Source organism: Phyllostomus hastatus, unplaced genomic scaffold (assembly GCF_019186645.2).
Source record: "Phyllostomus hastatus isolate PE091 unplaced genomic scaffold, TTU_PhHast_1.1 phas_scaffold_46, whole genome shotgun sequence".
In the NCBI taxonomy this organism is placed as follows: domain Eukaryota; kingdom Metazoa; phylum Chordata; class Mammalia; order Chiroptera; family Phyllostomidae; genus Phyllostomus; species Phyllostomus hastatus.
In genome coordinates this window covers 20,637,478-20,844,599 of record NW_025334032.1, presented here as the reverse complement: position 1 = coordinate 20,844,599, position 207,122 = coordinate 20,637,478, and the positions used below count along the sequence as shown (strand labels likewise).

General features: G+C 39.5%; 5 protein-coding genes and 1 pseudogene across 13 annotated transcripts in view; 3 read left to right on the top strand and 3 right to left on the bottom strand.

The window, feature by feature from the left end:
* Window positions 1-21,353, top strand: part of CHRNB3 (cholinergic receptor nicotinic beta 3 subunit) — a 22,782-nt gene extending 1,429 nt beyond the window's left edge. The window contains exons 2-6 of the mRNA XM_045821550.1: window positions 6,423-6,574; window positions 7,620-7,664; window positions 18,279-18,388; window positions 18,636-19,518; window positions 21,219-21,353. Of these exons, the coding sequence (XP_045677506.1) occupies window positions 6,423-6,574; window positions 7,620-7,664; window positions 18,279-18,388; window positions 18,636-19,518; window positions 21,219-21,353 (1,325 nt within the window). The remainder of the gene's footprint in view (window positions 1-6,422; window positions 6,575-7,619; window positions 7,665-18,278; window positions 18,389-18,635; window positions 19,519-21,218) is intronic.
* A 10,356-nt stretch (window positions 21,354-31,709) lies between these two features.
* Window positions 31,710-43,668, bottom strand: CHRNA6 (cholinergic receptor nicotinic alpha 6 subunit). 2 transcript variants are annotated; one of them, XM_045821458.1, is made up of 6 exons: window positions 43,409-43,668; window positions 41,658-41,797; window positions 36,190-36,234; window positions 35,262-35,371; window positions 34,180-35,158; window positions 31,710-32,765 (listed from the first exon to the last, which is right to left on the bottom strand). In XM_045821458.1, the coding sequence occupies exons 1-6, from the start codon at window positions 43,485-43,487 to the stop codon at window positions 32,634-32,636; spliced, it is 1,485 nt and encodes a 494-aa protein (XP_045677414.1). In that variant the 5' UTR covers window positions 43,488-43,668; the 3' UTR covers window positions 31,710-32,633. The 2 variants fall into 2 exon arrangements, with proteins under 2 accessions (XP_045677414.1, XP_045677415.1); XM_045821459.1 differs by having other exon boundaries at window positions 43,570-43,668.
* A 19,153-nt stretch (window positions 43,669-62,821) lies between these two features.
* Window positions 62,822-64,099, top strand: LOC123807752 (annotated as a pseudogene).
* A 12,682-nt stretch (window positions 64,100-76,781) lies between these two features.
* THAP1 (THAP domain containing 1) lies at window positions 76,782-84,654 on the bottom strand. The gene is made up of 3 exons (XM_045821910.1): window positions 84,365-84,654; window positions 81,084-81,279; window positions 76,782-80,519 (listed from the first exon to the last, which is right to left on the bottom strand). Exons 1-3 carry the CDS (start codon window positions 84,433-84,435, stop codon window positions 80,148-80,150), a joined length of 639 nt encoding a protein of 212 aa, XP_045677866.1. The 5' UTR covers window positions 84,436-84,654; the 3' UTR covers window positions 76,782-80,147.
* Window positions 84,655-88,570: 3,916 nt separating this feature from the next.
* Window positions 88,571-118,640, bottom strand: RNF170 (ring finger protein 170). 7 transcript variants are annotated; one of them, XM_045821907.1, is made up of 9 exons: window positions 118,194-118,640; window positions 112,435-112,578; window positions 105,179-105,254; window positions 102,183-102,291; window positions 98,786-98,859; window positions 94,820-94,930; window positions 90,556-90,605; window positions 90,360-90,460; window positions 89,911-90,051 (listed from the first exon to the last, which is right to left on the bottom strand). In XM_045821907.1, exons 2-8 carry the CDS (start codon window positions 112,569-112,571, stop codon window positions 90,406-90,408), a joined length of 612 nt encoding a protein of 203 aa, XP_045677863.1. In that variant the 5' UTR covers window positions 112,572-112,578; window positions 118,194-118,640; the 3' UTR covers window positions 89,911-90,051; window positions 90,360-90,405. The 7 variants fall into 7 exon arrangements, with proteins under 7 accessions (XP_045677858.1, XP_045677860.1, XP_045677865.1 ...); XM_045821905.1 differs by lacking the exon at window positions 90,556-90,605 and having other exon boundaries at window positions 89,878-90,051; XM_045821902.1 differs by lacking the exons at window positions 90,360-90,460; window positions 90,556-90,605 and having other exon boundaries at window positions 88,571-90,051.
* Window positions 118,640-205,765, top strand: HOOK3 (hook microtubule tethering protein 3). 2 transcript variants are annotated; one of them, XM_045821900.1, is made up of 23 exons: window positions 118,640-118,846; window positions 124,443-124,528; window positions 132,765-132,837; window positions 134,491-134,541; window positions 136,097-136,229; window positions 140,487-140,554; window positions 146,690-146,752; window positions 148,346-148,429; window positions 153,423-153,586; window positions 166,637-166,777; window positions 168,402-168,603; window positions 173,059-173,169; window positions 173,863-173,950; window positions 175,570-175,639; window positions 179,073-179,213; window positions 181,352-181,439; window positions 183,786-183,791; window positions 185,264-185,298; window positions 190,697-190,779; window positions 191,760-191,860; window positions 192,915-193,019; window positions 193,185-193,256; window positions 196,205-205,765. In XM_045821900.1, exons 1-23 carry the CDS (start codon window positions 118,790-118,792, stop codon window positions 196,343-196,345), a joined length of 2,163 nt encoding a protein of 720 aa, XP_045677856.1. In that variant the 5' UTR covers window positions 118,640-118,789; the 3' UTR covers window positions 196,346-205,765. The 2 variants fall into 2 exon arrangements, with proteins under 2 accessions (XP_045677856.1, XP_045677857.1); XM_045821901.1 differs by lacking the exon at window positions 183,786-183,791.
* Window positions 205,766-207,122: the final 1,357 nt, after the last annotated feature.

The window sequence follows — 207,122 nt, the reverse complement described above, 5'->3', positions numbered from 1 at the left end:
CGCCCATGCATCCTCCTCTGTGCATAGTAACAGTTACACAAATAGATTTTGGGGAGAACCTGGGGCTCACTCTCCACAGCACGGGCTGCAAGCATTCGGGAGCGTGTCCTGACCTGTGTACACCAGTCACAGATCTGTAACAAACCTATGCAAGAACCCCAGTGACTCTCGCATGAGTGAACGTTTCTAGGTCCACTGGAGTCCATTTCTATGTTTAGATCTGTACCACTTTTCCTTAAGTTCTTTAGCTTGACCATCATTGTGAAGACATAGTTTCTTTTTGTCACACAAATGACAAGGGGCAACTCCTCATTTTTACATTGCTGACTTTGGTGAAAAAGATAATGGTGTGTGGCCATGTGACGCTTCTTATATTGCTAAATGATGCTCTGTGTGCTTGTGTCTTCTCTCAGAAATAGGGCACTATATCTCACCTGTTTTCCCATCACTCTTACCATGTGAGGATGTGTGTTTATTCATTCAGTGAGTATTTGTGGAGGATCTCCTGTATCCCAGGAATGGTTCTAGAATGTGGGAGGCAAGAGGGAATAGAACAAAACCACTCTAATAACCTCTCCAGCTAGCAAGAATCCATGAAATATTTATTATTTGATTTCACTCTGCAGGCTAGCTCTATGTGTTGACAGAAAAGGCTACCATGTCTGTGGGGCGATTTTTTTTGGACAAGGTGGCGATAATGGAAAACAAAACCAAATATACCAAAAGGCATCAAAACAAAAAAATACGCCTCTCCCAGATGTCCTTGCTGAGGTTTGAAATTCCTAAATTGTTTCTTTACTCTCCCAGCTGAGAATAAACAGTGGTTTGTTGTTTATTCAATACACGTATGGTATTCGATAACACCATCAATAATCATGGGCAGTTTCGTCCATTAAGCCTTACCCGTCGTTGGAAGTGAGTTTGCCAAACTGCCGGGGGAGGTGGGCGCTGACTGACATGGGGGTGAGCAGAGAGAGAGCAGTGTCCCCGAGCAGAGCCTGAAGAAGGGGAAGGAAGCGGGCTGTGGAGAATAGAGTCCACAAGGCCAACCCACAGGTTCCAAAGAAAAATGTCTTTGTCCGAAGCTGCCCCTGGGAGACTCATCCCAAAAAATCTCCCCGATTTGGCTTCCTGGGGTTGAGAGCCCGGCCGTCCTCACTGGGAGTGAGTCCGGAACCGTCCCTGACAGCTCGGCCCCAGTCACCTTCCCCTGATGCCTCCTCTGTCACCCTAAACAGCAGCCAGGAGTGCGGGTCTGTGCCCCGCCAGTGGTGCACTCAGACTTTGGCTGTCTTCTGGGCCCCTGGAGCAGCAGCTCTTTGACGTTAGCAGGAGACGTTGTGTGGCTGTTTCGAGAACATAGACATCCCAGAAGCACAGGACCTGTGGGTTGCCGGGCCCGTACCAACCATCCACTCTGTATGTTCACTGGGTGAGGTTAAATGTTTTGCTTAAGATCACACCGGTTGGATTTGGGACTAGAATTCATGTCTCTGAATCTGAACCCAGTGCCTCTCAATGTTAAATAAATATTTGTTGGATTCTCGGTCTAAGGAGCGACAAGTCTGGCAACAGACTCAGCATCGCGAGCCAAAAGCAGCGTGCCCTCCTGGAGCACTTCCCCAGCGAGACGCAGGGAGGGCGCTCCTCTCTGTGCGAGTCCGAGTCTGACTCGCGTGCAGGGCTCTCTCTCTCTCTGGTTCTCCCCCTTCTTGCCTCCCCCAACCCCCGTGGAGTTGCTTGTCTGGTACCAAAGGAAATATTTTAAGAAAGAAAAATGAGACAAAGGTTAAGCAGAGAGAGGGAGAGGAAAAGAGAAAGGGGAGAAACCGGGGTTTAGGGGATAAGCAACATGCCCTTTTTGACCAAAAGACGTGGTGAAAATCCTTAACAGGCAGCTCACACCCTCCGAAGATGTGCATTAGACTAAGTGTGTGTGTTTGGGGGAGGGGAGTGTGCAAAGCAGGGCTCAAAGTGAGGACAGGTGGGAAGACCACGGTCAAATCTGAAACAGGAATTCTCCAGCACTGCTAAGCATTGGGTGCCCACCTCCAGGAAGGGCGATCGCAGAGAGAGGTGCCCATACTAGGGGTCCCCGGGGAAAGCAGTGTGCCCGGTGCCAGCTGCGGCAGAGGGAGATTCGAGTTGGGTCAGAGGACACAGTCACCAGTGTTGAGCGTCTCCGTAAGACCAAAGACGGATTATCTGCGCCCCAGTTTTGGAATATTATTCTTCTGGCAATAGATTACTGCAAACAACAGTACAGTATTTTGGAAAATACAATGCTAACAACAACAGAAATAGCAGTAACAATGAACACATGTTTGCAGAAGTGAGTTGTCGGAATAGTTGTTATGTGGCAGTAAGGAGACTAGAGTGGAGGGAAGAGCCTGTTGTCTCCTCAGGACCCAGAGAATCTCGTGGGCGGGTGGACAGACTGTCACCTTGGGAGTCAGAAGACCACACCCCCCTTACTAACTGAACTGGGTGGCCCTGGGCAAGTCACTTCCTCATCGTGCACCTGTAAATGAGGGGCTTAGGTCGTCCTAGATGTCCTCTCCAGCTTTTTCATCTTTGCTTTCTCATTTTGCTTTTTCATCTTGTTTAATTAACGCTGAAATTATTTATAAACACAAATGCCCTTTTACCCCTACATGTCAGGAAGCTGACTTTGGGGTGAAAGGTGGTCCTCACCTTCCAAGAGAAGTTTCTTAACTTTGTCAATTTATCTTAAAATATTGCTCTTGTCAATTAACTTAAAATATAAATCTGTTTGCAAAAATTTGGCTGACACACAGCTTTTCAGGAGTCCGTTTGTTCCTTAGCTCGGACACCACCCGTTCCAGTAATCGTGAGCGCTTCTGACATTCTGCGCTCTCTGGCGCTGGGGGCAGGGGTCACCCGCCTCCATCCCCTGTGCTCAGAAGGCACCGTTATGGCCTTTGTGCCTTCGCTCTTTCCTCTGTTCATCCACCGAACGTCATCACACATCTGTCGAGGCCCTGGCCTCAAAGCATCAACGGCAGAAGCACTTGCCCTTCCTCATGATTTCCTGTTTCACAGAAAGGACAAACCAAAAACATTCCCAGGGCTATGCTCTGTGTCTGCTCCAGTAACATAGATCACTTCAGCTTCTATTCTGAGAAGTTTCAGGAAGCTTGAAGATACTAGGCAAAAGCACTGAACCTTTGGCTTTTTCCTTCCTTCCTTCCTTCCTTCCTTCCTTCCCTCCAATTTCTCTCTCTCTCTCTCTGTCTGTCTGTCTCTCTTTCATCTGTTTTGGTAGCTGCAGATTTGTAGGAGTCAGTTTGGGCTGTCATATCAAAATACTATGCTACAGCCAGGGCCAATGTGGCTCTGTTGATTCTAGTATTGTCTTGTAGATTAAAAGGTCATGGGTTTGATTCCCAGTCAGGGCACATGCCCAGGTTGAGGGTGTGATCCCCAGTCGCAGCACATACAAGAAGGCAACCAAAGGACGTCTCTCGCTCTCTCCCTTCCTCTTTCTCTAAACACAATGAAAAAAAAATGTTCCCGGGTGAGGGTTTAAAAAGATATTATACAGCCCTGGCTGGCGTAGCTCAGTGGATTGAGCGCGGGCTGTGAACCAAAGCATCACAGGTTCGATTCCCAGTCAGGGCACATTCCTGGGTTGCAGGCCACGGCCCCCAGCAACCGCACATTGATGTTTCTCTCTCTCTCTCTCTTTCTCCCTCCCTTCCCTCTCTAAAAATAAATAAATGAAATCTTAAAAAAAAGATATTATACTATAGACTGGTGGCTTAACAAATTTATTTTCTCACAGTTCTGGAGGCTAGAAATCCATGACCAAGGGGCCAGGAAATTCAGTTTTGGGTGAGAACTCTCCTTCTGGCTTATAAACAGCTGCCTTCTGGCTGTGTCCTCACATGGTTGTTCCTCGGTGCTCGCGTGGAGAGAGATCCCTGGTCTCTCTTCCTCTTCTCCTGGGGACACCAATCCTGCTTGATTAGGGCCCCACCCTGACGACCTCATTTAGCTTTAATGACCCCTTTATGGGCCTTGTCTCCAAATACATCACAATAGGGGTCAGGTTTTCAACATATGAACTTGAAGGGACACAAACATTCAGCCCATAACAGCCAGTGCAGAGTTATGCTTTTTCTTCCTTGGTGCAGACAGAAACTCACCCTCAGACATTGGCAACATGGATCAAACGTACACAGGTCCCCAGAAGAGCAGATCTGTTTATTTCCCTTTGGATCCAACTATCCTCACAGAGGAGATGGCTGGGGTAGTGGCAATGCTGGGGAGGTCAAGGTCCTCATTTTAGAAGTCCCCCCCCCCAACATGTGATTCCACCTCCCTTCAAAATGACAGTAACGTTCTCCTGCCAGGAAAGGGAGTTCCCAGGTACAATCTCTGCTCTTCCAGGATCCCTCTCACGTGCCCTGAATTATAAAGGCTCAGGGTTGTGCGAGCGAAGGGTGTGTGTGTGTCTTGTTCAGACATTATTTGGAATCTCAGCCTCCCTGTAGTGTCTCCATCTGTTGTGAGAGAAGGACTTATGTAATTCGTACTCACGGGGCCAAACTGGGGCACGAGAGCTCTCGGGGAAGGTCAGGGCTCTGGCACTCCTGGAAGCTGGGACTGCACAGATGCACACGAGAAATGGCTCTAGGTGCTGGGCAGGAAGTGGACTGTGCAGGGAGTGAGAGTGGGAGAGGTTAGGAAGCAGAACACGGATCCAAGAGTGAGACGATGGAGTTCGTGATTAGGGTGGCGCCAGTAGAGACGGTGGGAAGCAGTCACTGCTGCAATGTATTCTGAAGGAAGTTAAGATGGTATGAAGGGTAGGGAAACTCTTGAAGTTCAGCCTGAACAAGTGACTGCCTCTGCCCTCCCTCCCCCTCCAATTCCAGTAAGGTTTTAGGGCCATTACCGAGTGCTGCCCTGGCAGCCGCCCAGCTGACCTGCTCCTTAATGCAGCTCTGTGTGCTGAGAGTGTGAAGCATCAAAGCTGGAGAATGGTTAGCTTTTTTAATAAATAAGCGCAAATGCACCATTGCATCTCTATCACTCATTTGCATTTTAATACACTTTCTAAAGGGAAAGGGAAAACTGTGGAGGCAGACAGAGTGCAAAGCCTCTCTTCCCCGAGACCCTGTTCACTCTGAGGAATGCTGTGTGTTCATTTCGAATGACTGCTCCCTTGGCAAAGTGACGGGCTCGTGCACACACAGTGTGTGTGTGTGTGTGTGTGTGTGTGTGTGTGTGTGTGTGTGCTTTTCTTCCTACTTAGGCTTTTAGGGTTTGATCGGGTAAACTTGAGGGGTGTCTTACACGTGATTGCTGTTCATCATGTGTGTCTCTCAGTTCAGGGAAAAGGGGTGTTCTCTGGTGAAGCACTCCGTGCAGGGCGCATTGCTCTAGGACACTGAATACACGAAGAGAGGGCCTGTATGTAAAACGACGACAAAGAGTTTTCATGTTTTAAATTTGATAGCAAAGCACTGAATAAAACAAAACGTACCTCCAGACTGCCTTCCCTAACTGTTTCTTCAACTGGAGGATTAAACCTTGAAATTAGGGTGTTTCATAGACTCTTGAACATTTAAGGGCAGAGAAGAGTGTCGAGCCTGGTTGTGGATGACGGACTGTCTCCCTGAGGGAAGGTCCCCGTGGGGGAGGACTCCCTCTGGAGGAAGGCAAGAGAACAGCACAGGACACAGGCCAGGTGTTTCTCCAATAGGCGCTGAATGGCTGGAAAGGGTCCTGACACATATACCCTGCAGTGGCTCATTCACTAAATAGATATAAAATGAGCACTTGCTGTGGGCCAGGCACTGTTCGAGGTGCTGGAAAAGGATTATCGAAGGAAATGGATTTGTACCTGCCCTCCTGGAGCTCAAGGACAGACCATGACCGATACAACTGCAAAGGAGGCTTGCGGTTGTCCATACGGAAAAGTAACACGCCAAGGAACAAATGATAATACACAGATAAACTCTGCGTTTTGCATTCTCACAACTGCAAATCTACTTCGGCCCCACCGTCCGTGCACACAGCAAAGTAGGACAAGGGACACGAAGGGGCCAGACAGGGTGCAGCGGCGGCAAGTGGCGCATGGAGAGAGCCGTGTGTGCGAGGGGGTGAGACAGGAGGTAGAGAGTACGGGGGTGACTGTAGATGATCTGGGGCCAAGGCGTCGACCTCGTGATGTGAAGATCCCATGAGAGTGAAGTTCTGGGTAAGCGTGTACAGACTATTTCTAGTGGTGTGTCGTGGGCTTGAAGGATGGTTAAAGAGAACCCTGCTACCCGCAAAACTGCCTTGCTGAATGAGGCAGGCTGTGGAGAAATATAGGACGGTTCAGGCCACCAGATGCAAAAGCGGTCACGGTGCCTCTCCCATTAATTCGGGGTCCTTTGCAACTCTTGCAGCCCCTGCAGAATCCAGTTCCATAGCCGAAAACGAAGACGCGCTCCTCAGACATTTATTCCACGGCTATCAGAAATGGGTTCGCCCTGTGTTAAATTCTAACGACACGATAAAAGTATACTTTGGATTGAAAATATCTCAGCTCGTAGATGTGGTGAGTAATTCTTGGCACTAACCTAAAAAGAACATGCATTCCTTAACCTGTTTGTGAGTCTGAGATTTTATGTTGTTTTCTTTCCCCATGTCTGACATTTCAACTTTAAATGTAACTTACTGTGAGAGAAAACCCGCCCCAAGAAGCCAGTGAAATGACCTGAGGAATGAACGAAAGGTCACAGACTACACTTTCATTGCAACACTATTAGTGTGGGACATTTCTGCAGCTTGGGGCCGGGTATTGGTTGCTAGGGCGGGCGTTGCCCCGGCAGTGTGCTGTATCCAGGGAGGGCACCCAGGGTGAGGAGCGAGCGAGGACTGGAGAGGAGGGAGAACTGAGCCCGGAGCAGATCCAGTGTCCTCCCAGCTGTGGAGGGCGGGCAGGGGCATCTGCGTGCAGAGAGGGCAGAGAGATGAAGACAGCACTGGAGCGATTGCCTGGGCAACCACTCAGTTCTCCGGGAGTGCCGGCATACCTGTCCCTGACTCGCCCCTACTTCAGCGTTCTCTGCTGATTTTCTTGCTAAACTTGTTAAGCCACAATTGCGATCCTGGAAGATCAGTGAACTGCAAGCAGCCTAGGTTCTGCAAAATCATCTTGCGGTGTCTCCACAGTCCCAGAACAATCCTCCTGTGTCACCCAAATCCCCCACCCCGCCACACATGCGCACACACTCTCGCACCTCAGCTGACTCGGTGCCCCTAGGTCCGTTCCTCCCAGAAAATTATGCAAAGCCCATCTCTAATTTAGCTAATATTTAATTCTACTTGGCACCCTGAAAGTGCTTTCTGGGTTATGCAATTATCTATAAACATCACCACAATGAACTGCTACTTGCTTTAATTATTCTACATTTTAAGCAAACTATGCATAACATTTTTAAGATCCTGTGCCATTTAACATCCCAACTGTCCTTAAGTCGGGAATCCTTTACGCTTTGATCTCCTCAAAGGTAAGACTCAGAGCTCTTTCTGACCCCCCAAAACCCAAGATGAACTTCACCTAAACTGAATTTGCGTCTTTTTAATTATTGTTTTCTTAGGATGAAAAGAACCAGCTGATGACAACAAATGTGTGGCTCAAACAGGTAAATGTCAGTCCCAGGATCGTGTCTGCCAAACCAACCACTTCCATTCTATTTAGAAAGGCTCCCACTTAAGAAGCAATTATTTTAAAGAGCATTTCAGGTTCCTCGGGGAGATATCTGGGAGTGGTTGAGTCTATCAGTTTTTTGTTTTCCTTGGCCAGAGTCAGAGAGCAGGCCTGGACCCTGCTGGGCGCGCCTCCCTCTGTTGTGGCTCCTGCAACACTGTCCGTCCGCATCAGCAGGCCGGCGATGCGCAGGGAGGCATGGGCGTGGCTCTCCGCGCTGCTTGGAGGAAAGGGGTGAAAGCTCCAGGTTGCAGCTCTGCCCCATCGAAGGTGCTGCAACTGGATGAGAAAATCAGCGACGTTGACTTCCCCCGTGCTCCACTGGTCCTCCGTGGGAAATCTCCCCCAACCTGTCTTGTTGCTCCCTAGAGAGAGAGAATAGGAGAGGACAGAAGGCTGCCCACTGTCCACTTCATAGCAAAGTGAAACCCAAATGAGATAATGAGTATACGGTTTTCTGATACAACAAAGAGCGTGTTTCCAATAGTCTTTAGCTCTCCCCTTAGCTGATTGCTTTTAGCTCGACTACCACCTGTTTCCTAAAACAGAAGCATCTGTTGGGAGGAGCTAGGTCTAGAGTTGTCAGGAAATCATTACCTTTCAAAACCCAGTTTTGCATATATGATATGAAAGGAGGAAATATCGACACTACCTTGATAGGAGGAGAGAAGGTTGGTTTAATTGTTTATTTTTGTTTCTGTTTTTGGTGGCAATTGCTTGCTTTTTTATTTTCTTTTTAATCCTCATCCAAGCATATGTTTACTGATTTTAGAGAGAGGGAAGGGGGGAGAGAGGGACAGAGAGAGGGGCGTTGATGTGAGAGAGCAGCATCGGCCATTGGCTGCCTCTGGTATGCGCCCCGCCGGGGACTCAGACCCGCATGGGACGGTGCTTCAGTCCTCTGAGCCGCCCGGCCAGGCAGCACTTTCTAGTTTTTTAATGAATGTCCAGATACTGCCTAATCTCCCATAGATTCAAAATGTTCCTGGTGGGGCTGTCTTAAATATCTCACTTGATTTTAACACACTTATGTAATATTTTTCATTTCTTTAAATTGAAGTAAGTTAGTTATCTATCCCGGTTTAGTAGACATTGTTTAGTTCTTTCTGCTAGTTGTTTATAAAGTGCAATGGATACAAGCTATGAGGAGGTTCCATAGGCTTCATTTAGTGTCACTAAACTTTTATCAGAGTTAGAGGACTGTTATAACATTTACTACTTTCAATTTCTCCTATGCTTTACTTGGTAGCTATGTTAGCAAGTTATGAAATAGATTTGCATAGTATTTTACTTGTAAATAAAAATGCTCAGGAGAAAATAATTAACTGAGAATATAGATATAAAAATACAATTTAAATAATCATATTTTTCTATATAACTATCTCATTCCTCAGTCACTTATCTTACTTTTGCACTTTAGAAGCTGTGAAATATGGAGGAATCTTAAGTTAATAAAAATCAATAAGAAGTCCTGTATTTGAGCCTGCAGGGGAGAGAAGAAAAAAGTTTCTGTTAACATGTAAATAGGTTGAAGAAGTCAGAAAAATAAAATAACAAACTTTTGCTGCTTCACACACACCTCCTTCTCCATCTGCTCCTTGAGATTATTCTCTCACATAAAACATGGCCCAGGGACCCTTGTTCTGTAATATTAAGGTAGCAGGTGCTTTTCGCTTCCTTGAAATTTTGAAAACAAGAAAGCATTTCAGCCAAAGAGAACAAGATTAGACATGAAGGGAAGAAGCCACGAGCTCCTCAGGCCTTGAGGAAAGTTCTGGGAATGACTCCCAGCAAAGTTATGCCACTGGGCTCAGAGTGGCCTGGTGAGTGCCTCCAGGTGAAGACAGAATAAAAGTCCAAAGATCCCCAACACCCAAAATGGAGCAAGAGAAATCTGTAGGCGTGGGGCCATGTGATACCTGGAAAAACCAGCCTGCTGACTCGGGCCCCCACTTCATAGAACTGGTGAGAATAATAGACTGGGGTCGCATTTCATCTGCAAAGGGTTGTTGTCTCTCTTATTTACATTTCTCCGTCACTCGTCACTCGTCACTCTGGATTAGCGAAGCAGGTATCGTCGTCCCCATTTACAGAGACAGAAGAGTCCAGGAACTCATCTGGCGGGAACCTGGGTTTCCCTGGTTTGAGCTTCTCTGCCACACCCAGCCTTTGTACTAAACATCAAGACCTGTTTCTGAATCATAGGAGGAGTCAAAGTAGGAGAACAGCTCAGCATTCTGTAGACCTGCAGAGAATGTTATCTGAGCTGTCCCACTCACAGACTGCATTTGGAATGGAATGTCACAATAGGTATCATTCAATAAGTGCCATGTTACAGCACAGTGATACAGTAGCAAAAAAAAAAAAAAAGGTGAGTTCTATGGCATGAGTGGCAGGCAGGGAAGGCTGCATGGAATAGGAGGCATTTGAACTCTGCCACGATGTTATATTATGGGTTTTAGAAAAATCTTTTTAAGGGTAAAAAAGAAAGATGAAAGATAAAAGAAAATAGATGATAAAAGCACAATACAATCAATGTTGAAAATACAATAATTGGTGTTTTACATGGGTCTCAGTTGCAGAGCTGCTAATGACAATAATACCTAATGTTTATTGAGTGCTAAGTGCTCAGGCACTATTCCGAGTCCTCGTGAGAATGAACTCCATTAATTCTCACAGTTACCTTATAACGTATGGCTCCCACTTTGCGGATGAGAAAACGCTTGAGGTTTGAAGAACCGAAGGGACTTGTCCGAGGCTCCACACTGTTAAGTGCAGTTCAGGTTCTGTGAAGAAATTGTGCCGTCCCTCAGACTGGAGGAGCTGATGGGAGGTGCCCCGTTCTCACAGAGCTGTCCCTGTGTAGTTCCTAGTCTAGGTCTTCAAAGGCTTTGATTCCTCAGCCTCCCTGGCATCTCATGGAGCTGGTCCAGGAAGGCACTGAAGAGAGAATGAAGAAAGGGCTCACAGCATCTTCCGTTCATCCCACAGGGTGTATTGAGAGCCTACTAGGTGCCAGGCACTCTGCTAGATCCTGGATATACAAAGAGTGAAACACAGCCCTGCCTTTAAATGGAGAAGATAGTGTTGAGTTAAAAAATAACTATAAACACTACAAAGAACGTGTACATAAGGTACTATGTTGTTACAAAAATGGAAATGAGACAGGGAGAAAAGCAGGGAGAGCTTCCAAGGGGAGGAAATACTCAAACTGGCTCTTGCACAATCAATAGACGTGTGCAAGCTGAAAAATGTGAAGAAGTTGTGAATCACCTGAATAGCATTCCCAGTAACAAGACTCTCCACAGCTGTCACACCGAAGCAAACCTCTGGGAAGCTCTTTCCAGTTACCCTTCATAGCTCGGCCAAAATAGGATAGAAATGATCGCACCTTCCTCTTTTCTCATTTCCCTCCCAGACACTGGAAGCTACTCCCTAATTTATACCTACAGAGAGAACAAAATTCTACCTACTTGGAACAAAAGCATGTCCCATGGTGCATACAAAACTGAGACACTTGCTTTTATTTGTTTTTATCTAATTCTTCTGGCTTATCTTCTATTTCCACAGTTCTCCGTTGGTATATTTAGACATTCCTCTTCCATCCTCTCAACCAAGAACTTTATCAAGCGCAAACTTAGTGACATCCTAAGAAAGTCCTCTATGTGGAGCTATTTTTATGTTATTGATTTATTTTGCAAATTCATTTGTCTTCCTCCTTTGTGCTTCCAGAGAGAAATCAAAACCGTACAAATTATAAATAGATTATTAAAGCCAACTCCTGAAACTGCATGAGCAGGTACTTAATGCCTTAGCTGCTCAGACTCTGCTTTGCGGTGTTCAGGCCTGGGAAAACTGCATCGGCAGCCCCTCAAAGGCACTGGGAAATGAAACCTACCTTTCAGTAAGGACCCAAGGATGGACTCTTTGCCTAGATGGTATCATGTGAATAATCACTGTGATGACAGATGTCAAATTTACTCACTCAGCAAGCACTTACCGAGCACCTACTATGTGCTGGGCACTGTGTAGGGCACTGGGCTAGGCACCATTGGGCGTAAACACCGATGGGACAGTGAGATGCCGGGTGAGTCAGCTGCACCGCAGCTGAGAGCAGTTTGCTCTCCTCTCCCCAGGATGATCCCGAGGAAAAGAAAGCTGCCTGCGTGTCTGCCAAGGCCAACATCTTAAACTGGTGTTCTTCCTCCAATAGCTGATTCCCGTTTTAGGTCAACAAAAAGTTCAGCAAACACAACAAAGGTCTCCTTGGGTAGGTCCCTGGGGCTGGTCTTTGAAGAGAATCAGGAAACAGACCCGCTGTGGAAGCGAGAGCCCTGCTTGCTGGCAAGCACTGGGCGACCTCCCCAAAGCCCGGTTTTCTCGAACAGCCTGCAGCGGCACTTACAATTCATCTCTGACCTCACCATCTTGTTTTCCCACCTTCCTACAGCTTCTCTCTGACCTTAGCAAGGGAGGCCAGCATGTTCTTCTCACTTGGGGGGGCCCTGAGTAAGAATCGAGGAGAGTTAGCTGGGCATCAAAAGGCCTGTCACATGAACTTGGACCAGTCATTCCACCTCCCTGGCCCTCAGCGTCTTCATCTACCAAAGGGAAGCCATGCCTAGCCCACGGTGTCCTTGGGAGTTTGGAGGAGACCTTGTGTGTGAATGTGACTCACACGCTACCTGGCGTGTGATGGGGACTCAGTAAGTGTCATTTCCTTGTGCCACCTCTGTAGGCTTTCTCATCCTGAATGACGAATTCCAACTCTTGGCACGGACAGCTCATGAGCTAAATGGGAGTATGAGACATATTGTATATCGTGTTCCTGTCTTAAAGATTACAATGACTCAGCATTAATTTGGTTTTAAGAATTTCTCATCTGACCTTAAGATAACTTGACTTCCCAGGGATATCCCAAAGGCTGCAAATTAAAGCAACAGCAAGGAATATTTGTCTCTTACTATCTAATTGTCTTAGTATTAAACTGAAAGTAATTTGAAGAATTTATTCATGGTAAAAATATTATGATTTAAGTTTAAATGAAATTTTGTTCTGAATTGTAGTAATAGCTAGACATTTATGAGTAATAGTTCAGGCAATATATGTAAGAAAAGACCATTTAAAGGGACACTTTATGGCAGGGATTTGAAATTGTACTTTTTTGAATTAAGAAACCTGGACTTGGAGTACTTTGCCTTTTCTTCTCAGTGGCAGATTAACTTTGACATTTGGCCCTGACGCACCCTGCGCTCCCGCGTTTCCTGCACTAGCCCAGCCCTCCACCGGGAGCTGCACAAAGGGGAGCCGGTATGTGCAAAGGGCTGTGAGAGGCCTGGCTGGAACGTGCTGCACGAACGCAGGATATTATTCTAATCTCGTACTTTAAAAAGGGAGAGGCAGGACGTTCATGTCCACATGCCCCCAGAGATTCCGAGACAACGGGAAGGTGCCCAGAAAATCTCACGGCTTCTTAAAGGACAAGATAGAGGAGTTAGGCTCTGCATCCTCATCCTGACCTCGCTGACTCTCACACGTGGTCAGCTTGGGGTATGGGGGCTCAGCCAGCATCTTGGTGGACGCACATCCAGTGGAAATGTGGCGAGCCCCTCTGGACGGGATGGTCAGGAGCAACATCTCTGGTTCCTCGGGTCTGGCTACAGAAAGGACACCACGCTTGTGAGGGGTGACACTCTCGACCCCACAGGGGAGTGCGACTAGCAAAGGACAGTCTGCGTGTGGGACTCGGGGCTGTCGAGCTCCATCTCTTCTGGCTGCACCAGAGCAAGCAACACTGATCAAAATCCCACCTGACCCCTTTTTCTTTACTGGCCAGGAACGCAACGTCAGCTTCCTGTAGATCTCTTTATATCCTCCTCAAGGATTCAAACGCACCCCTCATTCGTCCACACATCCGTTTCTGCCTTCCCACACACTGTTCCTCCGTTGGCAGACCTTCCTGCCCCCACCCACACTCACCCTTCCTGTCTCAGCTTACATGTCAGCTCCTCAGCACTGCCTTCCCTCCCCACAATGCTGTTCAGTGTCTTTATGCCCGAACTGCACCCAGCCCCCCTACATATCAAGGACCACGGGTATACAGTTTTTATTTGTCTGTTAGTTTGCTTGTTTATTGGCTAGGAGTATGGTGGTGGTGTGTTCTGTGCGAACATAAGCTGGGCATACTTGTGGAATGCATTACTTCCCCCAGACTGTGAGCCCCCTAACGTACCACCATACTGGTGTTATCTCTGGACACAGCTGTGCACACTGCTGTCGTAAGGCCAGTAAGCAAGGCTGGTATTTGCACCGAGGCCGGGGCTCCATGATATCAGCCGTCCACCTCTCTCCTTTGCAGGGCAGAACTGGGCATAGGGGGAGACTGGCTGTGCTGGAGAAGAGAGAAAACTAGGTCCGAGAAGCAGGCAATTTCATTTCCAGTAACCTTAAGGGTTGTGTGGGGTTGACTCATTAGCTGTGCTCACTGCCATTGTTTTTCCGAGATGAGCTGGAACATAAGAGCGCAACTGACGCCTGAGTGTGTGTTGTCTGGGGTCACTGCCTGTGTGCCTGCAGCGTACTGCTTGCTGAAGGTCTGCTCAGATTGCCTCCAGATCAACTGGGAACTTTCCAGCAAGCGACATGAAAGCCAACCCGAACTGGCATACGCATACATAGAAGTCACTGGCTTCCACAATCGGAAAAGCCCAAGGACAGGGCTGGCTTTGCATGCAGCTTGGCCCAGGGGCTCAAGCAATATCCTCAAGGCCTGGTGTTCCTGCTGGGTGCCTCTGGGCTCCACAGCCCCGGGTGACTCTGATCTCATCCCAGCCCCTGTAGTGGTAACACGGTGGCTACTTCAGCTCCAGCCTCGAAGCACTTCCTATGTTCAACTTCAGCAGGAAGGAGCATAGCAAACCACTTTTCCAGCGGCCCCAGGAGTCTCATGGTATTTTAGTGACTGTAATCTGGTCCTTGAAGATCAAGGTGGGCAGGTCTGAGGGGCAGGCCCACCCCTGGAGCAGAAGGAAGGGTCAGACCCTCCCACAGCAGGAGGGCAACACTGGAGAGACGACCTGAAAAAGCAAAGGAACTAGAATAGCCGAAACAACTTTCAAAAAGGAGAATAGGGTAGAAGACTCACATTACATGGTTTCAAAACTCACTAGAAAGTGATGATGATGAAGAGAGTGTGGTATTGGGGAAAGGAGAGACACACAGATGCATGAACCAGAACAAAGAGCCCATGAGTAGACCTCTGTACATATATGGTTAACTGGTTTTGGCAAATGTGTAAAGGTAATTCAATGGAGAATGTTCAGTCTTTTCAACAAAATGTGCTGGAACAATTCAACATCTATATGGAAAAAAAAAGAAGAAAAGAAAATAAGAAACTCAACCTATATTCATACCATAATAAAAAATTAACTCAAAATGGGTCTTCAATCTGAATGTAATTTCCAAAACTGTAAAATTTCTAGAAGAAAACATAGGAGAAAATATCTGTGATCTTGGATTAGGCAGAAATTTCTGAAGGTCTGACATAATCCATAAAAATACAACTGGTAAAATGAACTGCATCAAAATTTAGAATGTCTGTCTTGTGAAAGATGTCAAGAGAATTACGAAACCACACACTGTGGGGAAATATTGCAAATCAAATATTTAATTGAGTGCTTTTATAGAGAATCTATAAAGAACTCTACACACTGAGTAATAAGTGAAAGTTACCTCTGAGCCTCCTTCACCTCAGCTTGGGTTACAGCTTGGAAAAATGCCTCTTGGGTTTTTAAGTAGAATATGACTCTTTGGTACAATAAAAATATATTTGAAAACTCAAAAAAAGAAGGGAGAGAGAAATGCCCTCAGTAATAAGAAAACAACACAGTTTAAAACCATGCAAAGATGTATGCCCTGACTGGTGTGGCTCAGTGGGTGGGGTGTCATCCCCCCAAAGTGAAAACTCACCAGTTCCATCCGAAGTCAGGGCACCTGCCAGGCTGTGAGTTCGGTCCCAGGTCGGAGCGTGTACAAGAGGCAACTGGTCATTGTTTCTTTCTCATACTGATGTTTCTCTTCTCCTCTTTCTCCTTCCCTTCCATTCTCTCTTTCAATAATAATAATAATAATAATGAAACAGCAAAGATTTAACAGCCCTTTTACCAAATAAGATATATGAATGGCAGATAAGCATATGAAAACATGCTCAATATTATTAGTCATTAGGCAAATGCATATTAAAAATCATAGTGACATACCACTGTACAACTATTACAATATAGTTAAAATTAAAAATGTGGCCTTGGCTGGTGTGGCTCAGTGGATTGAGCACCAGCCTGTGACCCAAAGGGTCACCAGTTCGATTCCCAGTCAGGGCACAAGCTTGGGTGGTGGGCCAGGTCCCCTGTGGGGAGCATGCAAGAGGCTACCACACATTGATGTTTCTCTCCCTCTCTTTTTCCTTCTCTTCCCTCCTGCCTAAAAATAAACAAACAAAATCTTTTAAAAATAAAATAAAATAAAAAATGTGTCCATACCAAGACTGGAGAAGATGCCAAGCACCTGGAACCCTCAGACGTTGCTGGTGGGAATGCAAAATGCTGCAGCCACTCGGGAACAGCTTGGCGGTTTCATATTAAGTTAAACATCCCACTCCTAGGCATTTACCCGATAGAAAAAAATGTTTTTCATCCAAAGCACTGTGCCAAATGCTTATAGTGGCTTTATTGATGATCATTAAAAACTGAAAAGAATCCAAATATTTCACCTGGTGAATGGATAAATTGTGGCGTATTCATACAATGGAATACCATTCACTAATGAAAATGAACAAGCTATTGACATAACATAGAAGAATCCAAAATCCATATGATAAGTAAAAGAAATCAGGGTCAAACCTCTATCTACTACATGATTCCATTTATATGACATTCTAGAAAATGCAAAGTTAAAGGATTGGAAACCAGACCGGTGGTCACCTGGGGTTGGGGGTATGGAAGGGGTTGATTATGAATATGAAATTTATTGGGTAACAGAACTGTTTTGATATCTTCATGGTGTTAGTGATTATACAACTGTTTGCATATAGAACTGGACATAAAAAGAACAAGTTTTTTGGTAACTAAAATTTAAAACCATAAATGAGGTGAAAGTGAAACAAACCAATAAAAATGCTTCTCTGAGTTCCCTTCAACATTTCTGGAATTCAGACCTGCTGCTGATGGTAAAAGTCTCCTTGGCAAGAGACAAATTATCCATAAGAATGAAACTATATTTGCTTTGCAAAATGAGCAGAGGAAAAGGAAATAAAAAGAAAGCTAAGCCTATAAGCACCAAGTAAATACAGTAAATACCTCGTTAGTTTGGACTCTTAAACTGTCAGCTTTCATATGCATAGTTTGTCTGTAAATAGTCATGTCATTTTTTTTTCTTTAGAGTGTGGCTTCTTAAAGACTCATAACTTCTTAATTTGTTTTTCAAAGATTGAGCCTCAAATACTGTCTAAAATAGACAATGTCACATCTAAAATATATAGTTCTATTATTTTCAGGCATCATGCTTATTTTAACATTTTACCATTCAATCGAGTTATCCATCTGCTGACTCCTGAATTTTTAATAACAAAGTTGGCATCATTGGGCTCCAGTAAGCTTCACAATGGGCATACCCTTCTATTTTTCTGAAATGTCATTTAATATCATCCTACATCATTACTCAGCTGTCCACATGAGGGACAGTAGAAGAGAAGAATTTAATTTTCAGGTCAGATTTCATGAGATACGGGATCCAAAATCTTTTTAAGAAAGTCCATTTCTATTGTAATTGTGTCATCCACATATCATCCTCTTAAATTTCATAATCAAATCAATTAATGGCCAGGCCTGTTAATCTGGATCCATCGGCCCCTGTAAACATGCTAAATGATTTCATTCTATTATGAGAAAAAATATGGAAGCATCTGGAGGCTAACAATATTAGAAATATAATTTAACATTGTAATTGGGTGCTCCCAAAATAAGTTCAGATTAGAACTTAGAAAAAATTCTTAGAAAATATTTGTTTTTATTGGATAAAAGCTATAATGTCATCAAGAGTAGTCACCAGACATTGAATGTTCCATATTAACATAGTGGGTGGATATTTGTCCAAGACTCTTGAGTGACATTTGAAATCTCTTGTACCCTTCATCGTGAGATTAAAATATCAATGGACCAATTAGATCTATCATTGCTTTTTGTTTCTAAAGAGAAAATAGGCTGAAAAAATGGATTATGAATTAGTGTCATTTGTTGCTGAGCCTCTTGCTTGTGAGGTGGATGTGGCAATTTTAGAAATCCCAGGTAGGACAGGGCCTGGGCAAGACCAGAGACTCGGGTGGCTTAAGCCCTAGCCTTCCAACTGCTACGGAGAGGGTCATAAAACCTAAAGCAGATGGATTCACCCTTTTTAAATAAAACACTGGGTCAGTGAATTAACGTAAACTTAAAGACCTCAAAGTATAAAACATTGAATGGTCAGAATAAAATTACAGTATGCTAATTTTATGCAGGAATGGACAGACCACAAATTATGCTGGAATCCTGACGAATATGGTGGAATTCATTCAATCAAAGTCCCATCAGAATCTCTCTGGCTTCCTGACATAGTTCTCTTTGAAAAGTAAGTATCACAAAAATAAAGGACACTAGCAGATCAGGACTAGAAATAGAAAAGCCTGACATTGGTAAAATAAATAAGAGAAATGCACAACTGCAAGTAATAAGAGTATTGTTTCTTTTTGAGATATTGTTTAACCTTGTAGAGAGAAAGTAATAAAATGCAAATAGTACAGTGGTTGGCAAAACTAAACTAAAAAAACACCCTTATACGTTCAACTTACTATTGAATAAAACTACTTTTACTACAGTGCTGATGGACGTTTCGAAGGCTCCCTCATGACCAAAGTCATAGTGAAATCCAACGGAACTGTCGTTTGGACCCCTCCCGCCAGTTATAAAAGTTCATGCACCATGGACGTCACGTTTTTCCCATTTGACCGGCAGAACTGCTCCATGAAGTTCGGGTCCTGGACTTATGACGGTACCATGGTTGACCTCGTTTTGATCGATGAAAACGTCGACAGAAAAGACTTCTTTGATAATGGAGAGTGGGAAATACTAAATGCAAAAGGGACGAAGGGGAACAGAAGAGAGGGTTTGTACACATACCCATTCGTCACTTACTCCTTCGTCCTGCGCCGCCTGCCTCTGTTCTACACCCTCTTCCTGATAATCCCCTGCCTGGGACTCTCCTTTCTGACAGTTCTCGTGTTCTATTTACCCTCTGATGAGGGAGAAAAACTTTCCCTATCGACATCTGTTCTGGTTTCCCTGACAGTGTTTCTTTTAGTGATTGAAGAGATCATCCCATCTTCGTCAAAGGTCATTCCTCTCATTGGCGAGTACCTACTGTTCATCATGATTTTCGTTACCCTGTCGATTATTGTGACCGTGTTTGTCATTAACGTTCACCACAGATCTTCTTCAACGTACCATCCCATGGCCCCTTGGGTTAAAAGGCTATTTCTGCAAAAACTTCCCAAATTACTTTGCATGAGGGACCACGTGGATCGCTACTCTTTTGCAGATACAGAGGAGAGTAAACCAGTAGTGAAAGGTAAAGTCCTAGAAAAAAGGAAACAGAAACAGATCAGTGATGAAGAAAAAGTTCTGGTTGCTTTTTTGGAAAAGGCTGCTGACTCCATTAGATACATCTCAAGGCACGTGAAGAAAGAGCATTTTATCAGCCAGGTGGGTAAACTGCTGTCCTTAATAATGCTGTTGTTGAGGTGTGCGAGAATGAGTATTTTCACTTGGATTTACAATAAAAATGCTGTCATTGTTTAAATGTGACATTATTGGCTATCTGCTTTACACATGTGAAATTTAAAATGAGCCCTGACATAAATTAGATATTTTTGGTGTGGATTTTTAAGAAGAAGTTCACTCCCTGGCTGGTGTGGCTCAATGGATTGAGTACCATCTTGCAAACCAAAAGGTCACCAGTTTGATTCCCAGTCGGGGCACAGGACTGGGTTGCGGGCCAGGTCCCCAGTAGGGGGAGTGTGAGGAAGCAACCACACATTAATGTTTCCCTCCTTCTCTTTCTCTCTCCCTTCCCCTCTGAATTAAATAAATAAATAAAATCTTAAAAAAAGAAGTTCATAAAAACAGAATGAGCAAAAGTGAAGCAACTATAGATTAAGCACTATTCTTTAGAACTAGCTTAATTCAATTTAAAATAATTTAATTCTACACTTTCTTTTTTTTAGATTTTATTTATTTATTTTTTAGAGAGGGAAGGAAGGGGAGAAAGAGAGAGAGAGAGAGAGAAACATCAATGTGCGGTTGCTGGGGGCTGTGGCCTGCAACCCAGGCGTGTACCCTGACTGGGAATCGAACCTGCAACAGTTTGGTTTGCAGCCTGCGCTCAATCCACTGAGCTATGCCAGCCAGGGCTAATAATTCTACATTTTCAATAGGCTATTCTGATCTCTGGTAACTTCTCATTTTTATATGGGATGATGGATATTTCTATCCATAGTATTTGGAAATAAAGAAAGAGAATCAGATTTTTAAACTAATGAAGACATATAGTGTTTCAACCAATATTTTGGTGAGAGAAAAGGGTGTAGTTATTTAGCTTACAGATTTGGGGGGGAGTGTGGCTAGAGTGTGAATTTCAGACTCAAAACAGTCCTGGACTCAGATCCTACCTATATTCTATGTGACTTGAGACATGGTACATAATCCCCATAGAGTAGACATAGGACATTTATTTTCCCATGAAAGATGAGAACTGGCCTGTCCTTCAGACATCTCCAGCCTCTGTGTTTTTCCTGCTCCGACCTTGCCCTTCACAGCTTGTTGTCCGTTCCCTCCCACCCCATGCCCTGCCCCAACTTCTCTTCCTCCAAAGGGACTTGGTCTCCTCTCTGCCTTATGAATTCCTGTCCTCTCCTGGTCAGTCCCTCTCCTGGGCAGTATCCATCATCCTGGAGCTGTAGCAGTGAAACCCACAGGTGGAGTTGGAGAAAAGAAGTAGCCTTGTGACGCTGGCCTGGGAAAATTCTTAATTTATGAGTTTATGTTTCATTTCAAATGTAATATCAGGAAGCATCATACTGAGAGATACTGGCTTTTTATTTGTGTAAAGAAATCAGGCTTTCCCCATTTCAATCTGTCATGTTTACAAATGCGTAAATGATCTGTTGTTTTTACTTTACGTCTTCGGTGTTGAGGAAAGTGTTTGTTCACAGGCCATTCCATGTGGGCACATTGTTAGTGAAGTTTCGGAGAAGAAGCCAAGCCCTTGTTGCGGACAATGTGTTAGGTGTGTTTTGAAAACTGGTGGGCTGCAAATCTGATTATTACTCTTTTTAAGCCCCTTAAAACTAATTCAGAATGGTTGCCCAGCATTGTAAATGGAAGTGTCTCTTTCTCTTTTGCAGGTAGTCCAAGACTGGAAATTCGTAGCACAAGTTCTGGACCGCATCTTCCTGTGGCTCTTTCTGATAGTGTCAGTGACAGGCTCCGTTCTGATTTTTACTCCCGCTTTGAAGATGTGGCTACATAGTTACCACTAGGAGCAAGTCTTCAGAGAAATCTAATACGTTTACCATAGAGACAAAACTGCACCTTAGAACTGACACCCAGTTGGCATGTATACACAGCGCCCAAATGCACGTGCTCATTGGAAGGGTCTGTGTCATCCTCGTGGAAACTGAACCTTGGTAAAGGTGGTTTTGCCCACAGTAAATTGGAGGTCACCATTGAAGTGGGTTGGGTTTAAGTAAAGCAAAAGCTTCACAGACCCCCGCCTTGGCTTCCACAGCCATTCAGGGAGGATTCATATGTCCAGGCCCCAGGGCACAAGCCAGGGTGCTCAAGAGCTAATACTGGTAGGTGACTGATGCTCCCAGGAAGCTTGGACTGAGGCCTAACCAAGCCTGAGGCCCACAGAGAGTTCAAGGAGGCCTCCGGGTGAAGGCGTTTGTGTGGACAGGACTTGGGTCTCCTGTATCTACTGCTGTCCTTGGTGGTTTTGCCTGAGTTGCACCTAGGGCTATGTGATGTGTATCTCTAGTGACATGGGTGAACACATCTGTGTTGAAACATCAATGGGTGGTTGCCTTCTTGCACACCCCCTACTGGGGACCTGGCCCACAATCATTTGGAGAATTCCACTGGAATGACAGCCCCCAGCCCAGCATAATTGTAACTAAGGAAATTCCAAGATGCCACTGGTCAAGTAAGGTCCTCCCTGAACATGGCATTTATTAAAAACAGCTTCACTTGTAAGGCTGGTGTTATTCCAGGCTTACCATTCTGTTTCTTTTCTTCCTTTCTTTCCTTTTTTAAAAAGTTCTTTAAATTTTTGGGGGGTGAGGACATTTACATCCTACTCTCTTGGAATTATTCATAACATTTTAAAGGTTTTCAGACGGTGAAGCTGCTATGAACTGGGACTTGCTTGAAGGTCTTATCAAAATAACTTAGAGTAGAAATGATGTCATCTGCTACCAGAAGGACAGTCATTAATGTCCCTTACCTGTTCTTAGAAAATCAAAATACCTGTACTGAACATTCTCTGATAATGCTGTTTGTAAGTCCCTGCATGGGTCTAATCCGTTTCAACAGTAACCTCTAGGCTTTCCATTCTGTTTCTTCTCTCTCTCTCTCACATGTCAGTTCTCTCGTCACACCATACAGTGTCATCAGCTACAGTCTCCATGTTGTACATCAGGTCCTCACGGCCCGTTCACCTCCTGGCTGAGCATTTGTACCCTTCCACTGTCTCCCTGTTTCCCTTTCCCCTGCAGAAGGGGCAACCATGTTCCTACTCTCTGTTTCTGAATTCGACTTCTTTTTTTTGGAGTGGGGGATTCTACATCTGAATGATACCACACAGTATTTGTCTTTCTCTGTCTAATTTATCTCAGCAAAATGCCCTGCAGGTTCATCTGTGTTGTAACACATGAAAGGATTTCCTTCGTTCAAAGGCTGAATTATATTCCATTGTGTATATACTTCTATGTGCCACATTTTCTTTATTCATTCATTCATCGACAGACACTTAAGTTGTTTCTATACGTTGGCTATTGTGCATGATGCTGCAATGAGCATGGGAGAGCAGATATTTCTTTGAGAAAATGATTTTTTGTTTCCTTTGGATGTACTCAGAAGTGGGATTGCTGGATCATATGGTAGCTCTTTTTAAACTCTATTTTAATTTCTTTTTAAAGAGAATTTATTTATTTTTAGAGAAAGGGAGGGAGAAAGAGAAACATCAATGGGTGGTTGCCTTCTTGCACACCCCCTACTGGGGACCTGGCCCACAACCCAGGCATGTGCCCTGACTGGGAAGTGAACCAGTGACCCTTTGGTTCATAGGCTGGTGCTCAACCCACTGAGCCACACCAGCCAGGGCTATTTTAATTTCTTCAGGGACCTCCAAAGTGGCTGTTTCAGCTTACATTCCCACCAACAGGGCACAAGGACTCCCTCCATATCTCCAGCATTTGTTATCTTCTGTGTTTTTCATGACAGCCATTCCCATAAGTGGGAAATAATATGTCATCACAATTTTGATTTGCATTTCCCTGATGTTAACACATTTTCCTATACCTGGTGATCATTTGTACACTTTCTTTGGAAATATGTCTATTCAGGACCTTTGCCCGTTTTTAAATTGGGTTATTTGGGTTTTTGCTATTGAGTTACATGAGCTTTTTATATACTTTGGACATTAACCTCTTACTTGATATATGGCTTGTGAATCTCTTCTCTCATTCCATAGGTTCTCTTTTCACTCTGCTGAGGTGGTTTCCTTTGCTGTGCAGAAGATTTTTAGCTTGCTGTAGTCCCACTTGTTTATGTTTTCTATTGTTGCCTTTGCTTTTGGTATAAAATCCTCTTCCCGGTCCTGACCCCAGGTCGTTGCCAAGATGCTTTCCCTTCAGTTTCCATGTGTCTCCCTGACCTCTGGGTGCACTTCATCACCTCTGTGCCCCTCACTCTCTAAGACTCATCAGGGTGAGTATATTCAGATGCTTTCTGCTCTCCAAAATTGCTGCTACCAAATCCTGGATTTTAGCTTGAAGCAATTTTTCTCTTTTCCGAGTTCTAAGTCTAAATCCCTGTCTGGATTATTTTATTTGGGGCATGTTTCTCAGAAATAGTTTGTGTCTGGGACTTTTAAAAACTAATTTAAGGGTTTAACCCTTTCACATGTGTTTAGTCTTATTTATATCATTTTGTTTTGTTTTCTGTATAATATTTTCCTATTCCTTCTTTTGTTGCTCTTTTTCAGTCCTGACTGAATTTGTCTGTTCCTTCTTCTTCTCTAACAGCTTAAAAGTTATGCATTCATTTCTATTAATTTATTAATAGACAAATTCAAACTCTTTTTAATCAGTGTTGAGAATTAATGCCTGAAGCCACCATTCTCTGAGCAAAACAATTCCTTTAGCACCTTACTTCCCCTTTATCATCTTTTATATTTTGTCAAAGTCATCAGAATTTTAGTTCCAGGTTATTAATTTTTGTGTATCTTTCTTCAGATTAATTTATTTACAATTTATTTAGTTCACAATCACATTATAAATACATTAATTGCTTTATTCATTTCTTGGTTCACCACTGTTTTTTATCCTAAGTTTTCCTTTTCTGTTTTATTATTTCAGAGGGAGACATCTCCAAGTAATTCTTTGAGAATGCTTTGAGTGCAGTAACTTTTCTGAATTCTTGAATTTCAAAAATTTCAATTTATTCTGCCCTTACCGAACAGATTGGCGGGGCATGGAATTCTGAGTTCAGAATCATTTTTTCCTAAAACTCTGAAGACACTGTTCCACAGGACCCCACATTACAGATGAGGATGAGAGGCCTGCAGAGGGTCCGTTCTCGTTCCTTATTCCTGTTAGTTTCCTGTGTTGGTTTGTTTTCCTGAAATCTTAGGCTTTTCTCTTTATCTTTGGACTTTGGAAACATCACCTGTATGGTATATGCTGTGTCTAAGTAGAGAAATTCCTCTGTCTCTTTCTCTCTCTCTCCCTTTTCATCTCGTCGTTTTGTCTTAGCACTTGTTGACTGATGTGTTTCTTCAACTCATGCAAATTTTCTTCTCTTATGTCTTTTATTATTTCCCCACCTTCATTCTCACTCTCTTTTCCTTTTGAAATTTTTAATAAAGAGATCGTGATATTTCTGGATCTGTCTTTCATGTTTATCAACTTTTTTCTCATCCTTTGTACTGCTTTAATTCTTTGTGTTGTCAGCTTGACGTTATAACTGACTTGCTCTTCAGTCATCTTCTGTTCTTTTGCTCAGCCCACCTACTGAGGAAGGGTTCTTGTTTCGTTTGTTTGTTTGTTTGTTTGTTTGTGGTCAAAGCATGTATTCGATTTCTAAGAACTCCATGTTGTCTCTTTGGTTGTCTTATCCTCTGAAATATTTGGGAAAATACTAGTTATAGTTACTTTAAAGTCCTCCATTGTCTGCATTAATTATTTTTTTCAGGGGTTAATTCTTCCAACTTTTGATGCTGTTTGTGGTCATTTGACTCAAACATTTGGTAATTTTTGATTTGTTTGTTCACCCAACAAACAAACAGGAGACCTGGCTCCAGAGAGTTTCCTTTACTGTTTGTGTCCAAGAAAGCGTTTCTCTAGCGCGTGTGGGCAGCTCACCTCTTACAGGCGGGGGCACCCCTTCCTCCATGACAGGCCCCGCCCTGGTTTCCCGGATGTCAGGATGCCCACATTCATGGGACAGACGACTTAGCAACTATGGAAGTAGAGGACGTCTGCAGCTGTACTTGGCCCTTCAACTGATTACTGAACGATGACACTTCCTCTTTAAGTCTCCCCTTATATTATCCTAGGATCACTGTGGAGATTTTCTAGAAAAAAAAAAACAGCCTCTTTGGTGGTCCCATCTTTCCTGCATGGGACCATAATTCTACTGCTCTCTTAGGTTTTACTACAAATCTGGTCACATCTGTCCTACATATTCCTGCCATTCCCATCAGTCTGGTCTATGAAGGTACCCTGGCCAACTTTCCAGTGCTGGTGTGGATTTGTTTTCATTTTGTCTTTCTTCTCTAGTGTGAATAGGATTTGGAGTAGGAAAAAACAGAAGGAAACACATCAGCCAGCCATTTTATACTAGAAATCTTATTAAAATCCCAGTCCTGTCAGACATGCCCAATTAATACATGGCAACCGAAACACTGAAAACCAAAGGAGGCAACACATCATGATAAGAATGTGAATCTATTCGGAGGGATCTTGGCTTTGCACTCTGGTGGAGGCTGGACATGGATGCAGACTGGAAAGATGACTGTCTTAGGAGTAGAATTGCTAATTTATTGACAAAAAAGCGAGGCATGTATATATTTTTAATTATTGATTTTTGAGAGAGGAAAAGAGAGAGATAAAGAAGGAAATATCATTTTGTTGTTGTACTTATTTATGGTTGCTTCTTATATGTGCCCTGGCCAGGGCTCGAACCTGCAATCTTGGTGTACTGGGACAATGCTCTAACCAACTGAGCTACCCAGCCAGGCAGTGAGACATGCCTTGGAGTTCATGATCTTGGCAAGAGGACCACATCTACTCTAACAGGGTTCTTCATGCCTGACTGTTTCCAGCCTCCGGGACATTTGCAGTGGCCTCCGACTGCTTCCAGGCAGATCTCCCGCCTGTGCATACCAACTAGCCCTTCTCCTTCCCATACTTAGCCTCTTCTCTGCTTGTGCCCTTGGTCCCTCGTCTTGGAAATCGTTTCTTTAACGATGAACAATTAACGATTTACCCTCCCTGTCTTGTATGACTCTCTTTTGTAGGCCTACAAAGTTCTGAGATCTGCTCTATTCTTAAAACAAAAAGAACCAAGCAAAAAAGAATAATAGAATTTTTCAAATATCCTGAACTGCAATTTAGAGAGATTCATGCCATTCAAATCACTCTAAATAGCAACTCTAAATTCTAAAAAAAATCACGTTTATATATTTTAAATGTTTAGACAGTATTTAATATGGTCAGTGTATTTGTTTTCAATAGATACCATGTTTTATACCGCAGAGCTGTATTTTCTGTATTACGTGCACACATTATGGAATATTGGGGCTCCTTGCATTATTCATATAACCATTACTTTTCTGTCCATTTGATTGGATTTTTAAAAAGGGGCAACATGGTGAAGAAAAGACCAAGGCACAAGGACCCTTGAGTTCCAAACCAGCTATTACCTAGCTGTCAGCTGTGGGGCCTCACAAGGGTCATCTGTCCTCTCTGGTCAATAAGAGGTTACGACTCATGACCTCTGACATTCCTTCAGCTCTAAAATTCTATTCTTTGGAGCTGTGGGCTGGAGTTTTCACACTTTTTAAACTGCATGACTTCTAATTATAACTTTGTTCCTTTAGGAAAATGTAATCTGCTTTACCACTACGTTAGGACAGGATTCACAGATGTTCTTTGTGATGAAATCAAGGATTCGATGCTGCAAATCCCTGCTGGGACTGTGAACTCAAAGGGCAACTCCCTGTTCTTTTTATTGAGAACGCTATTGACTTTAACTCATCACTTAACTGTATTTAGCTCATTAGTTTGCTAGGTAAATGGCAATACTAATCTTAGAAAAGTGAATTTTGATCACAATGCAGCCTTAAATTTGAAAAAATATCACACAACCCACTTTCCACAGCCCCTTTCTGCCCAGGCACAGATATAGCAAAGGTCAAACATTTCTACATGTACATAAAGCTTATGTCTCATTGCAGCTAAATTAGTATAAAATACCAGTTCTAAATATAGAAAAGGATACATATTTATATATTACCACAACCCCAAGGAAGTAACTACAGAAGAGAACTCTGAAGCCAAGAAACTTTTTACAGATTTTATTTATTTATTTTTAGAGAGCGGAGAAGGAAGAGAGAAAGAGAGGGAGAGAAACATCAATGTGTGGTTGCCTCTCGAGTGCCCCCTGCTGGGGACTTGGTCTGCAACCCAGGCACGTGCCCTGACTGGGAAATGAACCAGCAACCCTTTGGTGTGCAGGCCCACGCTCAATCCACTGAGCTACACCAGCCAGGGCAGAAATTTTTATCTCAAATGTATAGCAAAAAAAGTCTTCTCTGGGCAACCTTGCCAGCTAATTTCAACAAGCAGAAGCAGCAAAATCCATACAACTCTCCGTCACACATGTCAGCATGTGGCACAGACACATATGCATGAGCATATATGTGCAGGCACACCCACATGGAGGCACACACGTGTTGACACTCGCAGGCATGCGCACCTGTGTGGGCACACAGAAAGCTGTCCTAACTGTTCTCATTCTTCAGACCTTTGCTACCTCCCCACCTCCTCATGAAGCCTCCGCAGAACACACGCCCCTCTGAGCTCCCTGTCTCTGAAAGTCTGTGGTGTTTTCCGTCTCTACTATATAGTTTAGAAGGTAATTGTTCTCTGTTACTTTAAGTGAGTTTTATTGCCTCAGCTATGTCATAGCGCACCCTCTGTTGTATCCCCAACAGCATCTAATAGAGCCGTGTGCACGGTCAAGGCTTAATCCACATTTGTTGACTAAGTAAACCAGTACCAGCAAGTCTGGATTGGGTTAGTCATCTGAAATAAAGAAAAATGTGTACTCTTGCTCAGTCCCTCTGATATCTCCAGCTCTTTCTCTCTCTCTCTGTGATTTTCAGTATGTACCTTGAAGAAACATTTTCTTACATTAAAAAGTTTTTTAAATACTATCATCATACTTAGAAAATTAATAACTCCATAGTTAAGTTTCCCTCTTTCAAGAACAGCCTAAATTGTTTTAAAGATTTTATTTATTTCTTTTTAGACAGAGAGGAAGGAAGGGAGAAAGAAAGGGAGAGAAATATCAATGCGTGGTTGTGTCTCATGTGCCCCCTACTGGGGACCTGGCCTGCAACCCAGGCATGTGCCCTGACTGGGAATGGAACCGGCAACCTTTTTGTTAGCAGACTGGCACTCAATCCACTGAGCCACACCAACCAGGGCAAGAACAGCCTAAGTTTATAGCTCGCTTGTCTAAAATAGGATTTAACCCATAGTGTTATGCCTTTAAATCTATTTTAATTTCCTTCTTGTCACAGACTTGTTGAAAGGACTAGACCAGTTTTCCCCAGGAGAGTCTCATGTTTTGGATTTGTCTGGTTGCTGGCTTATGGTGTCATTTAACTTGCTCCTCTGTCGCCTGCATTTCCTGCAAATTGGAGGTTACAACTATAATTCCAGTTCAGTATTTTCGACAGCGTACATCATAGACGATGGTGCAGAGTTAAATTGCACTGTACAAGGAGACATACTACCTGGCGACCTAATCACTAAGACTAATCCCTGGGTTAAGATGACGACAGCCTGATCTCTCCAGCTGTCCAGTGATGAACTGAGTGGCATAGTCTGTGTCCTACCACACATTTGTTTTAAAGACTCTTACTGTGGCCCTTTAAGGGTGGTCTCTAACCACCTACATTAGGACACTGTCATTTCCGAAGAGTCACATTTTATGTTGGGATATACCTTTCTGGCTGTGTCATAATTCTTTCTTGGAAGCCCCTACTATCATGTATTAAGTGAATTCACTTAATTAACAGCCATGGTGACTCTCATTCATGTTTAACCTGACATATATTCCTTCTTTGTATTAAGACTTTCTATTCAATATGTTAATAAAATAATAGTGAAAATAAAAGTAACATGATTTCTTTGATTTGTGGACAATCTTGGGCTTGGGGAAAGCAGCCAAGAGCAGCGGTACATCCAGAAGTGAGCACTGAGCTTCCCACCTCCAGGCGGAGTCACCGCCATCGAGGCAAGGTGGCCTGGCCCACTGCAGAGTTAGACATGACCCGGAATGCTCAAAGACGGCTCCAGCGCTTCGGGCAGCAAGAGGAGATCCAGGCAGGCCAGGAGAATGCAGTATCCAAAGGGTATCATAGAAAGGAGATGATAAATTGTGGAGATTAACCCAGGCAGCCTTCTAAACAGCTCTGTGAGAAAGGCACCATCCTCATCCCTGTTATAGATGCAGGTCCTCTTCATCTGCGCAATTCTCCCCTCAGAGAAGTAAAGAGTCAGAAGGATCAGCCTTACTGTGCCTCCAGCAGGACGAACGCTCCTGCACCCAGTGAGGGTGTGTGGCTGCCCCCCAGCAAACCTGCTAAGCATGTGCCTTCGAGAGCAATGTGCATTGCCCAATCTAATGCCCTCAAGGGCGTTCTAATTTTCACAGGGTGCCTTACGGGGGCTTGAAAGGGAAAATCCCACAATGATCTGTCCCTCACGGTATAGGATGTTTCACATCCGTGTCCCCGGGTCCTACGTGACAATCGCATCCCCAGTCATTGTGATAACCAAAACTGCCCTTCTGGACTTTTCCAAACACCAACTAGAAATAGTGTGTGGGTGTGAGTGCATGTGTGCGCACATGTAAAAGGGGTGCAATCACATCTCCCGTTCAGAATGGCTGGTACTGCTGGAGGGTTCAGATGATATTCCAAAGTCAAAATGGGGGCGGTGTAAGAGTGCTGCTCAGGTGCTGGCTCCTGTTCTCACTGCCCTGCCCCTCACTACATACAAGAGGGACATCCTCGGCCTTGGGAGGGGTCGGCTGAGTGGGGGCATCCCAAGTATATGCTCTCTAGGCCTGGCTCAGATGGTGCCTCCGTGCCCCCTAGAGTCTCCATCCTCCTTCCCCGACCTGGTGCACCTCCCTCCACCCTGATGAACATGGTGGGATCTGTTCAAGGGTGTTGGTGAGGATGTGAGGGAAACAGAACCCTTGTGCGTGGTGAGCAGGACCGTGAAATGGTACGGTCACTGTGGGAACCAGTACCGCAGTTCCTTAAAAAGTTAAAAGTAGGAATACAACAAAACACAGCAATTCCACCTCAAGGCATACACTCCAAAGAGTTGAAAGCAGGGACTGGAAGAGATTGTGGTACGCTCTTTCGTAGCATTATTCACAAGTGCTGAAAGGTGGAAGCGACCCAACCCAAGCGTCCACTGACAAATGAGTGCATAAATAAAACACTGTGCGTACACACAATGGAACATCACTCAGCTTTAAAATGCAAAGGAATTCTGGCATGCTACTTCGTGGATAAAACTTGAACACAGTGTGCTCAGTGAAATGTGCCAGTCACCAAAAGAGAAATACTGTACAATTCCAATCACCTTAGATGCCCAAAGTAGTCTAGTTATGAGATTCCAAGTAGACAGCTGGTTGCCAGAGCAGCTGGAGGGAAGTGGGAAGAGTTCGGGTCTGATGGCGGGGAGACGGGAGTTCTGTGGACGGATGGTGGTGACGGTCGTACAGTGCTTTGCCACTGAGCTGACACTTAAAAGTAGTTAACATGATAGGTTTATGCCATGTGTATTTGATCACCACTCAACTTTTTAAAAAATAAAATGAAATGTCGAATAGTAAAAAAAAAAAGTCAGAGTAAAAAAAAAGTATCAAGTAACAACCAACAAGTATGTGAGGGAGTAGAAACACTTTCAAACAGAGTAATTCAAATTCCAGGTCTCCGCCTGGTGTACCACACAGAGCCTTATGCTCCAGTGCGAGAGAGACCAGGGAGAATTTACATGGGGCCATCGGAGTCATGGTAAATCAACACAACAGACATTATGCAATCTTAAAAATTGTACTTCAAGACTGTGTAACCTCATGGAGAAATGTTGCTAATGTGATGTTTTGAGAAAACAGAAAAATACACAATTGCAAGGTAAAACGGAAGTGTAAAAAATTATGTGCGCATATAGGCAAAGGCTACAAGGGAAAAGGCAAAATAAAAGTAGTTCTTTCTTTAGAGCAGATTTATTGTGGGTTTTTTTCTGCTTTAAAATACACCTTTACATTGTTAGGATAATATCTATACAACAAATAAGAAGATACTAAATTCGAGTGGAGTAAAACAGAATTCCCTCCCAGGAAAGGAGTCGCTCCAAAGGTACAAGATCACAATACCCGATGGAAGAATCACTCTGTTTCCAGTCTCACTACAGTGGGCAGATGCAGACGGTTGGTGAGAAAGGACAGCGAAGGCTGTGTTGGGCTTGCCTGGCCACCCCACACCGTGTCCTCCTGTTTTGATCGCTCCAGTTACATCCCCAAGTGACACTTGGTCCTGGAGATCTTTGCGTTTATGACTTTTCCCCAAAAGCTGCAACTGCTTGAGGACAACCGATTTCAGCCACTTTTACAATGCCTAGCGAACACAGTGCTGGGTTACTACCTGAGTCTCTCGCTAGATACATGCTGATTAAAAAAAGCCAGCTGAGACCGACTCTGACTGCCCGCTATTACTTTTTGCTAATTAATGCATCGAATAATGCTGGTGTGTGAGTTACATCACAGAGACATGCACCAGAAAGCAAACCCACAGGAGTTCACAGGCAGGGCAAACATCGGTAAGGCCCGTGCACCAGGGCTTCACGTCTGGCACGTGAAGCCTCAGCTGGAGGGACAACAGAACCCCCTGTAAGTGTGGCTTGGTGTTGATGACATGCTTCGCTGTGTTGCGGTTCATCGTGTCCCTGGAAAGCCCAACACGTCCAGACGAGAGAAGCCTGTGGCTGCTGCCACTCTGGGCTCCGGCAGTGCAGCAGATTTCAAGGATTCCTCTGTGCTACCAAGGGGGAGCCTCCGGGCTCCCAATTTGCAATCAAGTCCTTGTTTCCCACATAGCCATCAGCTTCAGTAGATGGGGGAGTTAGCTGGGAAGCTTCATATCCCTTCCCTTACGGTGGGGAACACAGAACAAATACAGCATCAGTAAACTTCAGGTGTGAATTTCAACTGCTGTAAAGATAACATCCCTAAGATTTCCCTGCGCTCCCCAGCAGCGGCTGTAGAAACAGCCCTGTGGTTCCAAACACACAGACGGCGATGAAGATCCAAAGAAACACTCTGTCCACCACCATGGCCACGTATTTCCAGTCATCTTCTACCTGAAAGGCAAGCAGAAAGTCAAATCAACTTTAAAAATTCAAAACTATAGGAAATATGCTCTGTTTCATCAATAAGCTTCTTCCTTTTCAGAGAAGATGTTCCCAGAACTTCATAGACATGGCCAGATCTTCAGAGCAAATGCACAGAAGGCTTTTGTTTTGTCTGAGGAGGGCAGATACAGGCTACTCACTAGCGCCTCCTGCAGCCAACTGCAGAAAGTGCATATCTCAATAAGCCAGGATTCCATGGGTCTCAAAGGACTTCCCTGACCACAAGAAGCACTCCCAAGAAGCAGCTGCTCAGACAGTGCTGTTCTTGTCATTGGCACAAGTGGATACCTCACCCCTTGGCAGGTCTGGGAAGAGGTTTAAGGGCAAGGAGTGTAGGGCATGCAGCATGATGGAGGACCCCCTTATTAGGAACAGGCAGCCCTCTGGACCTCGAGGTCAAGCTGGCTATGGAGAGTTCACTGCATTTCCCACGTCCTTCCAGTCTTTGACCTCCTAATTTCTGGCACATGTGGCCCTAATTTCTGCGGAAGGCTCCCTGGTTATGTCTTGAGAGCCCTACCTGGTTGTGATTAAGTCAGCAGCAAGTCTCCCTCAGATTTTATGAAGGCGTCACCATGAAGGGGAGTTCTGGGCTCACTTGTCCTGTGATGCACCCCTCCCCTCACCTGAGTGACATGCAGTCACAGTGTCTTCCCCTGTACCAACAGGGCAGACTTGAGGCCTGGAGACATCCTTCCACTAGGAGACCCCGATGCTGCTAACTGCAGCATCAGGTCAAAAGCAGATGCCCGGCATGAATTTTCAGATGCCCTCAGCCAGTCATCCTTATGGTTTGGAAAGCTGGTGTGATTTTTCTGGAGCTCTCTCTTCCTCAAAGATGGAGAAGGTCCATGCTACTATGGTTACACTCTGGGCAGCAGGAGCAGAGTATGTAGATGCTAAAAATATCCCTGAGGCTCATTCAGCCAGCGCCTCCATCCCCCTGAGGTAGAACAGACAGGACTAGAGCCACAGAGGACTGGCTCCGCCTTCCTCCCACTGCCCTAGATTGCAAGCTGCTCCGCAGTCATTTCTCCTTCCCCTCTGGGGGCAGCTTTCCCACCTCCACCCCGTCTGCCACGGTTCCTTGTGCAGGAGCTCTTGGTTTTATTAACCAAGGTTGCCTTGAATGTTTATTTTAACCAGACTTCACTTGAGTGAACGTTGCTGGAGGTGAAGATTTGCTCTGGGGCTACCTGACCCCAGGTCAGCCCACCCACAAGGGCACAATAACAGACCTGGGTCTTAGAGTGATGCTGCCCGACCCTCTTGTGAACAGAACTTACTCTGAACATCTGACCACGTCTGTGAAGTGGCCCTAGGCCTGCTGCCAGTGGACAGGCTAGAGGAGACATGTGCTTACCTCCTTCGTTTCGTTTTGGTTCTTCATGTTTTCTGCTATGAATTGAACACTATTAATCACATCTTCGACTTCAGGTGAGTGCTCCGAATTTTCCGTCACCCACTGTAAAGGCTGATGACTTAGCCTTCTCTTGCTGGTCGCAAGCCGATGTGATTTATGGCAGTGGCAGCATTCTTTAAGGAGTCTGGGCTCTCTGTGATTACCCAACTTGACTTTGGTAGGCCTACTGGAAATGCTTTTGGGGTTTTTATCAGAACTGGTCTTCCTTGTCTTGTCCAGAGGCCTCCTCATCATCAGGATCTGGGGTAACCGCTGGAGGAAAACCGTCTTCACCCACTTGGGCATGGTGTGAGTTGTCGGGGTGCGATAGTGTATGTTCAACACAAACACAGTCACCACGATGGACAGTGTGACAAAGATCATGGTGAACAGTAGGTACTCACCCACCAGTGGGATCACGAGCGATGTGGATGGAATGGTTTCTGTGATGACCAGCAAAAACACAGTCAGAGAAAGCAGAACTGAAATGCAAAGTGTCACTTTTTCGCCACAGTCAGAAGGAAGGTAGAAGACCAACACGGTTAGGAATGAAATAAAGAGACAGGGGATAATCAGATTAATGGTGTAAAACATCGGCAACCTCCTAATGTAAAACGAATAGGTTATATCTGTGTATATCTCTTCACAACAGTTGTATTTTATGTCGTGCTTATAGCCTGAAGCATCAACAATTTCCCATTCACTGTTTTCCCAAAAATCATTCATGTCCACTTTAGATCCAATGATGAGGAGATCGATTTTAGCTTTGTCATAGGTCCAGGAACCAAATTTCAGGGAACAATTTTGATGATCAAAAGGGAAAAAAGTGATGTCCATAGGACAGGAACTCTTAAAAATGGCTGGTGGAGTCCAGGTAATGGTGCCATCGTATTTCAGAAGAGCTTTTGTCTTGCCTTCGACTTGGAAGTCGCCCACAGCACTGCAAGGGAAATCAGACACCATTAGTAACACCTTCTTCACCATGGGTCACATTGCACCAAAGGCAGCTTTGGAAAGAGACTGCTGCTGTCAGACTCCCGTACTTGTTATAGAGAACAATGTCGGGCTTCCAGATCTTATCTGCAGGAACTCGAAGAGTCTCAATGCCATCAAACTCCATTGGGTCCCAGCGCAATTTATAATCATTCCAGATCTAAAGGAGATAGAGGTCAGCTTTTAAAAACTCTCTTTATAAATTTCTGCCAGTGTTAGCTCTATATTTGTTTAGCAGGCTTTTTTTTAAAAGTTAAGTTCTTAATTGAAGAGTGCATTGAGTTTTACCAAAAGTTGGGAGATTAAATCCACGGGGAATAGGGTCATAGGTAGCTGAGGTGATTTTAGAAATATACAAATTACCTAATGCATATTAGATACTTATCTAATGATTATTCATTAGCTGGCCAAAGTCATAGGCACAACTTCCATGTTCCATGTGCTATATTCACATCGGAGTAGCAACTCATTTCTAATATTAAAAAGGCTGTTTGCAATGATGAGTTTGCAATGATGAGTTTGTTACAAAATCTAAGTAAAGATTAAGACCAAAAAAAAGGCAAGAAGAAAGGTAAAGGGTATCACATAAAACCAGCTGGTGGAACTCGAACTCACATGCTCTCTTGTTCAGCTGCTGATTTCTCCAGGCCTAGTTCAGCAGCATCAAAGAGAGCACACACCCCTGATCCTGAAGCTCAAGTTACAGAGGAAAATAGAACCTTCGAGAGCAGACACCAGAGAGGACAGAGTCTCTATGTCTCAGAGGGCTTTGTCACTAGGTATCTGCACCAGTAAAGCTTGCATCAAGCCAGCTGTTACCAAAGCTGAACTTCGAGCTTTGGAGAGAGATCGTGTTCTATGTTCTGTCATAAGCTGGAGTTGGAAAGAGGGGACATTAGAGGACTTTATCCATTGGGCATTGCCAGGCTGACACACGAATAACACAGGTCCAAGAGGACATGTGATGGAGACACATACGTGACGTAGCCACAGATTGGTTTCCATGATCTGGTTTACTTCATCCTGAGAAGAAGAAACAACATTTTTTAGCCCGAAATGCATTGCTAATAGAGGTGGATCACAAAGTGAGAATTACCACTGAAAGGAGCTGAACCTGAGTTATTCATGCTAACAGAGGGAGACAGAGAGGACTGAAAAGGCAACCTATAACATGCAGCCAGATATATGATATTCCACATCTGGCCTCAACCCTGTTGACTTTGAAAGAAAATGTGGCTTAAAGACTGTCTTTCAAATGTGATTTAAGCCTCATCACTTCTGTGAAGCCTTTCTGAGCACTGCAGCCCATAAGGCTTCCTGAGTCCAGGAAAGGAAAGAAGAAGAGAGTGTGGGAAGGAGGGAGGGGAAATGCCGCAGATGGTGATAGGTATCTGAACCTGGTTCATTGTTTTTCAGTCTTCTTTTCCATTTCCTGAAAACCTCCCTCCCTGAACACCACCACAGCCCTCCAGGCTCTGTGTCCTAGGCCCAGCTGCCCCTCGACATGTCAGCCTCAGCTCACCACGGAGTTTTCCAGCTGGAACCTGCCACTCCCCCACGGCACATCCCTACTCCCACCCAAGCCGCTGCTGATTGCTCCAATCATTCATTACACGAATATTCACTGAGTACCTACTATGTGCTCTATAAATGTTGTGACTACAGCGGTAAACAAGATGGAAGAAAACCCTTACCTTCATGTGTCTTGGCTGTTATTGGAGAGACAGAAAATCAACATAGATACATAATATAATTAAGATAGTGATAGGCCCTATGAAGAAAAATAAAGAGGGATGGAGTGTTGTGTGTGTGTGTAAACATACACATGCACGTGTGCACACACACACATCTATTTTAGACAGGATGAACGAAGAAGGCTTCTCTGAGGAAGTGGTTTAAGCAGGTACCTAAACGACCTGAAGACAGACAAGGAGTTATCATTGGAGAAAAGCACTGCAGGCTTATTATATTCCAAGTATAATGTGCTCATAACCAGCTACCAGCTCTCAGTGGGAAAGCTAATGAAGACACACCCAGAGCCTTCAGCAGCCTTACAACACAACAGCTGAGGTTTACTGATGGTGACCCAGTAGGTTCCCACAACTTACCAACCTTGTTTCCCAAGGCACGTGAGCATCCTCCAGAGTAAGCAAGCTCAACGTGGCTGCAAATGCTGCAGCCAGACCTCAGATGCCAGCCTGCTGTAGTTCACAGAGCTGCATGGCAGTCCTCCAGCTCCCCTGGAAAACTCTAACTGGAGACCTTGTCAAGCATCCTTCTACAAATGGGCTTGTGTCAGGTCATGGCAAGCCTTAGGATTTTAAAAGGTCAACTAAAGGAGTTACAGTCATGGTTGCCTATTGGTCAGGGAAAGCAAAGAAGTGGACTATCCATTAGCCAAGCAGTCCATGGTTGTACAATTACCCAAATCTAAGGTTTGTGCCCTCTGCTCATAGGCCACCTTGTGACCTACAGAGGTTGGCAGAGACCATGTCAATAAATCTATTGGCTGTCAGTCCAAAAATGGACTAGCTCTGCAGTCCAGAAAGGTCTCAGAGGTAACTGCCATAAGCATCTTCCAAAGACCACTTCCTCTCCATACATTAGTACAGAGAATTGCGATCAGGTGTTTATACTGCCCTGCTGTCATCCCTGTCTTCCCACCTACCCTTCCACAGGCTGGTGAAGCTTTGCAGATGTGGACAGCCTCAGAGGTGGGAGCCAACTTTATGTATCAGGACTTGGTCTTGCAAGCCCTGTTCCACATCCAGTTCAAGACCACACCAAGGCTATGGGCACTGTCATCACACAGTCCAGCCCGAGGAGGTCAGAGACCCACAATACCACTTCACAGTCCTGGGACCATTACCCGGAATCTTTCTTGGGAAAAGAAATTAGATGATACCCCACTTGCATTAAAGAATTGAGTTACAGTTTCAAATGAATTAGCTTTGAGAGCAGCAGAGAGTTCAGGTGTGCTCCATTTAACAAACCTTTGTCATTTTAGATATGTCAGGCCATCAAAAGCACTGGACAGGGGCTTTGTCCTAGATTCCTGTGGCTCAGGGTGGGCGGGCGGGGGGGACAGTAAACATGCTCCTACACTGAAAGATCATCCACCCAGGAAACTGTGCGGCCAAGGTCATTCTGTACAGCAGCAAACAAACCTCCATGTAGAAATCTCTGGTGCTGTAAGGCCAACCTGGAGGCTGATACAGCAACAGAGGGCCTAGAACCTTCTAGAAGGGAGTTGGTGATTGTGCAATCTGGCTGTACTGTATCACAGAGCCTTCCCTGGAGCTCACCATGGCTCAGTGACAATAATGAATATGGTCTACCAGGACTTCTGGTGCCTCACATGACAACAGATAGCTTTCAACACATCCATAATAATGGCTACATTAATATGTGACAGAGTAGGCTGAAGTCTTATTTTTGAAAAGAAAAAAATTACTAAAGACAAAGAAGCACAGTATATAATGGTAGAAGGATTAGTCCACCAAGAAGAATTGATGATCCTAACTGTACACACATCAAACCATAGGGTCTCAAAATACATGAAATGAAAACTGATAGAGCTGAAAGAAGAAACAAATCCCCAGTTATAGCTGGAGACTTCAATCCCCGCTCCCAGCAACCACTAGAACTACTAGACAGAAAATCAGCAAAAATGTAGATGTGAAAACATAATCAACCATAAGATTTAATTGGCATATATAGAACACTCTACTCAAAAGAACATTTTTACCTATCATGTGCCATAATACAGCCCTCAACAAATGTAAAATAATTGAAATCATGCAGTGTGTGTTCCGACCATAATGGAATCAAACTAAAAAACAATAACAATCACATCTTGGCCTTTTGGCTAAGATCAAGTATAGAAATCAGTAGCAAAAAGACATAGGAAAAATCTCTAAACCCATATAAATTAAACAACTCACTTTTAAATAATCCATGGATCAAAGAGGATGTCTCAAAGGAAATTTTTTAAAAATACATTAAAATGAATAAAAATAAAAACACAACATATCAAAATATAAGTGAAATAACTAAAAACAATACTGAGAAGAAAATTAAAAGCATTAGCCCTGGCTGGTGTGACTCAGTGGACTGAGCAACAGCCTGTGAACCAAGAGGCTACCAGTTCTATTCCCAGTGAGGGCACATGCCTGGGTTACAGGCCAGGTCCCCAGGTGAGGGCATGCAAGAGGCAACTGATTGACGTATCTCTCACACATTGATGTTTGTTTTCCTCTCTTTCTTCGCACAAAATAAACCCAAGGCAAGCATAAGGAAGGATAAAATAAAGATAAGAGCAGAAATCAATAAAATTAAAATGCAAAACAATAGAGAAAATCAATGAAACAAAAATCTGATTCTTTGCAGAGAAAAACAAAATTGATAAACATCTAGCAAGACTGACAAAAATAGAAAGAGAGAAGACACAAATCACCAATATTAGGAATAAACTAGGAGGTACCACTACAGATCTTGTAGCCATTAAAAAGAATAGAGAATACACTCCTAAACATAATTTTATCATACATTCTCAAAAGAAAGACCAATTCCTCAAAAGCCACAAACTATCCAAATTCAAAGAAGATGAAATAGACAATCTGAATAGCCTATCGCTATAAAGGAATGAATTTATAGCTTACAAGCTCCTGGAAAAGAAACCTGCAGTCCCAGTGGGTTTCCCTGGAGAATTCTACCAAATATATAAAAAAGAATTAATACCTTAGACCATGAGGCAACACCGAGGGAGGAAACCACATGCTAAGGATGGTGAAATGGAAAGATAGGAAGGACCCTGGTCAGTGGCACCATGTATGGTTTATGCTTTAGCATCACAGGCCATGTGACTGACACCCCTGCCGCTGTGCAGTGCACGACCAGGCAACCGCTGACACCACAAAGCCACCTGGTGCTAATCTCCTGGACTGTTAATCTTTAGATTCCTGTTACATAAGAAAGAAATAGACTTGTTTTACTGGAGTTGTGGTTTTTTGTTACATCTCTGATAGCAGCCAAATGCAAAGGTCAAAATCTCTGTTCAGCAGTCCCCCACCCACCATCTTCAGAACAATGTCCTGAGAGGGCCCATCGACCAGGGATTTGAAGTGATGCTATAGACTGAGGTGGCCCGCCTCACAGGCTTTAGGTGAAACTCAGTTCATCTTTCCATTCATAACAGCCCCATCCACACAAACATGGCCTCCAGCCCAACAGGTGACCTGCACTAAGCTATTGGGTGGGGGGCACGGGAAGTAGGGGAGAGGGATCAGGATTGGTGCTAAATAACAATTTATTAAAGGAATGAGTGCGTCCATCCAGGTCAAAGTTGACATCATTTTTCTTTCTTTCTTGTAAACCAGTAACCCACACTTCCAAGCTGGGCCAGAAGATAAAGGACCAAGCCACGGTCAGCCCAGTCCACAGGGAAGCGTGGATTAGAGGAACATGGTGGGCCCTGACTTCCCATCTGTGATTACAGTCTTTCCCCCGTCATGCCTAGAGAGACACCACTGTCCCACCCAGGACAAAGTGTATGAGGAAGCGGGCCTCCTGCCCCATCCACAGGCCTGCACTGATAGGATGAAAGCGCTCCCTCCTCCTGTGCACTGCTGTCTCAAGAACTCTCCCTAGCACCCCTCTCTGGAGATGCTTCCAGCTTTCCTTCCTTCCTGAGCCTGCCTATTCCTGGAATTTGGTACAAATCCTGAGCCTCAAACCAGATCTACCTGCTCCCATGCCTTGGGGCCCAAAAGCCTCCTCTATGTTAGAGTATTAAGTCCCAATACCTCCTTTCCCAGCAAGTAGGGCATGAAGATTAAATAAAAGAAAGCACTCTAGTCCTATTTGCCCTTGAACATGGTAGCAATAAGTTAAAATAAGAACTCCAAACTCCCATCTGTTTTTCCAGATCTGGGTGGAACACTATAAGAAAGATGATTCTTTTCTTTCTTATGTAACATGGAAGTCTTAAAATAATTTTTTATGTAGTAAAGACAGCATGAGTTTTGGTGTTAAACAGGGCTGATTCAAATCACAGTTCCACCATCTGTAATTGTGTGACCTTGGGGAAAAGCTGCTTAACTGAGCTTCTGGCTCCTCTGTTGTGAAATGCAGCAGAAAACCACAAGTGCAGGCACAGCACCTGGTGCATAATGGGGCACAATGATGTCAGCTCCCATTGTGTTCTCCCTTCAACTCCCCCTTCGCCGCCTTGTCTCATCAGCTGGTTCTGAAAGCATCAGTGGGAAAGTGTCTCCCTTCCAATGGGATGGCTTTGAAAGGCCAGCAGCCGTGTGGATTTGTGTCTGTTCATATGTTTCCAATCCCCGTAGCTACCATGTGCAATAAGAGGAACAATGTTTGGGACTGCTCTGATCTCTCAGAGTCAGGACTCCTTGAGGTACGTGTGGTGAACGTGAGGCACTTACCACATTGGCCAGTTGTGTGATGGCCACTTCAAAATACACCGTGATGGGATCCGAAACATTTTCTACAGGCCTGATGAACTGGTTGTAACGAGAAAACAGTTTGTGGAAGAGTCTCTCCTCAGACGCACAGCCTGCACCGTCTGTGTGGCCAGACAGAGGGGAGAATTAGGGAAGCAGAGAGGGGGCTGACCAGTGGGCAGTTTCCAGCGGCTTCCACACTGGGCCATATGGCCACTGGGGAGTCCAGGATAAAAGCCGCAGCACTGACGTCTCAGGACTAGCGTGATATCAAATCGAAGAGTGTTAGTAAAAGCGCTTTGAGAAGGCTGAGGCACACAGAGGTAAAGAGACACTAGCTCCAACGTTTGCTCATGTCACAGAATGTAACTCACCATCTTATTCACCCAGTAATTACGGTAAAGGAACGCCCTGCCCTTTCTTGTCAAAACACTGATCTGACTGGCCTGTCTCTTGGCCTAGTGAGGTGTTTGGCTGGGGAGCCTTCACAAGCAAACTGAAATAAGAAGGAACTTTATTAAGGTCTTAACAAGCCGCATTCCTTTTAAAAATCAACTTTGAATTCCATTATTTTGGAAATTTGTGAGAGTGCAAGGCTTTTAAGGCAAAATTACTTAAATTGTTTTTTAAAGAATTCAAAATTGTTCTTAAATAATAGTATATTCACTTCCTTAATTTTAGACAGTAGCTTGACGCCTATCTCTCTGTATTTTTCTAAGAATGCATTAAAAGTAGGTTACTTGCCTTCATTTGGCATAATTCATTTCATTAATAACCCCCTCTAGGTCTTCCCTTATAGAATTCAAATTTGACACCTGGAATATTATTCTACCGATTTCCCAAGGGGATTTATATCCTGAAAAAAATTAAAGAAAGAAACTGAAAATCTCATTAGATGAAAATGAACAAAAGGACAGGTGTTATATTATTAAATAAAAAATATTGTTTGACAAATGCATTTGGAAACACTGACATTTCATCAAGAAAGAACAATTTTAAATGTAAAACATCATTCTTGCCATCATAATCAGTAATGGTAGAAATATTTCTACATAAAGCAGGCAATTAAAAAATCCTCCCCATTAGCCATCTCCCTCCACTTTGAGACTTTTTATCCCGAGACATTTTTTTGAGACATGTTTTTCCTTTGAGACATGTTAGAGAAACCCTCCGTGAGCCCCCGCAAAGCTGACAGCACGTGGAAATGTGGTTTTGCTCAGGCAGAGCGCAAATCTCAACTTTTAACATGATGGATCTTACTCTCAGGGCACATTTCAGCATAGTGATGTATGACATGTTTCCCAAAACAAAGATGATTAACTACAAACTGGAAAAGTTCATACTTTGAGTAATAGTATCAGCTAACAAATCAGTTTTGAAGAAAAATATTAAATACAAATACAAGTGAATAAGTTGAATTTATCCATGGCAGAGGTGGGTAGAAAACTGCATCATTATTATTACCATATTTTAATTGGGAAAATAATATAAAATAGGGTTAGCACTATTTTATTGTCCTCCCTATCCCACCTCCTCAAATCCCTTCTTACACATTAAGCCCAGCCAATACAAAATAGATTAACAGCTGTAACAATAGTAATTCCCGTGCAGACATTCTGCATATTTACCCTTAGAATGTCTCATCTCTCTGCCTCATCAAGCACAACTAGAAAAGAAGGGTAAATATATGTAACTCAAAAGGGATGAGGAGATAAAGCAGAAACAAAACCTACCTTTAAAGAAAGGTATGAATACACACAACCAGAGGCACACACCCAAGCGAAGGCATCCCAGACCCTTGCTAGTCAGCATGACTAAAACACACTCTCACTGCTTTTTCTAGTCAAAGGTCTGTGAAACACAGAGAGCTAGCAGACAGCCCCACGCACCGGACCTTTACATCTTCAGAGTCCCACATAATCCATGCGAGTCTTCTGCAAAATAAAAACATTCACAGGCATAACAAGGTGGTTCTCAGTATCAGAGACCGAGGCCAAGGAAACGGACAAATAGAAAGGACTCAGTCTGCTGTCAGATGAGTCATCACATTTCCTGTCATCCTAGATCTCTTTTCATGCAAGAACAGTGAAGAGGAGCAGTGAGGGAGGGCGAGGCAGGCAGGACGAGGGAGGACATAAAACATCGCCCTGGCTCAGTGGATCTTTCCGTAGCGCACTCTCAACCCTAATCCTGAGGGGAATACACACACATTTCCTGGGCTCCAGCGACAGGTGCAGTGTGTGCTGGGCCCCAAACACTGTATTCCGATTCACTGCGCTCTCTAGTTAATCAAGGCTTAACCCTGTTAGAAAACTTTCTAAAACATGAGTTACATTTCTGCCTTAATAAGAGTAGCTTATAGAATTAATTTGGTTTTGTCTGACTGCAGGGCTTCTAGTTTAGTGAGCACCAACCGGGATCCAGGACTAGAGATTAGATGTCTGAGAAATGATACTGAATGCAGGGTGCCAGCTGGATAATTCTGTTTGTTTAAACACCCTTGTCATCACACACACACACACACACACACACACACACACACAGCCATTAGTAAGAAGGAAATCCTGCTATTTGAGAAAATATGGGTGAAGCCCTGGCTGGTGTCACTCAGTGGATTGAGTTCCCGCCTGTGAACCAAAGGGTCGCCAGTTCAATCCCCAGTCAGGGCATGTGCCTGGGTCTCGGGCCAGGTCCCCAGTAGTGTGTGCCTGAGAGGCAACCACACATTGATGTTTCTCTCCCTCTCTTTCTCCTTCCCTCCCCCGTCTCTAAAAATAAATAAATAAAATCTTAAAAAAATAAAAATAAAATAATAAAAAGGTAAAAATGAATTACATTTAAAAAAGAAAATATGGCTGAAACTAGAGAACTTTATACTATGTGAAATAAACAAGACAGAGAAAAACAAACATTGTGTGGTCTCACTTATAGGTGGAATCTAAAACAGCCAAGCTCAGAGAAGCAGAGAACGGTTGCTCAGAGCTGGGGGACGGGAATAATGGGGAGATGTTGGTGAGAGAGTATAACTTCCGCTCACCAGATGAACACGTTCTGGTGATCGTTATAACGTACAGTACGATGACTACTGTACACTTGAAATTTGCTGAGAGAATAGATCTTAAGTGTTTCCACCGCATACACATACAGAGAGATGACAACTAAGTGAGGTGATAGATCTATTAATTAGCCACAATGTAGATATATATCAAATCATCACGTTATACACCTTAAATATATGCAATTTTATTTGTCAGTTATACCTCCGTAAAGCTGGGGGAAGACAAAAGGAGTTAGCCCTGAGGATGACCCTCGGGCCCTCCCATCCAAACAATCTGTGGCATTGTCACAGCTACAGCATCGTGTGCCATCGTACAGAGCTCAGACTAATGACTTCCCTCAAAATGCTGTTAGCCTCATGCCTCTCGAGGAAACGAAAAAGGAACCAGCATTTTTTCAGCAGCACATTTAGGTCAGGCACGGGGCTGTGTGACTCAGCTGTGTCACCCTCAGGTACTCAAGTTCTCTTCTCAGCAGATGAGCCTTCGTCCTTGGCCAAAGTATCCTGTGGAGTGTCCAGAGAACCTAAGGTGATAAAGAGGAAAATTCTGGACAACACTTTACCATGGGGGTTAAAATGCCACCTCACACTCCCAAATCGGCGATGCCTCACTAGTTTTTAGAATAAAACCCAAATCAAGTTGGCCATTTTCCAAATCACCAACACCACCCTCAACCATTTCTATGCTCAGGCTTCAGTTTCTCTGTTCTTCATACTTTCTAATAGACGTATGCAGCCATCTTGCAAGAAAGCTGTTGTTTCTTATCTCTGTTTTGTCAGAATTCCCTCTCTATAGCTATCATTTGTCAGCTTAAAGAATGAATGACTCTAGAGGAGGTATCTTCTGGAATGTGCCCCAAATCAGCCCTTACTTTTGTCAATGTGAGAAACACCCAAACCTGTAAGAACTTTTCTATGAGTTTATTGGAGTCAAACTGACAACAATTTCCAGGGAGCGAAACCTCACCAGATGGAGGAAACGCTCTGGAGAATGGCAGTTGTGCACCCTGCTTCACACGTCACAGTCAGAGAGGGGACGCAAGTGAGTTACACGAAATACACTGGTGATAGGTTAGGGGTGCAGGAGAAAGCAAAGCAGGCAAACTTCTAGGACTGGATAAAAACGAGTATGATGGGCACAGGCTTCTTTTACATAAGTGGGCACAGGATAGTTAACAGTCAGCAAATAACTCAGTAACAACGAGGGGATTTGTGTTCTCCCTCTGGTGCGGTATCTGTGCTTTGAGGGGTCCAGAAAAGGGAAATGACTTTGACATTCCAAAGGCATGTTATTGTAGATATAAAAAGATAATAGACAGGCTTCATTAAGGTAAAAATCAACTTTTGTCAGGGAAGAGTCTAGCCTAGGATATAACTACTTGCCATAAACTGCTTTTAGTTAGTAAGTTTTAATTTTAGACCATCCTCTGTGGTTACTGTAGGTCTCTGAGTTAATAAGGCCGCCACACAGGCCTCCCCCGAGCTTGTCAGGTTCGGCATGTGACCCCGTTTCCTGCACGCTGTCTCCTAGGAACCTGCTAACTCTCCCCGGAGAGCCGAGGTGCAGAGCATGGGGGCAGGTGGACTCTATGAGCGGAGTTCACAGAGCAGCTTCACTGCAGGCGAAGGACACAGAGGAAAGAATATGGACTTTTGTGTCAGACGGACCTGGATTTGAATTCTGGTCCTGATACGCACTTGGGGGACATTGGATAAGTTGCTTGAGCTCCCTTGCCTTCTCCTTATCAGAAAAATGTGATTAAATTCAATAACATAAATCATTTCATCTCTCCCTGCCCACTTTTCACTCACTCCCTTGCCACTCTGAATAGGTAACACAAGCAGCTCTCAGGACCTGAACTTGTAGGAAGCATATATTTTAAATGCTAGTAAAAAAAATACATTCTCTCATTCAATTAAAACATTTAAACTACCCCTTCATCATCAGAAAGAATGCTTGAGTTTTATAATTGAATTATAGGTTTATATCCTGCTTTAAATCTTTTTTGAAAATTGCAGAGATAGAAATTAAAACCAAGTATACAGAAAAATAATCACACTTTCAGAAAATGTTAATTCAAGAAACAAAAGAGTTAGGACTCCTTTTCCTGATATTGCTGGATAATTTCATGTTCCTATTCTGGTGATTAGTTTTTCAGGGTGTTGTTGAACCAGCTGAGACTTACTGTGACTCTTGGTTTATGGAGGCAGGAAGGTTGACGGAATATGAGGGGTTAATCAACATCGATTTCTCCTTCCCCTTCTCTACCCCTCCCACCACACCCCTCACCCCATGCTTTTGACCTCCTCATTCCTCTTTGCCAGTTCCAAAAGGATCTTAATTTTTTTCCAAGGCCATGAATCCGATGAAAACCATGGGTCTGATGCCTCTCCCCAGGCCCATATGCATGTCAAACAAAACTTGGCCTATGATGCCTGGGCATTCCCAGACCCGTGGAAGGTAGCCCTGGGTGGAAAGGAACCTCACCTGGCTCCTTAGATTTCCCAGCACCTGTCCACAGTCACCCCTCACCATCCCTTTTTAGAATAACACACTCTAAAGACCTACCATGTCCGGAAATGGATAGGCTTCAGAGAATAAATGTTGGGTCCCTTTCTTGTTTTTGTTCATAGAGGTTAATTTCCATTTGGAGGTTTTCTAAAGGAAAAAAGTGATGCTGTTTGATGTGAAACTTCTTGTCATTAATATTATTTCAGGCTCCCTCCTCCCTCCCCACCCCTTGCTCAATCACATCCTCACTCCACTCTAAAAATAAGAGAGACTATTTGCTGTGGTTACATAAAATGGTTCCTATTTGAAGTTTGAGGGATTTGGGCATAAAAACTGCATGAATGAACATTTCGTTGACCTTTTTCCAACTGTCAGTTCTCTTTAAACTCAAATAAGAATACTCTTTAGTTGTCCCTCAAGAAATGTAAAGGAAATAACCCTTTAAACATGTATTATTTATAAATCCACTGCAGCAAAAACATCATCAATAATTCAACGATCCCATATGCTTGGCCTGTTTTTTTAAGCCTCTGTCATTAAAACTCTCACATGTTCAATATCCCTAGTCAGTAGTACTCCTCACCCACCCCCGTTGGCATTTCCCATGCAGGAAAAATATAATAGCAGCAGGGTAAGCATTCAAATTAAACACCAATTTTATACCACAAAGAAACATTTAATCAATAGCTAAAGGCTAAAATTAACCCTAGAGTGCCTACACTTTGTCCACCTAAATTTTAAGGAACAGGGAAAGCCTTAGAACCTGGGGTAAAGCAGTAAAAGACAGTGAAAACCATGTTGAAATGTTCAGACATGGAATAATAATTAGAGCTATCTCTCAGCATTTCCTGACCTGAACTCTAACCCTAACCCTAACCTTAACCACGAAAAGCCCTTTACATCCTCTCTTCCTCGCCTCACAGCAACCCCAGGATGTGAGACTCAGTTTGTAAGTGACAACGCTGGCATTCTGGCAAGGTAAGTAACTTGCTCTGAGATTCAGATCCATTGGAGCTGTTAAACGGCTGAGTTAGGATTCCAGACTAGGTCTGTCTGAATCTAAAGTCAATGCTTTAACCTTAAAGCTATACTCAAGTGCTTTTAGACCCATGAATATTTTATAAGTTCAATATATTTTTAGAGGCTGTTATCGAAATGGGCCACGGTGAGTACTGACTTTGTTGTCATTTGCCATGGACCCCTCATAGGAGCTGAGGAAACCAAGACTCATCTGTAAAGGGAGTTGAAATGGTGGATGGAATGGCAGACAGAAGTGAAAATCCAGGAGATCATCCCCCTCAAGGACCGGTCAACAGCAGGCCAGCTCGCAGCTCTGGGATTACAACCACACCCATATCTTCGGGGGCGCCGGTGCCGGCTGTGCCCTGAATGTGGCCAGGCTAAGTACCGGTGAAGGGCACGGTGGGCCACGCTCTTCCAGCCAGAGTGGTTCATACACAGACTTTGGAAATTCTGTAACTCTTCTCCAGCTTCCTCACTTCACTAAATGAGCAGTAATTACCCCTGGGTCCATCAAGGTGGAAAGGAAGGTGCTTAGATGATCAATACCCTGAAAGGAAGTATCAACTCAAGGTTGCCATTTCCTAAGACCCAGTGCCTATTATAATAAAATGTTTTCCACTACAGTAGACCCAGCTGTATGATTGTAAATGGGAATGATAATACCAGTCTCTATTCGTTTCTTAAGGTTGCCATCAAAATGTAGCCCAAACTCTGTGGCTTAAAACAATAGAGAGTTATTGTTTTTCAATGTTCTCCAGGCTGGAAATCCAACATCAAGCTGTCAGCAGGGCCTTACGCCCTCTGAAGGCTCTGGGGGAGGATCCTGCCTTGCCTCTTCCAGCTTCCGGGAGTCCCTTGGTTCCTGGCAGCATTGCTCCGGTCTCTGCCTCCGTCACCCATTACTCAGCCTTCTTCTCCCTGCCTGGCCTCCGCTTCTTTTGCTTCTTAGAAGGAAGCTGGTCATTTAACTTAGGTCCTACTGGGCCATGCAGGATGACGTTCTCTTAAGATCTTTAACTGAATTACATCTTCAGAGACCCTTTCCAAAGGAGGAAACAGCCACTTGTATCAAGGGTTGGAACAGGACATATTTTGGGAAGGTCACCTTCAACACACGCCAGCATCTCACAGGGTTGTAGTCAGGATTTAATTAGATAATGTGTAAAATAGCTACAGAATTGCTGTGGGGGCAATGTGCATTGATGTTCTTCCAGGGAACAGCGTTTCAGCGATACAACACTTTGGAGACCAGTGAGGAGGCCCCGAAAGCATGACCATTTTTACATAAAATGATACAGATTTCTTGTTCTTTCAAAGAAGAAAGGCTGAAAAGTCTTTTTTATGATTATTCCTGATCAGTAGTTCTCAAATGTTAGTGTGTGCATAAGAATCAAGGGCGGAGTCAGTCTTAAAAGATCAGATTCCAGGCCCCATCCTCTGAAACTCTGATTCAGTAGGTCTGGGTGAGACCTGGAAAACTGCATTTTAAAAAGTTCCCAGGGAGATCCTGATACAGGCGGTCAGCACATCGCATCGGAAGAGGAGCTCCTCCAGAGGGCTGCAGGGAGGTCCCCACACAGGCCGTCCGCAGGGAGCTTCCGTGACATTACAGAGCTAGACATTTCTGGGACACAACCTGTCTCCACAGAGTTGTGTGTCACAGACCAAGTGCTCGGCAGATTCTGAAGTTGCCATACAGGCACCGTGTTTCATCTGAAAAGGCTAGTTCAACATTGGTGGTTACGAAGTCCTACTATGTTCTGGGCACAGTGATCAGTGTTGAAATATAGTTATAGAAAATGTACACATTTATTTATGTATTTTAATAATTTTTTAGAGAGAGAGAGGAAGGGAGAGAGAGAGAAATATTGATTTGTTGTTCCACTTATTGATGCATTTGTTGGTTGCTTCTTGTATGTACCCTGAGCAGAGATCGAACCCACAACCTTGGCATATTGGGGCAATCCTCTAACCCACTGAGCTACCCAGCTAGGGCCCATGATTATTTTTCAAGAACTCATGGAACATTTGCAAAAAGTGACCTCTTGTTAAGACCCCAAAAAGTCTCAATAAGTAACACAGACTTTATACCATACAGAACATTCTCTGTTCACAAAGAAGAAAAATCAAAGATCAGTTCCAAGATATTGATGCCCCCAAATTCCCTTTCTTGCTAGTCTTAAATGTTACCTGAGCCTTATATTTTTAAGGGGTGGTGAGGTAAAGATAATAATGGCTAGAACTCATGTCGGTTAAGTTCCACCCGTCCAAGTATAGCTGAGATCCAATTAATCGGGAAGTCCTGATCATGCCAGCTGTGACCCTCACAGGCAGCCCCCTCCCAAAGCTGCCCTGTTATTCAGGCTGCTGTTAATGCCCCTGTGGGACCTTGACTGTCCTGGGCTTTCCTGCTACTTGGCTGTGCAGGGCTGTCCTCCCAACACCAAACCTGCCCCAAGGTCAAAGGTAGTGGGAGAGGGATGAGGAGTGGGGGAGAGAGGAGGATCTGGGCAGAGGGATGCCAAAAAATAACTCCCTCCGCCCAAGAGCCTTACCCAGACTTTCACAAACCTGCCTACAGGGGCGCCCACTAAGCACTGAGTTTTCTGGAGTCTGGGCACCAGAAAACTTCCTTCTTCCCCACACCATAAAGGCAGAGGCCTGAATGCCTATCTGTGGGGCACAGGGACAGTGCCAGGAAATTCCCAATGTCCAGAAGCAACAGCTCCGAGGGTACTGGAAGGAGTGAAGAGGGAGGAGTGGAACACCCCGCACAGAGGACACGGAAATCCACTCAATACGCCATTGCTCATAAATGAAGTCAGCCGGGGAAGGGAAAGGACACCAAACTTGTGGAAAAGGAAGTGTACGGTTCCCCAAAACAAACAAACAAGGAAAGGTAAAAAATAAGCACACACAGAATGAAACTATTTAAAAACTATAGCATATCCTTCAACTGGCTTCCATCTTTTTATATCTTAGAGTGGCGGCCTTCTTGAACCTTGAATTTTATCATTTAATTCAGCCACTATCTTGAGACATTAAATCATAGAAAAGTTATAACATTGCTTGAGAAAATATTTAAAATAAGTCTTTTGGGGACATGTGAAAGTTCCATTCAGATTGTAGGACTACTTATTGCTTTGTGTAGTCTAAAATTTTATTGTCAAAACTTTGAAAATATACAGAGGTGGCATTTCTCTAGAGAATTCCTCCAAACACCTGAGTGTTTTGAATTTGGTTAGTTTTGAAAAGCTTTACTTGATAAATAAATCACATATCAATATTTTTAATATGGAAAAATGAGCTCCTTTCAAGTTCTTATAAAGAAATTATTGCTAATATTTGAAGGAACACTATCTCTTGCTAAAGGAAAATATTTTTTGCCACCAAAGGACTGCAATTCCAAACTTGCTAACATGGGTTGAACATGCTATTTGAATGCTTGTGATTTTATTGTATTCATTTATAGACTGATCGATGCAGGGGATGTGTGAACCTATAATGTCAACTCTGTATCTTTTTTAAGGTATCTTCACCTAATCGAATTTATTAAAGAAAAATTTCACCAAGCCTCTAAAATATTAATTTGCCTGCAATATGACCCTGATGCTGCAAGAGCCTCAAACTATCCCAGAGTTCCTTGAGAACTGTGCTCCCTCTTATAATGACCAATTGCAAAGAAGAATGACAGTCTGTAGGGTGAGTCAACCAGTGGCCCAAACTCAGAATCTTGCTTTATTTGGTGTACCTACTTCCTTATGTCATGTATTTAGCTAATTCAATTTTTGCTCAGGAAAGCTCACTGTTTGTTTTGTTTTGTTTTGTTTTGTGTGATTGTAGTTCTCAGCTATAGTTTTCTTCATCATTGGTGGTATTTCAATTTGACAGATTCAAAGAAAGAGTTTCCAAAAAGCAAACTTCATATCTCCCATAAAATTAAATATTTAATGTGCCCTGACAAAGTGATATTGTGTATATTGTTTTGATGAAGTTATATGTCAATCTTGTGCTTACTTTCTCGCTCCACAGAAGAGAAATTTGTGTTTGTATAATAGTTTTTTCAGAATGTTTTACCTGTGTATGATGCACTGTGTTGCAATGAAAGGGAACTATAATATCACCAAATAAATTAACCAGCAAACTTAGTTAGAAAGTACAGATATTTCTCAAGCCAAAATTTTATTTTCTCCTCAAAACACTCTTACACACTTTCACCAGGCTGGTAAGAGAAAATTGTGGCAATGTATTCATTCCTAGGACTGGAGTGGCAAATTACCATACGGTAAGTGGCTTAGAACAACAGGGATTTGTTCTCTCACAGTTCTGGGGGCAGGAGGTCTGAAATCAGCACATCTGAAGGGCTGGCCCCTGGTAGGGGAGCTGAGGGAGGATCTCTTCCAGGCCTCTCTTCTGGCTTCTAGTGGCTGTCAGCAATCTTTGGTATTCTTAGATTTGTGGCAGCATAACCCCATTCTCTGCCTCTGTCTTCACACGACCTGTCTCCCTCTGTCTCTCTGTGTTCAAATCTCCCTCTTCTTTCTCTTATAAAAACACCAGTTGTTTGATTTAGAGCCCACCTTAAATCTTGGATGCTTAATACATGTGTAACTAGAATCCTCACACTATGTTGAGGGCTGGGGAGAGAAAGACAAAAAATATTTAAAGAAATACTTCATAAAGTTTTTCCAAATTTAATTAAAAATATAAATTCAGAAATTCAAGTATAAGAAATACTAAACACAAGAAACATGAAGAAAAACATACTAAAATACAACAAAGTAACATTGCTTAAAAACACTGATGAAAAAGGAAGTCTTCATACAAAGGGAAAAAGGGCATTATGCAGAACGCAACCAAGCAAGATTAATGGCAGACTTCTTGTCAAAAATAATGTAAGCCAGAAGACAATGGAGCAGTATCTTTAAAGAAAAAAAAAAAGCTATTCACATAGAATTTTATTCCCACCAAAAATATGTTTCACAAGCAAAGAGGAAATAAATATTTCTGCAGACACATAAAAGCAGGAAAACAGTCATCACCAGCAAACCTATGCTACAATAAATTTTAAAGAATGTTATTTAAGCAAAAGGAAAATAGTACCTGATAGAAATAAAATCCACACAAACAAACAATTTGATAAATGGTAAATATGTGGGTAAATAGAAGTGATATTTTTCTTTAAAAAAAACTCTGTAAAAGATAGAGCTTCTGGTCAATACGGAGGCATAAGGTAGATATACCTCACCTCATTGCACAACCATAAGAACTAACTTAAAAGTGAGAAATACCCAGAAATGCCAGAAAATCTCCCAGAAAAACACCCAGAACTGTATGGAAGCCTGACAATCAAGGATGTAAAGAAACTATACTCAGAGGGGCAGGAGGGGTAGACAGGACTCAGAGTGGTGGCAGCAAGCTGGGGACAGAGAGGGGAGAAGCTGTGAGGTGGTGGCAGCTGGCTGAGAGGGCAGCCCCACATTCACATGTGGTGGATAAAAATCAGGGGGACACTTTGTGAGCAAACAAGCCTAGGCCAGACTGTGCAGCCCAGGGCTCCGGTGCTGGGAAAAGTAAAGCCTCATAACCTCTGGCTATAAACCCACTGGGTGTTGGGGCAGTGGAAGAAATTGCAGGTGCATATGCAAAGCCTCTCACCCTGGGAACCACAACCAGGACTCAGCTGGAGGGGTGCCAGTTGCATATAAGAAGTGGGTGAAGTGATTGGAAATGGGGTGAGGGCAAGGCAAGCCCCCAGAAGTCAGCTAGCAGCATTGGCTCCTCTTGGACACCTCCCCCACACATGGAGCCATGGTTGCCCCGTCCTGGGAAATACCCAAGTCACTGCCCCATACAACTTAACAGGTGTGCTAAAAGGGAATCAAAGCAGCTCTACCTAGTACACGGATACAGGGAGGCTGCCAAAATCAGGAGACAAAGAAATATGGCCCAAATGAAGGAATAGAACAGAACCCCAGAAAAAGAACTAAGTGATGTGGAGATAGCCAACCTATCAGATGCAGAGTTCAAAACACTGGTGGTCAGAATGCTCAAAGATCTCATCGAATATGGCAAAAGCATAATGGGAGAAATGAAGGCTCTTCTAAGGGAAATAAAGGAAATCCACAGGAAATGAACAGTGAAGGGAAGGAAGCCAGGATTCAAATCAATGATTTGGAACATAAGGGAGAAATTAACATTCAATCAGAATAAAATGAAGAAACAAGAATTCAAAAAAAGCAAGGAGAGTTTAAGAAGACTTTGAGACATCTCCAAAAGGATCAACAATTGAATCATAGGGACACCAGAAGAAGAGGAAGAGCAAGAAATTGAAAATTTATTTGAAAAATAATGAAAGAATATTTCCCTAATTTGGCAAAGGAAATAGACATACAAGTTCAGGAAGCACAGAGAATCCCAAACAAGTTGGACCCAAAGAGGTCCACACCAAGGCACATCATAATTAAAATGCCAAAAATTAAAGATAAAGAGAGAATCTTAAAAGCACCAAGAGAAAGTCAGAGAGTTACCTATAAAGCAGTTCCTATAAGACTATCAGCTGATTTTTCAAAAGAAATATTGCAGGCAAGAAGGGACCAGCAAGAACTATAGAAGGTGATGAAAAGCAAGGACCTACAACCCAGATTACTCTATCCAGCAAAGCTATCAGTTAGAATTGAACAACAGAAAAAGGGCTTCCCAGACAAGGTAAAGTTAAAGCAGTCCATCATCACCAAGCCACTATTATATGAAATGTTAAAGGGATTTTTATAGGAAAAAGAAGATCAAAACTATGAACATTAAAATGACAATAAACTCACAAGTATCAACAACTGAACCTAAAAAACAAAAATAAACTAAGCAAATAACTAGAACAGGAATAGAATCATAGATATTGAGATCATCTGGAGGGCTAACAGCTGGGAGGGGGAAAGAGCATAATGGGGGTAAAGGAATAAGAAGCATAACTGGGTAGGTACAGAATAGACAGGGAGAATGTTAAGAACAGTATAGGCAATGGAGAAGCCAAAGACCTTACATGCACAACCAATGGACATAACCTAAGGGCAGGGGATTACTGGAGGGAAGGGGGGAACTGGGTGGATGGGAGCAAAAGGGGAAAAATTGGTACAACTGTAATAGCATCATCAATAAAATATACTTTAAAAAATAAAAGATACTCATCTTTTTAAAGCAAAAATAAAAACCTACTGTGGAGGTTATAACACGTGAATATGAAATGTATGATAATATCACAAAGGTCAGGAGAGGAAAAAATGGAAATATACTGTCATAATATCTTGATATACTCTACATGAAATTGTGTAATATTACTTGAAGATAGACTTTGATAAGTTAAAGATATATACTATAGACCCTGAAGCAACTAATAGAAGAGCATTCCAGGAAGAAGGAAAAAAGACATGAGAAAATAGGGGTGCCTGGAGATGGTAAATTTGAAGATGGTAGAAGACTAATTTGGCTACTTGATTGCGGAGTGAAGACAGAACACTGACTGGATAGCTTAGAGCATGATTTTGAAGGCACCTGATTGATAAGCTACCAAATTGGGTCTTTGGGCATAGAAACCACTGGAAAGCATGTCTAAGGGATTAACGAGATGGAAACTGTACTTAAGGGCATTGACTTCCACCTTATTCTGTGTTTGTGTTGATATATCAGATTTTATTTTTAGTAATTTATAAGTAGTTTCTATAGAATATTTCAAAGACTTGAAAGGGATTGAAATGCATTCAGTTAATTAACTTCAGACCTTTACATATTTTAAAACTCAGTGTTCTGAGTCCAAAGCTTTCATGACATAAAAATTTTAGAAACTTTTGCAAGCTCATAGCATGCTACTAATACTTTCTACATTTTAGTTTAAACTTAAGGACTTTATCACTTGAGACTGGAATTATATGTTTAATTAGTTTCCATATCCTCTCCAGAAAGTTTGAAAGCAGGAGGGCTGATCACCTCAATACTTCACATCTCACAGTTCAGGTGGGACTGTAAGATGTCAAGGCTGGTCACACTGTTGTTCACTTTCCCTAACAAACATTAGGTTGAACCAAAGGAATTGCCACTTTTCAACTGTTTTGACTGACAAAAACAGTAATTTTGTATGGCTCAGCCTAATGTATTGTATGTTTTGAATGGTACGTTTAATGTTCTATTTTTATTGAAAAGTGTTCCCAGAGTTATTCTACATGTAGGGTAAGAGGGTAGAGGGAGAGGTTACTGAGATGAATAATAATGATTCTTATCCTCATAGACATTGAAATTCTAGAAGGTTCTCAAATTTGCAGGAGTATAATATTTATTTGGAGAGTTTTAAAAAACTTAATACAAATGCCAGGATCTCAGCTCCCAGTAGCTCTGCTTTTTACCAAACACTTCTTAAACTATCCTTTCTCAAACACTGATCTAGAAAGAAGAATTTTGATGAGGAATATGTGTAGGAAATAAGATAGTAGAAGCCAAAAGAGGGCCACTTTCTCCCTAAAGGAATTCACAGAACATTTAGAACCTTTTATCTATTTGCATCCTCCCAAAAACAATCAAGAATGACCTTTGGAGAAAAGGATTAGGTAGAAAGAAAAATCACCTTTGGATAGTTGATAAGACTTCCTTTGGTCCATGAATCTCCAGCTTTAGTTACTCTTTTTGCAAAAGTGGTCCAGAAATATATCATTAACCTAAGTGGCTCTGCTTGGTAGAAGTATTTCAAATGGCTGAAGTTCTATTTTTAAGTAAACAGTACAGATAACTCCTAACCCATTACAGAGAAAAGCATGTGCTTGTTCTGAGGCCAGGCCTGGGTCTTGCACAACATAATAAAGTGTCTCTTCTCTTGTGTCTTTGCTCTTCAGGATGCTTTTCACCCTCACTGCATAACAGTCATTACCAGCCCAGCCATAGCTTGGGCATAACAACAGCAATCCACTACCCCTCCCAAACTGGTACTCCTGTCTCAAGCACAATTTTCTATATAGTAAGTCACTTCAGAAGTTGATGATTAAACTGTTTATGCCAGTATTACCCCAGTAGACCTGAGGTGTGCTTTCAGTGAAATCTGATGTGCTCTGGACATTAATTAATAGAGAACTTGGATCTGAGGAATTAGACAAATTATTACTCTTGGTAAAGTTTAATCAGAGGGCTCTACTACTTTTCAAAGTATGACCATAGGTTTAAAAAAATCTATAAAAATAAAATGTATACAGGACTTTTCTTTCCAGCACTATAACGCAAGGGAAATACTAAAAAGCCTTGAGGACAGAACAGGTAAAAACAGGATTAAAAATACTGTGGGGGCTAAAAATATATATGTGTGTAAAAATAATACTTTTCCTCTCACCCTGTAAGTTCTTCTAGCTGGGCTAATAAGTTAACAGAGGCAGATTAATGAGACAAAATCAAATTTTAATACATGTGCATGGGAAATCCACATTACCATGAAAATTCCAAAGACAGTGAGGCAACACTGGGTATGTATGGCATTGTGGACATAAGGGGAAATGGTGGAGGTGACAGGGTATTAGATTTCAGAAGTGAGAATGGGCGATTTGCAGGCAGTTGAGGAGGACCGGGGAAAACACATGGCAGGCAAATTCTTCTAGGTAACTCAGAAACAATGGGACACAGCAGGTGTTTTGTATATAGACCTCAGCCTAAAGCCCTCCTATTTACCATACTACATTCAGATTAGGCTAGAGTGGACATCCTGAGATTCCCTTCCTGGAGTAGGTATTTCCATCTGAATCTCTTAGCCAGGAAGGAGGAGGGTCAAAGTTTCCTTCTAGGTCTTCGTTTCTTTTTTTTTTAATTTATTTTTATTTTTATTGTATTTTTTCCATTACCATTTATCCCCCTTATACCCTCCTCTGCCCTAAAATCACCACACTGTTGTCCATGTCCGTGAGTCCTTTTTCCTTTTTGCTTGATCCCTCCACCCACTAAGCAGACCCCCAGAGTCTTTCTTTCTTAATAAACAGCTTAAAATCACTATCCCAAAAAGCAGCTTCAGGATGGCAAAACTTTGGTCCCTTTGTAATAGGGTACAGAGCATGGGTCATCTGATAACAGGGAAACACCCCCACAATCCTGCCTGAAGGCAGTATGGCGGGGGGGAGGGGGGCAGAAATGGGTGCCCACACAGTGGGCACATTACATAACAAAGGCAGGTTAACAGCCGTGCCTTGCTGAAGGGAAGATGTGCAGAAACTGCAAAATTGTACACGTGACTGTGAGAACATGCACTCGGCAGAGTGACTCATGACATAGCCAGGAGGGGAAGCTCATATAGCACCTGTAGGAGCTGAAGGGGGCAGATGCCTTCCCTGGATGCCCGTGCATCACTGGGAACTCTTGCCCTGACTAAAGATGGCAGCTCAAAGAGGGTCAAAGATACTGGGGAGCTGACAAAAATGGCAGACACTAAAGCACCATAGGAAGGGCTGATGTTAGATCACACAGGAAGTTCTGAGCTGAGCATTTAAATTAGAGTGAGCTGCCCTGGCTGGTGTGGCTCAGTGGATTGAGCACAGGCCTGCAAACCAAAGGATCACTGGTTTGATTTCCAGTTAGAGTGCATGCCAGGGTTGTGGGTCAGGTCCCCAGTAGGTGGCACACAAGAGGCAACCACGCATTAATGCTTCTCTCCCTCTTTCTCCCTCTCTTCCCCTCTCTCTAAAAATAAATAAAATCTTTTAAAAAAATTACAGGGGGCTGCCATAAGGTATGGAGGTCGGCCTGGATGTCAGAAGGGAAATCTGCCATGAGGTCTGCCTACCTGGAAGTCTGATCAGAGATCTGCCTGTAGAAGATGGTGACAGAGCTGATGGAGCTGCAGGGAACTCTGAGCCAAGCACAGGCACATGAGAGATGCTTGGAGCTGAACTGTAACCTGCAATGCTGAGCTGCAGAATTCTGCTTTCCTGAAGGATGAACAGAGAAGTCACTCTCTTGGTATGGGGGCTCTTGGTACAGGAATTTAGAACTTGTTGCAAGTTCCCCCCCACCTTTGGGTTTTTGGCATTTGGACATTCTGGGCTTCTGGCTCTGCTGTGTGCATGGGCAGGAGCACTTGTGGGACCAGGAGATGCGGGGCCCATCAGGGGCTCAGACACTGCAGAGGATGGGAGCCAGCTCCTCGAGGCACAGTCCCACACTGGAACATGTACCCCCCAGCTCCACCCTCTGGGACAGTGTAACATGGCACAAGGTTTCCTGAACTGCTACACGGAGACTGAGAACAGTGCACCCCAGATCCTGAAGGAGAGAGCTGCTGCGAGAAGATGGCAACTCTGAAACCCAGCAATGCATATCCAGAGAGGATGGAGACCTGTTTTCATGACTGGATTGATAAGGAACCGGATTGATTACCCGGACAAATAAGGAAGTGGGGAACTTCTGGTCATGGTTTTGGCTTGTAGCCTTTTGGGGAACATGGGAAGTTCAGTGTGTCGTGGGAGAAGAGAGCTCTGAGCAGGAGTGCTCTCGGGCCCTCAGGGTTGGAACCCTGTTAATAAAAACCTGTTTCCTTCAACACTAATTGTTGGGTCATGTAGACTCAAGGCACCAAGTGGCTGGGCCCCAGTTTGTATGGTTACACCTTCAATACAAAACCAAAAACCTTGTTAGTGCATGGCTGACCTGGCAGGAAAAGAAAGGACAATCCTCAAAGACAAAAAAAAGCAAACAACACATACATAGCAAACACACACACACACACGAGGCCCCCAAATTCACATAGGTTGGCAGGCCACCTCAGAGAGGCAAGCACGCAGTGAGGCTCACATGTGTCCTAAAGTACCATCTGTTGGTCCCTGGTAGTGTAGAGTGAGGGGAGACAAGCTCTGCATGGCCCTCACCCCCTTGTGGAAGAAAAGAGGCCACTTAAGAAACCTGACAGGCTCAGGGGAGGCCTGCGTGGCAGCCTTAAAACTCAGAGACCTAAAGTAACTCCATAGGATGGTCTAAAATTAAAACTTTCCAACTAAAAGCAGTTCATGGTGTGCAGTCATGTCCTAGGCCAGTATTTTTTTCCTAACAAAGGCCAGTCTTTACCTTACCTGAGCCTGTCTGTTGTCTTTTTGCATGTATGGTAACATACCTTTGTAATGTCAAATTTCCTTTTTCCAGACCCCTCAAAGCAAAGACATGCAACAGGTGGAGACCACAAATCCCTCATTGTTATTGGGATGATGTTAATTGTTGCCTATTAACTATTCTGTACCCACCTGTGTAAAAGTGTCTATCATTTTACTTTTCATCCAGTCCCAGAGGTCCTCACATACCTGCCTTTGCTTCCTCCTGCCTCCCTAATCTATGCCCAATAGATTTCATGTAACTCCCTTATGTCTCCTTCTTTGATTTTAATGTGCAAATTAAGGTGCTAAACTGCCATTCTCTGGAGCATTTCCCAATCCACTGAGATTTTGCTTCCTGGCAATTGTGATCAGTTTGGCTCAAATAAACTCACAAAAATTCTCTGCAGGTTTGAATGTTCCTTACATTGACAACCTCACACACTCATTAAGACAGAACTTGGATTTGGGGCTGGAATTCACCCTATCTCAGTGACACAGGGAACCCCAAGAAAACATTCAGTTTAAAATGCACAGAGTACACAAATTGGCACTTGCGTCCTCCCCTCAGGTACCTGAAAGAAGCAAAGCATATGTTTTTTGTATGCACACTTTTGAGGTCTAGTCCTCAAAAAATTCCCACAGATAACATTTTAAGTAATATAAAGAATAGGGGGTTTTTTGTTTGTTTTTTGTTTTTTTAAACACTGAATTGTATATACTTTTAAAAGATTTTATTTATTTATCTTTAGAGAGGGAAGGGAGGGGGCTAGAGAGAAAGAGAGAAACATCAATGTGCGGTTGCTGGGGGTCATGGCCTGCAACCCAGGCATGTACCCTCACTGGGAATCGAACCTGTGACACTTTAGTTCACAGCCCGGGCTTAATCCACTGAACTACGCCAGCCAGGGCAAGAATAGTTTTTAAAAATCACAGACATATGAGGAAATAAGTCACCTTGGGTAAGAGGACAAAAAAATAATAGACTATAGAATAAAACTTACAAAGTTTTAGTTATTAGAGTGTTTATCAGATACAGATTCTCTAATATATTTCATATGCTTAAAAGAAAGAAAAGAGCCCTGGCTGGTGTGGCTCAGTGGATTGAGCACTGGCCTGAGAACCAAAGGGTCGCCAGTTCAATTCCCAGTCAGGGCACATGCCTGGGTTTTGGGCCAGGTCCCCAGTAGGGGGCATGTGAGAGGCAACCACACACTGATGTTTCTCTCATCTCTAAAAATAAATTAAGTAGTAAAAAAATAAAATAAAAATAAAACACTTAAAAAATAAAAGAAAAAGAAAGAGGTTATCATAAATATGATGAAAGAACAAGAGATAGTCAAAATAATCTGATAGCTATGAGAAAGGATAAATAGAACTTCTAGAAAAGAACATATACTGTTTGAAATTAGGAACTACATGTATGGCTTAGATATAATGGAATTAGGCATAATGAAATAATGATTTGAAAAGAAAATATTTAGAATGTGCCACAGAGAGATGAAGGATACCCCTCATTCCAAAGTTTCAGAGTTGCCTAGCAAGGACTTTTCTGCCATTGGTTTCCACTCTTTCTTAACTACCTATAAATCTAAATCACTATTCTTACTTTTGTAATCTCTCTTTTGAGACCCCATTCTCTCCCCACATTTTCTCCTTTGTCCAAAATGTCATATATATCCATTATTGCCTTACTGTCTGGAGTTTTTATGTGTATGTGAAATCCCATGCACATATATTAAATTTGGTTTTCTCCTGTTAATCTGCCTCTGTTAATTTGATCACTAGCCTAGCTAGAATAACTTAGAGAATGGGAGGAAAAGTTTTTTGTTGTTGTTTTTGTTTGCTTCCACGGAGACAAACAAAATATAAGAGCTATTAAGAGACAGGGAAGATAAAGAAGGTCTAAAATACTTCTAACTGGGGGAGTACTTCTAAAGAAGGGGAAGGGTTAAACCAAGTAACAGGTATAAAGGACCCATGGACAAGGACAAAGGGGGACCAGAGAAGTTAGGATTGAACGTGGGAGGGGGGTGGACAGGGCGGGTGAGAGCAATGAGGGAAAATTGGGGACAACCTTAATTGAACACCAATAAAAAAATTTGTTAATAAAATACTTCTAATTGGTATTCCAGGAAAAGATAAAAAGAAGAAAGATGATGTAATAAACAGTGGGTAACTTAATAGAAACCCACAAGTCCTTCTCCTGTCTCCTGGAGCTTGGCCTTCGGCTTTGCACAGCTCACCCCGCCCCGCCCCGCCCCGCCCCGCCCCGCCCCGCCCCCTCTCCCGCTCCAGGAGAAGCCCGGAACCCTCTGCACTTCTAGGCTCACAGTAGCTTGTGGCGGTTGGAGACACCGGAAGAGCTCCTGCCTCTCCTCACTCACTGTCTCTCACGGGGAAAGCAGCCTCCTTTGATGGTCAGTGGCAACCTGGGCAGGATGGAGGGACAGATTCCTTTGCTCTGGGAAAAAGTAACCCTGCCGAATACCCCTGCTTGCAGGGGCAGGATGTGATGGAATGGCTTAAAGAAGATCTTAGTGCCCAATTTGTGGCAGCCTATTTGATGATCCTCGAGTTTTGCCTTGCTCGCACAACTTTTGCAAAAAAAAATAAAAAATGCTTAGACGGGATCTTGGGAATGTGCGGAATTCACTGTGGAGATCTCCACTCAAGCGCCACTCCTGCCGGAAGGAGACCTCGGCTTCCGGAGTCAATAGCCAGCGGGTTAATTACTCCCGGAAGGGTATTGTGGAGAAGTACAGCAAGATCAGCGTCTCTCCCAAAATGCCAGTGTGCAAAGCTCACTTGGGGCAGCCTCTCAACATTTTCTGCCTGAGTGATGCGCAGCTGATCTGTGGAATCTGTGCTACCCACGGGGGACACACCAAACATGTCTTCTGCTCGGTTGAAGATGCCTATGCCGAGGAAAGGGCCGCCTTTCAGTCCCTCTTTCAGAGCTTCGAGACCTGGCGTCAGGAAGTTGCTCTTTCTCGCTTGAATACCTTGAAAACTAACAAAAGGAAATATTTACAGTTACTGACTAAAGATTCAAATAAAGTGAAGGAGTTTTTTGAGAACTTACAAGACTCATTGGATCAAAAGAAGAATGAAATCCTGGCTGACTTTCAGACTATGAGACTTGGAGTTATGCAGGCCTGTGACCCGGAGATCAACAAACTCAACACCATTATGCAGGAGCAACAGACGGTCTCTAACTTGGCTGAAGCCTTCAAAGACGTGTCAGAACCAATCACATTTCTGCAACAGATGCAGGAGTTCAGGGAAAAAATAAAAGTACTCAAGGAAACTCCTTTACCCCCCTCTAATTTTCCCATGAGCCCGTTAATGAAGAACTTTGATACCAGTCAGTGGGAAAACATAAAACTAGTAGATGTGGATAAACTTTCTTTGCCTCAAGCCACTGGCACATCCATTAGCGAGATTCCCTGGAGCTTTTACCAGCTATCTGTGGTAGTCGTTCTGCTTGGTCTTCTCATTTTCTTCAGTCCTACAGTATTCCTAGAATGGTCTTTACTTGATGAATTCTCAACCTGGAAAGACCATATTTCACACTTCATATTGGATTAAATTACCTGATTTTGTAGAACAATCAGTTTTTTACTGGGAACAAGTGACAGAAGGGTTTTTCATTTTCAGTGAAAGGTTCGAGAATTTTACTTTGGTGGTGCTGAATAATGTGGCAGAACTTATATGCAAATATAAACTATTTTAAAATCTGTCTCAAGTGCATAATTCTGTCTTTTTTTAGACATATGTTAGAGAACAGAGTGGTAGTTCAGATTTGATCAAAGATTCCAGCCAAATACTTAAACAAAACTATTCTTTTCAAAAATAATGTTTTACACATGTTCAAATTAGGTAGCATAAAGATAAAAGTGAAATTTAATAGTACAGTGCTGGACCCTCCATCCTTTTTAAAGAGTGCTTTTGAAATAAGCATCTGACCCCCTAATATTGATTGCATGTATGCTATATAAAAAGAGGAGGTGAGAAAGCACATACTGTATTAATGAGGTAGTCAAATAGTGATTGTTTACTTTAAACATGTAATAAAGACTACTCTTGAAAAAAGAAAGAAACTCACACAACAACAAAAATGCAGAACACCAAAGAAAATAATCTCAAAAATAAGCAAGTAGAAAAGACAGATCAAGTGCAAAGACCTCACATTTAGACTGAATATAAGTCAGGTGTGTAATAATACCAACATGCCTAGAGAAAACTAGCCAGCTTAGAATTGTGAATCCCACAGCATTTTCTTTCAAAATCACATTGAAATAAACATTTTCAGCAAACAGATGACAAAGCCTAGGAGTTAACTAAGAGACCCACACTGTAGTGACTTCTAAAGGATGCAGTTAAGAAAGTAGGGAAGTGATCACATAGGATCAGAGGTGAAAGAAGACATAGTGAGTAAAGAAAATCATAAATGTGTGGATTGAGGTAAACAAATGTTATCTTGATTTCTGAGTTTTTTGGTACTCCCTTAAATTTTGTGCCCAAGGCAAGTGCCTCATTCAGTTTACCATGCCTTGGGGAAGGGTGCCATTATTTAACATAATACTTTACTCCACATTTTCACATGGTACCCTCTGCCCATCCCCATCCTTACATGGGCCAGATTCCCTTTAAGAGAATGAAACTCTAGTTATAACCATGCAGAAACTTTATTTTCTTTAATCTGGCCTTTTGTTTTTGTTTTCCCTTTATGACTCACACTAACCTCACACAGCACCCTGACTCACCCACCTCCCTCTTCCTTACGTAATTATCAGGCCCTGAGTACAATAAGGTTCTGGTCAGCATCCAGTGGATTTAGGAATAAGACCCTGTGAGGCAGGAGATAGTCAGGAAGGAAGCTCCAGAGGCCCCGCAGGGCTGAGGTAGAAAACATCTATACATGACAAAGACCCCCTAAGACGGGTTGTTCCCGTCTGGGAACAAGACTGGGAATAAGACTGGGATAACTCTGAATCATAGAATGCGCCTGCGCGCCGCTACCCCTGATTCATTATAATATCATTATAATATCATTATAATGAAATAACATTGAGGGACTCCCTTCTCCAGCAGCCAATCAAGAAAGTCATGGGAAACCACACATGCGCAGTAGCTTTGAAATCCAACTCCTTGTACCTTTGCAGGAAAAGCCTGCAAAAGACTAGCAAGGGGGCTTCTGCCCCTATAAGAATAGAATCCCCCAGCCCACGTGTCCTTTTTCTTCTCTGCTCAGAGTTGGCTCACTCCCTATCACTTAATAAACCTCCCCTCTTTCTTTATGCTATAAACTTTGTGTGTTTGGTTCAATTCTTTGTCCTCAACCACTAAGAACCTGGTTACCTGTGCACACCTGTGCACACCTGTGACACCTGGGTCGATTGACTACAGACACAGAGTTTTCAATCAAACTAAAAGTAACTCAGTTGTGTTTTAGCTCCTGACCTTGGAAAGCAGAACGACCTACTGAACAAATTCTTGCGAAATCAGACAGACGGACTCCACGGCTCACATCAAAACCAGATGCAATGATCAATTACTCCCTGCCCTAGAACCAATCAATCAGTAGGACCACAACTCTAATTCCTTTAGTCACCGTGATTAGTGGTTTTAAATCCCTATATAATCTGTCCCCTGAAAGCCATTGGGGAGCCAGGTCCCTGAGCATTAGCTCACCTGTGACTCTGGGCATGGTGCCATCTCCTTAATTAATAAATTCTTACTTTCTTGGCTGCAAACTCCTGTTTGTGTCTCATTGGGCTTTGATGCATACAGGCAAATGGACCCATTCAGTCAGGTAACGTAATGTTTTGTCAGAGGAGAAAAGGCAGTCTGGTGTCCATGACTTGTTATATTAACACTACAAAATTGTCCTGCTTTTGTCCTTATAGGAACCCCTCACTTCACGAATGTCTAGTGTCTCCAATTCCTGGCATCTCTGGTATTCAGAAATTGGCCTAGGTTTCAGTTTTTGGGGTTCATTAAGTCAGTAATCACTCATCTATCTCTCTTTTGTCTCCCAAAATTGTCTTTTTTCCCATTATTTTGCCCTTATGAATGTTTTGTTACTAATCCCTTTTCTAGTATTTTAATGAAGTTTCAGTTAGCTAAGAAATTTCAGTCCCAATGAAGGCATTTTTAGGCATTTTTCCAATCCACCACATTAAACTAAAAGTCTGTCTCCTATGACTCCCTCTTAGGAGAAAGAAGAACATTGTCCCAGAGTTCCCCTTTCTTCTCAAGTGTGAGAACTAATTTGCACTTTCAGCCCTAAGCCAATCACAGACAAGAAGGATGAAACTGCCATGCTGATTCAGAGTCTAATCGTCTGGAGCGGAATGGATGTTTAAGATCAACCACAGCATGCACTTTCAAGAACCTGAATTAGGGCATGGAAAGTCAAACTCCAAACCACTTACCCAATTCATAAGATAACCTCCTAAAGGAAGTGGTCATATGTGATAACTCTTTATACCTTTAGCAGTAATATATTTATTTCACTGAGGGAATGATCTATTACATACATACAACACATGGAGATTATGTTTCTGCATAAAACAGTGAGATGGTAAAGACTAGATAACAATGAAAGTCATCCATTCAGACAACCCGTGGAATCATGGGAGGAGAAAAGCTTCAGAGCCTGTGCTTATACTGCCTGAACCCTGCTGGGCTAATAACCAGTAACCCTTTCTTTCTGTGTAAAGAGGCAGTTTAAATGTCAAGGAGCTAAAGGACAGGATTATGATAGCTCTCAAGCTAAACACTGAACCAAATTACTTCAAGGGCTCTAGTCTTAAGGTCATATTTATATAAAACGGCCAAATTTAACTGGAAGAAAAGAATGGGCTGTTTTGTTTACTGTGACTTACACATACATTTGAGACACATTTGGAAACCTCAGTTCTATTCTGCAAGGCAATAAGAGAGTTTCTAACAAATTTAATCAGGTGAAGTTTTGGTCTGAAATGTTGTCATAATCATGAGGTTCAAGTTGAATATAAAATGTTAAGAGAAAGTCAATTTATTAAAAGAGAATAAAAGGTATGTCCATATTGGTTGACTAAAAATAATAAACCATTAGAAGTGTGGAAAGGCTTGTTTTCTCACTGTTTAGAACCAAACAAGGAACAGCGGATGGTGAGAGGACTGCGGGGAGCGGACCTGCACATTTTCCTTCCGGAGACGTGGGCGGCCCTGCTCTGCCCCAGCCCATTGGGCCACGTGGAATGGTATCGCCAGAATTTCTGATTTTTCAAAAGTAACATTTGATTTCAATGTTATGTGATCTCTCTTGAGTTTTAATTTTGACACAGAAAACATTTTAAATAGCTTGTGGTCCCACAAAATACATCTTCTGGCCAGATTCAGACCCTGACCCTCAATTTTCAACTCTGTTTTGTGGGAAAACCAGAATGTCTGTTAGGAAGACATTACTTAGTCTTCCTAAGTAACTGAGCTGCGTTACTTAGGAAAACATGCAGGAGGGTCTTTGTGCTGAGCTAGCCTACATTGCTTAGTAGTCGCTCTACATAACAAAGTAGGATCAGTGTTTCATTTTCATGGAATTGAGAAACAAAACAAAGCAGAAAAAAGTTTTTGGAAGTGAGTCTGAAAGCAGATTTCAGCAATATGGTTTGCATCCAAGGAATGAAATATGGTAAGGCACAGTGAGGAGGTGGAAAGCTTTCCTGTGCGTGTGTGTGTGTCTGGAGCATGCTGCAATAACCCTCTGTTATCAGGAACCTGGAGTGCAAGCCCTGCTCACAAAAGCACTGCAGTAGTGACAACAAGAGAATAAAATTAGAGTTGCCCCTTTGAGAAGTTAAGTTTTGAAAGAAAGACCAAAGTGATTAGGAACAATGAATACCAGAATGCAACTATGTATGAAAAAAGAAAATAATGGTTTTAGCTAATTCATTTTAATTTAAAGAAGAGTGATGTTTGGCCACAGGAATTTTAAAGGAGATAGTGTTTTTGTGTTATTAGAAAAACCTGTTCTCTTCTCTCAGACACTGCAGATACCAAGCCTTTCCTGCCACCTACTGACTGTTGGTTGCAATTAAAAAATACGTTCTGAGTAAGACAACACCACAATGTGTCAGGTTAAGAAATAAAATGTTATCAGTAAAGTTTGAAATATCCTGTATGTTCTTCCCTGACTGAATCTCCTTACCCTTTAGAAGTATCTATTCTCTTAAGTTATATGTATATCATCCCAAGACATTTATAAATATTTTTTCTTCATAGATGTGTATCTCTAAGCAATGCTGCTATTATTTGGCCTGTTTTAAAAGTCCATGTAAATTATATTATTCTCCATGGATTCTCTTGTATGAAATCTTCTGCAGGATCCTTTGCAAACCCACATTATGTTTATGAGATTCATCCACATGGACCAGTGCAGTCATTTTCAGTGCTGGCTAAAATTCCATTTAATACACATGCATCACTTATGTGCCCACAATCCTTTTGATGGGCATTTAGATAGCTTACAATTTTTTACTCAAATAAACATTGCTTCTCTGAACATTCTAGAGTATGCCCCCAAGTATAAATGTTGAGTTTCTTAATTAGACAGCAAGAATATAATTGTTTTGTCATAATGTTTCCACATCTCCTCTTTTTTTGGTCATTACCAAATTGTTCCTGAGAATGATTGCGTGAGTTTATGCTCTGTCTAAGGGCAGAGATGTCCTCATTGCTCTGCGTCCTCATCTCTGCTGGATGGTGTCAGATTTCTGAATTTTTGTAGCTCTAGCGGGTGTGCACTGATGGTTTTTTGTGGTTTTGGATTCATGACCTTGATGGACTTTTGCACAGGATATATGAATCAACTTGGGGAGAAATGTTGCTATTTTTAAAAAACTTTTATGAGAGTTTATTTGAACCAAATTGACAACATGTGCCAGGGAACAAGATCTCAATTGCGCTCGGAAACTTTGCTATTGAATCTTTCTATTTGCAAATGTGTAAATGTTTAGGCCATCTCAAATAAAGGTTTATAATCACCTCCATAAAAATTCTGGATTTCTTTAATTCTTAAGAAACTTATTCTTAAGGATCTCACTGGTGTGGCTCATTTGGTTGGGCACTGTCCCACAGAGCAAAAGGTTGTCGGTTAAATTCCTGGGCAGGGTACGTGCCTCGGTTGTGTGGGTTTGCCCTGGTCGGTAGGGTAGGTGCGAGAGGCAACTAACTGATGTTTCTGTCCCTCTCATTCTCCCTCCTTTCACCTTTCTCTAAAAATAAATAAAATCTCTTTAAAATTTTATTCTTAGGTATTTTATGTTTTTATTGCAAATGTATTGGCTTTTTAAAGTTATTTTTTATTGAAGTGTAGTTGGTATACAATCTCATATTGGTTATATTAGTTTCAGGTGTACAATACAGTGATTTAACATTTTAAACAAATGTATTGTTTTAAAATGACATGTTCTAATGGATTTTTTGGCTAGGTTATATTAACACAATTAATTTTTATATTAATTTTTGTGTCCAGTAACATTGTTAAATTATTTCATGAGTCCCTAAGACTTTATTGTAGGGTATTTTGGATTTTCTATGAAAACAATCATATTTTCTATGAATTTTGATGATTTTTTCCCTTGAAGTTCTTATTCCTCTTACCTATTTTTTTATTATCTTATTATACCACCCCATTTAAATATTTATATTTTGGGGAGAAAAGGGAAGGGAAGGTGAAAGAGAGGGAGGGAAACGTCAGTTGGCTGTCTCTCCCACACCTCCAGCCGGGGACCTGACCCCCAGCACATTCCCAGTCACAGCTGGGAATTGAACCAGCGACCTTTCAGTTTGTAGGTCTGTGCTCAATCTACTGAGCCACACCAGCCAGGGCTCTTTTCTTTTTCAATCATGAATATGTGTTAAATTTATCTTTCTGGACCTGCATACACTGATAATTCTATTTGGTTTGTCTCCTTTATTCTATTAATCTGGTAAATTACATTAATAGAATTTGATAGACTTAAACCATTCTTGCATTTAGGGGAGAAACTTAACTTGCTTTATCTCAGAGTGGATGAGCTCAGCCTACAATTTTCTCATCATACACTGGTTATGGCATATTGGCCACATCAAATGAATCAGGGCATATTCTATCCCTGTTCTCTGCCATAAAAACTGGAAGACTCAGTAGAAATATTAGTTCCTGAATTCAGAAAGGTCAGTGAGAACATTTAAAAAATAATTCTCAAGGAAAAAATAAATATATAAATAAATCATTGTTCTCCTCAAAATGTATAGACTACTAGATTATATGTTACAGAAATCTATATAAAGAAGAAAGAGAAAGGGCTTCCTTATATGCCCATGAGAAAATGAGACCTTAGAGGACTTCTGGTCAGGATGGCGACGTAGGTAAACATGGTTCACCTCGTCACACAACATAATCAAAATTAAAACTAAAATATATAGAACAACCATCACTCAGAACCATCAGAAATCGAGTTGAATGGAAGTCTGACAACTACGGAATTAGAGAAACCATATACATCCTGAATGGTAGGAGGGGCAGAGATGTGGAACGGCAGGTCCCACATCCATGTGTGCGTGGTGGATAAAAATTCAAGAGGGATATCTCGAGAGCTAAAAATCTCATCCCTACACCAGGCCCCCTAGCCCAGTGCTCCAGTGGCAGGAAGATCCCTCAACTTCTGGCTGCAAAAACCAGCAGGCATTGAGTTGGTAGAAAAAACTTCCAGAGTCCCAAGCAGTTCCCCTTAAAAAACCCACACACAGACTTACTCAGATTCACTCTCTGTGAGGTCCAGCATCAGGGGAGCTGCTTGAAAGGCACCAGTGGTAGACAGGGAGGAACTGAAGTGACTGGCATCGAGGAGGGAGATGGTGGAGAGCTTTTTCCCAGACAGAAAGGTGGGCAGAAGCCATTGTCCATTTTTTTAACCTTCCCCTCACAGAGCCACAGAGCCAGAAGGCAGATGCCATATCTGAGGCTTTAACAACCTGCATAACACTGTTTGCCCTGCCCTGGAGATCCCTGAGACTCCATCCCACCCAACTTACAGGCCCATCCAAGCTGGTCTTGGCTTATGCTTCACAACTTCTTAAATCCTATCAAACAAGCAACAGCAGGCTGCAGTAAGCCCCTAGACTCTATACCTCTTGCTAAGTGGCCCCAGGCCTGGCACTAGCAGCAGCCAGCCTAAATTCACCATTTGGCTTCACCTGGGAATCTCCAAACCCAGCACATGTAGCAGCCATCTCAGATTGCTTTATAGCTCAGGCAGGGTGGCCACAGGCAGAGCACAGGTCAAGGCTGAACTTGGCCTGTACTGCCTGGGAAACCTGAGACCCTGCACACCCAGTGGAGAGCTAGAAACTACGTCAGAGTACCACCACCTTGCCCCTGCACAGCTGATCCTCTATGGAAGGCAGAGGTTGGTGGTCAGTGGTCACAGACAGTCCTTGCAGCTGACTGGCTTGCCACCAACAACAGTTAACACTCAACTATGTGTACTGAGCCCACACAGAGGGCACACCATGAGTACCCAGACTGGGTGATAGGGAAGGCTGTGCCACTGGACCCAATAGGGCACCTACTACATTAGGCCACACTACCAAGACAGAAAGTCATAGCGACTCTACCTAAAAAATTACAGCTGTATGAATTGTTTCGTCAGCCTGAGCTTCAATAATCCCACATCACTTTTTTTCCTTGAAGATTTTATTTATTTTTAGGCACAAGGGAAGAAAGGGAGAGAAGCATCAGTGTGAGAGAGAAACATTAATCAGTTGCCTCCCGTACGTGCCCCAACCAGGAAGTGAACCTGCAACCTAGACACGTGCCCTGACAGGGAACTGAACCGGCAGCCTTTTGCTTGCAGAACGACACCCACTCACCAGAGCCACACAGGTCAGGGCCCACATCGCTTTTCTTAAAAATCATTATAAAATACACATAACATAAAATTTGCCATCTTAAACATTTGTAAGTGTACAGTTGGGTGGTAATAAATATATTCACCTTGTGCAACCACCACCATCATCCATCCCCATAAATCTGTTCATCTCGTGGATCTGAAACTCTACACCTATTAAACAATAACCCCCTGTACCCCCCTCTCCATAGCCCTTGGAAGCCACTGTTCTACTTTCTGTCTGTGTGGTTTTGACTAAAGTACCTCATGTAAATTGAAGCCCTCCAGGTTCATCCATGTGGTAGCAAATGTCAGAATTTCCTTCCTTTTGAGTCTGCATTTCTCCTTACGGACTCAAGTTACCATCTGGTGCTATTTACTTACTGCAGCTCAGCTTTCTTCCCACCCAATTGTTATTGTCAAATAGACTACATTTCTGTCTGTTACAGGCCCAACACAATAATACACAGTTTTAGGTCATTGCTTTTTAAGTCAGTTAAGAGGAAAAAATGCAGTTATACTGTCTTCATAATTACCTACACAATTAACTTTCCTGGCAATCTTTGCATTTTTTATTCAGATTATTACAGGGTGTCACTTGCTTTCACCTTTCTTTAGTACTTATTTTAAGAGGAGTTATTTAGCAACAGATTCCCTAAGTTTTTGTTTATTTAAGTATATTTTTACTTTGCCTTCATTTTTGCAGAACTATTTCTCTCTTCAATTCTGTCATGTTTGCTTTATGTTTTTGATGGTCTGTTATTAGTTGCATAAATGTTTATAAATGTTATATCTTTGATGGGTTAAAGGAACATTAAGTATCCTACCTGTTTATGCCCAAGCTGTGACCTTCATTGTAAGAACAAGAATGTCGATGTGCTGTCTCCTGGGGAGAAAGGGCCCTTCTCCTTGGGAGACTAGTACTCTTAATGTTTAACTGCTCCTTTGGGGGGAACGGCCACTCTCCTAGAAGGACTTGTTGACTAAGTCATGTAAGGCCCTTGGTGCATAGCCACCTTTGTTTAAAAACTATTTAAACATAGCCCCAAAGTAAGACTTTGGGATCTCACCCGAGGGAAGGACGCTTTGCTCAGAACTTTTCCCAGTTGGCCCCGAATGCTGTCTCTGGGATTCCTCGGTGTCTAGGATCAGGTGTTGGTGAACTCCTGCCTGTGATGTATGCTCTTAATTCTTGCTTTCTCTTTGCTCTCGCTTAATAAAGTGCTTAACTATTCACTTTTGACTTGTGGTTTTTATTGTCTGCAAAGCCAAACCTCCAAATTAAATGGCCACAATCTCATACATGTTCCTGAATGGCACAATCTTATGCTGTATTGAAACTTTTATTAACATAAAATGTTCTTTGTCTCTTGTCAACATTTTGATTTAAAGCCTACTTTGTCTGATATTACTATATTCACTGCTGCTCTCTTTTGGTTTTTTTTTCATGGAATACCTTTTTCCGTCCTTTCACTTTTAATCTATTTGTATTTTTGGATCTGAAGTGAGTCTCTTAGAGACAGAAGATAGTTAGATCAAGTTTTTGTTCTTTTTTAAATCCGTTGTTCCAGTCTCTGTCTTTTGATTAGAGTTATCCATTTACATATAATTACTGATACAGAGGGACTTATTTTTATCATCTAGTTATTTGATCTCAATGTTTTATAGTATTTTTGTCCATTTCCCGCACTGAATCCACTGAAAGACGGGCTTCACTCTAATTCTGCTCTATTGTCTTCTCTTGTGTTTCATTGATTTTTATAGCAAAACATTTCATTCCCTTCTCTTTTCTTTTTGTGTATATTCTATACTGTTTTGTCATTACCACGGGGATTAAATTTTACACCCTAAAGTTGTTATACTCTGACTCGTTACCACATTGCTTCAAGTCAGTGTTTCCTCTTATTGCAACCTGCAGGGCTCCCTTTATCATTGCCTGCAGGGCACATCTAGTGGTCATGAATTCCCCAAGCTTTTGCTTGTCTGGGAATGCTATAATTTCTCTGTTATAGGGGACCGTTCCACCTGTCGTGGGAAATGTAGCCCAGCCCCCACTTGGAAAGGCCAGTGGGGAGCAAGGTCTGGCTCACAGGACCCACACCCACGGATAGGTTCTCCTGTGGAGAACCAGGCCTGCATTGTACCTAGGCTGCTATGAGACTTGCCTTTGCTACAACTCCCTCACCCCTGTATTGAGGCAGCAAATGTTTACTGCATATCTCTAAAGTAATGTCCTAAAGTCTGTGCCAAACCTCCAAAGTATGGAGTATAACCAGCTCAACCACTTCTCCCCTTGCAACTGCATCATCCTTCTCTTTGAAGTAATTAGCCACATTTTTTCCGTTATCTGTAAAAGGCAATCACCTACACCGAACCTGTGCATAGTAAATAAGGACCATCCTCAATGTAATGTACCCAGAAAAGCAATAAAAGCCTGTCCAGGCAAGGGTCAGGGCCCTCTCTCTCTTAGAGAGCGGCCATGGTGTCCCTTTTCTCCACAGGACTTCTGTAGTCCATGTGAATTTGTCTCTCACAGCCACAACACGTGGACCCTGCCAGCCGGGGCCCACATCACTCTGTCTCTTGCAAAGGGCAGTTTTGCCAGATATTGGATTCTTGGTTTACAGGTGGTTTTTTTTTTTTCCTCCTTTTGACACTTTGAATACATCAGCCCACAGCCTTTTGACTTCATTTTGCGTGGGAAAACTTTTTCTCTGATTTCACACCTTAGAAGGTACAGCTTTGGACATGCACAGTCACCCAGAGTGAGGTTTTAACAACCCTTTCTTTGCACATTTTCCTGATTTCTCCATTAAACTATATGCCTTTATTGGTATCACACCCAGATGTTAGCTCCAATTGCCAGTTGATTGCTGTTTTTAATGATGCCCTGGGGCAAAAATTGCTCTGCAGAGTCATCCAATTAGACTTGGGCCCTTTTGGGGAGTTAGTAGGAGATTCTTATGTATTATGACTGCAGGAGGGCTTTTCTTACCTCTTCCCCTGGTTCTCTAATAAATTAACTAGCCTACGGTTAATTTAGCTTGTTGCTTTAGGGGAGCTACCAGCCTCCTCTTAACTGCTTACCACTAAATTCTCCATCGCTCTTGAGAGGACTCGTAGGCTTGTTGGAATAGGTAGGCCAGCTAGACACCAGTTGCCGTAGGGGACAGATAGGAAAAGGAAAATATCAACCCTAAACATAACTGAGGGGACCAATGGGGAGAGGAAATACCGATCTTAATGATCAGCTGAAAACCAAATGGTCCACTGCTCCTGATACTGTCTAGGGCAGTTACACACCCTTAACATCCCTGTGAGGGGCATGCATGCATGGCCTCACACATGAACAGGGCAGACGTAGGACTGCCCACTACTGGCAGAGATCTGTGCACGCTGTGGGCAGGAACAAACCAGCAGGAGTGTGGGGCGGTGTTAGGGGGACCAGGAGGTGAGCGGGGAGTTCAAGCAAGCATAAAAACCCTGTTTGCAGCCCAGTGGGGCAATAGGTTTGTTCTGTCTCGCCCACTTGGAAATCTTCTGAGTGCACTTTCCTTTTGCCAGCAAACCATTGTCTGCTTTGCCATTTGTGTCTCTGGTCTGAAATCTTTTGAGAGGACAAGAACCAAGGTCTTCAGAACACCACCACAGTTACAGGGACAGGCTCGAACTTCCCGGCTCTTCCAAATCCATCCCTTTGGGAAGAGCTTCAGAGCTCTTGGTTCGCATGGGCTGCTGCCTCCCCCGTCACCCTTGTGGTGCTGGTGCCGAGGACCCTGGCCTGCCTCTCTAGGTCACCTGTATGAGTAGAGCTGTCAGGATAGAAGCCACCAATCTTCCTGGGCTGGCTCTGTTGGCATGGAAAGTTTACCCTATAAACAAGCATCAAGAGAGGTGATCAGGGTGCTGGTGTTCTTGGCCAGCTGTATCTGGAGGAGACCCTCCATCCTAAGAGAGGGAGCTGGTTGGGAAGAGGGAGTCCTGACCTCTTGGCTTGCACTTACCTGGAGCTCAGCCTGTGCAACACAAAGCTAGAGGGCCCTGAGAAATACCAGCAGCCCATCCCTCCCTGAGAGCCACTCTAGTCCTTGGATAGTTGTTGGGAAGAGAGGGAGCATTGTCTGCTTGGCTGTACTCTCAAGAATGGAACTACTGCGGCCCTGAGTTGTGCACGAGTTGTGGCGCAGCGTGGGGAAGGGAGAATAGGTTGTGGCGTTAAGTGCCATCAACTTTTCAGGTTCGTGGAGATTTAGGTTTTCTTGCATTCAGGAAAAATTTTCATGTTTAGTGCCTTTAGGGCAATCTGCAGACTTTAAATGGTTTAAAATTTATTTTTACCAGTTATGGTAGTTACGGAGGGGAGCAGGTGGGAGGTCCTCATGCAGACATTCCAGAACTTAGTTATTAATATTGTAATTTCTCGCACCAAAAATCGTTAAAAATTAAGAGTTTACTCATCTACTTTAGGATATTTAAAAAATAAAAATTGTCAACAAATTTTGTGTTGAAAAATATTTATCACTAAGAAAAAAATCTCACTAGAATAAAACCACACCCAAGGCAAAAAAGATAATCAAGACATGGAACGTGAGAGAATATTACTTTGAGCTAACTTCCCTGTGAAGCTCAGCAATCGTAATTGCTTTTGTCTGCAAAAATCAGTTTGCTCTTTGATATTTTTCTTTCACATCAAGGAATGTATTTTAATACACAACTGTATTAAACCATAATGCCCAGAAACACGAATTACCCCAGACAAAATCAATGCTCTTCATTCACTGGTCATCCAACTCACTCCCCAACATTAGCAAAAATGATAACCAACCAAATCTGTTCCCTTTTTCTCCTTTAAACGCTACTCATGGCCGGCTGCCTTTTAAAAATTCTGGAACACAAATGGAGTTTTCTTTTTACAGATCATGTGGACTTTTAAATACATTATTTTATGTTGCTTACTATTTATAAAAGTCATAGGTGTTAGGTATGTGCATGTGTATATAACTGTTTTGATAATGATCAGAGAACATTAATTTAACCTAAAAAAATCCATGCCAAGGGAAATTTTCATTTGCCTTCACCATTATTGTTGTACTTCTAAGAAAGGGACTACACATTACTGTTAAAGGAACACAATCTCGTGTACTTAGGTTTCCAAGTAAAAAGTTTTGCTAATAATTTTAGACACCACTATTTCTTTACTGCAATGACAGAGATATTTTTAGCACACATAACAGGTATACAATTAGTAAACATTTAAATTATTTTACAAAAATTTAACATTTCTGTAATTTGGAATTTGACAAACTATGCAGCAGTTCAAAGTAAGTTTATGTTTATATTATAAACAAGTATAAACGGTGGCAACTAATTCCATTCTAACCCAGAAACCCATTTTAAAGAATCTGAGCAGAACTGCTTACGTGTAGATGGCAGAGTTCAGGTGACCACTGTCAGAGATACTTTACAAGGAAATTTCTTCAGGGTTAGCAGTTGGGCTGGTGTTCAATGATTTCTAAGTTCCTTCTAATTCTAAAATTCTTTGATTCTATAGTTTTCCTAGCAGTTCAATTAATAAACAATACTTCTTCTCACTATTAGTGACAGATTATGTCACACATAGGTGAAAATTTTATACGTTACTATATATGTTTAAAACAAATGTTCAGAATATGCTGCATTTCATACGGATCCTCTCCTGATTTGTTTCAGATTGAGACCTTGTCCCTTTTTCTGAATGAGTTTCATTATGCTTGAACATGACCTACTGTAGCCAAAACGTCTCCTTTTCTTGACAATGTCATAAGTAGTACAATAGACAAAATGAATTATAAAAACATTCAAATGTTACATCTCAAATTCAGAAACAAGCACTTGAACCTAAAAATTCCTATGTTAAACTATGATAACTTGTTTATATGCAAACAGTTGGTATATGTGTTCTTGCTCAGTTCTCTCCAAACATGGATTTACGTCTATTATGAAAAGGAAGTAGCTTCAGGTTGAATCATAATGCTAAGATGCTAAAAGTAATTATTATTACCACTTTTACAGGTCAATTGTTGGAGTGCTGGTTCTGGGGATGCACACGCACGTGCGCACACACACAGATTTTCCTTTGTGTAGGTAACAAGTTAGATAAATATCTGCTTTGGCAAAATATTACCCACATACCTTCCACAAACTGCTACAGAGATGAAATGTAAAAACAAACTACTTGGAGAGTTTGCAACTTCCAGAAACCGCGATGAGATCCATGAATAACTGGAAAAAGTCCTTTGATTCATTAGAGTGAGTTCTACATAGCGTCTAGTAATCTTCTAATCAAAATTTTCTATTTTTGAAATACTGGTTCATCGAAAATCAAATCTCCATAAATCAAAGTACTATCCAGTCACAGCATGGCAGTAAATTACACTGAAAAGCAGGTCTACAAAAGACACTTCTGAACATCATTGTTTTACACCTTTAATACTGCCTTAAAAGGTTTATTACTCAACTACCTTAGCATACTTTGAGATATAAAATAATTACAGTTGAAATAGTTACTCTAAATCTAAGTAAGTACGTACTATGGCAGTATTTGTTTACTCAGAACACATTTCATTCAAATATATGTAAAATTTATCACAAAGTCAGAATATAATTCACAGTTTGAACAGAAACCTCAGTGTTTAAATCTTAACATTCAGGAAAATAAACAGTACATATTAGGCTGCTTCTGAATACAAATCACTCATTTAAATAAAATGGGATTTAATATCTAATTTGTGTTAAAAGTAAAGAAATTGCCCTGGCTAATGTGGCTCAGTCTGTTGGAGCATCGTCCCGTAACTGAAAGGTTGTGGGTCCGGTCCCCATCCTGGGTGTGTTAAGATCCCCGGTCTGGGCGCACGTGAGGCAACCAACTGATGTTTCTCTCCCTCTCTTCTTCTCTCTCTCCAAAGGCAAGGGGGAAAAAATGTCCTCAGGTGAGGATAAAAAAAATTTTTTTTAAAGTGAAGAAAAACATTTTTATGTGAAGCCTTGACCAAAATCAATTAGTCAGGTTCAAGATTACCATATCATGATACAAATCAAACTCTATTGACACAACATGTTCGTTAGAGACTTGGATGCAAAAATAACTTCAGGTGGGGAACTTAGGGGTAATGAGAGAAAAAAGCATACCACAGATGAGGCCCTCATTTTTATTACTTCATGGATAACAATGCCTACTTTGTTACGGTGGGAGGAAAAAGAGGAGCCCACTTTTTAAAACTCCATTCATTATATAGTTATTTAATCATATTAATTAGGTATGAAATGACTACAGTTTCTGCTCTGAACATATCCTTTTTTAAAGGGTTGACTTGCCACATTACCTTTGACAAGTGATTAAGATAAATGAATCTGACTTTACAAATAAGAATGTGCGAATAAGGTTATATATATTCTGAGAAGTTTGATCTAACCCATACTTCTGATTTAAAATATAACTTAGTTCTCTCAATAAACTAATTTTAAATTTTAAACTTAAATCATCCTTACTGTACTGTTCTCATTCTCCTTCCTTTTTATTTTTACATTATTTCTATAAATACTCAAATTAGAAAACAAAAACCCTCAGTCTTGAAACCAACTTACACTGGTGCTCTGAGGCTACTTTATAACTTTTAAAATATTTTGTTAAAATGTAAAAACCCTGAAATTACAAACAAAAACATTAACAATTTTACAGTATATATCTAATTTATTTTTTTAAAAATATTCTGAATTGTTTTTATACAAGTAATCAAGTGTTATTTTTTCAGATGAAACTCCTTTATAGGCTAGAAGAGGGTGTGTGGTATTGCCCCATTAAAAACCAATACAAATTCCTTTTTTCTATGCTGGTACTTCAACTATTTCAAAATAGTTATCTGGCAGAATCACATAACCTCTCTCTGTTATGTCTTTCTCCTTCTGGAAGTGTACAACCTCCTTTAATTTTTCAAGCTGTCGTTCTTGTCTTCTGCATCGCTGCTGTGTAGTCTTGAGCTTCTTTCTGAGTTTTTCAACTTGCTGTTCTAGCTGATGAATCCTTTTTCTCTGGTGCATTGTATCCTCCACAGTGTAGTTGTGATCACAGAAAACCGAGAGATTGTCAGGGGTCTGAAGAGGAGGCATCAGTAATCCAATAGCAGCATCGACCTGGGAAATGGGGGGTGTTAAAGGAGATGGGGGAAGCTGTTCTTGTGGCTCCAGAAGATCTTCCTTCTAAAACAAGAATGCAGAGTATGTTTGAGTTTAGTAACTAGAAATAACAATTTGAAAAATTTATCTATGGAATTTAAGAAAATTAGATTTTTTATATGAATCTTGGTAAAGAAATATTCCAAAATGAATGAGAAAAGAGTTTAAGTTTTAATTATACTTTTCTACCAGAAGTAGAAATGGAACACAAGAAAGAGGTAGAATGGTAAAATTTAATGAACTGCTAAGCAGTATTTAAAACTGAGGAGAAAAATACTTTGAAACTGAACTGTCACTGATGTAGAAAAACAAAAACTGGTCAACATACAAGTAGGTGTGTGGCATGATCTTAAAAGTAAATTACAAAGCTTAACTGAGTTTCTTAGTGTGAGGATATTTAACTTTTATAAACTGTATTTTGTATTTTTTAAAAGAATATCACTGTTAACAGTGGTTATTTACAAGAGGTGTTAGGTTTCAAAGTAACATTTGTTTTCTTAACATGACTCTGAATTTTCCAAATTTCCACAATAAACACATTACTTTTAAAAATAGGGGGGAAAGCCAATATTGAAAAACAGATATTACCTTGTCATGAGGTTCAGTACAAAGAAATATTGTGGGTACAGCATTCTCTTTCAGTAACTTGTTGTTGCACTCCCTCTTAAAGCAATCTGGAGTAAAGTGTTCCGAACAAATACTGCTATACTTGGTCGGCTTAAAGTTTTTTCTTCTGACAGCAGCCTCCCATTCCTTACAAAGACTGGGTCGAGTAAGAGGAAACCTAAAGATGACATAATTCACTTCTATTACCTTATTTTTTATTATAAGGCACATCCAAACTTTCCTGCTTACGAAAGAACTATCTTACATTGGTGGTAACACACTGAGGAGTAATCAACACACTAGTTCTGCTTTTTTTTTTTTTTTTAATTAGTTGTGCCTTTAAATGGACTTGTTTAAAAGATCCTATGACTAGCCCTGGCTGCTGTGGCTCAGTGGATTGAGCACTGGCCTGCAAACCAAAAGGTTGACGGTTTGATTCCAGTCAGACACAAACCCTGGGTTGCGGGCCAGTTCCCAGTTGGGGCATACGAAAGGCAACCAATCTATGTTTTCCTCCCTCTCCTCTCTCTCTAAAAAATAAATAAATACAATCTTTAAAGGAAAAAAAAGTATTTCTTATAGAAATCTTAACTGATTATATACGGTAGTTATAGGAATGTTGGATACAATGATATATACAATCTAAATAAGACAAGCCAATTAAGAATTTACAGGATGTGCCCTGGCTGGCATAGCTCAGTGGATTGAGCACAGGCTGCGAACCAAAGTGTCGCAGGTTCAATTCCCAGTCAGGGCACATGCCTGGGTTGCAGGCTATGACCCCCAGCAACTGCACATTGATGTTTCTCTCTCTATCTCCCTCCCCTCCCTCTCTAAAAATAAAAGCCACGTTGGCGGATGGCATGTGTGCAGTGGGAAGAGTAGGTAAAGAAAGGTTGGGGGTGGAGGGCCCATGTGCCTGATACTGTTTCTCCCTTTCTCCCCTCCTCCATTACCGTAAATAACTTTCACAGACAGATACAGGTATTCCATGCACATCTAAATACACAAGAATAAATCATGTGGCTCTCTTACTTCTCTAATTTATTATGGTTTAACTTTTTATATTGAAGACACTAAAATTTCAAGTAAAATACATACTGTAGGGTGAATTTGTATTATTTTACCAGTGACTTCTGCACATTGTAAAACAAAATTGCATGTTTATATCTACATGCTGAGAAAAAGAAGCTTCTGGTTGTCTTAGAATCAGAAACTAACAAACATGACAATTAAATTTCAGTTGAATTGCAATGACAAATTTAAAATGTTTAATTTACCTCTTAATCTATTGAAATGTTTGTTAGGACCAGATAAAGGGAGGTAGGAATAATTTAAATTTGCTGTGATTTTATTTTTCCAGGTCAGAGATTTATTAAGTTGGGGGGATTGGAAAGAAGCCAAAGAAGGATGTTTCTACTGTATGGTCCAGTCTCTCTTCCAAAGTATGCCAGAGCCTGGCTCCGCCATTATCCTGACGGTCTAAGAGATGTTTACGACAGTCCCTTTGTCTACTCTTCCCACTACCACTACATAGAAACTGGGGAAAGAAACACTCTTAGAAGATCCCTGCCAGAAATGCAAAAATGGCTTCTGTAAGTACAAACTACAGTAGCAATCCCTGGTAAAATCCAGGACCTAGGGCTTCATGACTCGAGGACTATGAGTGCTCAGGATGTCTGCGAGGTTCTGTCAAGCTCTTTCTCATCTCCTCTTCCAAAGCTGTTCTTCTAGATAAAGGATGAGATGTAGAAGGTCAGTCCTTCTTTCCATTCAATTGTTTAACAGCCAGCAGAAACTCACTATTTCTGATGTGTGAATGCCCTACCAATGAAGGGTAGGGAAACTACCTCACATTTTTAGATTCCTTCTGCCCTATCATTAGAATGGGGAGGCAGAAAACTGAATGAGTGTGATGGTGTCACCCACCATCTCGTGACCGATTCCCCATGCTGGAGAGATCAATTCATCAGCTTTCAGAAATTCCAATAAATCAAGAAGTAATGTTAAGGTATACTGAACTGAATTCTGGAAGTGTTAAGTGTCCTATTCCCTTCTCTGAAGAGGGAAATATCAACACTCAAGATCTCCCTATGCATTAGACACTCTTATTTCTCTACGGTCCTTCTCGTACTATACCAAGAATATAAAAATGCACCCACATCTGTTGTTAAACATAAATGACCCCCACAAAAAATTGAAAAAAATATTTTGCTTGTGTAATTATTTAGCTATGAAGAATTCATATAACTTACCACTGGTTCTAGTTTAATTTCTTACCTATCGTTTATAGTCGGGAATTCTTGCAAAAAAATCAACGTAAATGTAATAAAATCTGCAAATACTGTACTGAATTTGGCTGAATAAAATTGCCATCGTGTCACATTTTGCAGACATTTGATTATCATTGAGTCACTTCCATTCTAAGGTTTTCTTTTCCAGAGAACATTTTTCCTCTAAGACTGACTGCAGCACCTTTTGGATAAAACAGTCCTGAAAGATGTGGGGCAGGTTCTTTCCCAAGGGCTTCGTTTATGCACCAGTAATAGCTCATATTGACCTTTATTATGGCACTTGATCATGGTCCGTAGTATTATTTTCCATGTTATCATCATCGTGTACTGCAAACATAAACTATTAATCTTAGCAGTACCACAAACTGCCTCAAACTTAAGAGGTCCTTAAAGGTTGGTTCCTAGAAACTCGCCCATACACATCCTCCCTGAAATCCTGGCCAAAAACCAGTCCTTAATGATGTTGGCCTCCCAACCACCGCAAGGACGAAAAAGAGTGACTTCTTTTAATTTCAAATTTACTTCTAAAGAGTTATCACCACTTGGCTTCTCCTTGACCTGATGGTGAAACCCAAATGGCTCTTGGCCTGGAGATCTCAGGACCTGCGGGGCCTTCTGGCATCGCCGGCCCTCCCGCCCCGAATCAGCCAACTCCATGCGGCGACTGAGCCTCGAGCTCACGGCCGGAAATCCCGCATAAGAAACGGTCCCGGATAGCGGTGTCTACAAGCGCCAAGAACGCGCAGCCCGCGGCAACGAACCTGGGGTTCCGACAACCTGCGGACTAGCCCACCGCCCAACCCAGAGCAAGACCCCAGCAGCGCTCGGGCGCACCCCGCCCCTGCCTACACCCCTCTCGCTAGGTCTCGCGCGGACACGCGCCTAGCTCTGGCTCCGCCCCCGAGCCTAACCGGTTGCGCGCCCCTGCACGAGCAGGGGCCGACTTCGCGAGGCGCGAACCGCACTTACTTGTGGAAAGAAACTGGCTTATCCTTATCATATCGGTTTTTGCAGCCGTAGGCGGAACAGGACTGCACCATCCTTCCGGTTCTCAGTCGTTTCACTTCTTTCGCCCCAGCAGGCAGGTGAAACTGTTATCAATGTCGCTGCTCTCCGCTTTGACACCCTTGCTTCTTCTGTAGGTTTGGCCAACAATTACAGTGATAATAGCCGTACTTGGGGGTGACAGATGTGCCCGTTTTGTTGTTTGCTTTAGCAGAACGACCACAACCATCCCCTGACTCCCATCTCCAAGATGGCGGAGGGAGCTTCAATCTCACCTCTCGCGAGGAGTTCGTCCCTGCTGTCTCAGATTAGCCTTGAGGTCAGAGGTAACGTTCCCTGGGAAGCAAGCCATTGGCTGAGGCCCGGCGTGTGATGCCACGGGCTTAGCGTCACTGAAGTGGGCGGGCCTTTGGCCTTCCGGAAGGGAGAAAGGAACGCCTGGGTAGAAGAGGTCTGGGGAGTGGAGTGTGACTACCCCGCCTTGCTTCGCTCCGCTACCTTTGTTGGGTTAATTTATCAAGGCCTTTTAGCATGGAGTCTGCTGGCTTAAAGGAGGGCAGGTGTAAAGCTGAAGACACTGGGTCATTGCGCCAATTTCTTTAAAAGAGTGGTCACTGATCATATGACTTGTAGAAAATGTTGATGCAAAGAATCCATATGCCCATTAATGGTTGATGGATAAACTGTGGTATAGTCATATTATGGAATACTACATAGCAATCAAAATAAGCTATGACCCATATTCTATGGATGGTTTTTACGTGATCTTGATTAAGCCAGAGACAAAATATACTATGGGGACAGAGGCAAAGAAAGAGGACTTAGGGGATGAAGATAATGTGTCTTTTGACTGAAGTGATGGTTAAACTGTGTTCACTTTATGACAATCACATGACCTATACTGATTTATGTTTGGAGTTCTACCTTACTAAAACAGCTTATTAAGCAAACAAGGGCCACGTAAGATATGCAAAACTGCCTTTTTAAAAAGAGAATGAGAGGTTTATATGCTCAATTGATCTCATTTGACCCCTTCAATAAATATAAAAAATGAATATATGCCTTAGTTTTGTTATGTTCACTTGAGGGAAAGACAATAAATCGGGGTAAACTGAGTTAAGTGTAGTTAGAAGTTTGATGTTTTTTGGCCCTGGCTGGGTAGCTTTGGGTAGCTTTGGGTAGCTCTGTTAGAGAGGATCTTCCCAATTTGCCAAGATTACAGGTTCCATCCCCAGTCAGGGCACATAACAAGAATCAACCAATGAATGCATAAGGAAGTGGAACAGCAAAACCATCTCTCTTTCTCTCTCAAATCAGTAATTAAAAAACAATTTTTTAAAGTGATGTTTTTCAAAGTCTAATTCATTTACAACACTTTTTAAGGAAAAAAAATTAAGCCTTCACATTAAAAGAGAAGTTTTATTACAATTATTCTAGAATAAACTTTGTCTTGCCTGATAAACTGAAAAGTAAGCCACTTGTTTTTTAACATAGGAGAGTGCTAAGGACTAAAGATGTTTTAAAACTCATTGATATCTAACAATTTAGATTTTAATTTCTATCCAACTATGCTTTTTTTCTGTAAATTTTTATTTTAAAAAATACCTTAGCATTCATTCTCTCTGGGCCTCATTATCTTCATCTGTGGAGTAAGGTTGTAGGACTAAATGAGGAATTCTTAATTTGGAATCCATAAATGTTCAGATCTTGAATCCCCTGAAAAGGAATCGAAAGTATAGAAACGTGTGTATAAGTGTATTTTTCTGAGGAGCTATCTATAGCTATCATCTGAGAAAACACGAACACCAGCCAATTTGTAAGGGTGCTTAACATTTCTAATATTCTAGGATTAGTGAAACGAGACTAGTTTTCATGTAGACAAAAATCACAGGTTTTTTCCTAAGACCAATTAGAAGAGTGATTGTTTTGATTAGAATATCAAGTATTTTTAAAGTTTTTAAGTTTTTGTGTTTTTAAACAAATTAAAATCTAAAATATTAGATACCAATGAGTTTAAACATTTTTAGCCCTTAGCCCTCTCCTACATCCCATATTACGTTCCCTTCAAAAGGCCTACCCTGTATGCCACCAGTCTGATAAAAAGAATAAGGAAACTATCCAAACATGCTCCACGTGTTCACTCCTCTTGTGCAGCAGTGTGGGTATGGGACCAGTCAGAGGATCCAGGTGGATGAAGGTGACAGTGACTGGTAACATCGCAAATTGCTTGCAGTCAGGGCTCAATGCTTAAATACTTACATCAGGAAAATGGTCTGGTTCTGACAGAACAAAATCTCATCACTGTCTTTATATCTCTGTGATTGTCAACAGCCCGTACCGCATACTGGGAGACAAGTCTTAGGGCCTTCAAACTTTGAGTGCCCTTTCCTATTCTGACCCAGTCCCAGGTCCCTGGGGTGCTCTTTAGCAAAACAGGAGAGCCTGGGTACATTCAGTGTTACAAAGACAAGGGAAAGAATGTTGATGCAGACATGAGGGCACCGACTCAGAAAAGGTCATTTCAGTTATCGACTATGCAACTTCAGTCATTGAACACACACTCAGAAGAAACGCGGGTGGGGAATCAGGGCACAGGCCTACTCTCTGATTTCATCTCCACCCTTCTTGTCCAGATTAACACAGGTTACCCAGGGAAGCAATTTTCCTCAAAAACAAAAATGTTTCCACTTTTTACATTTAAAAACATCTACGGAAAATTAATTAGAAGTGTGATGAGACACTGGATATCCATTAGTGAAAAAGAAAACCACTGCAACCATTATACTGAATGCTACTTCAGGAGTTCCAAATTTCAAGGCAAACAATACCAAAGAAACAGGAAGATGAAAGCTACTTTTTAATTTTAGATATGTTGCTTTTATTCAAAAGAGTAGGTGTTTGACAAATTCTTAAATCACAAAGTCTGAATCAAACCGTCGATTCTCTGCAACTCTGTGAGGTAGGCGTCTGCACGGCCACAGGGGTCAAGACAGTTCTTTCCTCCCCTGTTGCTTTCAGAGGCTGAGAGTGTGGGGGCCGAAACCACCGCTCAGTGGGCACTGAGAACAGCTGTTCCCTCCGTCTTGTTTTCCATCAACCTGCCCAAGTTACCTGCTCCCAGGGTTGGACCATTTGTTTTGGTGACAGTTACATTATTGTTTACAGAGTCCAGATTGTTGCTTTGATTTATATGATCTCACTCTGAATCATAGAAGTATTACTATGTTGAAAACACTGATTGACTCATTTTAAATGCTCTCGGATAACATCTGCATTTATTATCAGTGATCAGTACAGACACATAATAAGCAGGTCTACAATTCTGAAATACCCACGTGTTCCCTTTTCTATTTAATAAGACTTCTGATAATACAGTGTTTTTGTATGTTACAAAAGTTGATGTAATACACTTCTACCAGTAAAGTCTTACAAGAATTCCAATATTACGGTAAAATTATTGTAACTAGAAATGTTGACACTTGAAGCAGAACATGCACAGAAAAAGAAAGCCTTTAAAAAATGACATTTTAACACCACACCAAATTTGCAATTGGTAGGAAATGTATTTCTAGTCTAATATAACAAATTCCTGCTCCTTAGCTTTTAGAATTGGTAGCTGCAGCTGAAATGTTTTTCTGTGAAGTGTGCCACCCTACTAGATGTTTGATTTGGAACTGCAGATTTAGGATTTGTGAAGTCTTGATACGTCATCTTTGTAGACCTTCTTTTCTTTTTCTTAAGTGTACCTAAGCTATCTTACTCCAGTATGTCCCAAAAGACTCCAAGGGACCCTGGTTTCTCTCTAGTTTCGCTTCTTTGCAATAACCCTCACATTTACCTGAACCCCATGCAGGAGTCCTATTGAGTACAATACCAGTTCAGTCACTTATACCTTGGTGGTTTCAGACAAACCAAAAACCTGTCACCAGTAACAGGGATTTCACCTGTGAAAAGGAAGACACATGCCTTCTTCACATAACTGTTTTAAGCATAAAATGAAAAGTATGTGAGAAACTGCTGTAATTATAATGTGCTATATTTAAGCATTATTGTTTTTCTCTCTAACAAGCAGCAGCTTTGTCCTAGACCCAAATTAGAAAACAGTATTATTATTCAGCATCTTATCAGTCGATGGCTAATCTAATTTGGGAGACTTCGATAGATTTGTTCTTGGCCTGTCTATACATAGGGAGGCTCACTAGCGTGTGAATAGACAATATGACTATCAGGTGACAGAGCTAGCAGCCCTGGGCATCAACAACCTCCTGCTGTCCAGTTTGCTAATGAGTAGTGCCAGCTGAGGGAACTGGGATTTCGTAATACTTGTGGTTTTGGTTCTTTTCAAACAAAACTGCAGAAGAGAGCGTTACACAGTAGCAGTTAAAAAAAGAAACCAATGTAACCTTCCTATTGAATCACGTCTGACATTTGCTCATTCTGCACCATCTAGGGACAGCATTACAAGTTTTCTGTCAAGAGAAAACGAACCAGAGTTGTCCATTCTGTTACTCTAGTTCACCATAATTCCTCTTGTCAAACTTAAAATCTTCCTAGTACTCTCCTAGTACCCTCTTTGATGCTCAAGCCATGAAAAACCACTTTTCTCAGAAATGCATCAAACTACTATTTGTTTACAGTATTGCCCAGGTTTCTGAAAAAACATTCCTTTTACAAGTTACTTGAATACACTGTTCCTATGAAAGGACCAAACTCTGGTTTACATGCCATACTGAGAACATAAGTATGCTGGCTGGACATAAATGTCTTACACCTTGTTAACTCTCCCAGTGTTCTGTAAACCAGAATGTGAAATCAAATGATAAAGTTCAAGGTTCTTTGTTCACTTTCAGCTAATAACAAAGACTTATATCAGAATAGAAGAGCAGAACTGCTCCAAATGCACAAAACTTAGTACTAAAAAAACCCACTTTTCCCCTGATACTGTGTAGTATTTTATTTAACAAAAATATTTAGATGAGTCTCATTGCAATATATTATCCTACAGGTGCTCACTGAGAAGGAAACATGGGTAAAGTGTACATTTAATACTATCTTACTATACATCCCATTAATCTGAGTAATTTGGGGGAAAAGAAAGATATGAAAGCATCCCTTTTTATATAATTTCATGTTTTTTCCCCAGAGACTTTACAAACAACACAATCAAGACAAAGTTGTAAATTATTATAATTCTAACCTTAATATCAGAACCTGCAACATGTAAAAATTCCAGTCATATATTGCTAGGTATTTGCCAAATAATAATCAAATGTCTGTCATACAGCAGTCTTCAGTTTGTAAGATAATATTCTAACGCTGTATGATACCATGACTCCTTTTGTTTGATTGTACACATTAGCTCATATTTCAGTAAACTTTTTTCACCTGTTTAGTCTCTGTGTTATCACTTCTCGATACATAATAGAGATGTAGATAAGCAACAAAAAAATGACAAAGAAATCATCTAAAAAGCCCAGAATTCCAAACAAGGCTTCAGGTACAAAATCTAGAGGTGATATAAGATAGAAAAAAGCTCCCATTAAACAAAGTATTATCCTGATACGGAACATCCAGAAAAGGCCACCGACTGAAAACATTTCCCTGAATGCATGCCTCAGTAAAGTGGGTAGATCCATAATTCTTTCCATAATCTGGTAGGGGAAAAACAAATATTATGATTTGGCATCTAATGTGTCACATTTTAAAATAATATAATTTTCTTACAATTGTGCAAAGTTAACATGAATTAAAAAGTTTCACCTATTGTTTGACCATTTTTTCTAGTTATTCATTTTATTTAAAAATAGTTCTTTGATTACTAGCTTCTTATAAAATAGGCTTTTTATTGCAGATAATTGAAAAGCAATTAAAATGTCAACAAACTTATAGGACATATAATAATGTAAAACAAGTTATTTCTAATTTGAGTTAGTAAAAAAAGAAAAAATCAAGAACCTACTGTATAGTATTAGGGTGAGGCTTGAGCTCAAGTCTCAGCTTTAAAGTCAGAGAGATCTGGGTGGGCCCTGGCTGGTGTGGATCAGTGGATTGAATGCTGGCCTGTGAACCAAAAGATCACTGGTTCAATTCCCCGTCAGAGCACATGCCTGGGTTGCAGGCCAGGTGACCAGTTGTGGGCGTATTTATCAATGTACCTCTCACACATTGATGTTTCTCTCCCTCTCTGTTCTGCCTCCTGTCCCCTCTAAAAATAAATAAACACAATATTAGAAAAATTTTTTGAAAAGTCAGATCTGGGTTTGAATTCAAAATCAATTACTTATTAGCCAGGTGACCTTGGGGAAAGTTGTTTAACCTACTAGAGTTAAGTCAACAATTGAGTATTTATGTACCAGGAGGACTTTCAAAAACTGAAAGAGATATTGTATATAAATGGCCTTTGTAAGTTGCCAGACAATATATAAATATTATACATTAAAGACATCAATATTAATGACAGTCTAAGAATAGCAATGAAGCTGATCCCTTCTGAGGATGTTTATTCTGCTTAGCTAGAATTTAAGCAAATTCCTAATTGCTACAAAGATTTTTGGAATGCCAAGTACTACCTTTCTTGAGAATGATTAAGTTCTAAATAGGTACAGAAACACATAAATTACTAAGTTTTTACATAAATGAGCATAATTTTCACAGCTGAACTTTAACAAAAAGACATACATTACAAAATTATCAGATATGGAAAGCAATGAAAATTATAAGATATGGAGCACTGGCACCCTCATACACTGTTGGTGCAAATGTAGAGCCCCTTAGGAGACGGTCTGGCAGTTCCTCAAAATGTGAAACACAGGGTTACGACAATATCCCGCTACTGCACAGCGAGGCACATACCCAAGGGGAATGAAACATACATCTACCTAAAAACCGGTACAGGAGTTAACGGGAGCATTATTTATCATAGCCTACAAGCGGAAACAACTCAAATGTCCATCAACTCATGAATGGATAAACAAGATGAGATTGCTTTGTCCATAATAAGCAATGAAGTACTAGCATAAGTGACACAGTCAATAATATTCTAGACATTATGTACGGTGTCAGATGGGTCCTAGACTTATGGGGCGATCACTTTGTAAGTTACATTAGTGTATAATCACCATATGGTACACCTGAAACTAATATAATATTGTATGTCAACTGTAACTGAAAAACAAAAAAATACAACAAAAAGCAATGCAATACTGAGGTATGTTATAACATGGATGAACCTTGAAAACATTATGCCAAGTGAAATAAGCCAGAGACAAAAGGCCACATACTGTATGATCCCATTCAAATAAAATGATGAGATATCCAAAAGAGCCACATGTACAGAGATGGAGAGTAGACCAGTGGTGCCAAGGACTGGGGAGAGGGGGAGAGGGAGAGGAACTGCTAAAGCTTTTGGGAGAATGAAATGTTCTAAAATTATATCATGATGGTAATTAGATTCTATTTACTCTAAATGTACTATAAATCATTGACCTGTATACTTTAAAACGCGCATGCATATGGCATGTAAATTACATCTAAATAAAGTTATTAAAAAGAAAAGATAATACCAATATCTAACAGGGTGGGGCAAAAGTAGGTTTACAGTTGTGAGTAAATAAAATTTATTCTATTATTATTAATTCATTACTGTATTCGTCTCCATACGAACAACCGTAAACCCACTTCTGCCCCACTCTGATTTGTATGACCACGAGCAGGTCAGCTACTCTCTGACTGCGGACTTCTCATTTGTTCTGCGGAGCTGTTCGCTGGCCACACGATCTTAGCTCCCGTGTAGTGATGACCCGCCATGACTCTTCAACATATCTTACTTTTCAGAAGTTGGCAGATACAAGACAAACTGACTGGAGGAAGGGAATCACTTCCTGTGGTCTTCCACTGCCCATAGTTCAGCTATTTTTAAGAGTCTGTATAAATAGCATAGATCCAACTCTGTGTATATATTTATTGATTTAACAAATGCCAAATAAATTGAGGAAGATGGAGACAAAAAATGGGAACTGAGCAAGTGATGAGAAAACAGTTTTAAAAATGCAATGTAAAGAAAATCTTGTAACTCCTTTTGGAAGACTAGCCACAAATGAACAAAAATGGTCTTTTTAGAGTCATTTCCTTTATTAACTTCCTATTCTCTATGGAAGAAACTAATATTTAAAGCAAAACAGCTACACAGTTTTCACAAGGTCAATGGTAAATTACTTTAAATATTCTAAGAATAATTTTCTGTCCATTATTAGCTATTTGTTACTGCTCATGTGGTATTTATAAAATCTATAATTAGACAAGAAATATGAAATGAGCTATTAAGAAATGTTTGTGTATTAATCACAATCTTACTCTAACTTTGAGGTAGAATATCAAAGAGCTAACTGTCTTTATTATATTGTAACATCATCACATACTAAGCTTTCTTACTTGTTAACTATAAATTTGACACACAAAAATAAGAACTGAGCAATGGTATGCTTCACACTTAAATATATGAATGAATATCTTAAAATTATTATTATCATCTTCAAGGTCAGTGGCAGATCTTGAACTGGAAACCCTGATTTCCAGTGGCTCACTACGGCCGTCACTGGAGGGTGTGTTACGAAATGGCTGGATCGAGTAGCTATGGAAGACAACAGTGGCTGGGTTACGTTCCCCTTTTGCTTACACATCTAAAAGATTCACCCATTATCATTCACAACAGATGAAACTACCTTTAAATGTTCATGACATTACAGAATGAGGAATACAAGCAAAGGAGCACAGAGCATGGCTGTGTGCTACTAAAATATTCTAATAGCTTATAGCCTTGGCTGAGAGCAACAGTATCAGTTCTTACCTCAAGAATAGTTTATAAATTGACTCAGCACACGCTGAGGGCCTACTACATTCCAGACACCAAATTTCACGATGAGAATTTGGTACTGACTAAAATACACGGTCTTTGCTCTCACGGTGCTGTTAGCCTATGGAGAGCAAGCCAGGGAACTAGGTTTGAGCACTGTTTGTGACAGATGCTGGGCAGAAAACGTGCAGAGGGCAATAATGGAGAACACCTAGGCTGTTGGGGAAAGCCTCTGGGGGAAGGCTTATCTCAGAACTACCTAAAGGATGAGAATCACCCATGAGGAGAGCAGAGCGACAAGCGTTCCAAACAGGAAATGGCACAGGTAAAGGCATATGTGGAAAGACTTGGAGCTTTTCTGAGAGCCGAAAGGCCAGTGTGGCTGAGGTGTGGTGGGGCAGGGGGAGAGTGGCACAAGATGTTGGGGGGCGGGGGCCAGGTCAAGCAGGGCCTTGTAAGCCACAATAAAGAGCTGGCCCATTATTCCAAATTATTCCAAAAATGGCAAGTTTTAAAACCCAAGAGCATCACGGCCTTATTTTCAAAATACCACTTGGATTGCCACGCAGAGAACAAAGTCAAAGTGAGGAGGCCATGGCAAGTGACCTAAGCTGAGATGATAGTGACTTTGACTGATACGATGGCTCTACAGACACGGGACATTTTTATAAGGTAAAAATGATAGGACCCCTCCCCCCCGCCCAAAAAAGAAAAGGAATGGTACAACCTACTTATAGATCAGATGAGGAGAATGGAGGAGAGGAGGAGCTCAGAAAGAGCCCCTATGCTGGGGGAAGGGGATCAGTTTCACGTTATACAGGTTAAGTTTGAAAGGACTAGGGGGCATCCAAGTGGAGATATTGTACCCTAAGCAGTTGGATATAAAGTCTAGAGCTCAGGGGAGAGTCTGGGCTTTCTGCCTACTAAATTTGTACTCAGTGTATTCTGGTTTTTGAAATACATATCCAGCCATACACATACTTGTAGAATTTCTTGCTCTATTTTAATAAAACTGGGATGAGATAATAAAATGTGACAGTTTTCAATCTACCAAATGCCTTTTTTAGGGTTGGGGTCAACTGTAGAATTAATGTTATTAAAAAGAGTAATTTGAATAGCTAAGAGGACACACAGGGTTACTTAAGAAAACATTTCAAACAGGGGCCAAGGGAAATAACTTAGAGTAAAACAGAATTGTAAAACGCTCTCCAGAAGTTCTCTGGTGTTTCTCATAAAATCAAACCCTATTTTAGAATCACATAGGAGTTGATAATTTTATCTTTACCTCAGATTTTTCCTATTGATTTTTTGCTGGCACCTCTTCATAAATGACTTTTACAATACCTTTTTTTTTTTTTTTAAGATAGAAACACTGCAGTCCTTGGGGAAGCTGTAACTCAGTGAATGACAATGATGATGGAAGGAAGGACTTCACCCCACACACATGGACAGTGAGGTTTCTCACAGTCGAAGAATATTTGTTGGTAAATCTCACTCCACAAAAGAGAAGTGTCATTATACTGTAACTGTGTTCCCTCTAGCTTTGTACCTGCTGTAACTTTACTTACAGATCTGGGCTGCCCTGAGAATCTCCGGTTATAATCATTAATATCTTGATGCAACGATACAACATCCTGAGACTGGTCATGGTCACTAAATACTGGTAGCAGTAAAGTTACCTGTTTAATATAGAAAGAAAAATTGTTATACCTTTCTGCAGCATTAGTCTTTTCATTTTGTGTTATTCAATAAAACAAGGAAATCTTCGGAATTTATATTTCACTCATTTTCTTTAATTAAGGCAACACAGGGGAGGAAAGGAAGATTACTGCCTACAATGCAATCCAATGCAAATGTAATTTGAGCATCTATAAAATTAAAGGGGCATGTTATCCAGACACTGGTTCTAGTATTTTCCAGTTCACATCAGGGAGAAAGTCAGTAACTCTCTACAGTTCAAGATACAAGAATGATGAGAAAACACTCAGGAGCAAAGTCGCTGCTATTTGAAATATCTTTAGATATTAGCAACCGTCACACAGACGTCAACTTAATGCAAGGACTGGCTCTCAAGCACCTGGCCCTATTATAGTCAAAAAAGGTAATTTTTTTGTCTTTTTCTGACTGATTTCTTTTTTAAGTATATTTTATTAATTATGCTATTACAGTTGTCCCAATATTTTTACTCCCCTTTATCCCCCTCCACCCTGCACCTCCCCCATCCCCCAGTTCATGTCCATGGGTTGTCCATATAAGTTCTTTGGCTTCTTTGTTTCCTACTCGATTCTTAACCTCCCTCTGTCCATTTTATACCAACCAATTATGTTTCTTATTTGCTGTACAAAAAAGGTAATTCTTAATACTGTTACATGTTATGTACATTAAACCCTTTTTCCTCCATGGTAGTGGTAAGGATACACAAATGTCCCAGGGCCACATTCGGGTAATCTGAAGACAACAGACCACGAAAAGCCCCGACAGAAACGGTCACTGTACAATGAGATGGAGATGGGGAGGAAAATGGACAGATTTAGGGTTAAATCCTCTAGCTGTTGCTTTAGCCCTTCCTCAGTTCAGCTGTCAAATCAGGAATGCCCATTTCTCAGATGCTGTCCAAGCAGCCAAAACAAAGGAGTGCACATACTGTTGCCTCTCCATGCATTTGTTAATAAAAATGCATTCTTTCAGTAAGTATTAACTGAGCACCTGCTGTGGACAAGGCACTGTGCTAAGTGCTGGATATACAAATAAAATTTTAAAAATAAAATAGCAGCAGTGGGGGAAAAAAATAAAATACAATTAAAGACATGGCCTTGCCTGTTGGTGATCACAGTCACACGAGAGAAGGGAGGCAGACCTGTGCAACATCCGGATCTAAGGTGCTTTAATGATACTTCAAAGTAAGGACTCCTCCCTCGGGTGTTCAGAAAACTTGAAACTGAAGCCAGCCCTTGAAATGCAGGTTGGTGTGTTGGTGCATGCATTCATGGAGGGAAGTGGTGTGTGTGTCCTAATCAGAGACGTCAGCCTGTGCGTCACTATTGCCAGTGAAACAGGAGGGGAGGCAGGTGTCTGACACCTGTCTTGCCTCCAGATGAACTGCTCCACAGTTAGAAAACCAAAAGCTACCATATTAAAACAACTTCATCTTCACCTTTCTAGCCTCTACCCAATTTATAGGTGGTCCAAAGGATACCACCTGATAAATTTATACATACCCTATGAAAAGCGCGGGTAGTGGAACTAATTCTTTTTTGGGGTTTTTTTTTTTTGAGAAAGATAATAATTTTAATTTTGGACTAGTTGAATTTAAGATGCTGGTGAAATACCCAAGTAGAGATGTCTAGAAGATGACTGAGAAGTCAGTTCTGAAATTTGGGGAAATTTTCAGAGTGAGAAATAAAAAATTGCAAAGACAATTATACTAGTTTCCAAATGCTGCTGTAACAAGTCATCATAAACTCAGTGGCTGAAAACAAGACAAATGTATCATCTTATTTGGGAGGTCAGAAATCCTAGTATCAAGGGGTAGGCATGGCCATGTTGCCTTGCAGGGGTGTCCAATGTCTTGGCATCTCTGGGCCCCAATGGAAGAATAAGAGTTGTCTGAAGGCACACATTAAATACATTGTAACACCTAATCACAAAAACAGTTTTTGGGTTTTTTTTTACATAATGTTTTAAGTAAATCTATGATTTTGTGTTAGGCTACATTCACAGCCATCCTGGGCTGCATGTGGCCCCTGGGCTGAAGGTTGGACACCTCTGTGAGACCACTGGGGATACTCCACTTCCACACCTTCGGTGAAACTAAGTCTTTAACGCAAGGCCTAGGCCTGGGCTCAGTGTGGCTGGCAGACAGCTAAAGATGATGAGAGGTGGTGGTGGCAAATAAGTTTTAGCGTTGACTGCTTTGTGCCACATATAAAATCATCCAGAGAGGCAGTACAAAAAAAACCCCAAAACAGTACTTCCTCCTGACCACGTGATAAAGAGTCAAATGTGAAAGAGACAGAATTTGGGAATGTAGAAGGAAGAAGAGAAAGCCCTGAACCTTCTACACCAAGAGAAAAAGGTAGTGATGGGGGGAAGTAGGTAGCAAGAACAAGGCTGAAAGGCATATAGGAGTGGGCAAAAGTCAGTTTACAGTTGTGAACACATGAAAGAGTTTATTCTTGTATTATTATTATTATTACTATTATTGTATTATTAATTATTGTCTTACTGTCTGTAAATAAACCTACTTTTGCTCACCCCCGTATATCTGTGTGTGTGTATTTAACATAAAACCTAAAAATCAGACAAAACTAAACAATCTTAGAGGTGTATACCAAGGTAATAAAACTATAAAGAAAATCAAGGAAATGCTTATCATAAAAGTGAAATAGAAATTACCTACAGGAGACAAAGGAGGAGTGAAGATTTGGGTGGGGTCCTGAGGAGGCTTCTGGGGCTGATGGCCAGTTTCTGTTTCTTCATCTGAGTGGTGATTATTCAAGTGTTGCTTTGTGATAATTCAGTGAACTGCACTTCTCTGTTTTGTGTGCTTTTCTGTGTGTCCATTATATTTTACAAAGAATTTTTGAAAAATTGTCACCTCTTCTACCATTTTGTTTTACTTTTTGGTCTCTGCGGGTATGCCTGTATACAATGCCCTCTACCGTTATTTTAGTGACGTTGTACGAGGGAGCATCCAAGCTGACATGCTCACTTGGAGACTGTCCATTTTAGGACTTTATTTTGCTCACTGGAAGACTTCCTGAGGAGATACTGTCTTTTTACATGCTCATAACTCATGATCAGAAAGGTGTATATTTTTAATTTAACTGGAAAATAAAATAACTATAAAGGAAATTATGAAAAACTACACACAGCTGAGAGAATGTTTTACTTTGCTATACTTACTAATTAAAAAAACTAAGAACTTCAATTCCTCAGATTTTTTAGTATTCTGCTTTTTCCAGCTTGTCAAAGAAATTGAGAAATGTGGCAATCCCATCTGTGCTGGCATTTCAGTCTTTCATATGTTTGTAAAAACTTACTGCCTATGTCCTCAGGTAGCTTCTAGACTCACTACAATGGTCAAATCTGTTCTGGATAATTCAATGTGATTATATTTCAAAAAAGACATTTAAAAATTATTATTCATTATTTAAAGCTATCTGGAAAAGGCACGTTAAAAATAAATTAAAAAGGAAAAACAATTTTTTTCAAAAGTAGTATAGGGGATATTTGCTTAAACCTGACCAGCTAGTTCAGTTATTCCTTTGCTGGTATTACAACAAAGACTTTAGAGAGTTTGGGAGAGGGTTGGTTCATTTATCATTTGTTTTTCCTACAACCGAAAGATTTCAAAAGAAATTCCCTTTTTTGAGGTGTCTTAAAGACATTAAAGAAATAATATAACATTACAGAAGCTTTGGATAAAGGAAATTCTGTTAAAAATATCAAAATAATTCAGAAGTCAGATACAGAAACTAGAAGATTTACAAAGTGAACTAGCATTTATGATGCCTTCTGGATACAAACATTACCGTTTGTCTACAGATTGGACAACTGATGGCCCCAAGCCATGAACCATATCGCCAGTACGCAATAATGCAGGTACCTGATGGGGAAAAAAAATTAATGCTGATGTTTTAAATATTTGAAATATTTTAACACTATCACCTGATTAATTTTTTTTTTTTACTTTATCCAGCATCTCTTCAGGCAAATCTAAATCTAATAACAATTCCTGGCTATTGAAAAACATTTTTATTTAAACTACCAGTGAATATACAGATATTTTAAGACAAAACCAAGCATGCATTAATTGCTTCAATGCTGTGAAGCTTACTAGAATATAATGCATTTCTCATGTAAAATAAATAAAACATCATTGTATAAATGACACCAACAAATCACAGTCTAAATTTTCTATTCAAAATTACATATGTTACAAAAACACAATTACTTTTTTAGGAGTGTAGAGAGCCACGTTACTTAAGTACACACAGCCTAAAGGAAGACCTCAGGCAGTAGTAGATGAGCTAAGTGTGGAAGCACTAAATTTTAGACCAGAAACAAATGAAGAAGAAAAAATTTTAGACAGTGTCTGATGTTTAAGGGACCAATTTATCTTCCTCTCCTCAGAAAAACTGTTTCTCAGACCATCCAGGTTTCACTGTGAATCTGAACTAAGTGCTTCCTGTTTCCCTCCTACCTCCGGGATTTTCTGTGTTCCTCCTCTTGCTTTAGCAAACTAGCTTAGCTCTCCTATGCTCCTTATTCTGATTCTTCCAGATCAAATAAATGTCCAGAATTCAGAAGAAACGATGGCAAAGTGAGGAAAGTCAAGGTGACACATACTTAAATCAATCAGACTGTAGTTAGATCTTGAACTGTTTAATGTTAAGTACGAAAGGAGTGCAGAGAGGGAGAATTCTCTGGGATGTGTTCTAGAGTAATCTGCAAAGGAGAGTATTTGAACACTGTAGGATAGCAAAAATTTAGATAGACAGAATTCAGGAGGGAGGACACTCCAGGTTTTATGAACAGCAGGAGTGAACGCCAAAGGCAAAAATAGATGGTAAGTGAGGAGACTGGTAAGCAAACTGATGGGCTAAGCAAAGGCTGTCCAAATTGGACATTACAGTGTCTATGGGGAAAACTGGTTCAACAATTTAATGATGAATTAAAAAGCTAAACAATCTTTTTCTGATATTTTTCCCTACTCTCAGAGTGCTGTGTTAATTAGATAATATTAAGTACTTTGAGCAATCTAATTTCATATAGAAACTATATGAAAACAAAACTTATTATAAATCTGTTAGTATTATTACCACTTGTAAAGATGCCTTAGATTTATCTAATACCTTCTAATCCAAAAGTTCAATGTGTTTTGACACATATGAACTTATTTAATCTCACATCTCTTTTACACAAATTGGGGTATAGGTGTCTTTGCTTTGCAAATTATATAACAGCCACTTGCCTACACTGAGAAACTACGGTCCAGCAAATTAGACACTTCAGTTCACCTGCTAGGACATGCTTGATGCTTTTCCTTATCCTCAACTTTCCCCTCTTTAAAAAGAGAGATCCACCTACACAGGATGGTAGGAGAGATGACTCAGTGACTTTAACTTGAGTCACAATTTCTCTAAATTTGTTTATTTGTAAAATGGGAATGAGACCTCATAAGACTGCTGGAGAATTAAATAAAATTATGAGAACTATGACTGCCAATAGGGTGAAGTCTATTGCTGCATTATTCTTAACTCACTATGAAGGGCTGACTAGTTCTGTATATAGGAACTGAGCTAAAATGCTCTTGATATACGTGGTATCAATATACTTAAATACTATTCAAAGACACAAACTTCTGTTTCTGAGAAGTTGAATAACTAGTTTTTTTTAACCTCTGAACCAACAGACAGTAAATAAAAGTGTCTTGACAAGTAGAGCAGGATATCAGAAGCAATCTACCCTATTACCTCAGACCCAAAGGTAAAACCAAGAACACAATACAGCCATCTTTCAATTGACTGGGTTATCCACTCAGTGAATTACTTAAGCCTGGGTTGGCAAATAGAGTTCACCTTGCCTGCCAAACCTCAATGATTCACATCCTGCAGGATGGTTGGGTCCACATCAGGCTCAGTGTCCAACTGATTAGGAATATCTACCAGAGGTTTGAGGGTGGGGGGAAGTATCTGCTTTCTCTGATGGCCATTTAATTCTCCCTATCTGATCTTTCATTATTTTGCTCCTCATTAGCATTTCCAACAGATATTTATAATTTGTTAGCTACTTAGGCAAAAAGCTTAGGAAAGAGGGTGGAAAGACTAGCTGAGGCAATAGTGGGGTTGGTCAGTAGTTACTTAATGAGCACAAGGTACTGAAAATCCTGGATTTCAAACATGTATGTCATCCCCAACAGCACAAACAGTAACACTATATACCTAAGAATTCTATATAATGAATCTTAGACAAAAGTAATTTATAGGATCATTGTATGCTCCATTTCTAATTAGTCTTTACATGGAAATGGTGTGCATGTGGGGAACCTATCTTAAATATAGCTGTTCAAATACAAAGAAATACTACAACAAAACATTGGATAAATCTTAAGTAGAGGGTAGTTGTATAAGCCAGCAATCAAAGAGTAGAACTGAACACAGGGTTTGAAGTTAGACCTAGGTTTAAAACCTGCCTCTGTCCCTTGGCAACTAGATTACCCTTTGTAAAATTTCTTAACATATCTGAGCCTTGATTTTGTGGGGTTAGATGAGATGAAGTATGTTAAGTGTGTAAGAACTCACTCTCCCCAATCTCATATGACCATAACAAGCAATCACTAGATGGTATCTCATTATTTTCTATGAAATCTTTCTGGAGGGTAGAAAGCACCCTGTACTGACACTAAATAAGTGTGAGTGAAATCAATGTTCCCTTTTTTGTTCCACTGTACACTCTAGGTTTCTCATTCTCCATCACCAACCCTCTTGAGGTCATGAAGAGAAAGAGTCTAAGAACTTCTGCACTGACTCAGAGTAAGGAAGAGTTAGCAGAGCTAAGAGATGGCCCTGGGCAGGGTCCTTGAGAGGAAAAAACTTCCTGCCTTGGGAAGGTTGAATAACAAATGAAAGGACTAAAAAGTGAAAGAATAATGAACCAGTCAATCCACAAGGTATAGATGTACCTGAATTACTATTCAGAGAAACACATTTCTGTATATTAAGAAGTTGAATAACTAGTTTTTTAAATCTTTGAACCCACAGACACTAAATAAAAGTGGCTGATAAGTAGAGCAGGGTATCAGGAGCAATCTACACTACTCCTGAAACACCAAATATGACCAAGAGAAAATCAAGAACCCAGCCTGCGTAGACACATGGGTCTTGGTGCAAAGAGTCGCTATTACCAAGCACAGCGCTGTTTGCTTACCGCAGAAGAGATGTCCACAGTTTGTCTCCACAGGGCAGGAGGCTTGATGTAAACAGATTGGACAGTGCATGTCGGTGTAAAACTGCTGTCGAGCAGCAGCAGGGGCATCCTGGCGAGAAAATACGTGTACACAGTTATACACGACACACAGCTTGTCAAAGCGATCTTTCTGGTAAACTGTAGTTGAGAATGCAGTCAATACTGTGTAATCCTCATCAGAGTTGAGACTTGCAACAGTTTAAGGTCTTACAAGTTGGATACAGTCATGAGGCTATATTGTGGTTTTATTTATAAACTATATGGTCACTACCTTCCTTTCTGAACACAATCTAAAGATAAAAACAGAGGAAGTTATTATGAGTAACACAAGGCTGAGCTAATCCATAACTAAATAATAAGAAATGTCAAACTGTTTCTGAGCTTTTATTAACTTTTTTTTCCATTTTTAACACCTTTGTCATTCATACATTCCTGGCAAGTGTTACATGTATGCTATACCTTACAAGAAACCAGAATTAAACTTTCAGAGATTATTTGGTCATTTTGGAAGTAGAAAAATGTAAAGCCACTACTAATTTGAACTTAATACTTCACATAATCCTATTAGTAAATTTTACTGTTTCTCAGTAAACATCACTGTTTTGACTGTAATAAGCATGTTGAGTAAAATCATCAGTAAAAGAGGCATCCAGCTATCAAAGAACCCACCAGAATGTGACTGCAATGAGGACAAGGACTTTATCTATAGGACTCACTGCAGTAGGATCCCAGGAACTAAAAGATTATTTATTACTACTATAAAATGCATATCTTTAAATACTCATCAAAAGTTTTTATAGTACCTGACACACATGTTATAAACAAAGTAGCTGACACTGAAAACATCAAATTACAGGGGGTGGGCTAGGGCAGGGAAAGGTAAAGGGGAAAAATGGGGACAACTGTAATTGAACAGCAATTAAAAATAAAATAAAATAAAATAAAATAATAAAATAAAATAAAATAAAAACATCATATTACTGCTCTAGCCAGGTAGCTCAGTTGGTTAGTGTAGTTCCAATATACCAAAGGTGCAGGTATGATCCCTGGTCAGGGCACATACAAGAATTACAAATGAATGCATAAATAAGTGGAACAACAATTAGATATTTCTCTCTCTCTTTCTCTTTCTTCCTTCCTCCCTCTCTCTGAGCATCAATAAATAAAAAATTAAGCCCTGGCTGGTGTGGCTCGGGACTGAGCACCGGCCTGCAAACCAAAGGTTGCCAGTTCGGTTCCTGGTCAGGACACATGTCTGGGATGCAGCCCAGGTCCCCAGTGGGGGTTGCGCAAGAGGCAACCACACATTGCTGTTTCTCTCCCTCTCTTTCTCCATCCTTTCCCCTCTGTCTAAAAATAAATAAATAAAATCTTAAAAAATAAAAATAAAAATTTTAAAAACAAAAAATTACCAAAATAAAAAGTACCAAATTCACTAAATATGAACTATTATAAAGTAAATCAAAGACTGTGGCTACCACAAATTAAAAATAAATCCCCTGTCCTAAAACAGTTCTAAAATACCAGAAGATTCTATAAGCCAAGGTTACACCTCGATGTTGTAGTCTTTTATGTCATTTTTTTAATGGTGCAAAAAGAAAAACATACAGCACTTAATGTTCCCCTCTCTACTTTTTCTCTTCATTATTGTTCTTTGGAAATTAACTGATGAACAACCAATTACCAGTGCTGTCCAACAGAACTGTATGCAATGACAGGAATTTTCTTTGTCCGTGTTGTCCAATATGGTAGCCACTTGCCTAATGAGTACCTGAAAAGTAGCTAATGTGACTAAAGTACTGAATTTTAAATTTTAGTTAATTTAAAACTAAATAACTATGTGTGGCTAGTGAGAACCATATAGGACAGCACGGTGTAGGCTAACTAGCTTTATTCTCACTAGAGCTATACACATGGTGAGGAAGGTAGGAGGTAGGTGAGTGGGACAGTGGTACACCTGGAAGATCCCCCTGAGACTTCTGTGTATCTAGATCTAGTCACGTAATCCTAGCATGAATTTAAGAAAATCTTAGTGAACTAATATGTTAGAAGAGGATAATAGTCATTGCTTTACTTACTATATTTGAAGATTAAATAAGAGCAGTAAGTGAAATCATTTTGTAAATTATTAAATGCTATCCAGGCATGAATTACTGATAACAATCACTCTGGAAGAGAGTACTACTAACATGCTTAAACTGTTTTTGCATCAGTGAATTTAAGTTCTATGATGCAGGAATTCTTGTTGGTTTAGTTGACAACTGAATTCCCAATCCCAACACTGTCTGGAATATGGTAGATTTTCAATAAATATTTGGTAAATAGATAAATGATATGGGTAAAACCTTCTTTGGCATTAAAGTTTGATTGGTGGTTAGAAAATCAATTTTTTAATTTTGTTTCTTGATGTTAGCTATCCTGGCCTGAAGGTATATGATATCCTACTTAACCCAGCCTTCATAAAATGTATTACATTGCTGGTTCTTATAGAGTCCATCTGGTTAAAAGCAAAGAAGCAGCAGATGAGAAAAATTTTCTTTTTTGCCTAACTAGTTTTCTTATCTTTGGCCACTGAAGAAAAAGAAAAGAAAAAAAAGCTACCTTTATAGTCATTTCTTTATAGGTCCTTGGGATATATATGTTAGAATAGTTTTTCCACGACATTTCGCTCAAGCCAATTTAGACAATGATTATTTCCTTACAAGTAAATAATAGAAAAACTGTTGTCTTTAAAAGAAAGTTTAAAAAAAAATATGAAAACACCTGAATAGATTAAGACTAGTCATTTGCCTAACCTGCAAATAAATAATCGATAGCATAATTTAAGGTCATTTAAAGCAGGAAAGAAGCCCGTGTTTCCACAAAGTAATCGATTAATATTTCACCACAATTTCATAAACAAGGGGAGTAATGACATCTACTTCTTACATAAAAGTACATGTTTACACAAACAGTACCTGTTCTGTTTGAAGTTGTTCCCGAAGCACTCTTATTAGTTCTTGGTTTTCTGGGTGAATGTTTTGATGTGCATTTCTGTTGAATAAAATATAATAAGCTTTCAATATAAAATATTGTCAGATGACTCAATGTTCTTTATGAGTCTAATTTTTTTACCTAAAAAAATGTTACCTAGAACTACTGGTAACTAAATACATGTAAATGATGGTATATAACTCTACTCCAATTCCAGGCTGTTCTGAGGTCATTGATTATTGGCTCGTTTCAGGTTTAACTGGCAAATGATGAAGTCCAGAGACATAGCACTTTGGGGATTTAATGTAATTGCAGACTTACAAATAATAAAAGAACTATTAACATATTCAATTCTTTTGTACAATTTCTTCCAAATAAGTAGCTATATAATTCTATATGTTATTATGCATTTGAACACTTTTCCATATCTAATTAGGTCCTCTCCCAACTTTTTACCCATGAGGATAGGGGGACAGAGAAAAACAAAAGCTAAAATTATATAATGTAGAAATGCCAAAAGCTAACATACCACTACTATCTTAACATTGATAAATACAATGGAAAATGAAAGACAAGAAGATAGTGACGGATAAAATAGGACGGGAAAAGACATGTGAATATTGAAAATTAGAAGTGATGTTTAGGATGGTAGGGTGGGGATGAAGATTCACATCTAAATCACAGCTTAGTTTCACTTGACCGTATAAATTTTTCTAAACTGAAACCTCTTCAACAGCAATATTTTAAGTCCACACAATCCCAATATTACTCTACAGAGGAGCCTTTACTCTCTGAGTGAACCAATATCCAACAGCAATAAGAATACTAAATTAATATCCTAATGGGATAGGGAAAATTAAAGAAATCCATCCTACAGTTATTCAAGTTTTAGTAAAAAATTCAAATTTTAGAAAAGAAAGCTGATAAAATATGACCATCGGTTCAGAGAGGACATAAAAACAATTTAAAGTCAAATAATCAGAAGTTCAACATATATGAAATGGGACTACTTGAACTCTGTTTAAGCCCCTTATTTATTTCTGGTGGATTATTAGTTTGAAAGTACTACATCTTGTGACTGAATAAATGATTTCTGAAAGAAAGCTACTCTGTGGTGAAAACAATCTATCAAGGAACAGCAGAGGAGCCGTCTCATTTAATACCAGTGAAGACCTTACTAAATGGCATTTCTCTGTTCTTTGACAATGGAAAGCCACTCCTTTTTCATCAGGAGATGACAGTCCTTGCTTTTCAGAGTACAGATGTACACCAGGCGACTGGAAGGTCTTTTCATTACTTTCCATCAAAATTAAAACTTTCATGCATCAAAAGACACTGTCAAGAACATAAAAAGACAATGAACCAAATGGAATAAAATATTTCTTTCTTTTATTTATTTATTATTTTTTTTGCTGCAAAAAGCTTTATTATTTCCATTTGGTCCAATGCATGGGAGAGGGTTCCAGGGTGGGGTTTCAGGGTTATCAGGCTCAGGCAAAAGCTGGACACCAGGGAAATGCCAAAGGGCCCCTCAAAGGCCTCTGGGCTCCAAAGGCTTCCTAGTCGTGCCTGAGGGTGAGCCTTTCGAAGACATGCTCTCCCATCCCAGCCTGGGGGCCGCCCAGCCTGTGTATGTTAGTCAGGTGTTTGCCCATCTTCTTGAGGAGCTTCACCTCCTCATCCAGGAATAAAATATTCCTAAGTCATGTATTTGATAAGTGATTACTGCCAGAATACAAAAAGAACTCTTATAACTGAAAAACAAAAAGCAAACAACCCAATTCAAAGATGGGCAAAGGACTTGGAATAGACATTTCTCCAAAGAAATCATACAAATAGTCAATGAACATGGCTCATTATAAACTCAACATCATTAGTCATTAGTGAAATGCAAATCAAAACCATAATGAGATATACTTCATACCCATTACAATGACTATTATCGAAAAACTCAGAAAGTAATAAGTGTTGGTAATGATGCAGAGAAATTGGAACCCTTGTGCATTACTGTGGGAATGCAAAATGGGGCAGCTGCTGTGAAAAACAGATTGGAGGTGCCTCAAAAACTTATAGAATTACCATACAATCCATCAATTCTGATGGAAAGCAAGGACTCAATAGAGATACGCTGGCCCTGACCAGTGTGGTTCAGTTAGTTGGGTGTCATCTGGGAAAGCAAAGGGCTGCCCATTTGATTACAGGGCGCAGGCCTAGGTGGTGGGTTCATCCCTAGTCAAGGTGAGTACGAGACACAACCAATTGATGTTTCTCTCCCACATCGATGTTTCTTTCCCTCTCTTTCGCCCTCCCTTCCCTTCTTTCAAAAGTTAAAATAAATTTTAAAAAGAGATACTTTGTATACCAATGTTTACAGTAGATCATTCACAACAAAGTATAAGAACAACCCAAATACCCATCAATGGATAGATAAAATATGGTATATATGTATATATACCATACACACACACACATACACACTACAATGGAATACTATTTAGTCATAAAAAGGAATGAAATTCTTATACATGCTACAGCATATATGGGCCTTAAGTGCATTATGCTAAGTGAAACTGGACATAAATGGACACAGACTGTGGAATTATACTTTATGAAATACATAGAATACCCTAATTCATGGAGATAGAAGGTAAAATAAAGGTTACCAGGAGCTGGTAGGAAGAGTGGGGAGTTATTGTTTAATTGGTAGAGTTTGTGTTTGGAATAATGAGAAAGTTCTAGAAATAGTGGTGATGGTTATATGACATTGAGAATATAATTAATTCTACTGAATTGTATACTTAAAATGACAAATTTAATATATATAATAGACAGTGGTGATGGTTATATGACATTGAGAATATAATTAATGCTACTGAATTGTATACTTAAAATGATAAATTTAATATATATATTTTCCCTATAACATAAAAAGTTATAAACTACAGAAAAAAGGCAAAATGTTTCTTTGCTTGAATTTTAAATTATACATGCTATCCCTCCCTCAACTTATCACTAATTGATTACTTCAGTTGAGTAACAAGACTTCAACTGCCAACTGAATTTGAATCTAAAGAGCTGGAAAGGAACTTAAACTGACCTCCCACCCAGTCATATGACAAATTTAAGATAATGTCCAAGTAATGGGGGCCACCTTATATAATTTGAAAAGTTGTATCTTAAGTTCAGCCAAAACTCTCATCAGTTATCTCCTTATACTGGCCCTGTGTGATAACAGAAAATATATATATTGGTCTCTTCAAGAGTCCCGGCAGAGTTCCTGAAACCCTTGTAGTTGCTTAAGTGATAAGGACACCAGTAGCATCTTTTATTCCAGTATTTGGCCTTAGACCCTGAGTCCTGACAACGGGTTCCTGAAATGCTTATAATTTCCTGGGGGATAGTCATGTCTTTGGTTCTAAAGAGGTGGCCCTGGGTGGGCTCTTGAATGGCTCCTGGATGAGAACTAGTCACCAGAAAGACTAAGCCATGATTAGAAGCCTGAAATTTTCAGCTCCATGCCATGTTCTCCAGAGAAGCGGGAGGGGCTAGAAATGGAAACATAACTGACCATGCCTCCGGGAGGAGGGCTCCATAAAATCCCAATGTAAGGGGTCCAGGGAGGTTCCAGGATGAGAACACACACCAGGAGGGTGAGGAACCCTAGAGCTCAGATGCTCCTGCGGTCAGGACCCTCCCAGACTTCACCCTATGTATCCCTTCATCTGTATCCTTTATCATACTCTTTAATGAATTGGTAAACATGTTTCCCTGAGTTCTGTGAATCACTCTAGCAAATTAATTGAATCTGAGGAGGAGGTCATGGAAACCCCTGATCTGTAGCCAAATCAGAACTCAGGACTGTGGGTAACCTGGAGACCTACTACTTGTGGTTAGGGAGCAGTCTTTTGGGACTAGGTCCTTAACCTGTGGGATGTAATGCTATCCTCAGGCAGATGGTGTCAGAGTTGAGTTAAGTTTTAAGAGACCCAGCTGGTGTCATGAAGAACTGTTCGGTATGGGGTCTTTACCTCCACACATTTGGTGGCTGGAAGTGAAGTATGCTGTGTAAAAGTAAAGGAGACACACACAGAAGGGAAGAACCAGATTTTTCCTTGACACCCTGGTTCTGTCCATGAAGCACACAGAATAAACCTAATTTTTCTTTAACAAAACTAGCCCTCATATTTAAAGACAGTTTTTATGCCTTATACTCTCTTCCCGAGCTAGATATCCCCAGTTCCTTCAAGCATTTTTATGTTTCCACAGCTTTACCTATTCTGATAACCTACTCTGAATTTTTTCCAGTCTAAAATTCTTGACTCAAACAGGATATAATCCAAAATGAACTTCATCTGGTTATTTTGATTAATGCAGCCTAATGTTATTCTGTTTTGGCACCTGCAATATACGATTGCTTTATTAAATATAAACTTTTAGTTTGGCTTCACATCTTTATTATACTAATAACAAGTATCCATAGTAAGTAAGTCAGAGAAACAAATAAAGGAAAATAAAAATATTTTAAAACAGGATTAATTGTATAAAAATAATTTTAGTAAAATGAGCTACTTGTGGTTTTATGATTGGTCTTTTACTTAAAAATTCTCACTCAACAATTTATCATAGATACCTTCAGATGACAATAAATTTTTACCTACATCCCCTCCTTAACAGGTAAAGGACATTTTATTTGTATTTATCTAGTCATTACCCATTTTTAAAACAGCTTTGAGATATAATCGATCACCACAGTCTATTTTAAAACATTTTCATCACCTCAAAAAAAAATATACCTATACCCTTAGCTATTATCCCCTACTCCCCTGTCTTCCATTCTAGTACTAAGCAAGCACCAGTCTACTTTATCTCTATAGATTTTCCTATTGTGGACACTTATGTGGACAGACTCATATGTGGCCTTTGTGTCTAGCTTACTGTACTTAGCACAATGCTTTCAAGTTTGATCTGTGATGGAACATGTGTCAGTTTATCATTCCTTTTAATAGCTGAGTAATATTCCATTGTATGGATATACCACATTTTGTTTGTCCATTCATCTGTTGGATATTTAGGCTCTTTGTACCTTTTGGATATTATGAACAATAAATACTGCTATGAACTCTCCTGTACAAGTTTTTGTATAGAAATATGTTTTCATTTCTCATGGGTATGTATACCTAAGAATGAAACTGCTAGGTCATATGGTTACACCATGTTTAGTCATTTGAGGAACTCAGTTTTCCAAAGTGGTTGCACCATTTTTACATTTCCACAAGCAATGTATAAGGGTTCCAATTTCTCCACATCCTCAATAACAATTATTACTGACTATTTGAGTCTAGCCATCCTAGTGAGTATGAAGTTGTAACTCACTATGGTTTTGATCTGCATTTCCCTTTTGATTAATGATGTCAGGAATCTGTCCCTGTACTTATTGGCCATTCATAAATCTTCTCTGGAAGAATGTCTATTCTGATCCTTTGCCTATTTTTTAATTGGGTTATTTGTCTTTTTATTATTGAGCTTTGAGTTCTTCATATATTCAGATACAAGGGCCTTATCAGATACATGAAATATTTTCTCCCATTCCGCAGGCCGTCCTTTCACTTTTTGATGATGTTCTTTGAAGCACGATAGTTGTTCATTTTGATCAGGTCCAATTTACCTATTTCTTTTCTTTTGTAGATTATGCTTTTGGTGTCATATCTAAGAATCCTGATGACTTACTCCTGTGTTTCTGAGAAGTTTCAGCTTTTACATTTAGATCTTTGACCAATTTTGAGTTAATTTTCGCACATAATGTGGTACGGATCCAACTTCATTCTTTTCATTTGGCTATCTAGTTGTCCCAACATCATTTGTTGAAATCTTTCCCCTCTGAGAAGTCTTGGCACCATTATCAAAGACAGGTTGACCATTGATTTATGGGACGGTCCATTTTTAAATCTTGAGTCTGCTGTACTAGTACATTAGCTATCCTTCCCAACTGACAATTTAATATGAATGCTTCTCTTGACTCCTTCAACCAGGTTGTTAATGGAAATGAGTAGGACAGGCTTAAGGGCAGAGCCCTGCAATAATTCAGTGTCCTCCTTTTTTGATTTACATTGAAACATTAGTCAGTGATCCTGGGAACAACCTGTCAACCACTTAAGAATTAAACCTGCTATCACCTTGCTATCATTTCCCCATTACATGAACAAGTATGTCACCAGGTACTATGTAAAATACTCTGCTGAAATCAAGATAATGTTACCCTAATGAGAAAATCATGCTGACATAAAAGAGTAAATTACCATTTTATCCTAAGTGTTCACATTCTGTTTAATAATCCTTTCTATCATTTTTATAGGAAACTCACTGATTTGAAATTTTGGGAATTAATCTTTTTCTATTTTTTACATTTTTTGCCCATTTCTATTTTCAGTGATATATATTTATCTCCATGTGTTAATACTTAAATTTCGAGTTTATTACCTCGTCTCTGTGCATTGGTTTATAGCAGCAATTTTCAACCTTTTTCATCTCAGGGTACATATAAACTAATTTCCAAAATTCTGAGGCATACCAAAAAAGTACATTTTTTGCAAATCTGACAAAAACATAGGTATAATTTTGATTCATTCACACCGGACAGCTATTGTTGTGTTGGCTGTTGTCTTTTTTTTTTTCAATTTGACAAGCTAAGAGAAAAGAAGTCAATGCCCTGACTAAATAGTCGGGTGTTGCGTGTTTTAAAAAGTCTTGTGGTAAGCTGGTTTCTGATTCTATAAGAGTAATTTTAATTCTAATCTAAATTCCATCTATACTTACAAGGTTTTTTTGGCATCAGTTTTTACATTTAAACACTGAAAATATTACTTATTTTCACCTGTAGGTGGTATACTTATTATCTTTATTAATTTGTAGATTATATAATAATACTTATTATTCAATTATGAAAAATTACATTTTTAAACTGTGATACTTCTATAGAAATATTAATATTTTATTCAAAAATACAGATAACAAATTTAAATTTTATCAAATAAGACAGATGATTTCTCCTGACATCTTCGGGAGAAATGTATGGTAGCACTTAGGGCCCAGTGGAAAATAAAACACCTTCATAAATGTATATAATCATTGAGATTGAGTACTTGCTTTTCACATTAAGTATTCAACATTACTAGAAGCAGTCAGAAAGTCAGTGACCCTTAGAAATATATATTATTTCAACTCTTTTGTCCTATAGTCTCACCTGAAAAGTGCATATACCAGGGTAGCAATCAAAGCGAAACTGACCACAACTGCCACAAGTACTTGGTCACTTACTCCTTCTATGACTGAATCATCATCCAGTTTCAAACTTTGAACTTCACCCTGATATTTGGCCATTTCAGGTCTAAAAGATAAGAAACAAGATGAAAGTTACAAATGACCCAGTGTAAAGAAAATATACTAATAAAAATATAGCTGATTTCTAATATATTTAATTTTTTTCTAGTACCCACTTAAAGTAGGTTGCATTAAGCATAATTCCAGTGTGGACTGCCCCATTAATGAGTTCTTCAAAATTTGCCAGACATTATTTTGGAGAGCACATGATTCTATATCTTTTAAGAAAAACAATTACTATAATATAACACCCATTTATATTCTTTTACCTTTTCTCAAGCTTAGCTCCTTTTTTAAATTTAGTTTTTAAATATTTTATTTATTTATTTTCAGAGAGTGGGGGAGGGAGGGAGAATGAGAGGGAGAGAAACATTGATGGATTGCAACCCAGACATGTGCCCTGACCAGGAATCCAAATAGGTGACCCTGTGGTTCACAGGCTGGCATTCAATCCACTGAGCCACACCAGCCAGGGCAGCTCTTTTAATTTTAAGGGGGAAAAAAAAGGCATTACTCATGCCCAACTGCTCTTTTCTTATGCTTGAATACCAAATAGCTTCTCCAAGTAGATGAGATCCCTCTTCTTCCTCATAGCACTAAATGTGCATCATAGAATTTATCACATGTGGATAAGGAAGGAAATAGCTTTTTCTGTACATATTCCTATATTACCTAGCATAGTGTCCTGTACACAGTAGGACCTAGTAATATATGTTTAAATAAGAGTGACTTACCTTACTTATAGTGTTAGTAACTGGAAAAGTACAAGACAATGAGGCTACTGGACGTTTATATCTAGACTAAGACTACTTGAATTAATGAAAATTGAGGTTCTGGAAAAAATATTAGTCTCACCTGGGACTAACCTCAGCTTATGGTTCAGAATTCTTTGAACTGCCTGGAATATGGGATCACTCTCAAACTGCATTTCCTTACGAAGAAGAGAAAAGGGAGGAAGTGAAACTCTCCTTCCCATGGAAGAAACTAAAGAGAAATGGTAATGCCCAATTTCTATAGGTATGAGAAGAGACAGCCCAGCCACATTTCAGGTGTTTTTCAGATGGCAAAGCAGTGAAATTCAAAGACTTATAAGACACCTAAATGGAAATAAAGGAAATATTCAATTAAATATATATGACTATTCATAATTAAAATAAAAAATTCTGTATTTATGTAACTCACAATATCATTAATCAAGAGAGTCCCTGTTAAGAGGAATCTTTGAGTGTGCAAGTCTAAGACCTCTGAAAAGAATCTGAACTGGCTGCTTGTAAGAAAACTACCTCTTAATTTTCTTAAAGCAAACAAACAGATCAAAGGAGTCTTTCATCAGCTTTACACATGGTAATGGCCTGATATATGAAGAATTTTCTAATGACAGGTTTCATATATCCATGATGAAGGCTCACACCAGGAAACAGAGAAAGGAGCCTTAACTCCAGTATTTTTATTCAAAAGAACAGTCAAAGGAACTGCCAACCGAAACTGAAGAAAGAGTCTCATATGATCTGGGGGTGGGCCATGTAGTCAATTTAGATTTTTATTTGACCAGGTTTCCTCTTTTTAAATTATAGATGCTATCACTGTGTCAAAAGTCCTAAGGGCAGTGAGAACTACTTGCATCTGCTTAAAGATAACTAAAATGTTATTCTCTGTGTTGAGATTTCCAGCCTGTAATTACTGAACCTAATTATTTCACAGAGTTGTGAGCATCTTCTTTTATACTACACATTTTAGGGAGTTTACTACTTTGTGCTTTAAAAAAAAAAAAGGATTGTATCTGGCATGCATCGGGTTTTCAGGGGAGAAGGTGCTAAGTAATTTCCTTCGCCTTCCTTTGGCTGCCTAAATGTAAAAAAAAAATAAATAAAAATAGATGATGTTTGTTTCTATGTCCTTCCAGGTATAATCAGTGGTAATGTGACTAAATTCTACTGTACTACTACTACTAATGCACACACACACACACACACACACACACACACACATATTCATTCTACTATGTATACACATGTGTATAGGACTTCCATGTAATTACACCCTTAAAATATTGCTTCATGAACAGCTCAAGAGCTCACAGATCCAGGATATATTAAGTACTGCAAAGCCATATAATATTATTTGCTATCATTTTATAGCAGAAGTTCCCAAAGAAGGTACTTGGGCTGAGAAACAGTAGGAGGGAGACCACTACGAGGAACACAGAGGTCAGTTGCATTTTCCTGCCATGTGGAAATCCTATTTAAACCTAGGGACTCTCACACGGAGAACTACTAATGATGACTGACCTACTTGTCGGTGGCTTTAATGGTTCAAGTTACTTCCATCACTACATTCCTCTGATTCAGAGTTTTTTGGAAACTCTGAATAGAAAAATAACAACCAACCAGGAAACATAAATACCACGGGTTAAAGTGGCTTACAAATGAGGAGCACACTGGAAAAGCCAGATCTCCACCTTTCCCAGGCTACAGTTTTATAGTCTGAATTCAAGTACATATTACTTTAACAATAAAAAGAAAAGCCAGTGCCTGCTTCCTCCCTTGAGAAATAAAAATTAGGCTTCAATGCTCAGATTTAAAATGCCCACCTCCAGCCCTGATTGGTGTGGCTCAGTGGACTGAGTGCCGACCTGTGAACCAAAGGGTCGCTGCTTCGATTCCCAGTCAGGGCTCATGCCCGGGTTGTGGGCCAGGTCCCCCGGGGTGTGTGAAAGTCAACCATACATTGATGTTTCTTTCTCCCTCCCTTTCCCTTGCTCTAAATCTAAATAAAGTCTTTTTAAAAAAGGTGTCTCTAGTCTCATTCTTACCTACCATTTGTTTCTGGATAGTGTTTTATAGAGACCACTGGGAGGCACTGACTATATCTTATTTCCTTGAGCAGCACACGGGGAATACTACATGTTGTAGGGACCAATAAATGTAGCTGCCTTCAAACCCAGAAATGAGGTTATTAAATTTCTAAAATATGATATATAATCTATTTCATAGGATCTTGTCAAATATGAAAATGTGTTACTAATACTTTAACTATTTGAGATTTAAAGAAACAAAACACTGTATATCTTCAAAACTGTGTTGATAATTGTTGAATAATTAATAGAGTAATTCATAGAAGCAGAGCTGGGTTCTAACTTTGTTATTGCTTAGCTGGCTAAGTCTTAGGACATCAATGAAGGATATCTTAGTATATCAAAGATGCATAAGCTTTGGAGTCAGACAACTGTACTTACGTAAAATCTGGGTCTCAGCTTCTTTATATGTAAAACACATAATATTAATTTGAACCATATCAAACTGTCACTTTTTGGCAAAAAAAACGCCTTGTTTTATGGAGTTTAGGGAATAATGAAGAAACATTTAGCATATTTGCTTGGCACATCATATAGGCTCTCAGTAAATGGAAGCTATAATATTTTGATTACTGTTATTAACAACTGTCAAGGAATCAGCTGAACCACGATGAAACTTAACCATACTTTCCCCATAGCTGCACTATGTAGCATCTCAGACTCTTTAATCGAAGCTCTAAGTATGTATTACCTGGGCAGACAGGATAAACTTGAGAACGTTGCCACGCAGGGCACCACCACATTTACTTGAATCTGATAGATAGCTGCAGATAAGAACTAGCCTCCAATTAACCAGAGTAAGGAGACAGCTAAGATAAGTTCCACTCACTTCTCTTTGGTCTGTTCCAAAGTTTTCAGGAAACACACAGGCACACACACAAAAATAAGGCAAGTATAGGAAATTCCATAACTTCAAAGGATAAACTCATTGTTTTCTACCCAAGCTCATGTAGGAACGTGCTGGCTTCTGCAACAACTACCTACGTCCAAGAAGTTTTAAAATAATTTCCTTCATGGAAGGTAACTGGAGTTACACAACGGAACCTCAAGAACACTGCAATGTCACGCACAGACGCACTGGGATGAGCAGCCTGGCATGAAAAAAGAGGCTTAAGTCAACTGTGTCAAAGCCTTGAAAACCTGGGCAGCTGGAGTTGAGGGGCTCACTACACCACAGTCCTTCCGGAAACGGCTAGCTAGCATCCTGTTCTCCTCCACATCCAACGACAAGCTGCAGGGGAGTCAGGCTCCTGTACTGACTTTGCATGCCTAACAAGGGTAATGGGTCACTTAAAAGTGCAAAGGATTCTACCTCTTGCAGAAACAACTACCATGGAATGCGGGAACTCTGGTTTGACAAAGCTCCACAAGGCACCAAAGGAAACAAAGGCAGGTGAGAAACATATTAACATTTCTAAAGGTTTCTCTACCCTTAGTGTAGAGAGGAAGACTTACAAGAACCACTGAGAAGACCTCAAAAAAGATTTTTTACATTTACAAAAATGAGAAATCATCATAGGAACTGTTAACTCTGTAAGGCATCACTAAAAAGTCTGTACCATCTTGATTGTTCTAAGTGCTCACTAAAAAAAACCCCTACTTTTAACGAAAATAAAAGGGGCTCCAGGAACTGCAAACCAAAGTAAAGATGTGCCGTGGGAAGTTAAATTTGCCACACCTCAAATAAAAGTTTGACATTACCAAATAAAAATTATGTGTACCTTTTTTTTATGAACTAACAATTCTCCAGAACTCTAAGGCATGTATTCTTAATAAACTCTTATACATTTGCACTGGAATCTAGTTTAAGAATACTTACAGCATTGTTCTTAATATCCTCAAATTGGAACAAAATGCCCATCAACAGTAGAATGGATATATTCATACAATGGAATGCTAGACAGCAATAAAATTACCCATAGATCTACACAAATTCACCATCAATTCAAAGCCACAAAATAATACAATATGATCCCACTCTTAAAAGTTCAAAACAGGCAAGTAAAACTATATTGTTTAGGCATGCATACCTACGTGGTAAATCTATAAGGAAAAGCACGAAAGTCGATCAGTCTAGGGAGGAAATAGCGCTCAGAAGGGAATACAAGTGTGTGTGAAACTCCTGAGGTACCATTAATGATCTTTGTTTTTGTCTGGGTGGTTTATTATCGATTATTCTTTAAACATGTAAGTTGTATGAAGTTTGTCATATCGCATAAAAACTTATCGGTAATCCTGCAGAGATTCACACTTCTAAAAATGTGAGAGCTCGCGGATGATCCATCTAGCCACTAAGGATGAAGACCAGCACTTAGCAGCGGGACACTGGCAGACAGGCCCCAGGAACTGTCGGGTCCTCACGGATAGGTGAACTAGGGGCACACCTTCTCCCCACTTTATGTAACTAAAATTTTCAGAAAATCGAAGGTCCACGAAAGCCAAGAAGGTTGGCGGCGGGCTATCCTCATCGCCGGCCAAACCCACCTAAAATCCCCGAGACGCCCGCCACTTCAGCCCTTCCACCGTCTCCAGGGAGATTTTGGACGGGACCCGACGACTCTGGAGCTTTGCCCGGGCTTCCAGAAGAAAAGCGGAGCCTGGGAGTCCGAGGTAGCGACTCCCTAGCCCCGAGGAGCCTGGGGAGCGCCAAAACCCCCGCGTAGTGTCGCCCACGCCGGGCCCTGCGAGAACTCCGCAGCCCGAACCCGGTGGGTGGGTGTGGCCGGCCGCGGCCTTACGACCCCGAGGGGTGGGAAGGGGGCGCGTACCTCTCCACCGCAGAGGATACCTCGCCAATTCCGGGTGACTGAGGATAGAGATTATTTCCGGGGACTGCCCCCGTCTCCCCTCCCGGCCAACCACTAGCTGCCTCCTTTCTACTTTGGAGGGCGAGCACAGGCGCACGCGCATAGCTGCGCTTCCGTGAGGACGCGCGTGGAGGACCGGTCGCCGCCGCCAGGGCCCGGCGCGCGCGCGCCAAGACACGCAGGGACAGGCGTCGGGGCGCGCGCTGCGCCGGCGGCGGCGGCGGCGGCGGCAGGGAGGCGGGCCGGCCGGAGCGCGACTGCGCGCAGTGGTCCCTTGGCCGCAGCTCTGGCCAGGGCTGGGGGCGGGGACCCGGGCTGCGGGCGTGGCCGGAGGCGAGCGCAGCGGACGCGCATCCAGAGTGGAAAAGAAGGAGGGGCGCCAGGAGTGACGGTGCGGGAGCCGCTGCCAGTCCCGGACCGGAGTCCGTGGCTCGGGCCCGAGGACCAGGTGGGCCAGAGGCCAGATCCGCTCCTCGGACCCTCCGACGCGGTCCCAGCCAGAGCGGCTGCGGTTCCTGGCGAGGTGGGGAGGCGCTGCCAAGCCCCAGCAGGGGAAGATGTTTAACGTGGAGTCGGCGGAACGGGTGGAGCTGTGCGAGAGCCTTCTCACTTGGGTATGTGTTGACCGGCTGGTCGGGGGAAGACCCCTAGTCCCAGGCTGCTTTTCCGGGATCCCCCCCAGTGCTGGTCGCGGGGGGCTAGCGCCCGGACGGCGGTGCCGTCACATCCGGGGCCTGGGGCGGGCGGAGCCGGTGGGGGAAGCTGGTGCGGGCCGCATCTACACCAGCGGCAGGGCGGGGGTCCGCAGGGGGGCTGTCGGGCGCGGGAGGTTCGGCCCAGGGTCTGAGGGAGACTTGCCGGGCTAAAGGTGTTGGCCCGGTGGAGGCTAATGATGGGGTACAGGCGGGTAATGATGGGGCACTGTAATTAGGGTTGTTTGCAGCTGATGAGGCGCTGGCGCTTCCCTCTCGCGCTCCTAGGGACACTGAAGCGTTGCTTCCCTCTGCCTCCGGGACAGCCGATAGAGGCACTCGGGACCCCTGGTTACGACGCTCCGCGCCTTTGTTGTGTCGTTCTCGGATGGTAGAGCGCGGCCCCTTAAGGGCTGAGCCAGCCCACTAAAAAAAGAGGTACTTTTAAGGGAGGATAGGAAAAATACAATAAGACACCCAGAAACACTATTTAAAAGGCTAGATGCATTTTAGCGATTAAAAAGCAAGCGGTGTGGAGGTGATTATTAAAGGTAGTGCAGATAAAATCTGGAAGGTATTTGGGAATCAGCCATGGAACTCGACATTTCAGGGGCAGCGTTGTGGGATTCTTATGTGGAATTACTAAACGCTTATTAAAATCCTCACGTTTTAAAGTAAATATGTGTTCGATTCTGATGCCCCCGTTCGTGCCTCGAGCAGCCCCTTCGAGAGCTGGACCTAAAAACCCCTGATTGTGTGTTTCTCACTGTGGTATCAGTTCCTGGGGTGTGCGCGCGCGCGTATGTAGGGGGTCTTCAGAGCCACGGGATAAACCTAGTGCTTCTTTCGGGAGTTTTCGTTTTATTCATTTCTAAAAATGTTAAATATCATTTCTAGAATAAAACACTGGTATGTTTATGGAGGTGACTACCGTATTTCTATTAATGTTAAAGGTAAAACACAAATGTCAAAGAAATTCTCTTAGCGGTACCTTGATACAAGTTCAGATCCCTGGAGTATGGACGTGACTGTCCTGTGTGGGGGCATATTGGTGGGAAGGTTAGAGAAGCATTATTGTAACAAACGTAATGAAAATAGTATGATGTTTTTGAAATTTGGCTTCTGTCATGAATCACACTACATCTTCTGAAACAATACATACAGTGGCAGAGCTTGATAATACTCATGAATTTTTATATTGGGCCATTCTTGGGATTTCAGGTTGTTTGCAGTAATATTAACATATAGTTTACAGTTGTAATGAGTTCCAACTTCAGGCTGGGAGATGAGTTTCACTGCTGTATTTTAGAGGAGAGAAAAACTGATAAGCTGCACAATGTGGCCAAGGTTTGGCTAGGCAGAGAAGAGATAAAAGAAAGAATTACCACATTCTTTGGTATGTGGACGAATATGTTTGGCAGAGGTTGTAAACAGAAGATTAAGGATCTTTCTTAAGATGTGCATTTTTGAGTCTGTACAAAGTAGAGCCTCCCTCCATGCTAGAAAAAGAGGCAAGAGGGCAAGGATGAGGAAGCTAATTGAATTGGAAGTAGGGCTACATTGTTTAAAGTCTAGAAAGAGGAGTCATGGAAACAAAGAGGTGTGTTTCAAAGCCATCTGCTAAAAGATAGTAGTGCAGTTATTTGAGTGAGGAATGCTAATAAAAATAGTAGAGCAAGAACACAGGGGAGTTTGAAGGGCTGCTAACAGAAGGACACAATGTCAGAGCATCTATTTAGAATCTGGTAAAATGTCAAAACAGGTAATCCAGGTTATCAGCTGTTGAGAGAGGTCAGGGAATATGGCAAAAAAAAAAAAGCTTTTTTGAAATGCCACTGGAAGGCCCATCAAGGACAATTTCTGGAAAAGATAAGGTGAGAAATTATCAGGGACAAAACTGGAGAAGAGGGTTCATACAAAGATGTACAAATCTAAGATTTGGAAACATTTTAAAACATTATACATTGAAATGTTTCAAAGCAAAGGAGTTTAAATGCTATGTTTGTTCTCTTTAGTTTTCATTATAAAAAGCAAAGTAAGCGTGTATGTGGAAAATGTTTGCGGTAACTGAAAATGTACCTTCAGGCTCATAGCTCCCCTCCTGTCTGAGGCCAGATTAGTGCTGAACAGAATCCTAAAATTAAATGGAAGGGGAAAGTGTATGCAGTACACTCCAAAGATAAGTCTCTTGTTTAGAATAACTTACTTTATTTTACATAAACTTATAGCCAAGTTGTGTGGTGGTTTCTTTGCACATAGCAGGTTAGAGGGTAACTACAATATTCAGCAAAATACATACAGCTGTCAGTAACATAGAAGATGCAAAAAATCAAAGTTTAGTCTGGGTGAGTCAGTCGTTGAGCTGAGAGTCTTAGATAACTTCGAGAGCTTCCATTATGATCCTGAACCTCAAATAAAAGTTTATGGTAACTATATAGCATTTAGTTTGAGGTTAGAGGTTATAGTACATTTTAGAAATCCTTCCACTAGAAATAGTAAAAATAATAAAAGCTCAGCACTTAATGGAATGACTGTTAGTCACCTATGTAGAATTTGTTTCTGTGGAACATCTCTTTGCCCTAAATGCTAAATAAATTGCTGTCGTATGAGACAGCTACTAGCCCAAGAGCCAGATGTTCTAATTTTTGTTGAAAGAGGAATACTTATGAAAAGATAAGTATTCCTTCTTCCTACACCTGTAACCTTTGTTTTAAATAAACTGTCCTTTGGACCATGAAAAGAAGAAAAAAAAAAAGAAAAGGTATCACCCCACAATGGAAAACATCTTAAACTTAAATTCCAAATCATAGTTTGTGCTTCAAGCAAGTTCAGCCGGATGTGCTTGAAAATTTCCACTCTACCTCCTCTCCCCACCCTGTGAGTCAAAAAAGGTTTCTTACCTGTTAGAAAAATCTGCCCTGCCTAGTACACCTGTCAGCCTAATATCTTGAGTTATACATGAAAAGAGTGCTTTTTCCTAGGTTTTAAAGACTAAAAAGCCAGAAAAAATCTGGGAGGTTACCAGTTAATGGCAAGCAGCTGAGTGGAAAAAGAATTATCATCACATTGGCCAGTACATTTCTTCTGGGAAACCCACTCACATTAACATATCCTTAAAATTTTCATACTACTTACTTAGCAGCCTATAAGGTGCACACTAGTGTGTAAAATTAGGGATGGGAGGGTTTTTATGATGTGTTCCCTTTCCATTCTCTGTGCTTTGTTTAAGTCCATTCTCTGATAATTTTTGTCTTCTAATGGACAAATAAAGAAATCAGATATATGAAAGTTAAGGCGCATATTTTTTAAAGCTTTGAATTATTTTTAATAAAGAGAGAATATAACATGGTAATTAATAGTATAGGTTCTTGACATGAGACCACCTGGGTTCAAATTCTGATTTTTATTTCATACCATAGGTGACTTTGGACAAGTAGTTTCACCTCTGTGTTTTGATTGCATTCAGTTTAGAGCTAAGAAGGGGTTCTTGTGCTTTACTGCTGATTAACAGCATTGGAGGGCTCGTTAAAATACTGAATGCTAGGCCCCATGTCCAGAGTTTGTAATTCAGTAGGTCTGGACTGGGGCCTGATATTCTGCATTTCTAACAGGTTTCTAGGTGATGCTATTGTTAGTGGCCTGGGGACACCATGCTTTTAGAACCACTGCTCCACTGAAGGGTTTGTTAACCTTAGCATTATTGACATTTGGGGCCAGGTAATACTTTGGTGTAGGCCCTGCCTGTGCATTATAGGGCATTTAGTAGTGGCACCCCTGGCTTCTATCTGCTTGATACCATGAGCGACCACCCAGTTGTTACAACCAAAAATGTGTTGTGGGCAGTAACATTGCCTCTGGTTGAGAACCACTGCTTTAGAAGTAACTAAGTCCAGGTGATCTCATGCTTTACTCTTCTCATGCTTTTGTGTGTGTGTTTGGGGTGGGGGGGGGGGTGATGTGGAGCTTGGGTGGGGTTAAAATGGCTTCTTGGAATTAAAAAAGAGGTTATGACTCCAGGTAAAATGTTGTGCCTTAATGCAGTTAGGTGCAATTATCTTTAAATTTTATTGCACTGCTATCCTGAAATATCTTATAGATATATAATCCAATCAGTAAAAATGTGTGTGAAGACAGATGGTCACCCAACTATTAGTCCCAATATTTCCAAGGTCACTGCAAGGTGAGCAACAGCAAGAATTCCTTTAATGATGATACTGATTCTCACCAGAATCTGTATGGTCTTTATACAGGGGTGGGCAAAGTAGGTTTGCAGTTGTTCACATGGAAAATAATACAATAATTAGTAAATAATAATACAAAAATGAGCTGTGTCTTGCACACTCACAACTGTAAGCCTACTTTTGCCCACCCCTGTACAATGTAGATCGCATGGCCTCACTCTCCTGCTAACCCCTTTCACTTCTAGGATAATGTCCTAACATCGCTTATGAGGTTTTGTACAATCATGCTTTGTCTTTAACTCTGTCTTTCACCATTTTGTTCTTTTTTTCTGTTCCATCTCTTTTCCAGTCTCTGCCTCCCTACCCCCCAATTCATACCAGCTGCTTTTCATTCCTAGATTATATCCTACTCTAGCTTCTAATCTTTGTGCTTGCTGTTTACATTTCCTGTGATACCCTTTCATTTTACTGACCTATAAACTGTGTGAGAGCATGGCCTGCATCTGTCTGTCCTCAGTGATTTATTTTCCTTCTGAGTCCTGCTTGCACTGCTGGGTATAATCATTGCTGACTCAGCTGTATTGTCTTACTCATGGAAATAATTTCGGCTGTTTTTTTGGCCACATCATGTTGACCATACAGAGTTAGTTCTAATTCAGAATGCGTTTAAAATCAAAGTGAATTAAATACCTAACCTAACCTAACCATAATGTGACTTCTACATTTGTGTAGATATTTTTAGCTTTGAGTAAAAGAAGCCTCAAGCTAGCCAGGCTTAAACAAGAGATTTATCGAACATAACAGGGCTTCAAGGTTTTTAAATTTAGTGGATCGGTTTTGGCCTCCAGAACTTAGTTTTTCTATGCCTGTTCTCTGCATTCCATTGCACTGGCCTCATCCAGAGGTGATTCCCTTAGTAGTCATCAGGAGACTGCTAGTGGCAATTGAGGCAGCGTGTTGATTCACTTCAAGAGGAGATCACCTCTCCTTTCCCAGAAGTTCAAGTACGCATTCTCTTGCATCTCTTTGGTCCAAATAGTCTTCACCCTACACATCCCTGAATCAGTCATTGGTAGATGGGATGAAGGTGCCATAACTGTCTTATATTGATCATCTGTGAATAGAATGGATGCTGGGAGTCACCCAGTGTCCTTTACTATTTCTTTTTTGCCAAAGGGAAAAAATTATAATAACCTGAAGGAAACTGCCTCTAAGAGAAAATAATTCCAACTCTCTGCCTTTTAAACTTATTGAAACTCCCAAGAGCTGGTACTCACAAATAGAAGCCTAAGAAATCTTCTGTATAGTTAACTGTAGAATCTTTTTTTCCCCTTCAGATCCAGACATTTAATGTGGATGCACCATGCCAGACCGTGGAAGATTTAACGAGTGGGGTTGTGATGGCCCAGGTTCTTCAAAAAATGTAAGAATAAATTGCTTTATTTTTTGCATGTCATTATACATGGGTATTTGATTAAATTAAAACATGAGCAGAAAATAAAGTGCTTATGTGAGATGTATATTGCACATAATATAAGAACTGTAAGCAAGAGTGGTAGCTTTGATGGCATGTACTTGTTTAGGTACAGATTGGCCGCAAGATAATTAGGGCTGTAATAATTATAATACTGTAGTGGTTTTAGCAGAATGATTTGTTCTTATGTTTTTTAGCATAAATTTGGCAGAAATTTTCATATTAGTAACCAGATTTTGCTATTGTAGAAGAATCTAGGAGGCTTACTCCAAGTAATAATGCTGAAATGTAACTGAGTTTTTCCCTAACCATCCGTATGAAATAATTGACAACCATCCCCCTATGCTCTGTATCCCTTTTAACCATTTGTATTCTTTTGCAAAGTATGTTAACACTATGTTATATACCATATATTCGCTTGTTTGTTATTTGCTGCTGCCCCTGTTCCCGGTCCCCCCACAAACACGTATACTTGTAAGCTTCTCATAGAGGCAGGGTATGTTTTTGTTTGCTGTAGTGTCGTAGCACCTAGGGTAATGCCTGGTGTTTGGCTGAACCACATGAAAATGACCTTTTTTTTTTTTTGTAGATAAAAAAATGGTCAAATATTAGCAATTTCTTTTAAGATTTTTAAATTTTTATTTTCTCTTTTTAGTGAGGGGAAGGGAAAGAGAAAGAGAGGGAGAGAAACATTGATGTGTGAGAGAAAAACATTGATTGATTGCCTCTTGCACCCCCCCCCCCAACCAGAGTCCTGGCCTGTAGCCCAGGCATGTGCCAACCAGGAATCAAACTGGCAACCTTTCAGTTCATAAGCCTCCTAGAAGAAGCTAAGAGGCTTACTCCTAGTAATAATGCTGAAATGTGACAGTGAGTTTTTCTCTAAGCACCCATATAAAATAATTGACAACCATCCCCCTATGCTCGGTTCGATTCCCAGTGAGGGCACATGCCTGGATTGCAGGCCAGGTCCCCAGTAGGGGGCATGCAAGAGGCAACCACACATTGATGTTTCCCTCTTTCTCCTTGCCTCCCCTCTCTGTAAAAATAAAATAAATAAAATATTTTTTAAAACCCCAGAATTTGTTGAGTTTCATGCAATTTGGGAGATACTTTTGTCTTCTGAAGGCCTGGGCACTTGTCAACCTGATGATATTAAAAGATTTGCATATGACTAGCGAGGATTTCCTGCTCTTCTATTGAGAATCATTGCCATCGTTAATTCTTGCTATTGCTCACCTTATAGTAAGCTGGATGCAGTTGCCCATCTGAGAAGCAGTTCAAATGCCAGCATTTCAGAGAATCTGTGTGCCTTTAGCATTGGGGGCTCATGCTTAAAAACTATAGCTTGCTATTGCTTTCTTTTGTAACTTACGTGGCACATCTTTCCAGGTATACAGGCATACAGACTTTTTGATGGAGCTCAAGAAGGCTCATTTGAAACCTGACCAGAGTGATCTTGTGATTTTCATGGCCACTTGTGAGTGGTGCCCTAAAAACTTTTAGCCTTTGAATGGCCTAGAGCGTTTCACTGAAGTTCTTTTTTTTTTTTTTTTAACTTAAATTTATTTATTTATTTTTAGAGAGGAGAAAGGAGGGAGAAATAGAGGGAGAGAAACATCATTGTGTCATTGCCTCTCACATACCTGGCCCACAACCTAGGAATGTGCCCTGACTGGGAATCAAACTGGCAACCCTTTGGTTTGCAGACTGGCACTCAATCCACTGAGCCACACCAGCCAGGGCTGAAGTTCTTAATAAAATTTATTTGTGGGCGTGTAGACATAGCTAAGTGAGCCTACCAAGTATGTGTCAGTGAATGAATTTGTTGCTTAAATTAGTTTGGGTAGGATTTCTCACTTGAAGAAACCAGAAGAAAGACTATATCAATTTACTAAATGAAGGTCAAAAGAAACTATTGTATTCTACAAAATGGTTACCTTAATTTACCGAAGTCTTGTGGGCATATTTCTCATCGATACTTAGATTTTTAACTTTTTTTTCCCCAAAATGCTTTCCTTTTTCCCTTTTGTTGAGTTATAACACATACAGAAAAACATACCTAAAAAGTGATGAGTTTATGTTTGTATATCTATATATGTTGTATGTATATCTATACATGCATCCTGTGACCATCACCCAGATTGAAATATAACATTTCTTGCACCAAGATTCATTTCATGGCCCTCCCTAATCAATATCCCTTGCCCCAAAGATGCTTGTGACTTCTACATCATTAGTTTTTCCTGTTCTTGAATATCTTATAAATTTAATCATACAGTGTATACTCTTATTTCTAACTTCCTTCACTGAATATAACGTCTGTGAGATTCATTCATACTGCTGCATATCATCTCTTTTAAGTAATTCTATAGTATATTCAACTTCTCTGGAAGTACAGTTCCTCTGTTTTCAGTTTGATATTTATTGAACAGCTACTTGGGTCAAGCACTGGTAATGCAAAGATAAGCAGCAACTCACAGGGTAATTGCCTTCAGAGAGTTTATAACCTGGGACAAAACAGATTTTAAATAACCGTGAAAACAAAATTGCTACTATAGCAAGTTCTGCAGAGGAGGAATACATAGTGTTATGAAAGTTTGTAAGAGGCATATTTAACTTAGTCAAGGAAGTCATGAACATTCCACCTGAGTAAATAAAGATATATTGAATCTGACAGATCCTTGGAAACAGGTTTCTTAGCAAAGGGAAGAGCACATGTAGAGGCCTTATAGGCCAATGGTATATGGTGACCACCACCATAGAAAGAAAGAGGGTCCAAGTGGCTAGAGAAGAGGAGCATGGTACAAGATGAGGATGGAAAGGTGGGTGGAGCCAAACCATGTAGGACTTATGTCTTTATTCCAAGGGCCATGAGAAGCAATAGAGGGGGTTTATTTTGGGGAGGGGTTAACGTAGATTTATATTTTGAAAATTGTCTGGCTACAGGTATAAAATGAATTGCAAGAGACAATGATAACAACAGATAATCGATTTTAAAGAAATTTGTAATAACTCAGAAGGGAAATGATGGTACTTTGGACTAGGAAGTGGCAAAGGAGATCAAGTGGATAGACTCAAAATGGTACAAGAAGTCAAATTTCAATGATTGATACGGGCTAGTAAAAGGTAGTTATCAAAATTGACTGTTAAGTTTCCAACTCAAGCGAATACACAGAAGAGGGTGCAAACCACTGATGTGGGGACACTGAAAGGGGATCTGATATGAAGGAGAGCTGGATGCACCATGAGGAACAATGTTGGGGAACATTGGCTGTTAGTGGTTCTGAGACATTAAGAGAAAATGCAAAGTTAACAGTTGACCATACAGGCCTAGAGTTCCGAAGAGGAGTCTGAAACTGGAGATAACCTATTTGCATATTTTTTCATCAAAGCCATAGATGTGGATTGTGTCACTCAAGGAAGAGTATGGGGTAAGAAGAAAAAATGCATAGCCTGAGCCTTGAAGAACTTTAACATTTAATTGTTGGTTAAAACAGTGACTTGCAGATGGAACTGAGAGTTACGAGGAAAATCAGTAAAGTAGGTGTGCTAAGAGGAGAGTTTTACTGGAAATAACAAATCTTTTCACTTTGAGTTGATAAATGGAAAACTATATATCTTTGTAATTTTAGTAGAAATTTTATCAAATCTGAACAGATCTAAGTAAGCTTATTGTTAGTGTAACTTATTTTTTCTCAATTTTAGAGTCATTTTCTGTTCCTCTGCTTTCCAGCTTCCCAAATTCTGTTGTTGTCTTCTCTGTCTGTTCACGTCCCCCCTCATTTTTACTTTTTCAATTAATAGACTGGTTTTTTTTAGAGCAGTTTTAGTTTCACAGCAAAATTCAGCAGAAGAGTTTGGATGAGAAGGTTCTGGAGGTAGATAGTGGTGATGGTTGCACAGCAGTGTGAATGTACTTAATGCCACTGAATTTAAAAGTGGTTTAAGTGATAAATTTTACTACAATAAAAGTATTTTAAAAATTGAGTGGAAATTATGACAAGTTGCCACGTGTTTCCTGCCCCACCACACACAGAGCATCCCCCACTATCAGCATTCCCAGATGAGTGACACGTGGGTTAGAGTTGATGAAGACACATCGTTACCACCCACATCCCTAATTCAGAGTTCATCCTGTGCTTTACCTTTTGTGCGTTCTGACAAATACATAATGACATGTATCCACCGTTATAGTGTGTCACGGTTTAGTTTTACTACCCTAAACCTCGCCTTTGTTCCACCTAATCATTGCTCCTTCCACGGCTCCTTGCCAGTCACTAAGTCACTGATCTTTTTACTGTCTACATAGTTTTGCCTTTTCCAGAATGCTCTGCAGTTGGGATCATACAGTATATATAGCCTTTTTCAGATTGGCTTTGTTCAACAAAAATTTTAACTTGGACGGCTGAAAGTCTTTTTATTTTTTTATGTATTTTTTCCATTACCGTTTTTATACTTCTATACCTTCTTTTCCACCTCCATCCACCCCCTCCTCCACGCCTACCCTCCCCACCCCCCCAGCAATCATCTCTCTGTTGTCTGTGTCCATGAGTTCTTTTTTCTTTTTGGCTGGATCCCTTTGCATCCCCCCTTCCTCAGAGGGGCTGTCAGCCTGCTCTATCTCTGATTCTGTTTCTGTTTTGCTTGTTAGTTCAGTTTGTTCATTAGATTCAACATATGAGTGAAACCATATGGTACTTGTTCTCTGCGTGGCTTATTTCACTTAGTGTAATATTCTCCAGGTCCATCTGTACCGTCACAGAGGGTAAAATTTTCTTCTTTTTATGGCCGAGTAGTATTCCATTGTGTGAGTGTACAACAGCCATTTTATCCGCTTGTCTAGAGGTAGGCATCTGCACTTCTTCTGAATCATGGCGATTATCAATAACACTGCAATGAACATAGGGGTGCATATATCCTTTTGAATTACTGTTTTGGGTTTCTTTGGATAAATTTTCAGAACTGGAATCGCTGGGTCATAAGGAAGTTCCAATTTTAATTTTTTGAGGTAACTCCATACTGCTTTCCACAGCGGCTGCACCAGTCTGCATTCCCACCAACAGTGCACAAGGTTCCCCTTTCTCTACATCCTCGCCAGCACTTGTTTTTTGTTAATTGATTGAGAATAGCCATTCTGACAGATGTGAGATGGTATCTTTTTAAAAGAAAGGGTTTATTAGACTTCCTTTTAGCAAAAAGGAAGGCCAGTCTTGGGGTATGGAGTCCAAACCACCATCAGCAGCATGGCTAGGAAGAAAATACAACATATCCCTCAACCCAGAGTTTTGCAAGCATTTTTATACATCAGGTAGGGCAGAGAAAGATGTGAGCTGTTCTGAAAGAATTTACATTAGCTGTAGACAAGGGGAATGGGAGAAGCTGAAGCAGAGCCTGTTCAGCAGAGTCCATAAAGCTCACGTGTAAAACCAGAATTTGAGGCTCCTGGGGTTCAGTGGCATCTGGCTGGTCTTCCTTTTTAGAAATAGCCACCTTGTAGTGATTGCTGGGGAGAGGGGGATGTAAGGGGACTAAATGGTAATGGGGGGAAAAAAACAAGAAAGATTAAACTTAAAAGAAAAGAAGAAACAGCCACCTGGAAGTTAATAATTCCAACATACACTAAGGGGTGTGAGCAGTCTTGTCTTGGTTTTGCGCTGCAGTTGTTACCTGATAACCCCTCTTTTGTCTTTTCCTTGTACCCTCTGGCCTGCCGTAATTTAATTTAGGACATTCAGAATTTTCTTTGTCAGCTAATTTTTCACTTGGCAACATTACATTTAAGGTTCTTCCCTGTGTTTTTGTAGCTGATAGCTCATTTCTTTAAGCACTTCCCACCCTGTTTCTTTCAATAAATCACACATTTTTAAAGAATAGAATTTAATACATTTCACCACAGTCAAGATAATGATCATATCAATCACTTCAAAAAGTCTTTCAATCCCTTTTTCCTGCCACCCCTTTCCCATCTTCAGGCAACCACTGATTTGCTTTCTGTCACTATAGATCATTTGCATTTTCTAGAAATTCATATCAATGGACAGTATATTTTCTTTCTGCTTTTTAGATTTTATTTATTTTTTGAGAGAGGGGATGGGAGGGAGAAAGAGAGGGAGAAAAACATTGATGTGCGAGAGATTCATCCATCTGTTGCCTCTCGCATGCCCTCAACTGGGGACCTGGCCTGCAACCCAGGCATGTGTCCCGACTGGGAATCGAACCTGTGACACTTTGGTTCGTAAGCCAGCACTCAATCCACTGAGCCACACCAGCTGGGTCTGTTTTATTTTTTTGAGGGAAGAGACGTGGCTTCTTTCATGAAGCATAATTCTGGGATATGTTCCTGTTTCTGCCTGTATTCACAGTGTCTGCATATTGTGTTGAATGGCTGTTGTATAACCTATTCATGTATTCATCTGGTGATGAGTATCTGGGTAATTTTCGTTTTGGCCTATTACAAATAAAGCTGCTGTGAACATCAGTGTACAAATCTTTGTCTATGTAGACATATGCTTCCATTTCCCTTGGGTATAGCTAACTCTCTAGTAAATATTTAATGGCAGGGGACCAAAAATTTTTTTTATGTATTTAAAAGATTTTTAGAAAATAGGTGTAAGAAACAAAATATCTATAAAAATTCTAAGGTTTGCTGATAGAAATGCCATATTAAGGAATGGAATCCAAATACAGTGTTTGTTTTGGACCCAATCTTAATTTGGGGGAGTCTAATAAGAACCTTACAGTGCTTAAATAATTTTAACAGTAGAAATAAAATTTTTTTTTCTGTGAAGGCAGTTGAGTCAGACATTATATTTCTCGAATTACATTAAGGATTAAAGTGACTGGATTTATCCTTTAGCTTAAGCTATGACTGGTACATAAATTACAGCCAAATATGATGTTACTGGAAAAATCTAAGGAAATGATTTTGTAAGTTTCCTTTTTTTTTAAGCAAGAGTTGGGATGTAGTAAGCTATCTTTAGTTTCTTAGTCATGAAGAACACTCCCAGTAACATTATCAGTTGTTATTTCCATAGCTGTGCAGAGCTACAATCTATTGAGATTTTGGAGAAAATTACTTTTATGTTGTTTTATCTTAGCCTGAGAGCATCAATTAAGGGCTACTTAAAAAACATTGCTGAAATTGTAACTACTTATCCAGAGTTATGGCTAGATTTCTGCTTAGTGAGTCAACGTTTGTTACTAGGAAAAGGCACACTGACTATAAGAAGACTGTAAGTGCCTATTCTTGCTATATTCTGTCCAAGTAGTAGATTGGAAGCTTACTAAGTGAGCACACAATCTCTTTCCAAATGTTTTTCAGTCTGCAAATACAGAGAACCTGCTGTGTCAGACATGAGATGTTGGACAGCAGTGAATGAGAATACAGACATTCTGTGGTGTTGAACAAATAATTTCTTAAGAGTTTGGTTTCAGAACCTTTGAAATGATGATCGTGCTGAGCTAAAAAGTTTTGTTTTTGTTTTTCCTTTCTAGTGTTTATAGATTTTAGGAGATGTTCCTAAGAAAAATAACCATAAGTATATTCAGGTTGTATTCTTGTTTCAGTTTGTCCACACCAATGTTGTATTAGATTTTAAGCCTTTTGCAAACAGAAGTGGTGTCCAACTTTGTCTCATGTCCAATGTTATATCTGAGAAAATAGATTCTCAGCTTTGTATCTTGAAAAATTGACACTTTATAAACAGTATTGGTGATATTTGAAGTATTAAATGATGGAAGTCATTGAAATATTAGCTGAAAAAATTATTTTAACCATCATATATTTCCTTTGTTTAAAATTATGTCTATTTAAAATTTTCAGATATTAGCATGGTGTCTATAAAAGTTGGTATATTAATTTCAAGTTAGTGTACTTATCTGTCATTTGTTTTTAAAATATATTAACTGTGTTATTATTTTTCATCCTTTAGTTTTCTGATAAAATGCGTATGTATTTTAATGAGCTGGCAACACATTCGTTTTAGGAAAAGCTGTAATGATACCTGGTTTCATGTACTGAGTTATTCAGTCGCTGTTATTTGGCAAATTCATTTTTATGTTGTAGTTAAGTGATGTGGGATAGGTTTCAATTTTCTTGGTTTTCTTGTTTTTTTTGTTTTGTTTTGTTTTGTTTGCTTGATAGCTACATGATCTTAATATGCTACTTTTTTCTTATTTGTAGAGATCCTGCATATTTTGATGAAAATTGGCTAAATAGAATCAAAACAGAAGTGGGAGATAATTGGAGGCTAAAGGTATTATCTTTTTATTTTTCTATCTGTAAATTAGTCTTTTATTTCTGTGTATGTAATATTTGTTGATTTTTGATCACATGTGTGTCCAGTGAGCTTTAGAAACTTGGAGACTCTATAGCAAAATCATCTAGAATTGAAGGCTGGAGGTGATCTGGAACTGCTCACCCGGAGCTATCCAGATCTTTTGCTATTGGTGGCCCAGGGACTGAGGACGTGGGGTCCTGAGCCAGCGTGCCTGTGTCCCTCTCACAGCTGTGCCACTTACTATCTGTGGGAAAATCTTTCATCCTTTCTGTGCCTCAGCTTCCCTATATGTGAAACAAGGATTGTAATAGGATCCACCTCATAGAAATAAATCAGTTAATGTGTGTAAAATACCTAAGGTAGTTCGTGGCATGTGTTATGTTCGATGCTAGTGTTGTTAATAATGAAAAAATATTGTGAAATAAACTATCATTTTAGATGAACACATTAAATTATAAGGCATTCTAATTTAAAATGTTCAAATATGAAAAAATGAAGATATTAGAATAAAGGCAATAAAGTACATTATATATTTTCCATATTTCCAGATTTTTCTATAAGTGTAGACATTAGTTTATGGATTTTTTTTTAAATCAAGTTTTCAGTTAAATTTTTTTTTTTTTTCTTAAAAATAAATATGTCTCTGATTAACCACTGGATTGCCCTGTGATTCAGCCTCTTTTGTTTGATGGCTACAGGTTCTACTGTCTTCTGTCTTAGGGACTCTTCAACTCCTAACATGGGCTAGGAACAGCTAGGTGGATGATCAACAGAATCATATTCTGTGCACATTTAATTTCACACAAATGCAGCCGTATGAATTGGATCTAAAAACAATACAGGTTTAGAATAAATGGTGCCAGGGAGTCTGCCTGTTGTTTACCTGGGTAGCATATGGCCAGTAAACGTGTTCTGTGGAGGGAGGGAAGGAGGGAGGGAGTGAGTGTTGGGAGACATCTGTATGTTGGCCCCTCCTGTCTGTTTCTAGGTCGCTCCTTATAGTACGAGTACGTTGCAGTGCAGACTCTGTTATACTGGCATTTTACGATATGATAGTTGTTTTTTTTTTAATGTTATGGCTCTTAAATATTTACTTAAGTGCTCAGCTGAAGAAAGCAATCTTTTCTGATAGGGAGGAATTTGGAGACATATGTTGTAGGTTACTTTAAGAGATTTCCAAGGATAATTTTGACTGTAATTTTTGCTTAATGCTTTTAACCTTAGAACTTAACCTCTATATAAGATGCAACTCCACTTTTCTAGGGAAAACAGCACTGAACTGAAGTCTTTATTAAGGACAGTACATTTTTTTTTTCAGCTGGAGAAAATCTGAATAATCCTACTGTTAAGTCTTATTTAGTTACCTTCCAATTTTTGTCAGTGGTCATAACATTAAAAATTTAATATTACTGGAAGCTTGACTTCTTACATAAATATATTAAATAAAGTAAATTAGGCCTTGGAGAGTCCTTTTTTGGTAATGATGGTAATTCAAACATGCTGTTGAATTTTATTTTCTACATTTACTTTATGATTAACTGAGTTGATTGGTTAATTTAGAAATTTTTTGTTAAACTATACTTTGATGTATATTCACCTTTTACCCAGTTATTTGCTCTCTCTGAACAGATAAGCAATCTAAAGAAAATTTTAAAAGGAATCCTGGATTATAATCATGAGGTAAGGACTTTTATTCTTATTCTGCTTGAGAATACTACTATAGGATAGTTTAATTTTATAATATTTTACAATAGTTTCAAGTAAAGGAACAATTACCTAAAAATTAATAATCCGTTTATCTTCCATTTTTGTACAGGATATTGGCTCACACAACCATCTTTCACTGTAATATGGGTAGTTTGCAGATGAACACTAATTTATGTTAAACTTTACTTTCTGTATCTGTTAATTCTCTCCTTTCATTCTTTACTTGTGAATATAGTTTAGAGTCCATGCATTATTATAGTCAACTCCCTGAACTACTTCCATTTTATTTCTTAGCAAACCTCCATCCCTTGATTAACTCATTGGCCTCTGAGTCTGCATCAGAACAGGCAAGACATTGCTGGAGGAAAAATCAGGCTGTGGAACTAGTTTTACTTTAAATTTCTAGTGGACACAACACAACTTAGCAACCTGTGTGATTTTCTTACTGTTTTTTTTTCCCCACAAGCTTAACATGCATTTATACCTGTGTCAATACTTATATCCCCTGCCTTCATCATCTCAGTCTGTGACCCTGCCATCCACCCTACTGCTCAAACCCAAGACCTACACATCACCCTATAATCCTTTCCTTCTTTTGTTATCATCAGCAAGACCTATTAGTTAAACCTCCAAATTATAGCTTTCTCCATCTCTGTTGTCACCGCCCTACACCAAGCAGTCATTGTTAGCACTTCCTCAGATTACTAGACTGGTCTAACTGGTGACCTTGATTTTACTCTTGCCCATGTACAGTCTGTTCTCCACCATAAAGCGATGATCGTCTCTAAAAACATAAATTTAATTATGTCTGTCTCTTCAAAGTCTTCCATGGTTTCCTATTGCATTTTTAGAATCAAACCCTTCTTACGTGAGCTATCAGGTTTTTCATGACCCCTCTAACTTCCTCTTACACTGCTCTCCCCTAACCTAGACACCACAGCCCCATTCGTCCTGCTCCTGTGCTTTTAGGGTCGTCATTTTTCCCTTTAGGGTTATCAGTCAGAGACCTACCCATTTGTCTGCATCATAAGTCATTTCATTTGGGCGACTCAGTTTCCCCATAAAGTAAACTTCCATTCTCCTTCCTGTTATAGGTGTCTTGCTATCAGCATTTTGAAGTCAGATAGAGTGAAGATGGCTAGGAGGACTCTTACCGTTGGGGACATGAATCTATATTCATCTCTGCCTTTTCTGATGCCGCTAGTTTAGAACCTCACTGGCTCCACTTCAGAGAATACACATCCAGTTTCTCTGGAGGGTGGTGGAGGGGTCAGTAGTACTCAGTTTCTTTGTTAAGTGTACATACCACACACCAGATTAGGGCCTGGCTTGAATCAGGATAGTTATAACCTAGGTTTCTGAGGGGTAAAAATAGAAATTGGGAGTGAGATTGGGAGAGAGATTGACATGACAGTTCTGTCCTTAGCAGTGAGTTTCTGTTGCTGACAGTTTAGTCTGTCAAATACTTTATTTGTTCATATAAACAAGTACATGTAAATATAATACTGATCCTTTTATCTCCATTCAGATTTTAGGACAGCAAATTAATGACTTTACCCTTCCTGATGTGAACCTTATTGGGGAGCATTCTGATGCTGCAGAGCTCGGAAGGATGCTTCAGCTTATCTTAGGCTGTGCTGTGAACTGTGAACAGAAGCAAGGTAATTTATTTGAAGTTAGTGTGTGCATTTAAAATAATAAGAAAAGCCCTGGCCAGCCAGGTGGCTCAGTTGGTTAGAGCATTGTCCCAATGCAACAAATGTTGCATGTTCAGTCCCCGGTCAGGGCACATACAGGAATCAACCGGTGAATGCATAAATAAGTGGAACAACAAATCGATGCCCTCCCCTTCCTTCCACTCTCTCTCAATATCAATTAAAAAATAAAAATAATAAGAAAAGTAATATATAGTGATATATAAAAATATATGTAATGTAATACATAAATATGTATTTATAAATACATATTTAATATATATTCAGTAGTATATTCAAAAGTGATATATATTGTATATTTTATTTATAAATCACTAGTACAATAGCATCTTTGAAAGGTTGTCCTCAAAGAATGACATATTTTCTGATTTTGTTGGTTTTGAGCTTAAAATAGTTTTTATAAATTAGGATAAATTTAATTGTTATGATATGCTTTCCATTTCTGCGAGACTACATAATTCTTTAAGTAGATAATTTTTAATTATACCAAATGTAATGAAATTTACTCTTAATTGGGTAAGATCCAGCTAAATTAATTAATATAAATACTAGTGGTATACTGGATCACTTAATATCTTGGGACTTAAAATTAGATCATTTAGATTCCAAGATGAAGGATTTACTTCACAAATATTTGCTGGACTCATGCACTGTTGGGGCTAGGAACACCATGTCGGACAAAGCCGGCATGGTGCCCGCCCCCCGGAACGTGTACATGCGTGGAGGTAGAGGACCGTGCACAGCGCCACACAGAACTAGGTAGTCTGCGCAGTGGTGAGTGCCGTGAAGGTAAAGCGCACGGAGGACAGTTTATGCTTGTGTCAGGGAAATTATTTAAGCAAAGATATGAAGGGTATGGGTTACGAGTAATCTGAGTATTGGAAACTGAAGGTCAGAAGGACCTAGGTTACCTTTCAGGGATTGAAAACCAACAATAATGAGGGAATAGTGAGGAGGATAAAGGGAGATGAAGCAGGACAAATGTAGATAGGGACTGTTCTAATTGATGATGACAGTATGTTATTTCTGTTTACCTGACCTTTGAAGAGGATGGATTTTTTTTTAAAGCCCAAAGGTGTTTCTCTTCTTTGTCGTACCCCACGTCTGGTAATACAGAAAAGATTTTAATTATTAACTTGCTGTTATGCTTGTTTTTGGTATTCTGAGTTTAATAACAGTCAACATTGTTTTTTTAAAGCTATGACTGGTTTTATTGGTTGCTGATTCAGGAATTTTTTCTAACAATGTATTTATTTCTCTCTAGCCCCATGTCTTTGATATTTTAGCATGCTGTGCTCTTTCGGGAAATTTTAGCCTGTTTATTTAGTTTAACTCATGAATTAAAATAGAGAATTTCCTACATTCTGATTTTTGTATACTACTGAAATGTCTCACAAGTTTTTGTCAAAAGATTAGAAGAGTGCTGTAAATAATATGCAAGACATTAAATATCTAAGAGGCTTTGATTATGAAAGGTGGATGAGATGTTATTTAATGTAATTCATTGAATTTAGATCATAGCTTCTTCTTTGAAGATATTTATTTCTTTTTAGAAAGAGAGGGAGAGAAACACTGATGTGCAAGAGCTACATCAGTCAGTTGTCTCTCGCACACCCCCAGGTGGGGACCTACCTGGCAACTCAGGCACATACACTGACTGGGAATTGAACCGGTGACCCTTTGGTTCACAGGCCGGCAGTCAGTCTACTGAACCACACCAACCAGGGCACATAATAGTTTCTTATGTATTTATTCTGTAAGGAGAGTCACCAGCTCTTGGGATTATCCTCAGTACATAGGAAGTATGTAGCTGTTATGAGTTAGCTAATTATGTAAGAGGGTAAGGGTAGGAGAAGACAAGGATGTTACCTATATCCATATTCCTATGGAAAAGAAGACATTTATAGTATTTGAGCTTCTCACACAGATCAAGTGTTCTGTTTAAAACGTACTTTCAATTTTTTTCCTTGAAATTATATTTAAATGTTAAAAGCTTTGAACAGGATCTTAACATCTCATTTATCCACAGGTCATTTCTCCGCTCTCTGCAACACAGAGCTAAGAATTAAATCAAATGGATTTCTGAATTGTTTGTGAACTTCCCAAACTGTAGCAAATGAATGGTGGCAATTTGAAGAACAAAGACTAGTAGTAGAAAACACACTAATAACTGAGTATTTTCTTTCTGCTTGGTTCTTTAGTAGATGCTACTGAACAACAAACACTTTTTACAGATTAGGAGACTAAGACTATGACTTACCTGAGATTTTTGGCTTGTGAGAGGTTAGGCAAGGGCAAAATCCCGTAACTCTTCCCCATTCAAACCTAATACTCTTTATACTGAACTGTGCTGGAAATTTGGGACCTAACAGATCAGTTTTTCAGGATCAACTCCCTGACATAGCATACCTCATTCTTCAGCATTGCCTCATCGATCTGCACCAAGTAATCATACATACGTGTATTTGGACTTCTAAGATTTGTAAATTATTTTTTTATTTCTCAAAAATTGTACATTAATGTAGTTATCATCATCATTTGTCATTTAGCATTTTACGGTGTTCGCGGGGAAGGGCCTTGACGTGGCAACACCGCTTCTTAACTAACGCTTCCCCTCTCACACCTTACTAATGACTCCCGCACGCCCTGTTCTCACTGTTCCTCTCCTCACTCCAGTAGGCTGTCTGTACGTGCTCCTTCCCCATTGTCAGTGCCACTGCTTCTCTTCCATGTTCACGGTCTTTTACTTTGAGGGTTGTCTACTCATTCCAGCCGTACCACTTTCTCCAGTAGCCTTGGCATTCTGTGTTTTGTACCTTTGAACAGAATATCTAAAAGCACTCCCTTGCATTTCAGCACTCACAGGGTGCTCCTCATTAACAAGACAAAAAATCAAACTTAGATGAAAGGACTGGGTTTTTTTTTTCCCTAAATAGTAGTTATGATAATATTTCTACTTTTGGTCTAAGAACAGTATCTGTGGTTTAAGTGTGTTGTGTATGTTTGTTTAACCACATATTTGATTGGGTATAAAGTATCCTTAGGACAATACTTCTTTAAAAACATGCTTTTGATTAACTAATGCTTTGACATTCAGAAACAGAATGTCAGAATGTCATAATTTAATAGTGCTGTCAGAGTACTTTTTTTTAAACAAGTTACCTGTCAATCAAAGGATTTCAGTTTGCCATTCCAAAGACATGAGTCTCATGCCAAAAGGTCACTTTAACAATTTCACAATAAGAATCCTTCATATAATGTTACTTGGAGTGCTGAGAGAAGTTTTTGGTGTTTGTTTTTGGATGTATGGCAGGTTGAGGCTGAAATTTCCTAATTACTTTACCCTTTTAACCATTTCTTATTAAGATATATTTACCATATTTGTTGGAATCCAGCTGACCTATTGATTTTTTTATGTTTAATGTCACTTTTGTTATCCATAATTGGATTTGGAAATAATAATAACTACTTCCAGGGCTTTTTTAGAAGGCAGGTTTTTTTTTTTTTTAACTTTATCAGACAACGAAAGAGAGCCTTCTCTTTTTCCCCCTGCAGTGATGAGGGTAAGATTGGTAAAGTAGGTGCTTGAGCTTATCAGAGGTATGAATCGTTATTTTAAAGCCCAGGGTCATCCAATATTTGTTTACCTGTGGTATCAGTTATCTTAAATTTATCCTAATTTCCCTAAGCAGCCCTCAGGGCCATTAAGATTTTTCTTTTCCCGTAGGAGAAAATACTGATGTTAAAATTAAACACAATTCAGTACTTTTTATGTCACATAAGAATAAAGCACAGACTTCAGAATGGATTTAACATGTAATGGGAAAGCAAGATAATTTTTAGATTTTTAGAATAGTGATAGGTAGTTCTATCCACCCTGGCTTTAGGCTTTACCATTTCATTGTTCTATATTCCTAGGATCCTGCATTCCTATGACCGCAAGCTGTAGCCTCAACTTTATAAGGAATGGGGTGGGGGATGGGTCTGGGTGATATATAGAGGAAAGATAAATACTATGATTTGCATCCATTACCTATGGCACATATGTTCAGTCATATATGAGGAATGCATAGGAAGAGTGAAAACACTGGAAACTACTTACAAGAGCACTGAAGGCTTACACTGAACAATGAAGTGTAAGCCTTTAACTCCTTTGACTATCTTTAACTTGAACAATGACATTCCAGATTGTTCTTGTTTCAGAGTACATCCAAGCCATTATGATGATGGAAGAATCTGTTCAACATGTTGTCATGACAGCCATTCAAGAGGTACGTTGGAGGTTTGTGCTTACAGTTTGTGAGACATTACAGAAGCAAACATGATTTTAAATAGAAGTAGAGTCACGGCTGGTGTGGCTCACTGGATTGAGTGTAAACTGACACGTCGCCAATTGACCTGCAAACTGACACATTGCCAGTTTGATCTCCCGGCAGGGCACATGCCTGGGTTGTGGGCCAGGCCCCCAGTAGGGGCGTGCAAGAGGCAACCACACATTTATGTTTCTCTCCCCATTTTCTCCTTCCCTCCCCCTCTCTCTAAAAATAAATAAAACCTTTCAAAAGTTTTAAAAAAATAATAAAACAGACTACCTTAAAAGTCCTAAAAAATTAAATAAACAGAAGTAGAAATTTTTATAAAGATTCTCCTCATTTACCAGAAAATTTTCTTTAAACTTATGATATAGCTTGTCTCATTTTTATTAAGAAAATCATACTCATCTAAATTTCTTATTTTTATTTAAATCTTAAACATTTATCTTGCAGGTATAGATATTCAATAACTATTCCTGATTTTTAAAAATGCCCTAATGAATTAGTAATTATAGACTAATTCCTAAAGCCAATATAAACAATTTCTATCTTAAACCAACAGTCTACTTCAGACTTAACTATTGGTTTCTTATTTGGTAAAAAATGGGTCTTCAACTCCAACTGGACTGGAAGCAATTTCTTTTTTTTTTTTTTTAATTCTTACTCCGGGACATTCTTACTGATTTTTTTTTTTTTTAGAGAGAGGGTCATCTTGTATACGCCCCAACCAGGGAACAAACCCGAAACCTTGGTAAGGTGCGCCCTGACTGGGAATTGAACCCATGACCTTTCAGTTTACAGGACGTTGCTCCAACCAACTGAGCCACAACAGCCAGGGCAAAGAAATTTCTAAATGAATATTTATACTGAAACTATAGAGGGGGGGAAATGTCTTTTTCTTTTGCCCTTTCAAGTTCTCTGCTGGAGCCTCTGTAACAAAAGTTGTGTTAAGAGAAAAATGTACAAATTTACTTAATACAAGTTTTAAATGACTCAGGAGTCTTTATAAGGAAATTAAGACCAAGGAAGTATTTAAACCTGAATGTTTTGATGCTAGGTTTGATGAAGAGTGGAGATTCATGGAAAAATGTAATGGGCAAGGATTTAAGCTAAGTGTAGTAAACTGAGGGAAACAGCAAGTCCTATTTCACTCAGATTCCTTTCCGCAGGGCTCTGTCCTTGGACGTAAGGGTGCTGCTTTTCTGAGTCTAGAAAGGGCACCTGTCGCATGAGGGCCTCATGACCTACTTCAGGGAAAGTCAGAAAAATCCTTCCTGCACCTGCCATTTCTCACAATATGCCAAGGTGCTATATTTGGGGGTAGCATGTCCTGAACTTCAGCAAATGTAAAACAAAACTATAAAAGTAAAAATAAAATATAGATTAATAACTGGTTGATTCAGGATTTGAGAGTGTTTTTAATCATAAAAGCAATGGAAGAAATTCTTAAGGAAACTAGGAAACAGAGGGCATGGATATGTAATTAACAGAAAAAATATAACAGACAATGAAAAATGCTAAATGCTAATTAAAACAAAATATTTTTAAAATACTGATTAATTGACAATAAATCTGGGAATTCCCACTATCCCTCAGGTTTGAGAATTCATTACAATGATTAAGAACTCAGGAGTGATGACAGTTTCATTATAGCAGAAGGATACAAATCAGAACTAGCCCGACCCACCCCCAATGCATAGAGTAAGGGTTTCAAATACAAACTCTTTGCTGTCTCTTGCCCACAAAATCAAGACATGTGACCCAGCACATTAATGTGTGACAATATGCAGAGTACCATCAACAAAGAAAGGTCTCCTGAGTTTTCACATCCAGAGTTTTTACTCGGGTTTCATTATGTAGGCATGATTGATTGGCCATGAGGTTGGACTCAGCTCCCACTCCCCTCCCTCCCCAGAGGTCAGGCTAATAGGTGGTGGATCACAGCCCCAATCCTCTAGTGCGTGGTTGGTTTTCCGAAGTCCTCTCCTCTTCTCTGTAGTACCTGGGGGCTCTCCACGAATAACAAAGGCACTCTTCATCAGTCGGGGAGTTCTAGAGATGTAGAGGCCATCTGCTGCCACCTGGGGACGACGAAGACCAACCAACTTTTTATTATACAGGACCTTGTAAAAAAGCAGAGCTTTTAAAAGATCATTTTGACATTTAGTACTGGTGCATTTTTTTAAAAGGTTATGCTCTTATAGAAGATACAGGTCATGAGTGTTAAAATATCAAAATGGTGACCAACCAAGTAAGCTGTAACTGTAATTTACTCTTAAGAGGACCTGGGTTGGCTCTGTAGTCATCAGAAACCCAGCCTTCTTATAGTTAATTGTTGTTGTTGTTGTTGTTCGTTGTTTTTTTTTAAGAAATTTTTTTTCCTTTTCATTGATTTTATTGGGGGTGATACTGGTTGACAAAATTATATGGGTTTCAGGTATACAATTCTCCAACACATCATCTGTACACTGCATTATGTGTTCACCACCCCACATCACGTCTCTGTTCCCCACCCCACCCCCCACCCCCCCGACACCCTTCTCCACCTCCCTTCACCCACTTCCCCCAGCAATCAGCACACTGTTGTCCAGGGAACTTTTGCCGTTCTTAACATATGAGTCCCACAATGTGGTTGGGCTATGGCTTCTCAAACTGCAGCTATCATGAACATTTCCAGCCAACAGGAAGGATTGAAGGAAGGGTTATCCACTTCCTCTAAATAAATTGTCAGTAATCCTCATTCCTATTAGACAGATACAACTCATATAGCCATATGGGGTCACTGGGAAACATCATCTTTATTCTGGGTGGTCATAGACCCAGCCAAAATTTGAGGTCTCTATTATTAACCAAAAACAGGAAAAAAGAATAAGGGGCCACTAACAGTTCTGCCTTACTGTGATTGACCCTATAATTGCACTTTTAGGAATTTTTTCTAAAGAAATCTGAAGTACAAAGATTGATAATACTAATACTAAGAGCAAACATCTATCTAGCACTTACAATGTGCTAAATAGTGCTGGTACTTCCTAAGCACATAACATTTACTAACTCATTTAAAATTCATTACAATTTTAATTAATATTAGTGAAATGTACACTTAAAAATTGTTAAAATGGCAAGTTTTATGTTACATATATTTTACCACAATGAAAAAATATTAACTACAAGTCTTTGAGGTATGCACTGTCAATGTCCCCATTTTATAAAAGAGGAAACTGAGGCATAGGCAATGTGTGTAGCTTGCTCAGGTCCACATAAGAAGGAGTAGGAGTAGTAGAGTCAGAATCCACATCGAAGCAGTCCGCATCCAGAGCTCAGGCCCATACCCACTCTATTGCATGGCCTCAAGATTGTTTATTTTAGCATTATTTTTTAGTTCTGAAAAATTAAAATAAACCTAAGTACCCAGCAATAGAGGAATGGGTAGATTACGGTACAATAATATATTAGCATATTATGTAGATATCAGTTTTTGTATTTCACTTATTTATGCATTCATTGCCTGATTTTGTGTGCGCCCCAACAGGGGATTGAACTTGGAACCTTAACATATCAGGGTGATACTCTAACCAGCTGAGCTACCCGGCCAGGGCTAAAGCATATTTTTGAAACATATAATGACATAGGGGAAGGCCTGTAATATTTAGGGAAACAGAGCACATGAGCAACAAAATGACATTTCTGTTAAAAATTAAAATTAAGATGAGTGAAAACATATTTTGCCAAAATTTAAACCAGTGCCAAGTAGTAATGTTCTATACTCTTTTCTGTATTTTCCAATTTTTCTATAATAATAGGTATATCTATAATCAGTAATATTTTTAAAATCTGTGACTAAGTTGTTCTTTTTTTTTTTTAGTTCTGTGACTCTATTCCAAAGAATTATTTGGGGATTAAAGACTAAGATTGGGCACAACAGTGCTTATGAAACTATTTTATATTAATGGAAATGTAAAAAAAGTCTATCCTTTGGTAAGCAGGTGTTTAAAATATGGTACTTCAATTCCATGGAATATTATATAGCTGATAAAAATGTATAAAAAGGGGGGGTGGTCTTATGACAAAGGGAGAACATTTAAAATGTCAAGTCAACTAAGCAACATATAAAATGTGTATGTACAATTAGATTTTAAGAAGAGGTTATATGTTAACTATGTGCATAGTCCTTTTATTTAGGTAGCAAATACTCATTGAGCACCTAATGTGTACCAGAGAGCTGTGACAGATAGTATGCATACAACTATGAAAAAGTAAACATGGTGTCTTGACTCATGGAGTGGAAGTCTCATGGGGAAAATGGCTAAACAAGTAATTCAGATACATTCAAAGCATTCACGGGGAAAGTGCCATGATGGGGACATAGCAGCACCTCACGGAAGTGTCTAACTTAGGTTTGGGATATTAGGGAAGGCTTTTCAGAGAAAGTGGCATCAAGACTAAGCACAGAGGATGAAATAAGGTAAGGAAGGGGCAAAAATTGTTCTCAAGTCCAGGAGACAAGAGAAAGCAAGACTTATGTGGCATGTTGGGGGTATTAAAGAAGAATGCCTGTAGCAAACATTTTAAAGTACAAATGAGATGAAACAAGAGACATGGGATCATTAAGATATTGAGCAGTTTTGTTGAAGGAGTTGGAGTTTTGGGAAACAATGACTAGATTTTAAGGAGAAAAGAGATTGAAGTCTCTAGCTGAGAAAATTCGTGCAATGAGAAGAATGAATCAGATAAAAACAAGGCTAGTTAAAGGAAGAGCAGTTAAGAAACCTTAGTAATTATCCAGTGAAGAATGATGAGATCCCACCCTGGCTGATGTGGCTCAGTGGATTGAGTGCTAGCCTGTGAACCCAAAGGTCACCCATTCGATTTCCAGTCAGGGCACATGCCTGGGTTGCAGGTCAAGTCCTCAGTAGGGGGTGACTGAACAATGTATCTCTCACACATGGATGATTCTCTACCTCTCTATCTCCCTCCCCTTCTCTCTAAAAAGTAAATGAATAAAATCTTAAAAAATAAAAATAAAAAAAAAGAATGATGGGACTTGAAGTGGGTTATAGCAGTTAGGGTGGAGTTAGTGTAGAGAGAAGTGGACGGATTTGAAAATTATCAGAACCTGAGTCAGTAGGCTTGGTGACTGTTTGGACTTAGGAGGTGGACAGTGGGTGCATAGCTGGATAAAATTATGGGATTGAGGAAGAGCTTTTTAAAAGACTTTTTATTTAAGGCACATTCTATTTATATGTGTTTACTTTTTTATTGTGATAAAATACCTGTAACATGAAATTTGCCTTTAGTGACATGGTACATTTCATAATGTTATGCAAACATGAGTACCATTTAGTTTCAGAACCTTTTTGTCACCGCAGATGGAAGCCCTGTGACCATTAAACAGACAGTCCTCATTTCTTCTTCCTTCCAGTCCCTAGCAACCAATAATCTGCTTTCTGTCTGTGGATTTCCCTGTTCTGGATATTTCATTTAAGTTCAATCATTGGATGTATGCCCTTTGGTGCCTGGCTTTTTTCATTTAGCATAATGTGTTCAAGGTTATGTGGTAGCATGTACCAATATTTTGTTCTGTTTTTATAGCCAAATAATCTTCCATTGTATGAATGTGAGTTTACGCACCACATTTTGTTTATCCATTCATTCAGTTGATGGATAATTGGGTTTTCCCCACCTTTTGGATACTGTGATGTGGCCCACCTTTATTCTTTAGAAATACTTAGTGGTGTAATTTTTACTGAAAAATCCATGTTTTTAAATATTAAGCCACATCTTTAGCTTAAAGCCTTGCCTTTTTACTGATAAGAGTAATACTTGATTGTTGTGAGTGAGTCTACAGAGAAAAATGAGCATCAGAATCAGAGCACAGGTGTCTGTGATTTTAAATGAAGGCATCACTTAGAGTGAAAAAACAAAGTTCCAGACTGAAAAGCTTTTTTAAAAAAAATTTCTTTTACATTTGTGTTTTCATTTTAATTTTTATACTTCTATAATGGCTGAGTGTTCATGTTTGTTGTGTAAGTATATTATATAGAATGCCTTTTTTGCTTCATAGTTATAACCATTTAAGTCTTCATTTAATTTCAGCTGATGAGTAAAGAATCTCCTGTCTCTGCTGGAAATGATGCTTATGCTGACCTTGATCGCCAGGTATGTAATTTTGCGTTGTTTTTATCCATGCAAAGATTGAAACGGATAAAATTGAAGTATTAATGAAAAGATGTTTCATTGGAAATTGCTTATGGAATATATTGGCATAATTCTTTATTTTTTACCAAAAATGTAAGAACTTAAGCCACTTTACTTATGGATATTACATATTTGTAATTAAATTTATAATTTGTAAGTTAAGTATTGTTCCATAATGTACTTTAAGTTAACTTATTTAATTTTTTGTAATTTGTGTTTCTTTCTATATGCCACATTTAACACAATAGATGCTTCTCTGGTAAATTGCATGCATTTTCCATTAGCATAAATAATCTCTTGATTATTTATGATAAAAAGACAGTTTACCTTGCCCTGGCTGGTGTGATTCAGTGGGTTGGAGCATTGTCCTGCAGACCAAAAGGTCATGGGTTTGATCCTCTGTCAAGGCACATACCCAGGTTGCAGGTTCGATTCCAGTTGCAGTGCAGATGGGAGGCAACTGATTGATGTTTCTCTCTATCTCCCCCCTTCCTCTTTCTTTAAAAGCAATGAAAAAAAATGTACTAAGGTGAGGATTACAAAAAAAAGATAATTTACCTTTTATTTCACATTATTCTTCAGTTTTAAAGTGCCTCCTCTGCCCTTCATACTTAAATGCACTAAGGAACTTAGTCCTACATTTGTAAAGGAACTCTGCAATGTGTTTTTATGGGTTTAATGGAAAGGTACATTGTTAGTTTCTATGTTCCAGCTATTCTGGGAAATCTGTTCCAAAGCATGGAAAGAAATCTTGGTGATCTTTGTCTCCTTTCATTTTTTCCCCATGGTTTATAAATATTTTGCAGGAAAATCTTTGGACATGCTGTAATTTTAATCCAAGTTGTAATTTGTCTTTCTCTTGCTTTGTGGTGTGTTTGGTTTTACAGTTGGTTACTGTGAATGAGTTTTGGTTTTTTTTTTCTGTCTATGTTACACAGAGGTTTGGTCACATGAAATGAAAAGCTAGTATCATTTTATTTTAATCCATTTTTGTCTTTAAAATTAAGTGATTAATTAATTATAACTAACTAATTTGTTTATAGTTTGCTAACTTAGACTTTATATAATAATGGGACACAACTTGGGAATGTTTGGTTTGTGCTGAGGATTATAATAATAAAAGTATTTTATTTTAGAACTGATACACAAATTAACATAAAGGTTTAGTGTGACTAAAAAACTTGTACTGAAACTCACTAGCTGTATATTTTAACAGTCAAAGCCCCTGTCCTCCAGCATATACGTACTTGACTGAGGTAGAGTTTGTCAGCTATTACAGTCAGCATTGCCAAGAGCCAAGCAGCCCAGATAGAAGGTGTGTTAAGAAAACTTGGTTATGTGGAAAGAACAAATCGAGGTACAGAAAAGACAGGATTTAGAACTGAAAGGTATTCAGAGTTAGAACTGCCTTCTTTTGACTCCTGCACAGAAGGGTTCTTGATTTCTCCCTGTCCCTCACAGAGAAAAGGGGGACAATGTTTAATTCCATATGTAATTATTAATTGCTGCCACTTCATATTGAAATATTTATTGTGTATCTTGGTTTTTAACTAGTTGAAGAAGACTACAGAGGAACTAAATGAAGCTTTGTCAGCCAAGGAAGAAATTTCTCAAAGATGCCACGAACTGGACATGCAGGTAGGAGGTCTGCTCTGTGCCCCACCTGTTTGAAATGTGCTGCTGTAAACACACAGAACGTACTGTGCACTGCCACAGAGCACAGTTTGTCCACCGTGCCCCCCCAATTAAAGAAAAGAAAAAAGGGAAAACAGATTTCTGGTTAAAGATGGTAGACTGATCAAATACATAATTTCCTTTCCTGAATGTTTAACCATCGACTTGGTTTATAGCTAGCAACAGCATTCCACCAGTCTTCATCAATCTCTGAAAGCCAGGAGGCAGTGGGAAAAGTCCCAAATGGCTAGAAGGAGTGAAGAATGTAGTGGCCAAGAACAGCTCCTGGGGAGAAGGGCAGGGAGCTGCTATAGCAGAGCCCCAGGGCTGAGTGGGGCTACAACTATAGGTTTTATGTAGAACCTTCACAATATACTATATACTATTCTATATAATATACTTACACAACAAACATGAACACTCAGCCATTATAGAAGTATAAAAATTAAAATGAAAACACAAATGTAAAAGAAATTTTTTTTAAAAAAGCTTTTCAGTCTGGAACTTTGTTTTTTCACTCTAAGTGATGCCTTCATTTAAAATCACAGACACCTGTGCTCTGATTCTGATGTTCATTTTTCTCTGTAGACCCACTCACAACAATCAAGTATTACTCTTATCACTATATAGCTACAACTATAGGTTTTATGCTAAACTCCATCAACTCTGTCATCCACTGCAGAGAATGACCTCTAGCCAGCTTCCCAGTCAGAGGAGTCTTTTCTAAAGAAATAAACAGAAGCATAGGGGGGTTAGACTGAGTATTAATCTGCAGGGTGAGGTCCTTTTCATTTTGTTTTTCCTGGGTTCTCTAATTTACATAAAGGCTAGCTTCTTGGAGATAAAGCTCTAAGCTGAAGCCTGTGAGTGTTTATAGCTTCCATTGACCCTTGCTGTTGACAGATTCTTAAATGTGAGGGAAATCTGTGTAACAAAAGGTAAAGGGATCAAGATAGACAGGAAACTGGCCATAGAGGAAGTGGAGAAATTTGAGGTAGATTCTCCCTTTTAATCTATTTAATACTATCAGTAAAATTAGTGATACTTCATCTGTAAAACAAGGACAAGATGCAGTTTTAGAAAAGAAAAATTAGAAATCAAGAAACACTTAAGTAAATTTAAAATAGAATTGTCAAAATAAAAATTCAATACAATAGTTAAAGTTGAAGGAATCCCTCACAAATAAAGAAAATAAGAAATAAAATGATTTGGAATTACCTCAGAATCAGGGAGGAGGGGAGAGTGTGTCCAGGTCTAGCTCAAACGTGACTGGCCGTGTTTTGATACTTGTTAAAGATGGGTAATGAGTACGCACAATTCATACTTTATACTAGAAATATTTTACTTGGAGTTGGTCCTTGCTTTGGATGCACGTAATAGATAGTAAAATCAACATACACTTGGGTTATATAGTAAATATTAATAAATCATGATGTAAGTGCTGTTAATTGCTTTTCAGATTTTAGAATTTAACTATAGATAAATGCTAAGGGTTATAATAAAAATTGAGTTAATTTTACAAGCAGAATATAAATATTATCTTTCATAGTATAAAATTAAAGTTATACGCTAGGATTGGCAAACTACAGCTTGCTGTCTGTTTCTATGCACCGGTTTTACTGCAGCACAGCCACGCTCCTTCATTGATGTATTTATTGTCTGTGGTCACTTTTATGCTGCAGTGACGGAGTTGAGCGCTTGCCACACTCATTACATGGCCGGCTCCTTCTTGTCATCCAACCTCGGCTCAAAACCACCTGATTTATTCGTCATAAATCATTTATTGGGCTCTTAGAGGTGCCAGGTACTAAATTAGGCCTCCTTGAGAAGTCCTTCCATGGTCAGCCAATCTGAAGTAATCACCCAGACTCTCGTGTTACTCTTATTTTAACCCTCTGCATACACTTTTACTCTAGTTTTAGCATGTGTTTGTTAGTTTACTTAATATGTTTTTGTTTATCTATTTACTGTGATTTGTTTTGAATGTATGACCATTCTGTGGAATAAGAACTTTCTCAGCTTTATTCATCATGGCATGCCTTGCACCTAGAAGATTGCAGCAGTGCCTAACATGTCGTAGGCACACGAGTATTTGAGTGAGTTGATGAATGGTGGGCAGTTCAGTGAAATGAGTCAGTGAGTAGTTGTTTAAAATTGCAGAAGTGACCAGTGAAGGGAAATCTCAACAGGGAACTAGCTTTTCACTATAAGCCCCTTTGCCTTGTTTGATTTGTTTTCTTAAATCATGTTTATGCATTATTTTTAACTAATCTCCTTTTTCTGTGTTTGTGAAAAGGATTTCTGTCAAATATATTGAATTAAAATATTTTAGCAACACTTGCTAGTCTGATAAGTCTAGTATTAAAGTTTTACATTGTACACTAGCCTTCTTATAAATAGACCACAAGTTATAAAACACTTCTTAATAAAATTTCAAATAATCTGTGTCTTTAGATCATGCTCTGTGACCAAGATGCAATTAAAGTCAGAAATCAGTAGCAAAGAAATGAGTTTTTAAAATTTAAGTTTTTATGCCTTAAATATTTATTTGAAAGAGAAGAATGAAAGAGCAGAAATGAATGAAATAGACCAGTGGCATAGAATAGAACCATGACTCTATTCTTAGAAGACACTCATGCATTTATGGAAATCTGATAAATTATAGAGCTGGTGTTTCAGATTAATTCATTTCTTCAATAGACATTCACTGAGTACCTACTGTGTACCATCCACTATTCTTGTTGCTGTAGATATAATGAAGATTGAGGGTCAGGAGATAGACAAATTGGTCAAATATTCTTGCCCCCAGGGTGTTAACAATTCTAGTGAGGAAGACAGCCAATAAACAAAATAAGAATATAGTCTTAAATGGTGATAAATATTCTAGAGGGGAAAAAAAAGCAGATGAGGTAGAACAGGAAATCCAGAGTAGGAAGAATTAGTAGTTTTGAATTTAGTCAATACAGGTGCCCCAGAGAAGGTGGCATGTTAGTAAAATCCCAGAGGTTGTAGGAGCAAGCTTCCCAGGAAGAGTGTTACCTGCTGAGCACAGGCCCTGGGGTGGGAGTGTGACTGGTGTATTCAGAAAACAGCAGAAAGTCAAGGATGGTAGAAGTGGAAGGGAGCATGGAAGGAGGAAGTCAGTCTGGAGAGGCCTTGTAAGCTTTTGTAAAGACTTTGAGTAAATGAGAAGCCATTGGAGGATTTTGAACAAAGCCGTCCTGTGATCTGAGTTTGCTTTAATGGAGTGCATTTGTTTTGCTCCGTGGAGAACAGACTATAGGGAAGGGAGGGCCAAATCAAGAAGACTAATTAAGTGGTCACAACAGTAATCCAGGCAAAAAATTATGTTGGCTTATTAGGTCATCAGAATTTAGGGCTGGTGAGAAGTGGTCAAAATATGTCTGAGTGTAGAGCCAATGATATTCGCTGACAGATTGGACATGGTGTGATAGAAAGATGTTAAGGCTTACGATTGAGCAACTGGAAGGACAGAGTTACCATTTACTGAGATGGGAAGGACTGTGGAAGGACTGGGGTTGGGGGTTGGAGTAATTAAGAGTTCAGCTTAGACCATTTAAATTTGAGACGCCTGTTAGACATCCAAGTAGAAATGATCTCCAGTTCAGGGTTCCAGGCCAGAAATAGAAATGTGCGCGGTCAGTGAGTAGATGGCATTTACAGCCATGAAACTGGAAGCTGTCACTGTGTTTAGAAAAGCTGTGGGGTGCTCTCCTGGCAGGGAAACTAGGAACGGACTTAAGGAGAAAGGGAAGGTAAGACTAGTGAACTGGTACAGAAACCAGGAGAGTAAGGTATCCTGGAAGCCAAGTGAAGAAAATACTTCAAAGAGGACAGAGTTGATCAGTTGCGTCCAATGTCCCTGAAGGACGGTAGTGACCTGGAAGTCAGCAGTGATCCTGATGAGCAGTTTTGGTGGAATGGTAGGGCCCAAAGTCCAACTAGAACAAGTTCAGAAGGAAATGTGGGCTGGAGAGGGAGAAATCGCAGGTAATTTTTGTTTTACAGCTGTATTGAGATATAATTGACATACAATAAACTACTCAGATTTAAAATGCACAATTTTGATGCATATTGACATATGTATGAACATGTGAAATCACCACAATCAGTATAAGGAACCCATCACCCCCCTCCAGTCCCCAGCTCTGCTTTTGACTACTATAAATTAGCCTGTATCTCCTAGAATGATATATAAAAGGAATCATACAGTGTATACTGTTATTTTTTGTCTGACTTCTTTTGTTATTTTGAGATTCATTTACGTTGTCAGTATCAATAGTTAACTCTTTTTTAATTGTGAAATACTGTTGTTTGGATATTCTGCAGTTTATCCATTTACTTGATGAACATTTGTGTTTCTAGTTTTTCTTTATTACACTTGAAGCTGCTGTAAACATTTTTGTAAGTCTTTGTATAGACATACAGTTTTATTTCTCTTAAGTAAATACCTACGAGTAGAATGGCTGGGTCATGTGATAATTGCATTAATTTTTTTAGGAAAATGCAAAACTGTTTCCCAAAGCACTTAAAACACTGTATATTCTTACCAGAAGTGTATGAGGCTTTCGTTTGTACACCTGGTACAGCGAGTCTTTCTAATTTTAGCCCTTGTAGTCGGACTATATTGGTGTGACATTGGTGTAACTTTTAATTTGCATTTCCTAATGACTAATCACGACTATCTTTTTGTGTGCTTAGTTGCTATCTGTATATCTTTGTTTAATTGTCTTTTCAGATCTAAAATAATGAATTTTTGCTTACTCTTATAGATTACTCTGCCTGTGCAATATTCCAAAGTAACACAAGTGTTTTAAGTGGAGGTTGATTGCACTTTTAAAAAATACACTTTAATTTATAATGGTAATTCACCGGTGATTATGCCAGTGCCAGTGTAACTGGAAGAAATAACTCTTGTCTTCCTATATTCTGACAGGTTGCAGCATTGCAAGAGGAGAAAAGTAGCCTATTGGCTGAGAATCAGGTATTAATGGAAAGACTTAATCAATCTGATTCCATAGAAGACCCTAACAGTCCAGCAGGAAGAAGGCATCTGCAGCTCCAAACTCAATTAGAACAGCTCCAAGAAGAAACATTTAGGTAAAAGACCAGTCATAAAATCTGATTTTTAAAAATTTGGTAACTTTTAAAATTAAAACTGTAGTTTTAGGACTTCTGGGTAGCTGCAGACCAAGGACACTATGTAATAAACTTCCCCAAAATCTTTCCACACAACATGAAATAACTTCGCATCCAGGAACAATTCTGTCAAAGCTATACCTTCAATATTACTCGAATGCCCCACCTGAAACATAACTGTGAGTGAAAGGAAGAAAGCCAACACCAGCCCCCCCCCCCACACACACACACACCTGTCCTTCCCCTAGTCGGCCAGGCATGTTGAGGCAAGTAAAGGCAGACTGAGAGGAACATTAGAGGAAGACAGAAGACTAGTAGGGGGGCCTTTGGGCGAGTTGGAATGATCACCAAAAAGTTTAAGTTCACACAAACTCTGAAATCATTTTTAAAACAAAAAAGGAGATTAGACCATAAACTGCAAGGAACAGATTTCAAAATGCATGTTCTTAAAGGAAAGATACTGTCATTGAATTTAAAGAGATTGGTGTCCTTTTCAGGCACTCAGTTTAAAGGGACACAATACAAATGCGAAGTGCCTGATTTCTAGAGACAGACTTATGTAAAGAGCTAACTGATTTAAAGGGACAGTCTTCTAAACACATCTTCTGGGAGTGGAAAAGTCCAAAAGGAAGGAGGAGGGACCAGTAGCAGTTGGGTGGTGAAAGAGAAAGGAAGAAGGGGAAGAACTTGGTGTCCTGCAAGAACAAGACAGAACTGCACATTTTTTAAGGGGTTAGCAGTATGATAAAAATATTTTGTTATGATTTACTATAAAATATTTTATGACCTGTTTGTTACCTAGCCATAGATTTCCAGTGTTAAAACAGTAAGAGAAATTAAATGTCACTAGGTTTTTACTTTATCAGCTAACTTAGTGTGGTAACATATTCTTGACTGTTCCTCAGCGAAATGTTTCTGGACTTTTTTTTGGTTTTGCCTTAACAGGAAAAAAATGAAAAACTTTAGTCTTCTCAGAAACTTTAGAACAATCCATCCCCTCTACATCAACAGACCAAAGTGTGGTCAGAGGACCCCTGCAGGTTCACAGAGACCTTCTCAGAGAATCTTCAGGGCTCTCTTTTGTAGCTGCTTGTCTGTGGAGGGCTGGCTTTGTTTCCTTCATAGACTTCCACCTAAAAACCATAACAGGTCAATGTTGAAACAGATGTGACACCCCAGCTTTCTTTTATTAAACCAGATACTAGAATCACAGAAGTGTAAAACACGGCCACTTTTCCTCACTATATTTTTTGTTTTAGAAAATAGAGTTATTTTAAGTAAACTGTGTTGTTTGTGTTAACATAATGGGTTTGTTATATATTGATAGATAAAATGATATAAAACAAAAATTCTTTTGAATCTCAGTATTTTTAACACTGTGAAGGGAATTCTGAAGCCAAAAAACTTGGGAACTCTTCATTTGCATCTTGACTTTCTAAGACAGAATTAGTGGATAGTAAAATCTAAATATGACTTTATTCTTTTGTTTCTAAATTGTGGCTAGTTTTTTAAATTATAGTTGACATACAATATTATATTAGTTTCAGGTATACAACATAGTGATTCAACATTTATATCCCTTACAAAGTGATCACAGTAAGTCTAGTAATTATCTGTTACCGTACGTAATAATTCCAATATTATTGACTCCATTCCCTGTGCTGTGCCTTACATCCCTGTGACTTATTTTATAACTGGAAGTTTGTACTTCCTCATTCCCTTCCTCTTTTCTGCCCATCCCCCCACCCCTCCCCTCTGGCAACCATTAGTTTGTTCTCTCTGTGAGTTTGTTTTTATTTCCTTTTGTTTCTTTGTTTGCCACTTTTTATAAGATTCCAGAAATAGGTAAAATCATACAGTACTTGTCTTCCTCTAACTTATTTCACTTAACATAATACTCTAGGTCCATTAATGTTGCAAATGGCAAGATTTTATTCCCTTTTATGGCTAATAATCCATTGTACATGATATGTATCACATCTTTATCTATTTACCTTTCAAAGACACCTAGGTTGCTTCCATATCTTGGTTATTGTAAGCAGTGTTTCAGTGAAGCGTGCATGTATTATTTCAAATTATTGTTTCCGTTTTCTTTGTGCAAATACCTAGGAGTGGAATTGCTGGGGCATGCGGTAGTTCTACTTCTAACTTTTTTAGGAACCTCCACACTGTTTTCCACAGTGGCTGCACTGGTTTACAATCCCACCAGCAATACACAAGGATTTCTTTTTCTCCACACTTGTTTTGTGTTTTCTCTCTCTTTTTTTGTAATAGCCATTCTGACAGGTGTGAGGTGATATTTCATTGTGGTTTTGATTTGCATTTCCCTGATGACTAGTGATGTTGAGCATCTTTTCACATGTCTGTTGGTGTGTCTTTGGAGAAATATCTATTCAGGTTCTTTGACCATTCTTTAAATGGACTGTTTGATTTTTTGATATTGAGTTATGAGTTCTTTACATATTTTGGATATTAACTTCTTATCTGATATATCACTTATGAATGTCGTCTCCCATTCACTAGGTTGCCTTTTCATCTTATGGATAGTTTCCTTCACTGTGTAAAACCTTTTTAGTTTATGTAGTCCCATTTGTTTATTTTTGGTTTTGTTGCCTTTGCTCAAGGAGACATGTCCAAAGAACATTGCTGAGAGACCAATGTCAAAGAGTTTACTGCATGTTTTCTTCTGGGAGTTTAATGGTTTCAGGTATTACATTTAAATCTTCATCCATTTTGAGTTTACTTTTGTATATAGCGTGAGAAAGTGGTCTAGTTTCATTTTTTTGCGTGTATTTGGTTTCCCAACATTTATTAAGGAGATTATCTTTTCCCCATTGTATATCCTTGCCTTTTTTGTCATAGATTCATTGACATATAAGCATGGGTTTATTTCTGGACACTCTATTCTGTTCCATTGATCTATGTGTCTGGTTTTGTTTTTTTTTTAATTTTTGTTATTATTATACTTTTGTAAATTATATTTTGTTGATTATGCTATTAAAGTTGTCCCTTTTGCCCCCCCACCCAGCACCCTGAACTTCTTCAGTCAATCCCCCCACCCTTGTTCATGTCCATGGATCCTGCATATGAGTTCTTTGGCTACTGCCTTTCCTACACTGTACTTACATCCCCATGGCTATTCTGTAAGTACCTGTTTGTACTTCTTCATCCCCTCACCTCTCACCCATTCTCCAATACCCACCCTCCCATTTCTTCATCTTTAACCTTTGGCATTTTAATTATGATATGTCTTGGGATGGGCCTCTTTGCATCCATCTTGTTTGGGATTCTCTCTGCTTCCTGGACTTGCATGTCTATTTCCTTTACTAAATTAGGGAAATTTTCTTTCATTATTTTTTCAAATAGATTTATCATTTCTTGCTCTTTCTCTTCTCCTTCTGGCACCCCTACAAAGTGAATGTTGGATTGCTTAAAGTTGTCCCACAGGCTGTTTCCTCTATCCTCGTTTTTTTTTATTCTCTTTTCTTCTTCTTGTTCTGATTGGTTGGTTTTTGCTTCCTTATGTTCCAAATCATTGATTTGATTCTTGGCTTTATCTGCTCTATTATTATTTCCCTGTGAATTGCTCTTTATTTCAATTAGTGTATCCTTCATTTCTGACTGTATCTTTTTTATGCTATTGATGTCCTCACTGAGTTCCTTGAGCATTCTTATAACCAGTATTTAAAAAAAGATTTTGTTATTTCTTTTTAGACAGAGGGGGAGGGAGGGAAAAAGACAAGGAGAGAAGCATCAATGCGCAGTTGCCCCTCGCGTGCCCACTACTGGGGACCTGGCCCACAACTCAGGCATATGCCCTGACTCAGAATCGAAGCGGCAACCCTCTGGTTTGCAGGCTGGCACTCAATCCACTAAGCTACACCAGCCAGGTCTATAACCAGTATTTTGAACTTTGTATCTAACAGATTGCTTATCTCCACTTCATTTAGCTCTTTTTCTGGAGTTTTGATCTGTTCTTTCATTTGGGCCATGTTTCTTTGTCTCCTCATTTTCTCAACTTCCCTGTGTTTGTTTCTATGTATTAGGTAGAGCTGCTTTGACTCTGTGTCTTGGTAGTGTGGCCTCATATAGTAGGTGTCCTGTAGAGTCTAGTGGCACAGCCTCCCCATCACCCAAGCTGGGTACTCAAGGTGCACCCTTCATGTTGGTTGAGTACACCCTCTTCTTATAGTTGAGCCTTGGTTGCTGTTGGCAAATCAGTGGGAGGGATTTGTCCAGGCCAGTCAGCTGCAAGGACTGGCTCTGACCACTGACCACCAACCTCCACCCTTTGTGGAGGATCAGCTATGCAGGGGCAGGGTGGTGGAGCTCCAGCATGGTCTGTAGCTCTCCATTGGGTATACTGGCCCCAGGGGTTTCCTTGGTGGTACAGGCCAAGGTCAGCTCCAACCTGTGTTTTGCCTGGGGCCCCCATGCCTGAGTTATAAAGCAATCTGAGCTGGCTGCTACTTGTGCTGCTCTTGGAGATTCCCAGGTGAAGCCAAGCTGTGAGTCTAGGCTACTAATTCCAGGCCTGGGGCTCACTGAGACCAGCTGCTGCTTATTTAAGAGGATTTAGGAAGTTGTGAAGCATGAGCCAAGACCATTCACAGGGAAAAGCCGCTTAGGTGAGCCCCTAAGTTGGGTGGGGTGGAGTCTCTGGCGATCCCCAAAGTGGGTCAAACAGTGTTAGCTAGGTTGATGGAATCTTAGATAAGGCTCCAGTCTGCAGGCTCTGTGGGGGTAGGGCCCAGAAAAGGGACAGTGGCCTCCACTCACCTTGATGCCACATACCTCAGCCTCCCCCTGCATGCCACTGTGCCCCTTAAGCCACAACCCTGTTACTGGAGCTCAGAGGGAATGAGTCTGAGTAGGTGAGGCTGTATGATTTCTTTAAGAGGAGCTGCTTGGGGCTCCAGAATTTTCTTCCACTGACCCAAACCTGGCTGGTTTTTGCAGCTAAAAGTTGTGGGGACTTATCTTCCTTGCACTGGAACCCTGGGCTGGGAGGCCTGGTGTGGGGCTGGGCCAACTCACTTCTCAGAATCCCTCCCGAATATTTATCTGCCACACATGGATTTGGGACCAGCCCATTGTGTGTCTTCACCCTTCCTACCAGCCTGGATGGATGTGGTTTCTTTATTTCATAGTCATCAGACTTTCATTCAATTCGGTTTGTGTCAGTTCTGAGCAATGGTGGTTCTATGTCTTCGTTGTACTTTTGCTGTGGTTGGGCGAAGACGCGGGCCATGTCTGCCTACGCTGCCATCTTGACGGGAGGGTCAGCACACTGTTTTGATTACTATAGCTGTGTAAGTGTAGTTTGAAATCATGGTGTGTGGTACCTCCAAATTCTGTTTTTCTCAAGATTTCTTTGGCTATTCAGAGTCTTTGTGGTTCCATATAAATTTTAGGATTATTCGTTTCTGTTCTGAGAAAAATGCCATTGGTATTTTGATAGAAATTGCATTGAATCTGTATATTGCTCTGGGTACTATGGACATTTTAACAGTACTAATTTTTCTGATTCATGAGCACTGTTTATCCTTCCACTTATTTGTATCTTTAATTTCTTTCATCAGTTTCTTGTAGTTTTCACATTACAGGTCTTTTGAAACCTTGGTTAAATTTATTTCTAGGTATTTTCCATTGCAGTTGTAAACAGGATTATTTTCTTAATTTCTCCTTCAGGTAGTTTGTTATTCATGCTTAGAAACATAACAGATTTCTGAATATTAATTTTGTACCTTGCAATTTTACTGAATTCATTTATTAATCCTAATAGGGTTATATATATACATGTCATCTGCAAATAGTGACAATTTTACTTCTTCCTTTCTAGTTTATATACTTTTATTTCTTGTCTGCTTGCTGTGGCAAGGACTCCAATATTATGTTAAAGAAGAGTGGTGAGAATGGATATCCTTGTCTTATTCCTGATCTTAGAGAAAAAGCTTTCAGTTTTTGACTGTTGAGTATGTTAGCTGTGGGTTTGTCATGTATGGCCTTTATTATGTTGAGGTATATTTCTTCTATACCCACTTTATTGAGTTTTTATTGTAAATGGATATTTATAGTAAATATTTTTTCTGCATCTATTAATATGGTCATATAATTTTTATACTTCATTGTATGTGTTATGTCACCTTGATTGGTGTGTAGATATTGAACCATCCTTGCATCTTTGCATTAAATCCCACTTGATCGTGCTAGATGATCTTTTTGATGTATTGCTGAATATGGTTTGCTAACATTTTGTTAAAGATGGTTATGGCCTGTAACTTTCTTCCTTTTATTTATTTATTTTTTGTATCTTTGTCTGGTTTTGGTATCAGTGCAGTGCTGGCTTCATAGAATGAGTTAGGCATCTCGCCCTCACCCCCGGCACCCCTTTTCAGTTTTTTGGAATAGTTTGAGAAGGATAGGTATTCTTTGAATCTTTGGTAGAATTCATCTGTGAGATGGTCTGGTCCTGGACTTTTGTTTGTTGGGAGCTTTTTCATTACTGATTCAATTTCATTTCTAGTAATTGGTCTGTGTGGATTTTATGTTTCTTTCTGATTCAGTCTTGGAAGATTATGTGTTTCTATGAATTTACCCATTTCTTCTATGTTGTCAAATTTGTTAGCATGTGATTGTTCATAGTATTCTCTTATTCTTTGTATTCCTGGGGTGTTGGTTGTCACTTCTCTTTCAAGTGTGATCATATTTATTTGGGCCCTCTCTTGGTAAGTCCTGCTGAAGGGTGATCAGTTTTATCTTTTCAAAGAACCAGCTCTTAGTTTCATTAATCTTTTCTGTACATTATTTTTATTTTTGTCTCATATATTTCTGCTCTGTTCTTTATTATTTCCTTCCTTCCACTCATTTGGGTTTAGTGTGTTCTTTTTCTAGTTCTTTCATGCATACATTTAGATTGTTTATTTGAGATTTTTCTTCTTTCTTGAGGTAGGCCTGTGTTGTTAAGAAGTTTTCTCTTAGAGGTACTTTTGCTGTGTCCCTGAGACTTTGGATTATTGTGTTTCCATTTTCATTTTTTTCAAGATACTTTTTTATTTTCTCCTTGATTTTGTTCATTAACCCATTGGATATTTAGTAAGATGTTGTTTAGCCTCCATATGTTTATAGGTCTTTTCCAGTTTTTCCTCTTGTAATTGATTTCAAGTTTTATATCATTTTATTCAAAGAAGATGCTTGATATGATTTGTCTTGTTAAAACTTACTGAGACTAGTTTTGTGACCTAACATGTGGTTTATCTGGGAAAATGGTCCATGTGCACCTGAAAAAATGTGTATTCTGCGGTTTACTAAGTCTTTTTGGTCCAAGGTATCATTGAAGGCCACTGTTTCCTTATTGATTTTCTGTCTACTTAACCTATCCATTGATGTAAGTGGGATGTTAAAGTCCGCTGCTGTGGTGGTAGTACTATCGATTTCTCCCTTTGTGTTCATTAATAATTGCTTTATAGATTTAGGGGCTTCAACATTGGGTGCATAGGTGTTTAGAATTGTTACATCCTCTTATTGGATTGGTCCCTTTATCATTATGCAGTGCCCTTTGTCTATTGTTATAGTCTTTGTTTTAAAGTCTGTTTTATCTGGTACAAGTGTCACTGCCCCAGCTTTCTGTTCATTTCCATTTACATGAAACATCTTTTTCCATCCCTTCACTTTCAGTCCCTGTGTCTTTCTGTCTGAAGTGAGTCTCTTGCTGGCAGAAGACCCACAGGTCTTCTTTTCAGTCTCTTTAGCCACACTGTGTCTTCTGAGTCAGGCAGTTAGTTCACCTACATTTAAAGTAATTGTGAATTATGTACTTATTGTCATTTTATTAATTATTTTTATTGTTCTTGTAGTTCTCTGTTCCTTTCTTCTCTTGCTCTCTTTTCTTGTACAGTAATGACTTTGTTTAGTGATTTATTTGGGTTCCTTTTTCCTTATATTTTGTGTATTTACTATAGGATTTTAGTTTGTGGTTACCAAAAAATTCATATAAAACTTACAAGCTGTGTTTATAGTAGTCTGTTTTAAGATGATGGTTGCTTAAGTTCAGATGCATTCCAAAAGCACTACAGTTTTTACTCGCACCCGCACACTTATGTTTTTGACATCATATTTCAAATCTTGTGCATGTGTGAGTTCCTTGGTTTATTACTGTATTTACACATGCTCTTACTATTTTCATTTTTTAACATTCATGCTAACTTGATAATTGGTTGATTTATTACATTTATGAAATGTTTCCCTTTATTATGTGAGAATTTTGCCTTCCTATACTTTCTTATATTTAGTTTTGGCCTCTTTCTCTTATAGTTGTCCCTTTAACATGTCTTGCAATGCTGGTTAGGTGGTGACAAGTTCCTTTAGCTTTTGCTAGTCTGGGGAACTCTTTCAGCTCTTCAATTCTGAATGATAATTTTGCTTGATGGGGTATTCTTGCCTATAGGTTTTTTTTCTTCTATCACGTTGAATACATGGTGCCACTTCCTTTTGGCCTGCAAAGTTTCTGTTGGAAAATTAGCTCATAGTCTCTTAGAGAAGCCCTTGTATATAACTAGCTGCTTTTCTCCTGCTGCTTTTAAGATTCTCTTTATCATGGACTTTTGTCATTTTTATTAGGGTATGTCTTGGTGTGGGCCTCTGTGGGTTCATCTTGTTTGGGACTCTGTGCTTCCTGGACTTGGATGTCTGTTTACTTAACCAGATCCGTGAAGTTTTCAGCCTTCGTATCCTCAAATAGGTTTTCTGTCCCTTTCTTTGTGGTGCCCCTGTGGTTGGAATGTTGGTATGCTTGATGTTGTCCTTTAAACCGTCTTCATTTTTAAAATTTCTCTTTTCTTTCTGCTATTCTGGTGGAGCGATTTCCACTAACTTGTTTTTCACCTCCCTGACTTGTTCTTCTGCATCAGCTAATCTGTTGATTCCTTCTAGTGTATTTTTATTGCAGTTATTGTATTGAGTTCTGATTGTTTTGTCTGTTCTTCTCCCGAGTGCACTGAGTATCCTTATAACCAGTGTTTCAAACTCTCTGTTTCATTGGTTGCTTGTCTCTGGTTCATTTCATTTTTTCTCTAAGGTTTTATCTTGTTCTTTCATTTGGAACATATTTCTGTGTCACCTTATTTTGCTATCTCTGAGTTTATTTCTGTGAATTAGGCAAAACAGTAACCTCTCCTGTTCTCAAGGTAGTGGCCTGTGTAAGAGCTTCCCCTTCCTAGACCTCATGAGCTTGGTGCCTTCTGGCAGGCCAGCTAGACGTGGAGTTGGCTGTGGCAGGCTGCTGCAGCTGCCATGGTGGGCCAGCAGTGGCTGGAGCTGGAGCCAGCTAAGGATGAAGTCACGGGCAGTGCTGGGGTCAGGCTGCAGGAAGTTCCAAGGGCAAGCCACACACTGGGGTTTCCTTGGCAGGCTAGGTGGAGCTGTGGTTGGGGTGGGTTCAGGCCAAGGGGAGTCCTGGGCACAAGCTGCAGTGGGGCTTGCAGCTGGAACTGAGGTGGTGGGATTTGCAGGAAGTCCTAGGTACAAGTGGCACCAGGCCAGGAGCTATATAACAAGGTAGGTTAGAGCCTGGAGTGTCCCTGGGCAAGCCACTACAGGGACACCTTGGCAGATGGGCTGGAAGCTGGAGCTAGAGAAGGCTGCCATAAGGTAAGCCACATCAGGGCCCAGGGCTGTAATTGGAATGGGCACAGGGCTAAGGGGAGCTCTTAGGACAAAGCCTAGCCAGCATCCTGAGCTGTGGCTGGAAAGGGTACAGTCTGGGGGGGAGTCTCAGGGACAATCCAAGGGGTGGGTATGAGCCTAGGGCCTGGTGTGCTGTCTGATGGCCTTGGCTGACTGGCTAGAATACCTGGATCATGTTCTTGTCTGTGAGTTTAAGGTTAAAGGGGATCACAACAATTGGTGCTCCGTATACTTCCCACAATGGAAGAGTGTCTGCAGCCCCGCTCCTGTTTGACTAATGCTCTAGGGTTGTTAAATGAACTTTTCTTCTTACAGTCTAGGTGCCCTGTACACCACTCTTGTGTCACTATGCCCCTGGGCAGGAGAGTAGGCGGTCCCTCCCTCCTGCAGGTGGTGCACTGGGAGTAGGGTTTCCACTGTACCTTGTCAGAGTTTCCCTACCCATTTCTGTGTGGTCTCTCTTTCTCATTTGCTGTGCAGAAGTTGTTCCGTTGCCCTCAGTTCTTGAGAGGAAATTGCTCTGTAGTTGTAAATACAGTGTGTTTATGGGAGGGAGTGTGTTCATTGTCCTGCTATGCTGCCATCTTGGACAGAATTGTGGCCAGTTTTTAAAAGACGGTTTTGGGCCCTGGCTGGTGTGGCTCAGTGGAGTGGATTGAGTGCCGGCCTGTGAACCAAAGTGTCGCTAGTTCAATTCCCAGTCAGGGTACGTGCCGGGGTCACAGGCCAGGTTCCCAAGAGGGGGCGCAAGAGGCAATCATACTTTGATGTTTCTCTGCCTCTTCCTTCCTTCCCCTCTGTCTAAAAATTAAATAAATAAATAACTAAGTAAGTAAACTTTAAAAATGGCTTTGGGGAAGTGGTACTGTATTTTGCCGTGTATAATTTTTGAGGGAAAAATAAGGATGTGCATTATACATGGGCATAATTGATTACATACCCTGGGTATAATCATCCTGTGTATAATGCTCAGAAAACCATGGGTGTGCATTTCACGTGGGAGCACATTTTACATGGCAAAATATAGTATTTAGAATTGTCTTACATTTTCATTACATAGGAAATAGTTTCAGAATATATATTACAGTATTATGTTTTGAAGTACTTTAACAATTCAAATGTATTATCAATGCAATATATTGATATGTCTTAATATTTTTTATTATTCTTTATAGTCAGATACAATATAAGAATGAGTATTAATTTATTTGACTTTTTTCTAGACATTTAAAAAATCCTGGCTTTGCCACTTAGTAACTGTGTAGACTTGGGCATGCCTGCATTTCCTCCACTGTCAGATGGTCTAATAGTATTATTCACCTTCTAGAATTTTAATTGAGTGTTAAATAAGTTAAATATTAAATGAGCTAGTATATGTAAAGCACTAACAATATTGCCTGGCATGCAGATGCTGTATAAGATTGAGTTGTTAACTACTTTTCTAGAAAATGAAATAAAGAGAAATGAGATGAGATTATTGGAAAGTCTGAACATTTGTGGGTTTTATGTTTGTCTATCTAGAACATATAAGAGAATCAACTGAAAAGTTCTTAGAACCAGTAAACATGTAATGGGGGAGGGTAACTGTGAGGCATTTATATCGATCATAAGCTTTTCTAGCAGTAACTAGTTATATCATCAGAAAAAAAACTCCCATATATATGTACCAAAAAAAAATTAAAAGTGCAATAGTCCTACCTTATCCAAGTCACTTTCTTGGTTCCAGTTACCCAATTGCAGTCCAAAAATATTAAATGGAAAATTCCAGAAATAAGTAGCTCATAACTTTTAAATTGCAAACTCTTCTCAGTGGTATGATGAAATCTCCTGAATCATCCCTTTGTCCATGGTATCCATCCTGTATATACTGCACACCCATCAGTCACTCAGTGGCTGTCTCAGTTATCAGATCAACTGTTGCAATATCCCAGTGCTTTTGTCCAGGCAGCCCTTATTTTAATAAAGGCCCTAAAATGCAACAGGTAGTGATGCTGGCAATTCACATGTGCCAAAGAAAAGTTGTAAAGGGCTTCATTTAAGTGAAAAGGTATATATGTATAGGAAATAACACAGTATGTATAAGGTTTGGTACTATCCACGGTTTCGGGTATTCACTGGGGGTCTTGGAATATGCCCATCGTGGATAAGTTGGGACTCCTGTAATATTAGGGACTTATATGATTTGAACTTAATTCCAATTTAAATTTTATGCTCTTCTGGAAGTGTTAATGAGCAAGAACATTTTGAGAACAAAGTTTAATAAGGGCGTACGTACCATATTATTCAGTGTTGAAATATGTTATAAACCTGTACTAATTAAAATGGCTTGGTAGTGATGCAGCAAATTATAGAGAAATCAGTGACACTAATAAAGATCTAGAAACCCAAGTGTATATAAGAGTGTGTAATGCAGTAAAGATGGTGTTTTTCTAATCAACAAAAAGAGAAAGATTAAATTATTTTTTAAATGGTTTGGGGACAATTGGTAGATATTTTGGCAGGAAAAATTAGATCATAAACATTATATTACATTATATTATATACCAAAATAAATTGTATTACATTGTATACCAAAATAAATTCCAAGGAAATTGAGAATTTTAATGTTAAAAATAAAACCGTGTGGAATACTAACAGACAATATAGGATTAAAAGGGGAAAAATTTCTAATCATACACTAAAAGTGGGAACTATATAGTATAAGATTCATCAATTGAGTTACATAAAAACAAAGAATTTCTGTACATTAAATATATAAATAATATTAAAAGGAAATAATCAATGATAAATATTTGTGAGGTGAGAGACAAAGAATCTTATAAATCTAAATGAAGCATTTATGTTAAGCAAAACATTAAGAAGCAAAAATAGTATTTTCTGTGCTTGGGGGAATAAAGATCTATGAATAAGAATCAGACTGGAGGATATATTCCACAATTGTTAATAGCAGTTTTCTATTTTGATTAATACATGGTTTTTATCTTTTTTTTACTTTTCTGTATTTTGTAAATTTTCAACAAAGAATATAAATTGCATAATTAAAAATAACATTTAAATAAATTCTGTCTGCTGTATTTTGAAAAATATTACTTGATGTCTAACTTTCTGAATAAAGGAATGGTAACTAGGTTTTCTCTTTTCACAAGCCTCGGAACAGTGGAATCCCTTAGGATAATTAAAACTTAGAATTATAGTTCATGATCACAAAACATAGGAGACAAATTCAGAAAGAGTTTATTTTCATGCTTTTTATTTTTGTTTACTGTTCTAAGGAGAATTATTAGACAGTAAATAGTACTTTCTTGGTTTATTTTGTTTTGGTTACAGACTAGAAGCAGCCAAAGATGATTATCGAATACGCTGTGAAGAGTTAGAAAAGGAAGTCTCTGAACTTCGGCAGCAGAATGATGAACTAACCACTTTGGCAGATGACGCTCAGTCTCTAAAAGATGAAATAGATGTTCTTAGGTAAACAATCTTCCCATCTTCGCAGTCTCAGACCCCTCACCACCCAGAGCAGTTCTCCCACCAGTGTGACCAACTCGAGGTTCTCTGAGCATGGCAGGGTGTTTCAGAGCCACACCACCTGGATCTAGATCTCCATGCTGTCATTTATTTAACTTCCATGGAACCATTTCCTCATTTGTGAAGTGGAACTAACACACATCCCTACCTCCGATTCCTTTGTGGAATTAAGTAAATTTATGTTTGCAAACACTTGGAACAGTATCCAGCAAATAAGTGCTGTATAAATATTTGTCAAATAAAGTTGCTCTCTGACCGTCACTTTATACTTGTTCTAGCTCTGGAGCTTTTCTTATTACTGCTCTTTTTCTTTCATTTTGACTCCTGCAGTCACTTGGTCTTCCTTTTTATCAGATAATGCCCTGCCTGACGAGGCTTCATATCCTTGCTGGACCTTTTATCTTCACCTCAAATAGTCTCTCACTAGGTGCCTCACTGCCTGCCACCTCATTTTTCCACCTATCCAGTTCTAATATAATCTGTCCTCTCTTGGCTCATTCCAACCATCTATCTATATTTTACACGTTTGCTTTTTGAATACTGAGAACAAATAGAGAAATTCACATAGTGAATAACATAGTGGTAACATAGTAATATACTTTTGTCCTACTACGAATTAATGAGCTTTACTCTTCTTCGCTGGGTTCTTTCCACCAGTCCACCGTTCTACTGCTCACCAGTAGATAGCCCTGTCTCCCATTGCCCCCATAGCTTGACGTGTTTCTGTAACTCTTCTCACCTGCATGCCCATCCCACCTTGGCCCTCCCATGCCTTGGCCTCAGTAGATGACATTGTCTCCTGCTGCATGGAGGGAAGAGGCCAGGAACTGCAGACACTCTGTGTCCTGTATCTCCTGCACTTCCTAACTGCCCTGCATTCCCACTAATCTTCTCTTTTTGCTTCTGGAATATAGACTTGTTTTTCTTCCTCCTGTCCAGTGCTAACTTCTGTGCTCTGGGTCTCAATGCTTCTCACTTACACAGCGACAGACTGTGTTACAATCAGTTACCATTTCTCTTCACATTTGAATTTTCCTTCTTGGCATATACTTAGTATACTTACGTTTAGGTCTCTCTCATCTTAGAAAAAGACAGAAACTTGTTAGTCTGTCCTTCTTTCCAGAACAAATTTAGATTATACAGAGTGAAATTGATGTTCTGTCCTTAACCTCCTAAAAGTTGCCCCCACCTGCCCTAACTACTCCACTGAAACAGCTGTTCTGTGGCCACTAATGATGTTCTAATTGTCAAATCCTTTGGACACTGCACAATTTATTTTGCCTTTGTATTTTTACTACGTGTGTCTCTGCTGGCTACCTTCCCCTCCCCCCACACACACACAGACTTGCTTTCCTTAAATTATATAACATTTGTCATTACAGTTTTTGCTGTAACTGGGCTATAATTTTTAACCTGAGCAAAACATTAACCTGGAATCGTCTTTGTTTTATAATTTCATTAGAATGTGTTATTATCTGGCAATCCCCCTCAGTTTATTTAGCACTATCTGTAACAGTTTTATAACTGTAGATGTATTTCTGATTTCTGATTTTCCATCTTATTCTAGACATTCTTCTGATAAGGTGTCTAAACTAGAAGGCCAAGTGGAATCATACAAAAAGAAGCTAGAAGATCTTGGTGATTTGAGGCGGCAGGTTAAACTCTTAGAAGAGAAGAATACTATGTATATGCAGAACACTGTCAGTCTAGAGGAAGAGTTAAGAAAAGCCAATGCAGCTCGAAGCCAACTGGAGACATATAAGAGACAGGTAAAAAGAGCAGTAACAGAGTTTCCAAATGACATATTTAAGCAGGTTCTCCATTATTACACTGTGGCTTCTCAGAAGTCTGCTGACTTTGGTTTTTATGGTACTCTGATTTTTACCTGTGAAACTTAGTTCTTCTCCAGAGCTCAGAGATGCGACTCTATGGAAGATCCTTTTATTGCTTTATTGCTTTTAATTTTTTTATTTTATTGCATAATACTTAAGAAATACACAAAAGTAGAAGAATAATATGTGTCCACGCTTAAAAAAATAAAACATACTCTTCCCCTCATTATAGTAACCACTGTGCTGTTGTGGTTTTCATTACTATGCATCTCTCTATTCCAGTGATTTCCAACCATTTTCATCTCGTGGCACACACAAACTAATTACTAGAATTCTGCAGCACTCCAAAAAACATACTACATTTTTTCCCTATCTGACCAAAAAAAGAAAAGGTATAATTTTGATTCATTCACACTGGAGGGCTATTGTTGTGTTGGCTATTGACATTTTTTATTTGACAATCTAAGGCAGGGATGTCAGACTCACTTTCACTGGGGGCCTCAATCAGCCTTGCGGTTGCCTTCAAAGGGCCGAATGTAATTTGGGAACAGTATAAATGTAACTGCTCCTTAGCTGTTAAGCGAGAGCTCGGCACTGCCGCTGGGTAGAAACACGGTGCCAGAGCAGATAAAACGAGGTAGAGGCCTTGGTTTGCCACCTGTGCCTCATGGCCAGGTATTGCACATTTTAAAATTTTTGAGGCACACCGGTTAAAAATCGCTGCTCTATTCTGCTGCTGCATAAGTATATTTATTAATATGTATCATATAAAATTTATAGCATGTTGACATGTTTTAAATCTATACAGCGTAACTGTAAAAGTAGGTTTACAGCTATGAGTACACAGAACAGTTTATTCTTGTATTATTATTTATTATTGTGTTGTTTTCTATATGAACAACTGTAAACCTACTTTTGCTCCATTCTGTGTAAGTGATAAATTGAAAGAACTCTACTGCAGTTTACTTTTGCTCAACAGCATATTTGTGAGATTTATTCATGTTGATAGGTATATAGTTTTATTCCATTCATTGGTACTGCTGTGTAGTATCTTATTAAAGGACTATACCACAATTTACTGATTTTTCTGTGGAAGGACAGATAAGATGTTTACACTTTTTATTTTAGATTACAAGAAATGCCACTGTGAATAAATAGTATTGAACATTACCTCTTCTATACATGTGTGAAAGTTTAGCTGTGTGGAATTTCTTAGAATATGTTCATTTAATTAGATATTGTTAAGTTATTCTCCAAAGTGATTAATGTGGGGGATAATTGAAATATTTTTTACCATAATATTCCTATCAGTAAATATAGTATCTTTCTGTTTATTAGTTCTTCAATATCTTTCAATTAAGTTTTATACTTTTCTTCCAAATATCATGCACACATTTTATGTATTTGGTCTTTGTAAATACAACTAGCAAAAGAAAGGGTACCATTTTCAGTTTGTTGCTCATTTATCTGATTGATACTGATTTTTGTTCACTAACTTTGCAACCTTAACGTAATTCTCATATTCTAATAATGTCTACTGAATCTTTTGGTTAAGTGACACACAAATAAAAAGCAGTTTTATTTCTTGTTTTTTACTGTATTCTCTTTTTCTTTTTAATCAGCAGGTCTGACCTTTAATGAAATGTTAAATAGAAGCAAAAATAGGCCCTGGCTGGTGTGGCTCAGTGGGCTGAATGCCAGCCTGAGAATCAAAGGGTCGCCAGTTGGATTCCCAGTCACGGCATGTGCCTGGGTTGCAGGCCAGGTCCCCCGTAGAGTGTGTGCAAGAGGCAACCACACCTTGATGTTTCTCTCTCCCTTCACTTCTCTCTACAAATAAATAAATAAAATAAAAAAGAAGCAAAAGTAGTAAACAACTGCTTTTTGTTGATTTTATGTTTTCCACTGTAAGAATTTCCATAGTTTTTTGTAGCCACCTTTTACTAGGATAAAGAAATTCCATTTGCTTAGGGTGTATATCTTAAGAGTGAGACTGGTTGCCTCTCACGTGCGCCCAACTGGAGACCTGGCCCTTGAACCAGCAACCTTTTGGTTCAGAGGCTGGTGCTCAGTCCATTGAGCCACACCAGCCAGGGCTTAAATGGGTGTTGAATTTAATCAACTACTTTTTCTGCACCTATTGAGAGACTTCTGTTGTGTAGATTTTCTGTGTTTAAACCATCTTTGCATTCCTGAGATAAACTTAATTTGGTCACTATGGATTTATTTGTTGTTTTTACATTGTTAGATTTACTTTGTTAATTTTACTTAGCACATTTTGCCTCGAAGTTTTCTATTTAATACTTTCCTTACCCGATTTTGGCATCAGAATTATACTAGCTTAATAAAATAAGTTGGGAAAGTTTTAGTAGATCAGCCTTGCCTTGACAGGTTTTTGGTGGATACATTTTATCCCCAACACTTTATTATGAAATTTTTAACATATAACAAGGTTGAAAGAATTAATGAACTTGATTGAGAATTGAGAAATAGCCCAAAATAAATGTAGATGAAGGAAATTATAAATGAGATGAAAAGGTGTTAAATCAAAAGGAGAAATGATCTAATTAGAGTCCAGAGGAGAGAACAGGACTTGTAGAAAGACATTATTTGTAGAAAGACATTAGGAAAAGATACCTAAAATTTTTCAGAACTAATAGTGGACATCAGATTTAGTATTAACAATGAATAACAGAGTAAATAAAAGATACGTTCACCTAGAAATATTGTAGTGAAATCGTGTAGTACCCTAATTCTCTGATTCTGATCTGAAGCTTAATATATTTTATTTTTCAATGATAATATTTTTCTTTCTTCAAGTTGTCTTTGGGTACACTTTCAAGACAGCCTGATGATTTTTAATGGTCTCTTATTCCTTTCATAATTTAGATTTCCTTTATTTATGCTTGAAGTATTAAATTTAGTATTTTATATTTGCTAATTATAATCTGAAATTCTTGAAGGTCTTATTCTACTGTTTTGTTGTTATTGCTGTTAATGTTTTTCTGCTGACCATTGTTCATAGTGGCTTATTTTCTTTTTGTCTTTTTAATTTTGTCTGGTTCGTCTTTATCTTGGGGGCTACTGGTGGGCCTGGGTGGAGGCGGCATTCCTCCAGACGATGTGTGTTTTGCTTATGCCAGATTTTCCGCAGCATTTAACAACCAGGACTATTTTATTTAAAACATTTTATTTTAAAATCTTCACAAGGTTATGTTTATTGATTTTAGAGAGGGGAAGGGAAAGAGAGAGAAACATCAATAGGTTTGCTTGCCTCCCGTACACACCCCAACTAGAGATTGAACCTGCAACCAGGTATGTGCTGTGACTGGGAATTGAACCGAAACCTTTTGGTGTATGGGATGACCTTCCAACCAACTTAGCCCCCCAGCCAGGGCAAGTCTTTAAAATTAATTGCTTGCTTAGCATCGACAGACAAGGCATGTATGTGGCAAAATTTTAAACACAAATTCATGTGTTAACAGGTCATAAATACAAATTTTCAAGTTATACTTTTTTAAACCCAGTGCATCCACTTTAAGAAAGGCAGCTTTCCTTATTGAGTTTTCCAGCTGATGGATTCCCACCCCGCCACCCCCCACCTATTTACTCACCACCTTTCAGAGCCCAAGGTGGTTTAACAATCACCTGTCTCCCATTAAATTTAAAGCTCTGGGTTCCTGCTTTTGGCAATTGGCACCTCTGGTTTTCCACATGTACTTTCCATTCCAGTTAGCGAGTAAGGATTTCATTTATTTTCTTGTAAGCTTACCTACATAACTGGATTTTTTTTTCCTAGCGTTTCTTTTGCTTTATGCTTAAAGGATTTCAGACTATACAGTTAACTGTATTACAGGAAATGGAAGAACCTTATGTTTTTTTCATCGTTGTAAACATTGTAACTCTAGATGATCTGGTTTTAGAACTCATAGCACCAGATTTTTGTTCCTAGTTCTCTCCATTCAGTTAGGCTGCTGTATCATATATTTTAAAAAAAAATTTTGTGGGGACCCCTGGCTGGGTGGCTCAGTTGGTTGAAGTGTCATCCAGTGGACCAAAAGGTTGCAGGTTCCATCCCTGGTCAGGACACACACCTAGTTGTGGGTTTGATCCCTGGTTAGATGCGTATGGGAGGCAACTGATCAGTGTTTCTCTCTCACTTCTATGTCTGTCTGTCTGTCTCTCCCTCTCTCTCTCCCCTTCTCTCTCCCCTACTCTCTCCTTCTCTACCCTCCCCCTCCCTTCTTCTCTACCCTCCCCCTCCCTTCTTCTCTCCCTCCTGTACTTCCTCTTACTCTCAAATCAATAAACATACCCTCAGGGATTTAGAAGAAAATAGTGATAATTTCAAATGTCTCAAATTATAAAATTAATGGTACCTTTCTGTATCAGGTAGTAGAACTGCAAAATAGATTATCTGAAGAATCGAAGAAAGCAGATAAATTAGATTTTGAATATAAGCGGCTAAAAGAAAAAGTTGACACTCTTCAAAAAGAAAAGGATGTGAGTATATATTAGGCATTTTGGTTTTGAACACTACAAAAATTAAGGCTGACATTTAATTCTTGTTTTGACTATATTAATTCCAACTATTTATAAATTTAAAAATTAGAGATCCTATTTATTTTTAAATTTAAATTGAAGATTTGCATTTGTTTTAGAAATACATCTAAAATAAAAGATTAAAAGAATGTTTTTACTTTGATTCTAATTTCTTTTATATATATTTATAGTTCTGTTATCATTGCTTCTTTCACATTGTTTTGCTCATGACTTTGTAAATGTGTGTATATTTTCTGTATGATTATATAGAAGATATAATTCTTTTTGTTGTCAGCATATTTTGAATCTTTTAAAAATATTTTCTTTTTCATGACTTTGAATATTTAAATTCTTTGATTTTTTGTGTTTAATGAAAAGGGTATATGTACATAATTAGGTACTTACTGTTAAGGGTCATGTAGACGGTTGTGTTTCATACGTTCAACTGTGGGTAGCATATTGCTTGTACACTGTAGACACTCAGCATTGTTAAATGGAAAAAAATTGTAATCTTTCACCTTCTATGATCTTTTCATAGAGGATCAAAACATCCATGTCCCCTACTGTTTATCATTTTATTAGGTAAGGCAAAGACCACTAATGAATAAACTCACAAAACTTGCAGCTAACTTTCCTTGTTTTTAATCTCGCCAGAGGTTGAGGACAGAAAGGGATTCTCTGAAGGAAACCATTGAGGAGCTTCGTTGTGTGCAGGCTCAAGAAGGGCAGCTCACAACTCAAGGTGAGACCATCTCAGGAGCCCGAGCAAGATGATTTATTTCTAGTTGTATCAGTATAAATATTAGAATCATTTTAAGATAATTGGACTAATAGACGAAAATGAAAAATAGATGAAGAGGCCATGAAATTCATACAGATTTCAGACTGTTACCTAGATACTGTGGCAAAAAGTCAATAGTTATGGGATCAAATTTACTTGTCTACTTTATATTTTAATTATATTTAAATATTTGATTTTATTAGGTCAAAAGTAAACATTTCTTTAATTATCTCTGTTAATAATAAACCTGGACCCCTGGCTGTTGTAGCTCAGTGGATTGAGCTCGGGCTGCGAAACAAAGTGTCGCAGGTTCAATTCCCAGCCAGAACACATGCCTGGGTTGCAGGCTATGGCCACCAGCAACCGCACATGGATGTTTCTCTCTCTCTCTTTCTCCCTCCATTCCCTCTCTTAAAAAAATAAATAAATAAATAAATAAATAAATATTTAAAAAAATAATAATAATAAACCTGGAAATTTTATTCTAGAAAGTTTCCCATAACCTCTTAAAAATACATCAAAGTGATTTTTTTTCAACTGATATGTGGAGTTGTTATAATTTATTAAGAAACATTTATCCAAAGAGAAAAGTATCTTTCTCACAGGGAATCACTTAAGACTTAATGCTGCTAAGATGATAGCACTGCTGAAAGCGGTCTGTGGACTCAGTGCAATCCTTATTCAAATACCAACAGCATCGTCTTCAGATACAGAAAAACCCATCCTAAAATTCATATGGAATCTTGAGGATTATCCCCAAATAACCAAAACAATCTTGAAAAAGAAGAAAAAGTTGTAAGACTCATACTTCCTAATTTGAAAAGTTAGTTTAAAGTGGATAATCTAAATAGTCATAAGGGAGACATATGTAGACCAATGAAACAGAAAAGAGGACTCAAAAATAAACCCTCACGTACGTGGTCAGTTGTCAACAAGAGCATCAAGACCATTCAGTGGGGCAAAGGAAAGGCTTTTCAACAAGTTGTGCTAGAAAAACTGGAACCACATCCAAAGCCGTGAAGGTGGACCCTCATCCCATATACAAAATCAGACTCAAAATGGGTCAAAGACCTAAATGTAAGGGCTGAAACTGGAGAACTTTTAGAAGAAAACAAGAGGAAAACCATTGTGACATTGGATTTGGCAGGGATTCCTCGGAACTGTTAATTTTGATGAAGCCCAATTTATCTCTCTTTTCTTTTGTTGCCTGTTTATGTTTTGGGTGATGAGTTTTGGAAATAGACAGCGCTGATGGTTCTACAACATACTGAATGTACTTACTGTCATTCACTTGTACACCTGAGAATTGTTAACAATGCTATAATAATAATTTAAGGCAACGGTGACATGATTTTTTACTTGACTAAAACAAAAATTTTAGCTGTTAAGATTAATGCTCATGGGAAGGAGGGGGGAGGGCTGGGGGTGGGCTGGGATGGGAGTAAAAGACAGAAAACTGTACTTGAACAACAATTAAAATGTAAAAAAAAAAATTAATGCTCAAAGTAGGATTTCATACGAAACTGAAAGAACTAGTTGTGCTCTCTCTCACCCTTGCATTCACGTTTACGTATTTATAGGGTTAATACCTCTGGGAAGTCAGGAATCTTCAGACAGTCTGGCAGCAGAGATTGTTACACCTGAAATCAGGTAAGGAGATCATAAAGTTCACAGTCACACCGCACTGTATTTCTGGAGATAACAGACTCTTCTACAATACCAAGAGGATCATTTCCTTTTTTTTATTACTGATACTTTCAGCATGAACTCGATAGTGAATGTCCCTGATTTCGCATGTTAGATGCTTTTTCCAACTGGCCCAAGAGACTTGATCTTCTTATTTTAGTAGGACAGTGTTTTGTATATACACACAAACTGGTACCTCGGCTGGGCACCTTTAGCAAACATTTAACAATAAAACCAGTTGACCCCAAAACAAAGGTTATATTTAGCCATCAACCTGCAAAATAATTAGTTACTAACATTGATTTTTTAATGATGTAGAATGATCTGGGAAAAATAAAATGCAGTAGACAGGAGGAAATATCCCTCCCATCTCTACAGCTCTCCCTTCAGTGGTACCTTACAGTTTTATTTAGTCATAGCATTCTTAAAATTCCATTTATTTCAATATGTACCTGGCTTTACGTAGAAGAATAAAAGGTTGGTGGGGAGGCACCAGACATCCAGGAGAAGGAAAATGCTGAATCTCAGTATTGCTTTTACCTTCTTCGAACTTATTTTCCCCCTTTTTAAATTGACAATGGCCTTGACTCTTTATAATTTCCTTAGGGTTATTAAATAATATAATGGTTGTTAAAGAATTTTATAAACTGCAAGTTACAATAGGTGTTCAAATAATTGTGGAATAGATGAAAACACTATTAATCAATTGTTGTTGGCAATTATTTGAAAGAAACAAAGGGAATGTAATGCAAAACCAGCTCTGGAAGCATTTGGTATGCCTTTGTCTTTTCTGCCATCTGACATGGTATTTTTATTGGACCCACAAGATGTGTTGAATGAATGAACAATTATTATTTATGAATATCATAAATAGTTATATCCAAAACACAATTTTTAAGGAAGTTTACAGTTATTGCAGTTGGATTTTTAAACTGAGGAACGATGATAAAGACTCAACAAATAAAATGGCTTTTTTGAGTATAATTCAATGCATATTAAAACATACTCTGTCTAGAAGAGCTATCAAGATAATGAAATGGTAAAATGGATGAAAATTTGCAACATATGTTACAGACAGTGGGCTAATAGGTTCAATACGTAATGAAATGTAGCTAAGTGATACTTTTCGCTGATGTTAGGGTGGGGAGAAATTGGAAACTCAAACAAGCAGTAACTGTAAAGTAGTACAACTTTTTTAAAGTTAATTATTTAATAATTAATATATAATTGACATATTAGCTGTGTTGGTTTTAGATATACAACATAATGATGTGATATATGTATATGAGGTCTGTCCGGAAAAAGTCCAGCCATTGTTATATAATGAGAACCTGGCAGCCAAGGCAAGTGGACTGGAATGGACATACGTGAACAATGACAACTTCACTGTGCTAGTCAGTGGGGGCAGTAGATGCCCTCGAGGAAGCATGTGTACTGTGTGGCCGTCACATTCAAAATGACTGAATGAGTAGAGCAATGAATCTACATCAGATTTTGCGTTAAGCTTAAATATTCCTGTGTCGAAACTATTCAGGTGATTCAGAAGGCTACAGCTATGGGCAGCTGGTGATTGGCAGCTTTATCACCACAACGTGTACCTGCTCATCCATCACGCCCTGTGCAGTCTTTGTGCAAAACATCAAATCACCCTTGTGACTCAGTACCCTTACAGCACAGATTTGTTGCCCTGGTGACTTCTGGCTTTTCCCAAAACTAAAATCACCTTTGAAAGGGAAGAGATTTCAGACTGTCAGTGAGATTCAGGAAAATATGAGGGGTCAGCTGATGGCGATTGGGAGAACTGTGTGAAGTCCCCAAGCCTACTTTGAAGGGGCTGAGGTGTCATTGTCCTATGTACAATTTTCATATATGGCTAGATACCTTTTGGATAGACCTCATATATTGTGAAATAATTGCCACAATCAGTTTAGTCACCACGCATAATTACAAAATTATTTTTCCTGTGGTGGCACCACCTTTTTTTTTTTTTTTTAGCATTTTGACAAAAAGTTTATGTTGTCTAAATGCGCCTATCTTTTGACCCAGAAATTACTTCTTTGGGAATTAATCCTAAAGAAATAACCAAGGAAATACACAAAGGTATAGTTATAAAGCTGATTATTATTAGCATGTTAAATCTCAAAATTGGGAACAATCTAAATGCAATTGGGTATTGATTAAGTAATGATTCATATATGCATTTTAACATGACAATTAAAATATTGAAACATATTTACTAACATGGGAAGACTGAAAATTTAAGTGTAAACAGCAGATGCCAATGTAACATGTATTGTGTGATCCATTTCTTTAAATTGTTTTCATGGGTGTAGGTGCGCATAGAATCAGAAGGCTGTGTTTCAGTGGGAATAATTCTGCACCGTAGGGTCACGGAAGGTCTCTTTTTTCCTCCCCCTCCCCCTGCAATGGCCATGTTCACTCGTTAGTGAAACATGTGTTGACATCACTGTTGTCAGTGCAGAGAACAGAGCACGTTCTGCATGATTGCTGGAGTTGGGCCACAGATTTGTCTTTCATCTTTTCACCAGCAGTTTTCACCAGCAGAAGTAAAATTGCTTTATAAGACTCATGGTGTTTACAAAATAAGAGCAGACTGTTTTGTGTATGTGTTTATTTTGTTTTTGTGTTTTCTTTTTCCATGGGAAACACTGCCTTTTGTAGTATCTGGTATGAGTATCATCGTAGGGCCCTCAAAAGAGGACCCTATGTAAACTAAATAGTGAATTATATTTTCAAGTAGATCTTCAGTTGTATCTCCACATGAATTAATATTCAGTTACATCATCCCTGCAGTAAATGTAGCGGCCAGTTTTATGTGCTGTTTCTTTTAACATCCCTCAGTGGAAGCTGATCCCTCAAAGGCATAACAGAAGGAACCCACAGCAACACAGTCCAGTAACTTGGCTCTGATAATCTGGTTTGTTACAAAAAATACAATTTGACATATCTGTAGGAATGGGTAGACTGAATGTCTTGAAGGCATTCTTCCTTGGGTATTATATCTTGCCACCAAATGATTAGTAATTTAAGAGTCTGACATTCAAGATCATTTTTTTGTGTGAGAACTAAAGAACAAATACATAAATGCATTTATAGCTTAAATATGTGTATTAGAAAGGAAATAGGCTTTTAAAATCTCTTTTATTACAAATCATGATATTTGGAGATTTATCTTCAGATTATCCATTGTAAAAAAGAAAGTATTTAAGACCCGAAATGTAATGTGTTAGCCAGTTACAACAGAAGCTACATTCATTGCAGGTACTTTGTTTTTAATTTCTGTTCTATGAAATAAATGTGTAAGTGTATATAGTTGGATTTAGATAACTATATTGTATTAATGCACCAGATAATAGTTTTTCTTTTGCTCATTTAGGGAGAAACTTATTCGTCTTCAGCATGAGAATAAGATGTTAAAACTTAACCAGGAGGGTTCAGACAATGAAAAAATTGCCTTATTGCAGAGCCTGCTGGATGATGCAAATCTACGCAAGAACGAACTGGAGACAGAGAATAGGTGGGAATGTACATAGGCCGCTGCATTTAGCCACAGGTGTTCTCTCCTTGTCTTGATTTTGATTTCCTCGAAGACGTGAATTGTATTTTGAGAAGTGATAATGTCTTATTCCATTTCCTTGCAAGAGTACTTTAATCTATTTCTCCATTTATGGGCAGGCTTGCCGAAAGTACTCTGCCTCTTTATAATAATATTTCCCTCTTTATTTCTTCAAGCAAAATGATGCCGAAGCCCTATCATTTTTTCCTTCTAATCATGAATTAAAGCTACTTCAAACTTTTAACACTTTCATCATTATGTGTCTTCTTTCCCCATTACTTGGATTTTTAGTTGCTTTCAAGTCTTTCCAAAGAACATCTTGGTGTGGACTAACTGATTATGTTTTATGACATTTACAATGGCCTGCACTTAATAGGCTTGCAATATTTGTGGACTGAGTAATTTCAAAAATGGCTAGAATGGATAGTTGAAATAGTCTTACAGTTTGATACATATTTCCATATTGCTTTCTGAAAAGATAAGACAAACTTACCACTAGTAATATATTTATGTACCTTTTTTCATACTGAATACGGTTTGTCAGGTAATTCTTTCACTGTTGAAAACCATTCAGATATCGTACTTCCTTTTCACTTCGACTCTCACTAAATTATAGGACATAGGTTTATGATCAGAATTTCTTGTAACTTCTTGAGTAAAAGAAATGTCTTCTTAAACTTTGTTTGAATTCTAAGTACTCATTGCCCTGTGTTCTTAATTCAGGTCAGTCTGTCTTTTACTACTGCCATTTCACTAAATTATTTCTTACCGAAATACCCAGTGGTCTGTTACAGGGCCAATCTAGTGGGAGCAGTCAAGACTATCTTTCCTCATCCCTCTGCTATGTTCACTGTTGTGGATCATTTTCCTCCTTCCTCAAACTTTTTTTTTTTTTTTAATTTCAGTAACACCCTCCCTAATGTCTCTCCCGATTCTCTTACTGTGCTCCAGGGTGAGGTTCCTCTTTGTGCCCTGTGCTTGGTGATCTGCCATGGACCACCTTCTTCCTCTTCCACTTTTCTTTACATTCTTTCTAGTCAATATTCTAAGTGTTAGTTTTCATTCCATGTATTCTTGTGCCTTCCCAATACATTTTTCTCCTCTATTTCCTTCTATTTTAGGCATGTTTGGTGATTGTAATAGCCTCCTCTGGGCCTTCATGCCTGCTCTTTGACCTTTTTTATGCATCTACTCATACCAAAATGACATTTTCTAAAATACTGTCTGATTGCATATCTTTCTTCTTGCAATCCTCAACATTACCCAAGACCTAGGGAATCAAACTGGTTTCCTGAATGTTGCGTCATAATGACCTAGAGAATTTATGAAGATCAAGTTTCAGAATCAGCATCATTAAAGACTGGCTGGGTTATTCCAGTTCCAGCCAAATGTTAGGCCATATTATAGGATAAATTCCAAATGCTTTTGCACGCCACACAGGGTTGCACCAACCACTCGTTCTCTTCTCTGCTCTCATCGTCAGCCATTCTTACCCCTCATAACTTCTTCACTGTCCCACTGCCGACCTCACTGTGCCCTCTCATTTCTCTGTGTACTTTGGACATACTCAGTTCTCGTCTTGAATCTCCTTTTTTACCTTTAACCACATACTTTATTTATTATTCTCATGCTAGTTTAAGTCCCGCCTGTCCTGTTCCTGTACACAGGTAGGTGCAGTTCTGCTTCTTTGAGCAGCCCTCATTTTTCTGTACATCTGTGCCCTGTGTTGAAGTATTGATCTCGCATTTTATTTATTTACGTTTTGCCCCCCTGCTAAATTCTTTGAGTGCAGAGATCTTTCTACACTAGTGCTGAGCATAGCGCCTGACATATAGTTTGAATAAACATATGTCAAAGTGAATTTCAGGTAAATAGATAAGCATAGGTACATCAGTTCAACAGAATGTATCCACAAAACCGCACATTGAAAATCATCATAGAAATTATCAAGCACTATGAAACATAGTCAAAAAGTGAGCTACTACTACTATAGCTTTAGGCTTTGTTTTGCTAATACACTGTCTCTCTAACCAGTCTGACAACCTAAGGGAAATGACGTAAGTCAGAATTTTGAAAATTAATGTACATTCGATTTCTAGGCTGGTGAATCAGAGACTTCTGGAAGTACAGTCCCAAGTTGAAGAACTGCAGAAATCTTTACAGGACCAAGGATCAAAGGCAGAAGATGTAAGTTTTACTTTGTACCAGCCATGGTCCAACGGTCCCGCAATGCTAACAAAGCCTATTCACTTTTGGGTTTTTCACTGATGTCCTCTATCAAAATGATTTATAATTGTGTTGCTTGTAGGAAAGAAAGTGTTTTCCTTTCACTAGCATTCCTTATTAAAAGAGCCAGATGGTATTTTATCTCTTTCAGATTTACTCTGCTGGGGATCAGAAGTTCATTTGTAGTTATCACCTAAGAAATTAATTGAGCTTTATGTTTTACAAGTGCTCAACTCAGTATTTAAAGTATAGGGTTTTCTTTGTGGCAAAAAAAAAAATGCTGGTAGAAAGCATATTTAAATAAAAATTTCTGATGTGAAATTGATATTTAAGAAAAATGTCATCCCTAGAATCACATCATCTCTAAATTCTGAGTCCCTCTTGCTACCCCTAATAACACACTCACGTACAAGTTCACTGACCTTTTAAAATATTTCCTTAGCACTCGTGTCTGTTGTGGCCCTGCCTGCTTGACCAGCACGCTGAAACCTAGCATATCGCACATGTGTGGAACTAGCACCTGGGTCTTTCTCACCTCCTCATGCTCACTGTGGCACAGTGCTCGTGTAGCACGAGTGGGCAATCAGCACAAGTGATCAGAGTGCCAGTGAATCATATTATGCCTGTTCCTTATATGTAATGAGCAGTATACAGTAGAGCTGTGACTGTCAAGTGCTCAAAAATTATGTAAAGAGGGGATCCCTAAATTTTAGTGACCGATCTTTGCTACAGGCAGTTGGGTTTTGGTTTGTTGTTTCCCGTTGCCAGTGTAGTTTGCTATAAACCCTGGCTTTCGAGTATAAGCCTGTTTGGCTGCTCCCACTGGTAGAGTCGTTTTGGGGGTCAGCGTCAGCATCAGGTATGTCCCCCATTATCAGCTGTTGAACACAAGAGGATTCACAGGAGGGAGAGTTAAACTGGCACAGACTTAAACCCCCGGCATATTAGCTGTAAAAAGTCACTAGTAACCTAATTTGAGAAGTGTCATTAGATTTATGAGCTTGTATTGGCAGCGTGCTCTTGTTTGCAGTGGTTTTGGTTCATTCTTAATGAACGTGTTGATAGTGCTTCGATTCCCAGGTTCATTTCCACTTCCTGAAACTGTCACCAACATTTAAACTACCCTGCTCCCCATTAAAGTGGAACGAGTTTGAAGTGTCATGGTTTACTTTTAACACGTGCTTTTATCCAGAACGCCAAATCATAGGGAGATAAAGCAAAACCACTTGTGTATTAAAATGTTCAGTATTAATAAGCCTAGCTAAGAGTGTCCTAGAGATGAGCCAGAGTGGCTAACATTTCTTAGTTCAGTGAAATCTCTAGGTCTCTCACACGGAGGTAAATGTAAACTTAATTTTGATAAACTTCTTTGGTGATTTGTTGTGGCCCAGAGGAGATGGGCCTGTGGTACATAGAAAGTAAAAATGGCAAAACGTCAGTGTCAGCTCAACCTTCCTGCTGTAGCAGTAACTTTTGTACTTGATTCTCTTACATTGAAAGATGCCTAAAGAAATTTATTCTGTAAAAAGTAATTTTGCATAGCCTGGTTAAGTATTACTGTGGTAATCAAATCTAATTAAATATGCTGTCTGCCATTACTTTAAGAGAACGTATTTCAGAAGTGAAATGCAAGTCCTATAAAGCACGATTTGCCCAAACTGGACCGTTTATTTGACTGCCCAGCTGCCCATAAGATGTCTTACTCTAAATTCTTAGAAATTCTCTCAGATCTCTTTTCCACATCTGGGGAATACTCAGCTAGCAACTGGCCCTGTTCTGATGATACCGCAGAACGGTTTAGAGAAGCAGTGGGTTACGGGGCCAGGGGCTCCGTCCCTCGGCAGACTCCGATGTTTCTGTGTCCTCGTCCACTAACCTACCATGCGGCCTCCCAGGAGTGCGTAACGCAGTGAACAACCTGCCGAGTGGAACTGGTCCCCTCTGAGGAACCACATAGTTTCTACTCATTTCTGTTACCCAAAGCACAGTCCTTTCAGTAACCTTAAGTTAGAGTAGGATGGTTTGCATATTTTTATTATTATTTTTATGTCATTTATTTTTAGCATGGAAGCAGAAAAGCATTGTTATATCCAGTCACATGGATAATTTGAGCTAGCCACAGTGTATAAAACTCCAGAGAACAAGACAGGATGAGGAGACCATAGAAGAAAGAAAAATGTACATTTTTGAAAAAATGCATATCTTTTACTTCTGTTCATGAATTACTAAATCGTTCCTTCTATTGGCTGCTGTGTTTGCTTCATACTAATATGTCCTCTCTGTCTCTTGGCATGGTTTCTGCTCAAGGCTATTGTAAGTATGGCTTCCTATTCATTTCTATATATTGAGCAATTTTATTATTTATATATTATCTGCCATCATAGTTGATGGTATTAAAATTTTAAATTATGGGAATTTCATGCAAAATGAACGTATGAATATAACCTGCCTTAGAGGTTTGTGTGCTTCCCGGATAAGACACTTAAAGGATATCTGCCCCTTGAAAACTGCTGACCGTCACCCCCGTCTGACCATCTTCAGCTCTCAGACGGGCTAACAGTGCCTGGTGTTGTGGGGTTAACGTGAGACAACGTATTTGACATGCTTTTGTGCAGTGCCTGGCACATTAACCCCTCATTAAACCATTCTTTCACTATGTGTTATCTCAGTTAAAATTAGTTTTGCAGAGCCTAATCAAAACATAAGTGCAAAATTAAAGTTAAGGTATTTAGAAAGTATTTTCATTTTACCCTGTGTGTTAAAGAAGGAACAAGCATAATTGGAAGTTAATGGGGTTATTATCTTTTTTTTATATTTGGGAGAAGCAGTGATAGAGGTCTTGGTGGTCCACTGATCTAGCTGTAGCTAACATACCCAGCAAAGAAATGAATTTGAAATATTCCAGATCTGTGTTAGAATGGACTTGAACAAATAATAGTTACGGTAATCATTATCAAATAGGGTGAGTGAAAATCGAAGAACTTAGTGTGTGGAGTTTTTTCTTTTCATCACTGCTATTGATTAATTGAACAATTTGTTTAATAAGCCTGTTATTTGGGTTTGATGGAATTAATTATGTTACCATTTATCTCAAAATGAAATGCTTTGTAGAATTCACTAATTATATGTACCTTACAGGTGTTAAAAGTTCAGCTATGAAACCTAGTGGTCCTATATATGCCACTATTCTTTATGACTATTTCTAGGTCACTTCTCATCTCCTCCTTTTTAGGAGACTTTTTTTTATTTTAAATACCCAGTCAAAGATGCATTTTCTAGCATACTCAATTCTTTGTAGCTATAATCCTGCATAGTCCCATACCATCATACAAATTATTTGTAACCTATATTTGTGCATATTTGTAAGTTGCTGATTAAGTCCTAAGTCCTTAAGGAAATTGATTCCGTACTTCATCACAAAGTGAAGAAAACAGTATAAAAAGTAGCTAATGGAAAGCCTGTTGTTATTAGCAATCTTCCTGCCTCCAGAGCCCAAGGACATTATGTCTGCACATACGTGGCTTTTTTAGTTCGTTTTCCCGACTATAAATACAGAATTCAGATGTGCAGCTTCTGGGTATTTTATAGTGATTGCTGTCACTTATAGGCTGCTCTCTTCCTTATCAAAGTGACATAAATTTGGGTACATTGTGTGTTTTGAGCTCTTTGACCAAAGAAATTACTGAGGGCTCACTCAGAGTTAGTTACTACTGTGCTCTTAATTTTTAGAAAATAATTGTTAGTAGTAAAAATGTTAATAAATTATTTTTATTTTCTATTTCCAGTCAGTTCTTCTAAAAAAGAAACTTGAAGAACATCTGTAAGTATAAAAGCTATTGAGGTTCATTCTCTGTTATTTGGTGAAACAAGTGTTTTACATTAGGTGGTTACAGAGTGTCCAGGCAATGGCTTGACCGTCTGTCCCTTGAAGATATAGAACATTATAAGACATATATTAATAGTGTCTAAAGGGTCTTCTCCATCCAAGAGCCTCACATCAAAGCAATGACTGCTTTAGAGCTGCTTTCAAATGAGATTAATGGGTTTTATAACTTCGTGACAGGACTTGTAACCCTAGTTAGGAGTTTGAGACACTCTAGATCAGGAGTCAGAAACCTTTTTTTGTAAAGGGCCAAATAGTAGTTACTTTAAATTTTCAAGACATAGTCTTTGTCACACTCCCTTGGCGCTGTAGTTGTAGCTTAAAGGTAGCCTTAGATAATATGTAAACAAATGTTAGTCTGTTCCAATAAAACCTTACATAAAAAAACAGGCAGCAGGTTGAATTTAGCCCACTAGCCATAGTTTGCTGACTCTGGAGTATGGCCAGCTGAATGTTCCTTTTTAAGTAAAACATTTTTTTTCCCTCCCTGGAGGACATGCTTACTGATTTTTAGAGAGGGGGAAGAGAAGAGGGGAGAGAGAAACATTGATGTGAGAGAGAAACATTGATGTGAGAGAGAAACATTGATTGGTTTGCCTCTCACAGGTGCCCAGACCAGGGACCAAACCCACAGCCTAAGCATGTGTCCTGACCAGGAATTGAACCCACAACTTTTTGGTTTACAGGACTTTTGTGTTTCATAAAAAGTATTATGAAGCTTATCAGTAGCAGATTATTAAACATTTCCTTAAGTTGCAGACATATCTGAACATGACTTTTTAATCGAAATGATGGAGTAAATTTCAAAATATTATGTTTTCTCATGAAAAATCTTCATCCATCTTTATCTTTAGCTGAGGTTGACAAGTTAGGAATGTTTCATGACTTTTCTTGCAGCCAGTAACAAGTTTAATCCTTCCTATCACTTTCTAGCAAAACTCTCCTTGTAAACATTGAGTACAGGGTGGCTGTGAATTGCCAGCCTGTTAGAATGTTACAGTGTTACACTGAGTAAACCAGGTATTCAGTAGATAAGTTTGACTTTACTGAGATCAGACAGAAATTCCACAGTTTGGCTGTTTACCTCATGCTTTTTTTTTTTTTTTTTTTCCTTTTCTTTTTTTTAATGTGGGGAAGGTAAGATACTCCTTGCAACTAACACTTGCAGGCAAGTCTAACAGTGGGCAGAATTTTAATGTATTAGAACAGAGAATGTTACCTCCTGACCATTGTGAGGTTACCTAGAGTCAAGATTTAGTGCTGAACTCTGTCCTTTCTTCATTTCCCATTCCTTTATTGGAAAAAATACAATACGTGTTGTTTCATAAAACTATGGTTTGACCATTTTTTGTGTTCAGTCATTGTTCAGTCATTGACATGGTAAAATCGTCAAAAATAATTTATTAAGAGATGAAGCCTGTATTCATTTCCTGTGGTTGTTATACTTCCACAAATTAGGTGGCTGAAAACAATAGAATTTTATTCTCTAATAGAAGTCTGAAATCACAGCGTCAACAGGACTGGTTCCTTCTGTAAGTTCTAAGGGAGAATCTGTTCCAGGCCCCTCTCCCAGCTTCTGCTGGCTGCCAGCAGCCCTTGGCTTGTAGATGCATCACTCCAGTCTCTATCTTCATTTTCATATGGCAGTCTTCTCTCTGGATGGCTGTGTCTTCTTATGGCTCTCAGGGATACCAGTCATTGGACTCAGGGCCCACCTTGATCCAGTACGACTTCATTTCAACTAATTATGTTTGCAAAGACCCTGCTTCCAAATGCTACCCTCATAGATACTGAGGAGTAGAACTTTAGCATGTCTTTGTGGCAGTCACAGGGCCCATGGACATCTTAAAAGACAGTCAGTCTTATACAAACCTAAAACGACAATGGAGACCATTTTACACACACCAAATTGGTAAAGTTCAAGAATCTGACAGACCAAGTATTGCCAAAGACGCCGAGCACTGGTGATTCTCATGTGCTGCTGGTTGCAGTGTATAGCGGTTTTCTGATTACACCACGACGTGCATGTACCCAGTGACCCACAGGTCCACTCCCCTTTATGTACCCTTGATCGGCAGTCTTCAACCTTCCTCATCCATCACATGGCACACACAAACTAATTACTAAACTTGTGTGGCACACCCAAAAATATATTTTTTGCTGATCTGACAAAAAAATCAGTATAACTTTGATTCGTTACAAAAAATGATGGTAATTACCTACATTTTTGCTCCAAAGTGACTTAAAAAATCAGGTGTCCATATTTGTATATCAGGATGTCTCGTAAGATGCAACCTTATTATTTTTTTTTTTTTTAGATTTTATTTATTTATTTTTAGAGAGGGAATGGAGGGAGAGAGAGAGAGAGAAACATCAATGTGCAGTTGCTGGGGGCTGTGGCCTGCAACCCAGGCATGTGCCCTGACTGGGAATCGGACCTGCGACACTTTGGTTCGCAGCCCGAGCTCAATCCACTGCGCTATGCCAGCCAGGGCTATCAGATGCAACCTTATTATGCAACCTGTCCAGTAAGACGTGACTCTGTTATATGACTAATAGCTGTTGTTGTGTTGGCTGCTGTCATTTTTTTATTTGACAGTCTAAGGGAAAAGAGGTCAGTGCCCCTGACGAAACAGTCAGGTATTGCATATTTTAAAATTCTGGCAGCTACCAGTGGAAAATCATTGCCCTGTATACCTAGCGATGCAGTTGTCCAAGTGTACCAGGAGACACATGGAGGAAAGTATGGAAGAATGTTGTTCGTCACAACAGAAAGTAAAAACAATATAAATGCTCCTGGTTATAAAATGATGGATAGAATGAGGTGGTGTATGCAAATAACAGAACACTAATACAGCGATAGAAATGGGCAAACCAGGGCTAACACAACACAGATGCCTCTTAGGAGTGTAATGTTAAATAAAAGGTAAACGCCACAGAATTATACATACAGTGTAAGTAAAGAATAAATTTAAAATTGGGCTAAGTTAAGTAATGCATTATTTAGGAGTACAAAGATCTCACAAAAATCATTGGAATGATTGAAATTTTGAATTTTGGTGACCTCTGGCAAAGAGGATGGGGAACACAGTTCTGCGATAATTTGTTTCTTCGCTCAGCTTAGTTTTTCTTGTTCTTTATATAAATTTGTGTGTGTGCATGTGTGTATACGGAGTAGAGCAAAAGTAGGTTTACAATTCATATGGATAATACAGTAATTAAATAATAACCAAAGAATAAAGTCTGTGTTTTGTGTACTCCATTGTAAATCTTTTACCCCACCCTGTATGCGTGTATGTATGTATGTGCCATACCTTCAAGAAATTGTTGAAAAGAAAAAGATTTATTACTCTATTGTACATTCAAAAGACTAGAAATAGAGAAAACAAAGTACTCTTTTTTCTGTTTTTCTATATTTTGACAGCCTTTTTTTCTCTTTCAAAACACAGAATGCCATGCTAATTAGTGTATAGAGAGAACTACACATATATAAATACCAGGAAAAAACTTTCAGTTAATTTATTTTTTCATATTTGTATTGGAATATAGCTTAAATACAGTAAAGTACTTACAAATCCTAATTCTTACGTCTACAAACACCTTGATGAACGTTTTTCTACATACATAGGTAACCCAAATCAACATATAGAATATTTCCAGCAACCCACCAGAATTTTTGGTTCTCCCCTTTCATTGATTGATTACATCCCCCAAGTAGCCACTGTGCTGCTCTCAATCAGTTTTCACTAGTTTTGTCACTTTCTGAACTTCATGTAAATGTAATCATTCTGTGTGGATGATACCAGCCAGCAGTATCATCTCGGCTGCGGATGTTTGTCAAAACATGCTAAAAAACATACACAGAGAGTACGAGGTCCTGTGGGAGAATAGGAACATAAGGGCCACTCCTCACGTGGGGAGCACCTTGGCCACCCTCTCTCCTGGAGGACGCCATGGCCACTCTCTCTCTGGTGGGGAGAGTGCCTCGTTCCCCCACCGGGGAGACTTTTTATTGGTTTCGTTTGCATAAGAATTCAGGTAAAAGCTCATTACTCATTGCTAGGAAGTAAGGATCAAACAATAGATAACAAGGAAGTCTGAGGGCCTATTTTGAGTCAGGATCAAAGAGCTGTAAAACTTTAAGGAACAAACTTACTTCTTCCTTGGACCCTTATCATTCAACTGAGAGCATTCTAAACAAAGCAGGTTTCACAGGATCTTACATAATCTTTCTTAGGCCTGATCACCCAGGGAACCTGCCCTTTTCAGCACAGGGCTGCACCACCCTGTCATTGTTTCAGGCTTAGGTGGAGCAAGGGAGCTTAGGCAACCAAGAGATAAGGAGATTTTCTCCCAGATGATGAGGACTCAGGCTATATCAAAGCTGAGGAGTGAGGGTCCATCACCCCCTTTTGCTGTAGCCCCCAAAGTCCTTTCCTGGGGGCCTCCCATGTGATTGTGCCTGTCTTAGGTCGTTTTCCCCTTGGGGAATCTTACCCGTCATTGGCTAACCGACCAAGCATTGGGATTCAGTTTTGAATGAAGCAGCGCTCCTGCCAGGGAGATAAGCTTTTGTCTCCTTGCTGACACACTGTCCAAGGCCACTCCCTCAGCCTTAGCCTTGGCGGGGGAGAGGGGGTGGTTACAGCTTCTGATACCAGGCAGGGCAGTTCCCAACAATTCGGTATTGCCCTCTTGTGTCTGACTTCTGTGTTCGACATTCTGTTATCTCTCCATGTAGTTGCACGTATCCTTTTTTACAGCCCAGGCATGTGCTCTGACTGGGAATGAAACCGGTTCGACCCTTTGGTTCGCAGGCCGGGGCTCAATCCACTGAGCCACACCAGCCAGGGCTATATCCTTCTTTTCTGTTGCCACAGTGTTCTTTCTGTTCTTATTTTTAGAACTTCACCTCTTTTCAATAAGATTTTGCATTGTAAACCTATGCGAAGTTTTCAACTTAATTTTTACAATACCATTATTCCCAAGGAAAACATAAAGATCATCAAGTTCTTTGTGGCCTCTTGTGTGGGCTTATGTAAAAGAAGTGACTGCTTCAAACTCTCAGATTTTGTCTCTATTGTTTAACTTATTTAAAAAAATCTATTAAATTCTGTTGGATTAGTTGGATTCTTTTGTCTCTATTGTTTAACTTATTTTAAAAAATCTATTAAATTCTGTTGGATTAGTTAAATTAGTTGGATTAGTCTTTTCATCTTTGTTTTGTAGCATTCTGTGTTATGCAAACATTCCAAAAATAAAAAACGTGCATTTTTCAAGTGGAGAAAGATGCGTGATAGCAGCAGGTGACACGGTGTTCAATGTTTTGTCACAGAGAGAAGCTGCACGAGGCCAACAACGAGCTGCAGAAGAAGAGGGCCATCATCGAAGATCTGGAGCCCAGGTTTAACCACAGCTGTGAGTTTCTCCTAATTAGCATAGTTTTAAGTTGGTTAGTCTGACATTATCCTAAGGATGAGTTTATATAAAACTGTTTATTTTAGAAATAGGCCCTATGCCATATTCTAGCCTTTAAAGGGTTTGCTTTATTTATAAAAAGTATATAATCATCTTCACAATATTTCTTAAACTTCTAATTATAGTTGTATTTTTCCTTAACAATGGATGCTAATGAATATTTTATGAAATTATTTTCATAGTGTAATTGAATGCTAAGTTAGTCAAACTTTTACTTCTCTTGAAGTTTTTACACATAAAATGTGTACATTAATGACTTCACTAACTCTTTTGTGTGGAAGTTGGAGCAAGACACAGACTTGTACCTTTTTATTGCAATAAAATATATATAACATAAAAACCACCATTTAAGCCATGTTAGACGTACAGTTCAACGGCATTAAGTATATTCACGTTGTGCAACCACGCGCAGTTACTCAACTGCCCAATAAAGTTCCGCAGCTACCATCATCCCTAGAACTTTCTCATCTTCCCACACTGAAGCTCTGCGCCCCCAGCCCATTAGCCGCCACCAGTGTGCTGTCTCTGCGAATTTGACCGTTATAGTTATTCCCATTCATATAAGTAGAAACATAACAATATTTGTCCTTTCATGTCTGGCTTATTTCACTTAGCATAATGTATTTCATTTTTACTTAGTATAATATCTCTGTTTTGTAGCACGTATCAGAATGAAGGCTGAATAACATTCAACCTTTGTGTATCCATTCATCCATCAGTGGGTGATTTTTAATGTAAGCATTTTCATACTGGAGTTTTTGTTTATAAGAAAAGTTTTTTATAAAAAGAATTATGAATTACTTTTTTAAGAATTATAAGAATAGATCAGTGGTTCTCAAAACTATTAACTACTTACTATTAGTTGAAATATTTTTAAAGTTACAATCTAAAAAAATTATTTTTTACTGTTTCTTTTGCAGCCTTAAAAATTGAAGAATTACAGGAAGCTCTACGGAAGAAAGAAGAAGAAATGAAACAAATGGAAGAACGATATAAGAAATACTTAGAGAAAGCTAAAAGTGTAAGTATGCATTTGTGGGCATGTCATTTCACTTTCTGATCGTGTTTCACTGACTCCTCACGCAGAGAAGCAGAACAACAACTACCAAGAAGAAAATGAACCTTTATGTGGGAAATAAGTGGCAGTCACCACCTTAACTGCTAATCAAATGACCTACACTAACTGTAGGACAGCCACATCTTGTGCCTTCTGATGGAGTATCATTGCCAGTAATACTTAACCTGAGTCTAAGCCGTCTCCCAGATCTAACTTTCAGGTCCCAGGGAGAATGAGGTTATTGTAGGAAGTTAGGCAACACTTTCAGGAAACTATCACATAAATGCAGAGTCTGGATAAAAGTCTGTGTCATGAAAAAGAAATAGGCGTTAGAGTGGGTGGGGCGTGGGGGACACAAGAGACTGCTGTAATTTTTAAAAGCCCAAAGGGATCTAAGGACCAATGTAATACATTAATCTTTGGGTCCTGGATTGGGAAAGAGAAATCAAGTGTGGAAGTACAGTAATTGGTGAATCTGTATTAAAGGAAATGGGTTTTTATTGTTCTGCTGTTTCAAAGTTTTCTGTAGGTTTGGTTATTTTTGGTGGTAGAACTGTTGGTCCATAAAGCAAAAATACCTTTCCCAGAAGGTCTGTAGTTGGCCAGCTGGAACTGCATCACATGCCCACGCATAAACCGAGCCGCTGGCAGAAGAGATGGGTCACGATGATAGGCTTTTAAACCATCAGGACCCTCTTACTAAGTACACGTGCTATCAGAAGCAGAGGGCTGGCCGACCCAAATCGGAGGAGAGGGGAGGGTTGACAGCTGTCAGTAGTGTTTGCAGTAGTAAAACATGTTCATTTCAAGTGACAGTGACTTCTTATACTTGATTATTTTCCATAATTAAAAAGGTTACAGTAACTGAATATTATTTCATACATTCAAATTTTAAGGTATCCTTGTAAATTTCATTTTCATAAGGTTTATCTTCCATTTTTTTAAAAAATAAGTGCTTCCTTAGATGTTACATTTTTCAGTTTGAAATTTAAATTTTTTCTTTTGTTAATTTTCACAGGTTATCCGTACCTTAGATCCTAAACAGAACCAAGGAGCAGCACCAGAAATACAAGCTCTGAAAAACCAGCTTCAGGAACGGGACCGACAGTTCCATTCATTAGAGGTAGTTCACTGTACTATACAATAGGGCGTTTGATTTTGTATTCTTTTTTCCAGAAGACTTTATATGTGCTGTTGTCTCCATTAATTTAGACAGTTAATTGTGACTGTTTTACTGATATGGAATTGTTTTTCATCTCTACTTGTTTCTCTGTGTTTGTTTTTTTAGAAAGAATATGAGAAAACCAAGAGCCAGCGAGAGATGGAAGAGAAATACATCGTCAGTGCCTGGTACAACATGGTAAGACAGTGACCTTCAGAACACTGCAGGGTTCAGCGAGTGTGGAATGTTTGTTACACACCTCTGCTGTAGAAGTAATTCTGCCCAGTGGATCTGAAAGTAATTGCTGTCCTAACACACACTAACAAAATTTTAATGCTGACCTTAGGACCAAAAAGCAGAAAGGAGAACCACCACACACAGCAATAAGGCATTGTAAACACATCATTATCCCTACAGAATGGAAAGATAAATGACAGTCTGATTTCTCTCTCTCAGAACCGTTTTCGTCTAGGGGAAAGGGACTTTGATAATATCTAAATACTGATGTTACTTTTGTGAGACTATTTCAGTATCTTTGCAGGAGTGGTACTTACACTGAGTATAGTGTAGCTGTCTCATAGGGTTTGGAAAGTGTTTATGGTGGCTAGCCCCTGAACGACTGGAGGCTTTGAAATTGGGTTTTTCAGTGCACACATAAACTTTAGAAGTATTTCAGGGGATAGTAAATGCTCATCAACATTCTGGGCTTCAATAAGATTTAATGAATATGAATAGCTGTGGATTTTGAAGAATGCTATACTTTTTTCCTAAACATTTTGTCTTCTTTTTCTTCTTTGTCCTTTTCCCAGTAAGACCACTTCTGCCTTTTCAAAGTGTTAGTTGCCTGAGAAAGGAAATTAAACCAGATTCCTTTCTTCAACCCTCTTTGACCTTATAGTTGTGCTACTGGCACAATACCATTGTTACAGTTACAGTCGATACTGTGTCTTAAAGGTTAGTGCCCAGGCCTCCTAATTATGTGATGTGATCTTTGTCAAAAATTTACACAATTTCATGATATGTCTACACTTATATTTGCTTTGGTTAAAACTACATGTTTAAGATTTTATCACAATTTAAAAAAAAACAAAAGAGAAAATCATTGGCTTTAGAATACTATTACTGTTAACAAATACAGGTTTCTTGGGCATTAAAAAATGGAGCCCTGGCCAGGTAGCCCAGTTGGTTCGAGCATCATCCTGATACCCACCAAGGCTGCGGGTTTGATCCCTCAGGGTCAGGGCACATGCAGGAGTCAGCCCATGAGTGCAGCAGTGAGTGAAATAGCTTCCTCATTGAGAGGGCTCGCTCTCGCCCTCTCTCTCTCTTTTTCTCTTCCCCCCTTCCCCTCCTCTCTAAAACCAATAAATTTTAAACAAATTTTAATAGGAAAATGACTATTTAAGGAAGTTTTCCAGGACCCAATCTTGACTTCACCCATTCTGTTTGCTCTTTATCCTTCTCAAAGTTAGTAATAGCCATCTTGGAGCTCTGCCCCTCAATCCTTATTGGTAATTTCAAATTCTTGACTGCTTTTGATGACTTCACAACTGTGTTTCTTATGGAACTAAATTTATTTATCCTCTGAACAGTATTAAAGAATAGTCCTAATTTTCAGCTCCCCAGAGAGGGAAGGAATAACGCTGAGTAGAGAGAGTCACACCAGGTATGTTCAGATAAGATAGCCAGTCACAGCTTCACACACACGTTCAGACGCTCTGCATCTCACTCACCTGAAATGAAGATGATGAGTGCTGGGCAAGGTATTAAGTGTCTCAGAGAACGGCCTTCTGATGGATACTGAGGTCTTGAAAGTGTATGAAGAATTTGAATAAATTGCTTGAAATGCAAAAGTGAAAATATAGTATATTTTGTTTTTATTTTTTAAATTTTATTAAAAAACAGTGTATTTTAAATAAAATGTTATTGTTAATATGCGTAACCAAATTAATAAATAAACATTGCCAATAGATATTTGCTAATTTTATTCAGATCCTTAAATGCTTTGATTTCAAATGGAGTGAAAAAGCTGTGCTGGATTTTCTTATAGGCAGAATGGAGGAATGTGTTAATGTATTTAGGTATATATGGTGGACTGCAATTCTATTAAAAATGCAAAGCCATGACTAGCATTTTTCCTAGACACTAACTACTAATAGGAAGACTTGCGTTTTAGTTGTCTGTTTTCTGTGCTGGTTTGTCCAGTGCATTCTGGGAAGGCTGCATGACTTTTCACACAGCTCGGCTCTCCGCCCCGACTCTCCTCCTGGCTCCCAGCTGCTCATTCCTTGCTGCCTTCCACTATCTCCCATCAGTTTACTCGTCTCCAGGCACTGGTGAGATTAAACAGCCCCTCTCAGTGCTTACTTAATGTTTGTCCAGTGAGGGCTCTTCTCTGACTCATTAAATGAATACCAAAACCACTTTTGTCCTCATCTGCTGATAGGCTGGTCATTGCGGTTATTCCTCTGTGTTTAGAGAGTGCACCCCAGAGGTTACTTCCCTCCTGTTAAGGTGCTCTGGGCCCTGCAACTGTGGTTCCTCTCCCTTCTAAGCTAGTAGACCATCCTCCAGTCTTCAAGAAAGACCCCTTGCTCCCTATTGGGCCCTCTGTTTTGGGCTGGCAGGAATTTATCTTAATTTGTTTGAGAATACAAGTCCGCCTGAAGTGAAGAAGAGCAGTGTCGTGGTATGTATTGTACCCAGTGTGCCTTTCCGCCTTAAGAAACAGCAAATGTACTTGTGGTTTTCCATTCTGAGTACGCCCTGTGATTTCCACAACCCCTTGTGAATCAACTGCTACCGATCAACTGCACTTTTTCTTTCTTGGAAAATCACCTCATACTTTGATTTGAAAGGGAAGTGTGTATGATTGAGGATGGGTACTGTATTCCAAAAATCTGTCTCTGTTATCTGTTGTTTTGGTTATTGTCAATTCAGAAATCAAACCTTAATTTTTCCAAAGGAAAATGTGTACCTAATTGTTGGAATTGAAATGTAAATAAAATTTTAATCTGTAATGAGCAGAATTAACATTCCTAATTGTGCCTTGTGATGCAAAGATGATGAAAAATCTGCATGACAAAATTGTTGTGAAATTGTCCACTATTTTTTAATTGATTACTTTTTTTTTCTGTGTGATACAGGGAATGACTCTGCATAAAAAGGCAGCTGAAGACAGACTTGCTAGTACAGGTTCAGGGCAGTCATTTCTGGCCAGGCAAAGACAAGCAACCAGCACAAGAAGGTCTTACCCCGGCCATGTTCAACCAGCCACAGCAAGGTAGACAAGTCTTGCTATTTGAACAAAAAACGCCCTGCATTCAAACATACTTCTGTTATCCATAACACCATTTCAGGAAATTCAGCCAGCTAATTTTTTTTCTGTGTTATGTTAATTACTTGTTTCTCATTTGAGAACTTTCTCTCTGTATCTATAATGTTTTAGTTTCTTGGTCTTTTATTTTGTAGTCTTTTCAGTTTCTTTTAATGTGCCAAAAAAATTTTAAATGCCCAATTAAAAGTGTTGTATAACAGTGTAGTACATTTCTTTGTATGAAAATGTCCTTTCCCCAATGGTGTAAGCTTTGTAATGAATTAGATTTTCTGCCAATAATTGATATACAATTTATATTCTTTGTTGTGCCTCTGTGTTACCATGCTTTACAAGAATGTCTTTGTTTAAAGGGAATTAATCTTTATATATTAATCTGTGTTTTCAATTGTTTTCCAAATGCACTTCAGATAACTTGCATATTTACTATATAAAATGAATGGTTGGCAAGTGCACTTTTTGCAAAGACATAAATGCATTGGCAGAGGTGCTAAGTAGATCTTACCTAGGGCACCTGATACAATTATTTAGAGGGAAAAAATTAGTTTTCACATTGTTTTATAGGAAATTAAATTTGTTCGAAGATTTGGAAACTATTTTTAAAACATAAATACATAGAATTTTATTATTTCCTGCTATCTTGTTGCTGGCAGAAGTGAATGCATTGGTTAGGTTACTAGGGGGTAAATTACAGAAGAGAAAAAATCAGGCAGTGCATTAATTTTTTCCTTATTTTGGAATACCATAGTACCTGAGGATCAGATTCTGGCAGTGTGGCTGGTACTCTGGTTTCAATTGGCCTCCACATCTTAGAGACCTATTTTTTATATGCTTACAAGTAATAGGTAGCAGTACCTTCGGGGCAACTTCTTTTTTGACTTGCATCTCATTGTTACTTACTTGTTAATATAAATACTTCTATTTCTCAATATTTCCTAATACTTAACATCTTAATATCAGTCATTAAGATCAATAAGTGGCTTCTTACATGTGATGTTGTAATAGGTCTCTTTCACATTTTTTCTTAATTCTATGTATTAGTCCAAGAATTTGCTACTGAACAGATTCTCTTAGGTATTTGGTTGCATCAGAATGCTTAGATATGTTTATGGGTTGATTGTAAACCATGTTTATTTACATTGGTAAATGGTTGTCATGTAATAATGACTGTAAAGCACTTTGACTACAGCAGGTGCTATATAAATGTACAGAATCACTTATCTGAAAATGAAATGCCTCTGCCTGACTTTCCATGTTGACTTAAGTGTTTGATCCCCATTTATATTTAAGCTTCCCTCCAGCCTTTTTCTTGCACCCTATAGCCCATTTTTTAAAAAAGCAAAACATTACTTAAATTAGATCAATTTTTTGTTTGTTTTTGTTTTTAGATAGGTCACCTAATAAGAGGATTTTATTTCATTGCACTTGCTGTTTAGAAGTTCAGGTTTCATTTGGTTCTGGATATTAAATACAAATTAGTAACTTTAAATCAAGCTAAATGTAATTGAGAATTTTCAGAAACTATATTCAAATGTTTGATTTTAAACTCTTCCATTTTTATAAGAAAATTGACCTAAAAATTAGTAGTATTTTCATTTGCCCTCAGAAATCGGACTTGAAGAAAGTATTAGAATATACACAGAAATGACTTCATGCATTGTGCTAATTTTACACTAAGAACAGAAGTCTAAGCACAGTGTGAATGCTTCTGCCTGAAATGACCACAAAGCAGGAAGAATTAGTAATAATGGAGAGAACCACGTGAGTAGAGTACAGTGTGGGGTTTCAGGAAGGTAAGCAGACCTAATCAACATAGAAAGTTTTGACAATAAGAGATCAAAACCCATTTAGGGCGGTTCTTACTCCCAGCCCTCATTTTACAAATAGCATTAGGGGCCAACTGTTTTAAAACAGAGTGTGAACACTAATCTTGGTAAAATTAAAATAATTGGGAAATTATACCCCCAGAATAAGGTAGATGAACATAAAAGAGTCTATGAACTATTTATTAAAAGGATTGTATCCCATAAGATAAGAGGATTTAATTGTACTTCTTAATTATTTACTGCCCAGTCCTGATCTCCAGCCCACCCACCAGCTCAGATACACTTCTCTAAATGGGTTGGAGAGGTGCCAGCCTTTTAAAGGATGTTTTCCTTATTCTTCTTCTTCAGCATCTGTTGCATGCTATTATTTTGGTATTTTACATTCATAACTTTCACTCTCCTTTACCTTCAAGGTTTAGTACATTACTTTCATTATATAGAAGAAATTATATTACTAACATTCTATGATATTTTTTTAAGAAAGACAGGAATAAAACTTAGCCCTAACAGTGACAACTCTGTTTCTCTTGTCCAGCTCTGGGGAGGATTTATGAAATTTCTTTCTTCTGTAATAATTAATAATTTCCCAGGAAGCGTGTGACGATGCACAGTTTGCAGGAAGGTGAAAGACCCTGGCACGTTATCGAGCTGCGCGCTGTGCTGCGCTGCTCATTCACAGACTACTTACGTAACACAGGCGCTTCGGCACAGTCCGCTCCGGAGGCGGAGCCAGTCCTGGCCTCTGCAGTGGAGTGAGTACTACTGTACTCACCGTGCTCACGGTAGTACAGTAGTACTACCGTGCTACTGCATTAGGCTGAGGTGGTCCATCAGTCTAGTGCCCATGTTCCTATAAACAAAAAGCGTATTTGCTGTTTTTCTTCCAATCAGGTGTTAAGGAAATGCGAAGTAAACTAAGGAATAGTAAAGCATAACATTTGTGTTCTTCAGTGTATATTTAAGAAGTTCATAATGGGGGAAAAAATCCAGCAAGTATTGTAGTTTACCACATCTAAAAAGAGAATGAATAATACAGTTGAACTTAAAAGAACTTCCAAAATTTCATCCATATCTTTTTATAATTTGCCTAATCACTTGTTAATAACCAAGAAAAAGAAGTCCCTAAATAAAAGACCCATGTTCCAAAATTGATCAAGATTGAATTATTTCTGTTAGATAGCCATAGCCTAGTGAAATTGGCTTAATGGGATACTTAGATTATAAAAGGAAGCATTGCCTGTAATTTCATTGAGGTTTTATTATTTTTATTTATATAATAAAAGCTCAATTGTACAAAATTAAGCTAAATGTTATCCAGCCAGAGACATAAGCCTGTATATACACTTCATTAGTTTTCACAAAGGTGTGAAAATTCATGCTGTCCAAGTAGATGAGCAGTAAGTTGGAAGTGAAAGCTGAGTTGAAGACATGTCATTTATGCTCTACTTTCCCCACATCTCCTTGTCCAGAGCAGTTCTGTCCAGTCTTGTGAACTGATGACACGAGCTATTTCTGAGAGTCTCCTGCACCCAGGTAGGCATCCTCTTTCAAGATAGCCATGTTAAAAACTTGAAAACCTTTACCCCAGTATAAGAATTATCTTGAAACAAAAATACAAATTTTGAAATTATCTTAACTCTCTGCATTCAATCTCCAGTTGTCCAGATCTCAGACTCCAGGAATGTTACAGTTGTCCTCAGCTGGAACATGTGAGCTTTATCCGAAAAGGCATCCCCATCCCACAGGTAGTACAAAGTCCGCTAGATCACAGACACGTGGGTCAGAACACCTGTGACCTTGCAGGGACAGCCAAGTACTTGGCGTCTTGCTTTTGCTAAGGGCAAAATAACAACATTAAGACAAAATGTTTTTTTTTGTTGTTGTTGTTGTCTGTTCATTAAAGTATGGAAGGATATTTTGACTGTTTAGCCTGACGTTATAAAGGGACCCTTTCCCTGGAAAGGGCTGTGGAACTGACTGACGTAGCTTTGTACTCCTTACCACCAGAGAAGCCGGTGCAGCGCCCCAAAGTAGGGTGAAACACTGCACTCGACAGAAGTAAAATGGGCTACCAGAAACTTCTAAAATCACTTTAACATGCTTTTTACTTTTACCTTTTTGTAAGATAAAAGGGCTTTCCATTCAGTAATGATCATCTCTCCTCCTGCGGTTCCCACCGTCGGCAGGCAGCTGGTTTTGGTGGTCGCACAGCCCAGCTCCATCACGCCGAGAAAGCAGTGTCAGAGCCTGTCCTCTGCCGCTGGAATGACGGTACTGTTTGTCTCATGGAGTCTGTGTGTGAGGAAGGCCATTCTCGATGTATCTGCCACCCTAGTTTTTACTTTTTCTATAAAGCATATTTAAATAGTAAGTGGTGTAAGTTCCTTCTATTGAAGCTTTTGAAATGGTTTTATTACCTCATTTGAGCACAATGATGTTAGGGTCTAGTTTTGCAGGAAATATTATTCATTTCTCAGAAGCCTAAAAAACATGAGAGAATTTGTTACGCAGCTAATTTCTGCCCTTCCCCTGTCCTTTCCATCATGGACACATAAGTATTTAGCTTCCTTTTTATAAAATGAGGGACAGTACAGGTGTGATGACATCCATTTCCTTCACATCATTGATTATATTCTTGGGAAGCATGTACCGATTATTTTGTTTTTAAACAGCCCTTTATCAATCCAATTCACATTTTTATCTTTTTAATGTAAAAACTTATGAAATTTATATTTAATGTTACCTTTAAAGAGCAATATGGAAAAACTAGAGGCCCAAACCTAGTTATGGCAAGTATATGAGTTTCGGCAACTGTGGGGAACCTATAAATATTTTCTAACAATTATCTGTCAGCAATTATGTTATGTCTCTTTTCAATATTTTTCTGTTTTTCTGACATTTTCAAACAATATTCTGTAAGATAAGTTTGTATGCCATATATAAGTGAGGATAGAAGTCTGAGAAAGTAACAGAACTGTTCTTAAGACAAATTCATTCCTAGATAGTAGAGTGGATTATTGGGATAAGAAATGACCTAGTTCTAGAACATTTCCAGGCAGATAGAAGTATAATACAGTCAAAACTTACACTGTCTTAACCAGTGCTCCTAAAGTAATAGTTTATATAAAATTTCTGACTTTGTTATGTGATTATTCAATAAAAAAGCAGACAAAGGTATAATTTATTTTCTAATTATCCTTCCCTTCAATGGGCATAAATTGGGCATACCATATTAACTGTATATGTTATCATTGGGATAACATATACATATAACATATAACATTGGGATATCATTGGGAGGGGAAAATACCTGTTTTCTTTTTGAAACTGTTAACCCATTACTAACCCTGAGGTCGTGACTTAAGGTCATTAAGAATACTGTGATTTGACAAGATGAGAAGAAATCTGTGGGGCTGAAAATCACTACCAACTTCCTTACAGTCACCTCGATCTGCTGCTTTAGCCAGTTTACAAACCATAGGCTCAAGTTTATGTCCCCCTTGATTATACATAGTAGCCCCACAGAAATATTTGTTTAAAGTCAAGGCAAAAATAGTTTAAAAATACATATTCAAGGCGAGCCCTTATGTTCCTGATACATTTTCACCAGGCTCTGAAGGAGATGTTTAGGATCTGAAGATGAAGTTATCAGAGAGGGTGTCCCTGGCCTCAAAGGGGTGGGTCCCTGGGGTTATCAAACATCCTGCATTATGTCCACTCAGAGCTTAAAGGAAAAGTTAAATGTCATGGGAAGAACAATCTCAAAGTGAGAAAAAGAAAACTACCAGAGCATGCTGAGGCTTTAATAATGTACAGGGGAGACGTCTGAGCCGGCATTATCCCCTTTGAGATTTCTAAATTGACAAAAAATAATTAGGAACTATATTGTGAAATTAATAGAAGGGGCTCGTGTTTATTCTCGGTGTATTTGTCAACCTGTGTTCAGTGATTACTGTATATACACTCTGTCGTGTTTATTTTGTATATGTCACTATTAGAATTGAGTATCTTGATATTACTTACTATTCTAATCATTTATGTATTATTTATACTTCACTGCAAGATTCACAGCACTTTACTAATATTAGATGATTATTTTCCTTAACTTCCTGTGGCATGTTTTATTTATCTTTTCCAATGGGGTCCTTTTCCTTATTTTGGAGCATTCACTACGAAAAATGTAAAAGATTGCCCAAATAAATGGGCTTTGTACTCTTCCTGAAATTTTTAAAGTCAGATCTGAAGTTCTAAGTTTGGAGATCTATTTGAAGTTGGGTTGGGGCTACTAAGCATGAATTACGTTTTATATTTCACATTAATCAAACTCTTATGTAAGTTAATAACTAATGAAACGAAGTTCTCTCACATAAACGCCCTTGAAATGTTGTTTTCTGGAGTTGGAGCAGTAAAACGTGAATAATCATCTGGTGAATCAAAAGATGTTCTTACCTTTAATTTTCCTGTCACCTAAAATACAAACCTACAGACTGTCCTTAACATTCGTAGTTTCTTCATCATTGCATACACCCAAAGGCAGGAAAAGAAAGCCAAGTTCCATGAGCTATTAAGTCAGAGGATCTGGAAAGTGGTTGGGGTGGGGTGATGGGAAAAGGCAGACCCCAAAGATGGCAAAACAGTACAGAAATATTATTAGTTCTGTTACAACAGATATACTTTATGAAGTTGGTCATTTTCTTGAGTTCAAATACAGCAAAGTTTTTGGCTTACTAAGGGATGTTTTTAAGATTTAGGACTCTGCCATTTGTAACTGGAATATAACAGTATTCAAATCATAGTCAAAAAGTACCAAAATATTTGTTGTTATATAAGCATCAACATATGATTACTGCCAAACAACAGGAAGATTTGCTCGTAAGAACATTCTCTTAGTTTTGTATCATTTTGTTTTCAGATGAGAGAAAGGTTTTTATAGTGTGAAAAGTTTCTGTAGTCTTTCTTCAGCAGTCCCCACATCTGACTGATAGGCTTTGCCCAGGCAGGTCCTAGAAGAGAGCAACATGGAAAAGCAGGTCTAGACTCTGACCTTGGAGAGGAGAGCTGCGCTTTGTTCTCCCAACGCAGAAAATCACGTGCACGTGCGTGCGTGCGTGTGTACACACTTGAGGACAGACCATGTTATGGATGTCTACCAGTTAGTAGTTGAATGGATAGGTTCCCTTCAGATTGTCTTTATCACCCATTGACTTCTTGTTAATCTAGACAAGAGTAGATTTTAGACTTGCATTGTCCGATTCATTAGCTGCTTGACCCATGGCAATTAAAATTAAGGTTAAAATTAAATAAAAAATCAGTTCCCCAGTCACCCAGTCACACTTGAAGTACTTCAGTGACCGCACTTGGATGGTGGTCACCATACTATACTGGTCAGAACAGATCTGGAGCATTTTCGTCCCTGCAGACAGTGCTTTCCGCCAGCGCTGTCACCCTCAAGGGAAAATAAGGACACAACAAAGGTGTTCGATTCGTGTACGATAGCTCTTAGATTTTACTGTAATAGTTGATTTGAATAAAGCTATTTTTCTTATTAAAATTAATCCCAGCCCTTTTAAAAACCTTGGAAAAATCAAAACCCCATTCTTTGAAACTAATTTTCAATATATATTTTTAAACAGATTCTCAGCACTTTACTTTTCAAGTAACATAATTAAATCATTTCATAAGTCTTAAGTTAGTATCTTTAAGAGTTTTTATGTAGTGCTTTAACATTGATGATAGTTTACACTGATTGAGCAGAAACTGGTGAATGCTTATTTATAAGTAAAAATTTGATAAACACCATATCCTTCTATTTGGTTACATTTAAATCTATATAGAGCTAATGAAAGTTGCCAACAGTTTTTTTTCTATCCCTAAGATCATATTTGATTATCTTCCACCTTAAAGGTACATCATATCCAAATAATTTCTTTGTTTTTCTTTAGTTTCTTGCTCTTAACAAGTTGAATAGTGAATCAAGTTAAATTTATTGTATGAAGCAAACATTTTATTCCAGTGACTTAGTGAATGAAACATTTTTTAATATTTATTAATTTACTTGGCCTATTACTAATGCACTTAACATAATTAAATGGTCTATACAAATACATTGTTGAGGTTTTTAATGAAAATAAGAAACTAATCATAATTCTTTTGAATTCAGTTTGCTACTTAAACTATCCTGTTATGAATTCATGATGCTTTTTGTCTTTTTAAGAAATTTTATCAAGCAACAGACTTGTTCCAGTAGTATCAATTTCTAAGCAAATTATGATGAAACTTATTGTCATTCAGGTTCAGATTAGTAAACGGTGTAATTTGAGTTTTTCATTTTCTTGGTGGCCTAATTTACTGTGTTCTACACAGACTCATATTAAGGGAAATTTTCAACATGCTTGAAATAAGAAACAGCATTTTAGTATAAACACAGGAAATGACTGTACATAAATACCAATCAGTGATTTGAGGCCTTCTAATCTTCCAGTGGTAGCCTTTTGTTTTTTAAGAGCCTTAGTTATTTAAAACTCAGAAGCACCAAAATGTCATTGCTGTCACTGACTTTGCTGCTTCCTGGTTATTTGTAATTCAAAATGCTTTGTACTCAGAAGAATCATTTTCAGGTTTGTCTTGTTTTGCCATGTTCATGGCTTGACAATTGCCCTGCTATTTATAACACCCAATTTTTGGTTGTATGATGAATGGTAAAATTCAAACATATCTAATAATTTGCCTTATTTTGATTAATAAGTTCTGTCAAAGATTTGGGGATAGTAAGAGGCTTTTTCCCCCCTACAGTATTTTTTAAACTTTTCCAATGAGCTGGAAAACACCTTAGTACATTAGAGGTGGAGTTGTATCAATTATAGCCCCAGCTCTACAGCCTTATACTCATGTCTTAAGTATCACTGATTGTTCTGTGAATTGTTGTTAGTTCCACATTTGACACTGTAGTCACCCACCAAAGTTTAGCCTTTGCAAAAAGTATATTGCTAGGTATAGTCTTATTTCTGATTGACTATTGATAATTTCACATTTCATTCTTTGTCATTGTAGTCCAAAAATGAAATCCACATAGGACTCTAAATTTCTCACTTTACAAGAGGAGTCAGTACAAATTTAGCAACATTGGCGACCAAGCATTTTTCCATGTTTATCAAGTTTACCAACCATTTACTGTGTGTTAGATTGGTGGATTTTCTCAGTTTTTCTGAGGTGAATGAGTTGGTAGAGAATCTCAGTAAGAAAGTTTTACTAAAGTTGTAAAAATACAAAGTTCAAGAAACCACCAGAATATTTTTAATTTCTTTGAAATCTTATATTGTATTTCCTTTTGATATCACTTACTCATTTTAATTTTATGACTGCCAACTTGTTATGGTATTAATTATATGTATATGTTTATATGTATGCATATATTATATGTATATGAAGAATAAAGTTAAGATTTGGTCAAATTATATTTTCCCATTCAAGTACAAAAATGTTTTCAAGGCTGCAAAAAGTGTACAGTTGTTAAACAAGTTGTAAATAAAGACTTGTATAAAAATTCATCTGAGTTTTTTTCTACTTTAAACCATAACAGAGTTCTGGCTAGTGTGGCTCAGTGGATTGAGTGCCAGCCTGCGAACCAGAGGGTCACTGGTTCAATTCCCAGTCAGGACACATGCCTGGGTTGTAGGCCAGCTCCCCAGTAGAGGACATGCAAGGGGGCAACCACACATTAATGTTCCTTTCCTCTCTCTCTCTCTCTCTCTTCCCCTCTCTCTAAAAATACATAAATAACATCTTAAAAAAAAAAAAAAGATTGTAGGCCCTGGCTGGTGTAACTTAGTGGACTGAGCACAGGCCTGTGAACCAGGGCATCACCGGTTTGATTCCCAGTCAGGGCACATGCCTGGGTTGCAGGCCATATTCCCAGTATGGAGTGTGCTAGAGGCAACCACACATTGATGTTTCACTCCCTCTCTTTCTCCCTCCCTTCCCCATCTCTCTAAAATAAGTAAATAATATCTTAAAAGAAAAAAAAGATTGTAACACTTACTGAGTGTAAGTCAGGAATATTCTTTGAGTTTTTTTCTAGTACCTATGATAGTTTATGTTTTGATTGAGGCTGGTACTTAATGTTTGTAAACTGATTGTCCAAAGTTCTTAGGGGCGAAAGTTAATCATGGCTTCTCCCCTCTTAGAGTTACATTGACATGATCAGCCTCACCACAGGCTGTACAGCAAGAACCAGTGGTGTTTACTTTGTTTAACAACATGAAGTATTATTGTTAGCATTCCATTTAAACAATAAGTGCCCTTTTCCTGCCTTGTAGACCCTTACAACTCACCATTTACCCTCCCCACCCTAAACACTATTGAAATATAGCATCTTCACTGTTATGTAAAGTGGTAGTGGCAGTGTGGAAATTGATTACATTTACATTAAAATAATCAGCTAAGTAATTCAAAAGTGAACTTAGCACCAAGATACTAGTATACACATAGCTCCTTATAATGTCAAAAAGATGTATATAAGTTTATTTATATATATACACACATACACATACACAAGCATGGAGGTAACCATATTAAATTTAGCATTTATTGTCCCAAGTATTTAATATTGAAGCACATGAGAAAGGTAGGTTGAACCACAAAAATTAAACCAAAAAATGCCTTTGCCTTCAAAGATGTGTGATTAAATGGGACACAACACAGAAAAGTTCCCAAACAGAAGTATCCCAGATGACCATCTACCAGTCTGCTTTAAGAACATCTATACTACTGTTCTGGTTGTTGCTACATCACAACCCACTCCAAAACTGAACTGCTTTCAATGGGATGTTACTTCTCTCAGGCCTGGAGGCAGGCTCGGTTGCTCTCAGATGGGGTCCCTCATTCAGCGGGAGTTAGGCGACGTCC

What these genes read in the sequence shown, in the direction of transcription:
- HOOK3 (XM_045821900.1), top strand. Translation starts at nt 118,790, where the DNA reads ATGTTTAACGTGGAGTCGGCGGAACGGGTGGAGCTGTGCGAGAGCCTT. An exon ending in CTCCAAGAAGAAACATTTAG is followed by an intron (nt 153,587 to 166,636) that starts GTAAAAGACCAG and finishes TTTTGGTTACAG; the next exon opens with ACTAGAAGCAGCCAAAGATG. An exon ending in TGGAGACATATAAGAGACAG is followed by an intron (nt 168,604 to 173,058) that starts GTAAAAAGAGCA and finishes TTTCTGTATCAG; the next exon opens with GTAGTAGAACTGCAAAATAG.
- CHRNA6 (XM_045821458.1), bottom strand. Translation starts at nt 43,487, where the DNA reads ATGCTGACTAGCAAGGGTCTGGGATGCCTTCGCTTGGGTGTGTGCCTC. An exon ending in ATTCATACCTTTCTTTAAAG is followed by an intron (nt 41,798 to 43,408) that starts GTAGGTTTTGTT and finishes CTGGCCACACAG; the next exon opens with ACGGTGCAGGCTGTGCGTCT. An exon ending in GACATTGTTCTCTATAACAA is followed by an intron (nt 35,159 to 35,261) that starts GTACGGGAGTCT and finishes TTTCCCTTGCAG; the next exon opens with TGCTGTGGGCGACTTCCAAG.
- THAP1 (XM_045821910.1), bottom strand. Translation starts at nt 84,435, where the DNA reads ATGGTGCAGTCCTGTTCCGCCTACGGCTGCAAAAACCGATATGATAAG. An exon ending in AAGCCAGTTTCTTTCCACAA is followed by an intron (nt 81,280 to 84,364) that starts GTAAGTGCGGTT and finishes TGTCATCTTTAG; the next exon opens with GTTTCCTCTTACTCGACCCA. An exon ending in GTACTGAACCTCATGACAAG is followed by an intron (nt 80,520 to 81,083) that starts GTAATATCTGTT and finishes TTCTTGTTTTAG; the next exon opens with AAGGAAGATCTTCTGGAGCC.
- RNF170 (XM_045821902.1), bottom strand. Translation starts at nt 112,571, where the DNA reads ATGGCCAAATATCAGGGTGAAGTTCAAAGTTTGAAACTGGATGATGAT. An exon ending in GTCCAATCTGTAGACAAACG is followed by an intron (nt 94,931 to 98,785) that starts GTAATGTTTGTA and finishes TATATTAAACAG; the next exon opens with GTAACTTTACTGCTACCAGT. An exon ending in TCTCAGGGCAGCCCAGATCT is followed by an intron (nt 90,052 to 94,819) that starts GTAAGTAAAGTT and finishes TTCCCCTACCAG; the next exon opens with ATTATGGAAAGAATTATGGA.